At 40.8% G+C, this 218073-nt stretch overlaps 3 protein-coding genes across 10 annotated transcripts; all 3 read right to left on the bottom strand.

Annotated features, from left to right (window-relative positions):
• Positions 1 to 4998: 4998 nt before the first annotated feature.
• Positions 4999 to 17523, bottom strand: CDADC1 (cytidine and dCMP deaminase domain containing 1). Its single transcript, XM_074859677.1, has 9 exons — positions 17418 to 17523; positions 14613 to 14707; positions 12880 to 13057; positions 11469 to 12047; positions 9350 to 9399; positions 8102 to 8271; positions 7384 to 7573; positions 6664 to 6724; positions 4999 to 5375 (listed from the first exon to the last, which is right to left on the bottom strand). The coding sequence occupies exons 1-9, from the start codon at positions 17497 to 17499 to the stop codon at positions 5302 to 5304; spliced, it is 1479 nt and encodes a 492-aa protein (XP_074715778.1). The 5' UTR covers positions 17500 to 17523; the 3' UTR covers positions 4999 to 5301.
• A 24846-nt stretch (positions 17524 to 42369) lies between these two features.
• On the bottom strand, positions 42370 to 45543 carry MLNR (motilin receptor). The gene is made up of 2 exons (XM_074859715.1): positions 44601 to 45543; positions 42370 to 42706 (listed from the first exon to the last, which is right to left on the bottom strand). The coding sequence occupies exons 1-2, from the start codon at positions 45358 to 45360 to the stop codon at positions 42393 to 42395; spliced, it is 1074 nt and encodes a 357-aa protein (XP_074715816.1). The 5' UTR covers positions 45361 to 45543; the 3' UTR covers positions 42370 to 42392.
• A 99-nt stretch (positions 45544 to 45642) lies between these two features.
• Positions 45643 to 171044, bottom strand: FNDC3A (fibronectin type III domain containing 3A). Of its 8 annotated transcripts, XM_074859689.1 has the most exons (27): positions 170634 to 170714; positions 159752 to 159958; positions 151959 to 152087; positions 128517 to 128592; positions 102998 to 103074; positions 98110 to 98347; positions 95334 to 95606; positions 93213 to 93271; positions 82438 to 82595; positions 81201 to 81260; positions 78784 to 78922; positions 78091 to 78144; positions 77375 to 77499; positions 72668 to 72842; positions 71955 to 72041; positions 66131 to 66269; positions 64335 to 64403; positions 62919 to 63037; positions 60099 to 60204; positions 59844 to 60019; positions 58643 to 58756; positions 55702 to 55851; positions 55334 to 55617; positions 53102 to 53311; positions 51539 to 51705; positions 50906 to 51033; positions 45643 to 48135 (listed from the first exon to the last, which is right to left on the bottom strand). In XM_074859689.1, the coding sequence occupies exons 3-27, from the start codon at positions 152058 to 152060 to the stop codon at positions 47821 to 47823; spliced, it is 3600 nt and encodes a 1199-aa protein (XP_074715790.1). In that variant the 5' UTR covers positions 152061 to 152087; positions 159752 to 159958; positions 170634 to 170714; the 3' UTR covers positions 45643 to 47820. The 8 variants fall into 8 exon arrangements, with proteins under 8 accessions (XP_074715790.1, XP_074715788.1, XP_074715789.1 ...); XM_074859687.1 differs by lacking the exons at positions 159752 to 159958; positions 170634 to 170714 and adding an exon at positions 170799 to 171044; XM_074859688.1 differs by lacking the exons at positions 159752 to 159958; positions 170634 to 170714 and adding an exon at positions 170849 to 171044.
• Between the last annotated feature and the right edge of the window lie 47029 nt (positions 171045 to 218073).

The following is a 218073-nucleotide window of genomic DNA, read 5'->3' as shown; positions in this document are numbered from 1 at the left end:
TTTTGAGCTGTCTCAAGTGTTCTGGCACTTACAACGAGCATCAGCACACCCGCGGGAGCAGGATTCTCTGGGTGCTTGTTGCAATATTCGTGGCAAAACACAGCCCTGCTGTGGTAGACAGACCTACAGACACCGGCTCCGGGCCGCCGCAGGGGCCGAGCAGCCGCGGGCGGAGGCGGGAGCCCGGCCCCGGGCGGTCCCTCGCCCCGGAGCGCCTCGCCGGGGCCGGTTTCCCTGCGAAGAGCCCCCCCGCACGGCTACTCCGCAGCCCTGCACCCTGAATTACTGCCGCTGGGGAGCGGGAGCCGGTTTTACCGCAGCTGGGGCTAAATAGGCCCGGTTTAGAGCTAGGGAGCCAAACAGGAGCCGTCTCGGCCTCGTTAAGCCGGGCACAGAACCAGCGCAGCAGCTCTTCCGCCCCCCATCCCCCGCACCGAAGGTTTTGCGGGGCTGACCTCCGCCTGCTCGCCCCGGGCCTTGGGCTCTGCCGGCCACCAGCAGCGCACGCCACCGAGGCACGTCAGCGCCCTGAGTTTCAAGAGACTGTTTTGGGCTGTCATGAAGGGAACGGGCCCTTTCTGGGCCCTACTTGTACCCAGCGCGTCATCAGGAGGAGGTGGGCTCCAGTGGAAGCTGCCTTGTGCTCGCAGCCCCTTTCCCATCAAAGAGGGAACTAAACTGCGAAACACCAAGCGGCACTTTCTGCCCGCTGTCTGAAAATGCTTAAGCCTAGGTGTCGCCTGTCTATACTGTCGTGGTTTAACCCCAGCCGGCAACTAAACACCGCACAGCTGCTCGCTCACTGTCCCCCTCCAGTGGAAAAGTGAAACTCGTGTGTTGAGATAAAGAGTTTAATAGGACAGAAAAGGACGGGAAACAACTGCTACTACTACCAGAATGTACAAGTGCTGCACGCTACCATTGCTCACACCCGCTGCCCAATGCCCAGCCAATCCCCGAGGACAGTACCCAGCACTACACCAGCTACTAGGAAGAAAATTAACTTTAGTCCAGCCAAAACCAGGACAATATATATGCAGCACACAAAACTGGCATATGAGCAGATAGCTATGCAGGTCTGGGCAAACAGCAGGATCCCAAGGAAGATCAGCAAGTGTTTGACAACAGTTCTCTGCAGTTACCTTTCTGTGCAGAATGGGGTTCAGCTCTGTGTACATGGCACCGTGGCCATCTTCATTAATGATGTGGTAATCCAGATTTATTAGAAATCGGCACGCACCATCTGCCACCTTTGCTTTTCTAGTCTCCAAGCAATATGTCACTTACCGGATCTAACAAATTAAAGCCAAACAGATATTTGAAGGTTCACAGGCAGAATGACTGAAACAAAAATATCTAGTTAGAGGACTGCAAGGCCTTTCAGAGTAGCTCTGCATTAACCATGGCTCTGGGAAGCCTGTCCCACTCCAGCCGGGCTGACTGTGTCCCACTGCTGCTGTGTGTCTACAGTGACATTTCCGTTCAGGAAAACTTCTGAAACGCATCTCCCGTCTGTCCCCACTTACTGCGTGTGGCTCTGTGACATGGGCCGGTCTGGGAGTGCGTTGAGTGGATTCCCTTCAGATGGAGTTAAACAGCAGATCACACTGTAGGCCCAGCCCTAACGCACTCCGCTGGCTAACGGCCTCTGCAGTCTCCGTGCCCGGGCTAGAGCTGGGTGGATGGCTCCGGCCTTCAGCATCACCTCCTTCAGGCGACATCGCTCCCCCTCATCCCCACCAGCCCCGCTCACCACTGCGATCCCCCTCTGCGGCGACTTCGAATCGAGACCCTCTGTGTGTCCCCGGGGGCCGGCCAGGGCACAGGGCGGGGGGCGCACCAGGGACCAGTTTTACTGCTGGACGGTCAAAGCTTCACCCACCTTCCGACTGAGAAAGAGGCTGTGGAGGTGACCGCTCACACAGTGCCCCCGAGGAGGGTCTCCCTCTCCCGAGGAAGAGGAAATTAACGCTCATTAGTGCTCGCGGGGCCAGCGAGGGCTGGCGGGAGCCACAGTCTCACGTTGCGACAAATTCTTCGGGCAGGGCAGAGGGAGGCGGTGCAGGTCAGCAAACAGGCGGGACTGCGGGAGCAGGGACAGCGCTGGGCCGGGAAAAGGTGTGAGCATTTCAGAGCACTCTGGAATGTTTCTAATAACCCAAAGCACTTAAAAATACACTTCAGTACTTACTGTCAGATTAATTTATTAGCAGAAAACATGTTTTGCTGTAAGGCAGACAATTAACAGGGAATTTCTGTAATTCTCAGTCAAGAGGCCAAATTATTACTGATAGTTAATACCTGCAATTAAAATGACTGCTCTGAAATGAACGGAAGAGACCCAAAACACATATGGACATTTCATACAATATATAAAATATATAACTTTTACATTTCTTAATTTTAAATACATTGTAGTTTTTACATAAGAAACAAACATTCTAGAGTTCGTTTGCAAAATAAGCACTGCAGGAGGTGTCCAGCCTTCCGTGGCTCCCCCTGGTAAGCAGATGACATGCACAGCAGCAGAGTCCGTGGGTTGAGAAACCCCGTGCACATTTGTTCCTGTTGGCTGGGATGAAGCCCCTACTTTGTAATCCCAGTAAGAATTAAAGAAGTAGGGTTATACTGATAATCAGAGCCTACAGAAATTTGTGAGCTTCTGCAGGAATCTGTAGAAATACAGCAAGACAGAAATAAAGCCAGACTTCCAAGCCTTCAGCCTTACAAGCAACTCCAAGTTTCACAGAGAGTTTTGTACAAAAATCCTCTTTTTAAAAAACGATAAAAAGTAAATGTAGAAACTTAACTTCTCATGAAGTCCAGGTTACCAGCAGCATTCACTGCAGTGTAGTTATTTAATGCATGTAGTATTTGACTTGTATCTTGATTTACTTCTCCATGTACCTATGATGTTTCAGGGACTTTTCAGTTTCAGCTGTTCCTATAAAGACACAGACTTCTTTACTGATTTGGTATCAGCTGATTGATCAGTATAAAACTTGAAGGGGCCTTAAACCTCCCCCTGGTTTTTTCTCTGCTTCTACCTCAAGGAGAAGAGCACTGCCCCTGGAGTATGGAAACAAGAAGGTTTCAGTGGGTGGAGTGGGACAGACTTTTTACTCTAATCTGGACAGCGTTCTTCTGATTTGTAGAAGTAGCCAACAGTAATTATTCTAATGCAAGATGCTTACACAAAGGGGGGGAGAAATATGCCAAAGTAAAATATTTATGATTTAAAAACAGATTATAATCTTTCTTATGAAACACCAACACTTGACTTTAACTTCATACAGAAGTTACAAACAATAAAATTATATAATCCTTGATGAGAGGAAAAATCTGTCTTTCTGAGGTTTGCACCACATCCAGAACCATAACTTAAATCTGACAGATGAGCATAGAGCTCTGGCAGCTGGATCTGCTGGTCCTAAATTCAGGACCTGGTTTCCTCCACACTAGATTACAAAACCTGTAGTGGCAGTTCAGCAATTTCCTCATGAGCTACTGTGAAAAACAACTTTTCGTGGTGTGATGCAAAAATGGATTTCACCGTCCTTCCCTTAGTTGAGAAACAGTGTCAGATTGTTCTCCTTCATTCACTACCTGGTTCTGGGAAGCAAAGCTATACGCACCCTGCTTAGGAGGACAGCAGTGGTGCAGGTCAGCCGATGGGATTTCTGCTGCTAACTCTGCAGGCACCGCACCCAGCCAGCAGCCCTGGAGTAGCCTTCAACCTAACGAGGCTCAGAGAAACAGCAGCTTCTCCAGCTCCAGTGAGAGTGAATTCTCGGGGCAGTAAGAGGACATAAGCATTCCCCAGTTCTAAAGTCCAGGTACTCGAGAACGAAGTTATACTATGAGCCACAGGGAATCACAGCTCCTCACTGCAGCTCCAAGCATCAAGAACTGTATCTTAAGTTACAGGACCAGTAGCCAAACTGGGTGAGAACAGACTCCATGTAATTAATGCCACGTTAAGGGTGCTTTGCACACTATCCAATCACAGCTTCTCTATCTATTCCAACCTTTTCCAAAGCCTAAAAGAAACAAAGAGGACCTCAGCAGCATCTTAAGGCACAATTCCCCTTCCAGGACTTTAAGGAGGGCAGCAAAGACAAGATGAATGAAAGAACTGGGAAAAGGCCATTGATACATGGCAGAAAGCCAGCAGCAGCAGAAAAAGGTTTAAGGTGTTTGCACTTGAGAGCTCAGCAGAGGAGTCAACAGAAAGTCTCAGAACATCTGCTAAAACAAACAGCCAGAGGTCGTATTCAAAGCAGCAAACAGATGGCAGTAAGGACAGCGACCTCTCACAAGATGCTGGGTACAACTCTCAGCACCTACCCAGCACCCCCTCAAAACCAGCACAACATTAGACTGCAGTTTCACCGCCTGTTTGAATGTCACCCCTGCTCCACGTGCAGCCATCCAAGAGACTGGCACCTGAAAAGATTCGGGCTATTCCATTGCTACAGATCATCCTATCCAAGAAACAACAGCACATCTGGCACTTCATTAGCTTCTGTAGTTCTAGAAGCCTGTTAGTGAAGATTCACAAAACCTAAACACTAGCCATCTTCACATAGTACGTAGGGGCCAGCGAGCTGCATACAGCTAAGTTCTTTTAGGTCTGCATCCAGAAGCTGAGAAAAAGCAAAGCTAATCTTTGTCTCCATTAATTCAGATGGGCTGCACTTGAGGAAGCACACAGAGCAGCAGTGCAAGTATCACAAAACAAAACAGCTCTGCTGCTATGGTAGTTGGAAGAGGTTATGTCTGAGAGACAAGCTTGATCTCCAAATCACTTACCTAGCAACGATTGCCATCCCAATAGCTTTGTCTCCTTTTTACAAGCAAAAGCCACTTTCAGGAACAGGAATAATTGCTAGTGATTAATTATCTACTATTTCCTTGATGATTGTGCTTGAAGAACTAGGGCTTATTTCTGCATTCCATTTGCCCAGAACTTAGAAATCCATTCCCTCAATCCATACACCAAGCAAAATAGATACCATTTTATTATTATTACCAGCAATAAACTTTCAGTATTTTTTTTAACATGTTAACAATGATTAGCCACCAAGTTACTTTCACAGAAAATACAAGCAGCATTTTTTCCCCAGGAACTTCTAAATTAAAAAGAGCTTCAGGTAATTCTGTAAAACATTTAAGACATCATAAATAAACTTATTCTAAAAATCACTTTCCAAACAATAAATAAAACTCTTCCTTATTTGAAAGTGCAAACAGGCTGCATTATAAAAAGTACAGAGCAAGACTGCAGAAGTGCTTAATAACTCAATAGTGACCAAGACACAGTTTCTTGTTTTGGTGCTGCTGGTCATCTAGTGATTTTGTTTTCTGGACCCCATCTAAAGAAAAAAAAATATGCGTGAAACATTAATACAATAGTAAGCATAGTCTAAATAGTCAACACATACAGACACACTGGAATAACACTAGGTGGGGGGTTGGGGTGGGGGACCTTGTCTTCTTTACCATACAGAGGAACATGCAATGATCATAGTAAAAGAAACATACTAAGGAAAAATAGCAACTTAAACCAGACTGTTGAAAACGCAAGCATACCATCTCAAAGAAAATATTGTTAGAAAAATGATCCCTGTTAAAGGTTGTCAAACAAAGTACCCCAGGATGAATATTTCTTCACCTGGGTCTAAAAACCATTAGCAGAAAGAGGGACAAACATTTTGCAGTAATTACTAATGACATAAACACTATTTTGAGCCCTTCCCCCCCCCCCCTTTGTCCCCGGCTAATAAGGAAATAGCTAACAAAGAGACTCCTCCACTAATCTAGCTCACTACATGTTAGGAATTAGCTTGTAGTACACAGTTATTCACGTACTACAAAACCCACTTTCAGTCTTTTTTATGCTCCCAGCACGGTGCTCAATGCTTTGAGTAACTCCCAACTCCCTGTCTCTATGCTCCATACCTTCATGCTTGAGGCACAAAAATTATTTAGCTTCTTTTTCCACATTATTTTCCCCTCTGGATGAGAAACATTTTAAGGGCTGATAGCTGACAGTAGATGCCAATGGTGGGTCCCTTTTGTAGCAGAAAAAGGCTTCAACATAAGATTCATCTAAACTCTGTTTTCAGAAGATGACAGCTCCTTTGCTACATGGGTGCAGGTCAACAAGGACTTTATGGCCTTTATATTATATATGTGTATATATACACACAAAAATAAATGTTGATTGAAAAGCATTGGCATAGATTCTACTTCATAAAAGAAATGTTCTGCAGAACATATTTAAATGACTTGGAGGAATCCCACTTCTCTTGAAAACGAACAGCACTTGTTATAGAACACAAGATAAAAAGTTTTTATAGAGCAAAATTTAAAACATGATAAAGTAGTCTGAAATGATCTACGTGCAACCCAGCATATCGTCAACTATGATAATACTATTACTAGATTTTGTACCATGTGCGCCAATGCCAAGCATTTGGTTTTGATTTACCATTAGTTCATATATTCAAAAAGCTCAGAGCAGTTTTCGTAGCATGATTTAACTAATCGAAATCAAGATTAATTAAGACTAATCAATCTCAGAGCAATTCAAGGTTTGTTTAAAATGTGATCCCCCTTATTGATTTCAGTCATAAAATGAATTAATGAAAAAATACTTACTTTCCCTGGCAGTGGTGTCATGGAATTCAAGGGCATTACTGTGCAGTGGATTTAGTTGCCACTGGTAAAAGAAGAAAAAGTTTACTTATTCCAGAAGACAGAAGAAAGAGCAAAGGGAGAAAGAAAAAGTACCCTACAATTCTTCACTGTAAGGCATGACTAGGGGTGAGGTGGGAAATGAAGGGCTCCCTCTCCAACACACACTTCTTTGAGGATAAAAAGCTATTAAGCGATGCATGGCCACTGTGACTCCCTTGAGAAGGGGAAGCGAGCCTGCACAAACTGATAGTGCTGCAGTTTGTCACAGTGAGCAACCTGAATGCAGGTGCTCTTGGCCACCTTCAAAACCCACCATGCCTCTTTCAGGTGCTGCTGGAAGGGCCTACAAAAATCACACAGTGATCTCCCACACCAGCTGCTGTGCTGTGACAGGGAGGCTGGGAGAGAACTTCAGAGTGTGAAGAGATCACCTCAAACAGCAACGAGTTAGAGAGAAATCTGCAACAAAATTACAGAAAACAGACACACTTGGCCCCGCCTTCTGGCATATGGCACAGCACTTCTCCTCAGTGTCGTGACAAAGCAATCTCTCAATTCCACTCACTTGACTAAACAGCACAAGAAAACCCTCCTCTACGCTGGCTGCAGATGGCTGCTCACTCCCCCCTCCCCTCCAAGGCTGCCCAGAGTTTTTAGAATATAGTATATTTAGACGCTTACTGTAAATTTGTTTACACCCTCAAGTTCACCAAACTTCATATAGGATATATCTGCTTTCTTTTTTCCAGCATCAACATCTCCTGCATAGATCTGCTTGATACCAGCCCCTTTGATTAAAGGGACACATTCGTCACACGGACATTTTGTCACAAATATCATGCTTCTCTCATCTGGCTTTATTTCTCGACACCTACAAGGAGTTAGAAAACAGAATTTCAGAGTTTATATCTTGATGATAGTTTTGAATGGTGACAAACTTGATACCTCACAAGAGCAAGCAAAGAAGTGTTGCATTATGTAGTCTGAGAAGCAACTTATTCCTACTCAAGTGCACACGTACACAATATCTGATTTGGTTTTATTACCTGTGAACAAAACACCCATCCCACCTCTCCACACATATTGGTGTCGGAAGCCTCAACAATCACCACAGTTCCGTATTTCAGGTTATAGCATGGTCCTAGCAGGAAGCAGAGGCAGTGGCCTGTATCTGAAGGATAGCTGCCATGCACTGGAGTGAATATCCTTTAAAAACCAAGTTCACTGAAGAAGTCTGACGAAACCTCAGGAACTGATTGTGTCCATGCACATCCAAGTTCTGCGTCACAGGCGTAAACAAGACTGTGACTGCAATCAACACTTCATCACATCATGCATTTGTCATGCAATTGTTTCTGAACTGTCTCACTCTTTTCTGTGGTAAAAATAAACCCATTACCTGAATGTCAAGGCATTCTGCTCTGCATGTATAATGTATCTGAACTTTCTGATTTCCCGATCCTTTTGTTTATCATCCATGTGTGGAAAATCAGCGTATTCAGATCCAACAGGAAAGGCATTGTAACCACAGCCTACAAAATACATTGCTCCTGTTCCATCACAGCTTCTCTGCAACAGTAAGCAAAGCATCAAAGTTGGAGACATTTAAACTGAGTACTAAGTCAAAGTGTTGTGCAATGTATACCTTTGCATTATCAGTTCATGCCATTACAGCAGTTCAAAGAGAACTCCGTTCTTGCTAACGGCTCCAGGCCTGTATGGAGCTTCTCCATTAAGCTCCATAGGAGCCGCACATAGGGCAAACTGCAACACTGCAGAGGACACACTGCACCAGGCTTTAGGGGCTTTCCTTTTAGCAAGTAACACTGATAGCAGGAGCAAAAAGTCTGAAGGATTTAGTCCTAAGCCTTTCTGCAATGTACAAAATTAAAGACAGCTGGAGTTAGTGCCTGATGTGCCAGAGACTGCGTTTCACCTATCTCAACAGACCCAGTGACCAGTGGGCTGACAAAGTAGCAACTGGCAATTGAAATCAGAACAAGAAACAAAACAGCAATAAGCAGTTGATCACTGAAATGCTGAAAACAAATGAAGAGTATGTTGCAGCTGCATGAAGACTGAGGCTTCCTGGGATTGGTAACATGCATAATCACAGACATAAAGAAATAAAAACTTTATGCTTGGATGGGAAAAAACACAGCAGCAATATTTGTAGAAAAATATCACTTTGATCCAAAAAGGAACGTGCTAAAGCCAGTACAGCATTTCAACTGCAACAAAAATCCTCAGAGACTGTCAGGCTATGATTGCACTGAGACCTCTCCAAAAAAGAGCTGCAAAGAGGTACCGTGCAGAGTAGGCACACGCTGCCTGATCAACAGCTGTGACAAAACTCTGTAGCCAGGACACCTGGAGTAACTGACAACCACCAGGGAAGCAGGCACACTGAAAAGCTGGGCAGAGACACTGTGGCAGTTACTAAACTCATTTATACTTCCCCTTCATTTTGACAGCATAACAATGAACTGATCATTAACTTAATTACTAAAGAATGAGAAGTGCAAGCTTTCTATAGCTATCTGTATGGAAAATGCATGTGTATAGACTTAAAGTAAAATAACAAGCTCAAAGCAGATACAGATGTATGAATTGTGAGTGCAAGAAAAAGTAATTTTTCAATACTTACTGATTTTTCTTCTGCCCAAATAATAGCTCCAACTCCTGTTTTATGATCCTCTAAAATACAGAACATTTTAGCCGTAAATAACAAATAAAGCACTTCTAAGTTACATTATTAATATACATTGTTAATATATATTATTGTATTAATAGACATTAACATATGACATCCTAGAGTAACAATTAACATTCATTGTTGCTTCATGGACAATTGTTGCTTCACGGAGAAAAGAAATGCAGAAGGATTAAGAGCTTCAAAGTCTATGAGTCTAGTGCAAAAGCTGGGTGTGCTTTAACTGCCAGGCCAGCCATTCTAAGACTTTGCTACGTACATTCGTTCACAAATGTTAAAAAGCAACCAATACATATATTGGATAAGAAAATGTGTGCCAAGAATGTATGTAGACAGGTTCACCGATGTGAGATGGCAAACTGATAAAAACCTTGTTGTTTACTACTTAATTACTTAATTCTGCCATTCCTTAAGTTTATGGCTCTGTGGTCTGAATTCCTATCAAAATTAGTTGTATTTTGTATGTAATTTGGAGACAAAATGTTAACAACTGGATTTTGGGGGGTGTTTCGTATCACCACCACAGGAAGGCTGGAACAGAACTTTCATTATGCGACTAGGAAGATTTTTATGGAACTTGGAAATCTTCCCCAGTAGCTATTGATGAGAGTCTTGACCAGTTAAAACAGAGCATATCAAGAAGAAAAGGTTTCGGGCTTCCAGTGATTAATATTGTAGAAGATGCTGTTTCAATTAACCATTTCCTTAGTGATTCCTTAGTATCACTACAATATACAATCACTCAGAGGGTCCTTCCTGCCAAAGATATGTTTTATGAGGGCTGATTTTACTTATGTTCTGCATATTTGCTGATGTATATTAAGCCAGCGTAGAAAGCATCCTATGATCTTGTTCCCCTGATATCCGCCTATATAATAAAGCATCTAAACATGTGTGTGCTGTTATTTATTTTAATTTCATTCCAGGACTAAACTGGAATAAGAGTTTGCTCAAAAAACAGACCTGAGTCCAGGCTGAAGAGCACAGATAAAACTGAATTTTGCTGCCCCAAGAATAAGTACTCAAGCTTGGTCACTCTACCTTGCTTGGTACAACAGTAGTTGTACAAAAAACTCACAACTGGTTCCATGAAGCTTCTGAATTACTTCTAAAAACGCAATCTTCTCTGCAACTTTGGGTAACCAAATTTGCGGAGGGTACATTAAAAAAACCACACAAACAAAAAAAAACAAAACAAAAAAGGGAAAGGTTCTAAAATATGAAGATTCATCTTTACAAATAACAAAGTCTGAGTAAGTCAAAAGGCACATTCAGCACCTGACTCGGTAGGTTGGTTTTGTGTGTGCGTATTGGGGGATTAGTTTTGTTATAAGCTTTAAATATGCACTATTTATTTGCTTACAAGGCTTTTAAAAAAGCAGCTTTCCTATCTAGATGAAAAAAATATCACTAAGGAGTACCACCAAGTTTTAAGTCTTTGTGTTCTGTTCTCTGGAAGAACTTGGAGGTTTGCTGCATTGCTACCCAGACAGAATAAAGTAGCTAACAGAAATCATCTGTACGAAAAGATAGTCAATAACTACCCTTCCACCCTGAAAGCCTGTATGTGAAAAGTCCAGCATCTTTGCAAAGAAACCCCCCATCAGATATATAATCACTTTCACTAATAAGATTGGAAATAGGAAACTTAATACTGTACTTGATGCCCTCCTGGAAGGGTATTATTTCACTGCTCTTTTCTGAAGAAACATCTTGTGAAACACCTGTAAAAAAGAGCCTCGGAGCAGCCTGAAGAATTTAAATGTCACTGTATTCTATTTTCAGACAGGTGTTGGACATGTTGTCAAGCCAGGCTTTACTAGCCCTGTATGTGAAATACCTGCCCTGATTTTCTCTTGGAAACTTTTGGTATTTTCACACACAATACTATGTACCCCCGTGGAGTCTTTACTATACTGCTGCTCCTGTTTCACAGGTGTAGGAACAGCATTCAGCAGCTTGCTCAAGGAAGTATTTGAAAGAAGTAAGACTGAAATCAGGAACTCGCTCTACTCTTGAGACCCATTCCTCCTCCACTACTGTAACGACTCACCTGTCCGGTATGCAAGTAGTCTGGCTTGTATCATACAGTGCCTTGCAATTTCTTGGGGCAAACCCTGATGGTCTGTTTCATTTGTTCGTTGTGGTTCGCTGTTGTAAAATCCAAAACATCCAAAGACAGGGACACTGGCAGCCACTGTTGCCAAGACCAAGACAAGATCTTTCATATTTTGTCTAAGGTTGCTGAAGTATGGATTTTCACAGAGGTTCTCCAGTCCTATTGTCATCAATATTTGCTTGTGCATTTCCTCATTTGAAATTAGAAATAAACTTTCATACTCTTTTATTCTCTCTTGTCTACATGCAGTATAAAAGTCAGTATTTGAGTCAGGCTGAGATTTTGCTATTTTTTGAATAAAATCAAACTTGGTGGAAGTTTCTTCAACAAATTGCACCATATAGCACACCAAGGGCTGAAGCAACACACACACACGAGCACGGCTATTTGACTTCAGTCTTTCTACTGCTTTGGCATCTAGCTTTGCGTCATCAGTAGTGATGGGATTGGATGCCTCATTCTGCAAGCTGATTTCAGGATCTGCAGGCCAGTAAGAAATCCTGTTCACCCCAGCTGGAAGAGAAGATAACATAGAAAAAGGAACCATGCGAGCACAGTAGAACACAAACCTTATTTTCACCACACTATTGCCTAACCCTATTTTTACTCCTTTAAGGCCATGGGTGCTGTTTCAGTGGCATATGGACAACAAAAACGCTAGCGTATACAAGTACCAAGAGTTTATCAGACTTGATATTCAGACTGTAGACAAAAATTGGAATTTCCTAAGTTCTGAGATCTTTGTGGCAGCCTAATTTTGCATCTGACCTACAATAGATACCTTAACACCATGCAAAAAAGTTGGCACTAACAGAAGTTGCTGTTGAGATTAAAACCCAATATTTGCAGAAGGGCTGTACCAGTAGATGACATTTCAAGAAGTGAGTAATCTGACTTGTCTTCATCTCACTTGGGAAAAGGAAACCCGAAAGTACTCCCTGGGATTTCTGCATAAAAACCACCCTTCCTCTGGTGCCACTGACAAGCAATAGGAAGGCAAGGAAAAATGTAGCAATCTAGGCCTAGTCATCAGACTTAGGGTGCTCTGGCAAAGTGCAACAGGTACGTCAGAATCTCAGCAGTGCCTCCCAACCAAGAGACAAGCACCACCAATAATAACAGTTGCACAGAGAAATAGGGGCTCAGTAGCAAACCCTGGTTTCTTGATCATCAGCTCCAGGAAATGCACAATACTGTTTGCAGCCCTGTGCAAAATATCAGTGCAGGCTACACAAGTTAAGGATTGACGTTCACAACTGGGACAGTCCAAAGACAAAACAGGCTTTCTGATACCACCAATCACAAGCATAACATTTACTCCTACTCTACTACAACCATTGCTTACCATTTACAATCATTTTTAAACAAGTTGAACATGGTTTTCTGGAAAAATAAAGATCACAGTTTTTAAGTCTTGATCCGTGTTTAATGAGTGCAATCTGGCCAGCATGCAAGTCTGTACTGGAACAGTGAAGACCGATAATCTTCATGTTTTTCACCACAACTAGACCACTCTTCTTTACCTACAGAAAAATGCATTATTATTATTATTATTATTATTATTATTATTTTACTTTTTTTTTCAACATCAAGTCCATAGAGATGTTACCGCTCTTCCTTGGGTAACAGTAATCAGCCAGGATCAAAGCATATAGCTCTTCAGTACAAACTGTGATATGAATCATTAAGCAATCTCTGTTACACTTCCCCTAAACAGGTTTTTTTTTTGGTGGTGGTTTCTACATGTGCCTGTTAATATCAATGCTGTGTCCCTGTCAAACCTCACATAGGGACTTGTCGCAAATTCCTGATTTTTCTGATCATTGCTTTGCCCATAACAAAACCCAGAAACATCATATTCTGTCAGTTATAGCTGAAACCCCCTCTGAATCATCCAGCATCTGGAAACGCTCAGGAATTTAGTTTGTCTTAAGGTTGACCATCCTGGGAGTCAATAGCTTCTCTAGCTTTATTTGTGTCTCTTCATTTACAGAAATGAATTCTGGTTCTAAAGAATCTTCCATGGAAAAAGTCTGCATACCACAGACAAGAGCTCTTACATCTGGATTCCCATGTATTGCAAAGAAACTGGATACAGGTTAGTTTGATGAAGCTGGCAAACCAGATCTCATTATGCAATCCAGCTGCTACCAGAACACTACTGCCTTAGATCTGCAAATTATTCAATTTGTTTGCGGTTACAGAAATGAGGCTGCACTAAAGCTCTACATATAACCCAAGTGCTATTCCTGACTGAATTACTAAATCTGAAACTGCATTTGAAGTCTGTATGGTGCTGCTCATCTATCCCTCTTTCAGATCCAGTCTGGGACATACCAAGCTCTGAAAATTAGGCCTAATTGTCATTCAAATTATTTTCCTATCTTTTCTTGTCCTGGTTGATACATGTGCTATGGATCTTAGCACATGGGTATGCTCTGCACAAAGAAGTGATCATTTTAAAGAGCACAATAAGAACTCAGCACAAAAGGAAACATCCTGTTCCAGGACACCCTGAAAATGCCTCTCTACTTTGAAGTGTAACTGGCAGCTATTTAGAAGACCCATTCTCAAGGACGGCTTCTTTTCATTGTCACCAAGGTAGTTATCTACATGTTCTTGATCAGCAAACGTTTCAAGTAGTTCTGTGCACCTCCACTGTATAAGAGAACTCTTCTACAATCATGAACATCAACATTTTAAAGAGTATCTCTACACCATCGACCACACTGATTTTAATGTTATAATTAGTATATACTAAGAAGTGCACAGTATACACCATGCCTCCTTTGTAATGCTCTTCAAAATACCCACCAGCATTTTTTACTGTTTGCTTCACCTGTCGGGGGCATACCTTGCCTTTCAAAGTTTTTCAGAAATAGCATGCTATTTAACCATTTTTCTCTCACCAGTGGATTTTTTTCTACTTCTAAGAAATATCTGAAAATCACTTATCAGCCTTTTTTTTTCTTCTCTCTGGACTATCTGTCATGTAAAGAGCTGTTAGGTTAAATTCACTGCAGGAGCTATTAGCATGTGTTCAGAAAGACCAATTAATGGTAAACATAGACATTTTACCTGTGATTTTTTCTGTTGCTCAGCTGAGGGAAAGAGCTCCATCCAGAGACTGAACAAAGTAAAAAGATTGACCTTAGAAAGTCTTGGCATTTGACCTGTCATTTGATGAAAAAAAAGAAATCTTTATTCAAGAATATTTGTAAAGAAACCCCACATTGTTGAACAATAGTTTCCAGGTCTCCTACACTACAGCTGCTACAGAAGCTGCTTCATCAACCACTTGTGCTATTACAGCAGCTAAATTCACGCTGTCCTCTTCAGGGCAGTAGTTGTCAACTCAGAATGCTCACATTTGGATGCAGAGATCAGATTTGTGCAACAAGAGAGAAATTCAGTGAGATGAAGAGCAGAAACCACATATCAGATCCCACAAAACTTAATGTGCTCAAACGATTCACAGATGCTTACAGAAATTTGAGACATAGCTTGTGATTCAGCTTCAGGCTCACCACAGAAGAGAGTGAAAATAATGAGGCACGCATCATGATCTTACAGTGACACCCACAGCAAGGGTGGATGAGCCACTATCCATCAGTTTCCATCAGTTCTGGAGAAGCCTGCTTCTGGATTTTTAAAGTTTGCTTAAATTTTGGTTAGACTTTTACAAAAATTTAAACCTATTGCTCAGGCTGTCACTTCTGACTAAATAACCAAAGAGGCAGCAAGGAATCCCTTCTCGGATCACCACCTTGTGCTGTGTTGTGCTTCTACTCAAAATCTGGATGTTGTCCCATGAGGGCCAGTGCTCAGCATTACTGAGTGTCCCACAAGTGAAAAAGGAGGAAGTACAGCATTGCTCACTAATCATTGTACCACTCCAGATGTAAAACTCTCTTGCCTCACACTTGGCAAGAAGTTAATTAAGTCTTTGAAAAAGCTCCAGTCCAGGTTCAGAGGTGCTTAGAGAGAGCTGTAACGAACACATATTCCTCTGCAGGTCTCACATGTCCTGTCTGACAGTAGTGTTATTTCTGTTTTTATCCCTTCTGGCAAATGTTAATGTTTTTGCAAAGGAGAAAAAGGCAGAGGCAAGAATAGAATAGAGAAAAACATTTCTTTAAGTAGTTCCAGCAGTTTGGAAGAGATATAATCAGATCCTAAGATTGCTCTGGTGGGGGAGAGGGTTAGTTTAATGACATGTCTGTGAACCCAAACCATTAGGACAGCAGATAAACATATCCAATCCATGACTGGAATACCATTTTCAGACAGTATTTTAGCAGCTTTTTTCACACAGAAGCGTTATTTTGGAAAGCAACTACAAACCTCACAGCAGCACCATCTGATCCCACACTGTCCACTGCTCCTTAGGCTGCCCAGCTGTGCTATGCCACTGTGCACAATTACTGCAAGGGGCACCTGGTTAACACGATCAGATACGTGTGCTAGAAATGTACATGGCAAGCAGCACACATGAAGATTTGTTATCACTCGTACTAAACACAAACTGTAAGTCTACAAGCCACGTCTAAACAAGTAGAATTTGTTTTCTTAATGGGCATTTGAATTCATTCTCATTACAGCCTCTGTTCACTCCTGTTGTAGACATCTCACAGAATTTAAAGTAACTACAGAAGACTGGGGAAGAAAAGGAATCAGGTTTTGCTGCTGAGAGCAAAACCGTGTATGAAAAGAGTGCTCTTTTCAGGTGCATCACATCCTCACTGCTTCCCTCCTTTACACAGCTTCCCTTCTTCACATGTATGATTTTATCCCTCCAGGTTAGAGATCTCGCTCCAGTGAGGCACGGCATGCTCCAAGGAAAGCATGCTGTGAAGGCCAGTGTCGAAAACCCTGCTGCTCCTGCACCTGCAAGCAAAACGGAGCAGTGCACAGCCCATCCGGACACGGCTCAGACGCAGGATTCTGTCATGGTTGCAACATAGGAGTCCCTAGTTTGAAGTCTGAAAGGCTTGGAAGAAGTCAGCTTACAAGTACGAAACTAACACTGTGCTCTGACACCATCAAGGAGGAGGAAATCAGTGACATCACTCTCCTGTCTGGGAAAAGGAAACCAGAAACCATTTTCAGAGTTCATCTTTTTTGCTTGCTTGGAAGCAGGATCTTCACAAAACCAGGATGAAACAAAACCCATTTACCCATCAAGAAGACCCTGTCATGGTGCTCAGAGAGCATGATCTGTATGTACACACCACTCCCCTGAGACTGCAGTGATGGGATATATGAAATCTATCAAAATCTGCTTCATCTGGGCATCCCCAGCCTTGTGAGAAAGTTGCTCTCTACTGAATTTATACATGGGTCCTGCTATAGGGGTTTGTAAGAACACCCCTCAGAAAGCGAGCATTTTTATGCATATTAAATATCCATGGTATAGAACTGGAAAAAGAAATCATTTTGATGGGTTGGGGGGAAATGCAAAATACAAGCATATGTTATCAAAAGGCCTTATGAATAAGACCGCAGGCAAGCAGGGGGCGGGGGGTGGGGTGGATATACTTTATTGCATTGTCTGTAACGGGCAGAGCACTCTGTGAAATAGCAGTTGAGGAGGGGAAGGCAGGAGCTCTGTGAACAGCCCCGGGGAGGGAAGAGCCTTGCAAGCGCCTCAGGAGAGGACAAACGGGACAGTTCCGGGCATTTCGTTAAAGACCTCGAAGCCCCCGGTGGTCGAGAAGAGACCGGCGAAAGCCCGGTCAACGCACCGACCCTCCTCCCCGCCCCGCCAGCCGTTAGCGTCCGCTCCCCACAGCGTGGGGGTGGCGGCTCCCCCACAGCCGGGGCAGGCCCCGGCCCAGCCCCCCGCAGCCAGGCCCCCCACGGCGGGCACGGGGCGGCGCTCACCGGCCATGCTGTCGGTCTGCGTGCTCGCCGCGCTCACCCGCGGCCCCCCCGCCGCCACCGCCGCCTCCTCTGCGCCGTGCATCGGTCCCGGTGTGGGTGCCGGTTCCGGTGCCACCGTCACCCGGTGTCACCCGGTGCCCCCCGCCTCCTCGCCCCGCCCCCATGGCGGCCCCGCTCCTCCCTCAGGGCGTCGCCGCGGCGGGAGCGTCCGCATGGCAACCGCCGCTGACGGGCGGGCCCCTCGACCAATAGAGAGCGGGAGTGGCAGGAGAGGGTGGGGCTTGTCGTGACGGGTGGGCGGGCGGCTGAAGCGTGGCGGCGGCTCCCGGCGAAGGGCGGGCTCTGTCCTCCTCAGCGGGATTTTAACGTTGAAATCCCCGCTCCCGCCCCCATCCTCCCCCGTTTCACTGCTTTGGGAGCCGGGAACTTCGCTGGTGGCTGGCCGTCGCGCTGACCCCTGCCCGCGGCCTCCTGCACGGCGGCCCCGGCCCCGGGCCCTCATCCCCAGCCTAGTCCTTGGTGGCTTCCCGAGGAAAAATTTAAGCCCGCGGGCAAAAAAGGGGCCCGAGGGGCACGCTGGCTGGGACCCCGGGGCTGGGCCAGCATCTGGTCCCCAGTAGAGAAGTTGCTTCTGTGGCCGGCTTGCTAAACAGGTGGCTTGTAGCATGAGATTTTCTGTTTCTTGGGGATCATCTCGTGCCCTGCTAAATGTTTTGCTAGTTTAGTTAAGCTACCTTGGTTAAGTGTGTGAAAAAACTGTGTTCCTTCTGTCATTGCTGCAAAACAACCGTTCTTCAAGAGAGATGTTACACCGGCAAAACCCATCCTTTCACCCATGCTGCTTGCTTCCTCTGGGGAACAACAGCAGAGCTTCCCCAGCTGGTGTTTTGTTGGTAGAAACTGTGTCTTTCTAGTACAGATTTCTTATATGGTGATTACACCTGTGCAGGGGTGAGCGAGGCCTTGTCAGTGTACAGCAAGCTATTGGAATGGATTTTCTTTGCCTTTTAACATATGTGTTGTGCCTGCTGTGACTAGACTTTGCAAAACTCTTCCATCATGTAGGAATCAATGTTCAGACTTGGGAAGACTGGCTCTGGGATTGCTGCTTTGACTATCAAAGGCCATGGTGAGACAAAGGTTGGAAGAGAGCTGAAAAGGCTTGGGGATTTTTTTCTGGATTTTTTTTGTTGCTTTGTTTCTGTGGTTTTTGTTGGTGTTTTTTTGGGGTTTTTTTTTGTTTTTTTTTTTTAAAAAACCCCAATCTTTGTCTTGATTTGAGTCAATAATTAAGGTTATATTTGCATCTTGGATACCAAAGCATTGGGATCCTGGAAGATGAGCTGGTTTGATGGTATTTGACTGCCTCTGTTCATGGGATAACAGGTTAATTGAAGTTAAATTGGAGTATACCCAGACATTGTATTTAATATCTTTTCTTCTATGAAGAGAATGACTTGTAATTAACTGGATAATTCTTATTGATTACAAAAGGGGCTGTAGTATGCAATAGCTTCAAGATTTTTAAACTTAATAAAAGGGAGTTAGCTCATCCCTAAACTGTGTACGTTTATAAACAAACAACGGTTTGTGGAAGAAATGTGATGCATCCCTGAATGTGGTTGAGGTATCAGTTAAAACTATATGAAGACTTATTTTCCCAGAAGGGCTGTGGACAGAGTCTGGAGTAAGGAAAAAGAGGCGGAGAATCACTTGTATATTGCAGTCATTTGAAAAATAAATGCCCAAATCCTTCTCCAGGAAGTAATTCTCAAAGAGCAGGTTTTCAGAAGGACCCCAGTGCCCACAGAAGGACACTCAGACTTTTTGCCTTGTTTCTGACAATTCTGTGGAAAGATGAAGAACAGACAAGGTACTAGCAGGCAAATCTGCTGCACAGCTAAGGTGATACTAAGATCCCCTAATTAGTCTGCTACTTGGGTTTCCCCTTCTTTTTCCTCTAGCAAGAGACTATTATCCTGAAGTGATGTGTGGGGGATTCAAGGGCAGAAGGTTTTTATCTCCCTGGGACTTCTGTTAAAAATAATGACTGTTCAGAGGAAGATCTGAAAATGCAGCTTTAGTTGCCCTTGTGACGTTTCCAGGAATGTTAAATCGGGATGTGTTTGATGGCATTTCTTAAGTAGCTGGGCCTTAACAGAGAGGCAGTGTCACCCTGTCTTAGAAGTGCTGGCCCCAAAGTTTGGACTCTTTGCCAGGGAAACAGTGCAGGAAAAAAAAAATGCTTGTGAAAGTCATCTCCACCTGGTTGGGGGTGTTTGTGCAAGTGCCATGTTTAATATATTTTAATTTCTTCGTACTTAACTCAGATGTGATTTAGCTGTATGTGGTATTTTACCCTCTGAAGAGAAATCAGTATTTGTGTACTGCTATGAAAGTGTGAGAGAAGCAGGAAGAAGCCCAAGACTGACATACCACTTCATGCCTATGCAAAATTAACTGCTTGTCTGCTGCCTCATCTCCTCACTTCTAGAAACTGCAGTAAAACTCTGATGTTTGGGTTGTGTTAGCTTTCTGAACAACTGTGGTTAGCTGGGAGACAGTTTTGGGATCTCATGTAGTGACCAAGAATATATTTTCACAGTTCAGTGGTGGTTTACCTTTACAGGAGATTGCAGCTACCTGCCCGGACGGGTCAGCCACACTGGAAGGGGGTCCCAGAAAGTTATTTTTCCACAACAGAAGGCTCAGCTGCAAATGGTGCAGGTGGAGCAAGAACCAGAGCCTCTGCTGCTATACTTCACTTTCTGGTGTTATTAGGGATTTGGGGTTTGTGCTGTGACAGTTTATTCAGCTTTTGCCATAGGTGTCTAGAGGGATCAGCCTTCATTAATAAGCTCGGCTGGGCTTCGTGGTCTGTATAAACCAAGGCATCTACTCATGACCTTATAGGCATTTTGAGTGGAGCCTCTGTGGTGGAGTGTTTAATGTCTCCACCACTTTTTCTAAATATCAGGATATGGAAAAGCTTCTCTGTGGTGAAATTTTTGGAGATGAATCCATAAACTGCTGTGATGTATAACAAACCAAAATAATTATTCAGAGCCAGTGACTATAAAATCCCATCTTGAAGAGTTTTGGAAGTGAGTCTATGTTTTGCTGATTAGGGATATCAATTAAACTCAGACACCAGAGTGAAAAGAGCAGGGGTATTTTACTAGAAATAACTAAATAATGTAACAGAATAATACAGAAAACATACAGTAAGAAAAGACAGAATAGTGCACGTAAACAAATAGGAAAATACAGGGTAATGCATCAAATCATTACTACGAGAGAGAGAATAGTGATTAAGAAAGATCCATCACCACTTGCATACGTTACCATCATCCAGACCCGCAGGCGCTGGGCAGCCCCGGTTACAGCGAGGATTTGGAGAGCCTGTCCCGGCAAGTGGGAAATCCTACGCGGTGCGTCCACCCGTAGGTGAGGCTTCCAAAGTCGCTGTGAGCGGGTCCAGCCTTATATACCTAAAAATCAGCTAGCCAGAATAGCTGGCACCTTTTGTTTTAAGCAGAAATATCTGGTTTCAGTCTCACATTAGATTTTCCCAGAGCCTGGCCAGGGCTCAGGGGAAAAACTAAGGGAGTTTTCCAGCTTATCCAATTGATTTATGAGCAAGGTCACACACCAGGTCACAGGGCCAGACAACTGTCTCTGTGGCCCTGTTATCTTGCTCACACACACAACGAAGTATACATGTTTTATGATGTTTAAGCTACATCTTCTATACATATTTCACTAATGACTACATACTGAGTTAGTTTCAGTTCAGGGCCTGTTGCTCAGGCTTCAGTATTCCCACCTTTTACATCAGAATAGTTGGTTTGCTATAACTTAGTATAATACCTATTAGCACAATGGTTATCAGTTATAAAATGTACAGGATTCATCTATAGGTCAACTCTGGCTTGGGCCTATTGTCCAAGCCTTAGCACTTCAGTCCCAGACCATCTAGACTAAAAGGACTAAAAATGACTAAAAGGATTCCTGAGGATGTGACCTAAAGCAATACAGAATATTTTGTCTCGAATAAAGTCAATATAAGCCTTGAAATGGAATGAAAGCATGAATTAGATTATGAATTGTTTCTTTTTGAGGATCCTTTTGTTTCCTGTATGGCCTAAAATGGATTCCTTTGCTGTGCAAGTTACCACTTATTGCATGGCTATCTAAGATGAACTTTTTTTCCATTCGGAAAATTTCCTTTCTAGACCCCATCTTCATGAAAGACTACAAAATGACATTTACATTTTCACTTACCAGTCTCCCAGATGTGTCTGGACCACTGCTGAAAGCAAAGGAGAGACATTTTGTGTTAAAATAGACCTGCAGAAAGCAAAGTGTTTACTCAGAATTTACTGAGCTGTTTTGCTGGGCTTTTCTGATGCTTCTTGTATCACCATCAGTACATTTTTACACCCTCATCTTGATAGTATCCATGGACTGAGAATCTCATTCCTCATCACCACCTCTTTCGGTGTTGATTTGCTGAGAAAACTTATTCCTGCATCACAGTTACCTGCTTTACGGTGTCTTTCTGCATCTGTGCACTACAGGTTTTAGATCCTGAAACATGGTTTCCTGCACTACCATTCACCTTCTTAATGCAGATGACTTTACACCTACCCCAGAGTCTTAGCTGGAGTATAATGATCTACAGTGAAGCTGATCATCTGTTTCAAAACTAGTAAGAAGAGCTTACTGTGCTTAATTCCTGGGGTTTTGGATCTTTATTCATCTTTAGTAGTTCCACTCTGACCCTTGGTTTGCCTTCTGGATTTAAAAAAACAACCCTCCTCTTAGAAAGTTTTATTGGTGAGCTGTTAAACATCACTGTAACAGCTAAACCCGTCAGTTCATATAGGAGATATCTGCTATTTGTACTGTACAAATACAACAAGCTTCTCCTTTTTATCTCTGCGAGCCATGCTTAAGGAGTTTCTGCTGGTGATGTCTTTTCTGACAAGCCATTAGAAGAAAGCTTTTGCGCTGCTATTGGGTAAAACCAGAGACATCTTTCAGGCTCATCAGTCTGTTAAGTATGAAAAAATAACTGTTAATCTAGTAACTGGAAATCCAGCAATCAAACAACCAGGAATTAGTTACATTAATTAAAACAATTAAGAGAAGAAAATAAATCAATTTATAAGCAAGATGGCAATTTCTTCCTTCCAGTGCACTGCATTAAGAAGGGATTGCATGTGTTGTCCCCCTCTTGGAGGACAGGCTTTCACCTTGGAACAGAGGCATCTGCTGCACATCAGCTCAGCCACAGCTTGGTGCTCTGATGGGATGTAAACCTGAGAACTCTGATGCTCCAGACTTAGAGTTGAGTTTGCTGGTGCTCTGTTCTCTGCAGCTGCCACGTTTTACTTCTGTGACAGATGTGCTTGACTCCTTGACCACACTCATGGTAGTTTGGTTCAGTCTCCAAAGGAAGCAAAGGCCTTGCCATTACTGAGCCAAAAAATTCTCTAGTTCCAGCCTATTCCCTGAAAACCCCCACAGGAACAGGGTGACATGGTGAGCATTGATGCGTATGGGCTTGGAAACCGAAACATTGATCATGCAATTAACACTTGACTAGCAGGTGGTTCCTCCAAGACTCACTTATCAAGAAACAAAGTTGTGGGTACAAGGAGTCTCATGCTTACCTTTTCCATCACATGTAATTTGACTATGAGCCAAGCACTTTATAAATATAACAGCCTGTGTGAGCTGCCTTTGAGCTCTCCCTGATGAGCAGCTGGCTGCACAGCAGTGATCTCCCCTTGAGGTGGGACGCCTCTCAAGGTTACTCCTCAAGACTGAGAGACTTCGTACCAACTGCGGATCTTTGGTAAGTGACTGGTATCACACATAACCTTGTATTATAGTGCGCTAGATTTTGCATTGGTAGCTTTGAATCATTATTATATACTCTGCAGTAAGTAACAGAGTGAACCTTGTCATCCAACTTCATTAAGTCTCACTTTTACAACATCTTACTTCAATAAAACCACTTTTGCCAATACCTTTGGTGGTGGTTCTTCAAGTGATCTAATTCCTCCCCCACCCTGTGACAACTCAGGCGTGTCTACTTTTCCATGAAGCTGTCCATGCACCTAGTTTGGATCTGTCTTGGAAGCAGTAGAGGGTAGATGTTGCTATATAGGGAGGGTGTCTTATTTAGACACGGTAAAGATGTGGTGTTGCTCTGGTATCAGAAAGGCAATCAGGCTTGGATCATGCCAAGGCTATGGAAGATTGTGGGGTGAGAGGCTAATCCTGTGTCCATGCCCATACACTGGTGAAGTGCTAGGGCTTGGACAACAGGCCCAAGCCAGAGTTGACCTATAGATGAATCCTGTACATTTTATAACTGATAACTATTGTGCTGGTAGGTATTGTACTAGGTTATAACAAACCACCTATTCTGATGTAAAAAGTGCTGAAGTGTTCAGGTATTGACGCCTGAACAACAGGCCCTGAGCCGAAGCTGTTAACTTAGTATGTAGTCATTAGTGAAATATGTATGCTCGTTAATGGAAGATGTAGCTTAGATATCATAGAACGTGTCTATCCTGAATATATCTTTATCCTTCTTTGTGTAGGGGCAAGTTCACATGGCCATGGAGCCAGTTGTCTGGCCTTGTGACCAGATGTGTGACCTTGCTCATAAATCAATTGGATAAGCAGGGAAACTCCCTTAGCTTCTTCCCTGAGCCCTGGCCAGGCTCTGGGGGAATCTAATGTGAGAGTGAAACCAGATGTTTCCGCTCAAACCAAAGGTGCCAGTTATTCTGGCTTGCTGATTTTTAGGTATATAAGGCTGGACCCGCTCACAGCGACTTTGGAAGCCTCACCTACGGGTGGACGCACCGCGTAGGATTTCCCACTTGCCGGGACAGGCTCTCCAAATCCTCGCTGTAACCGGGGCTGCCCAGCGCCTGCGGGTCTGGATGATGGTAACGTATGCAAGTGGTGATGGATCTTTCTTAATCACTATTCTCTCTCTCTTGTAGTAATGATTTGATGCATTACCCTGTATTTTCCCATTTGTTTGCTTTAAGTGCACTATTCTGTCTTTTCTCACTGTATGTTTTCTGTATTACTCTGTTACATTATTTAGTTATCCCCAGTAAAATAGGCCTAGTCTTTTCACTCTGGTGTCTGAGTTTAATTGGTATCCTTATTCAGCAAAACATAAATTGGTGTCAGAAGTGGGATATGACAAAAAATGCCATTATTTAAATTCAAAGGCAATTTGTCAAGTCTACCTGATGTTCCCGGTTGGGAAGATCCTCCCTATAGTTCGCTGGCCCGGGAGTGGGCTCAGGTTGGAGGATTGTGCAAACAATGGGAGAGCTGGCTGAAGGAAGCTGAACCATTAGACGTTCTAAATTGTATGAAAAAGGTACCTATCGAAAAAGGAAAAGAAACTACGAATTTAAGTAAACGAGGGTGGATTTTGTTAACTGCATATAAAAAACAACACCAGAGTAAAGAGAGGCTGCTGTCAGAGCACTCCCAGATGGAGCGACAGATATGTGATTTGCAGAGTCAAATAGTGATGTTGCAATGCCAGAATAAGTTGCTTGCTGATAAGCTGGATACTTATCAGACAGTGGCAGAGAAAGCCGTGGTGCGAGTAGCACAATATAAGTATAGGAAAAGGAGAGGGCAAGTGAATCATAAGAAAGTGCATGCAGTGATTGTGGATGCAGGTGTGCAGTGGGACCCAGAGAAATGGGATGGTGATATTTGGGATTCTACAGATTCTGACGAGGCTGGTTCTGCAGATGAATTCATAAATGTGAAACCCATGTTGAGGCGAAGGATAGAGGCAGATCCTACTAATAATGGGCAACATATGAGAAAGGATGTAGTAGAGGATTTTACTCAGCGTGAGGTAAATGATATAATTGCAAGATTTAAACAGAGGCCAGGGGAATCCCTGCTCTCTTGGATGGTGCGCTTGCATGATCAGGGGGCTGCAGGGATAATCCTAGATAAAGGAGATTCTAAAAAGTTTTTGATTTTAAGTTCAGATTCTTTTGTGCAAGACGCATTTCGAAACAATACTCGGGATATTAATTTGTTAGCATTGGCTGCTCTGGGATGTAATACCAAATATCCTACAGAAAACGACTGGCCAGCATCTGACCGTCAGTGGTATACTTTGCGAGACTGTATACAGCGAATGAAAGAGGAAGGAATGAAAGCAGCTATTTTTGTAGGAGACACTGACCTTATGATGCGGCATCCTTTGTCAGTCACTATGAGAAACAGAGTGATTAAAACCGCTGCACTGGCATATAAAAATGTAATTATGACCTTCCTCATTAATGAAACAGGGAATCCCCTTGATGAAGTAATTGAAAAAGTGCAACAGTTACGTGACCTTGGAGAGTGGGGCCCCCGAGGGAGTGCAGGGAATCGAGATACTCGAGACAGCTCTAAAGGCAGTAAACCCAGGATTTCTCGCAAGGAAATGTTTACGGCTTTGTTAAAAGACGGCATGTCTCGTGAAAAAATCGACGGTGTTCCAACTAATGAGCTGTGGCGAATATATACGCAGAGAGGGCTGAATAAACCTAGCAAGAGAGTGCAGAGTTCTAAAACTAAGGATCCAGGGACAACTCAGCCTATGGTGCCCCTTCTCGAACCTCAACGGGACCCTGCATCTGCCCACGGAGGGCCCCCCGTGAGTGGATCACCGGTTCCGGAGTGAAAGAGGACTGGGCACCGTTTTCTGACTTGTACCCTTTGCACCAGGCAAGGGAAGTGAATCAACATTACGATCAGCACAAAGGAATTAACGTCCAAGCTCCAGGGCAGTGGGTGCAGAAGGACCGACGGCCCTATGTAGAGCTTAAAATTTTTTTTTAGAACAACCGGTTCCTGCAAACTGTAAATGTCCTAATTGACACTGGAGCAGAGGCCTCCTTAATATATGGGAATCCCAGGAAATTTAAAGGACAACCTGTAGTTATTACATGTTTGGGAAGAAAATAAATTAAAGCTGTACAAACACAAATAGAAATGAAAATAGGAAACCTCCCACAATGATTATATTCAGTCATGATTGTCCCCGTTCCTGAATATATAAAAGGTATAGACATTCTAAAAAGACTAACTTTAAATCTTTCTGATGGTCAGTATCAGTTTGGAGTTAAACCCTGTATTATTGCCAGACCTGTTACGGTCGGTAGAGTAAAATGCCTCCCATGCAGATTCCAGCTGCAACTAAGTTAGTTACAGTGAAACAATATAGAATTCTGGGAGGACATGAAGAGATATCACAGACAATTAGAGATTTATTAGATATAGAAGTTTTAAAGCCAACCACCACAGCTTGGAACAATCCGATATGACCTGTCAAGAAAAGTGATGGATCCTGGAGAATGCCGGTGGATTTTAGAGAACTAAACAAACACACCCCACCGCTCACAGCAGCTGTGCCAGACACTGTCACTTTAATAGAAAAAGTTCAGAAACATCCAGAAACTTGGTACACTGTAATAGATTTAGCTAATGCATTTTTTACTATCCCGATTGCTGAAGAGCATTGGGACCAATTTGCTTTCATGTGGCAAGGCCGGCAATACACTTTCACCCAGTTACCACAAGGGTGGTTGCATAGCCCCACCATCTGTCATAGAATTGTAGCTGAACACTTAGATGAAATACAACTGCCTCCTCACACACAATTAAATTACTATATAGATGATATTTTGATTCAAGGAAATGATGAGGAGGAGGTACAAGAAGTTCTTGAGCTAATGGTAGATCACATGAAAACAGAAGGGTTGGGAAATTAACCCTGCAAAAATCCAAGGACCATCTCAGACAGTGAAGTTTCTGGGAATTCAGTGGCATTGTGGGCATCGAGAAATATTGCCTAAAGCCTGACAAAAATTTTTGGATTTTGCTGTACCACAAAATAAAAAAGAAGCTCAAAGATTTATTGGGCTATTCAGCTTCTGGAGGCAACATATTCCCCATTTGGGACAAATTTTAACTCCTTTGTATAAGGTGACAAGGAAAAAATATTAATTTGAATGGGGAAATGAACAACAAGCTGCTTTTGATTTAGCTAAAGAAGCCATTCAAAAGGCTTTAGATTTATGGCCCCTGCAGGAAGGGGAGGTAGAGTTAAATCGCATGCTAACTGGAGCCTGTGGCAGAAACAAGGAAGAAAAAATGTTCCTTTAGGATTTTGGGGCAGAAAGCTGCTGGAGGCAGGAAACAATTATACTCCTTTTGAGAAGCAATTATTAGGATGTTATTGGGCATTAGTTAAGACTGAACAACTTATGATAGGGCATGAAGTGGCTCTTCGTCCTGAGATTCCTATCGTGCAATGGGTAAAAAGCTCTCCAAGAACTTGTCGAATTGGGTATGCTCAGGAATCAAGTATCATAAAGTGGAAATGGTATATACAAGATAGAGCTAAGGTAGGAGTGGGTGGAATAGCCACTCTCCATGAGCGAGTGGCTACTACCCCCATGGAGGATCAAGAAATAAACCCTGATTTTACAGCTGAACAGGAATCCCTGGTACAATGGGGAAAGGCTCTAGACCAATTAGAACTCTCTGCAAAGGAACATGCCTGGTTCACTGATGGATCAGCAAAGTACATAGGAGGGAAAAGGTTTTGGAAAGCAGTAGCCTACCATCCTCATTCAGAAAATTTTTAGAAACCACAGGAGAAGGAAAAAGCAGTCAGTATGCTGAATTATATGCAGTGTATATGGCTTTGAGACAAGAAGACTTGGGCAAATGTCATCTATGTTCCTGTAACAAAATGTTATTTGCAAGAGTAACTAGGTGGTATAGAATTTTGTTTTATAGGTTCTACATGACTGAATCTACCTGTCTACCGCAACGGCCCATTCGGGAGAGGGTGTTATCCACGTCACTTGATCTAAGAAGCTGATCTTCGTGAAGAACAAAGGATACAAGGACAGTAAAACTATTGTTGGTATTGCTAATTATATACTATCGTTGTCATCAAATTGCAAGTTGGGAAAAGATTCTTATCCCTCAGAGAAACAGTAGCAAACATATTTGATCTCCGCAACTGTTGGGTCTGCTGGAGCCCAGGTGGATTTGAAGATTGGCCTTGGATAGCCCTAGATGGTGGGTCAGCACATGAAGTGACATACATGAAAGAACAGGATTTTGGATTGAAGACAGTGACCCTTGGATCAAACGTGCCCTTTTTTTTTTCCTTTGTGCTGTTGCTAGCCTAGTGTTTATTCCTTGTTTACTTTGAGGTATATGGTTGATTAAGCACGCAATAAAGGAAATGCAATTTATAGTTGTGCCTGATGAGACATCATCAATTGATGAATGAAAACTAATGTCACTAACCATAGAAATGGTTTGACAGCCATGATTCACCTGTAGGTCAAAGGACCGATTGAAGTGCTAGGGCTTGGACAACAGGCCCAAGCCAGAGTTGACCTATAGATGAATCCTGTATGTTTTATAACTGATAACTATTGTGCTAGTAGGTATTGTACTAGGTTATAACAAACCACCTACGCTGGTGTAAAAGGTGCTAAAGTGTTCAAGTATTGAAGCCGGAACAACAGGCCCTGAGCCGAAGCTGTTAACTTAGTATGTAGTCATTAGTGAAATATGTATGCTCGTTAATGGAAGATGTAGCTTAGATATCATAGAACATGTCTATCCTGAACGTATCTTTATCCTACTTTGTGTAGGGGCAAGTTCACATGGCCATGGAGCCAGTTGTCTGGCCTTGTGACCAGATGTGTGACCTTGCTCATAAATCAATTGGATAAGCAGGGAAACTCCCTTAGCTTCTTCCCTGAGCCCTGGCCAGGCTCTGGGGGAATCTAATGTGAGAGTGAAACCAGATGTTTCCGCTCAAACCAAAGGTGCCAGCTATTCTGGCTAGCTGATTTTTAGGTATATAAGGCTGGACCCGCTCACAGCGACTTTGGAAGCCTCACCTACGGGTGGACGCACCGCGTAGGATTTCCCACTTGCCGGGACAGGCTCTCCAAATCCTCGCTGTAACCGGGGCTGCCCAGCGCCTGCGGGTCTGGATGATGGTAACGTATGCAAGTGGTGATGGATCTTTCTTAATCACTATTCTCTCTCTCTTGTAGTAATGATTTGATGCATTACCCTGTATTTTCCTATTTGTTTGCTTTAAGTGCGCTATTTTGTCTTTTCTCACTGCATGTTTTCTGTATTACTCTGTTACATTATTTAGTTATCCCCAGTAAAATAGGTCTAGTCTTTTCACTCTGGTGTCTGAGTTTAATTGGTATCCTTAATCAGCAAAACAACCAGTCATCTGGAGTAGCTGCTGACTTAAATGCCCAGAATTTGTATATTCAGCATCTGAGTAATGAACCGTTGTTTCACCGAGCCATGCTAACCAACTGCATTTTATACCCATATTATGCATTTAGTCTACAGTTCTGTCTAAGGTTCCTTCAGATACTTGCATTTGCATACCCATATCTGCAGATATGACTGGAACAGAAGAATTTATTGAGGCATTGCTACTGTGCTTTAAATCTACAACGTTAATTAACACAAATTAACTTCTTAATTACCAACAAACATTCAGTGGGGTCCTATACATCAAAATGTCAAGAGAGGATTTTATGTTACAACTATGGCTTGGGAAAAGATAAAAATACACCTTTTCGAAGTGGCTGGGATAAATGGCAGACACTTCCCACGTGTTTAAATTCTTTTAAGAAACTGTATAACTCTGATATAGATAACAACCTGGATAGCAGACAGACAAAACCTGTAGCAATGAACCTGGAACAGATGGCAGAGTGCTTGCTTTATAAAGCAGCATTCTGAAGTACATGCAGTGGAAAGGGAGATACTCAGAGCGTGTGGTGGCAGGACCGTGACTTGTGACAGGTGAGATGCTGTGCAGGGAAACCTGCCCTGAGCAGGAGCCCCTCCCAGAGCCCAACCCTGGGGACATTACTGTGAGAAGGTGACGGGGTTTCAGCTGATCTCACAGGGCACAAGCCGGGGCACACTGGCTATGCCTAGATTGCAGTATAAGAGCGAGCTTTCAGGTGGCTGTAAGAAGAGTGCCTCACTGTCTCTCAGTTTCCATCTATACAGCTGTGATATGGTGTTTGTGGGTAGCTGTGGTGAGGGTACTGGCGTGGCGGTTGTTGCTGGACACGTGGAATCCCAGGTCTTGTGCCAGCTGTGCCTGCTACAGGCTTTTAATATGGAGACTGGTGCTGAGCGTGTCTGGCTGTAACATGTCCCAGAACTTGGACACTTTCCTGCCCGCTCCACTGCCAGCCTGGTTTCCATGTTCTTGCCCTGCTGCAAGTGGAGACTGAGTCTGGTAGCACTGAGGTGAAAAGCTCAGCGCTTTTTCACCCACGGTATTTCAGCTTTTGAAATACTTGCTTCACCAGCAGAAGGTGAGGCACTTCTCTTGTGGTTTGTCCTGCTGGGCAAGCTACAGGGAGGGTAAAAAGGAGGGAGATGAACCAGAGGCTTCCTCCAAAAGCCTGGGCCTGCTGCCTTTTTCATTGCTTTGAAAAACAGCAAGATTAGGAACTCTGTAAAAGTCAATTTGACAGCAATGAAGACAGCATCTGTCAACCCACAACATGGAGGCAGCAAAAATGGCTGCGCAAACCCTCCACCTCTCTCCTGCTGTAGAAATTGTAGGCCCTAGTCCCTCCCTTTTGAGGGGAGAGTTCAGTCTCCTGCCGTGCTGGTGGCACACAGCACTGCTGATAATTGGGTTATGAACAGCTCTTTCCATGCTGGTCACTGAAAGCAGCCAGTGATGCCTCTTTCTTCTTCCTAACAGAGCCAGGTTCATGCTGACAGCCTGGAAGTGATTGCTTCTGCAGATACTTGGAGTCCAGTGCTTGCCTGGCTACGCTTTCTAGTAAACAACCACCACTATGGCACAGCGGACACGTTTTGTGAGGTGATGAGCATCCCTTGGCTGCGTTAGGGTTCCTCCTGCATGGTGCTGAGCACTAGTGGGGTCCCTTGGACGCTCAGCAACCACTCTGAGTTTGCTCCAGTAGCTTCAACATGAGCCTAAGGTCTTGGGCACTTCACAGCGCCCTGCCCCTGTCAGTCTGTGATTCAAATTCATTCAAGTCCAACACCCCTGAGCTTGGGCATGGGATTTTGTTCCCTGTCATTCATGTGATAAAGCTTGTAATTCTGTAGTGCAAATATCCCAAGGGCTGCCCAGCACAAAACTGGCACCCCATCTGCTCTTGCAGTCTGCAACAGAGACAATTTCTTATAAGGTTGTGTCTTTTGGACATCAGTTATAATGCAGTGGTGTGTGCTGTCAAATGGCCTGACTTGGATTTTTCTCCCATTCCATAACAGAGATTACCTGTCAATTTTTCTTACTGTTATGTGTTTCCTTTGACAGTTCTGTCCCATGTTTTGGTGACAAGGAGGCAAGAATTCAATTGTGTTTTGCTATTTAGAAATAAATGCAGTATTCCTAGAGCCCAGACTAAAATGAAATACATTTGACATTTCCACGTAGAAAGGTGTCCTGGAGACAGATTGCTCCTCACACACATATGCACTTCACAAAGCAAGAAGTGTCTGAAAAGAAGGAAACAAAATGAAAATGAAGGCTCTGGCTATAACAAGCTCCTGACAAGAGCTGTTATTTCTCACCAACAGCTGCAAAATGGACTCTGGAGACCAAATCAGTTAGTGAAGAGAAAATACATAAGGAGGGAATAGAGCATATGAGGAAGAAATAGGGCTGGGTGGGTCTCTTCTGTGTGGTAGCGGGGTTCTGCTCTGTGGGACCACCTCCTGCTGCTCTTCTGTGTTTTCCCATGCCTTTCCCAGGCCTGTCTCAGTCAGGGCTGTTTTCAGGCAACTCCATCCTCCCCTGCTTCCTTCCTGTTCCCAGGCTCTGCAGGAGGGATCTCACTTCACAAGTGACATGGAAAAGAAAAAACATTACTGTGTTCCCAATCTGTCCCATCCGCAGCTTTATGGTAACTTTTCAGCGGCAGGAAAAATGGGTCGCCACTCCACGGGGGAGCAGCTTGCCTTGTCTCGGCTCCCTTAGCCCAGCTTCTCAGTGCGAGGGCTGGGTCTGAGGGCACGGACCCAGCAGGCCTGTGATAGCGCAGTAGCTGATGGACAGGGCTGTGTCGTTTCCATGTAGGTGTGTGTTTTGGGAAGGTCTCGCTGAGAGGAAGAGCCTGCGTAAGGCAAGGTGTGAAGGCTGCCCGCCGTTCTCTCTCAGCTGTCCGTCCCTCCGTCCCTGGTGGCAGCCTGCCTGCTGCCCTGACCGGCAGGGTCGGTCCCTCACGCTGGGGTCAGCACATGGGCTGGCTCCGGCAGAGCAGGATGCTGGGGGTAGGAGAAGGAGTTGATTCCCTGGCACAGATACGGCTTGTTCAGGTCAGTCCAGCAGGCTCTGCTGAGGTCTGTTGACATGAAGCCCTGTGAAGAGGTAATGCCTGCAAGCCTCAAATAGCTTCCAGGGCTGGGAATGCTGCCTGACTTGGTGTCAGCAGAATTGAAACCCTGGATTAAGAAAATGTTCCCTATGCTGTGCTCAGCTGCTGCAGGAGAGGGGAAACAGCCTCTCTCCAGGTTCCTCTTCTGCAGTTCTGGGCAGCCTCTGCTTTCACAGGGTCAAAAGACAGCTTGCCTTTGGGGCATATTTGCACAGTGCAGATAAAGAGCAGACTTAAATTCAAATTAGGGAACTGATTTCCTTGTTAAAATGGGCAAAATTTGTTGCATAGGAGCTATGCATTTGCTGAGCCTTATACTTCCCTTCATAATCAGTTTAGCTGCAGGCCAGTCTGTGCTGGTATCCTTGATTTATAGCAGAAGCCAGGCCTTTTTTCTGTTGCTTTCAAAGACTTCCTGGAATTGCTTTGCATCCTCTGCAGAGCTTCAGAGTACAAAACCACTGCAGAGTCCTGCAGTGTATTGATACCCTCAGTACAACACAGGCAGCTGCTGAGTCTTGGGGAGCTGTCATGGACTCCATGACACTCACTGAGCAGGAACATAAGTGTTTGTAGCTATCTGACATGGTAGCTGAGTTTCTGAGAGCGCTGACTTAGAGGTGAGTTGCTTCTGCTGTGGCAACTAGGAGACCCATTAGTGGGTGCTGCCTGGGAGGGCAGGGTGCAAGGGTGCCTGGGATCCCACCATCCTTTGGGTTCTGCCATGCTGCTCCTTGTCATGTAGGACCTCTTAAATAAGTTCTGGGGGGAAAAAAAAGTTACTTTTATCCTTTTGCTGCCTTTTATCTCCTACTCTGGCCAGGGTAGCTGTCATCTCTGATACAGTGACTGCACCACCCTCCAGAGAGATCGGAGTGCCTCGTTTGGCATCTCTACACTGGTGGTTGTTCTCCTTCCATTCCAGGTAAATACACCCTCTCACCCAGCTTGCATTTCTGCCACTCCATACTGTTTTTGGTAATTTCCAGATGTTGCCTCTCAGACTGGTTTGCTGTGCCAAATTTGGGCTCTTTGCTGCTAACAACAGTGCTATTTAGGGAAGTCCCAGGTTTAGGACACTGTTGTGTTACCATTAGATCTGACTTTTCAATAGGCATCACAAGAAAGGTGAGTTCTTAAGGAGAGATTTGAAGGCTGATTATCTTTGAGGGCATTTAGGAGGAGACCTCTTCCCAAACATGCAAGCGGGCTGGGGTGCCAGCGCTCTTGTCTGGGAACTCCTTCCACCCCCAGCAAATGTGGATATGGAGGTGGGCATCATGGGATGCTTGGCATCAGCCTCTGGATAGCAAAGAGAGATGACAGGCAAGGAGGATGTGAAACAAGTTTGCACCTGGGAGGAGGAATACAGTGAAAGAAGACAAGGAGGAGAGTAAAATGATTGTAGGAAGATGCTGGTAAAATGGTCTTTACAGCAATTTTCTGGATGGGCTGCATTCATGCAAGAAGCACTCAGAAGAAAGGACATATCAGAAACCAAGACACAGCCTGAAAGCCTTGTACAAGTTTGAGCTCTTCGTGTCTTGCGCTTCTGCTTATTTTTTATTTTTGTTTATTTTTACTTAGCGTTTGTATTTGAAGTCCTCAGTACCCATCAGCTTGGCTGTGGACTGAGCACAACTCCTCCTGCCACCATGTCAGCCAGGGTCAGCAGATTTCCTGGTTTCAGTCACTGCACTTTAGGGGGCTCAGTTCTTGCCTACTTAATAGAGGTGTATCGGTTACTTTTTGACTCCTTTGCATTCATATAAATGACCTATTGCATTTAAACATGTCTGAGAAACTGGTTGAGAGCTCCTCGCATTTTTGCTGTGCTCAGGGGACATTTCATCACTCTCAGAGGATTCCCCAGAGGATTCATGGAGTCTCAGAGCATCTTCCCTAAAACTATGTTCTGCCCTGTTATTTCTTGATGCATCTCAACGTACGGCGTTGAAGAAGCGATAACCCAGAGTTACATGGTGTCCTATAGTTAGGACAACTTTCCCCACGAGGCCAGACAGCCCTTCTCTGAGGCAGCGAGGCCCCCACCTGCCGCTGGGGGTGGTGAGCTCAGCTGTACCGGCCGGGGCAGGAAAGGAGAGCGAGGGCCTCTGAGTGAGCCTTGGGCACCTCGGGAGGCTCCAGCTGGCCCGTCACAGTGTGGGAGCATGAGGCGAGACCCCCCCATGCAGCAGCCGGCAGCTGGGATGTGAAGATGCAGCCCACACTGAACACTGACCTTGTGGGTACATCCCTGGTTGCACCCAGGGGCGTGCTGGGGCTCGAGGGTGGCTGTGGGGTGGGACGAGGAGACCCGCAGCTGGTTGTCCGCTGGGGAGCCCCTAGAGTGGCATCTGTTTATTTTCCTTTATCTTCTTTTCAGAAAGAGAAATGAGTCAAAATGCGTGACACTGAGAGAGAAACCCAACAGGCTAGATCAAGGGAGGCAAATCTGCTCCCAGCAAGTCCTGAGTCCTTCTGTGCCCCTTAGTGCTCCACGCTGAGACCTTCTAGAGCCAGCAAAAGTGGAAACCCTGGCCTGAGACCGACTGAGCAGAAGGGACTTTATGTGCTGCCTCAGAGTTTGCCCTTGAAGCGTCATGAGAAAAGGGAAGATACTTTGAGTTTCATCTCCTGCCCTGCCTTTTTGCTTGAGCTACGCTCGGTCCTGTGGGCCCCGGGACAGTGTCCATGAGGGGCTGTGGGGAGGGATGGGACCCGTGCTAGTGCAGCGGCTGCTCTCCAAGGGTGAGCTTCCCCACCTTTAACTCTAATCCAGGCTGAACTGAGATTTGTTGCCGCTGCTGGGAGTTTGAGGTTGGGTTTAGTGCCCCGAACTGGAAGGCATGTAAAGCAAGGCCTTCCTCCCTCCATGTCTTGGGGAAAAAAAAAAAATCTACCCAGCCCTTCTCAAGGGTTAATTTTTTTTAGCACCAGCTCACACGGGGTTGGTGTTAAAGACTTTAAAATGAGCTCATACAGGCTCGTGGCTGATGGGGAGAGGCTGTGGTTGAGGCGTCTGGCTCACCACCAGCCCCTGGCAGCCTGGACGAGACCCTTGGCAGAGATATTTGTCACAGGCAGCTTCTGAAAGGGAAATAAATGACTCCATCTGGTGAGTCCTGGCTGGAAGGAGGAAAGGGAAAAGGAAGGAAGGCAGACAGCGCTATCCCTGCTCCGCAGTGAAGGGAGGAAGATGCCAGGTGGAGTCCAAAGGTGGACGTAGAAGTAGTGGGGGCTCACCTCGGAAAAGGGGGGGCATACAGATGGGGTGATCCCAGGGGAAGATGAAGCAAGTGAGAGTCAGGACAGAGCTGTCAGCTCCACTGCTCTTGGTCCTCTCCCTGGGTATGTGCCACCCCCACCGTGGGTACATACCATCGGACTTCTGCTGCCCAAGGGGGTTGGGGAGCCCCCAGCCCCTCTGGAGGGGACTGAGGGGAGCTCTGCCCCTGGCTGCGGGGGGCTGAGGACCCCGACTCCTGGACGTGCCCAGCCCCAGCGGGGATGGAGCAGTGGGCATTGCTGCTTGGAGCTGCTGCAGGGGGAGGTTCGGAGCTCATCTCTGTTAGGTACTTCCCAACCTGGACAGCCATTTTCTGGTCCAAGGTTGGCTTTTCTAAGGCTCTGTACGCCTTAGGCTTAGGGGGTGTGCTCGGAGACCTGTGTGGACCATGGGAGCACTGGGTGGCATCAGTCTTAATCTTTGGGGTCACCAGAGGGTTCCCACAGGAGGACACTGAGCAGAAGACAGTGTTGCTTTTGCTCCCAGGGGTTTGAGGCTCATCGGGGTTCCCTCAGTGCCCTCTGGGCAGGCTCCAGAGATCCTCAGTTGCTTGATACTCACCCCATTATTGCGAGCTTGCGCCTGCCTTGTCATCAGGGACACTGTGCCCGCATCACCAATAAACAATATACAACTGGACGTGAGCCTGCCGCATAGTGGGAATGCTGGCCTGTGCCCCATGGAAAAATGTTTTAAGATCTGCTGGTACAAAGTGCCTGAGAAGTTTAATTTTGTTATCTGTCCCCAGCTCCTCAAATGCAAACCTTGCCCCCCCGTCTCAGTGTTTTCCCCCAGTTTTCTTCTGAGCTGCAGGAAACCCCCACCAAAGCTTGAGTGCAGCATCACAGGTGCCCAAGAGCATGTAGTAACAGTAAACCAGTTTGTAAATCGCTCCCTAAAGCAGTAGAAATATATCTCTGGATACTAATTTTAACATAGAAGTGGCTTATTTCAGTGAAGTTAAGATTGTTCCTAAATCAAATAGGAGGTTGCACCCCAGGGATGCTGGGGCTTGTTCCCATCAGGCTTGACTGATCCAAGGCCAGGGCAATGTTCAGTCAGTTTAGCTCATTCAGAGCAGTTTGGGTCATGCCTGAGTCACTTTATACCTGTCTCTTTTTCTGCTTACTTTGTATAATCTCTTTGTTTGAATGGCAGAGATGGCCTTAGGCTTTGTGTTTCCTGTGGGAGCAGTGCAGCGCTGGGATTGTAAGGGGATGGCTGTAAGGAGAAAACACATGTCCCTGCACCTCGATTCTCTGGCCAGCTGCACATTGCCTTTGGAGACAGCAACATTTTAGCAAGTAAAAGAGCAGCTTTGAACTTGGAAGGTCTCTGTTCACCAAAAGGTCAGTTGCTGTGAGCTGCCAAATCTCTGTATAAAACAGCAATGGTGCTTAGGCCCTGGTGCGCCTCTGGCTAGTTGTCTGTTTGGTTTTTGGTTCTTTTTTTAATTCTAATTGATACATTAAAGAGAAAAAACAGACAGAAAGTCTTTTTTATTTTCAGACCCAGCCCAGCGCCAGTTGAGAGGAGAGCCTGCCGTGTGGAGAGGGCAGGTGACAGGTGGGGAAGGAGGTGACAGTCCCCTTGCCCTGCCCCAATTCCAAAATCCCGCCCCCCCCCCCCCCCCCCCCCCGCCCGAGGGGGAAGGAGTTGCCTGTGGGACACCCCGGGGCCGCTCTGCGCATCCCCCAGTGGGTCTTTGCTGCTGCCCGGGCTCTTTGCAGCATTGTGCTGTTTCCCTGGAAGGATCCTGCAAAGCCGGTGCCGCTATCCGCTTTCTGGCAATTACTTTTTGGGATGGTGGCATTTGGAAACTGATGTTTAAAGGTTTCAGTTTCTTGCAGGAGATGCCCTTGGCAGAAATCCTGTTTGCTTGGTTCACACAACTTCTGAAGGGACAAGGAAAAGGAAAAAAGGATTGGTTTGTCTTTTTGTAATAAAGCGCTGTAAAATTATTTCTAAATTGTATAACAATTGGTAAAAAAGCAAATACAGATGCTCCATAAGGACCAGAAGAACCATTTGTTTCCAATACAGAAAATGTTTTAGTAAAAACTGAGTACATCATACCTATGTATGTATTTTGCTGAGTGGGAAATAAGCAATAAACCGTGAAGTGTGAACTTACTAGGAGTGAAAGGTGCTGTGACTTTGGGTATCAACATGGGGATCAACACATGCAGATCAGGTTATCTGGTTAAACAGAGGAGAGAAATACGCGTTCTTAGAGTAAGAAACAACTAGTTTCCACGTTTCTTTTAGAATAGAAATTCCATTTTTAGAAGAGATATCAAATAGCTATTGTCTAATTTAGATAATCGAATACATATTTAGAGTTGTGTTAAGTGAAGTGGTGACATAGTGTTATCATGCTGCAAATGCAAATGCAGTTATGTTAGAGCCAGGGCATATCATACCCCAAGTTTATTGTGGAGTTGCATACACCACGTACAGCTGTTTAATGAATATGGAAATCAAATAGCAAGTAAGAAGAGTGTTGGGGAGTGACTTTCTGGCACTTGCCCCAGCATTGCCTGTTGCAGTGGCTGCTGCTTTTCCTCTTGCTGATATGCTGGGACTGTAAGTATGAGAAAACTTGACTATTCTTAGAGTGAACCTGGGTCTTACCAGCAGGAATTGCAGAATCACAGAATGGTTTGGGTTGGATGGGACTTTACAGATCATCTAGTTCCAACCCCCCTGCCACGGGCAGGGACACCTTCCACTAGACCAGGTTGCTCAAAGCCCCGACCAACCTGGCCTTGAACACTGCCAGGGAGGGGGCAGCCACAGCTTCTCTGAGAAACCTGTGCCAGTGTTTCACCACCCTCACAGGGAAGAACTTCCTTATATCTAATCGAAATCTACCCTCTTTCAGTTTACTTAACTGAAGTTAGCAGAATATGCAAACGTGTTTTTCCAATGACTTCAGCAGCTTTGTTTATGCCTGCTTAAAGGGTCAGTCTGGCAGATGTGACAAACTGCTGACCTAGAAGCAGGTATCAGTACATTTATTAAGCACTCACAGCAGCCCTTGGAGCAGGCTCGCAGGAGGCTGTACACACAAGCAGCCACGGGGAGATCTTGTATTAATAATCTATTCATCAGAGACCATCACTCTGCTTTCTCTCACAACTGTTTAGACTGTAAAGCTTTTGCAAGCTTCATGTCTGTGCATCAAACTGGTAAGATTTCACAGATATAGCCTCCCTCCCAGAAAAGGCTTTCCACGGATTTTCCAGGTGTCTTTTCTCAACTTGTCCTTGAGCTACCAGGGCTTTTTCTTTCTTTTCTTTATTTTACTGCAACACTTGGCAGTCAGTGGTGGGCGCCCAGTGGCTTTGCAAGTGCGGGGCAGGCGGTCAGTGAGCACTGCCTGAGACTGCAGGTCCCAAGGCCTGCAGGACTCGGCCAGTGTCCCCCTGTCCCATGGCACCCTGCCGCCGGGGCTGAGCTGGAGCTTCAGGCTAGTGGCAGTGGGAGGATTTTCCTTCACTCTGTTAAGAAAAAAATCTGTTCACACGTTTAAGAATGAATGGTTTTAGATCCCTTACAAACTTCAGGTGGTTAATTCTGGTTTAATGTCTTCCTAAGTACAGTCATGCTCTAACAGGTCTCCAGGGTCAGTCATGGGCTGTGTCAAATCACTGATTTTCTTTCCTGTGCATTTCAACATAACTAAGTGTTCCCTTAAAAAAACAGAGTACCTTGACATGCTTTTTATCATCTATTCTTTGTGCTTTTCTTTCACAGCCTTCCCCATTTTCTCTCTCTTTGTAAAATTATCATCGTCATCATTACTTCCTCTCTGCCTGGCAAAATTGCTCTGCACCTCTAGTCCATTTTCTCTTGTATTTTATAGCCTGCATGGAAACTACTTCTGAAATATTTCTTTTAAAAATAGCCTAGCTGCACCTGGACACAGAATTCCTGGGAATAAATGAGACAGCACTATTTTGTTATGTACAACATCCCTCCTTACACAATCCAGTACCAACTGCTGGAGACAATAGTGCCAGGCCTGGTAATTCTGAGGAAACTCCCCAAACTCCATGTAGTTCCTAAGCGTTTGTTCTGGTGGCGAGAGCATTAACAAAAAGGCACTGCAAGCTCACGAATGCGGTTTGCTGCGTGTGTTATTCTATTAAGCATGCAAGAGGGATATTTTTAAGAGGGATACAAATTACTTTCCCAGAAAACCAGACCATTTCCACAGAGCCTGCTTGCCAGCGGGAGCAGAACCTGCTGCTGCAGCAGCTGAGGCTGAGCAGGAGCAGCCCAAGCCTGAAGACCCCTGCAGAATCACTGTCACCCCCTGAGCAGCTTGCGAGCAGTGAGATGGGGTCCCTGTCGTGAGGGAGGAGAGAGCAGAGGGGTGCCAGGGGTCTCTGCGGGAGGGAGCGCACCCCAGAAAAGGGCGGGGTGTTCTGTGCAGCATCCCCCTAGGGCATTTCCCTCCCTCCTCCCACTCACACCTCATGCTCCTGGTACCTACATGATCCCTTTGTGGAAATTTCTGCTGGGGAAGCGTTCACCTCCCAGCACGATTTAGTAAGACAGTGATAAAGGAAAAGCCTTTACCAGGAGAGCACAGGCTCCACAGCCACATATCAATGGGACAAAGTTGTTTTTTTCTCTCGGTCTACATACATTTACAAAGATTACTGTTAAAAATAGCTTATCCAAACAAACACAAAATACCAGCTGTTTTTTTATTACAATACAACATTTTAATGACACCCCCCCAGCAAAAGCAACCCAAGCCAAGCCCTGCAGACAACTGCTCTCCCCCACTACGAAGCCGACAGAAGAAGAAAGCCAAAAATGTGTGTGCAGTGAGCTAGGGGTTTTTTTCTGCCTTTAGAATTTTTTTTATTCAGTGACTCAGAGCTATGGATTGTTAAATGAAGAATTGGTCATATTTTTGAAACTGAGAGAAGGTTGGAAGTTGAATTCTGCCTTCGTGCGGCAGCAAACGCCATTGCAGTAAAGCCCTGCATACCATCACCGTTACTTTTTTGGTCCACAGACATGTAATTTAAAGGGTGAACAGATAACCAAGGGCAACCGTGGATATACCACCAGTGATGCTCCTGTAAGCACAGTCCCACTTCATTGACTCTGGTCCAGACGTGTATCACTATGGCCAGGAAGGTAACAGGTAAAATGTGTAAGTGCGACGGCGTTCCAGAGAAATGGTACTGCAACTCCTTCTAGCTCTTCCTCACAACAAGCTGCCTTCCTAAACCATATAAAGTTTGTATTTAAAATCTTTGTAGCAAAATTAGTGAGTTGGCTTTTGACTTGCAGTGCAGCGTTATGTAGCAGTAAGTCCTGGGTGCAGCCCAGCACGTTTGGTGACGGGTCCTGTTTGTGGTGAGAAGGGTTAACTTGGTGTATTATTTGCACGCACAGTACATACCGCGATGCAGTGGAGACACACCGCTAACATTTACCAGACACTACGGGTCTATCACCAGGAAGTGATCAGGAATATCTGAACTCTTACAGCTATAGGGGATTGGTGGCTAGTATATAAACACGAGACCTTATTTGATTGCATGGGTCAGACCAAAAGGGTTAAGCCCAGAGGCTGCTGTGCAGAGGAGATGCTTTCCCAAGGGAAGTCAGTGAAACTCACCTTCATGATTACAAGACCAGGTACTAAAAATGTATGTCCCCTTCTTCCAAGAATGTTCAAGGTGGAGGGCCATTTCTTTTGAGTCCATCTGCATGCAAGACTGTAATTTATAAGATCTTGTTTATAAGAAAACCATTTTAAAATGGCAAAGGTTGCCTGGGAGTTTTACCCATTACTGCACCCAAGAAGAGCTACTACCTCAAACTCCTTTTTCCTTTGCGGTCCTTGATGTTACGATTTTTAGAAAATACTGGAAATTGCACAGAACACTCACGATGAACAACATGTAATAAACTGAAAGCACAATTTCACTGGCAATTTACTCCGGCTTTTCCTGTTGAGTTCTTTTTCATGAGTTGCACATCACTCTCACTACTTTATAGTCCCTGTTTGCTCTGTTAACAAAAACACAAGTATCTCAAAATATGAACGGTTACAAAATGCCACACAGCCTGACAAATGTCCATCCCTTTGCGACTCTCCCGTGGAAGGGAAGTTCCCTTCCTTTGCAGAAAATGCCTGGAAAAGTGCAGGCTGCAGTCTCAGAAGCTGGTGGCGTACTCGTTTCTCGTGCTTGCGCTGGTCTCTGTGTAGCCACCAGCATCTTTCGTTACCGTGAAAGCCCTTTCTGCAGCTCGGTGTGGCAACAGCAGCTTGTAAGCTGCTGCCCTGTACTTCTTCGAAATGAGGTTGTAGAGGATTGGGTTGATGGATGCACTCAGGTAGAAAAGCTGCAGAGCGAATATATTAAAGTACTGGGAGAACAGCATCATCCTAGTGTCCTGGGTGTTTATAAATATGATCCTGCCAATGTGGAAAGGCAACCAGCAAATTACAAAGGCCAGAACCACCACAGCTATAAGACAAAATAACACATGCGATAGTTAAGGAGCGAGTTAACTTTTCAACCATCCAGTAAACCAAATTTTACGTGGCTGATTTTGCAGGTTCTTCTAACCGATACAAATGATAGATAGAAATCACTGCATTAAATTGTTGGAAAACCACGAAAACAGGACTATCATCAAGTCTGATTGTCAGTCTCTGGATTAAAAGGTAACTGGTAAAATCTTCAGCTAAACCATGGGTTTGCTGAGAAAAATGTAAACAGCTAACAGTGGTGTAACATCCATATAATAACATCAGACACAACTAAGATTCCCCTCGGCAACATCTGTAATGCCCTGTGTGTGCCATCAAAATGAAAGTCAGCATAAGAGGTGTTTTTGTGGAAGCACACAACAGCTCCATTTGCTACAGAGCTGTTCCTTACCATGTCTAGACTACTGAAAAGACCGTGGTGTATGGGCTGAACCCTGGTCACCCAAGCTCCCACTGAACTTGCACTGTTGTGGTGGGTTGGTTGCTAACGTAAAGACTTACAGTGTAGTTGGTCTACTGATTTTTTTCCACTGAAGCTCCTGCATGTATCCCCAGACAATTACTGCTGGAGACAGGTATTTGACTAGATGAGCCTGAGTCCCTCCAGCTGTTCTCGTGGTCTTGTGCCGCATTTTAGCACAATATAAACAAATACAAACACTCTTTCAACGGCAAAATAGCAGGAGCAGATGAAGAACAATTAAATAAGCATATTACTGTATCCATACTTTTAATTATTTTTGTTTATAAATGCATGTAAGAAAAACAAGTAATCATTTATGGACCATCCTGTGTGTTTCTCAGAGCTTAAAAAAAAGGGATGTAGCCAAAGCAAGTTTACATCTGAAATACATCACACGCGTCGTGCTGCTGGCTCTTTGAGCTAAGGGGGAATTGGTCTGGTTCCGTGGATTCTGAGGAGATCGTGGACATGGGTGTTTCTGCTGGAAAACATTGTGCCTACTCCAGTGTAAGTACCTTCCTCAAGTAAGTTAGTAAAATGTACTCTCTCGGGCTTCTTAGTTTCTTTCCTTTGTGCTATGCTATTTCCATCCAACCGATTACATCCTTGGTAAAAGAAGTCTCCCATGCAGCATGTAAAACCTTCACTAAAGGTAGGAAAAAAACCCCCAAACCAGGGCATTTCTTTCTATGCTCATTAATCAATAGTCAGATTTCTTTTTTCTTTTTTTTTTTCTTTAGATCAGTCACTATTTACAAACTTTAAAGCCCCAGGGCAGACTGCAATCTCTAACCTTCCAGAGCCTGATGCAGGTTAATGAATGTATAACTAAGAAGATGAACTAAAAATTAACAGCATCCTACATCAGCAGGAAGCGCTTCGGTATTATGTGATTTGTCTGCAAACAGCTTGTAAGGGTTAAGCTGCTGTTTTTCAGCCTGCCTGGACAACCAGTGGATTTACTCCTAGGAGAGCTATGAAACACCGCTAAGAAAATCAAACTTATTTTTCAGAAGCAGGAATTTACTAACTAGGGGTGTTGCTGCCCGCTGGAAGAGACTACTGATGTTACTACAGCTTTTCTGAAGTTGCAGACTACCTTGTACTTGGTTCTGCCTGGTAAAATTCAGAAAAAAGGTAATTTCTACTGAAGGCAGTCATGCTGCTGGATGTGCAGTGCTACAGCAGGTGAAGCGTCAGCTGTGAGGGAGTGAAATCCCTGCCACAGCGGTCCCTGGGAGCACTGGAGGACTCTGCAGTGTGGCTGGGACCTTCCACTGTGCCGTCCCCACCCTGTGCAGGAGCTGTGGGTGCTTTGGCCCCGGTCCTAGCCTCAGCCATAGCCCTGCCAGTCCCGCTCCTAGCCCCAGCCATAGCCCGAGGAGGGATTGGAGGAGGGACTCACCCAAGATCTTGACGGTCTGGCGGTGCCCCTTCTCCCGGAGGACCGCGTTGGGGCCCCGCAGGCGGGCGTTGCTCCGCCACAGCTCCCGGCCGATGAAGCCGTAGAGGATGTTGAGGCAGATGACGGGCAGGATGAAGTAGAAGGTGGTGACCCAGAACATGGTGGCCAGCAGGCCGGACTCCACAGCCTGCAGGGTGGGCTTACACTCGCGGCTGAAGTCAGTATGGTTGTCGGGCTGCTCCACGCCGACCAGGAAGAAGAAGGGGCCGGCAGAGAGAAAGGCAAAGGCCCAGAGGATGCTGATGACGGCCTTCACCCGGCGCTTGGTGACGACCACCTTGGCCTTGAGGGGGAAGCAGATGGCGAGGTAGCGCTCTACGGTGAGGGCGGTGATGTGGAGGATGGTGCAGTAGGTGCAGCCCTCGCTGAGGTAGTGAGAGAGGCGGCACAGCAGCTGCCCGAAGATCCAGGGCCGGGAGCGCCAGAGGCGGTAGAGGTCGAAGGGCAGCCCCAGGAGGATGAGCAGGTCCGAGACGGCCATGCTGCCCAGGTAGAGGTTGGTGGTGGTCTTCATGTCGCGGCAGCCGCGGATGACCAGCACCGTTAGGATGTTGCCCACCACGCCGACCACGAAGATCCCCAGGCAGACGGCCGTGACAGGGACGAGCGCCCGCGCCGGCAGCGCCAAGCACAGCCGCTCGTCGCACGGCGGCCACGGCCACGGCTCGCCCTCGCTGCCGTTCCCGCCGCCGCCCCGCATGCCGCCCTAGGTTCGCGGCCGCCTCAGCCCCCTCCGCCGCCGCCGCCGCTGCGAGGCGGGAGGCGCCCGGCCGGGGGCAGCGCCTTCGGCCTCGTCCCCGCCCCGCGGCGGGGGGCTCCGGGACCGGGGCGGGGCGGCCCCCACCGCCCCTCAGGTAGCGCGCGCGCCTCCGCCCCGCCCCGCCCCGCCGCCTGAGGGAAGCGCGCGCGCCGCTGGGCGCCCTGAGGGGAGCGGGGGCCGGCAAAGGGGAAAAGGGCGCTTCAACACTGAGCGACCACCACCAAAAAGAATGATACTTTTATTTTCCACAGATTTTTAAAGATACTTTGCTACATAGTTTATGTATTTTCTATCAGACTATACAGGTTCGTCTTCATGGAGTCCGACGTTGTACAATTGTAAAGTGATATGTTTGGTAGTGTATCTATAACGTTTTAAAAAGTTTAGAGTTTTTTCTTTTTTTTTGTTTTTAAATTTATTTTTGGAATGTACAGTATATGAGGTAAAATTAAGATTACATTAAAAACTGTCATCAATGCAGTAATACGCACTGAGGCTCAAATGGCAAATACACTATTAAATGATTATCAAAAATAGGAGCTCATTTGAATTTTACTATGAAAAACATAAGTCACTGCAGATTAACTGTAGTAACAAATCTTACCGTTTTAGACATTCAACCGTAAGAAATCTCTGGGCTGTTACATGCAACCTCATTTGCACTGCCAAACATGGCACTTTTAAGAAGATTCTAGAAAACATCAGTTATCGTGGTATCCTGCAGGAGGGCATCAGCCTATATGTACAAATGACAAATTCGAAATAAAATGTAAACATACAGTACATTTTAAAGACAGATCGTTCTTGCCATGTGGAGGCCAAGTTCTTTGCCATTTCTTTTTTTTTTTTTTTTAAAAACAAAACTCAGCAACATTATTCTACAGCACAGATCATTGGACGTATAAACAATTAACAATACATGCCCGTTCTAATATAAGAGAAATTCTTCAGAGATCTTCAAAGCACAAGACAGAGGTTCCTTTTTTTATTATTATTAAGACCGACAGAAGTGTTTAATACCATTAAAAATGCTAAACTGAACACAACTAGAAGTCATTAATGATCCACTATCTTGTAACTCAAATAAATTAAAAATAGCTAATTACAAAGTGTATAACAAATAACGTAAGAGTGATGAGACAAGGATTTTTTTTTCTTTTTAAAGATAGTTTCACTACAAGCTTTGTGTCACTGGCAATCATTGACATCTAGCAAGATGTTCAATGGGATACTCAATAAAATTCAGTCTGGTCATTCAAGAACTCACAAATGCAAGCTCACAAAACATTGATGAGTTATGCAATTGCAAAGTGCTCTAATGCAACATTAACTACATGCAATCAACAATTTGGTACAGTATCCAAAGAGACATTACATTAAACATTAGGATCTCAAGAAAAAAGCAGCTTTAAGTTTTCTGGTGCAAATTACTACACTTCGTCTTCTGATTTGGTGCCCCAAAGAAAGAAAGACAGACAGAAAGAAAACGAGAAAAAGGCAGTGCTCGATTCTGGTGGATGTGGCAAGTGAATGTTGGGGAAACAGCAAAAATTTGGTAATGAGTTTTACCTCAAAAATCTATTAACTAGCCAAAATCAGAGGGCACAGACATCTGTATAAACTGCATCCAATCAAAGGTCAACTTCAGAAATGTGGTTTTCGATTTAAATAATAAGTCTAAGAAGTTCTCTCACACTCTCCCTTCTATATTCGTAAGAAGTAAAAGAGGCATTTTTTAAGTAAACATCAAATCCTGGGGGTAAGATAAACCACTTGTGCCATCCCCTTGTAGTCTTTCGAAAACATCTACTTGCAGTGAAGAACTCCACATTTATCAGGTAAGAAGCTTCCTTCATGCATACTCTTCCATCCAGTTTATTATTTGCTGCCTGAGAAAAGCCCCTTCTGTTTTTCAGCATAAATCCTGCTTCCCAAATAATTAAGACAAATGAGGAGGTAGAAATACAGCGCTAAATTGCTTTCACAGCATCAGATTAATATTGTATACAGCACAAGTTTGTTAGTGTAAGTTTTAAATGCGATCTACACATTCTTCCCTGTTACGGTAGCAACCCTTAGAAGTGTGGGCCAGGAAACCATTTTTACACTCGTGTTTACTGGTCAAACCGTTTTCATTAAACACTGCTTGCCTGCCCCATATAGAGTTTGTACTGCAAGAAGGCATATTAAAGAAAAGATTGTATTTCTGTGGCTTGCGTTCTAATAACATGTGTCAGCCTACACCTACCAGTAAGCATTTTAGAGTGGCTGAAAAGGTCTGCATCAGTCCCAATGCCGGTGCTAAATGCCTGTTTTTGTAAAAGCAAGAGAACAGAATTACTTTTAGATTATGAGAAAGTAAAATGTAATGGGCAGCATTCTAAAATAAACCTCTTTTCTTCACTTTATTACGAAGTACTGGATGATAACAGCAATCAGAATGGAAAAGATAGCAAAAAGTGCAAGGATGACAGCAGCACACACTTGGTCGCTCTGTGACCATTGTGTCCTTGTGGTTTGCACAGTGTCCTTGTTGGTGCTTGCCGGTGGTTCAGTCCTCTGAGAGATGAATAGCACTGGTGCGCTGTAGGGGCCTATCAGGTCCTGATGACCTGCTGTCTCTTGGCACTGGCGGATGGCACACGCGCGGAAACGGTATTCACAGTTCAGCTGGAGGCCTGTGTATCGGAACGACCAGTCCGGACCCTTATAGATCTGGCAATAAAGGAAAAAACACGATACATCAAGTAACAATGTCCTACATGTACATACATATCTCAGTATGGTTTTGTTTACGGTGAAGGTAACTGTAAAAACGATGACTCCTCACCAGCGTTTTCACCCATGAGAAGAAAAACGGACAGAAAGCTCACAAACGCAATTTAAATGCCAGATAAAGTCTCCAGTCCTTTTGGTGAAACACAGGAAAAGAACAACAAGTGCTTTTACAGCACGACAAGTACATGTCAAATAAACTTTCAGAAGCCCCAGTGTTAAGATGTTTTCAGTGACAACACAAATACTACCCCACGGGATCTAATATACAATATCATATCACAGGATTTTAGGCAATTAACTCTGTATGAAGCTACTTCATTCATTAAGTCTAATCCAACCCAACACTGTGCTGCAGTTAAGATGTGTTTAAAATACTATATCCCAATAAACGCTGTATCAGGAAAGCTGCAAGGAATCCTCTCTGTGATTCTTAATGTCATCAGATCGCAAGACACAGGTTACTTTTATTAGGGTGTTCTCCATGGGCTGGTTAACACAAGGAGGCTGTCAAGTTCAGTTCACAACTCTGGCAGGGAGTGCCTAATGCAGTGAAATCTAAATGCTGATTTCTCAAATTAATTAATTTGCAGCTACGTAAAGGTCCCGTAAAAGCCAACAAAATCCCATGCGGGTGCAATTTTCTGTTCATAGGTGTATCAGCAGGTGCTGAACGATTACGTGGGAGGCATAGTACAATTTGACTTCTCTCTTCACCTTCCCCCACCCCTCATTACCTGGATTTGCTTTATTTAATTGGTAGCAGGATGCGGAAGTTTTCCCTACAGTTCTCACTGTTGGACAACATTTCACAAATGCAAACTACCAACCACTCAATGAAAGAAGCAGGTAATCTCTTCCAGTTTTGTTGTTTGAAGAGCTGTGGCTGTGCCTGTGGCTACTCACAGACTGAGAAAGTCCTCTGACAGCCAGGCACCCAAGCTTCACTGGAATCTACAACCTGGAGACTTTTCTTTTTCTCAAGAAAATTGTTCCCTCACTGAGACAGGGCAGGTCATCAGAAGTGCAGCTTCCTCAAAATTCTGCTAATTTGTGACATGCATTTGGTAGCGAGCAAACAGGCCACAGACACGCATCCTACTGTAGCTACAACTAGGCCAGCTGGTGTGGGTTACTGTCCTCAGCCACTTGTCCCCAGTGCCCTGCCAGAAGTTGCCTTCCCCTCATATTTGTTTGCTGGGGTATTTACTTGGTTGCTTCCTAACCCCTTTGAGAGCTTGACTGGTGTATGTAGCTCAAACAGCAGATTACTAACTTATTTTGTCTGAAGCATGTAAGGAGCAACAACATGAGCAACTCGGCTGATGGATCACAGAGAAGGAGGAGAGTGAATGTTTGGCAGGGAAATGGTAGTAAACAGCTTAGAGTGAATGTTCAGGCAGTTTATTTTTTGTTCATGTCAAAATTCTCACCATCATGTCTAAGTATCTTAAAGGCTGTTTCCACCGTCTTTACCTCTCAACTGTTCAAATTTTAATTTTTGCGAACTAGTCTTCTCATTTTAATTTACTGTTCTGGAGAGGCAACAGGAATCACGCACCCCAGACTACTTTGTTATTTCGAGGCTTAAGGCATAAGCTTTATTTTCTTGTCCAGCTCATTTGGCAACTTGCATTTCTAATCCAAGTGTGATTTGACTCTGTGTCTAGAAGCAACTCTGATCACGCCCTTCTCATATATTTAATGTTGCATTTACAATTTTAAAGTTGTAATAAAGAAAATTCACATGGCAAGATAACAAACACCCTGGATTATGGTTCATCTTTTACTGAAAGATTTAACAAATGGACATAACAAACATAGTGCTACACTAAAAGTTATGAATTATGAAAATATTAAGGTCTATAATCTACCAAAGCACAGGCAAAACTTATTTAATACTGACCTATAACAAAATTATAATATACCAGAATTAATTGTGTTTCCTTTCTATAAGGAAACCTGCTTGTTTAATAGTGTGAAACAGAGTTTCCAACTCTAATTTCATGTCAATTATCAGGCAGTTTATAGGGAAGCAAAATTAGCGCTGCACATCCTCTTTTAAATGCAGACTAATTTGTAGCTTGGCTTTTCGAACTGCATCTTTGGATAATCAAACCTGAAATTAAAACACACTCTCAACTGCTCGACCCTTGTGGTTACAGCATGCCCTACTACTGAAATGGTCCTATGGTAAAAAAACTAATCACTGAATTATATTAAAAATGTTTCCCTACACCTGAATGTCTGCGTTGGATAAGTAGGGGTCTTTCCTATCTGTAGTTCTTTGTACAGAAGTATGACTTTGACAACACCAAAGCTCTTATAATATTGTTTACTGCCTTCAAACAGCTCTCAGTGCAAAGAGAACCTTTTGTTCTTTTTCTTTCAATTCTCAATTCTGTGCCTCTGGGTGAATGGGTTTTTTTGTCAGTTCTTCTCATTAGTGGACAATTTCCTCACCACTTAAGGTGTCAAGCTGTATTTAGTAAACATCAGTGCAACCCAGAGAGGCTGCAACTTACTGCAATATTTATATTACTTAAATCTCTTTTCTCTAAGACAATGGTTTTAGGAGACACTGCCTTGTACTATTTAGTAACCAGAAGTTAGCATGGTAACTAAAAACATACTGTAACACAATAATCTTTAATCTAGTTATCACAAATACTAATTGAAGAAAAATACAATTAACTTAAACACATCATACCTGTTTGAATTCTGAGTCTTTTCCCACCATGACCTGAAGACAGTAGATAACTGGATCCCCCTTCATGGGCTGCAGAACCTCCCACGCGATTTCACAAGTGTGATCGTTTATTCTCTCTATCCTTGGTGCTGATGGAAGAAAACACAGAGGTGACAGCTAGCTCCGCTTTCCCCATCACTTATCCTTATATTCTAACGACTTGTAAAATTCTGTATTCTATCTGCTATTCTGTCTCAGAGAAACAAAAGAATCAGATTCAAATGTATTCTGCCTACAATGGTTTTTGGAACGACAGCTAACAATTCACATAAAAAACAAATCACACACAAAAAAAGCTGCTATGCTTACAATTATTCTAAACGTGCTAGGAAGAACTTTCACCTCAAATTACTCTAACAGCCTGGTCACTCTCTCCTCGTAAGCAAGGATTCTAAGTACAAGCCTTCTTATGTCCAAGAATACATTTTTGGAGTGAGTATTTTAGGCTTTAGGCAATTACATGAGAGGAGCATTCCCCTACTATACCTACCTGCACTTGGAAAAGGGCTTAGCATTCCAAATACCCCAAATGCAACACAATACCAAAACCAACTTGCCATCCTCCCAACCCCCAAATGAAAAAAGGACCTTTACCTTTCAAGGCAGCTGGAACAGATTTGGGAGTAGTGAAAACATATTCCTGGGAAAGGGGACCTTCACCAGCTTCATTACATGCCTGAATACAAAATTTGTATGATGTTGACTCACTGAGTCTTTGTACTTTGTATGTATGACATGGCCCTCTGTATAAGGATACAAACCTGAAAATGAAAGAGTAGCTTATTTTAAACACAGAAAAGGACTTCCGAAGTAGCTACAGTATTGTCTGGAAATCTATTCCCATGATTTCCCAGAATCTAATAAGAAGCCCAGAAATACTTATTTCAGAGTTAAACACTGTTCTGTCATTACTATAAATCAATAAGCTTGTTTTCCAGGGCCAAGTTTTTATTCCTCACGTCTTTGAAATAAAAATATCTTCTACACAGAGTACTACATATTAGCTCTTGGCAAAAATGATCCTAAGCCCTTTCAGAAACACTTCTGCGCTTGAAACAATGAAAAAGGATAGCAGTTCTCTCTCTCAATGAGCTGTGTTTGGGCATCTACTGCCCCAACATCTTTAGCTTTTCAAAAATAGGTAACTAGATTTTAGCTTTTTGTTCCTTTGCAACTCTCCCTTATTATGCCTAAGAAAGGCTCATGGATCCAACTGCTTTTGCACATCATCGTCAAAGATGGGCAACGGGTGAAGCTCACTCAGATCTGCACAGGAGGCCAGAGGCACACTTGTAGTGCACACCAAGCCCCATTCTGAGAGCTTTGTAGGCTGGCCACTCTCCTTCATGTTGTAATTCTTACACAGACTGATCTTGGCAGCTCTCATTTGATTTTCAATTTTGGCATCCCCAGGACACAGCACAAGTTTAGCTCTTTCTGCAGGGGTTATCATTTACTTTTGACTTTTCTTTTAAATTTAAAACAGATGGTAGCTGCACATGACCTAGTCTTTGGTAATTGCAATGAATTTCTTTCCAGTTGAGAATCTAATTTCTTTTCCTCCTTGCAGCAGAGCAATTTCACCTAGCAGATCTATTTTGTCTCACTGTCAAGCTAAAGCCACTCAAGAGATTCAGACACGGTACAGAGTGTAGCAATGCTGTTCATTTCACCATTTAGGCAAGGCTACTTGCTGTACCATCTCAGCTTACACTCCGATTTAACATGAGAGAAGGGGTCCTTTAAAATAATTATTTGTACTACATGAGTTTATTTTCCACTAAAAATAATTGCATATAAAGACAACAGAGAGTACAGAATTCACCCCTTCCAATATTAAGTATGTAAAATCCACAAGACTGATTAGACTTGATACTTCAACAAAATACTTAACCAAACGTGAGAGAGAGAAAAGTGTGCTGGTACAGAACATTTCATTAAACTCTTCACATTGAACTGTAAATAAAAAATTATAAAGTTTTTAATCTTGTACTTCCCAGCACAGAACACTAGAGCCTTTCTTGCCTTGCCAGACGAGATGACCTCCTATGTCTCTTGTAAATTCAGCAAAGCGTATGGAATTTTGCCCTTTGCTGCCATCTCCCAAGCATCAGACCACAGCGATACAGGGCAGATTAAAGTGATGCCAAAACCAACCTTCCGTTCTTATCCTCCATTTGAAGGTGGTACTGAACGGAGTCAGTTAATGCTTTTGCAGTTCCCTCTCCCCACTTCAGCTTGAGAGTCTGAGAACTGTATGCAGCACATTCTAGGCGAGGTGGATCCGGGGGGAGAGGCTTTGTTTTCAGTTTTATGGTGTGGCTGAAAGGACCCGCTCCGAGACTGTTCAGGGCTTGAATTCGCACTCTAGTATTTGAAAAAAGAGAGAATCAGTTAATCTGAAATTAGATTCTAAAAAATAACTGGTCATTTCCAGCATTCATATTCAAGAGAGAATAACGGTACCAATAGATGGTACTTTCTACAATGAAGACTTTTATCAATATTATGCTTTGATAGATTGTCATGAATATGCAGGAGTGTCATTTTCCTTGCCACATTTTAAGGAGTTGGACTGATTAAAAATAAAAATATGTTAGCATATTTGCATCATTCACATTAGTGAAAAGATGCAAAAGCTCTATCAGCTACTTCAAGAGCGGTTCATCTTCCTGACCCCACAGGCCGTGTACCAACATTTCTGATAGCCACACTGGAGAGATGGGGGAAGATAAAAAAACCTGCCCCCAGAAGAGGTGAATCCGTATCTTTGGCTATGTATCAGGTGAGTTCAAGGATGACTACAGCGAAGTTTTAAGGGCTTTTTGGAACAGATCTAATTCATGTAAAAAATAAAGTGATGGTGCCCAGCCACCTCTCTTGCTGTTTTCACTGGTAACATGTCTCTGGGTGCCTGCAAACACAAACCATCTTGGGTCTGCTTGGAAAGGGAGAGGGGGAAACAAAAAGAAGTCAAAGGACACATGGATGAGGGGGGTTTGCAGAACTTGAAAGTCAGGGATAATTTTATTTTTTCCCCTGGATACTCCATGGAAACCAATGCTGGCATTGGGTTTACACGTAGGAATTAAAAGAAGTAGCCAAGAAATTTATTTCTAGAAGGAAAAAACAGAAAACAAAGAAATCTGAGGCTTTTTACGTATCTCACAGGTAGCCATAGAGAGCAAAGTGTGTCTAATGTTATTTTGCAGAATAAGATTTGCTTGTCTAAAATAGTATCCAGGTAACTGGAAAAAAGGGTAATCACAATAATTAAATTCTGAAACAATCAACCACACATTTCAAAATATTGAAACACAAATGTGTGTGCAGGCTTATGAATAAATATTTCTCCTTCACTACAGTAATATTTAACATTATGCTAATTTGTTATAGCACAGAACTAAGGTTAATATATGCAATTTTTTATTTCCACAGGGTTCACAGTGTATTCTATAAAATCACTTTTGTGGGTAGAAGTACAGAAGTATCTCTGCAATAGAAGCTGCTCTTTTTTCAGTTTGTTGACACAGAGAGCAACGTCTCTTCAAATTGCCAGTGTTATTGTTACTTATAAGGCACACAGAAACACTGTTGTCTTACATACAGCATTAAAAAAGTAAAACCAAACCCCTAACGATTCAGAAAACTTCATAGCCAGAAGATATCCTAAATATACTGAAATCAGTGTGGGCTTAAATTCCAACTTCAGTGGGACTGACACTCTCCTTTAAGTTTTAACACTGAGGACGTGCTTGTAACAGGAATGTAGAGGGCCTTCAGGCAGAATTATTGATTTTTACATTTATGTTTTTCAGTAACCCTTAGGCCAAACATAAAGGATGATTTTAGCAACTAAAATTCTTTAAAAGAGATTTAAAATTGATTGACAGATTTTCAAACTGATATTCTTCATGCTGACTGCCACCCAAATACTTGCTATTTCTGCAGAACAGGCATTGCAATTGCGATGAGCTGTCATTAGATCAGACAATCCAGTCAGTAAAGACTGGACATGGTCCTTCTTTGGATGGATTTTATCTGGTCAAACAGATTAGAGGCCATCTATCTATGAAGCAACCAGTCCAAAAACTAGTTATGAATCTGAATCTGCAATCTGAAATCAGTGAAACTAAGCATTAACCAGGCAGATACAACGATACCACAATAAACAAACTAACATAAATTGTTCTTGAAAGAAAATAATAACAGCACAGCTCATCTATTTGTGATGATCATCATTACAAAGCTTCCTTTTGCTCCATGGCTATGTACTAATGCTCCTCTGAGAGTAATGCAGAGTACACAAAAATACAAGGAGACCAACAAATAAAGAATCTGCTCTTGTGGAAGAAAGAGTAGGCTGTCAAGTAGCCGTGCATGGCGTACCTGTAGGTAGTATCTGGCTGTAAGCCATCTATAAAATAGGTCAGAACCTTCCCAACAGTTATTGGCTGCTTGTCTCCAAAGTCTATGCTGTAGCCAAGGATTTCAGATCCATGGTCACAAGGTTTTTCCCAACTTATAGCAAGGCATGTGGAAGGAGAATAGTGTGGACTTTCAACTTCATCTTCACTTAGTCCCCGAAGAGAAGTCACAACTGCAGGTACAGAGGCTGGAGTCATACATGCCACCACTTCACTGAAAGGGCCTGCACCTGCAACATTCACTGCCTGCAAATGCAAAGCAGACCATGTCTTTATGGCAGGGGCGATTCCCGTTTCCAAATTTCACTAACAATAGTTTTAAATCTTTACCTGAACCCTGCAATAGTATATAGTGGCAGGCAAAAGCCCTTTCATTTCACAGTTGAGCCCGGGCCCACAATAGGAGATCTGCATGCATCCTTCCACACCGCCCCACTCCAGTCGATACTCTGCAATGTCAGCTCCATTACTCACTGGAACCTTTAAAATGGATACAAATAGTTAGAAGTTAAATTCACTGACTGAAAAAAAATTCAACCAAAGTCACCATATCTATATTTTTTTTTTCACAGGAATGTTACCCTCCCATTTCTTTGCTGATTTTTCATGTAGTACAATCAAGTAAATCAGAACTCATCACTGGCCTTGGCTCACCTATACTTTAAAAACGCTACTTCCTGTTGCAGACTCTTCATACAAAGTAAGTAATTGTGATTTCACTTGCTTAAATACAGAGATCATTTAGCACACAGCATTTAGCTTAGTAGCCTGAATGACCAATGGCAAGAGATGGTCTTCTTGAGAGGGTGATCTAGGGTACTGGAGTTTTCACTGATTGGGTCTATAGCACAGGGATGACAATATGTAAAAGCACACCGGTGCTAGTGTCTTCACATTACAGATGAAAGGACTCCTCCTTTGGAGCACATCAAGGCTCCTGTGCATGGAAACTAGGTTGGAAGCATAGTGAGAAGCAGAGAATTTGCACTCTTGTCTTTTTCCAAGATAAAGTTGTGAAGCAACTGAGACAGGCACGTAAGCAACAACACAGACATGGACTGAAATACCTGCTCCAGGAGTCTGTTTTTCCTCACTACCTGCCCTAGGAAGCCAAACTTAGCCTCCCATGTTTGGGAGTTGAATGGTTTTCATACTCCTTAGAAATAATAATTTGAAGTGCAGTTAAAAGCACGTGTATCAGTGCCAGACTAAGACATGAAACTATGGAAAGATATCAGCAGTCAGTGAAGTAATAAAGAAAAAAAAAAAAAAAGGCAAAAAACCCCACCCCAAGTTAACAAAAAAAATTTCTAAATCGTGAAGAAAACAGAAGAAAATGCTGCTGGTGTTTTGGACCAAGACAGCAGTCACACTGAGGTGCAGGTAATAATTGCTCCAAAGCATGCTTTTTTCTTTCCCCTTCTTTTGAAATAAAAGTATTTGCTACTTTTAGCATTAGGCTATGTGAAGATAGGTGACTGAATACAAACAGCATTTCACAGGATAACATTTGATGCTCTTGAGCTGTGATTGATAGGGACTCCTTTTCCCTTCTCTAATTTACAGTGATATGTGTTTGGTCAGAGAACTAATGCAGCTGTAGATGGCTGTGCAACTGTCACTGAAGATGGAGTAATTTCTCAATGGTACTGCTGATGCTGCTGTAGAACTGCTAGAAGAGTTCACCTTAACAGAAGTAGGGGAATCCAAGACAACAAGTTAAGGGATGACAACAAATCGGTGGGAAGTGTTTAATATGGTGAAAGGTATGGCTACCAGAGGAATTTCAACAAGGAGGATCTGATACAAAACTCAGGAAGTTCTACTAAGACAAAGACAAATGCTAAGTCCTGTACTTGGGCTAAAACAGTACAGGCTAAGGAGCAACTTTCCAAAAAAGAACCTGTTTGTCCTGGTGAGCAAGCTGAATGTGACTCAACAATGTATGTCGGATGAAGGCTAACTACATACTGGCTGTATTTGCAAAAGAACAGCAAGAATGCTAAAAGGAGTAATGATTCCCCTCTACTCAGCACCTGTGAGGCTGCATCTCCAGCACTGTGTCCCATCTTGGACTCCTCAATACAACATAGACATTGATATACTGGAGTAGTCCAGTGGAGGCTCACCATGGGGGAGTGCAACACATGACAAAAAGGTACGGTTTGTTTGACATTAAGCTGATAAGGTTAAGGGGAGATCTTACTGCTGCCTTCAATTACTTACTGGGATGGTACAAAGAAGATGGTGTCAGATTCTTCTTGGAGGAGGCATAGTGGCAAGACAAGAGGCAAGAGTCAACTTGCAATAAAAGATATTTTGACTGGACATAAAGGAAAAAAAATCTACAGCACGATAGAGTTTGCCCAGAGACATCTTTACCAGGCTGCAGAATCTTCATTCTTGGAGATAAGTAAAACTTGAGTGGACAAGGCCCTGAGAAACCTGACCTAAATTTGAAGTTAGGTCTGCTTTGAACAGAAGGTTGAACTAAATGACATCTACAGGTCCACTCCTACCTTAATTACTCTGTGATTCCATATAAAGCAGACATCTAACATTGGTCAAATTAATCCTACCTGAACACTGCAAAAGATTTCTTCAAAAGGCTTTGCCTTGTAGACAATGAAGGCGAGCTCCTCTGACATACCCAGTAGGAAGCATGAACTTTACCTTCCAGGTAAAATAGCTCCTTCTTTTGTTTCTGTACAGTTCTAACTCAGATACTTTACTCCATTTCAAGCCACTGAAAAGCTGTGTTTAAACAGTATTCCCAGATAGAATCTTCGTTTTTCCAAGCTTAATTTTTATCTATTGCATTTTTTTAATCAGATATCTAAATATTATGGGTTTATAGGAAGTCTGTGAGGCTTTTGCTATATTATTACTGATGTAATTACATAAAATTAAATCAGCTTATAAAACCAGCAAATGTACAATAATCTATTGTATTATGTGGATATATTCGCTCTGAGGAAAGGTAACTACATTAAAGAAAATTTTTAAGAAGAGCCTGCATCACTCAGAAATGCAGTGCAGCAGTTGTGGCAAAACTCTTAAAAGAAAGATCTCAAGTACCTGCAGGCTGCCAACTTACAGCTGTCAAATAATGGTATGATGAATGACTTTTAAGGTTCTACCTACCAAGTATTGGATAATCAGGTAAGTATGTTTAAAAATGTGATTAAAATACAGTCTTAAGCTTTTTGAAGTTGAACTTTAAAATGCAGAAGACAATCATGTTAAGACAGGTGTAACATGGCATTCTTACCTCCCACGACACCTGAGCACATGCAGCAGATCTGCACACCACTTGAGGGGGCTTGCACTGATCTGGTGGTCCAGGTGCTGTCGTTATTTCACATTTTTCTGAATAAGGTCCAAACTATTAAAAAGGGAGTTGATACAACTAATTTGTAAAAATAAAATTACTACTTTTGAAATAACAGTTTACCATAGTAGCAACATACAATAGCAGCCTGAAACTTTGTATAACTTCCTTATAAATTAAACCTTTGTGATTGTTCATTCAGGATTTATTTCAGTATCTGACTGTTCTCCAGAATAGCTGCAAGACTATTCTCTATAACAAACGCAATCGGAATAAATTTAACACTTCAAACTCTCAGGAAAAACAGGAAAGTGCTATCCAAATCCTTCTTTTGAAGTTACATGATGGCTGCACTGTAACTGAACACAATTTGCAACCGCCTATTTATATCTATCTAAAATAAATAAAGGATTCAAAAAATGCTTGAGCTATAAAACACTCTTTGCAGAGGCGAGGGTAAAATGTTAGGTCAGTGCTTTAAAGCCTTAAGCTGCAGATCTCCCTACAGTGTCAACTGGTCATGGGAGTTTTTATGAAGAGAATGTTACTGAACAAATGCAAGCAGCCCTGCCTCTCTGTCTTTAAATCAGGACTTTGGATACATAATTAAATCAAGCTTGTTCTACAGCAACAATTCATTTAAACACATTTAATACCCCAAATAGAGAAAATATTCTTGTATCTGATAAAACAATGTACTCAGAAGTTAAACTAAATATAAAAAAAGAGTCAGGAAACGCTAATCATTATGTTCTAGAACACCAACAGCTGTAAAAACAAAGGTCAATCATTTTACAAAGCTATATACCGAAAATAATTTGCTACCTTACTTCACACGAGAATATAAAAGTTGTAACAATGGTTTGATAAAGTACTTGGCATTTCCTAACCATTTCCCAATGTTATTATTCAGATATAAGACATAATTAGCTATTTTCTCTTCCCTTTATCTTAAACCCCCTTTTATTATAAACTGATGTTTAACTGTCTGTTCCTACCCAACAATAAGCTGTGTGAATCAAATGGCTCTACATTAGGAAATCCTCATTTTAAAATTAGTTAAATGCTTCTTTTAAAAGAGAAGATCTTTAACAGTGATTGCCGTCTCTGCAACTAATTTAATTTCAGATTGCCTCCTTACCCCAGCCTTGTTAGCTGCTCGCAGTCTGAAGTTGTACATCCTCCCTGGAAGAAGGCTGCCTACTGTGCATTCAACATCAGAGCCTTGGTAAACCTCTCTGTGTTCATCGGTTTCTGTCTGAAACATTTCTAGACCGTAACAGGTAATGGGTGAACCCCCATCTACTTGAGGTGGTCCTAAAAAGAAAGAAAGAAAAACTTCTTTAATTAACACATTTGGATCCCTTACACTCACTAATAGTTGTAATAGAATTACCCCAGCGTAGCTGAATTTCTCTTGCTCTAGGTCTACCCTGTAGCCTTGGAGGCTGGCATGGACCAGGAACCACTGCTGGTGTTTGCACCAGTAAAGAATCAGATGCCTACAAAGGAAAGACAGATTAATGAAGTCATCTAGGCCAAACCAAGCACTATCAATTATGCCACAAGTAAAGGCAAATACTTGAGTCAAAACCAGGATCTTCCATTTTCTGAACTACATCCTCAAATACATGAAGATGCTTAAGTGATCTGGTATGTACTTCTCATAATACCTATATAAAACATGCTATAGCAACTACATAATATGCAAAATTAACTTTTGCTTTCATGTTTTGGTACATGTGCAAGGGGTAGAACTAAAAAGAGTGGTTAATTATCAGTACAAACCTAGTATAGATGCTTAAAATATGACTTGTTCAATGTAAACTCATTCTCTTTTCCATCAAACTGCAGTTTAATGATTTCTAAAACCTTACTCTAAGGGTTGTATACTTTCTGTGCAAGAACCTCTCAGAAAACAAAGAAATGTCAATCTGAAGAGATTTAAAAAAACTGAGATTTCAACTTTTTCATTGCTTAGTAATACTTAATGTGCAACAAACTTCCACCTCTGATTTGAACTGTGTGCAAAAATACCCAGCATAACAATATGCAGCAGATGGCACTGACTATTCTGGATGCAGACAGAAATGATTCAGAGACAATGCAGGGTTATTAGCTTCAGCATGATACAGAACAAGTACAAAGTTGGTAAGCCTTTTAGTTTACAAAGGAGATGTATCTTAGAGTCTCATTTCACAACTGCTTTCTACATATGTTCCAGAAAGAGTGGAGTGGAAGCTCTGCTGCTTTTCAGTTCCTCTGAAATGCAGTTGCACAGAACAACTGATGCTGCTTAAAAAGCAGAATGTTTCTCAGGAGGCATATGTCCATGACAAGCTACAGAAAAGTTTAATTACATCTTTCTTTACTATTCTTCTGTTGACTTCTGACACCTTCAGAAAGAATCAGGACTTTCTGAAAGTTATTTTCTCTTTGGTACTCAAATAAAGTTTATTCTAAACTAATGGGGTTGGGCTGTGGGAGGTTGGCAGAGCAAAAATCTCCAAAGACATACATGCACTTGTGGTTAGGTGATGGACAAGTTTACTGCCTTCCCCCTTCCCCTGCGCTGGGTTTGTGTGTGTGGTGGGGTTCCCCTGCAGCCCGTGGAGGTTCATGGTGGAGCAGATGCTCATCTGCAGCCTGTGGAGGACCCCACGCCAGAGCAGGTGGATGCACCCGAAGGTGGCCGGGACTCTGTGAGAAGCCCACAGTTGTAGTTTGGTGCTGGGAAGACTGCAATGCACAGGAGGGACCCACGCCAGAGCAGCCTGGGAAGAGCTGCAGCTCGTGGGAAGAACTCATGTCAGAGAAAGTTCATGGAGGACTGTCTCCTGTGGGAGGGACCCCATGCTGGAACAGGGGAAGAGTGTGAGGAGTCCTTCCCCCCTGAGGAGGAAGGAGAGGCAGGACTGACCACAACCTCTATCCCCTGCCCCCTGTGTCGCTGGTGAGGAGGAGGTAGAGAATTCAGGAGCAAAGATGAGCCCAGGAAGAAGGGGGGTGGGGTGGGGGGGAAGGTGTTTTTAAGATGTGGTAATGCTTCACACTTCCCTCCTCTGTTTGTTAAGTGTTGCTGCTGGTGGTTGAACTAAATTGATGTTCTTTTTCTTCCCCTAACAAGTCTGTCTTTTGCCTGTGACCATAACTGGCGAGTCATCCCTCCCTGTCCTTGCCTCAATTCCTGACTTTTGTTGTATTTTCTCCTTCCCATCCCTGAGGGGGAAGGAGTGAGCAAGTGGCTTCGAGGTGCCCAGTTGCCCCCTGGGCTCAAACCACCCTGAACAACATCCTGTACAACAAAACACCCTGTACCACAGCAAGCTGAGCTACAGTGAGAGGGAAAGCATTGCAGCTGAGCCAGCACTGAAGGAGTCCAGATTTATTCTTAAGACAAGGTGGCTGTGGGCAAGGCTATCTTTGCAGACTTCTATGTGAAGGAAGAACACATGAATTTCATGTAGTAAAGGGGGGCTGGGGAAGAAATGGCAAACACCAAGAATGCAAGGTTTTAAGATTTTCAGGAAATCAGCTTGACAGTGAAGCCCTGCTGGAACTCTGTAGAGAACCAGGGCTGGCTTTGTTACACTTGCTGCTGGGAAGAAGGGAGAAGAATACAGCCTGACATTTTGGCTGAACTACACCACAGAAGTGACAGAGCAAGTGCGTGTGTATGTATGTTTGTGTATGTATGTATGTGTGTATGCGTGTATGAGGGAGCATAGTACAGCACACCAAATTGTTTGGGAATACTGAAAAGGTGGGCAGTACAAACATTTTGACTGTGGCTGAGACAGCATGGGAAGAGACTACGGAGCACAACCCTGTAAAGCCTGAGGAAACACTGTCCTCCCCTGCCTGCTTGATGCTCAGACACTGACCACATGGAAAACATTAAATTTACACTGCTGTCTTGGCTTAGGCCTTAAGAAATTACGTTCTATCAACATATCACACAAGAACAGACATAGTATCTGTAAATAAGAAAAATACCTTTAAACGAAATATAGTATCAGAAAAGAATATTCACATTTATTTCTTTAAGAAATGGGCAGAAACTTGAAACACTGTGCATTAGTACTGGAACTGTCTGAGGTATTAATTACGGCTATTTTGTTAGGCACTTCCGTACAGTATTTGTTTATTAATTACTGGACCAGATTTTCTTAAAGAGAGAGAAATTTTATTTAATAAAAATATTAGCTCATATTACCATGCTTTGTCCTCCTTCTCCAATGCAATATACACGTAAGCGATAGGAACAGCCAGGATTTAGTCGGTCACACACATGTTCCCTAGCAGCTCCGTTGTATATTGTGTCCCATTTGTTTCCTGAAAGGTTAAGAAAAAGTGTGCAATGAACCAAGGTGTACTTGTCACACTCCAGTACCAGCCATAGCAGGCATCCTAGCTTCCTAAATAAGTGTGTGCCTGAAGTTTATAAAAAAAAAAATAATCTAAGGCTTGCTTTGAGTTTCCTGGAAAAAGATCCAATCACTTCATAAAGACAGTTTCATAGGTAAATTTGTGTAGATCTCCTGAAGTGAGATACCCTCCTTATTTGGTATACACGTTAACTAGGAGCAAATTTACTTCTAATGAAGTAGTTATTACTGGGCCAGCAAGCACATTCAAACATCATAACCAAATAAATAGGAAAGGTACAAAAGCAAAATTTTCAATGGAAGAGAAACTTTTAATTACAACATTCTTTTTGCAGACTGTAACTACAGTTTACAATTGATACAGCTTGTTCCTGTATTCCTGAATGGCCCAGCACCATCTGAAATACTGATTTCTTTCTTTACTATTCAGCCAGGTTCTTAAATCAGAAACTCTTTTAGCAGTTTCTCTCTCTTTTGAAGAGATTAAGCAGGGAACCTGGGGACTTTTAATTAAATCTCCAACAGCTCAATACATCACAGAATTTAGAGAACTGGGAATAAAACATGATGCACAGTTCACTAAATCTGCATGAAAGGCTTGGGTAAATCATTCCAAAAGTGACTTAACGTGGACATGCGATGGAGTAAGGAAAGTGACAGACTAAGAATCAAAAGAACCACATCTGAGACCCAACAGGGCTGCCATTACAATGTGGGGACAATGTGCTGTCTTAATCTGACACAGCACTGGAGAAGTATAAACTTTCATTTTCATTTAGCTGAATAGCTTTATGTCTAGTTTAAGAGATATTGTTAATTTCCCTTCTGTATGAAAGGAGAGAACGGCAAATCGCAGAAACAGTTATCCCAACTGCATCGCTGCTCTCCTTTATAGTGATGAACGGTGCAATACTTTTTCTTTCATCTGTCACGCTTCCAATGAAGCTACATGGCACTGTCTTCTTGCCCGAAAATGTCTCCAGTGTGTTATTTCTAAACCAGAATACACCTAATTAATAAGTTAAACATGGAGCATCTCTTTCGACACACAGTTTTGTGGCATCTTCCTTCTAAGCCAGAGAAAAAGAACCTCTTGTATATAAGCATCAACATCCTTGTTTCTTGAATGGCAGTCCCCTGCGATAATTTCCCCTGTCACAATAGACATTTTACTCTTCCCACAGGCGCACACATGCATAAAAAAGAACACAGCTGACTGCCAACATATGCTCCTAAATACTTACCATTTAAGCCTTCAGACATTTCCACAACGTAGGTATTTATTGCTGCTCCTCCATTGTCTTTTGGTGGATCTGTAAAAAACAGCAATATTCCAACTAAGCAAGGTAAATTAAATGGTTTTGTAGCTTTTGGGAAAAATTTACAAAAGGCAAAATCAACAGCCAACTGGAGATGGGTGTTTATTTAGACAGAGAGCATCCTAGCTAGCCATAGCATCCTAGTTCAGGACAGCTGCAAATCACTCAAATTCTCCATTATGTGAAGCTGACAGCTCACAACCCTACTCTATAGTCTAAAGATGAAGAGTGACAAGTGAATCAGGCACCTGGGAGGTGCCACAGCAAACATCTCAGTCTGAAGTGCTGTGGAAGGCTGCCTGATTATGGTTTCAGGGACACAGATCCTAATGGTCCCGTAATTTGGACTGCAGACAGGAAAAGATTATCATACTGATTTGCAAATAAGAGTATTTCAAAATGATTTAAAGGACAGCCATTCAAAAACCTAAATATTTTGTGAGAGAACAGAAGTCAGGAGTTCTACACTGAAAACTAAATATCTTAAATTTTTAATACATCACTAGAAATTGAGTGCACTATCCTCCCTGGTATAATATTCATTTTATGTACAAGATATGAACCTATAGACCTATCTTTGACATGTAATCCTACTACTCTCAGAGGTGACTTAGAGAACAGCAGAAATAAAATAATATGGAAGACCAACATTTTTGACAAATATAAAGACAACATGATACTCCAATACAGAAGGTTACTGCTGTCATAACATTACATTATCTATGTGCTGGATGAAATGGTATTGGCTTTCAGGCAAGGGTTACATACCATATCGCACCTGCTAAATAAAATGAGACTTATTATATGGCACATAGCACTTTTGGTTGGGAAGGTAACAAATTATTTCAGATGAAAAATAAAATTATCACATTAATTATCACTCATTTAAAAAAAAAGAGAGCATTACTGTTCAAAATAATGACTATGAAAGGTTTTATATATAAATAGATTTTTTAGATAGTTTCTGATTTACAAGTTACTTATTTCTAATAACTTCATACATTACCTATCATCCAGACAAGATCAAGTATCAGGCCCTGATGTAGCAAAGCACTCTGGAAAGATGCAAGACTGGACTTTCCGAGTACTACTTATACTCTACAAGTAGCTTTACTATTAACGCAAAAGAATTAAACATACTGTTAAACAGAAATAGGTAAGAAGTTTAATTACCTGTGACAATAAATAAAACCTTTAGCTGTTTCATTTTCTGCTAAAGTACTGCACCACACAGTACTGTTTCACCTTCTCCTATTTCACAGCATAAGGGTAAAAAACATCTGAGCCTAAGGAAAACTTTCTCAAGATCCTTAGTGAATAAAAGCATTTATCTATCAAAACAGAACACTTCAAAGAGATAGGTTGAACTTGGATCTTCTCTTTTGAAAAAAACCAGAATTTTGTAGCATCTACTTTTTGTGCCAGAGAAACAGAACTTCTTAGCACACAAATTAACACTACTGTTTTTTTAATTATTGTAGTCCTCTGCAGTAACAGTCCCTGTTACAATTTGTATATTATTCTTCCTACATAATTACACTATTACATTGCCACCCTAAGTATTTTGAGTCAATATTTTTCTCTTAGTTCCATAAAAATGGATCATAATGGCTCAGTTGACTGAAGTAAAATCTGGTCTTCTATATACAAATATATAATACATTTATATATATAAAAAATACAGAGGATGTACTCTAAACAGAGCTGGACAACAATCTTACCCCAGGTTATTTTAAAACTCTGTGCATGAATTTTTCCTTTCACTGCAGGCTTTGAAGGTACTCCAGGCTTGTCTGGACAAGTAATGTATTCTACTGTCTCACTTGGACTGCTCTTCCCTTCTGAGTTATAGGCAATGACCTGTAAACATATAAAAAAATACTATAAACAGAACGTACTGGCTAGCGGTATGTTATTCACTGTCAACAGTAATGCCAAATTAATTTATATGTATGCTTAGATAGATAGCTACATAATAAATTATCACAAGAACTAACGCTATTATATACCTTCATTTTACATTTTCATTAGCCCCATAGTTAGACGATCATTGTACTGTAATTAAAAATTTCTGCAATTGCCTGGAAAAAAAAAATCCTTAACCCTCTCCAGTAACTGTGAAGCTAGAAAAAAAAAATTATTTCACAAATCAAATAACCTTCCATATCCCCCAAACTTCAAACGTTGGTGTATAAACTTAGGCTTCTACTTCAGAGTTGCCTGACTGTAAAAGGTACTCAGGACATGCAAATCTCAGCGACATTAATGGAATCTTTGGGTGCTCAATATAGTACAAGCCACTTTATTTCAAGTCAAGGATCTGAAAACTTTTTTCTTTAAAACCATCCAAAATACTCAGTAATTAGATAAGTCTAAGACTACCCTTTTTAATTGGAGTTGTGCAATTTATTGATAATGAAATATGCGCATGAGAAAAACCTTTGTAAAAGCATGGAAACAAAAGGTGATGAAAAAGACATACAGCAAAGAGGCCACTTTTAAACTTTCACTGAAGGAACTTGGAAGTATTAAAATTTAATTGCAATTCCTTTCCCATTGAAGTCAAAACGTTTTCTTGCAATTAAGAGCACAGAGTGGTGCTTTACTAACTGCTAAAAAAACCTGAATAACTGGGATTAATTAAGTAGCACTCTCATGTTACTACAGAACCTTTTTTTAAGGAAATACATTCAGAGATTAAAAAAAGTGTTTTTATGGATAAATTGTATTAACAACAGCAAAGATGATATAAACCCTTCAGTCCCAAGTGAAATTATAGCAAAGGTTGTCATGGAAGTTATTTACAGGCACATGAAGGACAAGAAGGTGATTAGAATGATCAAGGGTAAATCATGTTCAACCAACCTGAGTGCCTTCTATGATGAAACAAGTTGCTCAATAGATGAAGGGAGAGCTGTGGACATCATTCTACCCTGATTTTATTTTGACATGGTCTCCCACAACATCCATGTAGACAAGCTGGTAAGACACAGACAGGACAGATGGACCACAAGAAGGGTGTGGAAAACCAGAGAGAATCCCAGGCTCAAAGGGTAGTGGTTAATGGTTCAAAGGCAAACTGGCAGCTGTTCATCAGTGGATTTCCTCGGCAATCAATACAACGTCAGATACAGTATCTTTATAACTGATCTAGTTGACAAGAGTGAATGCACCCTCCTCAGGTTTGCATGTGACACCAAACTAGGAGCAGAGAGATTGATGCTGGAAGGAAGATCCACCATACAGACAGACTTTGAAAGGCTGGAAGATTGCATCAAGAACCATGTGAGTTTTGACAACAGTAAACATAAAGTCTTGCACCTGGGATGGAATAATCCCAGCAGTGGTACAGTCTGGGGTCTGACTGGCTAGTCAGCTTTTCTTCTTTCAGCTCTGCAGAGAAGGACCTTGGGATCCTGGTGGAGAGCAAGTCAAATGAATCAGCAAAGCATCCTGGCAGTTTCATGGGTTGCATCAGCAAGAATTTAGCCAGCAGAACAAGGGAATTGATTTTACACCACTTTACTCAGCACTTTTTAGGCTGTCCAGTTTTGGTCCTCCCAGTTCAAGAGAGACACTGGGAAACTGTAGAGAGTCCAGAAGAGGGCCAGCATGATGATTAAAGGGTTGGAGAACCTGGCACAGAAGAAAGGTTGAAGAACTTGGGTTTATTCTGCCTAAGAACAAAGAGGTTTCACTGGGGAGGGGATCTCATCACAGCCTTCCAATACCTAAAAGGTAGTCACAGAAGAGATGAAGATACTGTCTTCACAAGGATCTCTGATGACAGGAAGAAAGACAGTGGGCACAAACTGTGTGGGGAAAATTCTAGCTGGATGTAAGAAAGTAAATTCATCACCCTAAGAACAGGCTGCCCAGAGAAGTGGTCAAATCTCTTGCGGTAAATACTGAAGTCTCAGCTCAACAGGGCTAGGACAGGGTTAAATAGCCTAACCTAAGGCACTACTTTCTACACAAGTTTGACCCAGATGATTCCCAAAAGTCCCTTCCAACCTAGAGTTTTCTGTAATTCTAGAAAAACAAATTGCTGCTATTCTTTACTTTCTAGCTGTGTCTGCAGTTAGTTTACTGTGTATTCCCATTTGTTCCTAGCAAAAAACTAAACAACCTAAAAAAATTTTTTTGGCCTTTATATTTGTTTTAAAAATGAGCAGAATCAAAGTGACAGCAATAATGTTAGTACAGATTGAGAAAAGGAAATGTGGGCTAACATGTCTCTCAGACACTAAGTCTCCCGAAACAGTTTACAAGATTAACAATCATCTGGTTGTCCTTGCCCTTTCAAATGAAGTTAAACATGCACAGTTAGCATTTACGTATTATAATAAGGTTTCCAATGGTTATAAAGCTTCTTTCAAAAGCCTTAAGGAGTATTACTACTAATTAAGTCTTTCCTCTGTATAATAAAAATTAAAGACCTGATTAACACGTTTGTTTCTTCTTTATGCCCTCTGAATGAGTGAACAGAGACTTCTGTTTACTGTTTTGTTAAGAAAAACAGGGTACAAACATTGATTTTTTTATTTTAATGAAAAACTTAGGATGTTTAAGTTAACTACATATTTACTAGTCATGTATATGGATTAACATGTAGGATTACTTTCAAAGGAAGACTGATCAAGCCCTGCAAAAGTTAGTTTCAAGGTAATTAGCTGTTCTTTAGTTTAAGTTCATGTGTGGCCATAGCAGTCCTAGCTTGGTACAGTCCTTGGAATACACTGTATATTTTTAATTATTTAAATATTAAGTTATGTAAAAAACACTAAGTACTGTAATATTAATCTGCATCATAACCTTTTCGGCTTAAGAAAGTAATCATATTCAGAAGTGCAAAATATCTGCTATCATTTGGAAAGAAGTACTTCTATGTTTTAGTGTTAACTCAAAACAAATCAACCATGCCCTAAACTGCTACCTTTCATATTGCAAAGAGATGCTGTTCTTCAGCAGTTCACAATTCTTCCTTATGAAATGGTATTTTAGGTGTATGCAAGACAATAGCTATCGACATTTCTCCCCTTGTAGACAGATGAGATTATTCTGAGATGCTTCATACTGTGGGACACACCTTCAGTTTTATTCCAAAAACAAAACAACTGTTCAAGAGTGACTTAGAACATAGAACAGCCCAGGTTGGAAGGGACCTGAAAGATCATCTGGTCCAACCTTTCAGGGAAAATGGAGCCTAGATGAGATGATCTAGCACCCTGTCCAATCGTGTCTTGAAAGCATCCAGTGATGGGGGCTCCACCACATCCCTGGGGAGGTTGTTCCAGTGACTGATTGTTCTCACTGTGAAAAATGTCTTTCTTATACCAAGATGAAACCTCTCCCAGTGCAACTTGCACCTACAGCCCCTTGGCCTCTCCATGTGGTGGCTTATGAAGAGAGAGCCTCCTTCCTCTTTGTAGCCATCCTTTTAAGTACTGGAAAACTGTGATGAGGTCCCCCTAAACCTTCTCTTCTCCAAGGAGAAAAGATCTAATCCCTTTAGTCTTTCCTTACCAGGCTGGTTCTCCAGTCCTTTGATCATCTTCGTGGCCCTCCTCTGGACCCTCTCCAGTCTGTCTGTCTTTTGTGAATTGCAGGGATCAGAACTGGACACAGTACTGCAGGTGCAGCCTGACAAGAGCTGAATACAGTGGGATGATCACATCTCTTATCTCTGCTAGTAATGCCCCTGCAGGCCAGGATCCAATTTGCCTTTGTTGCTGCAGTGTTGCATTCTCATAGTCAGTTTGTCCACCAGGATCACCACGTCCCTTTCAGCAAAGCTGCTCCTTGCCTATACTGGGCTCCTTGGTTATTCTGACTTTGCACTTGTCTTTGTTGAACTTCATACTGTCCTTGCTAGCCCACCCTTCTAGCCTGTCCAGGTCTCTCTGTAAGATGACTCCTCCTTCTGACATGTCCACCTCACCACTCAGTTTGGTGTCACCAGTAAGCTTGGTGAGGATGCTTTCAAACCCATCATCCAGATCATTTCTGAAGATGAACAGCATGGGGCCCCATATCAATCCCTAGGGGATCCCACTTCTGACAGGCCACCAGCATGAGTAAAAACCATTGATCACCACCCTCTGCGTGTGGCCTGTCGGCTAGTTTTCTACTCATCTTGCGGACCACCCATCCAGTCTGTGTCTTGCCAGTTTTTCCAGGAAAACGCTGTAGGAAACAGTGTTGAATGCTTTGCTGAAATCCAGGTAAACAACATCCACTGCTCTCCCCAGGCCAGCTGCAAGTGTTACTTTGTTATAAAAGGTGATCAGATTTATCAGACATGATTTGCCTTTGGTAAATTCATGTTGGCTTTTCCCAACCACCTGCTTCATTTCGCTTATAATAGTTTCTGGGAGGACTTGTTCCATTACTTTCCTGGGGACCGAAGTAAGACTAATGGGCCTGTAGTTTCCTGGTTCCTCTTTTGGGCCCTTCTTGTAGGTGGGCATGACATTTGCCCTCTTTCAGTTGTCAGGGATATCCCCTGATCTCCAGCACTTTTCAAATATTATAGACAGTAGCCTTGCAACAATGCCAGCCACTTCTCTTAACATCCTGGAGTGGATTCTCTCCTGGCCCGTACACTGATGTGGGTTGAGCCCTTGCAAGAGGCCACAGCCCAGCCCTTCCTCCACCACTGGTGGGTCAACACATGCCTTGTCACAGCTACCTGATCCTGTGCTCTGGGGTCCAGCTATGCCAGTAAAGACAGAGGCAAAGAAGGTATTGAGAACCTCTGCCTTACTGGCATTATTAGTAACTTGCTTCCCTGCCCTGTTTAGCAATGGGCCTATGTATGTCTTCCTTGTGCTTCTGCTTACTGCTCATGTATCTGAAGAACTCTTGTCATTATTTACATCTTTGGCCAATTTCAGTTCTAGCTGATCCTCAGCCTTCCTGACTGCATCTCTGCATGTCCTAGCAAGGTTCTTGTAGTCCTCAATGGCTATTTGGCTGCCTTTCCATAGACAGTATGCTTTTTTTTTGCTTCTAACCACACCCAAAACTTCATTGTTAAGTCAGACTTCATCCTGAGCTATTGAGTTCAGCCCACAAGACTTACTAGAATGGGCTCAGCACCATGGTAATATGAATGATTTTCTAACTTGGGATCAGGGCTATGCTAGCACTGACAAATGTTTTTTCGATCAAAGTTGCTCCTTACCCCAACACTTTCAGATGTGTTTAGAGGCTATCAAAGAACCCCACAGCTACACTAAGTAATATTACCTGTGTATATGCAACACAGAAGCCAAATTAAAAAACCCAACCGTTAAGAACATTGACTTATGACCCGGAATTTCAAGATATCCACAACTGTGTTATGCCCTTGTAGATGTTCTTATTCTTCTGCAGAGGCGATTAATGAAGCAGGTGTTCAGCCAATAGTTTTAAGATATTGAAATTTTAAGAAACTGGCATCAAATCACGTTTTCCTTAAAAAAGGTCCTCCCCACTTCTGAGTCAATCACAAGCTACTCTGGCCCAAAAAAAAAAAAACCCAAATATATGAAAAAACCTTACCCTAAATTTATATTTCGTGCTACGCCTCAAGTTCTTCACTGTGTAGGTAAGATCGTCACCATCATATTTTGGCTTGAAACCATATCCCTGCAGAATCAAACAGGATTACTTGAAACATTATATTTGCAGACCAGACCATGTAACATACTTCATACAAATAAATTGCTGTTTCAGACGGTAATTGTTATGTTCCTCTGACAAAGTAATAAGTTCACCTTCACTTTGTAAACACAAGATTTTTTTTTTTGGAGAGGGGGAAATTAATTAACCATTCTCCAATCAGAGGAGTAGAAAAGAACAGTGAAGAAAAACATATACAGTGTCAAAAGAAATTGTACCTAACACTTTCAAAGGGTAGAACAGGACTCATTTTAAAACAAAGGTGGTTAGGCTGAAATGACATCTTGAGGGACCACACTTCATGATCCAGCTCTTACATGGCTTAACCTTCGCATGTCAATTCACAAAGTTAAAAGTAATTTAAAAGTCTTTGCATGATTGGGGCTTAATAACACTAATAATGATTACTGTCACAATAAAAAGGAGAAAGCTATGCGGGTTGGTCACAGCGATGACAAGTTACTGGCTTAATTTCAGAAAATACAGTTCTTGTATTCTAGTAAAAGTAATCATTATTACACTTAATACAATAATGAATCAAACATACACATTACAGTCTATTTTCTTATTGAGAATAAGTATTCTAAACTTACTGAGTTCTCATCCTCCATCTCTAATATATATGAGATTCCTTCATCTGATGGTGTTCCTGAGGGTTTTGTCCACTGTAGGGATAACCAAGTAACTCCAGCGTTAATCAGCAAAGGACTTGCTGGTGTGGTTGGGGCAGTGCCTGAGGTATGATACAGGACTTCTTCACTAAAACCACTGTTTAAAACAGACAGTATGTAAACTAACTAGACACAGTAATTAATAGCTAGAAAAACATAATTCTCACTAAATACAGCTATGACGGTTTCTTGGACATGTGCACAACTGGAAATTGCAAGCTGGTACATGCAGATGACTTAACTTGCCCAAGAGTCTGCCAGCAGCAAAACATCTGAAGGAGGTTAACATGTTCACAATTGAAAGATTCCTTTGTACATTATAATTACAATGCTTTGCTAATCAAAATGTTTTGCTTTTCCATATTAAGTAATTACTCTAAAACAGTAGAGTTCTACATGCAATAATTTACTAATACGAGTGTCCTTCCTATTCAAAATGAAAACATGAAGACATAAAAACATATATGGGAAGACCTCAAAAAAATTTGCTTCCCAGGCAGCATTATGCGCTTCAAATACACTGTGAAGTGCTAGTTTCTCTAGTAATTCAGGAAATAATAGAACAATAGCCTCACTCAATGGTAAGTTACTTTGTTGCCAATATGAAAGTTTTACTGCAGAACAAATGAAGTATACACCAGTGAATCTCCTAACACAACTGTTAACCTTATCTGATGACGCTTAGACGTGCCTTGAAGTGCAAATACAAGTAAGTTACATAAAAAGACCTATTATGAAACAGAGCGATGCAAAAGCCAGTAGACGAGTACTGTGCTTGCACAGATGGTCTGACATGTATCCAGCTAGACTAAAAAATCCCCACCTGTTCTCAGCTGGCATTTGCTGCTTCTACATCAGATCTGAAGAAACATTTACAGGCTTAAGAGCTAGTCCAGTTTTTTTAACCATAAGAAACTAACATCAAAGAGGTAATTTTAATCTAAAAGCTAGGCATTACCTAAGTGAGCATCAGGAAGCCCTAAGAACAAAATTCTCCACATGGCTTAAACAACAGTACCAGTTAAATATCTCATGTGTTTGAACCTGACTTTCCTGAAAAAATCTCTCTATAAAGATACCTCAACTTCACGTTCTCTCTTACTCAAGCAACCTACACTGTAATAATGCAGTTGTAAATTTTGGTCTGCTCTAAAGTCTTTTTGGCATTAAAAAGAATAATAATACTAAAAAATAAAGTGTCTTACAGAAAACACATTATCAAGATTTTCTGTAGCACCCAAAGCAGACATGAAGTCTGTGCAGACATGCAGACTGTGAAATAGATTGTGAAGCAAGAAGTGAAAAAGTGCAAAACCAGACAAAACTCTCTTGATTTCGGGAGAAGAGTAGTTTTTTTCTTGCAAAAATTCACAAACAAGAAAATGTCTGAAGATTATGTGATACATACAATATATCTACTAAAAAAAATTTCAGCATTATATAGGTAGGCTAGAGAAAGCATGAAGAGAGGCTAGACAAAGACTAAGCCTATCTCTATTCACAGCAAACAATTGAAGGAGTCACTTTACAAGCAGATACAAGGCAAAAACCCCCACACCTCAGAAAGATTTAATCTCTACTTAATTGAACCACTCCAAAACACACTGAAATCAACTAAGAGTTCCAGTGATACCCGCATCTGAATGACTCAAACAATTCACTTAGAAGTACAACATTGCTACCTATCTTTTAAATAGATTTTATTTTTCCAGTTTTCTTTAGCCATTGTTTCATGTGCAGTTAAATTTAAAAATATGAGTAAGTCAAAGATAAAATATGTGTTCTTGTTGGTAAAATCATTTAGACAAAATTCTGTCTCCAGATGCCTAAGGTCTCAACATTCTTCATAAGGGATAATCAGGCACTCTACCCTAATAAATATTATTTCAAGAGACTTCTTAATTAAATAATACCATAAAGTCAATAAAGTGCATCTTTACAAGGCTATGAAGTATTGATTTAAAAATCTATTTGGCATGATTAGTTTAAGAAGGGTACGTAAGTGATCAGCATCTTCTACCAGCTTATGCAGTAGGAATCTGTAATATGTGCAGGTATTCCTAGAGGGTACATTTACACTCAGATGTAAAAGGGGAACAGGAAGAGAGCCCTAAGCACTAGGCCCTGCTTAACTGCCAGCTCACTGTCTTTATTTTTTTTTTTAACAGTTCTAACTAAATCTCATCAAGACAAAGTCCAGGAGCAACTCAGATAATAATTCATTCCAGAAACATCATCCAGAAGGCAGTAACATAATAAAGACTGTGTCAGAGCACACTGAAAATCATTCTAGCCCATTATAGTGTCCTCTGACAGTGGCCAAAGCAAGTGCCTAAGGAAAGACATAGGAACAGACACTATGTGCAACGCACTCCCCCTGAGTACTCTCCAAAGCCTCCCAACACACACCTCAGATCTCTTGACCCAGCTGTAGTTTTCACATTCTTAATAGTCTGCAGAAGATTATTTCTTCCCAGCATGAATTAGAACCCCAGGTCTGGCTCCCTATTCTCTACATTCTTTATGCTGTCCTTCAACACTGTCCAAGCAGGTTTTGTGCCCTCAAGCACCTCCTTGTGCCAGCTGAAGGACACACAACACATATCCTCTATTTCATGCTATAAAAAAACCACTCTGGTGAGCTGCAGCACAATGCTCGTATTATTTCAAGCACTGAATTGAAAAAACAAATGCAAACCAGCAATTTTAGGCTTGTGGCTAGAGAAGCCCTGTTTTTATGCCACACAGGACCCCAAGGTCTAAGTGCTACTATGTACTGTGGACACTGGCAGTCTGTTTTAGAGATGATGAGCCCTGATAGTTTGACTATTAGCCCAGTTTATCGCTCTGCCTGAAGACCAAGAAGCATTTCCAAGAACTAACACACCCAGTCGTGCAAGCATAACTTGAGAAACCATTAATTTTGGCGGTTTTACAAGTTCTTACTTATATCCTCTACTGAAGCCTGATGTCATTCATTCAAAAAATTCAAAACAAAGTCTAGTACTCTGTAACTTCTGAAAAGTAGCAACTAAAAGAACCACATATCCTAAGTATTCATGAAGTGCTCTAGAACTTCAAAACAATTCAGTGATATGATGTCGTCATATTCTGTCCATTTCCCAGGGTATCAGGAGACTAACAGACACCTTAGATAAAGGGACATTTCCCAGTAACGGGACGTGGCAAAGAGCACAATACAGATACACCTACAGGTGGCAGCGGGGGTTCTGCCAGACTAACCTCCTGCTCCAGTAGTTACTGACACCTCTTTATACTGTCATCACTACAACTCTAAATTGAAGGAGGGCTGATAAGCCCTGGAAAATTGCTACACAGCTTCAGGAACTAACCTTAGGTCTAGCACCATGTCAAACCTCCCTGGAACCAAGAGCAGCAGAGAGCATGGTAGGAGATACCCTCTGGTCAGCACAGCAGCAGTGCAAGCACCTCAGAACTTAAACTATTCAATTCTGGCCCAAGGGCTGAGTCGCTTATCTTTTAGTATGATCCCCAGAACTTTAGTAGAAGCGTTTATTACATCAGACACAAAAGCCACAACTGCACTGAATGTGTGAGTCTCTACAATGCAGTGCTTAGACAAAAAATTCTATTACAAGGACATGCAGTAGGAAACATGTCCAAGCTAGCAACTACAGTGGTCAGCTGTCCTGGTTTAACCAGGATAGGGTTAAGTTTCCCCAGCAGAGGGGGGGAGCTCTAGCCGGGTTATTCAGATACCATGAGGACGTCACATCCTGGCAGGTCACATTTTCCTGGCGCGGGAGCACGGTGCACTCGTGGTTTTGTACATCGTGCTTCTCACTGCTGTATTTGGTAGCTATTTTGCTCTGTTCATTGCTATCACTATTACTGTTATTGTTGTTGTTTGTTGTGTTGCTATTGCACTGTTGTATTAAACCTTTCCTTATTTCAGTCTTGGGGCTTTGTATTTTCACTCCCTTTGTGGGGGAGGGGTAGCGGCCGCATGGTCTCAGACCCCGGCAGGGGCTAAACCAACACATCAGTGTAGGTCTACAAAGACTGAAGCTAAAAATCAGCACAGCCTAAGCTGATTTCATGTGAGAGCAGCTGGGTTGTCTGTGCCATGCTCGTGCTTCCCATTCTAGGCGCATTGTGTACAAATGTCTGAGCAGACTGTTCAGGAAATGAGGCTAAGTCTGGCAGAAGTAGCTGTACTATCTGCTTCTAAGAGGGGCTGAGATTTGTAGCATTTATATGGTAAGTATACACAGAACATAGTGGTTGTAGTACACAGCCATACCATGCCTGGACAAAACAAATTATTCTGGGAATCACAGAATAGCTGAGGTTGGAAGGGATCTCAGAGGGCATCTTGTCCAACCTCCCCTGCTCAAAGCGGGTTCAAGTGGTTCATAGTACACAGGTAATCTGCAAACGGAATAATCCAATCACATACCGTGAATTAACTATGCAGTTGGACTAGATGATCATTGTAGGGTCACTTCCAACCAAACTATTCTATATTCTATTTCATCCCAGTTGGACAAAAGACTTGTTTCTTTAAATACCATATGTTTTTCCTAAACAAGCACACATATGCATGCATATGCATTCCATATTTATGTATATAATAGTAATACTTACCTCATTCCCATGTCATTTTTGGCTGCTAGTCTAAAGGTGTATCCCATTGCTGGTGATAGTTTAGTAATTCTATACTGCTTTTGTTGGCCATAATAACACTGGCAAAACTCTCCATTTCCTTTTCCCTAGAAAGGAGTAAGTTAATCACATTATTCACCCTATTATATATGCGTCCATCAAATAAAGTAACACACAAACGTGAAGTAAACTCATTTTTTGAAATGAAACATAACTCAAGAATCTCCCATATAGTGAGATAGTAGTATAGGAAACTTTGCATATATATTGAATTAGAGGCTTTTTTCCTTCCTTTCCATTTCCCAGCTCCACAGGAAAAAGCCATGAAGCTTCTGCAGCTCTGCCATCTCAGCTGTCCTGGTAGAGACTGGGAGATGCTTGTAGGGGAACGGTAGATGCACCCCCTTTGTACAAAAGAAAGACCGTTACAGGAAACTGATCCTTCAGCATCAGCTCTTAAAAGAAGTACTGGACTACAAGTGAAAAAGCCACTACTAGGAATGGCAGAATCATGTAATTAAGATCCTATTATTTTACATTCCCCAAGAAAAACTTTGGGCAATAACCATATTTTCATAATTGCTTCAGGAATTACATATTTGTCACATGCCTTTAGACAGTACTTGATGTGCACACTCACATACAACTACTTTTTAAAAAACGACAAAATCAAAAGTGAAATAGAATAATTTGCTTACTTCATCCCATTCTAAAAGGTAACTGTGGATTTTAGAACCATTATCACAAGATGCCTGCAACAGGAAAAGAAGAAATTAGAGCTCTTACTGGATACAAGACCATTTAAGGAAAAAATGCCTGCATAGGTCAAATCATGACAAGACCAGCGGAGGGCAAATGATGCTCCCCTTGTCACTTGCCAAGACACTCACAGTTCAATCTCCATCCAATGAATGCCTGTATCATGTTTATGATTTTGATTTTTAATTTGAAATATCTTTAATACCTTGGAAAAGTATTCTGGCAGCAGTTTAAAATGCTACAGTATTTTTCTGAGCAGCTAGATTGCAGGTCTGCTCAAATCTCAGTCTTTCCAGACCACTTCATCTGCTTTGCACAAACCAGCCTATGTTCAATAGCAGAGAAAGGAATCAGTTCCACAAAACAGTAGAGGACTGGAACTGAACCACTGTCTCTCATTCAAACTCAGTAACTTTATCTACAAAGGCTCTTTGCTTTTCTGGGAATCCTTCTCTTTTTACTGAAGTCCACATTTAGCCCAGTACATGTATTTCCAGTCACAGAACTGTGACTGAAATTAGTATGTCTGATAAAAATGTTTCATTTCAATGAACTGGCATTTTATTGACAAATCCAGAACAATTCTGAAGAGTTTCAAATATTTATTTTAGACGTTTTTAAACAATTCATACCTTCCACTGCAGAGTAAGAGAATTTTTGGTCCGATTAGTTATCCTGGGCAGATTTGGAGTATCAGGTTCACAACTCATTGTGGTAAAACTCTCTGCTTCTGAAGGGCTCCCCTTTACACAGTTGCATTCTACTTGGACTCTAAAGTGGAAAAGAGCCAATAACATTTTGCTTCAAAATCTGTATATAGAGTGTCCAAAGAAAACTGAGTATTCAGAATTAAGTTACTGCCTTGCTACCTCATTATTAAGATATCACTGTTATAAGTAAATAACTGGTAGAAGCATCTTGGTCAACAGAAGTAATGCAAAAGAAGAGAGTCCTTTACTTTGGATGTACATCATTATCATCAGTCAGCTTCAGTCTCATAATTACATTTGAAATCTGCCTGTTATTTGCTGTACTTTGGTTGGGAAATAATGGTAACATCTTGCAGGCTCATTATCTGTTGTAGACATATTAATTGCTATTATGGAAAATTTTTCTTCTGCAAGTCATTTTGTCAGATGAGCACAATGAAGCTGTTGATGTATTTTCAGAGTACCTTCTGCCCTCCTTCCCAAGCTTGCTGAGTCTGTTCACCCTGTCCTTTCCTTGAGGAATGCTATGAATTAACTCTCCCATGTACTTCCAAAGAGTAAATTCTTGCTTCTGTCTCAAAAAGAAATGGTTTGTTTTTCTAATAGCTTTTCTCCAAAATTAAATACAGGACTATTATCTGGCTTCCCCCTGCGCTCTTCCCCCTCACTCCCCTCAGCTGTGTAGCTATGCCTTGTCTCCTCCTTGGGCGAACCTGCACATTACGTTCTTCTGATTCACCTGTTCCTCTGAGAGAAAAAAACCAAACCAAACCAAACCAACCTCTTCTCTGACCACTGGTGTAAGACCTGCGTTTCCTGCTTCTGAGATGCAAAAGTCCTTGTGTGTTCTTGTTGTGTGAACAGCAAGTCACAGGAAATTTGGCTTTGTACATTTCATGAACAAGGGAGAGGGAGACATTTGAACAGTGACTCATGTTGCACACAAAGTTGTTTGTGCTCGCATACAGTTGCAAATACGTAATTTGTCAGTTATCTTCATAGTTCAGTCTTTCTGGTCTTCACTGATTTTAGGCAGTGTTCTCACTGGCAGAATTCTGTTTAACTCCTAGTTCAGGAAGAGTTTAGATGGCCAAGTCATCTATTCCCATGCGTTCTCTACAACGATGAGAATTAAGCAAGAAAGAACCTGAACGTAGCCTGATAAAAAGGATTTATACAGGAAAAAAATTCCTAGGGTTCCTTATGCTCCATGCATTTTCAACTTAAACATTGTTGGGTAAAGTGCATAAACACTACTAAAACCAGGAACAAAATCACAGGTAAAACACTTGCATATGAAGAGCTTTGAGTCAATTTACCATTAATCCTTCTCCTGAAGCTGTGCTGCAGGCCATATAGTGGCCCAAATTAAATGAGGTATGTGATGAAAAACAGACCAACCCTCTTTTGCTTCTGGTTTAACTTAGAAAACAAGGACCAGGAATGTAGCCCTTGCTTTTGAGAAAATGCTTATCAAAAGACTTAACACAACAGAAATCCTCCTCCTCCCTCCTGCTGATGTTCTAAAGCTCACACGGAAAGAGGCACATTTCTGACTTGCATCCTTACTCACTTCTGTTCCCTGTGCTTCCTACCAGCTGCCTCTAAATTGGTTCTCTGGTCAGTACACATGAGTCTTCGGGTTCTCCACACAGTCAAGAGAGGAAAAACCCTCACATGTTGCACATTCAATCACTTCTAAAGTTGCACTCTCCACTTGCAATTATTTCTTGAAAAGGCTGTACTTTTAAGGTGGCCTTCACAATTTTATGTATGTATAAACTGCTGTATTCATACTAGTTTTTTTTCAAAACAAGAAATAAGACAACCCTCCAATATGTAAAAAGGAGGGAAGAAGAACACCTAACTACATCTTTCCAATCCTATGCTATTTCTTCAGTAGGACATAGCGAAGGAGCAAATTCTGCTAGAAGGGTAGAATTATGCTGAGCTAGGAGCATATTTAGTAATGAAGAGGATGAGATTCACTGGTCTGCTGGAGCAAAGCAAAAGCAGCACAACCTGACCTTCAGTTGGCAGGCAGTGGGCATGTTCTTGTGCAAGGTACCTCCCTCTGCTGCGTCTGGGAAACAGAAAAAGCAAGCAGCATCTGTGCCTGGCTCAAAGGACAGAAAAATGTCACTCTTCTGGCATGACGTGAGAAGTAAAGAGCATGGATGAGGGTGCAACAATTTCGTTTTCCAAAACAGACTGACTGGTAGGCTAAACCAAAAAAGTTGATTTGTGACTCAAAGGAGGGTGAGATGCAGTAAAGAATCTCTGAAGACTTATGCAAATACACAGATCCACTGAATTTAATGAATAGAGGAGATACTCACTTTGCATGGTAATCAGTTGCTGGCCTGAGATCATTTACAGTAACTTTATTTTCTTCTCCACTGGAAAGAGATATGATTTGGTTTAAGAGACTGTTTCAGAATCCCATATATTTTATAAAAAGACACACATCATCTAACCCATCCACCTAACACTCTTTCTAAGAAATGTATTTGCTAACAGTTTGTTTCTGTTGTTAAATATAGTAAAATGAAAATGCATTTATCTTTAAATTTTAGGGGCTTCTCACATTTGATTTCTGTTGTTTTGCCCTGGTGGTTCAGGGGCTTTTCGTTGTTCTGTTTGTTTGGGTTTTTTTAAGAGTAATTATTTTCCTCTTTACTCAGTAAGATCAGCTGCATGTGTACACATGTATTTTATTACACAAAACCCATCAAAGTACAGGGGCCTTTAGAAGCTCAGTTCAGCCTTGCAAAAATGATTATCTAAAACTGTAAATGACTGCATATGCCTATACTTGTTAGAGCCCAGTAAACGGAAAAGGCTTCTCAGTGAGATCTATTAATCTGCTTTTACTGACATCAGCTTATGTTAGCAAAGCTCATTTCTTTTCCTCTAGGCTTCTAGGACAGGGATATCCAGCTGGTGATTCATGTACTGCTTCTAAGAGATCCATGAAAGATGACTAAAATAAACTAGCTGAACACAAAGATTTGTAATTATTAGAGAGTTCTACACCCTTAATGGTAATTTTTCTGTTATATTTCTCCAAGTTGCAAAAAACCAATTGAAAACCACTGTATTAGCAATGAAGCAATTGAAGAGTTTTGTTTGTTTGGCTGCTGCTAGAGTTGTATTCTCAGTGAATCTACTTTATTTCATATCTTAAGACTGTATCTTACCAAGAGCACTTTCAGGGAAGGGAGGGATAACTTTACTGGGAGCAGAAGCATGTGCTGAAGTAAATAACTACAAATACAATTTGTATTTCTCACTACTTGTATATCTCACTAATTGAGAACCTGTAGTTTCTAGTGCAGCTGGTTGAAATACAGCTAAGTGATATTAAGACATGCCTCCAACATCTAAGAACAAAGTCTTTACATTCTAACTTATGGTAGATACTTCAGTAATAGAACCAATTCTACTGAAAAAATGAGTTCATTTCAAAATAGAAGTTGCATAAACTTGCTAATTATTTAAATCTCCAGACAACAGACAGATTTTTAACGAGTTTTAAACCATTAACAGCAAATAAATAAAAATAATAACACCTACATGTATACGGTTTTGTACTTTCCATCTTTTCCGGTATTTGAAATCATCACTTCGTAAGTATAAACCTCTGGTATGTCGTTCTTGTCAGTGTCTTCTCTGGTATCACTGGATGGAGGGGACCACATAAGCAATGCTGTTCTTGCCTGAATGTCTGATACCTGTAGAAATAGAGCTTTTGAGATCTCTGCCATTTAAATGCTGTCGTATATAAATGCTGCTTTGCCACAAAGGACCAAATAAGAGAGAATAAAATCATATACCATTAGCATATCAGAGTATTTATACTGATATAATAGCTACTAACTAGTTTTTACAGATGAAATCAAGCTAGAAATACAAGAAATGTCATGAGAAAACTGCAATCCTAGGGCACAGGGCTGAGTACAAAGAAACTTCTGAGTAACGAATGCCACCTAGTGGGCTACACAAAAATGAACTGTATCATTTGTGAAGCATGAGAGATGGCAAACATACATTGTGAAACCATTTCATTAAACGACAATGTTTCAGACATTTTTTTCTTTGATGTCACTGCCACTATAATTTTTTTAAAACTTTCTTGTCGACTCGGTTTTCTTATGAAATATATAGAAGCCCAGGAATTTCTCCAGAATGTCTGGCACAACTGTAACAGGTACATAAAGAAACTTTGCTTTGGGCATTTAATTATGACTGTGACAAGTAGATTCTCCCAGTAGATTAGAACCTATTTGGTTAACTACCCCAGTACATTTTTTTTTCATCGGGATATTAATAGGGATACAACTACCTGAGGCTCTAATCTAGTACTCTCTTAGCGAACAGAATATTAGAACGTATCTCATAACATACTTCGAGCTCAGGCGCTTGTGATGAAGGCACGCTCACAAGGTCCATGTACATATACATAGGCATATATAGAGGCAACGTTCTAAAGAATCCCCATGGTGGTACTTTCCTTCCCAGCCCACCTTTTGCAGAAAGGCCTGGACAACAACAGTTGGTGTGATAGAAATACGAGTATAAACCACGTGTGTGAGTGAATACAACACCTCCAACTGTTTGAGAAGCATTTGCCGCAGCAGACTCATCATGCTAAAGGCAGCAACCCTCAGGTAGATTAAATGGTAACCAGGGAATCACAAAGAGACTACTGAAATGAAGAAGTAATCAGCTTCAGCAGTATGAAATTCATAACAGGATAAAAGATGCTGCAGTGGAACAGAGCAATGATCAAAATCTGGCCTGACTGTGAGAAATTGCCCTGCCACCATTGCCACCTCCATCCAGTCCTGATGGATGCCGCGAGCAGCTGCATCCCAGCTGGTGCGACAGCAGTTCGGGGGGCAGCAGGCAGGGACCCACAGCTCAGCTGGGCGCATGTGACCTGGTGGAGAGCTTTCTCAACGGCCTGTGGATTAGCAGATTGTAGGGAACAACAGATTTTATGGAATAACACAGTTACACGCAAAGCCAAAGCACCCATGTCTCCCACAGGAGACATGCAGTTAGGGAGACCCACACTCCCAGAAGAGGGGGTGCTGCTTGAAACCACACATGTTGCAAGGGGCTGGGGATGCTCATATTTCTGTAGGTGAGTGCACAGGTGTGTGCATGTGATTATAAATTTCTAGGATCCGTTACAGAATGAAGTCTAGAAGTGTTTATTAATATTGCACATGTCTGCTATTGTGGTTCATATATTGCACCCGCCTACTATTTCCAATCATTTTGTAAGAGAATTGAAAACACATTTCATTATATAAAATGACTAGTTTTACAATATGACTGTAATACATATCTATTTTGGGAATAATTGCTTCTGGAAATCTATTACCAGGGTATCACAATCAAAATGCTATCCTCACAACTGGTGCTCTTAAATTGCTATAATCTACTGAACTAAAAACCTGAATGGGTCAACTTCAAGAATTGAAGCAGAGAGGAAATGACTTACTGATAACAGTCAAACAGAAAGGAGGAAAAATCAAACAAGATGAGCCGTAATGTCTTGGAAATAACGTCACTAAGCCCTTAAATGCTAACAGGACTGCATATCACATCCTGAAAGGGATCAAATGCTAGCAAGATTACCCACTGAAGTTCTTGGAAACACAATTCAAAGTTTGGTAAGAGAAATTCCACTATAATCTTGATGCAGTCACAAACTACACTGACTACAACCACCTCAGTACAATTCTAGCATTTCTGGAAGTCTGGAGTTGTGGGAAGCATCTGGGGTGGTAAAAACTCCCTCTCAGGCAATCTTAATCCCTCCTTCCTGGGTTGCAGGGAGTATTGAAGCAAAAAAGTGCAGTTTCCTGGAGGACCTACTGCTCCAGGACTAGTAGGTCCCACTGTAAAATAATCTATTCCTACGTTTAGCTACCTTAACAGTTGAAATTTTTTTCCTAATGTCCAGGTGGTTATCTCTCTTACTACCAGCTAAACCTACCAGTCCTTGCCGCTATGGAGTTGAACATTAGATCTTCCCTTCCTTTCTGCAGTTGTTTCTTATGTGCTTGAAGACTGTTAGCAATTGCATCTCCCCTCACTTACCTAAATCTCTCATCATTCTCACTGTTCTCCTGATCTCTTACTGTCACACTATATTCAGTGCTTTGCCCAGAACCGCAAGTAACATCCCATCTAACGCTTTCCTAATGTCAAACTGCCTTATACGCTTGACAGATCCCATTTCTCCTCATACATATTAGTCTGTCTATCTTCTTTCACACCAGAGAAGTAATGCAGTTGGTATGAGTGAAAGATGGTGCCTGAACAGAGATTCCCCTGCAGCCCGTGGTGCAGCCCATGGTGAGGCAGGCTGTGCCCCTGCAGCCCACAGAGGTTAACGGGGGAGCAGATCTCCACCTGCAGCCTGTGGTGCAGCCCATGGTGAGGCAGGTGGATGCACCCAAAGGAGGCTGTGACCCTGTGGGAAGCCCACGCTGGAGCAGGTCTGCTGGCAGGACTTGTGACCCTGTGGGGGACCCACGCTGGAGCAGCCTGTTCCTGAAGGACTGAACCTGTGCGAAGGACCCACACTAGAGCAGTTTGTGAAGAACTGCAGCCCGTGGGAAGAACTCTTGCTGGAGAAGTTCATGGAGGACTGTCTCCCATGGGAGGGACCCCACGGTGGAGCAGTGGAAGAGTGTGAGGAGTCCTCCCCCTGAGGAGGAAGGAGAAGCAGAAGGAATGGGTGATGAACTGACTGCAAACCCCATCCCCTGTCCCCCTGTGCCACTGCTGGGGAGGAGGTAAAGAAGTTGGCAGTGAAGTTAAGCCAGGGAATAAAGGAGGGGTGGAGGAAAGGTGTTTTAAGATTTGGTTTTATTTCTCATCATCCTACTTTGATTTGATTGGCAATAAATGAAATTAATTTTTTTCCTCAAGTCTGTTTTGTCCATGACAGTAATTGTTGAGTGATCTCTCCCTGTCCTTATCTCAACCCATGAGCCTTTTGTTTTATTTTCTCTCCCCTGTCCAGCTGAGGAGGGAGTGAGAGAGTGGCTTTGGCAGGCACCTGGTGTTCAGCCAGGGTCAACCCACCACACATCTTATTGAAACATTAAAAGATTAGAGGTTTCAGCTGTTCAGTACAGAGAGGGCAGGAAGAGTAGGAGGGAGATCAAAGTCAACATTACCGACTACAGAGTAACAGACAACTTACAGGACTTTGACTAGTAAAATTAAACCCAGAGTATTAGTGGAAATTATTATATATCAACAAGAGTCAACAGAGAACAGGATGAAATGTTCTTTAAGTATCTGACTGGATGAAAAATTGTTATCCCGAGTTAGTCCCCCAGGGCAATGTTTGCTGGTCAACTCACGTAAACCTTCTGTAAGACTTCTAAAATAATAGAAGACAACTGTTAACACAGTAACTATAACACAGTGAAGCAGTATTATGTGCCAAGCCAAAAATCAGTGACTATGTAGGTTGTTCTGGTTTTCTACTTTGTGTAAAGAGAGTATGTGACTAAAGAATATTATGAAGAGCTGAAGCGCTTTGCTGTGGCCAATTTGCCAGAACTTAAAAGCAACAGTCAGTGGAACTGAACATAATCAGAAATGCAAAGTGAAAAGTATTCACAGAAGCTGGGAATTAAGGACATCCTAATGGCGCACAAAAAGCTGCAATGTATAAAAAATATATATAAATTCTCTCTACATACACATGCACTCATACATGTATGGGGAAAAGGGAGAAATATGTTAGCCAATAAACTATGATTTAATAGAATTTACAAGAGAATTTAAAAGATTCAGTGAAACAAAAACAGCTATCAGGATTAAGGACAAGATATTAAAAAAAAAAAAAAGAAATTATCGGGAAAACTCCAATCCAGAGGGACACTGCTCTGTTACTGGTGGATGTAGAAGTTAAAACTTTAAAATGTTATTTCCATCCTGCATTTGCAATTACATTATCCATCTAATGTAACCCTGTTGCTGGACTAGAAACTTTGCAACCCACACTGAAGACACCAAGCCCAGTAGATAGTGCCCAGTGAAACTGAGGGGTCTGCAATAAACCAGGTGGTCAGGTTAAACCCCAAGTTCCCCATCAGTGTTGTACACTCACATTAAACCAAGGAGTTGTAAGAAGCCAAGCCTAAACTAGTAAGCCCTGCTGAGGAGCACTGGGGAGTGAACTACTTATGCAACAAGTGTAAGAGGCAGATACCTGAGGGTCTGGGAGAACAGGCTCATGGGCAGAAGAACAGAAAGAGGAACAACACTTAACTCTTTGGCAGTGATAAATACTGGAAATAATTTCCAACCCTGTCCCTCATACACCTGAATCCCACTTAAGTGGCTACCTTCTTTTCTGCAACCCCAGAGAATGGCAGTGGGGGAGTGTGGGGTCCCCAGAAATACAGTTTGTGCATGAGGGGGTCAGTAATCAGGCAAAAAGAAGAGAGGCAGTAGGAGGGGACTGAGTAACATCAAAGTTTTTCTTCTGGACCTACATTCTATATGATGTTACATATTTTGTAAGTTCTGGAGCTTTTCAGTAAATTCACATACAGGTATGAGTATTTTCAACCACTCACAGTTGCTAAAAAAATTTTTTTTTAAATCACAGCTGCAAGCATGAACAAGAGAGAATCAGGGAATGTAATGTAAGTCATTTTCAACTTGTTTATAAAATATTTTGTACTGTTTTTCAGATTCAACTTCCAGCTAAGAGAATGATTCTTAAAGACAAGTCTAGGTTTGGCTACAGTCTTCCTCACAAGACTATCAATAAGCGACAAAAGCAAAGTATTAAAAGTTTAAGAATTGCTAAAATGAAGATTTCCTGTAAAAAACTTCTCTCTACTGCGTATATGCACTATGGCACTTAGATTACATAAGCATATACTATTTTAACACAAAACTCCAGCTTCACATGATGCAAGCATATGACAGTAATTACTAATTTCTTCTCTAAGAAGCAATTAATATTGCCCTTTATCCTTGATATTCAGTAATATCCCAATATTTGACTTCTTGAACACTAGCCAGAGCTCTACTATGGAAAAGGATTACTAAAGTTTCAGAAATTCCTGTTAGTTCTCAAGCAGAAAACACTAGCATATTTTCAAAATATCTCTGTGATATGAGGAGGAAAAAGGCATTGTTGAAGAACAAAGACTCAGATCAGAAGAACCTACTATTCTTAGGTGCCCTGAGACACTCAGGAGTGACTTTTTCAGAAAACTTGGCATTATTTATTACTTTGTATGCTTATTCAAGCAACTGCAATTGATTTTGGTTGCAGCTGAGCACTGTGTGCTTCTGCAAAGCAGAGTATAATACTTGAGTCAGGCCCTAGCACTGAGGAAACTAAGAGGTGGGCATGTCTTCATTAGCAGTCCAGCTTGCAAAAGTGAATCTCCTCATTAACTGTATTACATATGCCACCTGGGTCAAACAAAAGAGCAGTTTTAGCATGTGCACACTGGATTGCATTCACAGTGACACAAGGTACTTAACTGGTGAGTGAGGTGCATCACTTTCTAAAAGTCTGAAAGCTTCCACAGAACATGCATGAACCACAAAACATGATGCCCTACCCAGGGATTTACATGCTATATAAGCAGCCCTCAAATTCTGAGTCCTTATTGCCTCTTCTTATTAAATACTCAGCCTTGTCCTCCATTCTTCATTTTGCTTTTGCTTTTTCAGGTCCCCTTGTCTTCTCTTCTGCTTATTTGTTATAATGGATAAGACAGCTGGTGAGGACTCTGCTCAAACGCTGAGGACTCAGCATGGTGCAATCTGCAGAACCACCCCAACTTACCTTTGGGTATAAAAAGTTCAAGACCTCCGTAAGTAGAAGAGTCAACTTGTGGCAGTACCACATTATCAACTTGACTTAACACTGCCATGTATGAAAGGATGGGGGATCCATGCAGGGAGAAGTTTAAGAAAATGAGAACATGTTCATAAAAACACCTAATGGGAACTCTGGAGGCAACAAAGCTGATGTGCTCCGTACTTCACAGAACTGAAAGAGATGTGTGAATGAAAGCACACCATGGAGCCCACCACCTGATTTAGATGTGCATGCCCTGGACCTGGGCACTAAGACATGGGACAGCCCAGGACAGGTCACAGCCTTCAGCACTAATCCAGGCTTTCTGGAACAGGATACGGAGCCACGGACACTGTACTAGACAGCACCTGTATGATCATCTAATCACCACCACGGCCAGTACCTAGTATTGCTTGTGCCAGCACTGAAGTTCAACAGGGAACAGGGTGTTGATGATCCATCAAGAGCAAGCGTCATGGCACAATCCTGTCAGTGCTTCCAGCAAAACATTAATCAAAAACCTACAGGAATATTTCTGATGAGAACTACAAACAGAAGGTGTGAAAAAACAGAATCTCCTGGTTCACTTGTGAGAGGGTGAGGAAAATGTTTCCTTTGAGAAACTTGTGGGAAGGTTGCTTCTGATCCTGCAAGGCCTAAGTAGGTAACACAGCCTCCCTTTCTCTGATCACATCACATCACACTCCCCCAAGCTGCAACATCAGCTAGTCTTCCACCCACCCACAACACTGACAGTCCCCTGCCTTCGCAAAGCATAAGCCTCTCCAAGTGCTGCAAGTTTGGCTTTTTGCCTTGTGTACACTGTCTAGTCTGCAGAAGACTACTACTGCCTAAGCCTGTGATGTCTTCTGAGGTCTGCAAAGAGATCACTTGAAGGCACGCAGCCACATGCAATGACGTTCAAAGTAAGAACATGGTGGGGAGGGCAAACAGCAGCTTGCCTAAAAGGTGTGGACAGTTGAGTGTTGAGGAGGGAAGGAATTGAAAGAAAACAAGACAGTAGTGGAACTCCATTGCTTTTTTCAAAGGTCATTAGCAACACAGCACAAGACACCACCTCTTGATCATGCTTCCCACAGTCTCACTCTAACCCCCCCAGGGAAGCTCAGAGTTGTCATTCCCCTTGGCAAGGCAGCCACTGATGATATCCCAACTTGGATGGATCCTGTATGCCCTGACCACTGGCAGAGGACCATGCATGCTTCTTCCAGAGAACTAATCCTCATCCTTCTTGTCAGGATAGAAAGGATCCTCCACATTCTCACAAAGTTAAGAAGGGCATAGCAGGTGCTCATGACTTGAGGGCTGCTGAGAACGCTGTTGTCCAGCATGCCCCAGTGACAGCACTATCTTGGAGTAAGCTAACCTTGCAGCAAAACTTGTTTCTCCACCCATTCTGATGCAGTATGTGGCTAAACTAGGCACATGCTCCCTTGATGGGACAGACTCTCACGACTCGGAGTCAAAAGGGGTGAAAGACATCAGTCCCTTTAGCTACAGAGCCCTGATCCATTCCCTAAGCAGATATGTTTTGTACACGGAATGGCAGGGACCATACAGAAAGAACCGCATGTTGCTGTGTTAAAAAAAACCAAAACAGAACCAAAAGGCGATTGTAATCTTGAACACAATGGACCTCCATTAGTATGAAATCTTTCCTGCTTCACTTTGAGAACAGAACAGAATTCTTCTAACAGTATTTTGATGCATATTTTCCTACAATATGTGTGTGTGTATATATTATTTATATATATTTAATATATTTATTTTAATAGCAAGTAACTCCCTTAAGTTCTTTCTGGCATCATGCTACAACAAGTCTGAAGCCTTCAGATCCATGCAAGTCTCTACTGCTTGATCTGAGTGATAGCAATAGGTGTTTGCTAACATCTGTGGAGATGAGATGCATAGCTGGGCAGCGAAACAACAGGCAGCAAAACAAAACCTCTGCTGGTATGACTTTGCAGGTATTTGCTGTCAGAAGAAAGATGAGATGTGGGAAAGCTGGATTACATTCCAGGTCCGGGATAAAAATCAGTGCTATCAGATGTAGATTACATTCTTTTCTTACAGCCGTAACACCCTTCTGACCCTTTTTCTCCAGCTTCTCAAAGTCTGGTCCTAATCAACGGTTCTTCATTCCAGTCTGTACTCCTTGTTTATTCCACCACAGACTTCAGCCCTTCAGTCTCTCAATAGAGTTTCAATATTCTTATCTCATCAATCTTCCACCTTTCTCAGGCAGTTTCAGTCTCTTGCTACTAAATCCCCCACCACTCTCAGTCTTACTAACAAGACATTCAGTCTCCCATCACCCTTTCATTATCCGTCTGCTTGTAAAAATAACAAGCAGAAAAGCTACTTGCTCTCCATCTGGTTTTTCCAATAGTTCACACCTACTATTCTGTTTGTTCCTGGTCTCATTTTTGCATCTTAGATTCCTCATCTATTTTAGGACCACTCAAGTCTTGACTGTCCTTCAGACCTGTGCTCCTTGTCAGAGCTCACTCTTCTTTACTCACTTCCTTTCTTCCCCACACCTTAATCTCCTGAAGCTTTCTTTTCAGCCCCAGTTTCTTTTTATTGCCCCTCCACTATCTCCAATTGCCAAGGTCATCCTTAAGTGCTACTGAACTTGACTGTCCCAGTTGCTATCTACAGCAGAGCAACAGCCAGGATCAGCTAACTCCTCTCCATTTCTTCATCTCAGCTCTCTCAACCCTTTCTTATAGGATTTGATTCAGACAGCTTTTGCCTCCATGCTGCTTAGCCACTAAAGACACAGGGAAACTGAAGACATGTTAACCCTTTCTGATGCTTGGACACAGGAGATGCCAAGCATTCAGGACTTCCTCTATAATTACAATTCCTGCTCAGCACCACAGAATCACACAGAGTGATTGAGGTTGGAAGGGACCCCTGGAGGTCATCTGGTCCAACCCCCTTGCTCAAGCAGGGCCACCTAGAGCCAGCTGCCCAGAAATATGTCCAGACAGCGTTTCAGTATCTCCAAAGAGGGAGTCTCTACAAACTCTCTAGGCAACCTGTGCCAGTGCTCAGTCATCCCCACAGTAAAAATGTGTTCCTGATGCTGATTGCCTCTGGTCCTGATACTGTGCACACTGAAAAGAGCCTGCCTCCATCCTCTTTGCACTCACCCCGCAGATATCTATATATATTGATAAGATCCACCCTGATCCTCCTCTTTTCCAGGCTAAATAGTTCCAGCTTTCTCAGTCTCTTCTCATCAGGCTGTAAAGCAACATATGACATAATCAAGACTGGGGCTCTAAAACCAGGGCCAGATTGTCTGGGAGGTGAAGGGGAGAAGGTATGTAGCTGATGAATGGCAGCACTGGAAGACTGATGATCATTCTATCTGACCCTTTTCCATCTTCATCACCTTATCTCTGTATGTCCTTCCTTCCGTAAGTTTTCTCCTCTTTATTTAGTTGTGAAGCCTGTGTGTGTGAGTGTGTGCACATGTGTGATGTCGTAAGCTGAGGACCGACAAAGCCCGGTGCCTGATTATGGAAAAAGTAGCTGACAGACTGGACAAGCCCATGGCAAGCTCCTCCTGGAGTTTCAGTTGCATGGCCTTTTTGTACTTTACAATAGCAAACACAGACTGTTTTTACTCAGGCAAACTGGTGGACTGAGGATTGAGGTGCAGACTTTTGGAAAAGCTGTGTAAATCCTCACAGAAAGGTTAGGACCAGGGAAGATCTAGATGATGAAAGAAAAGAACACAGGCTCTAAAATGCAAGGAGCTACTGAATTTGGTAGCAGTGCTTTCAAGTGTATCTGCACAGAATTATGAACTACAGTTTTACAAACTGAAAAGAAATCAGTAGATTTTCAAGCAGGTAAGTCAGAAGTCCACTGCTGACAGTCAGCAGTTGACAAATTTTATGTATCTCTTCCCAGAAGGTACCAGAGACTCTTAAAAGAAATCCGTCATAGTTTTTCTTTACAAGTACAGTTTTCCAAAACCTCATTTTTGGTGAGGCTTCCAAAACCTCGTGGGCATCTCTCATCCCTAGAGATATCTGGTGTGTAAAATTGTTTCCTGAACAGTTAAAACCAAACAGTGTTACAGTAAATTGAGAACAGATTTGAGTCAGACATGATGTTAAGCATCATCTTATGCTAAGCATCATCATTATGTTACTGGCCGTGTTACAAGCTCTTTCTATATATATGTTTTATAATTCTGTTAATACCGAGATTTCACAGAGTGGCCAGGAAGAATTCCACATAATAACTATCAAGACAATTTTAACTTCATAAATGTTAATATACTAAAAATTACTTTGGTCATTTACATTTCAGTGATTAGAAGTGAAGTGTGTTTTCTTTAGCGCGGGAAGTTAAAGATCCTTTTAAACTTGGAGAGAGAGAAGGAGGTGTAACTGTGTAAAAGCAACAGAGAGAATTGATTTTATAGAAAGCATTATTTACTTACCACCGGCTTGGCTATATTAGAAAGAAGTGCTTCAAGTGCTTTTGTTTCTTCATCCTTTTCTTAAAAAACAAAATCAAAGCAAACAAAAAGTACCCATGAATACTCTTCAGTGAATTTACAGTGAAATAGCTCTTCAAATCCAACAACTGCACATAGACTGAAGTATTTATAAAATAGAACACCTTACCAACTTGCATTCATCTAGGGCAACATAAAATGAAAAGAGCTCCCAAATAAGTTGTTCATATAAAACTATTTCTAAATCTGTTCTATGATTTATGGAATACAGAAAGCCTGGTTATCTTTTATTAACATGTAACTTTAAACAAACTACTGCTCTGGAGAACTTAAGCTCTTGGCTGAGATTATTTCCTATAGATTCCTCTTTGGATGTAGATGCAGTCAAGTAACAGTAGTTTAAATATGTTATTGCACATCAGCTTAAAGACTACTGGTAACACTGTTGGCCTCTCAACTGCAAGAGCAAACCTTAGCTTAGCCTTCAGATGCATCTCAGGGAAAGAATCTAAGGTGTTTTGGTTCAGCTGAAGGTATAGCTGAGCTTTATAAAGGACTCAAAGTTCATAGAAAATGTTTTATGTGCTTTTTCCCGCACAATATTAAAATTTTATTATCTCAACAGTGTAAGTGAAAAGTTACTCAGTTTTGAAGGTGTGGCCAGGCATCTGTAATTCACTTAACCTGCCTTAAACTAAAAGAAAAATAAAAGAAAAACAAAACCTGACAAAATTCTTTAAAACACACAGATCAAATCTATTTACAACTTTGTATTTCTAAGACAGTTTATGCTGTTGAAACTAATTAAATGCAGTTCTGACTTCTGTTTGTTATTACAAGTCTAAGTCACGGTACGTATTTTTCCCAAATGTTTCCTGAATTAAATAATTTTGAAAAGTGGACTTTTCCACTTTTCATATAAAATACTTCTAAGGAACCGTTAACATAATTTTCATAACATATGTTAGCAACAGTACATTTTACCACCTGTTCCTTGGTAAAGTTAGCTCACAGGTAAATACCAACTAACAGAAAGTAAAGTGAAGGCAAGACAAATGCCACTCTGGAACTATAGTGACAAGTATTCATTCCAGTTTGAAGCAATAGTTCCCAACTTCTGAATTCTCAAAGGTATCCATTGATACTACGCTTTCACAGAGTATGAGCTACACATGTTTTTAAACAGCTCTTGTAGGTTGCGATTTCCTGGTCTTGATGAGACATACTTTCTTCACATTCCTTTTGGCTTACAGCAATCTAACATACATTGGCACAAAATCATCATCTCAGATCAAGGTTCAGTGAGTTGAAAAATCATGGTTTGTTTCTCTCAGCATCACTAGTTACAGCTCCCTATTCTGAGAAAATTGTACTTCGCTGATGACAAGTCTTTGACATTGTGTGTTCTGAATCTGAAGTGCTACGCCAGTGACCTGAAAGGTGCATGGTGACACATCATCAGATTCAACAATGACTGTATGACCAAGACTCAGTGAATTCAGTCCATTTATGAGATCACAAGCTTTCCAGTGAAACACAGATATTAATAATAAACACTCCCTATGGTAGTGCCTTAGAAAACATGAACTCACATGGACTAGTGTTGAGGACCAGTCTTTTTCTACAAAGGCCTTTCAATAATGAGTTGGTAGGGACGGGCATTATATGAATTTTTTATAACAGTATCTCTTTTACAAAATATTCCTCTTTAACAAGTTGAGTATATCAGACACCTGGTTCTTTCCATGTTTTCTGCAATATCAAGCAGGCCACCAATATTCAATGATTCCTTAAAATGTAAGCATCAATGGCTCTGGAAAAAGCACAGATTTTTCTTCAAGCAGGGTTATGAATTATGACTAATAAGATTTGCTCAAATCTATGTAGAGACTTGCATGTCAGTAGTTTTGTCCCCTTAGGCCCATCTTTCCAATGTGACAAGCAGGTCAATTGCCCTTAACTTCATTATATGGAAGTCAGGGTACTTATGGGCTACTACTCAGCTTCCAGATTGTCAAAGTGTGGTGTTCTATCTACAGATGCTATGTTCAGCCAGACACCAGACTTGCATAATATATATATATTACTGTTGTTAATACTTACCTTCTACTTCTGTGTCTGTCTGAGAATTGCTTTTTCCTTTACCCAAAGACTTGCTTTTGGTAGAACCTGTGCTTATACCAGCTGCATCCTGTCCTTTTGTTAGTCCATTATGTTCACTTGTAGGAGAAGGACATTTCTGAGGAGATGATGGAGGACTGCTTAACTTATCCTTCTGAGTTCCATGTCGATCTTTTAACTTTTTTTGTAACCTTTCATATGTCTTACTAGACCTTTCATCTCTAAAGTTGGATCTTCCATGAGCAGGCAGAGTATCTAAATGGCAGTGAAGAAGAAAAAAATTAAAAATAATCACTAGGAACAGAATGTAATTAAGTGCATTAAGTGCACACTTGTGTGTAAAGTTACATCTCTACTCCTATTGGGAAACTGAAGTGTCCAGCAGGTAAACTGATATACACTAACTGGACATTAACAACATGTTAGGGGAGAAAGTGTAATCTTTCCTTCCCACATCTTTTTTCTACTTAAAAATTATTCTTAAAACGTTTCTATAATCTTCCTTGAGCTGTAAGGTACAGGATAAAGTCAACACAGAAAAAACCTGCTATTTTATTACACTGGAGGAGGTTTGCTCTCATGCTGAATAAAAAATACAAAAGTTTTGGAATGCAACTAGAGCTCTATTACTTTAATGGTGCTTCAGCAGAAATCAACAGGGAGAAACCCCACAAAAACACAGAGCAACTAAAAGACGCTAAAAGGCTGAAGATAGTATGGCTAGGTCTTGTAAGTACACTATACCCGAGGCATTGCTGTAGTATCACTGAAGTCCCATCTCTAAGACAGAACATGGCTTTGGAAAAAAGTCAGCACAAGACTAATGAAACAAAATAAACTGCAGACTGGTGAACTTTTCTGTCCAATTCTACCATTTTTATCTATTTCACCTTTATGCTTAGAAACAGCTTTCTGAATCAAGACTTTAAAAGAGTCACATGGCACCAACTCTTTCCTCACTGTAACCCTATCTATAAATGATGAAAGCTTTCAAAAAAAATATATCCTTCAAACCAGCAAAGAATTTGTCCATTTTTAGGTAAGTTGGATCACTCAGTCATTTGTTATTCCTTATGTGCTAGGAAGCATAGAAAACAAGATCTAATAAAACTTCCTTTCAAGAAGGATAAAAATCACAAAACTAGGGAACTTTTCAGTTTCTGTTTTTTTAGGTCAGATTAATTCCCAGAAAATTTGATAGAGGACTACCAGATAAGCTGTGACTATCTAGAAATTTGATTTTCACTACCATTAGAGATTTAGATGCTCTTGTTAGAGAACTACCATGCTCTAAGTGCTTTTGCGTTTTTCCCCCCCTTGAATTCAGATTCCTCATATAGGAGGCTAACTCTAGGCTTTGACTTCTGAAAGCCATAGGCAAAGTCAGTGGTCCAGAATTAAATATGAAATCTGTAGCAAGTATGTAACAAATTATAGCATCCTTAGTCCTCTAATTCCCTAAATCCAAGGGATCTTATGTACGTATTTTAAAGAAAGCAAAATCGAAGATCCCACTTTATAATTTGTTTTTATATTAGCTTTAGCAAATTATCACTGAATACTTAAAGAGATATAACCTATCAGCAGAAATCTAAAAAATATTATTCCATTAAGAATTCCATTCCTTTACCTTTTATGCATTTAATTATCATATTCCAATCTCTTAATTTAGCAAACTAAAAGCAAACAACTGCCCATCTACAGGAAACCAAGAAATTAATAAAACTATAAATAAGCACCCAAAGAGAATCTAATAACGTACTGTTATCAAAGTAGTGCAAAGAAGAAACAAAGTACCACTTAAAGAATACAGAAACACTAAGAATTTCAGGAAGATCAAGACATCCGTATATTCTTGTCCGACAACTTTGTACATCATGAGTATTTAAGCACAGTGACTATTTGGAGGACATTTTTAGATTATTTTAGTAGTACCATAGAACACTGAGAATCCACCCATCTACAGAGACATGACAAAGTTGTGTTTGGTCTCCCCCTCCATAGCTTCTAGCTTCTTTCTCTAAAAACAGCAACCTCTCTGAAAGTCTTTCCAAGGTCAGCACCTGCCTTGTAGCAGAAGTTTATCTAAAGAAAAGTAAGTCTACCAGAAATGTAAATATTAATCTAACAACCCAAACCTTGAGTTAGTACACACGTACACTTTGCCACTAAACCATATTAAACCGTATTAAAGGCAGATGTCAATAGCACTACCAAAGACAACTTCAACTACAGTATTAAGTTTAGGTTGGTGGCACCTGATTATTCAAACTGGACTTCAATATGGACATTGGAACTAAATGCATACAGTTTTATGAAAAATGGTAAACACTGTTTCATAATCAATACCAAGAACCCCTGTTTCATGCGTCAAGCAAGATACTTGCAAGACATGAGATCTCAGAACAGTGCTCAGGTATGGATTTAAACACGGAATCTCTGGGGATGGCATCAGCTGAATCACTACAAACACTTCCTGCACTGCTTTCTTGGGCAAATCTATAACTGATACACAAGAAATAATCTGTATGTTTAATAGATCACTGAATAGATAAGTCAAATTAATTTAAAGAACTTCTTCTGGAATAATAAGCTTCGTAAAAACAAGACTGGTATCCTCATAAAACTTTTGTGTGTAGTTCCCATTCAAGCTCTAAGTCTTGCTTGATAAAGCCTGTACATCAGCGTAACAGATGCTGGAAATGAGCAGAGCATTATTTCCTTTGACAGAACTTGCAATAGTTGATAAGCTACTTACCCAGGTCCCCATATACTTGTGAGGTGTGATACTGTGGAATGTACTGCGTTGCCATGTCACCAGCTCCGGTCACAGGTGAATATATATGACGTGGTGGAGGGGGTATCATGGCTGGAAGAGGAAGGAAGCCAGGCAGTGGGGGATGCGGAGGCCTGTGTATCACTGCATGACCACCCGGATGAAATTCTGGAGCCTGGGGAACCACCACAACCCTTCGAACACCGTTATCCTCAATAACCTGTACAGTGAGAGACACCATGTATCTTAAGAGAAATAACAGTCTGAAAGGTGTTTCTGTAGATACTTAAACAAAACTAGGAAGAGTAAAACCCTCCAACTTGAGAAACAGAGGAAAAAAAAGGACAATTAAAGGGCTATCTATGCTAAATGTATTAACTGCAACAATGCCATTAATGTCTCAGTGTGATAGGGAAAAATACTGTTTAAAAAAGACCTGACTGTAGCAACATCTTATAAACAACCAAGTATATTTATGGCATGAGCCTAGCTTCTCCCCAGGGTCCTGTTTCCACCCTCATTCACACTGCTCATATGCTACACTGCTCCTAGGATTTGCTCTACAGTATAACAACTATATTGCTCCCTAGAAGTGATTTGGTGGGTAGATGGACCTCACTCAGCATAAATGGTGAGAGAAAAGGCACAACAGTGTCTGGTCTTTGCTCTGTGCCCAACTCGGTCCACCAACACTAACCCAGGAGGCGCTTGCCATACTGTACCTGTTAGCATGCGGCAGCCATCGCCTGCACCAAGCTGTTAAAAAAACTAACAGGATAGTATTCAGCCCTCTCAAGACTCCTTCACAACTCAAGGTAGTTTTTAAAAATTTTTTTTCTTTTCTTCCCCCTGCCTGTTAAAACATCTTGCACCCTGAAGGAAATCACATGCTACTCAGAAAACGGGACCTTTGTGGCAGCCTCTGCCAGACTCTGGTGTGCAAAGAGGCTTGTTGTGCAAAAATGACAAATGGGAGATGTGACAGGACAGCCTTCAGCTGAGGGACCCAAGTGCAGCCCTAAGCAATATTGCTAGAAGTTCAAAGAAACAAAAGCAGCATATGCAATACCATGATGAGAAGAAGCATGGTCACGTAAGATGCAGGGAGCTGAGGTGTGCTGTGCAAGGTACAGGTAGCATGTCTCCGCTCTGTGGCATATAGGGGTCTGGTGGAGAGCAGGCACGAAGGCACATAATGTAGGAATTACTGAAGCAGAAAATGCTCCTTGCCAAACAAGGGTTGGTCATCAATCGGACCAGAAACAGGTCCATCCCTGAAGTACACCACAGACAGGGAAAACTGCCATCATTATCCTATCTAGATGTTTGTATCGCTATTGGTAAAGTCAAAAAAATATGTGACTGTTGGTAATATCTAGAGATGATCTTGGCACAATTTGACTTGTATGTATCGTGGTGTCAATAACTTCAGTGTCTGGGATGGCAGTGAATAAATTGTTCTTCAGTTCCTAGTAAAATGCTGTAAAATAATGCCAGCAGGGACTGTAATGTAAGATTTAGGATGGAACATTTATCCAGAAAGGGAGGAGAAGAATCTGGAATATCATGACTACATTCAGAAGCAGGAGACAAAGCAACCCTATGACATAAGTTTTCACTGACATTTGAAATGAGGTGGGGACATGTACACATACACCAATGAGTGCAACAGAAGCAGATCAAAGCACTTAGTGCCAAGCTGCTTCCAATTCCACTGCTTAAGATTAAGGGCATTATGCTTGGCTAGATTTAGTCCCATGCCCTGGTATGAACACTTCGACCAAGTCCATGACAGAAAGCTGCTTGGAGGATCAGTCACTGGTTTTATCATGCCTCCATTAGGGGTTGGTGTGCATCTGGTACATCTGGAACTGAGCTTCTGCTTTTGTTTTCTCTGACAGCAATCTGATTTGTACACCCCAAAATCATCGTGCACCACTGCAAGGTAAGTGAGGTTCGTCTAGGAAATTGTTTCAAAACTTCACTATTTTACTGAGAGAGTTAACATAGACACAGCTGTATGCTTCTGGTATAATGGTAGAATGAAGATCTCTATGAATATGCAATAACATTCAGAAGACATAAAAGTATGTACACAATGGAGCTAATCCCACCTTACTTATATAAATATAGAGCTGGAAATTAATATAAATGACCTAAGTAAACACAGCTTTAAAATACATACATACCATGTGACTTTAAAAAATGGGCTATTTTCAGTATACAGAAATTGATGTTATTGGGAAAGAGTAATTTCACTAAAGACAACACTCTTCCCGTCTGTGCAACCATAGCTGTGTGGTATCCTAAAAGCAGGGTATATTAACAGCAGTAAATACAACTAGAACTTCTGCTGTCCAGTGAAATTCTCTAAACACTGAAATGTAGTTTTAATTATTTAAGTTCTTTTTGTTTACAAAAAAAATAAATTGCAATTTGTCATCACTTTATGAGCAAATTCAGATTATGTAGGAAGCAGCGTCCATAAAAAAACAGGCTTAGTTTATAATTTATTTGTTTTATTCGGTCTGCTCATAGCCTAACTCAGAAATAGATACCCAATTCATAGCAGGAGGGACCTTAAGTTTAGTAGTGTAAAATGAAGAGTTTGAGAAGTCTGTAACTGCTTCTAAACCAAACATCAACTCAATGGTAGGCCTCTACCAGGCAACTACACAGATAAAAACCTTCCAAAAAACAGTAAGAGCATCATGTCAAGTATGTAATTGTAAGTTAAAAAAAGTAAACTATCTATCTATTATCCTAATTGTGCTAGCAAAACATGTAGTTCTGGCATAGACCTGTTTGGTTGACTGAACCAACCAAACAGCACTGGAAAACTCACTCCTGACAGCAAATATAGACAGCTCAGAGAGGATGAATAAAGCTGGTTTTTTTCAGAGTTTTACAACTACAGTTCCAAAAGAAAAGGAAGGGGGAAGTAAATCAACTTATGAATTGCTTTTTATTTATGTGATGTAAGAAATATGCTTTATTCTGTAGTTATCCCCAACTTCTAACAGAGGACAGTACACCAAACAGGAACTGAAGCAAGCAGAGGCATAACAGAACTAAATGAAAAAGGGTAGGCAAAAGATGGTTATGCTGAAGTTGTTCTTCCAGGCTGATGGCTTTAGACATTTAGCTGGTTTCCAATTTCTCTCAAAATATATCTGCAGTTGCTGACATTTAAAAATATACTATGCCTGAAGAAACCACATAAGTTACTTTGCTGAGACTGCATTAAGTCTGGGATAACTCTTAGCTCAATAGTGTTAGACTTTCCTGTTTGCAAGACTACTATCAAATCTTCTGGCTTGTAACAGAATTTCCATCATAAACCACAACAGCTGGTATGTTTTGTCAGCAGTAAATACTTCAGAAGCCTTATAAACTACAGGTTTTCCTGGGCTATGATACTTCTACTCAGATGAAAACAGCAGACATGAGCTCATTCCACCCGTACTCTGAGTTGGATAGATGTGAGGCACTTTCAGTTCAAAAGTCAGAGATCTGTGTTAGCACAACACCTGCTTGCACTAACAAGCTCTAATGAAAGGCTAACGAGCATGCCTCAGCAAGGCCCAATCCTTCAGCCTGTCTGCTGCAAGCTGTCCTCAAAGGAAGGATAAATTCATTTTATAAATATTATTCAGATTGGCACAGGTTACACAACTTTTTAAACATTACTTCATCAACTGAAATTAAGTACTCGAGAAATATGGTAAAATTCAGAATTTCACTTGTCTCAAAAATTCTTTCAGTTCGTTAAAAATGAATTCTAATAGAAATAAAGACTTTTTACTATGACCTAAGATAAATCGACTTTCATAGTTATTTTTAATTAATTTTTCTCTGCCTGTTTGGGAACAACTATGAAGGATACATGAATCAACTTATCAGCCAACTTTCAACAGATGAAAAGTTAAAACCACAGAGTGTTAGTCTGCCTAACTTAACAGAGGGTAACTCTTCATGCCATCCAGATAATTAGTCCAACATCTGCTAGACACCATGGATTTTTTGGTTGCATTTCACATGTTTAAGTCTCTTCTCAGTGCACACCATGGGATGCATGCTGAGTCAGAGGTAGACTGGTCACAACAACAGAACATCATGAGAAAATCTTACATTATGGAGAGTGGCATTCATCTGCTATAACTTCCAGATCTGACCTACTAACTCCTAGACTTGTTCTACAGTTGAGGGAAAGAGACACCATCTAGAAGGCCACACATCTCATTATAATACAGGTGTCAAAAATAGCCAAAAGGAATCATCCTTTTAATCTACTTTAAAGGATGTCCAGGTTATCTAGCTCACATTTAATTTTCAGGCATCTAAATTAGGAATCACATAGCAGTGAGAAAATGAGAGACCCATTTTAAGATAAGTTGTGGAAACACATATCATATGATAATTTATCTCAAATAGACAGCTGAACTGATCCGTTTTACTCCTCACCTGCAGGGAACTTCCCAGATATGAACTGTGTATATACATAAAATTATACTGGTGTCAAGAAGAAACATCCACAAACACAGAAATCAGTACAGGTCCTGCACAATGAGCTATTTGTGTCATGATTGTATTTTATGTTCAGAGGGCATCTCGTACATTAGGATCCTGAACTCAACAAGGAACTGTGCTTGTTATTGTCATGTAAGTAGTTAATACATAACTAAAGAGACACATACAGCGTGAGAAGTCTCCCACGACAGAGATACTATGGGACATCTCCCCTTATTTACTTGCTTGACCACAGTGACTCTGAAACTTTACACATTAATTTACTGAATTAGCTATTTTGGCTCTACTGCTGTAATTTGCATGAAAAGAAATAAAGTAAGAGTCAAATGAAGGGACATACCTGTGGGGCATATCCAGGAGGCACATAAATAGTAGGCACTGAACCATTTGGGGACATCATTGGAACCTGAGCAGGACCTAAATGGATTACAGAAATATTCAGTACAGCACCACTTAATAACTTGAGCAAGTTGAAAGAACATACTGAACTGAAAAGTCTCTGTGAAAAATATACAAGATAACATGGATAAACAAAGGCAATGAACTGTACAGATAAAATTATAGCAAACAGCAGCCTTGGAAATCTAAGAAACAGTTAGAAAAAAAAAAACACCAACAGAAACAAAACTAAAAAGATTCACCAGCAGGTATTTCTCCCTTTTCTGTCAGTAAGCTCAGAAAAGAGCTTATGTCAAAACTTCTTAAGAAGTGTCCCAAGATGAAGACACAGTAGAAGAGACGTTAAAACAAACAAAAAAATATTTGAAACAAATTGCTGAAACCAGGTAATATTCAGTTAAGAGTTGTAAAGAAAATTACTTACAAAATTGCTGCTCTGTTACTAGTAGGTCTTATCACCTAAAGTAGTCTCAGCACCACAGGAGTGGGAGGTGGCAAATAGGACACTAACTTAAGGTCCCAGGGGAAAGCCAGTGTATTACAAACAAGTAGGTCTACTTCAACTAATGGAAAAGTTGTGATACCATGATGATCCTTGCACCATGCAAACCAGAAAGAACAGAGTTCGCAGACACTTAGATAAATATGACAGAACAGGAATGTTTTAAGGTGGCATTTGTAGATAAAGTACTGCCTGGAAATTCTGCAATCTTCAAAGAGCACAGGGACGCTGTTACATACTTGGATTTTCAAAAAGCTTTTGACAATCTCTCTCAAAGATTCTTAAGGAAGTAATGCTACCTTTGGTTAAAAAGGGAAAAGGGCTTTTCATGAATAACAAACTGACTTGAGAACAGGAAACAAAGACATGTAAATGATCAGCTTTCAAAGTACCTAGAGCGACCAAAGGAGTCCCACAGGCACACAAAGAAGAACCTGTTGAATGTATTAACAAAACTTCTGGAAAAGGAAATGAACAGCGAGGTGACAAATTTTTGGTATGCTCTCAGAGAGCTGTAAAGGATCTCACAGTACTCAATGACCAAATGATAAAAAAGTAGAAGAAACGGTGTTGGTAAGTGCAAAGTAATGCACCTGGACAATCCCAGAATTATTTATTTACAGTGATAAGCCATAAATTAGCTGTAAATAAACAGACTATGGAGCTACTATATATATTTCTAAGGAAATATCAGCTGAGCATTGTTTGGTGGCATTTGCAGAAAGAAAGAGAATATTAAAAATCATTACTAACAGAACCGAGAACAAGCAGAAAACATTATTACCCTATGGTATAAAACCACGCTGTATTTCAATACTTTGAGCACTAAGGTTGTCTCGCCATGCAGAACTAGGAAAGGACAAAAAAAAAAGAAGTTTACAGTCCCTTTCCACCTGTTTATCAGGAAAGATTAAAGAGATCAGGATTCTTCCACCTGAAGATGGTTAAAATGTAAAAGGGCTGGCAGCAGAGGAATAGTAAAAGACCTGTAACTCCTCCAACTGCCTAAAAATGGGAAGATAGATCATTTACAGTTTCTCATGTGCAAGAACCAGAGATATCAAATTAAATCATCAGGTAAAAGGTTTAAAACAGGTAAAGGAATTTCTCATGGAATACATAGCCAAACTGTGTAACTCCTTGCTTTAAGAACATTGTGGAAACTAAAGGTTAGGTTCAGAAGAAATTAAACAAATTGAGAGAGGTAATCCATTAAGAGCTATAAAACCCAGAAGTGTTACTTTTATTTCAGGAAGCTAGAAACAAGAAAGTTATTTCTGTGTGTCTGCCCTACCCTTATGGCCTCCCCTTTAGTATTTGATCTGTATAGATTAGCCTCTATCAGAGCAAGCACATTGACACAGGCTTCAAGAGAGACTGCCTACAGACATCTTTACGCTTTTGTGTTTAAAATACACAAGGCAACCATCGCTGAAGTTTAATTATTAAAGAAAACCTGAAACACAATATAATCCATCCAGGTTTTGTGGCAAACACATAAGGCTGGGATTCAGACACTCCAGGCTGCATTCTCCAAATCTCCAATTCAGTGTAGTGGAGCTACCAAAAACACCAATGCAACTCTTAGTGAAGTTTCAATAATACTTCTGAAAGGGCATTCATAGTTCCACATTAATGTTTTATAAACTCAGTTAAGATCTGCAAATGGAAAGTACTAAGTAAATGCAAAGTACGGTATATAAGATTAGCATACTGCATTCTGATAAGTATGAACTTGACAGAAAAATAAAGATAACTATGTCCAAATGCTAAGGGAGGAGAAAAGGAACGAAAAGCATTCTTTAAAAAAAGCAGCATGCAATCCAACTTGATTACACATATTACAGGGACTTCTTTAAAATACGATACAGAAGTTTTGAAATGTATTACCTAAAAAGAATCACAGCTTATTATCAACAAATTGTTAACCCATAGGTGGGGGAGAGGGTGAAGAGACTTTTGAAGAACAAAGTCTTAATTGAAAGATTAACTGAACTCTGTAACAGTAAAGAATATAAGGACTACAGTAAGCTATAAATTGAGAACTGAATCTGTCAGTTCCTTTTGCTCAGCTGAAACTCAAAAATGTTTCAGTGAAAGTTTCTCCTGAGTATGAAGTGCTAAAAAGCAATGAGAGTGAAGTGAAAAGCAGCTGAAGAGAAGCTGAAAAAGTGCTCTACAGCATGAGCTTACAATAAATTCAAAAAAGTCAACAGTGATGGAAGCCATTCAACCAAATAATGGTTTAATTTCTTAAATAAGGTGGATTTTACACAGCTTATATCTTGTAATGCTTACTTGTAGTTTTTCCGTGTTTGGCTTTTTTGCTTTAAACATCTAAAGAATATTGTTTAACAATCTTTTTAAAGCTTATTTATTTAGTGCTTTAATCTCTCTAACAAACAAAAAAAGGTGGCTATCTCCAATCCGGTACAAAGGTTGATCCACAAAACCATTTTCAGTATACCCATAATCTAGTGGTCACAAAACCAAAGACATAAAGGCAATGTATGAACGTGAAAAATTACTGCAGTGTTAGAATAGAGTCAAATCAGTAGTCTGAAAACTTACATCCCATCTTTACCACTTTAAAGTTCCAGAATTAATTAAAATATATTTTAAATATTCAAGATGTAAGGGTGAACTCTAATTTACTTCTGATTAGATTACCAAGTGGCTGTGGAATGAAGTTAGATTGCAGAGGAACATTCAAGAAAATGGAAAGCATGGGAGAAAAGTTGGCAGACTACATATTTTAATGAACATAGGGTCTTTACAGTGAAATTACTGATTTCTTGACAGAAAGCATATTACTATCTGCAAAATAGAAAAAAAAGCTTTCCTGTATCTAAAGATAAAATGCAAAAATGCTATGAAAGCAGAGGTTTGGGTTTTTTTTTGCGACTAATGTGAAGATCTTGGCTCTAGTTCAGTGACATAAACTGCAAGAATAATTTTTGTGCTTTTAGGTATTGGCTAGACTGGTGCATGACAAAGGCAGTGTGTTTTACCATGAGGTGAGACTGAATATAAAGTACCAGCAAACAACAACATCAGGAATTTGTGTTAAATAAACATCTAATTTTCTTTTCTATATTGCACGTAAATGGAATTGACTTTATCCAAATCACTATATTATGGAAGTTAATAACCATTGTAAGAGGAGGTCTCGAGTCTTCTATATGCTCTCAGCTATACAAATTCAGTTATGTAAGAAGTGGAAAAGAAGTATTGTGAGAGAGAAAACAAACTTTTATACTTTATTCTTGAAAAATGACTCATTAAACACAGTAAACGTTTATTTAACTCAACTGAAGCCAACAAACATGTTTCACCACACTTTATTATTGTCCTGAAACTTGCTATTTCACTACCATGAAAGGGAAAACTTCTAGTTTCTATGCAAGCATTTTGTTCTAACTTAAACAAAAAAATAAATCAAGATGCCTATTAAAGATCACATAAACCTTGGAATATGTGTCCTGAGACAGGAAACACGTAAAAAAATTCCCAACAACGGGGGGAATACCTCCCCCCCAGCAATAGCGGGGGAACTTCTCCAACACGCCTATTTGAGCAGGCTGTAAAAACCTCATTATGCTCGTTACAGCGACCACAAACGAGTACCAAAATTATCCGCGCTGCATAATGGCTAGCACCGTGACAAGCCGATCCAAACATAGCAACACCTGGACACCGGAGGATACCGCCACCGCCTGCCTAACAGATAAACGATTTCTGTTTTAACCATGAAGCGCGGCTGCATTCGGGGCCGCCGGGCAGGGGCCGCCGGTTCCCAGCGCCGAGGCGGCCCCGGCCCTGCCGCGCTCCCGCCGGCGGGGGCACAGCTCTTCCGGGGCAGCAGCCGCCCACAGCCCCGCGCTTACAAAACCGGGCTCGTCATGGCCTCCCAGCGCAGAGCCTTCCCGCTCCGCTCACGGCTTCGGGGCCGCCGCCCTCCCCCCCCGCAGCCCCCGCGGGCCTGCCGGCCACCCGCCTCCAGAGCCCGCCCATCACCGAGAGAGGGGTTTAGCAGCGCTCGGATTCCCCGCATTTTTATTTATTTTTCCAGCCACCACAGCTTTCCCCCATCCGCCGCCGCGCCACGCCCTGCTTTTGTGTTTCGCCGCGGCGGCTCGGCCGGGCGGCCGGGAGACCTTACCGCTCATTTCGGGTTGGGCAGCGGCCGGGCCGGGGCCGGGGCCGGGCGGCAGCTCCCCGGCGCGCCGCGGCAGGCGGGGCGGCGGCGGCGGCGGGCGGGGCGGCTCGGCTCAGCTCACTCAGGTGCGCGGCTGCCCGCCCCGCTCCGCCCCGCGGCCCGCTCCGCCCTGCCCGGGCGGCGACCGGACCCCGGTCCGCAGCCAGCGGCGGCCGGCACAAGCGGCGGCGCGGCCTGGGCCGCAGGGAGCGGGCGCGGCGGGTGTTGTGGGGGATGAGCCTCCCCCCCCTCCCTGAGGAAGGCTTCCTCAGCCATCCCGCAGGACTGGTGCTCTGGTTTTTACTGTAGCCTGTCGATTGCCATGGGCTAGTGTGATCCAAGTTCTTGAGCTGAAAGCTTTTACGTTAATTAGCACAATTAAGTTAAAGGATTACTTCAGCCCAATCCTTCCATAGGATTTACCTTTAGCTGAACTGCTAATCAGTTTACACCTAACACAGGAGGTGAGCAAACAGATCTGGTTGCAAACAAACACTCTCTGGCGTCGCGTTTAGAAAGCTGCAATGACTTTGATATTAATCTATGTGGATACTGCGGCTCATGAACACTGCTATACTTAGCATTAGCCTAATGTGAACGGCGATGAATCACTGTTATCCCCAGGAGGAAATAGCATTCAGGATTTACTGCAGCACATTAGGTTAACTATGGCTCTATAACCAAACACCCACACTTTGACATCACGCAGGGGATGATATGCATCACTGACGCAAGCACTGACAGGATCAAACACAAAGGCCACAGCAGTTGAAACAATAGAGCGCACCGCTGACGTAGCAGCGCACTCCTCCAACACTGACGGGCCGCAGTAAATCAATAGTCCCAGATGCCACAAATAGTTGCACCACTCTGTCTTTTACATAATGGCTAAGACTTCAAAGTTTTATTTTGGGCTCTCAGCAGCTACAATTAATTACAAAACCCAGTAACAACCACCACCACCAATTGGTCTACATTTGCCTTGTAAGCTGTGCCTGGAAAATACTTCCAAATTAGTACTTTGGGTTAACAGGCACTAAAAAAGTGTCACAAAGCATCAGTAGCTTTGCATTTACTAGCTGCAATGTAATCAAAGTAAGTAATAACAAAAAAAGAAAAGCAAACACAGAACTTACTGCTAGGCCTGAGCTGGGGAAGAGGCACAAGAAGGAACTGTGAATACTGCAAGGACAGAGGCAATCAGGAGACTTCAGTTTGCAACTCTGTCAATTTAACATATTCTTTATGCTCTAAATTCATCCAGACAAAACAATCCCTTCCCCCATCCATCTGTCTACTTCTGCCATCAAGGCTGGGGAACAGCAGATGACAAAGCAGCAACATCAATTTAAATATATTAATTGGCTACAAAAATCTATCAGAGACTGCAGGCTGGCAAACACAAGGAAAAACTGAAGGTAAAACGTTCACAGTTCTTTTCAAAAGCAGGGGAAAAAAAGTATTGGTTTCATCCACAGAGACCTTGGAATAATGGATAAAAGAGCAGACAGCTATGAAGCCTAACTACAGTATTTCTAAAGATTACATCCTAATGAGATCCTGATCTTTCCCATGAAACCATACATACATATTCATGAAAAAAAAAACCCAAACATGAAATCCCTTCTCATGGGCAAAGTGCAGAGATGACAGGTTCCTATAGCACTTTATCATCAATACAGCTATTGGTTTTCTAATGGCCTCAGGTATGTTCAAAGGAAGAAGGTGACAGTGGTCTCGATGTTCAACTGTTCAATGTACTTTCATCTGTTTCTAAACAATGACCTCTGTGCAATTTTGTGATTAAAAAAAGACTGCAAGCCCATGCCTTTGAACAGTGCAACTTCACAACATGAAGTTAAACTTGGGAACTTGCAGAAGGATAATTTTAATTGAGATATACCAACAATAAAAAGTTTTTATACATTCTTTCTGAAGCAACTGTATGGCACAGTGATCAACCTTATCCTCCATTAACAAAAAGTACCAATGAATCAAAGATGTTAATGTGGAAATACAACACAGACTTTGTACTGTGAAGCCTAGATTGTTAAATTGCTCCGTTTTGTTTGCTGTTTTAGATTATTTAGTAACTATGTGGAAGAGTTATGTCAAAAAATTGTTCTCTCTGCCTTGTAGTCTTCCAATTTAAATATCAGGTGAACCATAAATCATTTCATTTCAAAGGGAGTTAAATGTGATATACCATTCTTAACACAGAGAAGCTTTGATGAAAATGTTTTTATTCTTAGCAGGAAAAATAATCTGCACTTGTTCTAATCTAACTGCATCACATATTTGCTTATCTTTTTCCTCAAGGAGAGTCTAATTTCCTAGCACTTACGCTGAGCAGTACTGATCCGCAACTTTTTCAGACTAATATTTAATTTTTGTGCATACTGCTTAATCATGTTCCATTTGATTCACAACATTTGGGATAAACTACAATTTAATCATCTAACAGTTGCTGCTACTAGAAGTTGTGTTTTTCTAATCTGACTTTTTTTTTTTCTTGGCCACATAGCACTGCAGACCAGAAGGTTAAAAAGTTAAGCGCTACTAGTGATACTTGGTTGTGGTTAAAAGGTGAACAGCACAAGTGAGTCTCAACAGCTGGCAGTTCCTGGCATGTAGACAGTGGCTTCTACAAAAGAGCATGTTGACTCAAAGAGACATCTTGAAAGGAATAAGCATTACCTTTAACTCCCCCCTCCCCCCACCAAGTTGTGCCAAAAATTAAATTACATAGTATAATTACTTGTAAAGGCCTTCTCAGCACCATTATATTCAACTTATTACACTAATGAGGTTTTTTTTCTGTGCATACTTACCTGGCTACATTGATTTGAAACTGGAGTGCAAAATTATCTGGCACATTCTCCTGCCTCAGAGCTGGCATCCAGAGAAGCCCCCCCTCCTTTGTGCAAATTTCTTAATATTGCCCCTTCAAATTATTATACACATCTATACATATGTGTGTGTGTGCATATATATCTACATAAAGATTATGACTTGAATATGACATTGAATATTACTTATATGAATATGATGTATTGATTAAGAAAATCAGTTACATACATATAAATGCTGAAACAATTTTATCAAATTCTAGCGTAGGGTATTTTAAAACTATGGATGAAAATACACAGAAAACTCTGTGGATATAATAAAATTCTGTTTGTGCAAACTGTGATTATTACAACGCATATGGTGTCAGAAACTCAAGCAAGAAATTGATACCACAGAAGGCCGCCAAGAGAAAATTCGGTGCCTAACTCAAGTTTTTATTTCTATCCAAGGCAGACATCTCTAAAGATGTACTACTCTGAGTTCCTGGAATCTACTAATAACATGTACTTTCATTTGAAAACATCTGAGATGTTTAGGCCTCAAGATAATTATATAAACAAATACAATGCAGATTCAGATGGTCCATTTAAAATAAAACCAAAGCAGAACAAAAATTATTTTAAGTAACTAAAGTCCTTCTAATATCTAAAATAAATACCACACGCATCGTTTTTTAAAGGGACCAATTTGGGAGCGGTCATTCCTAGCTGGAAGGCCTAAAACTAAGTTAGCAGGACGTGAGATGTCTCAGCTTTTCAGGTATCCTGTAACCTGGGATTCTACATAATTTAGCAGAAAGAGGGAAAACTAGGTAAATCTAGAATGACATTGGCTCCATAACTAGAGTTCTAGGGTGCAAAACCAGGGCTAAATCTTGTTCTTAGTAAAGGTAAAAGGTTAATGATGACTGTTGATTTTAAAAAACCCTCACACCCAACAGCTCTGTCCCACTGAAATTTTATTCTCTTAGATGTAATTCTTTCATTAGGGTGAGTTTGCTGTTCTGGTCAGATGAAAAGATATTCTGTAACAACGCAAAGAAATGGAGAGTTCAGTCCTACAGGACTACCTCTCTTCACTGCATATAATTATTTTTATGCCTACATTAGAGGTGTTCACTTGAGTCCACCAAGAAAGATTCTACCAAAATTGCAGTTCCACAATCAAATGTGCAGATGTAACATTTTATTACACAGTTTTGTTTCAAATCATGAGTGAGGAAAACAGTCCCTGAAGCTGAGAATTCAAAAGGTGACATTTGGTAATGCAAAATTCTTCTGTCATGACACAAACTGGAGGGAACAAGCCCCAAGCAAACTACACAACAAAAATGAGACGTAAGACCAAACCAAAAACATCTGATGTTACACATCTTACACTTTGCAGCACCTAGAGCAAACACTTGGCAGGGTGATTCACCAGCTGCCTCCGGAGGACAATTCTGTGCTTCTGCACATTTGTCAGGGAGTCACCTTATACCAAATGACACAAATTATTAAGCACAGACATGGTGTCCTCAAGTAGATACCTGGTTCAGACCTGTTCTAGTCACTCTTCTGTCCAATTTGAGTAGAGTATATCAAGTTTTCTGAGAGTAGATTCCTACTGTCCGGAAAAGGAGGTCTTCCTGTTCCATTAGTAGTAGGCTAAATTCTGGGCTATGCTCAAGCAGATTAACTCTACAGCTTGCTCCTGTCTAGGAGAGTGCTATGAACACCAGACTATGGAATAACCTGGGTCACCTCTGCTGAAGATGGGCCACTAGAAACTGGCATGCAAGACACTAAGCTCCTGTCCATGCTAGAGACACTTAACTCCTTTAAACCGAGAGCTTCTAAATGGAAAATACAGAGACAGCCTTCAAAATGGGAACCAGAACCCAGGATTTCACTTAAATCATACAGGAATCCCCATTACATCAACAGAAAAAGGCAGATTGCCTTTCTGGGTAGTTTCCCTCTAGAATCTTATCTTTTTTGGAGGTGAAGATGCCCATCCCCAAAAGACGACGTGGAGAAAAGCCTAATCTCAGAATACCCCTGATCCTCATGGCTAGTGGAGTCTGCTGGAATCGGGGAGCTACAGGTTCAGATTCTGTGGTACTTCATAGAGCTACAAACCTCAAATCTCCTTGGTTCTGGGCAACTGCTTTAACCAATGTCCTGCTGCTGCTACTGTTTGCATTTGGGGACAAACTTAATATAGCCCAAGTAAAGAAACAGCCTTTCTTTTTTTGGAGAGAAAGGCAACATTTACATATTGTCTCTATATCGTCTCTGTGCTCTGGCATGACTTTGATGTTTGGCTGTTCCCCTGCAGCCTCATGTTTTGTACAATTACAGGCATGTAGGGAATTCCATGGTCAAAACAGGAGAAGCAAAGGATTCAGTGTGATTGCTAGGATTAGGTCATGATTCAGTGGGTGACTTGGGCTGCATCTGAGATTTCTGCAGCTAAAAGCTTAAGGTAGAACTAAGGTGGTATCCAAACACCCTGAACATGACCCCTTATGATTACGGTTCATCGCACAAACATACTTTTCTCTGTCTTTTCACCAATAACAAGACAAGCCTATGAATGCAGCTACAATAGGGGATGAGCTGAAAACAGTGAAAATAGAAGTTTGAAAAACTACTGATCTTGAAAATCCTTAATAACACGTGATAAATACTTAAACCTTTAGATTAAGACTTCTGATTCTGTTAATGACTTACGGTCAACAGACAAAAATTTTCATGTTCAAAAGCTTTGCAGAAATTTAATCCAAATAACCCAAAATCAGGGTACACAGAAAAAAGAACTCATCTTCTCTGTCAGACTTAGCAACACAGAAAGGCACCATGCTTACTATCAACACTGCAGCCTCTCTGTAGTGAAATGTTTCTACTATCATACAGATCACTAAACACCTTCAACCAATTCCCACTGTGAACCTCACATTTTCCTGTTGAAAGTGATTTGAAAGTGTTTTTCAGGGTCTGTGTTAGCTAAAAAAAAAAAAAAAATAAAAATCACAAGCTAACTAATAAAGGCTTTTTAAAATTTTATTTAAATCTTTTAAATTTGTTTTAGCATTTGAAATTTAAAATTTGGTCTTTTTGGTGTTTTACGTAACAAAGGGTCCTTGATTCTCCACAATAAACTCTTTACAGATCCCTTCAACAAGGTATTATTTTCTCCAAATCTCAAGCAAGTTACCACACAGGGAAAGTATGTAAGCTCAAACATTAAGAGCATCTATGACAAAGATTGTTGTAGATAAAAAGCTTTCAACAATGTTAATAAATATGTATTATGAGAAAGAAAGTATCTGGTAAAGCAGTAAGCAGGGACCAGACACAAAGATAAGCCTATGCCATTGCAGTATTCTCTTCAAATTCAATTTGATCTGTAACCAAATACATTTTAGAAAGTAACACACCCACTGCTTTGGCAGCCAAAATGAACTTAGAGCCAGAAAGAACTATGTAAGGAATCTACTTACCTGTGCCAAACAAGAGGCCAGGGATGAAACAACTAACTTGGCTCAGACATATAGAAGTTGTCCATTCCTAACCAGAAGAAATTGAAAAAGACACATGCATACGGTGGGGCTCCTTACCATACATTATGTATGGATCAATATATCCCTCTGCTAAGGAGTTGAGACAAGAAAATTACTTAATAGCTGGAAAGTAAATGTGTCTTTTGTGCAGAAACCTTTTTATTGCTTCACTACTGTCTGGGTGCAAGAGATCTACATTTTCTGTTGCTGGACTGTCAGGGCTCAAGGATTGAAAAAGACCTCATGAATCAAGTCTATTCACCTGCAACTGCAGCTTCATTTCTCTTCCTCATTATCATACCTCAAGATTCATCATAAATGGATTCTATGTAAAAGCATCGAGACTAATCTTAGAACAGTCAATTCTTTTACCTATACGTTTCCCGCTGGAGTGCTGTTCTAGAGCACCACTCCCCTATGTAGCAAGGAGGCTTCTTGTAATTAGATAAAAGTTATTCGCAGCCATTTAACATCCAACTGGGCTCTAAACCAGCCCTGGCATTAACTCTTAATTTTTTATTATTATTTTTTAAAATCCCTGGTATTTACTTACCTATCTCTAACAAAACTCATTTTTAGCCAAAAAAACCATACTCTTCTACTCTCCTTTTTTAAAATAGGCTCCTCATTCTCCTGAATAGCCTAATAGCTCTTTTCTACAAGACCTGGAATCAGCTTCTTTTGTAAACATGAATTATCAAATTACAGTTCAAGTCTCAGCAGAATCCTGTAAAATGTTACGAAACATCCCAAGCCGTACTAGGAAAAACTGCCCTGATGTATTTTATGATCACAGTAACCTTTACAGATACATTATACTGGAGATAATACTTATCTTGTGAGTCAAATAGCTTGCCTGTTTCCTCTTCCTCCTTATCAAGTTTCAAGTGAGGAGATCCCCATTTATAATTTATTAATCTTATGCATGACCTTGCATTGTATATAACTGCATTTCACCCAGTTCAGGGGTACCATTCAAACAACACTCCTGTAGACAGTTAATACATGTTCTTGTTGATCTTTTACCACTTCTGGAATACAGATCTCCTATTGCCATTGGACTTGTTTGGATGATCAGCGTTGCTGAAATGCCAAGTATTTCTAGAATATCTTGATAGCTGAAAGATACCCAAGTGCATTGGTTACTGAGTGATTAAGAAGGGATATATTTACACTCTAGGCTAGCTGTGCATCATGCTTTAGCATTCAATCCTTTCCTATTTCATCCACAATTTAGAATCTAAATAAAAAAACAAGTAAGGTTATATTGACTCTGCTGAAGCTCTTTAGAGATAGAGATCAAAAAACAGTCTGTACTATGCTTTGAATTTTATGGCATGGAGATTGGCAACATGCAGGTATCTGGCCTCAAGACTCCACTGCATATCTGCAATTCTTTACACCTGCATTCTCTAGTCCTTCTATTTACTTCCCACTGGCCTTCATGTCCCCCAAGGCTATATCCTATATAGATATAACCTTACCTGACATTCAGCCTCTTTTTCTATGTGACATGTTCCCAGGCACTTCAGACCTCCCTCCAGGTCTCTGAAGCTGCACAGAAATGTTCACCTGCGAATGTACTACTCACCCAGACCCAGCAGCACAACACCACCATACAAGATGATCCAGCAACATACATTTACGTGCTTCTGAAAAGAACCCCAAACCCAACACCCTTCTATTTAACTGCTGTCACCAAGATGAGACTAGATTCTTTCTCATAAAAAAATAATGGATCTATTTTTCAGATGAGAGGATGAAACTCAGTAACTGAAAAAAATTACAACACACTGAAATTCTATGAACATAATACACAGTTGGAAGGCATTATGGGCAAATCAGTGCTGTGGATGGTATTTTAAAGACCTGTCAGAGTATGAACTGGGGAAACAACCTACAGATAAAGCTGTGTGGGCCTGTGAATAAGATTCCTAGTCTATCATGTGTCATATCTTTACTGGAAAGGAATGCAAAGAAACTTGAGAGTGTATATAGCTGCAATTAAGAGAAAAGATAGGGTATTTTCAAAGGTACATTTTCCTCCTTTTTATGCAATCTTTCCTTGCGTAAGAATTAGAAGGGTGTAGTAAGCATAAACCCACACCTTTTACATATATTTTATTGAAAAGGCTAAATAAATATCATGACAGATTTACAACCTGTGTAGAAAAGCACTGTTCGAACACACATGGGCCAGAAGTCCACAGTAAGAAGTGATCAAATCATCAACGATCAGTCTCAAAGCCTCATGCTTGCCAGTCCTCTTGTATCCATTTGCAGTACAAGTCAAGGAAATGAGTGGAAGTTAGGGTCACACTAGCCAGCCCTCTGATACTCACTTTTATTTTTCAGCTCTCTTAGCAAGTGATTTTTAAAATTCATGCTGGAAGAACTTTAACCAGTTCCAGTTGTTCAGACTGCCTTTGTAACTTACTATTTTCACTCATTGATGCACTGCTTAGTCACCAGATGCTCCCCAAAACTGCACTGCCAGCAGTGTCACACTAAATCAGAGGTAATCACTCTGCTTTTGACCCCTTACTATCCAATTCAGAAAAAAAGTCTCCTTAAGAAAAAAATAATTTAGCTTCTCAAATTTCCAAACTCATCTTGGGACTTTAGGCACTCCAAGGATCTGCCTGCAAGACAGCTTTATTTATATGTACTATCTTTTGAAAAATGAGTAAAAAGTCAGATGAGATGTAAGATTCAACTTACTTTAAGTTGAAGAAAACAATTATGTCCCTGGATGATAAAACGAGAAACAGAATGTATGGAAAGCATAACAAAAAGAATAAATGCAAACTTAAGTACATTTCATATAATTTTCTATATCTACCTGCTGCTAAAGAGTTTTACTGAGATGTTTCTGCATAAACTGCAAGAGCTAACTCTGTCAAGAGAGTGGTGCCTTTCGGAGCACAATTTCTTCAAGGCTAAAGCAGCTGAAGATGTAGCACACTAGCACTTCACTTAAATGCTCTTTCAAGAGACTATCTTAAACGTAAACTGTGGGAAAAACAGAGAAGAGAAAGGCTGCAACTCTCTGTAGACACATCTTTCTCCTTTTATGTTGTCTTCAATTTTCAGTCTGATTCTCGGAAGAAAAGGCTGCAGTATCATTAAGTTACAGCACCTAGACCTACACAGTTCTTTCCCTGCCCTCTTCCTGGGAATTTGACTGTTTCCACCTGCTTTAATTCTTTTGTTTGGTTTTTTGGTTTGTTTTTGGAACTGGCTTGCTAAAGCTGTGTTTTACAAGCAGGGCTTTCCCGACTTTGGGACTCTGTCTCAGCCCACAGTCCTGTTGTGGTCTTTGTTCAGCACAGTTCTACTTTAACTGACCTGCCCGTGTTTGATAAGATTTTTCCAGGGTTCATTATGAGCAGGTTATCACCATCCTACTCACAGTAACTTACTCACATCTTACTGAAACTACAATTCCATAACAACTCCTTTTAAGAATTATTAAAGAAGCAATAATATAGACTATCGGTTTAGCATTTATAGTTCTTATCGCAGCTCCTTTGGTTGCCTTGGAAGGCACATCCATTCTACCTTTGAATACAACTGTCAAGATCATCCAAGGCAAACTCAACATACATGGTATTTATGAAGATGGCCTATATGTAGAGCACCAAAGGGAAAGGATAAGTGAAACTGCTGGAGAACAGGCTACTGGAAAAACAAATGGAGAACAGGCACAGGAGATAAACCATATGCTCACAGAACGGGTGATTAACCAGATGGGGAGGAATGGGTAGTCAGCTTCTCTAGTAGCTCTGATGCCATTAACTTGAGACCCATCTACAAGTTATAGGGTGCTGTACAATCACCTGAAAAAAAATCTGAGACTCTTTGGGTGGTGTCATAGGGCACCTGCTCTAGACAACTGCATTTGCTAGAAGGACAACTGGAAAGCCCTTTGCAGGGTGAGAAAGAGCTTCTCTTTGGCAAAAAGAAAACAAGAACAGCACTGTGGAGAGCTGTATTTACTACCAGTGAATTTGGCCCTTCCGACTCTGTTTGAAACCCCATGTAATTACACTGTTTCTTAATGGCTTTAAGTGGCTGAACTTACATGCTTGTAATTGGTCTTTAACTCACATTACACTGTAGCTGTTTATATTTGTGCACAGCTAGTCTATATGTTTGTAATGACCTTGTTATCTTTCTCCTCTTCTTCCTTTCCCTCATTCGGATAATAGACTGCTTTAGATGTAAAACAGATTGCTGCATGTCTGCAAAGGGAAGAATGGGAAGGGCAGTTACATTACCATGATTTTAATGAAGTTGAAGAGTGTCATGATCATGTAAGTCATGCAAGCTGACAAAACCTCAGTCATTTAACAGACAGTCAAAAAAAGACAACTATAATCATCTACTATTAATAACACATGCACAGCCATATCTATCAAGCCATGCGCTGCTGATTCATCTATTAGAAAAAAAGCAAAACTAAGAACAGACTAAAAGCATCCTTGGATTCAAAGTTACAAATTCAGTTAGATACTACATTCTGGCAAGAAAAGTGTACCTTGACCCAACACAGACAAAATAGTAGCCTTGTACAGGTGAAAATGAAGGAAAGGGAGACTAACGTCCTGGTCTCTTTCTGTTGCTATCTTGGCCACAACAACTTTTAGCATTGAAGTAGAAACCATGGAGGAAGAGCAGTGTCAGGCCCTGTAAGCTGCTGTCGTGGTTGTGGCAGCCTGAGCATGCATGGGGAGCTTGCTCTGTCTTGAGGAGCTGTGGAAAAATAATGGCTGGGAGAGCTGCTCCACCACCATGAAGACTTTGGTTTCCTTCCCAATCCATCTGTCACCCTTCACAATTACCACGTGCCTGATAGTGGTCCACAAGATAAGGCAGCCACTACTCTCTGAAGTACAAATAGAACAAGAGTAAATCAAAACTAATTCAAACCTAGTTCTTCATTAACAGTAATTTTTTGATAGAAGTCTGAATACTTTCAAAGCTACCACTACACATCAAGGATGTAGCAATACAACTTGCATCTCACAGGATGAAAATATAAAGAAATTCCTGGGGTCTCATCTAACAATCTGCAGCATTTTCCAACAGACGACACAAAGAAGCCCTTTATGCACAAAGTTCTAGCCTTTCCATTTTTATGAAACCCAGTGCAAAGTCAATGTTTTTAAGTTTGAGTTTCTATAAAATTAAATCACCATTTGTTTTTAAAAAATTAGATAATGAAGTTGAGAAACTTCTTTTTCTATTTAATAAGTTAGCAATCTTCATGAAACTATTATTTCAATCAACCAGATTGCATCCAATTAAGATACAGAAAATGCTATCAGCATGTTATTCTAAATGTTAGGATATTACATGAAAATACTAAGTAAAATATTTTTCAAACTCCTCTGCCTGCATCTCTGATCTCTGATTTAGTTCAAATTGCTAACTACTTACATTAGAAACCAATAAGTGATCCTATACACATTTTCCCCTCTTTCCCCCCCGCCCCCTGTAAAGCAAGTAATACAGGGCTATTTATTTCCCATCAACAGCACAGTCAGGGAAGAAACCTGATGAACTGACTGCAATGCCAGGGGACTATTACAATATTGCCAGACAGAGACCTGTCAAGATTAACATGCTTCATACAAGACTTATCCAACTGATTCCAGACTCAGCCCACAGTAGCACCTGAATCTCAGCAGTTTGAGTTAATGCTTCCCAGTCTTGTGGGCTAGATAGAGTCATAGAAACCAAGTTTCAGGGGCATTCTCTAGCTGCAACTTAGGGCTGTAACTCCATTCCTAATGTGCACCTCCAAGTACTGGTACCATCCTTGTAAAATGTGAGATGTTAGAAGCTCACGGAAACGGATGAGTTCAAAGAGTTCAAATGCTTGAGGACAAAGACATTCACTGTGGGTACAACTGTGAAACAACACACTCAAATGAGATGTTTTCAGGATGTAGCCTTACTTTTTTCAGCTTATAATAACCAGGCTTTAGCTCCAGAATGGAGACATCTCATTTAGGGATCTAAAATTATGTGTCTGCATGCAAGTTAGGACTTTTAAACTCCCATTATAGCAAGTGGAGATCTAGTCAGTACAGACAGTGGAGCCTGGAGAGCTATTCAGTACAAACTGATGTCAGCTGAAATGCACTGACTGTACCAGCTAGTGACTAAATCTTCACTAGTTATAATGGGAGCTTAGATCTAAGGACACATATAGAAACACACATTTAGACACCTAAAATTAGATGTCTTCAGTATGCAGCTGAAGCACTGATACTTCAAACAAATGTCTCCAGAACCTTCCTACAGTCAGGCTGGGTTTGCAGTATAGTGAAAAGAGGGAATAAAGGAGGACATTAGAGAAGATTAACAAGGGAAGATTAACTGATCAGAATATACAGGAAAATGAGACAGGAAAAGGAGAACCTGACTGAACACCTTGTAATGAATATAATAAGTTATAAACTCATTCACATCTCAAAATATGTGAGCTAAGTCAAGATAGAATAAAAGTTAGAAAAATATCTAATAGAAGAATGAGAAAATAACCAATAGAAAAAAGTTAGACATGTTTTGTCCATATAAAGATATTAGATCTTTTAAACACATCTTGAACAGAAATCAATGACAGAAAATTTGTCTTCCTTAAAACACACTACAACCAACATTGTGAAAGAGATCTGAATTAATGCACTTCCCTTTTAATCTGTTTATTTGTTGCTGCAGAGGGTGATAAAACAGGTCTAGTTTGCTTTTTAATAAAACTTTTACTAAGTTTAGTTTATTCTGGGAATAGCATGTTCCAGAACATCCCAACAAAGTGGGCACAACAGTAATGCAAGCTGCTTTGATAGAAAAGCAGCATAATAAAGTAATCTTTTTCCAGCAACAGTTTCTTGTATCATCCCATCAAGGCCGAGAGGAGACTGGGATCACCAAGACCTGGTCAGTTATCAGACTTAACAGAGGAGGAGGTCAGGCAGTTCCCAGAGAAGGCTGAGGGAGCTCCGTTACAAGGCTAATTCTCATGGCCACTCAGAGCAGAAAGAGCCAGATCTAAACAACAGACTTTGCTGTGGTTAATTCTGGTCAGGGGAATGACCTTGTTTTGCACTACTTTGCAAGTTTTGTTGAGTTAGTAAAACAAATGCGAGAGATGGTCCTGAAAAGAGTTAAGACTGCCTCTGCCCTATTGCAAAAGGGATTCCAGAATCAAGTAGATGTACCCAAGCTAGCTATAATTCATCCCAGTACTAACAGTAGTACTAGAAAAGCTGCAGCAGCAGGGCTTGCATGCAAATTTCACTTGCCAATAGTACTTGAATTATGGACTAGATTTCTTCTGTGTGTCAAAGGCAATACATGAGCATTCTACATGGACTACAGCAAGGGCTTAAATCCATCGTTATTTCTTTACCTTACCAGAAGGGTATTTGCCATATCTCCATCCAACTTTTATGTTAACCTACCTGTAAAAGGCAGAGGGGTAAGTCTGACAAAATTTGAAAGGCCATTCATGAGCTCTGTTTATCACTCTAAGCTATAAAAAGAGCAGCTCCTACTTAGAACTATTTTGGAATGAGATAACTCTAAATCAAACTGCTACAACCACACTTCTTGGTCACCTTCTCTCTTCATCATCTTGTTGCAATACAGAAGAGAATCAAGTCTCCTCTGCAGTCATACTCCTGCATAGCTGACCAGTACTAATGTTGTTATTTTTAGCTTGACCGTAGGTACCTGAAAATACAAGCATCTATAAAACAATTCTAAAATGTGTATATTGAAGGTCATTTCCAAACAGAGGTGTTTTAAAGTTAAGCTACTCCTAGACTCAGCTCTGAAACCCTACATGGATATCCTCAACCAAGAGTTAAGTGGCTTTAAGTCACTGTAGCTTGCTATGACCTCATACTTTCAGTTGACTTGTCTTAGCTTTCCTCAATACCTTTTATTAAGGCTCTCTAAATACTTCCAGTGGAGATCCTAAAATTACTATGTAGAAAAGGATGTTAATCTAAGTATCCATATCTAGTTTCAGCATATCATGTTTAGTCTTCTACAGCATTCACACAGAAAATGGATAAGACAACTTAAATGATTTATCATTTAGGGTGGGTTTGGGGTTTTTTTTAGTTGGGTTTTTTTGGTTTTTTAAATGAACTGATGTATAAGACCTTACATCTGCGTCTTCAGAAGGCTACGGTAGAGAAAAGCTGTAAAGCATCTTCAAAGATGAAAAGGAAAGGAAATAAATTGCACGTGTCATCGTGTAACATCTCAGTATTTAGAAATGAGAATCAGGTAAATGGAAACAAGGATAAAGAATCATTTTCTTCTTGGGCTACAGAAAGAAAAGATCACGCAGAGCAGCTTCCCTGGGTGGCTCCAGTAGGCTGTTCTTAACGGAAGCAGGAATACTACAGCACTAAAAACTTTGTAATACACATCTGGGTTCATACTTGTAAGGGTTCATTATCCAGGCTCTTAAGATACCTAGAAGACTAGAGATACTCAAGAAGGGAATTCTTCTTAACAGTGTTTTACTGGTTTTGCTAATTTGTTCCATTACTATAGATATATGTATTTAAATAAATTATTCCTAAACTTTGCCCAGTGCTAAGGCAGATGCCAAAGTCCCTTCTGAGGGCTTTGTGGCAACTTATACAGAATTTATGACTGGTCTTTAACCACCTGCAATATTAATAAATTAGTTTTAAATAAAAATCAACAGAAGAGCACCAGATGATACTGAGAACAAAATAAATCTAGGGTTCCTTTTGGTTCAAATGTGCTTAAATAGCAGTTACATTTGGATTTTAAATTGTTCAGCTTCGTTGCTCTAATACTATCTGAAAACAACCAAAACCACATGAGACCTGGCAGCAGATAACAGCAGACAATAGACTGAGAGCTGCCCTGCAGAGAAGAACTTGGGGGTACTGGTGGATGGAAAACTGCATGTGAGCCAACAATGTTTGCTCACAGCCCAGAAAGCCAACCGTACCCTGGGCTGCATCATAAGAAGCGTGGCCAACAGGTGATTCTCCCCTTCTATTCCTCTCTTGTGAGACCCCAGCTGGAGTACCGTGTCCAGCTCTGGGGCTTCCAGTATAAGAAGGACATGGACCTGTTGGAGCAAGTCCAGAGGAGACCATGAAGGTGATCAGGGGGCTGGAGCACCTCCCTTATGAGGACAGGCTGAGAGAGTTGGGGTTGTTCAGCCTGGAGAAGAGAAGGCTCCTGGGAGACTTTATTGGGGCTTTTCAATATATAAAGGGGGCTTATAAGAAAGGTGGAGCAAGCCTTTCTACCAGGGCTTGTTGTAACAGGACAGGGGACAATGGTTTTAAACGCAAAGAGATAGGTTTAGATTGGACATAAGGAAGAAATTTTTTACGATGAGGGTGGTGAGTCACTGGAACAAGTTGCCCAGAGAAGTTGTGGCTGCCCCATCCCTGGCAGTGTTCAAGGCCAGGCTGGACAGGGCTTTGAGCAACCTGGTCTAGTGGAAGGTGTCCTTGCCCATGGCAGGGGGGTTGGAGCTAGATGATCTTTAAGGTCCTTTCCAACGCAAACCATTCTATGACTCTATAACAGTTTTATTCACACAGTATTCTGGGTACAGCTTTGGTGTTGCAAAGCTGAAGTTAATCTTAGAATGAAATAAAGTTTGTGTTTCACTACTGTAGTCTCAGAGTTGACGTGATCTTCTTTTCCTCTTGATTTCCTTGAAAACACTTTTCAGAAGTATTTTATACCTTACTGTAAAGAGAAAAAAGTAAGATTAAGATTGCTTAACTTTTATCCCAGAGACTAACCTTCATACTGATACTTCATTTCATTTCAAAGCATGAAGTATTTATGACTCATTCTAATTTACATACATTTTCTTATTTTATTATGAAAATGGCAATTTTCCTTTGCAGAGACATATAGAACATGGTCTCTCTTATTATGTCAAGTAACATTTAATAGCCCTTAGCTGTAACTTGGGACTGTTATAAAATGTGCTCAAGATGAGTCATCTTCATTCATTTATTCTGCAATAGGAAGAATTCATGAATGAGTGATCTGCAGTAATTCACTTCCACGAAGAGAGCCCATTCATACATTTCAAACCTGGTTTTCTGAATCACTGTAATGTAGCTGATTATTTCACTATAAGAGAAGAAAATTTTGGCTTAAGGAAAGTTTCCCACAGAAGTCTGAGTAAGATGTAAGAACAGTTTTATAGATATAAAAGAGATCTTCTGAAAATAAACATTTTGGTCTAACACATGGATACACAGACAGCTATCTTCCTATGTATCTAGCAACAAAAGCACAGTGTCTTTGGAAAGTAAGAGACTGACAAATGGTTTAAATTGAAGTTGCGTCAAGAGGGGGCAGAAGTCACTGCTATCAGACAAACTAGTAGGCTGCCAAAGAAATATTTTATAAAAATCAGAAAAAATGGCCATTGGCACACAGAAATGCTCATTTGAAGCTGTATTTAAGTCAAAATACATATAATAGAAAAGCAAGTAAGATCCAAGATTGCTAAATACAGGAAATACAAAGCAACCATTTTATTTTACAGAAATATAAATGTAAGACACCAAGAATAAAATACACAAGTTATTTTAAGTCATCAAAACTCCACCAAAATAAAGGATTGGGATTCACCAAGGAGGAAGGGTCCCTTCACCACCACCGCTCTTTTGCCAACCTTAAGAGATTTCAAACCAGGAAATAATCTTAAGAGCCTTTTCACCCAATCTTAACTGTCATGGAAGAGGCCTGCATTAAGAAGCCACTTCTCAGTTATCATAACTCCAAAACAGTCAAAGCTTTACAGATCATCTGTGAGAGTTATACCAGCAAACAGATGGTAAGTCAGTACAGAGACCTCGGTATAAATGCAGCATTTTCTTCAGAAGCTTAGCTCACAGAAAAAGCACGGTGTGCTTCCTCATTAATTGGTGTTTTAAGTTTTCATTACTTCATTGATTCAAGGACATTGATTCAATCACTTTATGAACACTTTATGAACACCTCTCTTTTCTCCTGGGGAGACACTGACTCCTTGTTTTCAGGTTGAAAAGTTTTACCTTATGTATAGAGTATCCAAAGTAAGGATAGTTCTCTTTACGAATAAAATAACTACAAGAGCAGCACAAAGATTGATGGAGCGTCTTAATGCTTCCAACAGACAGGGATACGATGCAAGAAAATACAATTAACATTATGGTTAGATTTATAAACAATCCATATTGACTTCAGCAGACAATGTAATCTCAAGGTGAATTCACCAGCAACAAAGCACAAGAGAGATCTAGAATTATCCAAGGAACAGTGACTTACTAAATCACCCCAACTACTGTATCTGCATTACCTGCACTTCTACTGGGGATCTGTCCAGAAGCAGCTCGTTACTTCTCAACTTCTGTTCTTTTTTTTAGTATTATACTTACATAATTTCAACTTAAACATATGCCCATGCAAATTGCCTTGCAAGAACCTGAATTTACATTTTATCATTTTCATCTGTGGTCAATGTGTAACATCCGATTGTAATCTCAAATTATTTCTCCTTTTCCTTGGATATCTTTTGGTTAAGACTTTACTCCAAAGAGACAACCTAATTGTTAGCCACCATTTTGCTAAGTATAAATTAGAATACGGACTTAGAAAATTTTCTGTTTCTTAAAAAAAAAAAATTGTACTATGTTCAGCATTGAACTGAAGTCCTTGTTACTGAACATCCCACAAAATATGACGTAAATGAAGTTCTCGAAACTAGTTCGTTCTAGAAAGCAAACATCAGAAATGAAGAGATTTGTTTGGTGGTCACTTACCATTCCATCACAAATAAGTGTTGTGAATTATACGTGTAAGCTTTACAAGCCTCATTTTGAAAGGGATAAGGGAAAGCCTGTAATAAAGTATTAAGTGAAAAATCTTTGCTTGTACTAATGTTTTTCCTCCAGATGGATTCCAAGTGTGATACAAGACAAAAACCATATTAATTGCAATATGCAATATATTTGTTGTACATAATTACAGTTGTTCTGTGGGCAATATGTGCTGTGGTTTTGCAAAGTAGTATACAGATACACATTTTTAACGTATGTAATACTACCTCTTTTTACATAGTACATCACAGACAAAGCTGAATAGGCATTCTTTGCAGAGGCTTTTAAGTCAAAACAGTTAGAAAAGAGTATAAAGATGGGTAAATATTTACAGGAAAAGCTAAGATTGGAAAAAAGTATTAAGAAACATTTTAATGACTGAATTAACTTCCCACTGATTGCACCTCCACTGAATTTCAGCAATCTTTGCTTTCTTCATGCCTTTTTTAAAGTAAGCATCTCTGCACTTTTATAAGGTTTCCTTCAAACCATACTCATTATGTATTTCTGCATCTTTAACTTTGATTTGACCTAATAACTGAGTGCATACACTGAAGAAAAGAACAGGGAACTGACGTGAGCTTGCTTTCTTTAGAGTCAATGAATTCTCCTGTGACTGTAACACATTTTGCAGACTGGCCATCCATTTTGTAGCCAAGTCAAGGACAAACTATGTTTGAGAAGCTGTGGCAGAGCAAAAACGACCACCAATACCAAATTACTCTCTACAGTGTACACCATTGGAAATTGTTCACTTTATACAAATCTCTACACAGAAAACAGGAAAGTAGACATTCTTCATCAGTTACAATACATACAATGATAAAGGTACAGCATCAATTACTAAGGGAATTTTAAGCCAACAGACCCAAGAAACCAAAAGGTAGAAAGATCCATCGGCATAGCACTGATAAAACACAGAAGTGTCTCAGGAGTGACAAAAGTAGACCAGAAAAGTAACATTCGTAAGATCATGTGCAACTTGGATTCTGTACTAAGATTAGTGAATATACAGATATGAAAAATTTCTGTGTCCCCTGTTTTACTACCAACTATAAACTTTCATCTCCTGGAAGAGGGAAAGACAAGGAGAATGTCCATATATGACAGGTTTGCAAAAGCTGTGGAACTGATTTGGAATGCAGGTTCCTAGATTGCCAGTGCCACTTTTCAGAAAAGTTGTAAAGACTGTACCTGAGCTTAAACTTAGTGAGTCCCAGGAACAATTGTCCAATAACTGCTCACACAGAGTTTCATATTTAAAGCATGAAGAAATCAGCAGCTGAATCAAATCACAATAGTGAGATGCCTACTCGGAAAGCAAGAGGGAGCAGGCAAAAATAAAAGCTGTACCATGAAAGGTTAGAACTGTATCTATAATGACATTATCTCAATATTTTTGCAGTTCATCACACACCTCCTGCTTTGAAGATGATCATGCATGTGTCAATTCATTTACCCCCGTCCCCCCCCCCACTAAGCCCATCTGATAAATCAAAAATTAGAACCAAAAATGCCACTCAATAACAGACACATAAACTTTAAGAATTGATGATATAAACTTAATTACAATCTAAGGGCTCCTTTTAATCAGTTCTTTTGTAGCCAAAGGACCTGCTATGACACTGGAAACGAGACCTTTCCTCTCAGACTGGAGAGTGGGGAAAGGAGCTAGAAAATATTTGCTTCAACTTCCTGTAACAGTATCTGTTGAAGCTGGGCCAACATCCAGAAAAAAAAGAAGGTAGGATTCATTGGCCCAGAAGATAACAAGAAAAAAAGTGACCCCATAGCTGAATCTGTGGATACTCTCTTATAACACAGTAAAAGTGGTATTCTAAACAGCAGCAATAGCTGACTGCTCATTTCTTGCAGCTGTAGATAGGCTTAACTGGTAGCTATTTTCATTCAGAACAGAAAACAACATCCAAACTGACCACTGCATATGGGGATGCTATGCTTAGATAAAGCATTTGTATTTTGAAGCTGCACTTGCTAGACCTCAGAAAGGACACATTTTGGCCCCTAGAGATATAATGAAAAATTAGTAGTGGGATAACAGACAGCTACTTTTGGGAAAGGCAAACAATGTCCACATGACTGCAAAGAATAAAAAAATAAACTCAAACCGAATTAACAAACGTAGCTTTTAATTTGAGGTCTGTGTAATAAATGAGGTTAGTCAAAAGTTGCTACAACAGCACTTCCCTGCTTGCTTTGCAAACCGAAAATGTTCCACCATTCCCCTCCCCAAGAATTTAATTTCATCTAGTATAAGAAAAAGTACTTTGTTTATGGTAGTGAAATCTAAATCCAATGATCCTTAGCACATAATCTTTTAGGTCTTTAAACAGCTCTTGTATTTAAAATAATTTCTGTCAGTCTTTTACTTTCAACACCACAAATTGCCTTTTATTAATCCTGATGCAGACTCAGGAAGTATTAAAATAAATGTATCAGCTTTACCTGTAATGCACTGAAACTGTCCATCTTCTCTTCTTATTGTAAATGCTTCCCCTGGATTAACTTGCACAAGAATAACCTTAAAAATAAAAGAGTGTTTACAACCATTACACAGGAATATGTTACAGAAGTCTGGTATGTGCAAAAAAAAGTTTTACTGGGAAAAAACAACTTTTTTTTCTGGTTAGTAAATATATTAATTTTCACTTCACACTGCTTGCTGCCTTCATCCCACAGAGAAAGAGATAAGAGCAAGAATACACACAGATATTTTTAAACAAACATTTTTCAAAGAACCAAGGAGAGAATAACAACTGAGTAAAACAGTACCTGTACAAATTTTATTTTCTTGACTGTTTAGTATAATTAAAAAGCTATTTGTACAGCTTAAATTATTTCAACAAATTACATTAACTTCAACATTAATCAAACCATTACATAAAGTTTCAGAAGGAAGCCTAGAATTCCCAGTGTTTGAATTTTCATCATAACCATTTAACAGTTTTCAACATAAGTGAAATATTGTGTCATTTCTTTCTTTACATGATCCAAGCATGTCTGTACATTCATTAATGATAAAACATTATTAGTAGTCATGACAAAGTAAGTGCACCAGATGCACAGCATGAAACAGTATGTACAGTTTTATTTATCCTAATTTTGTAAACCCAAGCAATGCAAAGCACACTTATCAGTCAAAATAAACAGAGGAAGTCTGACATGTACCAAAGCAGAAGCCTGTTACCATTTTAGACTTCTGTATTCTCATTTGTAACCTGCATTTCTGTGAGAGAAAAAGTTAGTAAACACAAAGAACCTAGCTAAAATTATGAACAAAGGAAAAAAACCAGAAGAGCAAGCTCATTTCATAATTTCCTTTCTGGACACATCTTTCTTCTGTCTCACTTGCACATGTCTAAATAGAGTGTATGTCCTCCTCCCGGTGTGAATCAAAGAGACAAATCTTCCTTATACACAAGTTTTCAACATTATGGACAAAAATTTACTCTGTTACTTGCTAAAAGAAAATAAAATTGATCTTGTTTACAGAAAAAGAAAACAGGAAACTTGTGTGTTACTCATTTTAGGAATACCAGAAAGAAAGGAAAGGGGGAGGAAAAGGCAGAAATCATATGAATTATTCTTCCCCTGGTAGAGCAACTTTACAAATTAATGAAAAGATGACAAGTTCTACCCTAACACAGCTTTAACCTCGATGAGATATGATAGATTTTCACATTTTCAAACTTGGGCCATGTGATTCAATAGCGATTTAGCTCAGTTTTGAGCATGCACTTTAAAAATACTACTTTAAGTTGTTTCATGTGGTACAGTGCTGTTACTGGAGAAAGATGTCTCCAGAAGCTTTAGGCTCTTTAAGAAAAAATAATGAATTATATCAATATCTACATTTTATCATGCTAATAAATTTTCCAAATCTTCTAAAGTGTGTCTGAATATAAAATTCAGTAAGAGTTAGCATTCATAGTATAATCTAAACTTAGAAACAAGAGGATTTTAAGACAAGAACTTCAAATAAGACTTACAGGTCTTCAGAAAATATTGTATTGCCAGAGTTTATTGCAAAGTGTTTGAAGGTAGCATTTCAACAACTGGCTATCACCTTCAGAATGTGACGAAGGAGAGAAATATGAGTGGACGGGCTCTTACAATTTCTTTTTCAGACTCCCCAAGCAAGCATAACTTTCTGAAGACATATTGCATTGATTTACTTTTCCCTTTCTGCTACAATTGGAAGTTTTAGCGTTTAGACTGGAATAGAAGTACCTAAAGGCTTCGCAGGAGTACGTGACAGTGCCTTTCCATCTCTTATGTGTGGGTTGGATAACTACATTTACCCAAGTCTTTTGACTGATTTAGTATGTCCTAACTCCTGGGAGGAGCCATTCAGGCTGCAGCTGACAAGTCCATCTGTACAATTTTCAGCTCAGTGTTCTTGGTCTCCACCATATGCACTATGACAAGCAGAAAAGCCCTCAAGTTTTAGGGCAATGGCTGGTATAAGTCCCTTAATTCCTACTTTTAAGTAACAGGGAATGGGAGATGACAGGTATTCCTGCATTGTTCCCATTTTTTCTGTGTGAGTACCTGAGATTGGTAACCTGGGCAATAATGTTGCCTTGGGAACCTGCTGGTTTTTCTGCCCCAGACCTCTGCTGCAGGACATCCAAACTGGAGGCTCCAGCTTGCAGAGTAGACCTGAGCATGGGAATACACATACTGTTCCAACTGCAGCAAGCGGGCCCTATGCTTCCTGATTTTCTTTTATAGTGGTTTCTCCTGTGTGAGTATCTTTGCTGTTCACAGCTAGCCTAAGAAAGTAAAGGCTCAGCACGCCAGCCATGGTGTAACACAGTGAGCGGGGGGCACTGCTCAACAGCAGCCGTGCCATAAGGCAACAGGTCTCCTGGTGGAGTCCAGCACTACACTCTGACCCTCGGAATGTCATCAGATTTTCACATCTCTGAGGACATCTGACTTCCATTCAAAAGGGTGGGGAGACTCACTGACTTAATGAGGTTTAATTAGATACTCAGTTCCCAGGAACAGGAAATAAGAGCCTTTTTGTCACTGGACTATTTGTCTACTTGGTGCCTGACTGTGTATTTATTTCACTGGCTCCTACTTTCAGCCTTACTTTTATGTTGTGCATTCACATTTGTATTTTACAATGCTTCCAAGATAGGCTGTATTTGTTGCCAAGTGTGCCAAAAGAGTCTGAATCAGGGCTGAAGTAATTTCAGAACTTTCAAGAACTGCTGGCTTCAAAAGTCTTTGTGTTGGGGTAACGCGTATCAGTGTGACCCGCACTAGTTGCTGGACCACCCTTATCACTGCTGAACCCCATGGAGTAATCACTGCTTTGAGAAGGACATTTTTGACACCTACCACCTCAGTAGATGCAATTTGAAATAAGAAAAATTAAAGCTATGCACACAGAGAGAGAGAGACCGATACCTTTCTGGTCAGAAAAGATATTATCAAAGACAGACAGCCACTCACAGGGATCCCCTCTTATTTAATAAAAGTCTTCTGTAGGCAGGAAAATTTCTCTAAAGAAAAAGGTAACATCGATTTTTCACAGCATCATGTGTTAGGCAAATAAAATCCACAGGCTGCTTCATATTTATAGCTCTTTCATTTCATTCTAGGTGGCTTTATGCAGGCTGGCACATCTCATTATCCAACACGCTGCTTCATGAACCCTAATATCAGTACTTACGAAAACCAAGACCGTCGTCTTTCACACTGAATATTCTAGACCTTGATCTCCTTCCTCTCTGGGCAAAACATTAATGTTGGCTCAAACTAAGTGAAAAGCTTTGGAAAAATCTGATGGTTTGGCCTCTCTTCCCATGCCTCAATCTTTTTGTGACAAATCCTGTTGCTTTACTCACAGCATTTAAAGTTTTGCTATCCAAAGGCTAACATGCATTATTCTATCCAGATTTCCGTTGCCTGCTCCTCTAAGATAACTATGATAATCTGAACTCATTTGTGATGTGTTAGTCTCAGTAGGAGCCACCTTTAACACAGCCGCTTTTCAAATGCCATTTCTCTTTCTAAATCAGCAACACACTAATTAAGGACTTCACAAACTTAACAAAATAACATGAACTTAAAACACAGGCCTTGATAGAAGCTCTAGAATCCTGCAAGCACTTTTAAAGCATAACCAACTATAACAGAACCTAATAAATTTTAAAAGTGTAATTTCTCTTTGTGCTAACACAACTTTGACTCAACATATTTTTGTTTCCAGTTCAAAACATGTTAAGGCATTGTTATGAAGAAATGGGAGTATTAGGTCAACAACTAACTTCGTGTCATTTTCACTGGGACTATAAATTGTTTCCTTTAAACAGTTAATGATGATCCACATGACCTCAATACAGTTCCTCATGAAAAACAGTACAGAATCTTTTTCCAGAGATTAGCATATAAGTTGACAATACAAGAGTGCAGCTACACACTTATGCTAGAAACAGTTCTTGCATAAATAAAACAAAATGACCAGCCCAACAGCTGAAGTTTGAAATACCTGAAACATCAGTTGCCAAAGACTGTCAGAGTTTTAACAGTGAAATTTCAGACTTTTCAATGGTAATTAATTTATTCTACAAAGGATATTTTAGAAGATAAATCCAGATCAAATGAACAACATACTAAGCTTTGTAGTAGTTTAATTAAATAGGTATGGATTATAGAGGTTTCTTCTTAGCACAATATTAAAAGCAAAATCCATCCTAAAAACATAGAAAGGGTTTACAAAAAGGAACGGTATTCATGAAACCCCCTTCTTAGCATAGAATACTTGACTTTGTTTCCTGATTTCAAAACATTTACTTCGCTGCCCATCCACTGACAGTTCAAGATACATAGCCTGGACTGGCAAAGACCAGCTTCCTAACAAAACTGAATCATGCCATATATTAGAAAGCTCAGTGTGTTTTTCCTGAAATTGCTGTTTAAAGTCAGGCAGCTGCTCAAGCCAAATAAGAACATAAGAAATGTCCTCATGATCTGGGTCAGCAGTCCAGGTCAGCAGTCCATCTAGCCCAGTACTTTGTCTCTAATATATCAAGCTGTTTAAGGAGAGCAAGTGAGCCAGGCCACTTTCTGCAGTCCATCTCTGTTATTGTACATGAGTTTGCCTAAACTCTTTGAGTTCACTTACGCTTTGAACTGCCTCCACAACCTCCTATGGCAGCAAGTTCCTGAAGTTCACTTTTTAGCCATTTTAAAACCATCTCCTACTACTTAAATGTTCCCTAGTTTCTGTGCTATGGGATTTGCTGAACAACAGTTCTGAGTAAATGTCACCTACCTCCTTCAATATTTCTTAAACCTTAGCAATTTCCCCCTCCTTGTCCCCAGTCTACAAACTGAGGGGTCCTCATGCTTCTGATCTCTCATAGAAGAACTGCTTCATCCTCTTGACCACATCAGTGGTACCTAAACCCACATCTGTATTAGAAAAGTAAGCAGTGCTCAGAAACATTCCCAGGTGCTGGAACAGTCACCTGCAATGTTAAAGTAGTCCTGAGCACCACACAGGCTGATGCCAATGAGCAATTTTCTCCCAGACAATACTGGAAACTATTCCTGAGACCACTCTTACCAGGCAGTTTGCACACAGATACTCTTTCTGGAAGAAAAGATGGTTTACTAGAACTGAGTTGTTCCATGACACTTAGTCTCAGTCTCTTGGACATTCTCGAGCACACTTGAATTACTAGTATATAAGCAATTCCCAACAGTAGCCTGAAGAAGCATTACAACCTCTTAATTAACTTTGAAAATCTATTCTTCACCTTAAATCACAATTTGATCAGGTCTTATATGATAAATACACTCTCAGAGCACAACAATTCTATATAAAACTATTTTATGGTATTTCTCTCTCCAAAGAATCCCAAATTAAAATATAATTTTATTGTAGCTCAAGTAGTATGATCACATCCTACAGAGACATGCAACATTGACTAGGACAGACTACTATCAACAGATGTAATGATAATTTAACAACAAGATCTGAAGATCTCGTATACGATTTAGCTGTATCACATCACTGTGAGCAGGATGAAACAGTATTCTGAGTTTGCATCTAAAGTGTCAAAGGCAGTACAAACGTTCAAAGAGGAGAACGCTCAGTGTTTCTTGTTTTTATTCAGTAAACTCTTCAATATCTGCAAGAGATACTACAGGATGTTTCTGCAGACTGAACCAGGAAAGGAGCTGAATGTTTTTTCAAGTTTTAGCTTATTTCTAACACTGAAGAAATGAATTTGATAAAAATGGCTGGAGTCAGAAAAAAAAAAATTGTAAGACTAGGAATACAAACAACAAAAGGTGGAAGGGAGATCTGCGCAAGGCAGAGCTGCAGCCACCTTGACTCAGAGGGCTGCTCTAAAAAAAGGGAAAACTTAAGGCAAAATGTTAAGACTTATCTCCAGAAAGGTCTAGAAGTAGCTTTTATCAGCAAGAAGCAGAGGCTGCAGAAGCCAAAGTAAGATTCTTAGAGGTATTTTGCTCCACCAATATGGTCACAGCAGTGTTTTTTAAAAGCAGAATGGCAACGGTACAAAATGTAGCTGATTTATATCTTACTAATCCTTGTCTTTATGAATACAGAATACTTTCATAAGCAGTCTAACATTTTGCTTCTGCTGGACGAATATGCAGGTTAAGTTATTTCTTCATGGGAGCACAGGGGGACAGAATGGAATTTAGAATACCGAGCTAGCTAATCCTGCTTTGAATATGTTCATCTGCGCTCTAATTAAGGCCAAAAAGCCCATTAACTCCACTGAAATAACAATTAAAAATGACCATTCTGTCAGTAAGATACACATTTCTACAAGCATCTCTACTTGCACTTTCATCCTACTAATAGAAGTAGTGACGTATTCGCAGATTGCCAGGTTTCAAGATAATTTCAGCTAGCTGACAGGAAAGAAAGGCAGCATCAGGCTTGTGGCATCATCAGAAACGCATATTTACATTACAACAAGCAGGGAAAAGTTTTCCCAGTGCTCTCAGTCACAAAAAGTGACAAACTATAAATAGGTTTCCACAATTAATGACTGTTCTCCATCAGCTGGTTAGTAAGCAAGACTGAAATAAGACCTATGGATGTTGTGAAGTACCAATACTAAAATCGGATTCATCCTGATAAGGGCCCTAGATGAGGTGAAAGACTTGCAGAGCAGGAAAACAAAAAAGCTTAGGACTAATCCACAAGCATGTTACTTCACTGTTTTAAGGCAATACCTTTCCATAGCAGAAACTGTAAATACAATTAGAAGTCCAAACTATTTCTGTCCCTATAGAGGAAAAAAAGCCAATAAATAAAACCTGAAATAAGTCAATGAGCTTTAAAAACAAACTTAATAAAAGATGTCACATAGCAAGTTTAACACATTTTTCTTCTTCTGATCACCATTATACATGTGCAAAAGCAGCTCCCTGAATAAGAGTTAAAGGCTAAAAAACAAGGCTCCCTCCACAAATATACACACACACAAAATACAGCCAGCCAAAAAACAGTGCCTCAAAAACATTTTGCCACTTCTATCAAATACATATATGCAGTGGATCTGTAAGACAAAAGATATTTAGGAAAAAACCTACATATGCAAAATATTATTGCTAATATATCATATATACAGAGATAATATTTTAAACTTATTGTTTAGGTTCTAGAAGTTTAAATTTAGTGTGAAGTAAAAAAAACCAGCCCACCCAAACACAAATCATTGTGTCTAGAAGTATACTGGATTATCCTTCACACAGGCACAAAGCAAAACAAATCCAGAATTAAGATAGTTGCCAACTTTGTCCTCCACCCTGCTCCTTAAAGTTATGAAGGCCTACCTAATTTGGGGAAATTTTTGCAGATCAGATTTGAATAAGGTTTATGAGAGAGAGTCTAGCTTATCCTTACCACATAAGGATGATCTTAAGTATCATACATTTTACAGCCATAGTTCAAATAATACCTGTATTTCTAAAAGGACAGGACTGACTGAAATACAGTTTCTAACTCTTCTAAACCAGCATAAACACCAAGAGATTCAATTCAGATACACTAAAATTTTGTTTACAAGTTTGGTATTTACAGCCACATTTTCACATCTTTTGTACCAGGTAACAAATTGCGTTGCCAGAATAAATGCTTTTATGCCTGAAAGTTTCCCTGTCTGTAGAAGTTATTAGCTACTGAATATACAGCATCATTTAAAAATATTTAGTTTTCCTAATACCTATTGGCTTATTTCTAGCCAGCAGAGTCTTAGCTGAAAGACTGAAACTATCATTTTAGAGTTAAGAGAAATATTTTTACATTTTCATTAAAGAAAAATCTATAGACATCAAGCTCTCTGTGTATCTTCAAAATATCTTAGCTCTCAAACGCATCCTTCAGTACCAAGGACTATCAGCCTTCTGAAGGGGAAAAGAAAAAGGTTAACTTTTTTAATCCTGACTGAGGCTAAAGAAACCAAAAAAACATTAAATACTTTGTATCATGTGTGAAGTTGTGGGATAAGCCCATGTGAGAACTGGCACTCTGTTCTCTCCACAGGCTAGCAACGTCTACTGCCACAAAGGCAAGAAAACCAAAGGAACCAGATTGAATTTCAGTGTAAAGGGATATTTGGAATCCTTCCCTCTCCCCAGCCACCCCCCACCTCCCACTGAAGGGGAGAGGAACTGAATGGGTTACTCGATATCTTCCTTTAAGTTAGTTACACTTTGTGAATTTACATATTTTCCCAGAATGAGTGAGATCTGGGACAAATTTTCCAACCAAGTTAAAAGCCTCTGAATATACATAACAAGAATGCTAATAGATCTACCACTAAATATATCACAAAAACAACAGAAAAGCAATCCTTTAGCAGCAAAGTCAATTCACAGTCTGGCATACGTATTAAAATACTGAAAAATGTGGGGAAGTAAGAAGGCAAGGAGAAGGGGGGGGGGAAGCCAGGATACATTAATTACATTAATTTTACCCATTGCTAAAATCGTATATACTATGAAGAAATAAGAGTATGCTATATTACAACTGTGGTTAAAGCATACTTAAATGAAATAACGTAGTAAGAGACTGTTCCTGTACTACAAGAAAGATTACAAATTGGAGTAAAACAGTACTACAGAAAAACAGAGTTCTGTTTTTCTCTCATTCTGAAGTGGCTTTGGGGGATGTGCGGTTTTTTGGGGTTGTAGGCTGTTTTGCTTTTTTCCTCCAAACAAACTTCCTAGAAACCAAGATGGTAAAGTGTTCCAAAACATTTCCATGGACCTCTGAAATCATAATTTAAAGAGAATCAAATCACAACCGATTTCTATACTATCAGAAACAATGTTCTCTTCTGAGATTTTTACTAGGAAAGAGACAAGAGCTTCAGGGTTGGGGTTGTTTTTTTGGTTTTGTTTCTTATTAATCTAAAAACATCTATATAGATGGTTAGAGGTGCTGAGTCAGTAGCAAATGATTGTCAGCAAAAATCAAAAATAATTGAAAGACCAAAATCATATTTCTAAATGCACTAGTAACATATAACAACACAAAAAAAAGACGGCAGTGGCTTGTCTAAAAATACTGCAACTGAAATCAGCTCAGCAGTACTGATAAGTATTTTTAGCCAAAAGGACAAAGGTAAATTAATTTTTGAACATTTTACAAATTTAGGAAAACACTGTAGCTAATGCTCTTGGTCATTCTGACTTCAAAAATTTTCAAACACTCAACTAAACCTGTTAAGAGGGTGGTACAGCCAAGCCCTTTGTAAGATGTACACTGTATCTTTAACAGTCTGTCTGCAACAAGATTAAAAAAGGGTGTATTTCTGGAAAAGGGAGAATAGAATACAACACAACTTCCAGGCAGAGCCACATTTATGCTCTGTCATTAGGGCACGTATTCAGAACAGTTACATTTTTCTCCACTAATAGCTCCAATCAAGATGTTAATTAGTGACATGCTTTATCTTATAACCCATTTCAAAAGCCTTAGCACTTTGACTTACTGTTGCTCGCATCCTTTTATTTCTCTCATTCAACTGGTGCTACCACAGTGACAAAGGATGAAGGAAGATTCAATAGTCACCACTTCGGCTGCTCCAATCTGTTCCATTCACTTAATACTGAGGTAATCTTCGGTGATGTGTTGAGCACTGCCCCCCCTCCTCCTTTTAACAGGGCACCTTAACCTAAGTGCCACACCGGAGTATCTCCCTTTACCTTCCTCTATAGCTGTGCATCCACAAAGCATGTGGAGGCAGGATGTGAAAGGTAGGATCAATTAACAATATAGTCAGCAATACCTACCTCAAGCCTTCCTTCCTATCAAATTAGCCAACGTACAGTGAGCTTCCTGCTGTACACGAATGTATCATGTCACCATAGCAACTAAATCAACAAATAGCTGCTGCAGCATCTGCTTCTGGATCATCTAACGTCAGTCAACAGAAGGTTCGGGTTTAAGAGAACAAAGCTTCCAAATATATGCCATTCTATAACTGCATTTTTAATTTAGCCTCCTGATTCCCACATAGGATATACCAGCTTGGAATGAACCAACTTCTGACTTTATACTTGAATCTATGATGCAGCTCATGACTTCAGTTAGCAAATAAATGAGAGAGGAGGGGGGGGAAAACCCCAAACCCCTCCATAAGAGAATAAAAAGATACAGCAAAGAAATGAATCAACTGAATTCTACTGCACTCAATAAATGCACAGTAGAGAGTAACACAGTATTTAAGAGGCATGAAAAGACATGTGTTTCCCAATTTTGTTTTATAATTTACATACATGTCTGCCCTAAATAATACTGTAACTAGAAATACCTTTTATTATATATTAATATTTAAGACATTTCAGATGCCGACAAAGATGGTTCCTCTCTATTAATCTCCACTTAAGAGCTGAAATGAAAACATCCAATATTAGTTTCTGGCAATCTCACAGCTGTGGTCTTTAATCCCAACAATAGCAGGGGCCCACTGTACACCCTCACCTGAGGAAAGACAGCCACCTAGGGCAAAACACGCATCCCTGCCTTCTTGTGAGAAATTACTTCAAATACCACATATGCATCACTGGTTTAAGTCCTAACCCATAGGCAGACAAGATATATGAAACTACTTTGGAACAACTTGGTATCTGGAATGCAAAAACATGAGATTACTGATTAGATGTTGCCCAAGATCAAAAAATTTAAAAAGTACTTGGACAGTAATGTCTTCAAAGGTAATAAGCAAGTATACACACACACTTTTATGTAAAAGGACTCAAACCTACAGCCCACTTATAAAAAAAAAAAAAGTAACTTTCCACTATTTTATCTTCAAGTCGTATTCCTAACATTTGACCGGAATAAAATTTTTACCAAGTAAGAGCTTTCTAGGCTCAAGATATCAGTTATTCATATCCAGTATCACTTTATTATTGAACACACTTGCTTTTAGTTTTCAAAGCAGCTGTTTTTCCATCTATGTACAGCCTTTTGTTACAAGGAAAATCATTACATCTAGGCTGGCTACACAGACTGTGGTCCAGTTAACAGGGAAAGATGCTGTGTGGCTCTCTTGTGGCTCTGATGTGGACTTAGTGTGATTTGTGGGTTTGTCACCTCATCTATGTCAGTTTCCCTGTTTGTAGGACTAGTACAACAGTATTTGCATGTCCCTAAAAGCTACTGATCAAAGTACACTGCAAGACTTGAGTGTTGTTATTCATTAGCAGCACAGGAATTGCCAGATGGAATCACATCTGTGGTCCAGCTAAGGTGATGTCAGTTACAAACACGGCACAAGTTGTTTTTCATTCATTGTGTGTTCAAAATCTGCTGTTCATATCATAACGATGCTAATGAGGCTATGAACTACTCTTTTCCACAAACCCACTAACAGAAAACAGAGTAAATGAAAAAATGCAAAAGATATAAGTAACAGGTATTACAGACAGCATAAAATTATTAAACAGGAACAGCTGACAGTAATAAAAGCTAAATAAAACAGTTTCTTAAGCCTTTGGCAGTTTAAAACAATTTAAGAATTTCGTGGTTGTGAAGAGTGTTACTTCCAACTAATTCTTTCTTTATGTCATCTTTCATAAGATTTTTCTATCTCCATCTTCTTTTAGACTTCCTAAGGACTTCCTCCTTTCCCATTTATGCAGGCTAGTAACCAACAGAGTTCTTAAAATTTTAGGCTGAGCTCTGTACTATACCATACCAATTCACAGCAGACTATGCACACAAAGTTTCTATGGTATCTATAAGGAAAAGTAACATTAGAATTTTCTTTTTTGCCTTAAATTATCTTCTGGTTTTAGTATGAATGACAGAAGAAAACAGGCTTCTCATTGTTATTTAGAAGTGTCCTATAGACATTGATCTTTGTCTAAGTAACACAATTCAATGCTCTAACCTTAAAATTCAAAAATATTCTATTTTCCACCAAATTTATTTGAGCAAATTCCAATTTACAGGATTCCTACAACTATACGATTCTCTACCCTCGCATCTGCTAATAACAACTGATAATCTAGAGGGATCTAACTGCTCCATATATGGAGATTAACACTTTGCTAACAAAGAACAGAAAAGATTTGGGTAGCAAGGCCATTAACAAATCTTGGTTTTCAGGACTAGGGAGGAAATCCATACCGAATTAAGTGTTACATAATATGTTGCAGTAACAATTTATATGTTTGGGATTTTGAAAAAACAAACACAATCCAAACTATTTCAGTTTACACTGGTAGTAGCAGCATATCCTGATGAAAGCGAGAGAACGAAGCCATCTTTTCAGTGACATGCTCCTAAGGCCTATGTATATTTTCAGAGGAGAGAGTGAGCAACTCTGCGTCATTTTTCTAAAAGGCAGCTGACAGATAATAAAATCAGCAAACATTTCATCTTTAACCACTGCTACAAGATACTGTCAGCACCACTGAATACACTAAGATGACAGAATATCCCTAGAAGCAACTAGAAACAGGGAGGTTGGAAAGATGACTAGACTGTTCAGTGGCACTGACATTCAAAAACTATAGATTTCAATAAGCTTTCACTGTTTTTCATAGAAAGGCAGGTTGGAAAGATCTGAGAATTGGTGATTTTTTTTTTATTCTAGCAAATATATTGATTTTATTTATGAAAAGGGTTTTTAAATTCTTACTGTATTCAAATGTTTCCCCCCCTTCTTTTCACATGAAAGATGATCAGCAGAAAGCTGATTACCGGGGTGGGGGCAAGAAAAAAAAGATGCCTTGGAGCCTTGTTTTGTAAAAATATAAAGTTTTCTGAGAAGAATCAGTAAAAGATAAACGTTAAAATCTGCATCTAATGTCACCGATAAATGTTCAAGACTTGTCAGCGTCCACGTGTAACAGTTAATCACTGTATGTTCCATAAGTGTGTCTGTCTCATTCTTTATTATTGAGAAATACTTACAGTTTTGATCTACTTGTTTCTGCTTTGTCTCGTCTCTTTTGCATTCTCAGTTCTCACAGCTTGGCTAAGCAAAGTTTTATTTGTGTCATTTACAGCAAACCCAATCTGTTTCATTAGCATTGACACAGTCTGTGGTTAGCAGATAGTGTACAGAAAATTTGCAAGGGTAACAGAAGCGTTTCAAAGAATCTGGATAACGCAACAGACAAACATTTGTGCTTCAAAGTTTTAAGCTAATCCTTGTTTACAGGGAATTAGAAGGAAGCAGTGTTAGGGGCAGTCACTGAACTCTGGAACTTTCTGAGGCATCTGGTCCTGGCCAGTGGTTAGACACATCAACCTCTATAAATAAAAACTGGAAGACTTCAATCAGATTATTCTCATTTCACAATGTTTTGTTGTTTGAAGTCCACAGGAATTCAGCTTTACAATGCTAAGCATAACTGGATGAGGGACAGGGCTCATACTGCACAGCAAATTGGTAGCAAGGGCTGAGCTTTCAGCTAATACTTTGCAGGGGCTAGTCCCCTCAGTAGGCACTTTCCCTGTGTATTTGCAACAGTCCAAAACAGAATCAGGGAGCAAACTTTCATTTAAGTTGTATCTAGATGCACTGAAAGGTAGAAAACTGTCAATCTAATTTTGGAAAACTAAGTAATTTAACAAAGATTGTCTGAAGTGAAAATTACAATTAAAAAACACCAAACACCTAGTTTCTTAAGATGCTACTACATGTTCAGAGAATCAAAAACCTAATTTAAAAAAAAAAGTGCTGTAAAGTGCTACATGTGGCATTGATCAAAGAAAGCCAGGCACTTTGGAGATTTTTGATTTGATTCACAACAGGTTTTTAGATAGTATTTAAAATAAAAAAAAAAAATTAAAAATCTTCTCTTACTGTAATAATCCTGTCTTCTTCACAACACTTGTGGAATCAAACACCCTTGCAATTATTTCAACTGAGCATCAAAACTGAAGACACTTTTCAGCTGTACTTCAACTGTATGTACTCTGCCATTCCCACTGCAGGCTGCAGTTTGACTGCAGGCTGTACCAGCAGCTGCCACAAAGTACTGTGTCAAATAGGTATTATTTGGTGTTTCCCTATGCAAAAAAAAAAAAAATACTTCTGAAGACTGCTTACTTCCAGGCTCTCTGAATCTGTTGTGAAGATCTTAATGCTGAGAAGAGGGGAAGAATTAATTTGCTGGTTAGTTCACATTTGAAACAAGCTGAACAGTTGTGCCACTGTTAGGGAGTTTTGCTAGTATTTTGCTTCCATATAATACCTAGTCATAAACAAAAAAAGAATCTTACAAACATTATGAAAGCTAGCCAAGATGAACAAAGTGAGGTTGACAGTTAACAGATTTGCTAATGATGACGCAAGTCAATGGCACTTTACTTAAAAGAATTTCTTTGTCAGTAATATCTGGACATGTCTGAAAGTATGTGCAACCAGTTAGGCATTCACTGAGAAACAATATCCAACATTATAAAGCGGTCATGATCAACCTTTGGCCTAAAGCTGAATTCATTATTTCAGAAAGGTCATAAAGCTACAATTGATTCCCCCTCTGTAGGCTGAGGCAGAGCCCTTTCAGCGCTTGTCCTGACTTCCTTCACCCTTCTGAAGTACAAAATGAGGACCCAGCAAGCAGGACAGACACTGCTTTTCTCCCCTACAACCCATAAGTGCCACGAACAGCAAGTTTCTGGTGGAGATCTCCATGAAGCATGCAGCAGCTGAGCTCACTCTGACTCTGCAGTATTCTGTAATTTACATAGTTGCTTCAAGGGCTGAAGTGATAGGTGGGAGAAAAAGCTACTACCTTCTCCTTTTTTAAAGAACTCTGCTGAACAACAACTCAAATCAAAATTTGTAATAAATATCCTTTAAAAACAATCCCCTTCCTGCAATGCAACTGTAGCAATTAAGAGAAAAAGACAAGTAAGGTAGCTGAAACTGAATTCGGGCATTCAGTTTCTGAAGAGTTTAGAAGACTTAAGAAACATGTAAGCTGTTAGTCTAGAAAGTATATGGACTAGAAGAGAATTTTATGTTTCCCAACATTGCTTCTGGCAGCTCAGATTCCTGTTTGGTGATATAGCAAGTTAAAAGCACATAATATTTAAGATTGATGGGTGTATCTTTAACGTTTCTACCTTAAATAGAAAACAAAAGTGTCAAAGGAAGAGCTGTATTCTCTAGTTAGTCAAAACAGTATTTCATTAAAAAACATCAGAATGCTAGGAGTTTCAATGGCACTTCTAAGTAGCCTTTATTTCCCCTGATAAAAGTACCCTATACATCCAGCTTTGTACAAATCTGGGTATCACTGTGTATCAAATCACTGTGTGACAATATGAACCTGAGCTGAAAGAGAAATTAAAGGCTACGTTCTCAATTTGATCAGGTTAGGAACGCCCAGTCAGTACTGGACCCAGGGCTGGGTGGGAGAAATCTCTACAACACCAATCTTTTCCCATATATTTTCTCCTCTATTTCAAAAAGAAAAGGAGAAAAATTAGAGCCCAAGGGCCATTTTTGCTATGGTGTGTAAACCCGAGTCTCTCTTCCTGCAGAATGTCATTCTGGCTGCTCTATAAAGTGTATAATTCTGTAATATGCAGAGGGTCAGATGGACTTTGCCCAGTTATAAATAGAGAAACCTCTCAATCTCCAGGGAATAGAATAGACCATTTCAGTTGGAAGGGACCTACAATGATCAGCTAGTCCAACTGCCTGATCAACTGAGGGCTGACCAAGTTAAAGAATGTTAAGGACATTGTCCAAATGCCTCTTAAACACTGACAGGCTTGGGTCATCAACCACCTCTCTAGGAAGCCTGTTCCAGTGTCTGACCACCCTCTCAGTAAAGAAATGCTGCCTAGGGAGAAAAGAGACTTCAGCTTGCAGGGGATGCACTTCAGATTACTTGTTCACAAAGTGTGTAATTTTCACATATTTTAAGAGTGGAGTTTCTGCAGTTAAAAATATGACTTTGTAAAGCAGTTACATTTTTGTTACAACTTAGATTACGATAGCTGTCTTCTGAGGAAATGTATGTAAGCAACAGGGGTGACTTCATAGGTCTTGGACTCTGGCATTCAGGTCCTAGCTTACTTGGCATTAAGTATTCCAAGGCACAGAGAAGGGAAGAGAAGGGGACCAAGGAACATGTCTGAGTCCAGGACACTGCTTGGACCCTTCCAAACCTTACTGATAGACGGGCATGCAGACTCAGGAACTGGCCCACTTGCAACAGACCACAGAGAAGAACTGGGCTACCTCAATGCTTGTAACTCCAGGCAACTTTTCACCTTATTAAAACAAACCAAAACAAACAGAGATGCACAGATCTTTAGTCATCTTCCTAAAACATGAAAGAGATAATCTTTTGGACATGCTTATTTCTCCCCATTGACTATATTAGCAACCTACAGTGACTAACTGACTTTAAATCCGATTTTCACATGTCATCCAATTCTCCCAAATGTCAGCTTCTGAAGAGATTCATTCAACAGGGGAAATCTTGCCTCAAGTATCTTGAGAGGAATCTACTGTATCAGAGACCAAAATTAATCTAGGATTCATATTACGCAAATGAAAATAGACATTTTAGAGAGAAAGGAAGATTACTCAGAGAAGTTTTATGAGGATACTTCATTCCATGAATTTTCATACTGAATACTAGTAGGAAAGGCTATGAACTACACAGCCTTCGCTCTTGTTTCTACATTTATTTTCAGACAGCAAATATTAAAATAAATATATTTGGATGCTAGTATAAATTGTGCAATAAATCTGATGCTGCTTTCTGCTAACCAAAAGCAGCATAGTATTCATACATAACTGTATACCAAAGAATTTTGAATTCTCACTTTCTCTAGGAAATTTAAAGCAACTCAATGCATCTGCAATCAAGGATACAGTTTAAATACGTAAGACAAAATTCTGATCTCTAAGGCAAAAAAAAATATATTTACACTTAACTAAGACAAAACTTCACTCTTCCTGACCAAAAAACGTGATTAACTCAGATACAGAAAGGATCTAATAATCTTGAGGCATCAAAACTTACATCGTCACAGCTATTTTTCTTTGTGGTGTTGTTTTTTAAAAATCAGAGCCATCAACCAGCTAAAAAGTTTTATGGAAAAGATTTTTTGTATACAGAATGTCCCATACCAGTTTGATTATGTATTTTCTAGTGATGGTTGCTAAACAAAAGTACTACTCAATCCTGGAAAAAAATACAGCTTGATAATCAGCTTCTGTAAACTGGCGCTGCAGCATTTCATGTGGAAGAGTTTCAATGGTTCCGGTGAACAGAGTTCTGGTGCGCTTCAATGCAATGAAGTCACTGAAGGATGGAAGAATAATTGTCAACTAAAAGAAACTAATGAATCTCCAAAAGGAAAAGTTAGATGTATCTGCTAATTCAACAGAGCCAAAGAGGAAGTAAAAAACCAAACCAAAATAAAACCCCAACCAAAAAAAGACAGAAGCAGCCATGTAAGTACTCCATACTCTATGAAATCAAAACACAGATAAAAGAAAGGAAAACAGCACAATATGGAGAGCAATGAGAACAGTTATAACAGTATATGTTGTTAAACAACTTTTAACACTGATTTTTTTTTTTCCTTGTAGAGGAAAAGATCATGAAACATATGCAGTTCTAGGCTTGATTTTCAGCAGCAAGGCAAAACCAAAGCAAGCTGGAACTTGATAATGTACCATATGCTTTTCAGAAACAAAAGTGTCAGAACTAAAGCTGAGGAAAAGCATTTAGTAATCTAGTTTACATCTTCACCATTATTTTTCTGCTGCGACTCCACATATGTAAACAATCTGAAAGCCAAAAAAGGGGATTCTCAGAATTATTTCGTTTGTTTTTATAGCCATCTATTACTCTGCTGGAGACTTCCTCCTATGATAGCAGGTTAATAATAACTTTAAGATCAGAGGTTTACATATTTAAAGAAGAAATTGATTTTAGAAATACTAGCTTGTAGATTTCATGCTAAATATCTATTTCAGTTCAAAGAAACTGCAGATAAACTCACAGTATATATATACACAGAGACACATACTACATATATATACACACACAGTGGGATCTTTGGAAAACCCACTAAGCATCTAAACTTCTGAATAAAGTTTGGAGGATAAGCAACCATCTTCCCAAACTAGAAGTATTACTTTATCACTATACCTTGCTGAGAAATAAAGCTGACTGAAGGTCAAATACTGTGTCCCATTCCCCAAAGAAAAGGAAATGGTTAACAGCTACTGGGCTACTTTAAGAGTGCTATCTACCTTGTTAATAAAGGACACCAAGGTTATGTAGGGATGTCTTGCTTTGTAACTGTTAGCTTTAGTGGGAAGGTGCAGAGCAGCTCCAGAACTTGAGGGCTGCTGCAAACTTTTGTCAGCAATTTACTGGTATGTCTTAGAATAGCACTGGGTGCTGTAGAAACTTTCCAAAACAATTTAACATCAGTCTAATATGAGGAAAACAGTGTGTTAAAGTAATTTGAACTCTTGCCTCCTCATTTTCCTCTCAATCACAAATTTACCTCCTCCCACCAAATCAAGACTCACATAATCAAGCACATTCTTCCTGTCCAGCCCCAGCAATAATGAGTAAAGCCCCACTGCAGTAGTTACCCTTACATGAAAAACCCTCAAGCACTTCTGTCCTCATACTATGTTTCCTCAGTCTCACTTGGTTTCTATCAACTCCTATGGATATTCTCCATACTTCATCCACAATCTTACTCACCACCAAGATATGAGAAGTGCATTACCCACTTGCATTGAACACAGTGATGAGAAGGTGCAAAAGCAGTACTTCTGTGCCTAACAGAGAAGGAGGAGCTAATGGGCTTGGTCTTTGCTTTCTCTTTTCACCAGTTTTGTCCCATGATACTAACAGTAGTCCCTGTTCCGTGGGACATGGAACAAGGCAGTCTCCCACAGCAGCACTGAGAAGCATATGAACATCCACACAGTTTAAGTTCCCCATGTTTTCTCCCTGAACACGCACATTCCTCTCACTTTGTCAAATTGTTTTGTTTTAAAACATGGTGGAAAGTTACAGTGATCAGACACTTCCACTATTTGAAGCATATGACCTTTCATCTTAACATGTTCAAATATTTGTACTGCTATTTCACATTTAAATTGCTAGCAGAACTTCAAGTGTTTGAAATAGATTATTTTGAAGATATGAACTGTTCCAGAAAAGTACTAAATGGTCTATATTCATCTGGTAACTCAGTTAAGCAGTATATACAACATAAGTCACAATAATTATAATAGTTAAATCCAGTAAGAAGCAAGGAGGGGGGAATTTATTAAAAAATCCTCAGATGTTTTACAGCTGAACAAAAACTCGCAAGTTTAGGATACAGTTAACTAGTCTAACATAGGAAATACCAACATATAAACAAAATATTTAAATGAAGAATTTTCTACTAGGTTTTCAACACCTTTTCAGTCAGGACTGGCTAAAACTAATTAGAATAGCTACAGTCCAACCTACACACTTTTATTTACATGGACAGAATAGCTCTGAATTTTGATTCTGGGAACACAAATTCTGTCAGTACTACAGATTATGTTATAGATTATGCAATCCAACACCATGATGCTGTTATGAAAGAAACTTGGAGAAGTAGTCTTCATATTTTAGGGAAGTAACCTCTACAGAATGTGTGTACTGTAGCTAAGCAAATAGAAGACTTTCAGAAAAATGAGCAACTCCATCATGAAGGCAAAAGTCTTCACACTTCTCCTAGCTTCAAAGTTACAAGAAAAAAAAAAAAAAGGAATACAGTGAACTTAATGGATTAAAATATTTTTAAAAAATATGAAAAAGGCTCAGAATTACAATGTTTTGTACTTGAATACATCACTCTTAATTTGAAAGTGTATACCCCTTTCATTACCATACCATATAAAACAAACATAAATAATTTTAAGACCCTTATAAAAAAATAATAGCCTGCCTGACCTTTCTGTGGCCTAAGTCTTAATTGGGCAACCTTGACAGAGTAAGCAGTAGCTGCAATTCTGGATTTCCCATAGTTCAGATATACAAAGTATTTCCTACTTAGTGATGGCTTTTAAATCACCAGATGCAAAAAGGATTTCCAGTAAAGTTTCTTACCACTGAACAAATGCATTTACAGATTCTTCATGAGTCATGTATCAGATGCGAAGGACAGAAAACAAAAGTTGCAACTTTCACTAGACATTGTGGAACACAGAACAGTAGACAACATTGTGGTATAACTGCTAGTTATCATGAAATGAAGAAAGAAACTGACTTAATTGATAACTGAGAATCTGCCCAATGCTTTCTGAAGATTCTCTTTTTTTCTTTTTTAAAATAAACACTACCACTACCAGCTCCACTTTTGACAGTATTCTTAATGAGCTGCTTTTTTTAAAAGAAGAAAAAAAAAAGGACACCAACAGCATATATGATGTTATTCCCTTAGGAAGATTAACAGAAACTCCCTCAAATTCATTTCTTTGAAGAAATTCTTTGCTTGTTTTCCAGTTTTAATCTTGCTTGGCAGAAGAAAGAGACAACATTTTAATGCAAAAGTATCCCCAAAAGAACATTTAAGATCATATCTGACTCAAAATTTTGCACCATTACAGAGTTAGCTTGACAGCACAGCTTGATAGTCTTATTTTTGGGGAAGACAGAACAAGTAACTCAGTCTCAACTATCTTTGAAAGGTCATGGTGATTAGGGGAGGTTCCCAAGGACTGGAAGAAAGCAATTGTCACCGCAATCTTCAAAAAAGGGCAAGGAGGAAGATCCAGAGAGCTACAGGCTGGTCCACATCACCTTCAGCTCTGGGAAGATGAGCTAGCAAATCTTTCTAGAAGCCATTTCTAAACACATTAAAGATAAAAAGGTGATTGGGAGTAGTCAGTATGGATTCACAAAGTGGAAATCATGCCTGACAAACCTGATGGCCTTCCACAATGAAATTACTAGCTTGGTGAATGAGGGGACAGCAGTAGATACTGTTTATTATGACTTTAGCAAGGCTTTTGACACTGTCTTGCATAACATCTTTACATAGCAACTGATGAAGTACAGACTGAACATAGGCACTGAGGTGGACTGAAAATGGCTGAACTGCCAGTCTCAAAGGGTTGTGATCAGCAGTGCAAAGTCCAGCATGAGGCCATTTACTAGTCATCTACCTCAGTGGTTGATACTGGGGCAGATAATTTTTACTACCTTCTTTAAAGACCTGGATGATGGGACAGAGTGCACCATCAACAAGCCCGCAAGTGATATAAAGGCGGGAGGAGTGCTTGATGCACTAGACGGCTGCACTACCACCCAGAGGGACCTTGACAAGCAGAAGAAGGGCCAGCAGGAATCTCATGAAGTTCAACACAGGGAAATGCAAAGCCCTGTACCTGAGGAAGAATAAACCTATGCACCAGTACACAGGTGGCTGACTGGCTGGAAAGTAGCTTTTCAGAAAAGGAATGGTGGACAACAAGGTGAATGTGAGTCAGCAAGGCACTCTCGAGTCAAAAAAAGCCAACAACATCCTGGGTTGCATTAGGAAGAGCATTGCCAGCAGGTCAAGGAGGTAATCCTTCCACCCAACCAGCACTGGTGAGACAGCTGGAGTTCTGGGTCCAGCCCTGGGCTCCCCAGTACAAGAATATGGACATAGTGGAGAGAGTCCAGCAAAGGGCCACAAAGATTATGAAGGGACTGGAGCATCTGACTTGTGAGGAGAGGCTGAGAGAACTGGGACTGCTCAGCATGGAGAAGAGATGTACCAAGGGAGAGCTTATTATCAGTGTGCATGAATACCTGAAGGCAGGGGGAATAAACAAAACTGAGTCAGACTCTTCTCAGCAGTGCCCAGTGAAAGGACAAAAGGCCATGGGCACAAACAAATACAGAAATTCCACTAAAATGTAAGAAATTATTTCACTGTGAGGGTGGGTTGAATACTGGGGAACAGACTGCCAGGGAGGCTGCGGTGGAGTCCCTTATCCTTGGAGATACACAAAAGCCAACTGGACATGGTCCTGGGTGACCTGCTCTAGCTGACCCTGCTTTGAGTGGGGAAAAGCTGGACTGCATCATCTCCAGGGGTCCCTTCCAATGTCAAGGGTTCTGTGACACATCTATAACAATTTTAAAATGACAATAGTAAGAAAAAAGAATATTCACAATTGGGAAAAGAAAAGGTGGTGAAATGTTTAACTTTGCGTAGGCATGCTTTATTCTTTTTTGTTTGCAAGGCTTTAAAATTGAACTTTGAGGCAGAACATGTAAGGAAACAATAACAGTTCTCCTCTTGCATGTTACAGATTACTACTTCTAAACATCATTTTTTGAACAAATTGGAAGACAAAGCAAGTTTGGATACTTTTTTTTTTTTTCCCTTTTTCTGGAATGTTCTATCCATATATTTACTAAAAAGATCTGTCAGCTCTTTCTCTGTATTTAAGCTTCCCCTGCATTGTTAAGATCTCACTGCAGCCCAAACCTTATCTCATGAACTGTTGCAATCCATTCTCCAGTCTCATTTTAGAGCTCATCTGTGTTTTTACCCTACAAATTAATTCCTCTTTATGATAAATAATTATTTCTTCTGCACAAAGATCAAACATGGGAACAGCAGACTAAAAGGGACTTCCTTACATCATCAAGTTCAGTCTCTTGCTATTACAGTGATCTCTCAATCCATTCAGATACTTCAAACCACTTAATTTCTCACTCCTTTTCTCCCATTGGAAACTGCTCCAGAACTGTGCTTATGTGGGGGTTAAAATAGTCTTCCTAGGTTAAAGAAATGGATAACGCATGATTTTGCCAACACTTCTTCCTCACTGGAGCTGACCTTTCTCAAGTGTTCTGAAACCACAATCGTAAGTTTTTCTATCACTTTGACTGGCTTTGTTAAAAAAAAAAAAAAAAAAAAATTGAAGAAGTGTCCAGACACTAACCCACAAAAGCAAGTCCCACCATTCAAGATACCCAGTTGTAAGCAAGAGTCAGTATAGAGACCACAGAGTTGTTAGCACATATTGTGCCTGAGCTAGTAAGTTCTACCATAGGGGACAGCTTATTAACCTTAACAAGGCCATGTGGTAATGTAAATACATAGCTTCCAAATTAGGACTCAAGCATGGGTAGACAACTAGGCATTTGTTTGGTTCCATCCTTCTACAAAGACGTTCTGTCACAAGACGGGTTTTCTGCTTCATGCTCCTTACAAATCTCTTCTCTGCACCAGTTCTACCTTCACCTCAATCTCAAAATCATGGTCATGCCCAAAACTGCACAAAAATATTCTAGATGAAGTATTACTATCTTTTACAGTGTCAATATGTCAATAATGCTGTTGGAAGAACTAAAAAAAAGATATTGAAGTTTCCTTACCTGTTGTGCTCCATCCCCACTAACAATAGGGGAAGTTAGAAGAGGGATTTCACTACTTATAATCGAAGTGGTATCCAGTAACGGTGGATGTTCTGCCATCATTGATGGTACACTAATTCACAAGATCACCTGCAAAGAAAAGTTACTCAAATGGTTAAACTATATAAGTATTTCTGAATAGTTACCCTTAAAAAACAGCCTCAGTTAAAACAAAAACATGATGAAATTCGACACCTTTAAAAAGTATGTTTCCACAACATTCCAGCAAACATGTAAATTTGAAAAGGTGTTTTGGCAGCTAGCATAAACCATATTTGTACAGAGGGTGGTTTAGACCCCCTCTAGCGGCTGAACCTTAGAAGAAGGTACATCACACCCTTGGAGCTAACAAACCTGAATCTTTTAACTTTGATTATAAACCAAGATTTTGACTAAGTTTGACTGGCACTGCTGACAAAAGGTCTACTGAGGAAAAAAAAAAAAAAAAACACAAAAAACAAGCTGTTACCTTAGAACTTACATATATAGTGTTCTTGTTTATATGAAACTGGTAAAAACCTGAGATCTACAAACAGGGACACTTTCTTTTTTCTTTTTTTAATCACCAACCCACTTTTTCTACTATTATAATGAATGAGACACTTATTTTAGAAACAACTAGTTACTATGAAACGTCCAAGTGAGACAAATGAATAAAAAAAGTCTTCTGCACAATCTGACATTTTTTTACTTTTAAAATGTATTAGACCCAGAATTAAAGCTGTGTCATTTTGATAACCAGTGGCCCTTTAATAGCTCTACCAGCAGCTAAAACTTGGGGGTGAGGGGGAGGTAATGCCTGCACACAAAATTATAATCCTCATAACTACATTATGAAAAAGCCCTCACTAGTACACACTGTAAAGTTACATGAAATCTGATGACAAGAAAAAAAAGCCACACAGGCAAGAGGCCCATGAAAGCAGTGATCCACTTCAACTCTGATGAGTGTCAAGTAACAGCATAACATAAAGCAGGATTCAGCTGAGCGTTCCTTTCAATTACATTAACAAGTCATAAGTAATGTGTTTTATGATATTCTGTGTGTTAGTGCTATATAAAGACTGGATGGAAGAATTAAGACCAGAAGAGCTGAAGATTACCACTTTTCCATGCTGGAAATATATATTGCAAGTCTAATAAGCTGCTTCTGAAATTGTATTTCATTTTGTTAAAAAAAAATTGCTAAGTTGTACTGGTTTAGTGCACTGGTCTTAACTTTATCCCAGCGAGACTCAGCACATTTAGCTTTTGAAATAAAAAAGAATTAGATCAACAAGAATTGAGAAATTGATATTTCTTAACAAAACAGAAAGACAGATGGAAAGAATTCACTAGAGGTGAATGGTACATTCAGAATCCCACAAGTAATCACATTTTGCATCTGAAACCAGTGCTTAACATCAAACATAGACATAAAGATTAAGCTGAGAATAAGCTTGTACAGTATTTCTAAAGTAGAACTGCCTCTCTTAGCCAGTACTTACAGTAGGCTGTTGAAAATAAGTAGGTACAATTTTAAAGTTATACAGCCTGACAGTCAATAATGTTACAGGTTTTTACAGTTTTGCCTTGATGACATCTGGCTAACAAAACTCTCTACAAACACTTCTAAAGTTCTAACACAGATATACTATCTGCTCATAAACAGAGATGCTTATTAGTTACAGTATGTAACTTTAAATGAAGACATACCCAATAAAATTTGAGTGATAAAGTCAGCTTAATGACACTGACTTCGGTACCAAGTTCTAGAGATACTTGGTTAACTTAAAGAGCTGCTGTTACAGCTTACTACTCAGAAGCATTCTCTAAAACTATCCCTATCCCACCCAACTGGCTGCTTTTACTTGTTTGTCCCTCTAAAGCAGATGTTGTACATCTGCTGTGGGTTGAAATCTGTAGTACAGTGCTGTCAGTACAAGAAGACTCACGCAGAACAAAGACTTTACATTCTCTAGAAAACGTATTAACAAAGCACTATAAGCCTCTCATACAGCATGATTTAGCTATTTCCATACTGAAGGTTGTCCTACTATAAAACTATGAACTTGGAAAAAAAAACATTCTGAAATTATTTTAGAGGTTTCATTTACTTTCCTGGTATACTCTGCAAAGATTAAATTTGGGGAAAAAAATCCCTCTAGGTTAAAAGACTTTGAAATCTAACTATGATTACTTAAGAACTCATTACCACTTATGCCAAGTCATTTATACCTGCTTAGCCATACTAATTAGTCTCCCAAGCAATGAGGACAGAGTTTTATATTCCTACCTTATTTTAAAAGCTTCCCCACTCAGCAAAAAATCCTCCAGGCTACAGTCAGTCCCTGCCACTTCTGCAGGTGGCGGAGGGCTGATGAAAGTTACTTGGATCATCTTTCAAGCTAGCGAGTTTGACGGTAAGCTTCCCAGGATATTATCCAATGACTGTTTAATGTAAAATGAATGCACAGCCTGGAAGCAGAGGTTAGAATCAAGGCAACCCTCCTCCCACCATAGCTACAACCAAGCTTGCTCTTGTGCCATCTCTTGATGTTACAGCTCCAAATATTTTGCGCTCCTATCTAAAGTGTCACAGGCAGAAAGGTAATTTCAGTACTCCAAGCTATAACACAACACTCCCAGACTAAGCTGGCTTGAATTTCCCTAGGTTTAAGTTGAATCCAGGTCATTATTCCCAAGCCACCATGCTAATGACTAGTCTCTTATATAAGAAAGCACTAAACCTCCTCTATCACATATAATGGCTTTTGATTGAATTCATAACTTGATGCATCAGTGCTATCACCATTTATTAGGCATAAATCGAAACATGTCTATCAAATTGGACACCAGTAAGAATTAAACATAACCCAAACTGACTCAAATACAACTGCCATGACAACTTGCTCAGCCCTTCCAAGACAGAAGCAGCTCTGGACATACCTAACATTTGGTCTCAGGTTCATTCATTCATTCTCTTGCACAGGTGTTTAATGATTTGATTTGTACAAAAATTAGGTTTCCACAAGCACCCAAAAGCTTAGGTGCGTAGTCCACCTTTGGCACACAGCCTTCAGTGCCTTAACTGGGACACAGCTAAATTCCATGTCTGGATCCAAGTGTTTGATTTATTTTGGAGACAAAGCACACTGCTCATCGATAAACCCTGACAGGAGATATTAGGTTCAGTGTTATTCCTGACATCCTCTACAACAATAATAAAAGTGCTACCTGTCATACTGTGTAATCAATCTAGGGAAAAAATAAATCAATGTTTTCTTGACAATACAATATTAGATTTCTCTGCAATGCCACTAAACTAGTCTTGAAGACTAAAGGTTTAAACTTCACACCAATGTGGGTCTATGCTACACGTATCATCAAAAGCCTTTTTCCTATCAGTAGTCAAGAGGCAGCAATCTGTACAAGTCAGTGCACATAATCTGGTCAGACAGCAAGACGTGGTATGTCCACCAGCTGCAGATGCCTTTTCTTTTTAGCTATGAGGACAGATAAAGACAGATAGGAATTTGAAAAGGAAAAAGTACTGTACGGCAGAAAGAGAAGTCAGATAAAAATGGACAAAAGGTTTGCATCAAAATAAGCAGAAATGCTCAATAAACATATCTTGGAAATAAATGCCGTTATATTACATTTGATGCAAGGATATCAAATGGGCACAGAGCTTTTAAATCAGCAGACCCAGATAGCTTGCATTCAAGACTTATGGAAGATGAGATTTACCTAGATCTTTGAAAAAGAATTGCAAATAATGTGAGTCCTGGAAAAGTCTCAGAGGTCTGGAAGAAAACTAGAAGTCTTGCATTAAATATTCTATTGTAAAAGAGTGAATGGGACAATCTAGGCCTGTTAGCAAACATCTGAGAACAAATCAAAGTGAATAGTCGACACTGGATGTTATTTGTAAAGAATTAAAAGACAAGTATGATCGATGGAAAAAAAAGCTTATCCAATTAACTTGAGAATCTTCTGGTGACAGATATTGCTGATAAAGGTACTAATAAGAGCACTGGAAAAAACAGTCTTCAACCTTATTTGGCATTACACAACATTCCTCTTCAACAAAAACAGAACAGTTATTACATGGATTAAAACTGGACAGACAGCCCTTAAATATTAACAGTAAATACAGAGTTGTTGAGCACGTGAATTTCCAATAGGAAGGGAAGGTATCAGTTCTTGGCTTCTCATTACAAAAAAAAAAAAGGAAAAAAGAAAAAAAGGAAGTCAGAAGGAAGTCTGGAAATGACAAACCATGACAGTGATAAGAGACCAAGTCATTTTACTCCACTAAATGGCATGAATAGCTTAAAAAGGTAGGCATAACAAAAGCTTTTAATACATAAATGTAAAAGCTATTCTTTCTAAAACAAAAAAGAGTGAACTCAGTCCCATGAAGGGTTGATTCTGAAAAGGACAGAATAATAGAAGTGGACAGTCAAACACAAGCTTCCCAAAAGGCTGTATCAGTAATATCAACAAGTATAGCTCACTTAGCAACAAGGAGGATATTTTCCCTGCCTCTGGCTGCAAATAACTACAATCTCTACTGGAATAACGTAACAAGCTTTGCCTCTAATTTGCTGATTTAAAATTGCTGATACCTGTTCAAAAGAGTAGTATGAGTGACTACAACTTCTTGAAAATATCGTTCCATATTGAAAATACCGAAAGCAAAGTATGTGCGTACCATAGTTTCAGCCTTACACCACATAAAAGTGCTCTGGATGATAAAACAGTCTTCCAACTCCATCTAGTTTCCCCGTATACTCAGGATTTAGCGAGGTCTTGAAAAGGACACAAGAAAAGCAGCTTGCATTTGGACAACTGGTAAAGCTCAGCCTGCAGAGCCATTACAAACAATTTCCTAGCCTACTGTCACATTTCCTGCACCACTGAAAACTAATGGATGCAGCAGCCTTCAGAAGGGGTAAAATAACACGTGGGATAAATCTAAGGATTTATTTAAGGTCAACTCACTGCACCACTCTTGTGAACATATTGAAAGGGACCAGAGAAGGAGGATGACACATTAGATGCATAGATAGGTAATTCGCTGTTGCTAAGCACAGAAGCAGCTGAGAAGTAATTTTCTACTGGTGGTACATTAAAGGTATGGTTATTTAGAAATCTACACTGACTCATGCACAGCAACAACTGCTGCACGAACAGCTATCTCGTTTCTTGTCTTGCTACTGAATATACTGAACTAGTAGTAGACATTCAAAGTGTAATTCAGGATTGCTAACTCAGCTGACACTGTTCTTTCAGAATCTGCACTGAGCCTGTCCTAAGATACAAGGGAAGTACAAGGTCTCCTGAGATTTCAACCAAGTTGAGTAGGTTAATCCTTTGTACAAGACTTCGGTAGCAAACTACCTATTCCCCACTACCCACAACTGAACTGCTATTCATTTTCCTAATCATCATATGAATTTGAAAAGACTTTGAAAGATTTTTCTGAAGACTATCAAAGCTTAAACAAAGTGAAGGCATATAAAGTTACTGGACATGATTTGTTTAGAGACTCCAGGGCTTATGCCTGAAGAACCAATAAGGAATGGATTATACTAACAAGCCAAAAGGCTAAATGACATTAAGGGTCAAAGACTGAGTTCCACTCAGTAGTTCAGTAAGCAAGTTTGCTGTCCTGAAGTGTAATGACAATTTAACTCAATCCTTAAATGCCTTCAGATTTGGTCCTTTTTATGGTTCTGTAGCATTACTTTCACGTTCTAAAGACATATACAACTCTGGTTTTTACTCAGTCACTTGTTCAATAAGGGTTAAGGAATATTCTAAGGCTGAGATCATTAGGCAGTGCATTTCCTCTGCACATGCAAAGGATCAGTGTTTCAATCTCCAAGAGACTAGCAGCTGATCTTAATGATAATCTCTGGAAACACATCAGCAGGATCACCAAGGTAAAACAACATGAGTCAGCAGCAGGCATCCTCATAGCAGTGAAGGCTAACAGTGTACTGGGCTGTATTAGCAAAGCAGCACAGCTGATGGGCTGAGGGAGGTGATTATTCCCCACTACTCAGCATTTATATGGTGGCATCTGGAACAGCACACCCAGTTTTGCTCTTCCCAGCCACCTCCTCCTCCCCAGTATAAGGGAGATGCCACAAAGACCCTTACTGAACTTAAGCCCATGGAAGACCCTTGTCTAAGCTAAGCTAAGAGCACTAAAGTAGCCAGGGGGTCACCTAGTGGCTGGATACCACTACCTGAAGGATGCTTATCAAGAGCCTTAAATCAAACTCTTCCTCGAGGCACACAGCAGAAGTACAAGAAGTGAGGGACACATGCTGCACCACTGGAAATTCTGTCTAGTCAAAAGGGAAAAAAAGACATCTTCACAATGAGTGGTGTAGCACTAGCACAGGTTGACCGGAAAGGCTGCAAAATCTCAACCCTATAGATCAGTGGTCTCCAAAATGGGGTGCGCACACCCCAGGGGATGCACAAGACAATCCCTTGGGGTGTGGGAAGAAAATATTGTGTCACTGATAAATAAAAAAATATTTTTAAACAGTGTTTTTCATCTTTATCTTATGCCTTCTGCTTTTTTGTGTATGCTTTATAGTGTACATAATATGTATCAATACATTAGTACATTAATATATTTAAAAATAAATATACATAAATTGGAGGTGCATGCTCAAAACATTTTTACAGAGGGGGTGCATGATCAAAAAAGTTTGGAGACCACTGCCAAAACCTGACCACTCAAGGTCCTGATGAAGGGTGGAAGAGGGCAATCTCCAAAGACTCCCCCTGAGCTGAATTCTTCTATGAATTCCAGAGTACTAGTCAATCAAAATATGACATGTAATGCCAAAGTTAAATGATTTTCAATAGATTGAAACCTAGAGGTGACTGTACTTTTGTCTAGTGAGCTCTTAAAAGCTGTCATTAATATTTGGATTTTCAATCCAGAATGTCAAAGTAACAGTGACAGTACTATTAAAAATTACAGATTTGCAGACTTAAGGTTCAAACTCTGGAAGACATGCCCATAGAACTGTCCATAACAGAATTACTTTATACTCTGGCCTTTCTCCTAAGGAAAGGAGGAAAGCCGCATTAGAAGATAATTACAAATTTTGAAGTTATACTTTTTTATTAGGCACACAACACAAACAAGTTTTCCATTTTGGTTGGGTTGTAGGCACTACTATGATAAAGGTAATGATAGCTAATAACATTGCTGTGTATACTCCCCCCCTGCCAACTAAGGAGGACACCTTTCCTACAGATTCACTACTTCTGGTTATTGGTACAATTAATTGTTTTTTCTACAACTGGAGCACTTAAGGCCCCTCTCCACAGTGACTTCTCTGGTGCTTACTGATGGAGAAATCTGCACCACTGTTTTTTCCTCAGTTTTTGTGATTTACAGAGTGATTCTTCTCTACCTATCTACTTATTATCACAACACTCACAGTAACTTAATACTCTTTCATATCCTAATTCAGTCAAATCTGGTGACCAGCAGATACATTTGTTATTACAGAAGACTGCACACAAGGGTCTTGATTCTACACAACACAAGGATGGAAGTTTAAGCACGGATAAGACAAAAGTTCCTAACACAGAATGGTGCAGCATAAGGAACAGGCTCAATAAAATCAATCCTAAATGTTTCCAAATCACATGCTGATATTACATGAGAAGTGACAAAAACAGGACCATTCTATGATTTTTTTTTGTCAGTAGTGCACTTTCACACATGCTTCAACCTGTATCATGTTACGGCTGCCAATTTGAGGTTGCCATGAGGTGTGTTTTCCCAGTGGGCTTGGTACAGCAGAGCAGGTGTGCATTCCCCCTTCACCAGGGTCCTCTTGCAGCTGCACTCCTGCAGGAACCACAGGCAAGGCTCATCCTCAGGTCCAGACAACTTCCAGCAAGAAGGAAAAGCTCCTCTGAACAGCAGACGACACTTCCTATGTTTTGCCAAAGAACAAGGACTGAACTTGCAGAACCAAAAAGACCATAAAACCCTCACCCAGTCATAATGCATGAAATGCTTTGATTCTGCCTTCTCCAACATGAAGACAGCAGGTGCACTTTAAAAATAAGTATCTTTCAAACAGCTGAAGTAATAAAGCCCTATTTTATTTAGAGACTCACATCTGAGCAAATCTTCTTTTCAAGAAGGTGCAAACTACTATTTAAACTTTTCCTGTGATTGAGGCATTTATAAGTACTCACCATGTCCATTCTTTAGTGCCTACTGTGAGATAAATTTATTCTTTACTCTTCCTACAGTCCTTAAAAGATATCTCCTGCCTGACAATTTGAGACTTGTAAAAATTACTATTGTGATTCCTTCCAATCTGTCAAATCAGCCATCTGGTTCAGAAGTCATCAGGTAAGACTGGACAAATACAAGTGCTCAAGATGTCCAAACATGCTGAAATTAGGGAAATTCTAGAAACAAAATACACCAATGCATCCCTAGGGTGAAGAGGGAAGAACAAAGCATTAGCGACAGATGTTAGTCATGTCACTTAATGCACTACTGGAAAAAGCTCAGATACAGTGAAGTAGCCATTGTAGAAATGCATTAGAATATAATTACCCAGAGATCCATAAGGTTGTAGCTGAGCTATTAAAGTTATGAAGCATGCTGAAGAGTTTTCTGTTTTTAAGAATCAGACTGAGCAGAATGATTTTAATTTTTTCCCCCCATACATTTACCGTATTTTCTAGTCACAGTTTCAGATGTGGCAATTATGGTATACCAGGTTTTCTTTTTCAGTTCTGAACTAATTATTTCAATTAATGTGTAACTTATTTAAAAAAGTGTGCTTTGTTCCTCATATTTTTCCTATTTTAGAAAAGTGTTTCCTAGAAAACCTGATAAAACATTTTCCAACAGAACAGAGAAGTGGTTTTTTTTGTTAGAAGAAAGGCGTTCTGTGAAATGTTTCTATTTCACTAATTTGACAATCTCCTTTTAAGTAAAGTGAAACTGAAATGGCTATTCCCTTCAGTTCTAGATTTCTAATTCTAATTTTCTAATTCTAGAGTTGCAGGTAGGCAATACAAGAAAATTATAAAAAAAGTATAGTTTCATAAAATAAATCAACAAAGTCTGACATTCACTAGAAACTGTAAATCAAAAGAATTAAAAATGAAGATACACAAAATGTTTTAATAAGCATGGGAACTCCCTACAGGAAAAAAGAATCTACAACCTCTACCATAAATACGGAAATACTGCAACTGTAGCTCTCAAGTGGTGTCATGACACTCACTAAACATAATTCTCAGACTACTTTGAGAAACACAATACACATCTCTCTTCATACTATGTCACTTCCACCATACTGGAAGGTGAACACTAAAGGTTGTAAAATTAATGCAATGCTGTTATGAGGAAAATACTGATTGGTGAGCAAATGCAAGTTGCACTTGAACAGCTAAAATGGTTATTGCATCTAACTCACTCCTAATAATTACTGCCCGTTCTTCTCAAAGAAAGAATAGCTGTACCACACAACGGTAAACTTCTGCATTGCAGGAGTTAAGCGTATTATAGGGAAGGAATACTTCAGGTTACCTTCATACTCCAGGTTGTGAACCGCAATGATTTAGGAGCAGTTTCAAATGCAGTTCATGCATTCATGTCATGGGTATTATAACCTATATGAGAATACATAGTAGATAATTGGAAACACTCCAGCTGTTCAAGTTTAATGCATTCGTATTTATGAGCCAGTAGTTTTTGAATCTGAGCCAAAGAGGCTAAGCTCTTACTAGCGGCTGATGTAGAAAACTAAACTTTTGAAGGTGAAGACTACACAGAGAAGAACTAGACACCCAGTCATCCGGAAAGGCACAGTATGCTCATGGACACTTACCACCTCATCCTGTCCAGCACAAACTGTTAAATGCTGGACCGTACATAACAAGACCAGTGCAATGGAGACTACCTGAAAACACCACATTCTGGTTTTAAATGTTATTATCATCAGATCCTTAAAAAAGCATCCACAGTCCTTATCTGGATGAAGTACATATAACTTGCTGTTGTTGCACAAGAAGAATTCAGTACTTTCCAACTATTTGCCCCTCCCTCTTATACCTTCAAAGAAAAGAAGCCTAAACTGGTTCTGTAACTTTCAGGAAGTGATAAGTACAACCATATCACAAATCAAAATTAATCTGTTCATTTTACTCAGAACTAATTTGATAGTGCGCATTTTTAAAAAAAATATATGAGTAAATTGTCAGCACCCGGGTGCAAACTTATGCTCAGTCTTTAACAGCTACATCCATCTGATTCACTGCCACACCTTGTTTGGGAGCTACACTGTGCCCTCCTTTGTCTTACAGGAACAACTTCCTTTTAGATACTCCTGGGAAGCATCCTCAAAAAGAAATGAGGAGAGTGAACTGCATAGCATACTTTCTGCACCACTTATAAAGATCTCCAACGCAATTCCACTTTATTTATGCTATGTTGATCTAAACTACGGGGCTGTTTTGTTTTACACTGTTGTTACTCGCAAGAACTTCCTTAAACCTTCCTAGTTTTACTTTTATACCAGCTAAATTAGGTTCTTCTAAGCTTCTGCCAGGACTGGATTTCCTTCAGTTTATTTTCTGAAAATCACATGGGTTCAAAAACAACTTGGCCTTTGCCAGTTAACCATTACTCTTGCCTTCATTTCTGTTTAAGAACATGCTTATTTTTTGAGAAAACAAGCAAACACAATGCCAAGAATCAAGCTACTTCCTCATTTGTTATTGACTCCCCCTTTTTGGTAGCTATGAATAGTGAGGACAAATTTTCAAAGTAATTTTTTATAGATTTACTTTAAGGCAAACTAAAAACACAGATATATTTTTACTAATGTGAGGCAACTGGTCAGTGAGATAAATTTATTGCAGAGACAGCTGCTGGTGTTGGAGCTACAAAGAGTGCATGATTCAAGCAGAATGAACAGCTTCTAAAGAACTCTTATGAAACAGCTTTTTCCTGCTTATTCTGAAAAATGAAAACTATGCTATCCAAATGACATAGGATCAATGAGGCTGTAAGTCTAACAGATTTTAAAATTTCTCTCCACTGATCCTTTTTGGAAAACCTGTAGGTCTCTGCCTCCCTAAGGAACAGGATAATAGCACAGAACATGACAAGTCAAGACAGGCATATGGAAACTACTTCCCAAGAGTAAAAATCCACCATAAAAGAAGGTGTTTTAAGGCTAACACACACATTTGAAAGATGTTCTTTTACCAAGACTTTGAACTGCTGTAAGTCAGTTCTGCTAAATCATACTAGCAGCTCTCATGTGCACCACTGCAAGCAACTGGGCAACAACGCAGTGAATTAAACTGTAGGCCAAATGTAGTTTAAAATTAATCTTAAAAAAATTGGTCATTTTTACTGATCCATTCCACTTATGCAAATACACAAATGAATGCCAAGCATAGGAACAAGCAGGGAGGAACTGCTTCTTCCAGTGTCAATGCATAGCATTCATGAAGCTCCAGACCACAATAGTAAAAAAGATCAAGAGGCAATCACCCTGGCAGGTGCTTCGCTTCCCTGATGTTAAACTTGGTCACAATGGTATTGAAGCAGTTACTTGCATGCCATATAAAAAAAATTAAAGCAGGGTAGTCGAACAGGATCTCAAGCTGAATATGCTACTCTGCAAGATTTCTCCAACGGAGGAGTCTCTGCAACTATTGAAGGGGAAGACCAGCAAAACACGAGCAGGTTTCTTAGATGATACCAGCACTCCCTTCTCCCAAGTTTCACCGCATCCTCCAAGAAAAGTTCTAGTCACTCAAAACAACATGGGACCAACTAGTTTGGTTGCCCAATTGAGTCAAGAGGACAAAGCTGCTCTCAGCTTCTTATTTTACACACGAAGTTCAACACTGAATAGTTGTCAATTCATTAACAAAAATAAAGCCACAAAATCAGAAACTAATCTGAAGCTGTAGTGCCATGATGTACATAATTAAATGTACTGGAGTACTTTTAAGATATATTACTTGAATTATGGTAATTTATCCTTACCATTGAAATGCCATCAAGTGGAATGTGCATATATACTAATATTGTTATATGCGGGCAGTCAACTTATTAGCAAGCCTGAAAAAATTAAAACAAACTACATTTCAGCTGTATCTAAGACTGATCACTGTCAACAGTCACTACTTCCGCAGCTTCTTTTAGTCCTCATTTCTTAGTACTGTGTTTCAACATTTTCAATCTACTTTCATCCTAGACTAAATGGGTAAAGAAATAGTTTTCTTAAAGTATGGTCTTCCCCATTTACATTTTTAATACATTCTACAGGATATGCAGAGGCATGATAACTCTTGTGGCTTATGATATTTACTCTCACTGTAGAAAGTCCTCTAACAGCCTATCAATAGATATTTTGAAATATTAGTGAATAGTTATAGTCATGGTTCTCTCTCATTGCCAAGACACTGCAAGTCTCCAAAGTTTGTGTTGGACCTTCTTATCCATTCAATTTCTGCTTATGAATTAGTTTTCAGCTACACTCATGCTTTTTGCAGATCACTACTACTTGATTGGCTACCACCATCTAAAATGTGTTCCTCTGCCCCAAAGTAAAACTAATCCACTTGATATTCTGTTGCTTATGTCTCGGTTTCCTTCTGTCAAGTCATCTAGTAGATACAGTTCTTCCAATTAAAAGAACAACAAACTCTGAACAACAAATCCCTGCAGTTTGGAAGTTAGAGAAGAAGTATTTACTTTGTAATCAAAGGAGTAAGATATGGTATTGACTATACCACATTAGCAAGGGAAAATGAGACAGCAGCTTGGCAGTAGCCCATGCTTGTAGGATCTTACGTAAGTAGAGCTTGGGCTTTGTTTACCACAGACATTGGATTTGTACATTGGGGAAACTCAATAGCGTTTACAAGGAAGTATTTACACTTGTGAACTACAGGGTTTTTTTACTTTATACTGCAAGTAACAGCAAAGTTCTAGCTTTGTTAAGTTCATTTTCACCTCAAGTTATTAAAAATCTAAAGACATTAAGAACTGAGCTTCACACATTTAAATGCAACCAACATACAAAAAACTGGAAGCAAACTCAGAGAGAACTATCATGCAGAGGGTAAAGTTAACATTTGTGCACCACATACTCCTTTTCACTCCCAGTTACACAATCAAGTTACTATCTATCCACACCTGTCACAGTATAAATGCTTTTGGACGTTCTTGCTTTCCCTACAGACAATTTCCCGGAGTTTGATAAACAGTTTTTTTCAAATCATGGAGTGTATTGATTCAATTTTGTAAATTTTTGTAATTGTGAAGCAGTTTTTTGGCACTATATTATAGAAGCCTGTATGTTGCCAGGAAGTAGAAGAACCTGTTTTAGTGCTTCTGGAAAGCAGAAGACATTTATCGCATCTTAGAAAGTGCTGTGCTTCTCTCTTACTAATGGATTACAAAAATGAGGTCTACTGGTTAAACTGGGATTGAAAACTTGCATATATTTTAATTTTTGACAACTCTTTATGCTCAAAGTAATTAAATATATAACAAGGTACAACATTTTCCATTGCCTATAAATGAAGAGGTTTTGCAGCATTATCTTTTCATCCGTTCTACTTGCTTTGGAACAACTCTGGAAGCAAAGCTGGAGGGGAGGTACACTACAGGCATATTCAGCACTTCTATTTAACTTTTGCAAACTGCTGTTGGGATGGTGTTTGACAGCCAAGATACTAAACTGAAAGAGAGGGTACCAATGTTAACCTAGGTGATGTTTTGACTTCAAAACAGTATAACTAGAAGATGGTCCACGCATCCTGAAAAAGCAAAAACTTACATGGAGACAAAAATATAAATTCAGTTAAGCAAACTGGTAGATACACAGGTAGGTCTGGTGAGACTGAGACCAGAAAACATGCTTGCCTAGTGATGGTGAAGGTTTATTTGGAGCCACAAACACAAAGAGGGCAAAGTATGTCCAGTCTAACTCAACTTGAGAGGTGCTGTGAAGACACTACCAATGAACGTGGTGTTAAAAGTTTTAATAAAGGGTTTGGAAAACACAAGGATATCCCATTCACCTCGATCCCATGCACCTCGATTACTGTGTTCAGTTTTGGGCCCCTCACTACAAAAAGGACATTGAATTACTCAAGCGTGTCCAGAGAAGGGCAATGAAGCTGGTGAAGGGTCTGGAGCACATGTCGTACAAGGAGCGGCTGAGGGAACTGGGGTTGTTTAGTCTGGAGAAGAGGAGGCTGAGGGGAGACCTCATTGTCCTCTACAACTACCTGAAAGGAGGTTGCAGAGAGCTGGGGATGAGCCTCTTTAACCAAGTAATAAGTGATACGACAAGAGGTAATGGCCTCAAGTTGCACCAGGGAAGGTTTAGGCTAGATATTAGGAAGTATTTCTTCACAGAATGGGTAGTTAGGTGTTGGACTGGGCTGCCCAGGGAGGTGGTGGAGTCCCCATCCCTGGAGGTGTTTTAAGAGTTGGGTTGACATAGTGCTGAGGGATATGGTGTAGTTGGGAACTGTCAGTGCTAGGTTAATAGTTGGACTAGATGACCTTCAAGGTCCTTTCCAACCTAGATGATCCTGTGATTCTTGAGGTACTACAGCTCTAAACAGAAAAGCATTCTAAACCAATACATTCAAAAAGAGTAATAACACAGTCCTCTACACAGCTATGCCATCAAAATGAAGATCAACAGTTTCTGCAGCATCTATTCTAACCAAATAGATTATTAATACAAGAAAGGGTTCATGACCTAGCAAGTGAGTATAAAAAGGCTTTTCATTATACAGGGGAGTCCAGCATGAAAACAACAGCTAAAAATTCTATTTAATTATTGACAAAAGGGCACAGCAAATTCTATTTCAATTTATATTTTGTTAAAGTCATCTATGACAGCTTAGGAAAAATGTCTCAAGATTTCCACTGGTTACAGGCTCATGAGTATGTGAGCAGCTGGAACAGGACCAGATCTCTGGGGGGCAGAAAGAACAACAACGACTTCAAAAACATTTGTGCCATCTGAAACTAAATGTAAATTAATTGGAACAATTAAAGATGACAACCTACAAGAAACATGCTACAGACACTTCCTAAACATCCTTCTACCCCATCAGCCCTACAAAATACATACCCCAGGATGACAATCCAAAATATTACCAACATAAACAAAACCACTAAACTTTATGGATAGACAAGTGTAAAAAAAAAGGTTAATAATGTTTTTCTACTGGCATCAAGTGAACATCAGCATTAAGGAAGCTCAAAGTTTACTGTACATGGCAAAGAACAAGCAAAAAAATGGTCATTTCTGTAGCTCAGGAAACATTGGCCCCATGAGCAAAATAAACATTGTTTGTGTTTGCTGAAGAGAAAAAGCAGCAACGTACTCATTCTGAACTATTATCGCTTTCCTGAGATACAGGCAGTATCTTTTAGTTAAGCTAAAGAGTTGACAGTTCAAGTCAAATCTATTTTTACTAGATCTGGTCCTACAGGAAAAGCAATGGTTCACAATTCAACTCGTGCACAATAAACTGCAGCCAAGTTGAATTTTGCTACAAATTGCCTGGGAATTTCCCCAAGTCAATAGTCTTAAAGAAAAGGATGATAAAATATAGAAGTCTTACTGACAGATATAACTGAGAGAAGCCAATTCACATTTTAGATGACAGGAATGTACTGATGAAACACGGCACGTTACCTATAGACATTTTAGCAGAGATTGAAGTAGAAATCCCATAACAATTAGAAGCTGGAGGTCAAAAAAATGTACAGAGATGCCGGATACTGGAGGAAGACAAGAACTCCTCAGGTTCCAAGAGGCACCAACAATGAACATCAATGGCAGCAGACAACAATGCTGTCTGGGAAGCAGGCCTGCAGCCTCACAAAAACTGTCTTCTCTAGTATCTGTCTGTCTGGAAATGAACAAGACCGTATCTTTGCCAGATCCCCCTCATCCACCCAAAAACAGTGACTGGACTAGGTTGTAGGATTTGCCACTTTGACAGAGGTATCAATAGACAATCAGAACACCAGCACTTAACACCTTCCAAGCATTGAATATTTCTAGAGATCAACACATCTACAATAGCATACACTATTACACTATTTCAGAAGTGACCTGTCAGCAAGGTAAACTAGTGTGTTGCCTAAAGGCATTTACAAGTTCAAACTATTTAAGAGAAAGTACTGACAAAGATAAAAAGTGTACCTCTTCTGAAGTCAGGCTTTAAGGTTTTTGCTTCCCAGTAAGTCCCAGGACAGAACACTGCAGAAGAGTGTTCAGTTAAGTAATTAAAGTTGCAGTAACAATTACGAAGGATCTCTGAGATATCTTGAGCCAAAATGATCATCAGCATAACACGGAGTTAGCTGATATAGGTCCAAATTCAAGTAAAATTAAACGGCCACAAGGCAAAGAACAACAAGCAAAAGTATCCCAAGATCCAGAAGACTCAGTTCAAAGCAAATTAGTTACTAGTCTGAAACATAATTGATGTTTCTGCAATTCCATTACATTATTGCCTATGAAAATCAAAAACTTTGGAGTTTTAAGTTCACAAACCAGTCGAAAAAGGTAGAAATGCCACTAATGGATTGAAATCAGATAACTTAAGCATTGTGTGTAATGCCCTGAGCCTCACATAACTCATACGCCTAGAGTTTGTCATACAGCAAAAAGCCTCAGAAGATCTCCATCTGCCCTGAAAAAACTGAGACACTCATCTAATTCTGTTTGAATATTATAATCTACAGTAGTCAGCCTGTGACCCTGCTCAAAGAAGATTGCTCTCATCCTGACCAAATGACCTACGCAACCGATCACCAAGTCCTGGCCTTTCTGAGGACAAGGATCTGTCCCTTAACTAAGGCTTCACCTGCCAAAATCAGTGTCCGATGCCCCAATGTAACTGATTCAGCATGTCAATTTTCCGTCCCCAAAGTCACCAGAAAACCATTCTGGTGTAGTTTGTCAGAAGAAGTCCCAGATTCAATCCATATGCATCAAAATGACTTGCATACGCTCAGTATAGACAGAGTGAACCTAGAACTAGATGCTGTGTTTCCAAACTTGGATCAGCACCCTTACTGTTCCCCATGCTTAGTAGGAACACCAGCCATTAAGAACTCTATCCAACTTGCAACATTGAGTACTATAGATACTCAGCTGTTTCCAACTTTCACATGCATACACAGCCTTCTCCCTACCTGAAAATCTGCTACTTCTCCACTCATGTGATTAAATTTTCTAATTATTTGAGACCATTTCCTTATTTAAAAAAAAAAAAAAAGCAGAAAAAAATTGATTGTAGTTTCTGAATTTTAAGGACTGCTGACTTGCTGTGATTCATACTATTTCATGACACAGAATATAAACACATCTATAGATGCAGATTCACATCATGGCTACAGTTAAATTTCTATGCTGTGTAAAGCAGAAAGTTACCCATGGCCGTAACAACAACATAGTTTCTTTTAAGCTCAAAGCTTAGCAGGACTGGGACCTATAGCTTCTAAGACAGAAGTTAACAGGTACTTAGCAGCAAAAAATTGAGATATGAAGTCTTCATGATAATTTAAGACATGTATAACCAGATATGTAGTTGATCAAACACAGACTTCTAAAAACAAAGAACATTCCGCAGAAATCACTTCATGACGTGAGATGTTCTGGAATAACACTTGACACCCAAGGTAGCTAATAAATTGCCTTTGACAAGGTTAAACAAATTACTAACACGTCTTGAGATGCCACTCATAAAGCATGATCTGCTCCTACCCAACATATTTTCCCTTGTTTCTACTGCTTATTTTCTTTACTCCGCACAATAAAAATCAGCTGAAAAGTTTCATTTTTGCTTTTAGTTGGTTTCACTTTCCAGTTGCCTGGAAGCAACAAAAAGTTTCTGTTTAGGTTAAAACCAATCTTGGATAATAGGAAAGGAGGAGCTGGGCATGAATCTAGCTGAAAGAATGCCTCTGCTAGCACTCGGCAAGAAGATTATAGTGTTTTCGGGAAGATTTGTCTACATACAGAAACACTCAATCCCTTTAGCTGGGAGTTTCGAGGGAACCTTTACGGCTTAGCAGGAGAACAACAACAACAACAAGAAAGAGGTGTTGAAAACCACCACTTCCTTCTCCCCGCCTGTCACAGCCGGCTCAGCTGTTCTGGTCGCGCTTCGCATCTGCTTCTTCTCCTCCCCGAACAACCGCCCTCCTTCCGCGGCGGCCGCGCAGCAGCCCTGCCCCGTGGAGCCCCGCTGCCCGGCGCTGACAGCAGGAATATGCCCCCGCCCCGGCCGGGAGAGGCATCTCCGAGCGGCGGCGAAGCCCGGGAAAGAAGACAGAAAGTTTCTTCAGCGGGGCGCCGGGCGGAGGCGCCGGCTCCGCGGCCCCCCTCGGGAGGGCAGGCGCGGGGAGAGGCGCAGGCAGCGCCGTCTCCTCAGGGGCCGGGCTGCCCCCGCCGCGCCCGGCACCGGGGGCAGGTGGCGGCGCTGCCCCCGTCCCGTCGCACCCCTCTCCCCGCCCTGCTGAGGGGAAGGGGGCGGCTTGCCAGCCGCCTCGAGTCGGCAAGCGCGCCTACTCACCGCCATGGCCCCGCCGGCTCTCCCGGCTAACGGTCCGATCTCCGCCACCGGCGGGCAGCGGCACCAGGGCGGGGAGCGGAGGGGAGTTCCCGATGGCGCAGCCCGGGCAGGGGCGGCGCCGCGCCGGCCGCTTCCCCCACCCCCTTACCCGCCCACCCGAGGTACCTGCGCTTCGGCCGCCGCCGCTCCGCCGCCTTTTCCTCCCCTCCCCGCACCTGTCACTGTCTCCCGCGGCCGCCACCGCTGCTGCTACTGCTGCCGCCGCCGTCACCTCGCCGCCTCAGCGCTTCCCTCCGCTTCCCCCGCCGGCGCGCGGCCGCCATCTTAGCGGAGGGCTGGAGGGGCCGCGAGGGGGCAGTGGACGTTGGCGCACAGTGCGCCTGCGCAGAAAGAGCCCGCTGAGAGGGGTGTCGCCGGGAGGGGCGGGGTCAGGTGGGTGGGCGGGGCGGGGGGGGGGCTGGGGCGGGGCCTGTAGGGAGGGCGGGGCGGGAGCGGCAGGAAGGCGGAGCCTGCTGGGAGGGCGGGACGGGGCCTGTGGGGCAGAGGCGTGGGTCTGGGGTCTGGGCCTGGCCTTGGCCCTGGGCTGGGCTTTGGCCTGGGTCTGGACCTTGGCCCTGGCCCTGGGATCTGGGCGTGGCCCCGGCCTGAGGCTGGGGCTGGGGCCCGGCCCAGGCTGGGCCCTTGCTGGGTAGAGTGAAGGGTAGGAAGGGCTGCCTCTTCCCTATACGCTGATGCAGCCATTAGCAGCAAAAGTCAAAGGATTTCCAGCCCACCTGCCCTGAGGCCGAGCAGAGCCCCAGCAGCATGTGCATGACTATGAGCACCTGAGAGGCATCCCCTGCCGGCTGACCAAGCACAGAGTGTCCAACATCTGAGGGGAAAGGGGAAGAACGTGCTTTTCCAGGCGCTTAGGCAGGGAGGAACTATCTTCCCACAACACCTGCAATGTTCAGCTGATGTCCTGAATGCTAATTTGTGATTATCCTTTGCTTAATGTTTGTCCTTTCAACCGTTATGGATCAAAATGATTTTACTAGTGTTTGGCTTAATGACCTTCTGCAGCAGTAGACTGAACAGAATGAGATGTTTTATAAAGTGGTTCTGTTAATTTGCCTTAAAGTTATCTGTTAATAAGTTGCTATTTCTCTTGCATTTCAGCAGTGTTCATGTAATTTTTGTAGCTTAACAGCAGGCAGAAGGTAGCTCCTATTGACAAAGGATGCACCAACCGATGTTTTGCCATCCTGGTTGCTCACTATTGGCCCCCCTTCCCAAATTCATAATTTCACTGGTGAACAGCATCCTAGACTATGGCAAGTCAGATCTTGAAACTAGAGAGGCTTGGGCCTGATCAATATTTGGATGAGCTACCTCGTTAGGTACTGCGGAAAGTGCTGCTGGTGATTCATTCCATGGCATTCATCTGTCTATGAGTCAGGGCTGAACAAATGCCACTGCACAGCATCTGTGGATTGTACCATCCAGGGGCATAAAACTGGAGATCTTTGCCAATTGCAGCTGTTAGGAGAACACTGATTTTCCTAACTTACTCCAGTTTCAGTGCAGGTTTGCAGAATTAGCCAACAGTTTTGGTGGAATATAGCAAAGGGTTTCTGCGGTTGCTTTTGTCAGGCAGCACTCATTGGTGGTAGTGTTAGTGCCAGGAACACCAGCGGCAGCAGTGACCATGGGCATCAATGTAGGCAGACCCTGGCTTTGTCTCAAACGATATGGTTTTGAATTGGTGCACACAGCACCGATTGTACATGCCCCACTGCCTGAGAGCCCTGGGAGAGATTGTCCTTCACGACTTCTCCTGGCTTCCCAGGAGTGCTGCTCCCTCACATCCCTTGCAGGTGAAATTAAGAAATCTGTGTGATGTTTTGGGTGTATGGGTGCAGGCCTACAGCTGGGACAGGAAAAAGGTGAGAGTGTTTAGGGCTCTTCTACCCATCCAAACACTGGTCCTGGTGGTGCGCAAGTTTGCATTGCATGACACAGTCCTTTGTCTGCTTCCTTCATTTTTAGGTCATAGATACATAAATGAGTGTATAAAAAATTCAATTTTCTGATGTAAAAACAATTAAAGTCACCTGGAAATCATTCTGAATAATATTAAAAGTGGATGGAAGGCATGGGGGAACCAATATAACGACACATTCATCTCTTTCTAGGGGCTCATGTGAATAAATGGATTTTTCTAAACCAAAACTAAACTAGATTGGAATAATTTACCAGTCTGAATTGCCTATACAGATCTCAGCTACTTCTAGATGACTGATCAATGCTCTTGCTTTCATCCATTGCAGAACTTCCCAGAGGGCCCCAAGGAAACAGAATTTCTTTACAGTATCATACCAGATATACATCCAAGTGCTAATGATGAACGTTTATGAAATTGATATTGTAGCTAAACCCCATAGAGGGAAGGTGAGGAAAGAAATCCATCAGGGGAATATTTTGCAGAGTAGCCTCTTAAGATATAGTCTTGACTGTATAGTAATGCCCCCCCTTCTGTGGCTCTCATTTCTTCAGTCAAATAAAGGTACAGAGAACTGAAGAATTGGTGTTATAACAGTCATTATTTCATGTTTGCATTAAGTTGTATTTACTCAGCAAAATATGAAACAATGTAGTGCCTGGGATCAGAATTAGACAAATCATGCTAATTTTAAAATCTACATCACTTGATCCAGTTCTTCAATTCTCTCCATCTTTGCAAAATGCCCCATCCCTGGAAACATTCAGGTTGGATAGGGCTCTGAGCAACCTGATCTAGGTGAAGACGTCCCTGCTTATTGCAGGAGGGTTGGGTTAGATGACCTTTAAAGGTCCCTTCCAACCCAAACCATTCTATGAACCATTCTATGATGAAATGGGGGAAACCTCCAGTTCTAAAATAACATAGCTTAAGTTGGAGAGTTCAACAAGTCTCCTACATGCAGCACCCCTCTCCATAGTGAGTGAGCTGGTTTTGCACCTCAACCAAATTTGTAGGTCACCTGTAGTACCTGTGCCAGAAGGGAGAACGGTGACCACTCTTGGTAGTGGCAGGTCTGCTGTTGTCACATGGAGCAACCTGAGCCTGTAAGGGCAGTGGTTGCCAAATGCAGATCAGCAGACCAGCAGTCAAACTTTACAGTGTCTTGTGTACCACCAACAAACAGGTTTATCATCCAAACTTCGTTTGAAAACACTACGGGGAACATTTACCATGGTCTCACAGACCACGGGGACAGCAGTTTGGACTATGGACCATGAAAACCATGAGGTCAGTAGGACTGCTGTCTTCTACCAGACAAGTAGTATCTGTGTAATACAAAACAGTTAAAGAAATACAGCCAGTGTTTATTTTCTAAACCAGGTAACAAATGCATGAGTATAGCTCCCCTAAAACGAACAAGCTATAAGATGATAGCAGCTTCATAAGGTGAGTAATGTTTAATTTTTTTGTATTGGTAAAAAATTGCGGAAAACTTAATTATCACAAAATTGAGTTACTGATTCCTCTATGTCATCTCAGGTATGCTGTGTCTTCACCTGAGCTGCATAATACTCATCCTATTTGTCCAGATAGCTTTCAAAGAGGCTGTCAATCAGTATAAATTACGTGCTGGTTTCTGATTTGTATGGAAGGATTTGAACTGTAAAAATCTCACTTTATACCAGAATGATGTATCAAAATCAAAGTTTGATGAGAACTGTTTAATGGTAGGCATGATTCATTTCAATGGTAAAATACATGTTTGTGGGGAAAAAAAGAGTCTGAGATTTAATTGATATGATCAGCTGTGTTTTTACATACTTTGGCAGACTAGTAGAACTCAAAACACATTGGGCAGTGGCATATAATAAAATGTTTATTGTGTCTATAACTGTTTTTTGACACTTGTTAAATAATAAATATTGTATGATATATTTTACCATACTTTTCTCAAAATGCTGATGGACACCTTAAAAAGACACAAATCCACAGCTCTTTGGCTTCTTTACCTGCTTTTCAGGACATGAATGATGAAGTAAATCATTCTCTGATAGGATTAAACCAGATGAAATTTTAGAATGGTGGTACCAAAATGAATAGGAGTATGAAATGGATAAAAATCCTGTCAGAGACAACAGAATTCAACCATTCAACTCCTACATTACAGTAATAACTGTAACACAGTATCAGGAATTTGAGGGAAATTGCAGTTTGTTAAATTCAGAGGATATCTGGAATCTGCCATTTCCTGCTTGCTGATTCGTCTCATTTTCTGGAAGAAATTCCACCAATTTCACTGGGATTACTTACAGAACTGGGTGTTGCTTAAAAAGAACAGACATAGCAGATTTTTCGCTTAAGATGTTCAGGTGCTAAACCAACCCAAACTCTATAAGAAATATTAATTAGTCAAAAATTTTCAAACTTCGTGCCAAGATTTAGACTTTGAAAACATTAGCTGGAGCCCAGCTGACAGAGCAGTCCAAGTGCGTGGCATTTAATTTCTGATATGTTTATTTGCCAACCGGAAAAGCAAAATAGAGTCAGGGATTACATGCACAGCAAGAGAAACTTACTTACATGGTTTAGACCTCAAGTTCAGTTATCTCACTTTATTAAAATGGAAAAAAAATAATATATAGCACAAACCTACTTGTTATAATATTACTTTTCAATCTCAAGTAAAAAAACCAAAACACAAACAGTGAAAACTGCCTGACAATGATGTTCACCTTGGCATTCTTGCAACTGATCATTTTGAACCTTGCAAATCTTTATTTGTTGAAATCACCCATTAGCTGAACTGTGATTTTCCCATCATGAATTAAAGCTATCATTTCATATTATCTACTGCCTTGAAACGATACTTAAAGCAGTGGTTGTAGACACAACAAAGCAGTATTTATTGGCCTCATCACTTTTAAAAAACACTAGTGTTTCTTTTGGCTTTGTGAGCTGAGATAGTTCTGAACTGTCTTTAGTGATCTCCTAGTTAACAGTTGGCTTGCGATAGATAAAGCTGAATAATCAGTCAGCACTGGTTGTAATCAGAATGTTTACCAGAAACATTGAATTTGTGCTTCTGCTTGGAGTTGGTTTGAAATAATTTTGTAGCTTTCCTTTTCAAACCATGGTGAAAAGTTAGACATTAAAAGATCAATTGTATGGAAACAGAAAGACTTAGAAAATTCATGTGTGGAATTTAAGTGACTAGGTTACTGGTCTGTATTTATTTAGGAGACTTTCCCTTCTTGAATATTCAAGAATTTCATACCCAAGATTAGATTTTTCCAGGAGATTTGCTCTCAGGATAACTGGTAGCTTTCATCTGATGGACAACTGAGAGTCAAGTGTGAATTTTCTGGAAGATCATTTGGTGAAAGAGCTGTACCTGGGGGAGTTTAGGATGGTCTGACCGTGCTTAGGACTTTTGACCTAGTTGAGTAGTAAGGAAGTTACCTGTCCCGTTTGAGCAGCTCTGCCTCTAACTTGAAGAGTTTTGAGACACACAAGATTTCCATTATCTCATCCTGAAATGCTGGGTTTGGGGTTTCTGCTGTGACTCTTTTTTTCCAGACCTTTGAAATACCAGGCTCATGTTGTGCTTGCAAACAAAGAAGTTGAAGAAAGTTTTTGTCAACCTCTTCACATAAGGGTGTATTTCAAGCTTGTTCAGTAAAAAAGCCTCGCAGTGCAAGTCCTTGTCTGGCAAGATAACAGCCTGAGTTCAATGTGCTCATGGAATACTAATTAGTCTCTTCATTCAGATTTTCCTGTTTTCTTCCTTTTTTTTTTTTTTTTTTTCTCAAGAAGACTGAATATTTAACATGTCGCCAACATTCCCTGTGGTTTTCTGGAAGAATTTAACTGCTTCATGGTGGCTTGGAGAAAGCTGGTTCCTCTCATATTTATTTCAAGTCTTTTTATTCCAAATGAAGTATCCAGACGATGTGAAAGCATCATCTGTGTGTTCAGAGAAATACTGTTTGCACCTAAAAACTCCATGACAGTGGAAATCAAGTATACTTCACTAGCTTCAGAATAATGGAGCCATTGAAAAATCTTCAAACCAGGATGAGCACAAAGAACAGTCTTGTTTTCTGAAGTTCTGTGCAGGAAAAAGCTCAAGTCATGGTTGATGAGGTGTCTCAGAAATGTTAACAGTGTCAAACAACTGGCAATTGGTTCCTGTGGCAGGAAATAGCAAAGGCAGCTCAGTGCTACAAGCAGTAGAAGCTGGCCTTATTGTTGTTGGAATTTTAGCTTCCTCCTTTTTAATCATTGTGTGTTGTTAAGTGAATTTGGTTTTGCCCCTGGAGAATACATATTTTGCTTTTGTGTGGTCTCTGCTCATTTGGTAAGAATGGTACTGGCTAATGTACACAGAGCTCTTGGGCAAACTGAAATATTTAGCTGGTCACTTGGTTTATGCAATTGCATTTATTGCAGAAAAGTTTGGAACATGGCAGGATGAAGAAGGGGAATAGCCTGTGCCATGATGGGCTATTAAAAACAAAGACACCACCTTGGACTTTGGAGTTTCTGAGCCACAAATTGCTAAGGATGGGGAAAATATTGGGGACAAATATTGGTGTGCAGTTGCCCATTGCATTGCTGTTGGCCGTTGCTGGAGACAGGGTGCCGGGCTTTTACAAAGAACTGCTCTTTGGTCTGACCCACTATGCCTGTCTTCATCTACATCTGCTTTTATATTTTGTCTGTGCAAAAAAAATGTAACAAAGAATAGGCTATAAAGAAATTAAATTACATTGTGTTGGTCCGTAAGGAAAAACTACCCTGACTTCGAAATCAAAGGACCCAGCCAAAGTTTTGTCCAATTCTGTATGGTGATACAGTTGGTGATGAATATTAGTGTATGTGAGGCATGAGCAGAAAACATAAGTACCTGCTATGGTCTTAGATTCTTGCCAGGAAATACTGTTCAATGAAGTGAAATTCTTTTGTTTTCATTGAAACATCTCTTTGTTTCTAGCTGATTCTGTTTTAACACTGAAAACTATTTAATTCTGCTTTAATTTTCTCCAAGTAACCTGTAATCTTTCCTTACACTTCAAGCAGAGACAGTAGGTAGTTAAACCTTGTGGATGGCTGATTCCGAATACTACTGCAGATACTTCTGTGCAACCCATGAGACTCCACTGGCTGTAGAAGTGAGCAGCTTCTGTTTATTTTTGTGTGTTTCTACAACAAATATACGACTGACAAGTTCTCCCTAATAAAGTATTAAAAATACGAAACAAAAAGAAATAAAAGTAAATAGTCTGAGCTTCTATTTGATATTTTTAAACTCACGTGTTCTTTGAATCCAAGCAATGAGTATGTTCAGTGATCATAAATCAAGCAGAATTCTTGTATGTTGACCTTCCAAATTATAGCAGCCTTGCATTTCTTGGAAGGACCTATCTTTAGAAGTGAGGGTCACACAGCTTGAATTGTTGCTGATGGTGTAAAAGGAGAAAATTGTATTTCTTCTGCATGGTCTTTGGTCTTCTAGGAATCACTTCCCATTTGTTCCAGAGCAGATGAGCACTACTCAAAGGCTCCAGCAGGTGAGAAGGGTCCAGGGACACAATCTACATAGTCAGCATGACCCTCTTGCCTCAGTAGACAGCCCTTAAGCTCTGTGTCACAGTGGGAAGTTCCACCACTGTCTCACCCTGGATTGTGCAAGAAATACCTGTCTGTGTTTGCAGATCAGGTTCTCTTTTGGAAAGATGAAAGCCAGATGTACCAGAGCTCTCTGTGGGCAAAGCTGTGATTTGGAACTTTTGTCTGAGAAATGGGCATGAAACCCACAAGAAACAGTGATTATCTTTTACACATTTTCTTCATGAGTGTTTTCTTTCTATGCTAAGTACTTCAATGTTCTGAGCATTTATTAAAATATGGACATAACAACTTCAAAAATATAGGAACTTCATCATTATTATGATTCTTCTTAAGCAATTCTCTCTGCCTCCCTTGGTTTTCATAATCTTTTAAGTTTATGGTTTAAGTTTTAAGTGTAAGTCTATGTTCTGATGTGGAACATCAATGTCACACACAGACCTCTTTTCGTGTAGTGTTTTGGGTTTTCATCTTGCTGAGTGTATTAAAGCATGGCCCTTACTACAGAAACATAATTTGGAATGGGCAATTTGTTTCATGCAAAATTTAAGATGTCTGGGGAAATGTTAATTTTGGGTTTCCTGGTAGAACGCATGAGATTTATGTGGTTTTTTTTCCCATTTTAGATTCTAGTCACAGTGTGGCCTGTCATCGAAGGCTTGGTTAACTCTTTCTCCTCTTTTCCTCCAGGATATTGGGTCTTCAGTCTTAGATCAGTCACAGATCCTTCCATTCCAAGGGGTAATGGTTTTAAACTGAAAGAGGGTAGATTGAGTTTAGATATTAGAAAGAAATTCTTTACTGTGAGGGTGGTTAGACACTGGCACAGGTTGCCCAGAGAGGTTGTGGCTGCCCCCTCCCTGGAAGTGCTCAAGGCCAGGTTGGACGGGGCTTTGAGCAACCTCATCCTAGTGGAAGGTGTCCCTGCCCATGGCAGGGGGACTGGAACTAGATGATCTTTAAGGTCCCTTACAACCTGAGCCATTCTATGATTCTATGATTTTGGCATAATTTTTTGTGCCTTTGGTTTAGACACTATTTTCTGAGTTATTTTATGTGGTGCAGACCACCTTTTTTTTCCTATTCCATGTTTTTTCTTCCCTCTGAGTTTAAATGAAAATGGGTAGAGACCAAGTCCACCTTAAGTTGGCTAGTGTCAGACATAAAAGTCTCTTACAGTCTTTCTTTCCACTGGCACTTACTGACTGAAGATATAGAATGATGCAACGTATAAATCTTTTTTTGTGGCCTTCTGTATATCTGTAGCGATCCAGCTTCTCTGGGACTTCCATTTGTTCCACTCAAGATTATTTTCTTTAATTTCTTTCTGCTGCTGGCACAATGGCATGTTCATTAACTACTGCAACCCAAGGTACTTGAAAGAAATTGTCTTTATCTGGTGACACAGTTTCAACAGTTTTTGCCTAACAGAATATGTGCTTTTACAGAGCTCCTCCCCTGGATATTTTTGTGTGTCTGGACAGAGAGACCACTGAAAGGTATAACTGACTGCTACAGGGAGAACAGTTTGGCTACAAGATAAAGAAAGCAGTCTAGACAGATCTGTCTCAGCAAACAGCATAAGATTATTTTACCTATCTAAAGTTGTTCCAATCGTTTAGTGCATGTTTATATTTTTAGTGATGACATCCTATTTCTTGAAGGATTTTTATGAGCAGCAATCAGACTCCTCTAGCCTCACAACCTCCTACAAATCGTAGTTTGTTTGGGATTTTAGGTCCTGTGCTCAAGGCTGCCAGTCTCGCTAAAGACATTTTCTTTCAATGGAGGAAGAATTTCCATATTCCCACTAAACAACTTTAATGTGGAATACCTGAAGAATTTATATGTATTCATTGACATTGACATCGGTGTTTTGACATTTCAGGCTGCAGGGGCATTTGATGCAAGGTGTGTGTCAAAAAGGTGTGGGGCTATGTTAGGAATGCTAAAGGATAACGTGGACCATGTTACGATACTACGTTGTTGCAGAATCAATCAGTGCCTCTCTTGGGATAGATTTGGACATACCACAAGAGTAACCCCCAAATATCCGCAAGACTAGACTTGTGGGCTGCTAGACAGAGAACCTGTCGTATAGGCTTACACACACCTCTTAGACCACTTTTTCACTTTTCCAGGCACGTTTTTGGTGCCTGCAGACAGTCTGCTAAGGAGTCTTATGTTAGTGGAGGGGGAGACTATGTCCAGCAGCATTTTAGAAAACCTTGTTGGAAAGTGATATAGCTGGAGTTACTGTGTTGAACTCTGATCCTCTCTGAAATAAGAATACAGCAGAAAAAGGTTTAGAGGAAGCAACAAAAATAGGCTGCTGTGTGAGGCAGAGACAGAAAGGTCAGGCTATTAGATGCTGTGAAGAAACAAATAAGGGATGATACAGTAGGTATATGCAAAATTTTCCTTAGGTTCTGCAAAAGCATGAGCTCAAGGGAGTTCCCAGTGAGGTTAAAATGGCAGTACACCTCAAACTGATTAAATGTGTCTTTCCAAAAAACACACAGACTTTCAGAACTCATTACTCAAGCACAAGTTTTAGGAGGAGTTGAATAAGAATTTCTGCTGCTACCTTAAATAGAAAATAACATGCAAGAAGTTATAGAACTTCATGTTCCAGGATGAAAGTCAGTCACTTCCTATTTAGGGTCAGGAAGACATTTCTACTGGAGGTATACGATTAAGGATTGTCCATCACAGGATTTTTTAGCTTTATATCTCAGTCCAAATACTGTCAATGACAGGATTTTGCTAGATGAACCACTGTTTGGTAACTGCTGGTCTACTCTGTTCTAAATTTAAACTTCCTTTTTGAATGTCTCAGACCATGCTGCCCTAAAACTATTTTTTTTATTTTGTCATACACGAGCATAAGAAATAAGAGGAAATAATTTCCCTGATGATCTGAATACATACCGACTTACTTGTTTAGAGTTTTGTGTGTGGAGGAGAGAGTTTTCTGATAGTTTCTTTTCCTTAAAATACTGTAGGCTAAACTCTGTCCATCCTGCGTAACAAAAGCCAAATTGAAGCAATGGTCCCTAATTTAGCACCAGTGTATTTTACAACATTTGAGAGCAATAAAACACTCCTACATTTTTGCTATGGTACTTATTGTGAGTAAGCATGCTGCCAGATAATGGCATTACTGACTCACCTTCCTGTCTGCCCTGACTTGGGGAGATAGAAAGAGGATGGGACATTGTCAGAATGGACAACAGCAAGTGAACGCCTCCTGATAACCCACTAATGGGGCATCAAACAGTCATCTATGCAGAAAGCAGAAAAATGCAATGAATCCTCTAAGTATGAGAAAATCTGCTGTCATTTTCCACAAAATAACCTCATCAACTGAAAATTGCTTCAGCCAGTTTTTTAAGTGGTAAAATATTAAGTAAAGTCTTTCAGAGATACTAATTTCTGATCTGCTTTAAAGGGTGAATATGAAGGCTGTGTTGTTCACCCTCCCTGAAATACTTGGAAGGAAGAGTCTTATTACCAAGGAAAGCATCCTCTTGTCATTGATCCTCTACACCAGATGATCTCTATTTGCCATCACTATGTTAGCAGTGGCACACACATTTTGGACTGTATGGCAAAGCTCGAGTCATGAAAGTTGAGATATGTTGTATAAAAAAAGGCTTTGGTACACCAATAAAGCTGTATCTCTGGGTGGTAAAAGTATATGGGATTTTATCTCTTATTTTATTAGGTAGATTAATTACAGGGTTGTGGCTATCACCCCACAGTTAAATCACAGGAGTCTTACTTATTTTTCACGCTCTTGCTCAGTCCTCTCCCTACTTAAATCTCACTCTCAGAGTGAATTTATTTTCCACGTGGAACATTAAAATGAACTCTCCTGAAGCATTCTGCTACTTTGAGAAGTAGCATCTATTTAAAAATATAGATATATTCCTATGGGTTTATGAAGTCAATTACTCAAAATAGCTTGTGTTTACCACAGCACAGCTATCACAGACTTAGTCATTCCCACAGAGGGTCTTTGTTACATTCAAAAAATACTGATTTTGAAATCAAAGGATCTGGTTCTTATTTACAGGACTGTGCCAAGAGGCCTTATAGTGCTTGCAGATGACATTGCACAGACCTCCTGGTCTCAGGTGCTGAGGCATAAGACTTTCACAGCGTCACCCTGCTCAGACTTCCCACAGCATGACCCTTCTTCTGGTCCAGGCGCAGCAGAGCCCTGTGGTCCATTCCCCGGGGTGCTGGGTGGAGCCCGCCCGTGGTCTGTGGGTCCTTTTTGTGAAATATTTCAGCTAGTTTCTCTGGATGGTACCATGTGAATTTCTTTACATTCTTAATATTGTCTCACCTCCTTGTTACTATCTGATTGACTTTTTTTGCAGTGTCTGGCTGTGTCACAATGTCATATGTGAATTTGTATTTCTTCATCACTTGAAATGCTGAATGAAGTTACCTTTTCTCACTCAGAGAAGAAGTTGCTTACCCAGTTTGTATGCATTGGGTTCCCACTCATTTCCAAGCAAAGACGCTTCAGTGTGGAGAAGCACTTCTCCAAAAAGTGTTGAGCCCAGGTTGTTAGCTGTAACAGCAACTTTAATTTCTCAGTGGGGGTGTTCACTGTTCCAGCCATAGCTTATGAGTAGAGATGCCTCTAATCTGCAGCTTCCTGGAGCAGGAGTTTTCATCTGTTACCTCTGATACCTACTTAGGACTACTTGAGATCAGTAAGTTCTGAGAAGAGCATAGATATCATCAATAAACATTTTTAGGTCATTTGCCCACATGTTAACATGGCCTTTGTTGTGGAGTGTTGCCTGCTTGTATCCCAGCATTTGCCACCTGGCAGTTGGTATATCAATATACATCCCCAAAATGCCTGTTTTCTCACTGACTTTAAAGAGGACTTAAAACAACTGGCTGATTTGTAGGACAGCAGTCAGATGATTTGCAGTCAGATGAATTACAACTGAAATGGCAACAGGTACATAACTGGACTCTGTGAAGGGTCCACACAGGGGCCACAAGGCCTGCCTGCACTTGGTGGTCTTCCTCTTTGGAGGATGTAAGCAGGCACAAATATTGCTGGCGATCAAAAGAAAACTTTTGGTTTCTTGTATTAGGTATTCCTTGTTATAAAAAAAATAAATTGCATAGAATAAATTATTTAATCTGGCCTTCAGCTTAATATCTGTTTATATGGTGACGATTTCCATCTCTACTATATTGTCTTTCAGCTGTAATATTTTCTTCACTTTGCAGCCAACTTATTGAAGTCATTTGCCACAGAATGTTCTGAAACATATTATTTATGGCTCCAGTCTGTCACCCTCAGATAATATTCTGAGATGATGTAATAAAGCTCTACATAGCATTTCTATATTTTTCTATGCTTTGTTAGTTTTTTCTATACTTTTCCCTTTAAAAAAATATAAAAGATATTTATCTTGTGCTAGAATTCTGTAAGAAGATACATAAAAGCTAATAGAAATTATCTCCTCTGTTCCGTTTCTGAATTTTTAAAATTAATTCCTATAGTGCGAAAGGGGTAAGTAAGTTCTGATCTATTCAGTTGAGCGTATATGCAAACTCCATACTTCTTTGTCTTTGTTATATCTGAATTTGGGATTTCAAAGTGCTTTTGAGACTATTTTCATTGTGAGGAAGGGAGGTGACATTTTTTTAGAATTCTTCAATGAATGAGTTCACAGTTAGCATGACATATGAGACTCATTTCCTCATTTGTTACTATTTTAAACGTATACTTATCCTCCCACTGTTCCTGAAAAAGTTCTTTTTCTTGTAGATTCTCTGCCAGAAAAAAATCTATAAAAACTCACGTAACTCCTTAACCTGGCAGACAGTGGGCAGTCCCTTTCAACAATGAATAGGGATGGCTGTTGCCTGTGAAGGTCATGTCTCCGTGGACATTTTGATAGGGATCCCTTTGGCAATGCTATGCATGTTCTATGCACCAGCCAGGCACTCTAGATTTCCTTATAGCCAATGGAGAGGAAGGGGCACTTCTTGGGTGCATTTCATCTGTATTGAAGACAGAAGTGTAAAATATGTGGATGGGTTGCACTCTAACTGTAAAAGGAAAGTCAGGAGTCCTCCGCCTGGGAGTTTCTCTCATTCCCCGGTCCTGAAGTCAGTCCTGGTCCTGAAGTCAATCCCTGCCCGATTCCTGGTGTGGCTCAAAACTTCTTAGAGCTGTGGTACCTACCTACAGTTTTGGTACAGCATCCAGAAATGACTGGGGTGCAATGCCCAGACATCCTACTTGGTGGGACCAGATGTTCACTCTGCAAGGAATCATTACAGAGCTGCATTCACTGGGTTCATGGCTTCCTCCTTCACCCCAAGCTTTGCACCATGGGTATGCTCGAATGTAGACATGGTCTTGCCCTTAGACTATTTGTAAATGCTTTCATGCATTACACTGGTTGGAAGCACAGTGTTTTTCATCCCACGCGCCTCTGCTTTTTCATGGCAATGCTATTGTGTGATCTCCTGGACTTCAGAGATTTGCATATGTAAAAACTCTTACCCTGGGTTTAGTCATTCTTATAAAACTGTGAGCAGTTGCAGTATATGAAGAATAAGAACTAATGAAGTAGTGAAGAATAAGAATACTGATTTGCAGAGTGCTATTTAATCCAAACTTGCCAAGTGTATCTTCTTCTAGAGATTTAATGAAGACCAAAGTTGTTTGTGATGACCATATAATTAAAAGGAAAATGTTCGCTTCTCTCATGGTCACTGATGTATTGATATGGTTGGTTGTGGCAAATTAGTTTGCTTCTGAAATTTTGTTTCCTTCATCAAGTTTGCTGGGAGACCAGCTCAGAGTGTTTTAAATGTGTTTTCTCATTTTAACTTTAACTGAGTTCCTTTGATTTCTGTTACTTGTGGTTTGTAAAATCATTCTGATTAGATTTTTTTAATTGCTTTGAATCTCTGATATACTCCCAACCTGAATTAAATCCACAACATTTTATTCATCTTACTTTATATGTAAATCATTGTTTTCTACAATTGTCCTTTTAGGAAACTATCAGGAAAATAATGCTTAACCTCTGTAGAAAACCATCTCCTAAACAGCGAACTATTTTCTGTCTTGCAAACAAAATAGCTACTCTCTAGCTGCTTTAGTGCAAACTTAGTTCCATAGTCCTTCTAGCAATTTTTTGCTGACAGAATCATAGGTAAAATAGTGGGTTTGGTTCCCAGGAATTTCTAAAATGGGACAGTGATACTTTTCTTTCTCCTTCATAGTTTTTATAGAGGAAAATTTCTCCCAGGAGGAAAAAAAAAAAAAAAATCCGATGCTTCTTCTATACTTTTTAAAGCAATGTTTCCACCCATAGTCTCCCATATTGATTTTACAGTCCAGACTCTCTTAGTGATAAATATACTTGATAGAGTTATTTGGCTAAAATATAGCAATTAACAGACAAGATGGTGTTCTTAAGATTTAGCAACTGGTTAATTAAATACAATTGTCCATTAACTAAGTCATACATGATTTTATTATAAGCTCTTTTTTTTCTAATTTGTATTTTCCATGTTCTGTCTGAATCTTGAATTAAAGCAGCCCATTTTGGGTATAAATGGGAGATACAGACAAGTTATGAGGAATGCACAAGTCCAAGCTAAGCTCAGCTGCACTGTGTTGATTGCATAGAGCACAGTTAAGGCTCCCTGGTGATTCTCCTATCTTACCACAGAGAAAAAGGTTTGGGGATTTTGCAGACCTTGTGCTTTGCTGGTCTGCAGGAGAGCTGCTAAAAATGTGAACAGAAGCATCAATACTGACAACAGATTTGACTTTAACTCTTTAAAATAATTTTTCAGCACTGGTGGTTTAGAGCAGTTAGGTTGTCAGGTTATTGGTGTTGCAGAGACTTCTTCTCCAGATAAGAAATTAGAAGCAGAAGGAAGAGAGGTACAGAACTGTAGGAGTCTGGGCCGCGCTGGGAGAAAGTTAGTGCAGACAGAAGAATGCAAGGACAAAGACAAGGCCAGCAAAATAAGGCTGGCAAAAACACACAAGATAGCAGATAAGTGAGAAACACCTGTGGTCAGCAAAAGCACACAAGGCTGAGCAAAACAGGGTATGAGATAAGGGAGTTTTGGCAAGTTTTGGACTTTATGTGCTAATTGCAATTAACCAATGCAAATGCTTGTAGAGGCGCGTGAACAGCGCGTGTAGATGACCTGTAGCCTATTAGAAGATAGATGAGTGCGTGTATGGAACTTAGTAGAGTATAAATGTAACCAGGAAAGGAACAATAATATATAGTAATAAAAAAGATGGACGACCTGATCATCACATTGGTGTTGCATCGTTTCTGTTCCCACACGGAGAAATAAGGACCCCGGCTAATGGTGACTCCGACACAGAACCTAAGCGTGGACATCTGAACAAGAGCTTCATCTTCCTATACAATTAATGGAGAAGAACACATCCAAGTACTAGTTCCTTACTCTGAGTTGTTCTTGGCAGTGTGACTTTTTCTTTTCCATTGACTGCCAAGGGAGCTAGGGAGGCTGGTTTTCTAGTTTAGGTACCTAAGTCAGGTACCGAAAATTGGTAAGACAAGAATAGTGACACAGTAATGGGTTTGTTGTGAATTTGCATGTAAGATGTACTGGCCAGTAAATACTTACTGACATTGGTGTTGATTAGGAATCATCAAGCTTCGAGCAGGAAATCAGAGCTGACATCTCGGTGCCACCGAACTCTTGGATAGTGAATTCACCGGAATTGGTATTTCACCCCTGTGGGCAAAATGCAGCAAGATATACACCCATCCCATCCTAGCCTTCCTGATTGGGTGCTCCCCACCAGCACTTTGGGACATATAGGGAAAAGATGCTCCAATCCACAATTTCAGTTTGCCCAACTTGCGCAGAAGGAATTAGATTATCTCCATTATTGTGGGAAAACACGGAGGTGGATAGAAGACGTTACTGAGAAGTGAACATGGAAAACAATTTGTTGTTTTCATGTCCATGTCTGCATGACAGTGTTACTCTCTTAACTGAAAGCTGTTTTCCTGCAAAAGAAATGAAGGCTGTCTTTTCTACCCTGCAATGTTCATTGTGGTTGCTAGAGAAAACAGTCTTTGAAGAGACTTTAATGAATATTAAAGTCTGCTTGTACTGAGTTTCCCCTGAATCTTTCACAATGTAATTAAATAGTGGTCTGTGTAACTGAGTACTATTATCTGTTACTGGACATATCCTGATATTTTCCTTAAGATCGGAGGTCACACACATGGATTTTCCAGAATTTTCAACTCAGGAGAAGAGAGTTTGCCAAGGGGTTTGGGTATATCTGAGGACATGTCTGGGCTGTGCATGGTGTTAAAAATCCCTGCCTTAGGTCTGCATAGCTGGATACGAGCACAGGAACCAGTGTGATGCCAAGGGGAGACACTAGCTTGAGTCCCAGAAGCAGAGTACCTTCAGTTGCTACCTCCACATCATCTTGTCTGTCTTTTGGAAACAATGTTACAGTTCAGCTACACTGTTCCTGGCTCCAGATCTGATGTTTTCGGGGTTGGTTTGGTGATTCCAGCACTAGAATCCTCTGCTCGCGTACCCCCATTGTGCAGAAATATTATTCCTGAGTTTTTAATGTAAAACCATTGGGTGGGAGCTAACAGAAAGTGGCTCGTCAGGTTCAAAGTGATGCCTTGTTCCTTAAGAGATGGAAACAAATTTTAATGGAGTTATCCAGCAACTTAAATATTTGCACTTGGCATAAGGGAGCTTGCTGACAGATCTTGCCAGAGTGGGTAAAGAAAGAATAAGACAGCTGGCATAAAAAGGTACACAACAGATTGTCTACAAACTCCCCGGAACCTTTACTCTTCAGTCACCCTCTAATCCTACTGCAGCCACTGAACCCTGACTGCCATGTTAAAACAAATACACCTGAGGAAGAGGGATCAGCTACTGAGCGAAGCTTTCTTTCCCTAAGTCTGCATTTGTACCTGCCAGTGCTGTTTTGTCTGTCCTAGCAAGGTGAGATCAAAGAAGCACCTTCCCTATATCCAGGGGAGATTAGTTGCTGGGGGTGTGTGCTTTTTTAAAGTAATTTTTTCCCTGAAGTTGACTTGTATGAGTCAGCCAGACCCAGAAAAGGGAGAGTGTGTGGGTGTGAGAGGTTTGCACAAGATTATTACACTCTCTCAATATTCTGTGTTTCTTGTCATCCATCTGTAGTTTCAGAGAATCCAAAAATTAACCTTGGACGGGAAGCAAAGCACAGCTCTTAAATGCTTATTTTTCTGATGTCTTTTCTTTCATGTTCTGAGATGTTTTTCTGGAAATATATTTAAGTGACTGGCTACAGAAAACATTTGAGATGTGATTTATATGGAGGGGATGGTTTGAGCCACTCCCTCGGAGCACCATGCGCAGAAGAGTGCTGTGTCTGGCTTGTCCTGCAGGGAAACGGAGAGATGAGTGTTTTCATCTTCTGTCTGGGGAAAACCCACCACAAGATGTTATTACTGTATTTTAGGGAGGGAGAACTGTGTGGTTTGCTCAGGAGTCTTTGGGAAGGCTTTAAACAATATTAATTATTATTTAAAGGTGGCCACTGGGAACATGGTGAGCAGCAGCTTCTGAAAGGAGGAGACAGATGGAGATACCATCTTAGTAGTTTATCTGGCAAGACCAGTGTAGGTCACAGGAGAAAAATAAAGTTTCAGCAGAGACACAGATGAGTTCCCTGAAGGGGAAGGACTTCTGGGATGTCTTAGCAACTTCACTCACAATTTGGAAGTATTTTGGGGGCAAAAGAATAATGTCACACAGCCAATACCAATAGGTGGGAGAAGGGACGGGTTTTTCTCTTCACCCTTTTCCATGGAGAAGGAAAGAGGAAAAAGCTTCAAACTCTTGGCCAGTCATTTAGGGACACAATGAATGCCAGGGAGAATGAACGTGGAACTCATAGTGGAGAAACAACCCGGAGCGTGGGGTGATGGGGAAGCCATGTGAAAGAAAAAAGGTTTGGAGCACAAAAAAAGACAGAAAACACAAGTGAGAAAATATGAGAGGATGAGGAAGGCAGGAAAAGGGACTTAAGAGATGGTTACTTATTTTCAAAGAGGGAGAAGAAAGAGTAAGAGTGGAAATGGTAGCAGTGAAGAAAGAGGCTAAAATCAGAAACAGGGTTAGAAGAAAAGGGATCTTGTAAGAAAAGTAGGGTTAAAGAAATGTTCCTGGAGATCAAAGAGTAAGTAAATTTAGTAAAGCATTAAAAAGAAAAAAGGGAGGGTGAAAAAGAAAGGTGCAAAAGGAAGAGTTAATAAGTAAAGGAGAAAAGGAGAACAAAGTCAAGAGAGATAATTTTTTATGTACTAGAAAGTTTGATTCTGACCTATTTTAATATAAAATATCTTTAATATATATTGGACAGACAGTACCAGGGGAACTTTGAGGGGACTGGAGAAACCAAAGTGCCTGACCCTAGAAGACAGTGGTGCTGGACGAAGTTCTTCAATGGGAAGGGGAGATGGTGGGTATGAATTGGCAATCCCAGCAAGTGAGCCTCATGACATTTTCAGATTTCTGCAGGGCCTTTTAACAGCCCTTCTCTGCCGATACAGGGGGCAGGTTTTGGTTTTGGGGTGCAAAAACACTGTCTCAAACCACACCTAGAAACCTGGTGAAGTCAAATCACTGCCTGGGCTATACATCCTCATTTGCAAAAGTGGGATGAAGTCAATAGGCTTATCAGGATGGCATGTACTGGCCACAGAGAAGGAAAAAGAAGGAATAAAAAGATAGAATAATAAAATAATTTAAATCGAAAGGGACCTCTTCACACCTCCAAAACACAACTGGTGCTTCAGCACCAGGTGCTTTGGTGGTGCTGTGCAGGATTTGCTCCAGTATATCAGTTTCTGTCTTGTACTGGGGAGCCTGAAGTTACACACAGTGCTCCATTCGAGGTTTTCCAGCAGAGGCACAGGCTTTCAGGCTTATGTGTGTAAGAGCATGAAAAATCTGAAGGTTATGTAGCCAGTGCAAATGTTCAAAAATCTCCATAGCTACACTGTTATTAAACTTTCAAAATCTAGGCATTTCCATTTTAGCATAACAGCATTCAGTCTTGTAACTCCAAGAAAAATACTCTTCTAATAGTCTAAAAGCATGCAGTTTAAAAATTATGCCCACTTAAGAAAGTGGGCATCATTTGACATTTAACTGCTTCCTTTTTCTCAGATTCCAGAGGGCTGTTTGGAGGGAAAGGAAGCTTTGCTGTACCACATGGCTGATATTGTGGAAATTGAAATAGCAAAGTACACCAGCCAAATTTAGCATTACCTTGTGCTCAAATAAGCTGCTGCTTATCTACTCTTTTACTATGAAATAATATAGTTTAGTGTCATATATTTATGGTTAACCTGTTTTTGATCAAACAAAACCTTCTTACTCAAGGCGAGAGAAATGTCTATTAAACCCAGACACCAGATGGCTCAGGATATTTGTCTTTTTCGAGGATAATGTTAACGTGTGGAGCCAAAACTTGGTTCAGAGGCTGCCCTGAGGCCCATTGGGGTTACATTTTTTTAAAAAGCAGCCAATAGCCCTCACCTCCAACATAACAAAACTCATTTCACTGACTCATCTTTCCAATAAGACTCACATCGTCATTCTGAAAAAAAGCAAATCCAACGACCAAATCCAAACAATTTCCTTGAATGGAGTGACAGGAAAAGGCTGGGCTTTTACTTTACCTACTAACTCTATAGTGACAGTCAGATGTGCCGGGGGGGTCACGTCTGGGGGTAGGGGAATGCACATGAAATAAAATTGTTGTAGGTGCTACCTCTCGGAATGAGTATCCCTATGCCCTTGAGCAAACCCTGCTGTTATCACAGGGAACTTTTGCACTGTATTGCCCAATGCATACCATTTGCATTCCAAATACTCATTACATAAATATTTGTCATCCTCACTTGTTTTGCTATGAGCTGTGTAAGCTCTTTAGGGCTGTGCTTTGTGATCTGGATGCTGGGCTCGTTTAGTCATGTTCGGTCCCACTTCCCTATGACTTCTTCCATGACTTTTGACCATTACTGAAGTTTCTCTGTACTTCAGTTCACATCTTGTAAAATAGGAGCCAGGGCTCTTGCTAGCCAAAGAAGAAAACACTTACCCTTATGAGGATCTTTCACACCCAGGTAATGAGGCTGTATCCAGAGGATTTAGGAGGACAATGAGATTGAAAAGCTGATATATAGTGTAAGGCCAGACACAGCCCTCTCTGACTGGGGGTGTCCCTTTCACCAGACATATGCATACCCACCAAGCAACGAGAAAAGGGGTCTTCAGTTTCTCCCTATGAAAATACTTATGTGCATTTATCAGGCTGTCTCTCAAAAAGTTATAGAAATAGCCACTTTCTATGTCTCCTGTGGTCCAGTTAATACATTTCTGAAAGCTATAAAATGCTCACATTAGAGATATTGCAAGGTAGCTACATGGGAGGATAGGTATGAGATTGCATGCCATCCAATAGTTCAGTGTACCTAAAAGATCATCTTTAACCAAAGAAGAGGATCAGATTTACTACAGGCAGATCAGTAGATGTGCTGCTGGCATGTACACCTAAGGATGAGCTGCTACCTCACAGGAAAGATTTAAGACTTTTCATGATCTGGTCAAGTTAGTATGATTTGCTCTTGGTCTTGTAGGAATTGAGTAGTAACCTGTCTTACAGAAAGGATGCTGTGAAGATACACTGTTTTTTAACTACCTTAACTCATGCATATAAAAGATAAGATGGTATCTCACACCATCAGTGTAGCAGAAACCAATGAGCTTACATTCTTCACTGTGATATCTGCTAACATCAAAACACAGTACACAATTGTTACCTTCTTCTGAGTTGACATCAGTGTGGCCATTTTCACAGTGACATTCAGGAGCAGAGAGATGATTTGCAGGGTATTGTGGTCTTTGTCATCATTTTTCCTTTCTTACAGATTTTTCTTTGAATTTGGAGTTCACAAAGTGAGGGACAAGAAGCACCACTGACAGTCTCAGGGTCTTTCTCAAGATATTTTAAGATCAAGATATTTTCAGTACATGGCAAAATAATTGGAGGTGACATTTTTCCTTTTTAGAAATTTTCAATAGGGCCTGGCTATTTCCATAGCACTTTCTTAAGAACTGAGCCAGTTCCACGCAGAAGGAGAATTAAAAGAAAAGTTTGTCTCTTTTCACAGTGCCTATTCTTTTCTAGGCTTCAGGAGGGGTTGCTTGGAACATAACGATTTTGCAGACAGTGTGAGCGTTATGTCAGTGTTGGCAACAAGATATGATATCATTATTCCTTGGAAGGTGTTTTTTTAGGATGTTTGTGTTCCCTTGTGGTGCACCTTCAGTCCCCACCCACACCTGCTGCCATGTCTGCTCTGAGGGATGGAAGGATTGATTTCGTCTAATTTTACACCCACTCTGAAGTCAGTTCATAACCTCTGCTGAGACTTTTCACTTCATGACAGATTTTGTGAATGGCAGAGCTGCCTAAAAGCCAGCTTCCTAAATGTTGAGCCCCTTTTTTATAGAAAATTCCTTACAAAAGAGTAAACAGGTCACCCTCTGAACTCACTACGTGTGGTGATGGCCTGTATGGTTTATTTAATTTTCCTCTATTTTTCTATCCCTACACACACATTTGCACACACATGCACACACACACACTCTCACATTTTGAATTGCAGAGCAATTCAATGTTATAACTCTTATCCCTTCTCTGAGCTGTGAAACTTTTAACAACACTGACAATTAAATCAATATCACAGATGTCTGACTGGGAACCCACTGAAACTAAAACTCAAAAGCTGTAGTTCCAGGTGCTTTGCAAACTCTATTTCTGCATCAGGCATCCACATTTCATATTTTGAGGTCATTCCAAAGCCACCACAAAGAGAGACTTTGCTCTTTAGAAAACAAAATAATACAAGAGTTTTTCAAAAAAATATTAAGTTTGTTTGCTGATGAAATAAAAAGTCAGAGGCTGGAGAATGTCTATAGGATTTATCTGCATACAGGTCCTGTTCTGTTTCCCTCAGGAAACAGAGGTCCTGTTCCGTTTCTCTAGAGGCATGATTCACACTGAGCAAAATAACATTTTAGCCTGGTAAGAGATGCCTATGAGTGTCTGTGCAGCCTAGAGAGATTCACAACCACAGCAGTCCCACTCCCTGTGCCTTGGCTCGTAGGACCCCAGGGTAGGCTGCCTCTGGCTCCTTGCTACTATCCTACTGACAGCACTGTAGGAATTGCCTCTCCGTCAGTTTTTGGGAGCTGCCAGACCTAAATAACCCTAGAATTGAATGAGAAGGGAACCAAACAAGTACTCAAGAGCTTTATGATGTGAGGGACATTCAAGCTTGCCTTTCCCAAACTGAATTTGGTCAGTACCAGACAAGTTTGTCGGAAGTGTCACAGGATGTTTAAAGGGCAAGCATTAGTCACGCTGATGCAGAGCACTGTGGTGAGACTAATATGAGGGTTGATTCATAACCTGGATTAACAGAGGATACTTTTCAATGAGAAGGTAAAAGGGGCAGCTCTAACATGAGAGACTACGCAACACTTAACAACTGTTTGTCTCCTGCAGAGAAATACATTTGTGGTATATGAAACTGAACTGCGACAACAGTGCCCATCATCATGTGAAATAACATGTGACTCAATGTTGGCAGTTATCTCTATCATGGACAGAGTCTTCATACAGATGTTTTCTGCTTTATGGAAACCTTAAAGCATGTGAAGTTGGGAAAGATTAATAAAACGCTCTACACCTCAATTTGCTTTGCAGAGGAAGACTTGCTAAAACTGCTGGCCTGAGTGAGAGATGAAAAATAAAAATGGCTTGTTTCAAAGCTTTAGTGTGAAAAATGCAGCAGCTTTGCCCTGTGCTTTGACCAGTTCTACAATGAATGGTGACATTTGACTGGCTTCTCACTGTGAAGGGAAATTTAACACAACTGTGCTGGCGTCTTAAAGGTCAACTGTCCCTCTCTGACATTCCCTTCTTTAGTAAGAGAGCTGTCATCACTGCATGTGGGAGCAGTCAGGGTCTTCTCAGGGTCTGCCCCTAAATAGCCCTCAGTATTGTGCACAGCTGCACAAGTCTATTAATACGTCCCTCTCAAATGCCCATCATTTTCATTTAAAGATCATTTAAAGATCAAAAATACTTTAATCCCATGCAAACCTGCATGACCTCTCAGTTTTAGTGTGGAAAATTCTTTGCATCAGAAATATACTGAGGTTGCAGGAAGAGCTCACAGGACCATAGAAAAGTTGATTGCAAAGGGCTCTAGTCTGACATCCCACTTGAAATAGGAATATTAGCAATGCTGGGTCACATCAGATGTGGCTTTGTACAGCCAAGTCTTGCAAACCTTCAAGGCTGGAGATGCCATAGTGTCTCTGGGTCCTTGTTCCAGTGCTGCACTTCCCAAGGAAAACCTCTTTATGCCAGAGGCAAGAAATCCCATAGAAATAAAAGTTTCCTGTGTTAAAGAGATTTTTATTTTATCACATGTATGGAGTCCTCCATTTAGGACACACTCAGCTGACTGGTATGAGTTGGTGTTGCCTTTCAACAGTGTAAATTACAAAGCTGGTATGAACTTAAACGGCAAATTTAAAGCCAGCAAGGATTTGTAGCAAAGAAATTAGCTGTGCAACGATATCATTAAACCACAGTGAGAACTTCTGTTTGCTTTTCATTACATAAATAGGTGGGAGTCCTTGAAAGGGAGCACTGAGTGACTCATGAAGTCACTTTGTGCAGTGTGGAAAGCACAGGGCTGTTCCAGTTGCAGGGCTGTTGCAGGGGAGGGAGAGGCATCTACCTCCCTGCCTCTTTCTCAGACCTTTCACTGGGCCACTGTTTCCCTACAGAGCAGAAAGGTGGTTCTTCAAACAGGTATCTAACCAGGACCCTGAATCTAAGCTCCCTCAATGGCTTCATTAGTTACTGTGTATCAGCTGAGCTGACGTCATCTATATGCATAACTATATGTTTGATCTTGTCATCTTCAGCTGTGAGGTGATGTGACCTAGTTGTAGCTAATGCTGGGTGGCATTACTTGCCATGGGGGTGGGCTGGGAGCACGCTGCGGTATCTCAGCTCTCCTGCTGCACAGTGGTGTGGGGAGACGCTAGTAGCTCTAATGGAGATGTTGGTAGCTGTATTGGCAAATTTACAGAAGTACGTTTCATTTCTTGTCTGAGGTCATGGTGAAACGCTGCTTGCACTCTTAACCAGCTGAAATGCAAGAGGACTGCATTTTAATGGTAAGTGAAAGGATCTCTTTGTGCAGCTAATCTTGCAAAGCACTGTGGAGTTTGTCACAACGCATGGCCACTACCTAATGCAGACCAGTCACTCAGCATAGTCCGTGGGTGTTTAAATTCAAAAGTTCCATAAATACTTCACCTGGTCCGGGGAAAAAAAAACAAAAGAAAGTGCATAAAGCAATCTAATATCACTAGATGAAATATAAATCTTCCCAGTTTGAGGTGCAAAGATCTCAGCAAGCTTTGCTTATTGCTTACTTCCATCTATTTAGTTGCTTCTGCTTCTCCATTAGGGAAGGAAGTGACAAACAGCTTCCTCCGCATGGGACTGCCTGTGGGGTGTCTGCTGCACCTCTCTACGTAGGAAATGATACAAAATTCCTCTTCTTCTGAGATGTCAGACTTGGGGTTTTGGACACATAAGATCTGTTTGTAAAAAAAAAAAAAAAGTGGGGCCTGTGTTTATTAACCATCGTAGAGTTCAAACCTTTCAGTTTTCCCCTTAGCTTGTGCTGTAACACTCTGTTGATGGACTGTGCCTGCTCCTGGAGCCATGTGTGCAATTCCTGTTGACTTTAATAAAAACTGTACAGGGTATCTGAGACAGATGTAATTTCATAATATCATTTTCCTTTCTGCCCCATATTGCTGTATTCTGTAGCATCTGTTTAATAAGCTTCTTTTTCCCACTGGAGATTCTCCTCAATCCACAGTGGACTGATGACTGCAAGCCAACTAACTTTTTTCATTTGAAACATTTTAGCTGAATATTTGGGTCACAAAGAGTGAGATCCCAGCCATGGCTTTGCCTTATAGATGTCCACCTGCCTCCAGTGAATTCTTCACAAGACCCAGCTTGCAAGTGGTCACCTGGAAAGTTCATACGGTCCTTTTATTTTTTGTTTTTTAATGGCAGGAGACACCATTAAATTCCACTGAAAGCTGAACCTTAGACACATCTGGAGCAAAAGCTGCTGATCAGACAAAATTCCTCCATGGTCCATACCCTGATTGTCAATGTGGGCTACAAAGTCTGTGCAGAAGACATCAATTTGCTTCCCCCTGGGGCATGAGTTGGGATCACACCGCTATGGGAGTTGCTGTGATGTAGAGGTGCTTAGAGATAGAAATGATAGCCCCTGTGCTGTGATCTCTGTGTTAGGCAGAGAGCACAGGGGGTGTTGAAATGGCAAGAGGCCTGTGGTCGGGTGGACATGCTTGCTGGAGTTTAATGCCTCATCACACTGTGTGGCCCCTGGTCTGCAGCCCCTTTTGGGTGGGGTTTGTGCCTGAGGCGTGCAAGGAGCAATTATTCTAGTATTGAGTGGACAGTTGCAAATACGTCAGCCAATACTTCATCTGGAACTTCTTGATTGTTTTTTTTCCCTATTATTTCCTCTGGTTTTGAGCACAGTAGTGCAGATGTCCATTTTCAGTCATGCATCAACCTGGGCATCAAGGTTTAAGGGTGTTTGTTTTTGTGTTCAGCCTTGTTTCTGTTTTCCTTCAGTTCTACCATTCCTCCAAAAAACCTGCTGCACTTGGGAACCCCAATAGCTTTTGCTGGGCTTCCTCTAGAGGGAACATGTGCATAAAATTGTGGGGATATAACCACTCCTTGAGATTGACCTCTGCTAGTTCAGCTGTCCTTTCCCTCAGATGGCAGCCCTTTCTGGGTTACTGTCAGGGAACCAAGCATTTCCTTCCTTTTCACCTCTCCCGTGCAAACCCACTGGAAGCAGAAGGTGACCTCAGGGTATGAGAAACCTTCTCAAAGAGAGGTGCTTGCTGCCTTGGGCACGAAGCAGGCTGTTTTCCAGTGAAGGCTTCACTGATGTTCACAATAAACAAAAGTTCAGTTAGAAGGAGGCTTTCCTTCATATATAAGAAATAAATTTCTTTTTAAACTGAATTTATTTTGTATGGAAATGTCATTTCTCAGGGTGAGTGGCTGATGAAGCCTTTTCTTCCTACGTGACTAATCCAAACTCTGCCCACATCTGTTGTGACTGAACATTTTACCAAGCCATGGTTGCTCAGTGACTTATGTTAAAAGAGCGTAGGTGATTCAGTTGAAATGCTAGTGACCTCATGGTGAAAGGTAATGCCACTGTTGGCCTTGATGAAGTGAATTACAGTAGGAGTGGATGTATCTTTTGGAGTGAGACTTCCAATCAAGGGCTGAAGGTAGCCTGCCAGGACAAGCCAAGGGAACTTCTGCTGCAAGTATTAACACCAGATCACCTGTGTAGTGCAGGAGATGGTGGTAGTTCAATGCCTTCTGTGTTCAGGCAAAATGATGAGAAAAAAGAGCCACTTCAGAATGGCTTATGCTGGGCAGCGCAAGGCCAGGGATTGCACAGGGATGAGTCTGTGTCCTCCTTCAGCCCTGTTCGTACTCAAGGAGGCTGTTCATGTGTGCTGTTTGCACTCTTCCATCAGAGTGAAGAGCTGTGAGAAATACAGACCTTTCTCAGTTTCTGTACCAACTGTGTGTCAGATAACTCAGAATACAGAAGGATTTATTTTATTGTGCAAGTTTGGAGTTTGTCTTTGCTTAGAAAAACAATCACCCTAAAAATTATCTATTTTGCTTTAACAAAACAAAACAGACAGCTGAGATCTTTACTGAATTCTCCATGATTTGCTCTACTTTGTCATGGATGCTTCTCCAGGTGCTTCACAGAGGCTCTGTCCACAGCAAGTAATTTCCAGAGCTTCATCTAGGCTTAACTTATAACCTTAGCTCTCACAATGCCTCAATGCTGAGAAGTATTACTCAGTAGTTTTCCTGGGTCTCTTTCTTAAAGGCATTTCAGCCCTACGGTAGATTACCCTGGACTGTTTATCTATGTTTATTCTGTGTATTTGCTATGCACAAAGATGTGATCATGCAGCTGAGCATGTGTGACTCTATGTGGGTAAGGAGAGAAGGAAATTAGGGTCTCGTTTATTATATGCAAGCTCCTAAGGATTTCAGGCAAATCAACTCAGCAAGGAAAGGCAATTCCATGCATCGGGAGTGTCTGGAGTTGCTGGGATTGCATGTAGATTCTCCTCTCTTCTGTTGTACCAGTTTTCTGCTGGTTTAAGTACTCTCACACATACCCTTGTGCAGACCTGTCCCAGGAAGGGTCAAAGGAGGCAGTGGCTCCTGTTTTGAGCTGTGTGACCTCCTCTCTCCATGCCCAGTATTTTTCTGCAGGTTTCATACAGTACAAGGTGATTTTCATTCACAGTTTAAACTCATAGAGAATAGAGAAAACCTCTTGTGAACAATATATGTAATCAATATGTACTGAGGAAGTAGAATAACTTCCTAGCACTATTTAAACCCAAAGAGAGGGCAGGAGTAACAGACAATCCACAAGGCTTTGCTGTTGCTAACAGTGTAGACAAAAATAAATGCTAGCAGGGTCCTAGTACAGAGTGAAGAAGGGAAAGGTGTGTTGCAGATATGTTCTTGTAGTATATTGGCAGTTGAAATCAAACAAAGTGAGGAGAAGGAGGATAGGAAGTACTGCTGTGTTGCCACCACTATGTCATGACACCCCAAAAAACAAAGCATGGGAGTCCCTGACCTGGGAAGCTGCATGTGCTTCTCAAGGTCAATGTGTATGGGCAGGACTGAACTGTGCCTCAGCCTAAAAAATTATCAACACCCACATTTAACTCTGTAGACGACTGCGAGTATTTTGGAAGTTAATGGCATCATTCTAACAAGATCATCAAGCCTCAAGATCTAGGCCAGTTCTGTGTTAGGGTGCTTATGGCAGGGGTGCATGGGGCTCTCTTTTTGACCCAAGGGAAGTCCCTAATGTGTTTGGTCATAATATTTTAGTGATGAAATAATGACTATAGGATTTTTCCTAAGATTTGATGTTTATCTAATTGCTGTCAGGCAAACTCTTGGTATGAAAGGGCAGTGGACTGAAACGTTGCTCTGCTGGCATCCCAACTGTTTAGCTCTTACCCTGTTATTTTTAAAATTTATGTTGTAACCAAAGCAAAGTCATTGATTTTTTAAAATTATTTTCCTGACTAAGCAAGGGGCTCTGTTATCTCTGAGCCAGGGAAGCATTCAGTTGGTATTCATTCTGGATGGTGCAATGATTCATAGATGTTACAGAAAAGAAAAAAAGCTAAAAGTGAGCAAATTAAGTTAAATTCACAAGAATCAGGCTGAGCTAGCTGCTTCAGACCACTAAGATGTTGACGTGTTGCTCTGTGTTACTGAATTGATGGATCCCAGCTTTAAACTTTCCACACACTCCTAATTTTGTCATTCCTCCAAACCAGAACCACAGGTGCCTCCTTTGTAAGGAGTTCTGGTAGAGTTGCTGGGAAGGACATGTTCAAAGTGCAGAACTGACTCTACAGCTCAATGCTGCATTTAAGATCTTGATTTTTAATAAGCTGAACAGAAAATGGAGTCTATTTATCTACAGACCCTAAAGGCTTGAAATCCACCTTAAAACAAATGTCTCGGTTTTGTGGTTCAGGGTACTTCCTGACATGGTGATCTCAAGAATCGCTATTTAGTAATTATATTGCATGAGTAGCATAATGGGGTTTCTTTATTATCATGAACATCTAGGACCAGATGTGTTCCTTGCGTTACTTGATTCTAATTGACTTCACATTAGGAACAGGACTCATGTGAATTTGCCCCAGGCGCTCGTAATCTAACTTGGGTGTCACCGCTGTGACACTTAAAGGATGTGGCAGGAGTATAACATTGATTTACATGAGACTGCAGGGGAAAGAAGTGAAGGAGGTGAAGGGAGACCTTCACATTTTCTCACACTCCATGGGCAGCATCGAGTCCTCTCCTCAAGTCATCTCTGACCGGGTGCTAGCAGGATGTGCTCACTGGCTTTTGCAGCAGAAATTAATTCCCATGTTGCTTCAGATGAGCCAACTACAACTCACCTCTCTGTCTTAAAGGTCACCAGGATGCTGAAAGCTGGCTGTAATTCTCAGAGAAGTGGGTGGTAGCCTCACGTCTTTGAATGCCCACTTGTTTCCTGCGTATCCCTCAGCAGAGACCGTATCCTGAGATCTGTATCCACTTAGGACGCCCACAGGCTAGGTGTCAAACCTCTGCCTGACTCTGCACCACCTCTACAGCTGAATCATTACAGGGCACATAGACAGAAGTTTGTAATAGGTCACAGCAGTAACCAGAGCTTTCTTCCACTTTTAATACACTTGCTGTTTCATTTGAGAATGGGTAAAACTGGGATTTTAGCTTCCAGGGGAGCAGCTATAAAGTGATACCCAGAATTTTCCTCCTATTTTCCAGGAGCAGCTTCAGCACAGGTAGTCCCAGGACATTCTCAGAAGCCCACCTAGAGTGAGGAGCCAGCCAGACCAGTGAAACAGGAAATCTTTGATCCAGCTGACCTATTGTCCCCTTTCTTGTGATCACGGGTCAAATATGTCTCTGCTCACCAGACAGAACCTTGTATTCCATTGCCCCTGTGCCCTGCTTAGTAACGGCAGAGAGGAGCCTATCTGAGTCTCCCTACCCACATGCAGCTCATCATGACATGCCTTGCTTTTTATACAGTTCAGTGACTATCTCAGCTTATCTAGAGAGCTGAGCGTATGCAGCACTTTTCAAGGTTAGTGGACTTACAGTGTTCAGCATTGTTGAGATGATTGTTTAATGCAGATTTAGAGCTAATTTTAAATCCAGAATATGTTTTCTCACTGCATCTGTACATTGTTACTGTACTGTTGGATGATAATAATTTAATTCACTGTAGTTTGCTGAATAGCTTTTTACACAGGAAGAATCTCAGTAATGTAACTGAAAAACATGAGAACTTGTCCAGGTTTGTGTAAGCCTGGGGGACAATGAGTCCCCATGTTAGGGGGAAGAGCCAAGCTGGGATGAAGTCCCAGTAGCAGAGCCCTGGAGGGTTGGACTTGATCTTCCTGCTGCCACCAGGCATATGGGAGACGAGGTAACAGCGATAGCTTTATGGGAGTCCCACCTTGCCTAGCAATAGCTGTACATCCACATATATGTATATGTCTTGAACTTCAACAACAGTGAGCCTGGGTTTCCAAAGCTTTTTTAGTAAAAGCAAAACGGGCAGCAGGACTGTGACCCTTTGCTGCTCCCTGCAGTCTGCTGCCCTGGACAACTGCTTGTCTCGACTGCCAAAAGCTTGCTCTGACTATGGACCGCCTCTGACAAATGCGATAGGTATATTGATTAGCGTGGATATACTCCTGATGTTTTTGCACCTGGGACAGAAAATCCCATATAACTGTTCAAGCTGAGGGCTGACTGGCTAGATAGCAGCTCTTCAGGGGAGGACCTGGGGTCCTAGTGGACCCCAAGTTGAATATGTCAGCAGTGTGCCCTTGCAGAGATGGATGCATACTGAACTACATAGAAAGAGAAGAGCATAGTCAACAGACCAAGGGAAGAAACTAGTCCCCTCTACTTGGCACTGATGAGATTCCATATCAATTACTGTGTCCAGTTTAGGGACCCCAGTGCAAGAAAGATTTTGAAAAGCTGAAGCAAGTCCAGCTGAGGGCCACTAAGATTTTTAGTCTAGAGAAGAGGAGGCTGAGGGGAGACCTCATCGCCCTCTACAACTACCTGAAAGGAGGTTGCAGAGAGCTGGGGATGAGTCTCTTGAACCAAGTAACAAGTGATAGGACAAGAGGGAATGGCCTCAAGTTGCACCAGGGAAGGTTTAGACTGGATATTAGGAAGTATTTCTTTCAGAACAGGTTGTTAGGCATTGAAATGGGCTGCCTAGGGCAGTGGTGGAGTCCCCATCCCTGGAGGTGTTTAAGAGTCGGGTCGACATAGCACTTAGGGATATGGTGTAGTTAAGAACAGTCAGTGTTAGGTTAATGGTTGGACTAGATGATCTTCAAGGTCTTTTCCAACCTAGATGATTCTTTGATTCTGTGATAGACAGGGGGCTGGGATTAGACTGGAGAAGACAAAGCTAAGGGCTGTTTTCCTAACCTAAAAGGAGATTATACAGAAGATGGAGCCAGGCAATTCTCTGGGTACACAGAGAAAGATGAAAAACGAGTTGCAGCAAAGGAAATTCTGATTAGACATAAGGTAAAAACTTTCAGTGAGGGTGGTCAAACACTAAAGCGGATTGCTCAAAAAGCCCACAAAATCTTTGTCTTTGGAGGTATTCAAAATTTAACCAGACAAGGCCCTGAGCCAGCTGATTTAACTTTGAAGATAGCCCTGAGGGGTGAGGAGAGAAGAGGACAGCCTGGGTGACTTCCAGAGACTACTTCAGCCTCTGTTCTTGCATGATTCTATGGCTTTTTTTCTCTTTCTGATGTCCTGGACACACTTGTGTGCTCTGTATTATGGACCACTATATATTCAGGCAAGCTGAGTGCAAACCCCTTGGAAAGTAGCATTCCAACAGTGTAAGAGAGAAAAGGCCCCATTCATTTCTATAAGAAGCTCCCTGCTGTGCTGAGGAAGGGGGAGTTTATGTCATCCTCCTCCCCATCCTCTTCAGTGTAGCTCTCTAGCACAGTCTAACACTTATATGCTGAGTTTGAAGGCAACAGGCAAATTTGTACTTACTTATTCTAGAAAGGTCACTTCAGATGTTGTATCTGGATTCTGGGAGGTCCAGCCATGACTCAATCTTCCAGCTTAGCTGATATAGGTAGCAAGAAGCCAACTGCTTGCTCATGTTCACACATCCAGTGTGAGTCAGTAGCTTGGCTTAAAGTTGTAACTGCAAGCCCCTGGCTGCCAGAGCTTTAGTCTGTCACCTGATGCTTCCTTTTTGGTTTGACTTGACCCTGATCCTAACTCGGTGCTTTCAGAAATCAGCTGTAGCAGTGTGACCTCCAATACCTTAAACCTGCAAGATCCCAGCAGCTGAAGGAACTTCTAATCTGCAACAGATTTCCCAGGCATGTGGGTTTCACCTGGGCAGGGTGTCTGTCCAGCGTGCACTGCAAACCTGTTCTTCATCATGCCCTCAGTGCCGGGCTAGCTCTCAGGAAACAAGGGTGAGCTGGTGCCCCTCACTGCCGAGATGCAGCAGACACCCCCAGCATGGGAAAGGGGTGATTGCGGCACCATCTGGGAGCAGGTCCAGGCAGGCCTGGCAAGCTCAGTCCCAACTGCAAGTGCTGGCTTGAAAAGGCAGTCACATCCTGGTTGTGACTCCACTGAAATTTCTAGATAAAGAGTTTATGTGTTTGTCATGTACCGTCCTTCCACTGTGCTTCATAACAGACCAAGTACACACTAAGCACAACCCTTCAAGATATGCTGCTTGCCTGCACAGCCCTGCAGAATGACTTGGGCATGTTGCTTTGGGACATTATCTGATTTGTCTAGTCAGGAACAATTTCAGGATGAATTAATATTTATATCTGTGAAACACAAGCTGAAGCCCTATGTTTTCATCAAGGCAGTCTGCACCTCTCCTGAAGTGGAAGATCATTGTGATTTCATCTGTCCAACCTTAGAGCCTTTGAAAATAAATGTTATATATTTAATATTTGTTAAAATAAACACTGTGTGGCAAAACTTTCCTATGTCCCTTTCTGTTTCTGTTTGAGCACTCAGGAGGGAGGGATTGCCCTGCAGTGCTAACTAGTGATAAGTTCAGGGTTATGTTTCTGGGGAAGCTGCCTCAGGAAGTATAGCTGCTACACACCCACACTGGCATGGGTGAGGTTGAGAAGTAATTTGACTGGAATTATCTCTGTGTTTAGCACTGGTATTGCTCCATCCACAATGGGCAAATAAGACAGTATGTGGTTAGGAAAGCCTTGCTTTGCATTTTGTTTTACGATACAAATCCACAACAACGGTCACATGCAGTTTCTCTTTCTTGTAGATTAGCAAAGCTTTGGAAAATAAAAAGTTTGCAGGTTGGCACAATGAACATGAAGCCAGCAGCTGTATTCTTCCTTTAAAATTTTTCTCATAAAATAGACTGCCAGAAGAGATGACCTTCCACCATGGCTTCCAAATATTCAATTTACTAAATTTATCTGACTTTTAACTAGATCACGTTCTGCAACCCTCCCTTAAATCATCCTCTTTCCGCACAGGCTGCTCTCTCCTTTGCTTATGAATGGCTGGTCCCCTTGATGATTAAACAACAAATATAATTTTCTCATAGACTGTGTAATTGTTGTGCAGTATTGGAAAGAATAGAATAAAATGGATCTATGACTCAGTGCTTGGCAGGCTGTGGAGAAGAGGGGTGTACGAGAAGTGATGAATATGTTGGGGATTTCTGCACAGAAAATCAGTTTTTAAATACATACTTAGCTGATACAATTAATTAAAAGATAAAGTGCTTAAGTACTTGACTAATCTAACTGGGACAAGGGAATAAAGCAGTTTATATTTCTCTAACAGTTTGCAAGTCAAAATAGCAGTATCTACCACTGTAGATAAATGCCTTGGCAGAATTCCTGTGATAACCCCGATTCCTAAGGCTTTCTAAGTCAGCTCTTTTCCTTTCTATAGCACACAGTCAGCTGATCCCTCTGATATTTTTAATTCAAAATCCATTTTTAATTAATTTCTCTCTCATTTCTAAGAACTACCAGTCACATTTTTCCTCAGGTATATATGCATAATTCCCATTGATGTTAATGGCAGCTGGCAATTATGGAACTGAGAACAATTTTTTTTTTTTTTTTTAAATGAAACTTTACTCTGAGAAGATTGTGTCTAGATGAGGCTTCCAAAAAAGTTCTTTGTTCATGGATTTTCATTCTCAAAGTTAAAAACCTTCTTTTCTGAAATAAGGAGACAGCTACTGGCAGAAGCACTTAACTAACTGGCTGACTTTATTACTAAAGAAATGAGCCTTTGTCTCAGAAATTTTTCCCATCCTGCATAAAAAGAAAATGCCTCCAAGGAAGCAGCCGTGGGTCATTCTCCTTTCCATAGAGCCATGTCTAGAGTTGGTGCCTTTGTAGCACTAGATGAAAGCTAAGCCAGTGACGGAGTCCCAGGGCAACAATAACTGAGATGATGAGGACGAAGGGTTCAAACCAAGAAAAAGCATGCTGCTGATAAACTCAGAATGAATCAAGTTAAAGCAAGATGTTGTGAGAGTCTGTGAGGAGACAGATTAAATATCAGTAAAGACCCACCTGGAAAAAAAATGGAATAGTAGACTTAAAATGTTGTCTTAAAGTCATCCACCCATGAAAAACTACTTGCTGTTTCGGTAGGTGGAGCTCTGGGAGATGTCCTCCTTCTCTGTCATTCCCTAGAATGTTATGGGCTTGAGCTTGGAAACATTGCTGGGAGTGTCTGCTTGGCTCGCTCAAATGCCTCACATGTGCCCATACACAAGTCCTTGTGTACCAAGCCAATGGTTTGAGGTGCAGAGTTGAGCACGTTGCCCTTCTGGCCTCACTGTGAATCCCAGGCTAAGCTTTGTCCAACCACAGAAGAAGAAGAAGATCATCAGTGAAGGGCATGGAGGAGAGAGAATTTCAAACAGCTCCTGTTCTAGGATGAGGGACTTGTCTGTCCTGGTGACATTGTGTGTTGAGTCTTCTTCACCCTGGGGGCATAGTCTGTATGCACTGCTCCTGAAGTCCTCATACACTCAATGTACTGCTCTCATATCTCTTGTATTATGTCACTTTCATATAGTATAGTGACTCCTGTGGGGACCCAATGCCCTGAATTACCCTTGGAGCTTGTGGTCTCCCCAGGCAGTTTGAGAAACATCTGCAACTCATATTTTCTGTGAGACTAAGATTGAAAGAGGTGCTCCTGTGCCAAGCGGCTTCTGTTCTTCCACTGCTGTGGAGCTGGACTTAGAATGGGAAGCACAATAAGTGACATGAAATGTAAATTGTCAGGAATGTAAATAGAGAAAATTCAGCCATGTGTGAAAGTAGCAGAGATGGAGCTTTGTGTGAGGTGTCATGTGTTTGTGTAAATTGCTATGTGATATGGAGAGCAAGATCATAGAATCATAGAATAACAGAATGGTTTGGGTTGGAATGGACCTTTAAAGGCCATCTAGTCCAAACCCCCCTGCAGTGAACAGGGACATCTTCAGCTAGATCAGGTTGCTCAGAGCCCTGTCCAGCCTGACCTTGAATGTTTCCAGGGATGGGCCATCTACCATTTCTCTGGGCAACATGTTCCAGTGTCTCATCAACTTCATTGTAAAAAATATCTTCCTTATATCTAGTCTAAATCTACCCTACCTAAATCTAAACCTGCCTAAATCTAAACCTACCTAAATCTTTTGGTTTAAAACCATTACCCCTTTTCCTATTGCAACAGGCCCTGCTAAAAAGTTTGTCCCATCTTTCTTACAAGCCCCCTTTAAGTACTGAAAGGCTGCAATAAGGTCTTCCTGAAGCCTTCTCTTCTGCAGGCGGAACAACACCAACTCTCTCAGCCTTTCTTCACAGGAGAGGTGTTCCATCCCTCTGATCATTTTTGTAGCACTTCTCTGGACCCACTCCAACAGGTCCATGTCCTTCTTATGCTGGGGGCCCCAGAGCTGAACACAGTACTCCAGGTGGGATCTCACAAGAGCAGAGTAGAGGGAAAGAATCACCTCCCTTGACCTGCTGGCCACGTTTCTTTTGATGCAGCCCAGGATACGGTTGGCTTTCTGGGTTGTGAGTGCACATTGCTGGCTCGTGTCCAGCTTTTCATCCACCTGTACCCACAAGTCCTTTTCCACAGGGCTGGTCTCCATTCCTTCATCCCCCAGCCTGTATTGATACTGGGGTTGCCCCAACTCATGTGCAGGATCTTGCACTTGGCCTTGCTGAAACTCATGAAGTTCACATGGACCCAATTCTTGAGTTTGTCCTACTCCCTCTGGATTGCATCCCATCCCTCAGGTGTGTCAACCACACCATTCAGCTTGGTGTTTTCTGCAAACTTGCTGAGGGTGCACTTGATTGCACTGTCATTGATGAAGATATTAAATGGTGTTGGTCCCAATACTGACCCCTGAGGGACACCACTTGTCACCAATCTCCATCTGGACATTGAGCCATTGACCACTACCCTCTGGATGTGACCATCCAACAAATTCCTCATCCACTGAACAGTCCATCCATCAAAACCGTATCTCTCCAATTTAGAGAGAAGGGTGTTGTGGGGGACCGTGCTAAAGGGCTTATAGAAGTCCAGACAGATGACATCTGTAGCTCTTCCCTTGTCCACTGATGTAGTCACTCCATCATAGGCAGGACTTGACCTTGGTGAAGTCATGCTGGCTGTCTTGAATCACCTCCCTGTCCTCCATATACCTCAGCATAGCTTCTAGGAGGATCTATTGCATGATTTTCTCAGGCACAGAGGTGAGGCTGACAGGTCAGTAATTCCCAGGGTCCTCCTTTTTACCATTTTAAAAAATGGATGCAATGTTTCTCTTTTTCCAGACACCAGGGACTTGACCTGACTGTCATGACTTTTCAGATATCATGGAGAGTGGCTTGTCAACTACTTCAGCCAATTTCCTCAGGACTCTGGGATGCATCTCATCAGGTCCCATGGACTTACATATGTTCAGGTTCCTCAGATGGTGTCAAGAAGTGTGGGAAGAGAGGTTTCCAGTGAAGTCTGAGGAAAAAGTTGTTGAGTACCTCAGCCTTCGCCTCGTCTGTTGTTATCAGTTTGCCAGTCTTGCTCATGAAGCGGGGTTACGCTTTCTTTGATCTTCCTTTTCTGGCTGACATACCTGTGGAAGCCCTTCTGATTATTCTTTGCATCCTTTGCCAAGTTCAGCTCCAGCTGTGCCTTGGCCTTTCTGACCCCATCCCTACACAACCAGGCAGCATCCTTGTACTCTTCCCAGGATACCTGTCCCTGCTTCCACTGCCTGAGCATTTCCTTCTTGCCCTTTAGTTTGATCAGCAGGTCTTGATTCAGCCGTGCTGGTCTCTTGCCTTCTTTCCTGATTTCTTGCACTTGGGGATCGAGAGCTCTTGTGCTCTATGGAAAGTGCCCTTGAAGATCTGTCAACTCTGTTCTGCTCCTTTGTCTCTGAGGGCAGTTTCCCAGGGGGTCCTATTGACTAACTCCTTGAACAGCTGAAATTTTGCTCTCCTAAAATTCAGGGTCCTGACTTTACTCTTCGCCTGACCAATATCCCTCAGGTCTGTGAACTCTACCAGTGCATGATCACTGCAGCTCAGGTTGCCTCCAATCTTGACATCGCTGATTAGCTCACTTGCATTGGTGATCAACAGGTCCAGTATCGCATCCCCTCTGGTAGGGCTGTTACCTGCCTTAAGAAGTTATTCTCAATGCACTCCAGGAGTCTCCTGGATTGCCTACAGCTTGCTGTGCTACTTTTCCAGCAGATGTCGGCGTGGTTGAAGTCCCCCAGCAGGACGAGAGCCTGCGAGCATGATACCTCCTGTAGCTGGAGTAAGAAGGCTTCGTCAATAACGTCCCTTTGATCAGGTGGCCTATAGTAGACACCAACCACAAGGTTCCCTTTGCTGCCTCTGTCTCTAATTCTTATCCATAAGCTTTCAACCTGCTCGTGGCTGTTCTTCAGAGCTCTTCACACTCTATCCGCTTCTCAATGTAGAAGGCAACCCCTCCGTCCCTCCTTCCTTGCCTGTCCCTTCTTAACAGCCTGTAGCCATCGATAGCTGCATTCCAGTCATGGGATTTGTCCCACCAAGTTTCAGCAATGGTAACTAGGTCCTAGCTTTCTAGCAGCATGGTGGCTTCCAGCTCCTCCTGTTTGTTGCTCATACTGCATGCACTAGTGTAGAGGCACTTCAGCCAAATGGTTGGCTGTGTCACCTTCTTAGAGGAACACCTTTTAATTTCTTTGAAGTATTTCACTGGTGTTTCCCTATTGGCTCCTATTACCTCAGGAGCCCCTGACTCATCTTCATAAGACTTCAAGTGTGCTCCAGTATAGACAAAACATCTCAGAGAGACAGGCTGAGGACCCTCACTGGCACCCCGTTCCACAGCTTGGCATGGGCAAGCCTGATATTATCCCCCTCCCCCTTCAAGTCTAGTTTAAAGCCTTGTCAATGAGCCCCACTAGCTCGTGAGCAAAGGCCCTCTCCCCACTTTGAGAAGGGTGAATCCCATCTGACACTTGCAGGCCTGGTGCCATGTAGGACATCCCGTTATCAAAAAACACAAAATTGTGGCTGTGACAACAGCCATTGAGTCATGTATTAATAGACCGGATCCATCTGTTTCTTCCAGTGTCGCTGCCCAACACTGGAAGGATAGAGGGAAAAATAACCTGTGTTCCAGATTCCCTTACCAACCATCCTAAGGGCCTGAAGTCTCTTTTGATTGCCCTTGGACTATGTGTTGCAGCTTCATTGCCACCCACATAAAAGAGCAGTAATGAGTGATAGTCCAAGGGCTGTACCAGGCTAGGAAGTTTCTCAGTGATGTCCTTAACCCATGGCCCCAGGGAGGCAGCAGATGAACATGTCTAGATCTTTTTGCTAGGATGGGATGTCTACGTCAAATCCCCTTGTGTAGTAGAAGATAGTGTGAAAATGTATTTTTCAATGTTTATACTGAGCTTTAGTGCTTGAAAAAGGTTTGGTATTGCGTTTGCCAACCACTGAATCTATTTGAAGGAGGCAGCCTTTATTAATCTTCCTGCTATGAGAACACGTCTGTAATCTTTTGGCATTGGGTTGGCATTGCTGTTGCTGTAGTATTTGCAAGCACTCTGAATAATATTGAAACACTGATGGGGCATATGTTCTCCTTATATTTATAGCGACTTCAATGAGATGTTCTGCGTTCTGTAGTTGTATTTGTCATGTGTCTCTCTTATATTGAGAACCATGGCATGATGGAGGAAGGCATTTAGCTGTCTCATGTTAAGAACAGCCTGCTACATACCTTTGTCCTAGGAAACCAGTTAGAATAAAAGAGTTCTGGTTTAGGGGAATTGTATGATTTATAGTCGTAGCTGTTTACTTTTTTTTTTGCATAAGCCTTTCTGAGGTGCACTATAAAAAGCACAGGGAAAGTAAATTTTTACTGGAGAGTGTTTGGAACAGGATTGCATGTGTAGAAGGAGCAGTTCCTAGCATCTGTAAGGGCATTACCAAAGTTTTATAGGATGTTATGAATTGCCAGTCGTTTCCATCTGGGATAGAGGAATAGGAAGGGCAAGTAAGACTGAAATAGAATTACTGCTCTTGAATATGAAGTCCCACCAAAACATGTGCTTAAGGAAGTGGCCAAGGCTGCACAGACATCAAAGGGGCAGAAGTCTTTTCTTCTCTGTAGTTTTCAATGTTTCCACACTGGCTCATATAAATGTTGGGAGAATTGCAGTCTTTGACAGTGCTACAAGTGGTATCTTTTATTTTTTCATTACAAACATTAACATTACCAGTAAATGTAGAGTGACTGGAGAACTTCTCTATATAGAAAGAGGTTTATCTGTCTTCTTACTGAATGATGCACACTTATCTTTTAATTTCACTATAGCGTATTACAAAATATGTTTTAATGATACTGATGTGCTGATCAATCCTGATCGGTCTCTATGGCAAGCTTTGTCTTCCTCATTACTTACCTGTTAGTCAGTGCTTGGCTTAGTCACAATTTTTGCCAACAGTGATTTTAGATACCTCCAAATCACTGATAAAGATTCTGCAAAAAAACCCCCACTCCTTTACACAGAAATGTGTATCTCCCTCCAAGATGATTGTTTCTTTTCCATCTTTCTGGGAGAAGATCCTAACAAGCTTTAAAATGGGATAAAAATGTACTTATTAATCCTGGCTCTAAATTAATTTTCCAGGATCTAATTCTGAAAATGTCAAAAGGAATAGAGAAGCTTCATGTCGTAGCCCAGAATTTTGCTCTAGGGACCTAGACAAATCAGTATGGACATCTTTAAGTTTGTATGTTAGGAAAAAGGGAGAAGCCAAAAGCATTGTTTTTCTTCCCTGAGAAAGAGTTTGATCTCTGAGCTAATGTGCAAGAAGGTCAATTCCAGTCCAGTCCTCAGGAGGCTCTCACAGAACATTTTCAAACCTCTGTGAGCCAAAAAAAAAAAAAAAGTGAGAAACATAGAAACTAAAAATGAAAAGAAAATTATTTCATAGGCTGATATCTTCAGAGTTAACACTACTGATATACTGATATTAACAGCTACAATTTGGTAATTTCATTTGATAATCTTATTAACATGCTATTTTCCCTCTATTTCTGTTAATTAAAAAAGACAGATCTGACCTGACAATGGTCTCCATGGTGTTTGTAATCACACTTTCCTAAACCCTGACACACTGCTGTTTGTTACCACATTTGCTTGGGTTTCCCGTTGTTTTTCAAGCCATTTTTCACAATTGAATAAGAGCTGATAGGAGATAACATGCCAAACAAGGTTGTGTGAGTTTTTACTTTGAAAGCAACAGTAGTGAGAAAGCCATCATTTGGTAAGATTGCTGGGCAAGGGTTTCAGATAAGCATTTAACTGACAAAATACAGGCTGATGGAGAACTGCCTGCAAATGTATAGAGCAAGCCAGAGCTGTCATATCTTTTAAAAAGCAAGCAAAATCCTTCCATTGATCTTCTATTCATTCAATCCAACATAGTAAGAAGTGACTTTCCAATTTGCGTCCTGATGTATTTGCTTGCATCACTGTTTATAAAACAAATCAAAGAAAAAGTAAGGGGAAAGGCCTCTCTGTTAATCCTCACAGCCTTGCAGTTTTTCCTTGACTGATTGCAAAGTTCTTTCCAAACACTAATTAATCATGTTAAAAGTCCACATTTACTGATATTCTGAAAATTTTCAATGCCAAATATCTTTGCTGCCAACAGGCAAGAAGTTAATGAATGGAAGAGATTATGTACTGAAATAATTCAGCTGGTAGAATGATGAGCGAGGAAAAAATGAGACCCATTAGGCAGAGCTAAAAAGAAAGAAAGAAATTAATATTTTTAGATGATGTCCTAAAGATTTCAGGTAGCATTATGGCTAAAGTACTTTTATTATACAACAAATAGGTCCCCACCTGAAACAAAATTAAACTTCAGTGAACTAGTCATAGAAGAGAAGAGCTCATTATTAATGGTAGGGAAATTACCACTGTAAAATTGCTTAAACTACACAGTGAAAGGCAACTTAACAGGGTGGCTTTGACTCTTGATCAATATCTGAGATGTCCTGCAAACACAAAGAACTATTGAGCCATAGGAAAATTTGGGTTAGAAAGGGTCTCTGGAGGTCCTCTTATCCAATCCCACACTCCAAGCACATCCAGTTGCAGCATGTTGTTCAGGGCCTTGTCTGGCTGAGTTCTGAATATCTCAAAAAATGAAGATGCCACTACCTCTCCAATACCTGCTCCGATATTTTACCATCCTCATGGTGAAAAAATGTTTCCTAAAATCTGGTTGGAATTTCTGTTTTTGAAGCTTGTGTCTGTTGCCTCTTGTCCTTGCTGTACACCTCTGAGAAGAGTTTGTCTCTGTCTCCTCTGCATCATTCCATTATGTATCTGGGATCAGCAGTGAGATCCTCCAAATTTTCTCTTCTTCAGCTTGAACAAGTCCAAATCCCTCTCCTGCTCCTCATATAGCCACATGCTTCTTATGGATATGTGCTTTCTCAGTTGACTATAGCATAACTTGAATTCCTAAATTAGGTGTCTAAACACCAAAGGAATGAGTCTGGGTCAGCCAATAGAGAAGACAAAGTCAACGGTCTTTGACCATAATTTGAGACTTGTGATCAAAAACTGTTTCAGAAGCCCCAGGGTAAAAGAAAGAATGACTGACTCAGAAGAATGCTGTGTTTCATGGTGGTAACAGCAGAGACTCTAGACAACCTGAAGGGACTTGTCCAAACTAAGCATGTCTGGCAGTGAAGGCTTCTGCCTAATTAGCAGAGTTCCCCACTCTTGGATCATTTTGTTGGCTCTGAATGGCCAGCACTGAAATGGTTAACTCTGAAATAGAAATTCTAGCAAACAGACTTTGTGTTAACAGCAATAAGAGCTCATGACTCTTGGACAGCTGTTGCTTCCATCTGTATAAAGATGTTGTATCCAGAAGGCTGCACCTACAGCCCTGAGGACTGGAACCTTTCTTTTTCAATGGCAGCACAAGTACAAAGTTTTGGTGGGAAGAATGACTAGGTATCTGCTCGATTAGCAGAATCAAAGAGAAGTAAGCTCAAATAACTTCTGAAAAAGATGAATTAAAAATGTGTAATGGGAAAAATGGCTCAGGGAAACAAATCACAGTAATTCCTTCTGAACCTGGTAACTTCCTCATAAATAGGAAACAAACCGCAGAACTGAAACCAGTGGCTCACCTTACTGAGATCAGCTCTAACAAATGACCATATACACTTCTTTTCATTATGTGACCAGAGGATCAGACTGGTCTCACAGTGGAAGGATTTTGAGAAGAGGAAACGATCACTGTCCAAAATACCCCATGGTCATTGCAACAGAGCTGTGATCCAGAGAACAAGAGGCTGGTGATCAGCCTAGGGGTGAGGTAATGGGGTTAGGCAATAGCCAGATTATGCAGCATATTTTTTTCAAGTGACAACTAATATACAGACCAGCATGATTTCTCCCTCTCCATCTTTCAGTCCCTGAAAAATGACTCATGTGATGCATCAAGTGATAAGACAGTGGGAACGTGACACCAAAGACAGATTTGCCTGTTTACTCCAAAGAGCTGCTCAGACCTCTGCAGAGGGAACCCGGGTCCAGGCATGTGGCCAGCAGTCACTAGATATGGGGATGTGTGTGTTATTCTGATGGAGATACATACTACAAATTAAAATGGATCCTCTCAGCAGCAATTTATCCCATTTAAACTAGGCAGGGATTACTAGTCTGTAAAACCATACAGGTCTCTAGGGACTGAGGTGTTTCAAGGTCCACAATTAACTGAATTCAAAATTTGGTCCCAAACAAATGATTGACTAAAATTTCCAAGACCCCAGACTCTGAGCTTTGCTGTACAGGAAAATTCCATAGAGGACATTTGGGTCCAACATGATTAAAAATGTAGTGTCCCTGCTCTTCCAAGAACTTCAGCAAAGCACCTAGTTTATACATATTTTCACTTCTTAAAAATGGTTAACTGAATTCACTTTAATGCATCATATCCTGTGCTTTTTTCAATGACAATGAGCACTGACCATCCTTGTACACGATGTTTTATCTGGGCTTGCATAAGGATGGCGGAAGGAAGTAATAGGGAAAGAGATTCTCCTTTTATTGAAGTGGGTGAGATACAGCAAGAGTGATTTAAAAGGAGAAAATCTGGCACAAAGAGAGAACTGCTTGTGCCTCCATTCTCGGTGGAGTTTTGAGTCATTCATGCAGTGCAGTAGCTAGGGAGTCTGAGTGACTCATACATTGCTAACTATGGAGAAAAAATATATTTTCTGAAACATTCAAGCATTACTCACATTTTCACTTAGTATCAGCTGATTCTAGTAGCCTTATTCCACCTTTCAGGATTTAGTACAATGGGTTATATAAAAGACAGATTGGGCTCAAGTTCCCTTTAAAATGATGTGCTAAATATGGCCTCAGGCACTTTGCCTAGATTATGAAGTATTTTGAGTGCCCCTCAGTTCAGCATGGAAGTTATCACCTTTAACAGGGAGAAGCTGGGAAATTTGCAAAACTCACATTATAGCTGACTTCAAAAACTTTTAATAACTGTCTTAACTTCTATGTTGTGACTTTCATCTCAAAGGCTTCTCAAATGCTTGACCAACTGGTAAACAGAGAACATCCAGGGATTTATTATCCACTGCTGAACTGGTACAATTTCTAGGGTCTTCAGTACTCAAAATCATGGAGCCATAGGAAAATACAGTCTTTTCCAGGCTGAACAAGCCCAGCTCTCTCAACCTCCCCTCATACACCATGTGGTCTAGTCACCTGGCCAGCTTGGTGGCCCTCCACTGAGATTGCTCCACTATGCCCATGCCATTCAGTATGGGAGAGCCCAAAATCAGACACAGCATGTGGTCCAGATGTGGTCCCACAAGTGCTGAGTAAAGGGCAATGATTGCTGCCCTTGATCTACAGGCTACACCCTTGCTAACAGCCCAGTGTTCACTCGGTCTTTGCCACAAGGGTCTACACTGTTTAAGAGTACTCAGCAGTGACATGACGTGGGTCAGTGGAGATGCATCATATGGCTGCGCAGTACAAAGATGGCCAGGAGATCTACATATGTTAGGAGATCTACATATGGTCACACTGTCCATAATTTCATCCACTTTGTGGATGACTGTGTAGACTATTTGGTAGATTCCTGGAGTAAGACCAGAAGTCTGACATCATTAAGTTCCTGATTTACTAGATAAAAATGAGTCATTTCAGTTTTAATTTAAGTGAAATGATGTAGACCCTTTTTGCAAGTAGTTTTGAAGTCTATGGAGAAGACTGTGTAAGAGCTAGATGTCATTTTGCATAGGCTTTTTGTGAATGTTTGTGTGAAGTAGGTCCTTGCTACAAAATTTTACTCCAAAGCAAATTTCAACATTTGTGCTGCATTATTCTAGGAACTGTAACATATCACTGTGGCCAAGAGTTTAGTATGAATCCAAAGAAAACTAGATATTTTTCTGTATGATGGGAATACACAGTCTTATTGGCAAAGATTACAAAATAAATAAAACCTCTGTGAGTTCTGGAAAACTTGAGGATCCTCAGTGTGAGGCATGTTTGTGCTCCACATAAGTAGGAACAAAGGAGCCATTTCTGTTAGAGTATTTCCACAACGGTCTGATGTGATTTCATGCTTCTTCGTCTGAAGTCCCTGTCAGCCCTTCCTCAGAGACAGAACATTGACCTCAGACTGGGAAGGTCCAAGATTTCTGGTGCTGAGAGACTGAAATATTTCACCAGAGATCACTGAGAGCCTTCCAGTACCTCCCAATGACCCCCTCCTCTACCCGGGAAGGAAAAAGCATTTTCCTGTGGTTGGATGGGGAAGAACCAGGGGTTCTCAGATGCTGAAGCCCAGAAAAATGTGGATTGATCTCTTCTGATGGCCTAGGAGACCACACAAGGCAATACATTCATGGATGTGGACACAACAAGCTCGTTCTGCCTCTGCAGTGTACTAGAATAAGTCAGATGTCAATCACCAAGGCTAGCACTACAATGAAGCCTATCATGATGCATTTGCTTAGATGCCATTCCTTTTTCTAATAAATAAATAAATAGAATTTAATCAATAATTTCTGATGGATTGGAGTCCTTTTAAAGTCTGGCTAACATTTATTGAAGCCAACAGGTGTCTTTGGGTTAAAATAGTGCTTTATCCTCAGCGTGGCAATATCCAGTGTTCAGGGCCGTCACAGGGGAGATGTGGGCAACCCTAGGGCTTAGTCAGGCATGTTCTGGAGTGTGCATATCTCAGATAGAGACAGATGGTTGTTTGCTCACTAGAAATATGTAGGTTAATTCCCCAGAGGAATGTATGTATCTTTATCTGATTGCACTTCAGGGAAATTTGGGTAGAACAGCTTTAATGGGAATTGTGGGAAGCACTGAAAAGTCAGGTCAGAGTTTCCTGTGAACTAAGATCTTTAATATTAGGCAATGTGGTTTGAAATTGTTAGCCAAGAGGTAAGGCAGTGCAACTGCAAAAGGGCTCGAAGATGTTGTAAGGTAAATGTTAGGAAATTAATCAAGAATAGAGCAGAAAATGTCGTTATGTTACTAAGTAATGAGTAGTGTAACTGTGAATGCAGGATGCAGCTCTGTTCTCCACATCTCAGAGCTAGAAAACATTCAGAAAAGGACAATCATGAGTTAAAATGGTTTCCTGACTAGAAGAAGCAAAGTGGACCAGGACTCTCCACCTTGGGACACAGGCAGCTGAGGGTCTGTAGTGACCTATATATCCCATTGGGGTCCATTGAATTTGGGGTGCCATAGAGAAGGTGAAAAAAAATAGAGGTTCTTCACCTGTAGAAGAACCTCACAGTGTAAGAACTAGAGGAACTAGAGAAACTCCAGCCATCAGCAGGTTTGGCACAAACAGAAGGAAGTACTTTTTCAGAGTACTTATGAAATGATGGACCTGATTGCTGTGGTAATTGTGAAGGTGGAAACCATACAGGTATTCAAGCCAGACTGAACAAATTACTCTGAGTGTGATTATTAAGCATGATATTGCAGATACAATCTCCTGCTCAGGAAGTCCCCTTACCCCTCCTTTGGCAGAAGTTACCAAGAAGACAGGTTGCCCCCATATCTGCTGTTCTCTTATTTTCACCACTTCCCACCATCGTTCATGGGGTAGTTGCCTTTGAGGAAGGCAGTTATGCATTTTTCCTGGACATCTTTGTGTTTCTTCCCCTCCTGATCCTTTTGTTGGGGATTTCTGTGCTCATAGGACATCTGTAGAGAAGTCCTTCTTCTGGCTGCATGAGTCTGCTTTTAGGCATGGGGCAGGGAACAGTATCTTTCATAGGAAATGAAA

This window comes from Strix uralensis, chromosome 2 (genome assembly GCF_047716275.1).
Source record: "Strix uralensis isolate ZFMK-TIS-50842 chromosome 2, bStrUra1, whole genome shotgun sequence".
In the NCBI taxonomy this organism is placed as follows: Eukaryota; Metazoa; Chordata; class Aves; order Strigiformes; family Strigidae; genus Strix; species Strix uralensis.
This window is presented reverse-complemented; position numbering and strand designations above follow the sequence as displayed.

Bases quoted from the DNA above. Each gene is read 5' to 3' on its own strand.
- CDADC1 (XM_074859677.1), bottom strand. From the start codon at position 17,499: ATGCACGGCGCAGAGGAGGCGGCGGTGGCGGCGGGGGGGCCGCGGGTG. The intron at 14,708-17,417 runs GTGAGCGCCGCC...ATCAAATGACAG, and splicing joins GCAGACCGACAGCATGGCCG to GTCAAATGCCAAGACTTTCT. The intron at 7,574-8,101 runs GTAATGGGTTTA...AACTCCTTGTAG, and splicing joins CAGAATGCCTTGACATTCAG to GTGTCGAGAAATAAAGCCAG.
- MLNR (XM_074859715.1), bottom strand. From the start codon at position 45,360: ATGCGGGGCGGCGGCGGGAACGGCAGCGAGGGCGAGCCGTGGCCGTGG. The intron at 42,707-44,600 runs GTGAGTCCCTCC...TTTGTCTTATAG, and splicing joins CCAGACCGTCAAGATCTTGG to CTGTGGTGGTTCTGGCCTTT.
- FNDC3A (XM_074859687.1), bottom strand. From the start codon at position 152,060: ATGATGGCAGAACATCCACCGTTACTGGATACCACTTCGATTATAAGT. The intron at 82,596-93,212 runs GTAAGTAAATAA...CTATTTCTACAG, and splicing joins CTAATATAGCCAAGCCGGTG to GTATCAGACATTCAGGCAAG. The intron at 72,042-72,667 runs GTAAGTTTAGAA...TTGATTCTGCAG, and splicing joins AGATGGAGGATGAGAACTCA to GGATATGGTTTCAAGCCAAA.